The sequence below is a fragment of the Cataglyphis hispanica genome, chromosome 1 (assembly GCF_021464435.1).
Source record: "Cataglyphis hispanica isolate Lineage 1 chromosome 1, ULB_Chis1_1.0, whole genome shotgun sequence".
Lineage (NCBI taxonomy): Eukaryota > Metazoa > Arthropoda > Insecta > Hymenoptera > Formicidae > Cataglyphis > Cataglyphis hispanica.
Genome location: NC_065954.1, coordinates 1,764,484 through 2,052,841, shown reverse-complemented (window position 1 = coordinate 2,052,841; position 288,358 = coordinate 1,764,484). Strand labels below are relative to the sequence as shown.

General features: G+C 37.1%; 2 protein-coding genes across 6 annotated transcripts in view; one reads left to right on the top strand and one right to left on the bottom strand.

Annotated features, from left to right (window-relative positions):
• LOC126854035 (insulin-like growth factor-binding protein complex acid labile subunit) overlaps positions 1-44,477 on the bottom strand; it is a 189,208-nt gene extending 144,731 nt beyond the window's left edge. Inside the window, exon 1 of the mRNA XM_050600787.1 lies at positions 43,676-44,477. Within this exon, the coding sequence (XP_050456744.1) occupies positions 43,676-43,777 (102 nt within the window). The 5' untranslated portion in view covers positions 43,778-44,477. The remainder of the gene's footprint in view (positions 1-43,675) is intronic.
• A 14,999-nt stretch (positions 44,478-59,476) lies between these two features.
• On the top strand, positions 59,477-269,738 carry LOC126854677 (neuronal acetylcholine receptor subunit alpha-7-like). Of its 5 annotated transcripts, XM_050605413.1 has the most exons (15): positions 59,477-60,466; positions 62,711-63,257; positions 119,165-119,304; positions 125,689-125,733; positions 150,515-150,624; positions 165,417-165,597; positions 182,906-182,981; positions 186,178-186,372; positions 197,584-197,670; positions 214,527-214,613; positions 254,661-254,770; positions 256,469-256,683; positions 257,726-257,926; positions 258,395-258,548; positions 259,715-269,738. In XM_050605413.1, the coding sequence occupies exons 2-14, from the start codon at positions 63,155-63,157 to the stop codon at positions 258,477-258,479; spliced, it is 1,635 nt and encodes a 544-aa protein (XP_050461370.1). In that variant the 5' UTR covers positions 59,477-60,466; positions 62,711-63,154; the 3' UTR covers positions 258,480-258,548; positions 259,715-269,738. The 5 variants fall into 5 exon arrangements, with proteins under 5 accessions (XP_050461370.1, XP_050458851.1, XP_050458006.1 ...); XM_050602894.1 differs by lacking the exon at positions 197,584-197,670; XM_050602049.1 differs by lacking the exon at positions 214,527-214,613.
• Positions 269,739-288,358: the final 18,620 nt, after the last annotated feature.

Here is a 288,358-nt window from a genome sequence, read left to right as displayed (position 1 = left end):
CCTTTAAAAGCCGGAGCGAAGGAGACGCGTAATCGCATCAAATTTATCGCGCGCAGCGTGTTACTTGATAAAAAAAAAAAAAGAAAAAAAAACCCACCTCGAGCCAGACATATTAAAAGCGTAAGCCGTCGTCTCGCCCGACACTGGAGAGAATTCGTTCCACTCCCAATCTCCCTTCCCTCATCGCCGAACCTCTAATTAATCGATAAGATCTTAGAAAATCGCGGGAGTCTTTTACGCGACTGTGGAGAAAAAGGGTTGTCGCGATAACGATAACAGCAGCGACAGTTACCGCATGCGCGCGCGTTGATGCGCGGCGCAACAATCCTCGCCGGTACCTGACCAGACCAACAATTCTACCCTTTCCCTCTCCTCTCTTGCTTCCTCTTGTCCCCGTCTCCCTCCCCGACTCGTCGGAGAGGAGAGATCGTAATTAGGTAGCTGTCGGTTCCCGAGAGATGGGAAGACGTCGGCGTTGTACTAAACTTGAGGAGACACCGCACGAGGGAATCCTCCTCTATCGCCGCTCTCGCGCTGCTCCAATTAGTCGATAAGATCTTTCACCCAAGACCGGGCCGAACCTTCGACGATGGCGTCGGGCACGTCGCCCCAGATGAAAGCCGGGGCTTTCCCGCCAAGCGACGAGGAGTGGCTACGTTTCGTGTACAGTTCGTGTTGCTTCGAATAAATGGGGAATGACATTCGGATAGGTTACGGGATTTTCTATGGGGAAAAGTTACACAGGATTATTCGAGGCAATAAACTTATTACCGAATGTAAGGGAAGGAAAATGTATAGATATGAAATTTTGAACGAAGAATGTAATAGTAGTATCATATCATGATATATTAATAAAAGTATAAAAAGAAAATTTTTTTGTTCTCTAATATATGTAAATAAAAAAAAAAAAAAATTATTTCGAAAAACGGAAATACATATCTAACACACACACACACACACAACACGTACCTGTAATTCAAGGAGAGATATGCTAAGACTAAAGCGATATAATGGATTTAATACTTCGAAACTAGAACAAACGATATCATTTTGTGGCAGAGGGACCAACCAATGCGATTCTGCGGCTTTGGGATAATAGGACCAACTCTGTGGCTTTGAGGTAGAGAGACCAATTCGGCGGTTTCCAGGCGGAAGGACGATTTTCTTTCCTCCGCGTCTCGAATGGCATTATGGCCGTTCTAGTTCCAAGATATTGATGGATATATGATTTTTAAGAGTAAGGTTTAATATATTTCACATGAATGCTGTACGATAAATTTGTCGGATGTGCTTTGAAAAACTTTTGAAAAGTGCCTGAAGTTTCCGGAAGTTCGCCATCAGACGGCGAATATGAAATATTACTCTAACGCCATTGGTGGAAAATTTTGAAGAATCATCGTGCCGGCATATGGCTGCATCATGCACCGGCCTTGCAGCCGGCCTTGCTTAAAGTAGCCGGTGCATAATGCGTTTTGAATTACGCGTAACACACGTTGTGCATGTTCGGTTCGATCGCAAGCAAAATAAAAAAAGAGAAAGAGAGAACAAAAAAATCGATAACGATCGAGTGTCTCTCTTCCACATCTGTCATAACGATTATGATGCGTAATCGAATGCGTTGCGCGTGTTCACACAAGGGAGCACCAGCTGTTACAATGACGTCCGCGCGTGGCACAGCTGTGGCTGAGAATCCGCGACACAATCGATCCTTGGCGCGATACCTATCGACGCTTCGGGAGCGTTAAACGGAATTATGCATTAACGCTGCCACACACACGATACGTTTTTGCACGAAACATGCTATCGTGATTACGAAAGCGGGTCGCGGCATCTAATTTGTATTCCAAGTCTTAGATTCGCCGTTAGAACAATCTATATTTTAAAAACATGAAGTGATGTTTCCATCAAATAACAAACCATCAAAAATTATTCAATATAAATAACGTTGTAAAATCAAAATTTGTATATTTCTTTTATACATGTATTGTGTATTTTATACACATGTACCAGTTCGTTTTTATCATAATTCTCGATAATATTTATTTTAGTATATACTTACATTTATTTAGAAATATTTTATATCTTCTTAAATTCAAGATTTTATATAGTAATTTTCTCTCGTCTAATTATATAATAGTTGGAAAATTAATTTAAATTTTAATACGAGATTAAGTTGTCTAATCTAATTTTACACACATAATACAAATGTAAATCAATTATAATTTAGTATACCATAGTTGTGTATACTATAACTTTTTCTATACGATTTTTCCAAAAGCAAGTTATAAACTTTATAAATTGACACCGCGGCAAGATATGATCCCACAGGTGGAACTGTATAAAGTCACTCGATAGGATCTTTCACGCGAGAGACGCGCCCCTTAATTTTTGACGAGACGAACCAAGTGGCTCGTGCGCGAGTAAATCGCTGGTCGTCGAAATAGCGACGACCCTTCGCGACAGCTGGTGAAAGTGTCGGAAGACAGACACGGTCGCAGCGTCTCTGGTCTCTCGTGACGATCGACCCTCGCGCCCTTTCACGGCCACTCAAAGGACAGTAAACGAGACGGCGGCGCGTTATTGCCGGCATGTACGGTGTTGGACAAGCACCGTCTACATCGCACTATACAAAATGATCCAATCATCGCCGTTGGCGAAACAGGGATCCCGGTTCGAGGGATGAGGGAGTAACGCTGATAAGGATTCTCCTTACCTGGGAACGATGTAGGATGGAGGAGGAAAAGGAAGGTAGTAGAAAGGGAGACGCAGGGAAATGCGTATCTCGGCGCCATATTACCATAAATTAAGATACACGCGCCAAATTTTACTCCTTCAATTGTCCGGTTAATGCCAATTGGTATTAATTAAATGTTTATGTTCTTTCGAAATTATAATAGACAATTATGTACGATTTCCCATAATATTTGCGATCTCAATTTTCAGTGACCAAGAATCAATTTTTCCCCGGCGGTTTTTAAGATAAATCACCGTTTATTGTGTGTGTCATGTATTTTTAAAATATTAAACGCGCTCAGTTTAAAGTTTAAATGATGAAGAATTAAAGTATTTGGACAATTTTAAAATGTAATATGGTCATGTATAAGCGTTTCTATATTCTTTGCATAGTTTTTTCTATGTATTATAAACGCGCGAGAATGTGGAACGAACGTTTCGTGATACAAAACAAACACGCAATCCTGTGTTCAATAAATTTGAACATTCCCTCCAAACCAAAACGCGCTGTTATAGCGGAAAGAAAGTTTCCGATGGATTTATGGGTTGTTTCCTCGCTGCACGAATACAGCGAGAAATGCTCGAGATACGCGAAACTCGGACAAATTAATGAGATTATTAGCGCGGCCAAATCTTCGCCGCGAAAGCGCGCCCGAGTATAAGAGGAGGCCGCGCGCGTTTAGTATTCATTAGATGATTAGACCGTCATAAATTCTCTACAATAGGATTAGCGATATTCTCGCCATTTGAAACGTTTATATCTGCGGAACGAGCGCAGCCAGCAAAGTGCAGCAAGAGATCCTGGACCCTTAAAACACCTCGGACGAGGTCACGGCAAGAGATCCTCTCGCGAAAATATCGCACTGGTCTGGCAATATCGGGAAAGATATATCGTCCTAAACGAGCTTTCAAAGTTTCATCGGCCTTAATACGCGCCTGTACGCGCCTGTACGCGCGTTCGCATTAATAGCGCGTTATGTCTTAAGCGATACGTGCTGGCGGAAACGCGAGCTCGTTAATGCTTCATAAAATGAATTTTTAAATACAACTGCCGGGAATTCATTGAATCAGCATTCACATGTTAGCTATTATGGTGAAATACGAGTACCACAAAGCGAATCAAATGTAACAATTAATTCTTGTGCGACGTCCGAGCAGCAAGCAAAATCGCACACGCGTTTTTATTATTCGTGCAATGACATTAGATGAAAGATGCATTATTCGTCACGCCTAAAATTTGGCGCAAGGTGAGGAAGAACAGGAAAGCATCAAGAATGACATAAAAAGAAAGCGATATAAAAAATCAATGACGTAATCGCGCGCGAGAATGAAGGCGCTTCGCGGACATAAAATAAATTGAGTGAATTCGAACTTTTCGATAAAAGATATCTCAAGATATGCATTCTACGATAATTTTTATTAACCAAACAAGACTTACTTTAATATATCTTTTTTAATAAAATCAAATACTAATTATATTGAAGATATAAAAAATTATAAATTTATAAGCATTAAAAAACTTTCGATATTAAAAATTGTAAATTTACCTAAGTTATAGATCAATATTGTGATAATTAATAGAATAAAAAATAAAATAAATTGAAGATTTTGCAGGAAAAGCTAAAGTTCAAAAGATTTATTTGTAAGTTTTACTCGATCTCGAAATTTTTCGCAATCACGTCCCGAAGAGTTAATCGAATCGTCCAGCTTTATAGCTCGTGCATGTACGATTCGCTTTGAAGCGGCCGCCGCGTCGCCTAAAAGCGTGAAAGCTCATTACGCGTAAAATCAATTCGGCTCGTGCCCCTATAGAAGACGAGAAGCAATCCCACTCTATACCTCTTCTCTCCCTTTTCCCTTCTTCCTTTCTCGCTGCCAACTGGAGGAGGCATATTAGCATCGCTTGCGAGAATTCGCATGCGGCTGGTTCTGTTTATTGTCGAGGAAAGAAGTTTAGCTCGGAGATTCAAAAGAAGACAGGCGAAGAGAAACCAGAGAAGGGTGACGGCAGCGACAGAGAGGTAAAAAGAACGCACATAGACAAGAAGTGGAGAAACAAGAACAAGAAGGAGGAGGAAAAGACGACAGCAGAGAGAGAAGTGAAAATTATTCTCAGGGAATTTCACTTGAGCACCCGCCGCGGCATCAAGTCGAGGGGAGTGAGAGGCTGAGGAAAGCGGTCCAGTCTTTCCTTTCCCTCCTCCGCTCGCGCTCTCTCTCGCTTGCTTACGCGTCTGCTTCTCTTTTTGTTTTCACGCTAGCAGCGTCCCGAGAGGGATGCGTTAAAGCCCGGCTGTAATCCGGGCGATGCAATCAAGTAGATGAGACGGGACTGCAACCTCTCCTTCTCCCGTCGCTTTCCCTCGTCCTCCTTCATCTTTCCTCCTCTCGTTCCTAGGCAGATATCGCACCGTCCTTGTCTCTTCTAAGCGCAGCCTCACATAGGAGTACAGCGCTCCTACACGCGTGTTCTCTCTCGGTCAATCTCGGGTAACACCCCTTCCGCGTTTCTCTCACTGCGTTCCCCTCCTCCCACCCCCCCTCTCCCTTTCCCCTCAACCTCACTGCTACGCGAGATTCCCTCCGTTGCTTCTGTACCACACCGCCATTTGCCACCCTGAAGCAGCCACGGTAACGAAGCTTAAGCCACCCCAACAAATCATTCGTTTTACTCCGCAGTCGAGGCATTAATACATGCCAGGGCGCCCCTATACTATTATACAATAGCGATATCGCCATGCCTTCTTCTTCTCTCTCTCTCTCTCTCTCTCTCTCTCTCTCTCTCTCTCTCTCTCTCTCTCTCTCTCTCTCTTTTCTAAGTGCATGCCAAATTCGATGAAAGAAGTTGTGAAATGAAACACAAGAAAACATCTTCTTCAAGGATATTTCCCGACTTGCTGCGGCACAAGAATAACAAATTTTAGATTCTATTTCAAATTAGGCTTTGTATCTCTCTTTCTCTTTTCTACAAAATATATCGCACAGAAGAAAATATTTTCCATACACTTGAAAGAATTTTTGCAGAGATGGTAAAAAATATTTTCGTTATTCTACATATCTTTTTTTATATAAATTTATGTTATGTATTGTTATTGTCACACATATATATTTTATATATGTGTGACAGAAACAATAAATTGTGTGCTATTGTATTTCATTGATTTTTAAAAGTCGCAAAATATAAAATTAAATAAAATTTTTATAATTCTCTTATTATGAAAAGAAAGAGAGAGAGAGAGAGAGAGAGAGAGAGAGAGAGGAAAAATGAAAGAAAAAAAATTATTTCTATTTTCGGATTTTTGTTCGCAAGTCAAATAAGAATTGAATAAAAAGAAAAACAATTTCTTCTTTCATAAAAGCCTGTTCGAGAACGACACCTTCGATTAGAAGCCCCGTGTCGCAGCAGCAACAGCAGCAGCAGCAGTAGCAGCATGTCGCCTTAAGTGATGTTTCACTCACGTGGTTTTTACACGACAGGCCGTCGCCTTCGCTTATGTAACGAACAGGGTTGCGCGTACGAGGGAGTATCTGGGTCGTCGAACGAATTACACGGGCAAGCGGCGCCCGTCATTACAGAAATCCAATAAAGTGTAACACCGTTCGTTTTTCGACGCTTCACCGCGCTCCGTTTGTGTAAGTGTGTGTGTGGGTGTGTGTTGGCATGTACGTGTGTACAGCTGTCGCGATTAACCGGTCAAATAAACGGCGACAATGGCGACCGATTCGTAGCGTCTCCCTCCCCGGGATGCTCGTCAGCGCGGTGAACGAGCCGCGTCGAAATCGCGCGAACAACCGGAAAGCGAGCGGAAAGTAAAAGGTAACGCGCGAGATGATGACTCGGCAAAATGATTTTGTCGACTGCGATCGACACAAATCGCGGTCAACTGCGGTTTACGAAATCGGGCCAACGCGAACTATGCCGCAAATAATTATCGGCCGGGGGGTGAGGCCGCGTTTAATCGTCCGTACGACTGCGTATTAATAATGGAGGGACAACGGTTTACGTAAAGCGCCTACGTATATACATATTAACACGCACACGCGTACGCAAAGGCGGGAGCGCCGACTGCAGTTTGCGCGCAGCGCGCACGGATGCATATTTTTCTCGCAACGGTCCGATCGATAAACTCTGCAATTTTACGAGCGCCACTCGATCTGACATCGTGCTTCTCGATAGTCTGATGCGCCGTGTGATATACGTTCGAGCATCGCAAACATATAAAAAAAAGAGAGAGAGAAGAGAAAAGAAAGAATACGTCCTCCGGAAAATGCACCCATCGTTTTATCGCGACTGATATTATGTTGCAGGCGTTATACTGACTCTTTCATTGTTCCTTGAGCACTCGAATGGCACAGTAGAATTGTATATTAGGGGATTAATATAAACGCGATTGATGGAGAAAAGTCTGCCTTGAAAAAAGATCCCGTTGATTGATCGCAGTCTTATCTCAAAACGTTTTCATTCAAAATGAAGCGGATCAAACTCGCGTCTAATGTAATGAGCAAAAGCATCAGATAAAATACGAGATTGCTATTTGTGTGTGTGTGTGTGTGTGCGCGCTTTACTTTGATTTTCTTATTAAATTAATTTAAAGTTTAAATACTGATAGCACAAAGTACAACATGTATTTGTTTACTTTAAAGTTTCAGATAATTTTGTATAAATGTTTTGCAATATATCAAACATTCTGTGTGAAAAACTTATCACAAAATCGTGCGTCAATTTTATTCAATAATTAAAATAAAAAAAATTAATCCTATTGATTTGGTTCGTAGAATCATTAATATCTCATATTATTCATCCGGGACTAAAATCATCGCATTAAGCACAATGTGCATATTAACGCGAACGATCGATGGACATAGAACCAAATGGCGTCGGGCGCATATCACCACGGGAGGAAATTCCCGTCAGAGATCCCCCGAGTTACATAGTGACTTCTTCCTCGGGGTGGCAAATAAAACATTCCAAAATTCGTGGCGGACACGCGCGCGTTTCTGAAACAAAAGCCACGGGACGGGCGTATCTGTCGCGTTTCCGGAAACAAAAGATCTAGGCGCGAATAGCTAGAGCGATGTCGTATAGAAACGTAGTGTAACGTGTATAAAGTGTGGAAATGCGAGTAAACGCGACAGCGGGATTTCGTTGCTGAGCAGTCGAGTGCGTTCATTTAATAAGTAGTCTGTATATATGAAACTCCCTCCCCTCATCCTTTTTTATTCTCTCTCTCTCTCTCTCCTGCGATTTCTCCCATTTTCTCTCGGTAAATGCAGTTTTACGCGTTAATACGAAACAGAGGACGACGGAATTGCGTCGTGCGCCGGAATGCGAAAGCCGGACGTAATCGGCTTATACACCATAGTACCATGGGACGAGGGCTCGATATCAGAATCCGCACAGACACGGATCCGCCCTTTTTACATTTCTCTCTCTCTCTCTCTCTCTCTCTCTCTCTCCTGTTCACTTCTCTCTTTCCGGTGCCCTCTCGCCCGTTTGCAAATGCTGTAAAGCGCGAATCTGACCCAAATGCTGGAAAATCTGCGTTTCCATCTTTCCCCCTTTCTAGCCCCCTTGCTCTCCTCCTTAACGCCCGATTCCCTGATTATGCTCGTTTTTCTTCCCTTGAGCGACTCTCTTTCTCAAGCAAAATTCTAAGGATAGGATTAGCCTTCCCCAGGATCGACCAGAGGGGAAATAGAAGTTACGTTCCGCTTCGTCGTCCTGCGCGATGTACGCGAGATTTATCCGGTAATTCGCTTCTTACCGCGTCTCGCCAACCACGTAATCGTCGTTAGCAAAGCACTTTTGCCAAATTTAGCAACAGGTAGTGTCTTATTGATGAGTTAATTACTAACCTAAATTTAATAGAAATAAATGGTACAGCAATATATTTCCGTGCGCAATTCGTGAATGATACTGTATTTCGCTTCTTATATATATAAAAAAAAACATCGTCTCTATGAAAATAATATTTATATAATTTTATAACTTAAAGATGGAAAAATAAATGTCTCCAACATCCAACTGAAGAGCAGAAAAGGAAAATACTTTTCACTATAAAAAAAAAAAAAATTAATTTAAAATTAAAGAAAAAAAAATTAATTTTTAAAAATTTATAAAAATCAACTCTTCTTCAAATATATCTATTTTTTTTATCTTTCTCTAAACAACATAAATATTTTATTTCATAGAAATATCACGACACGCTCGAATTAATTCCATCTAGATGAGATTTTTTTGAAAATTTTTCCAGAGTCTATAGTATTTTTTTTATTTTTATTAAATGTGTCAAATGTTTTTTTGCATCCTGTATCTTGTATTAAGAAAAAAAGAACTTGTCCCGCGAAATGATGTACATATATACGTGTGTTGGTGGCACGCGTGCCTGGGTTAATATCCGAAAAACCGATTTCCTCGTAATCCGCCGCTTTTCCCCGCGCAAACCCCTTAATTTTCGTTTCACTCCCTATCCCTCTCTCTCTCTCTCTCTCTTTCTCTTTAGCACGGACTTTCTATTCATCGTCCATTTAGAGTGCCCTCATCTTCGTTCTTCCCGCCTTCGGTCTCGCCCCCTAAAACACTAGCGATAGCAACAGAGCGGCGTCCCATCTCCAGCTTTACAGCTACCAGTGGGCTTTATGTTTTTTTCTCTCTCTTTTTTTCCCGAACCGGTATATTCACCGCTGCTCGTTTAATGCAAGCCCCACCGTGTGGGGCTATATAATACCCGAGGTATTTCCCCCTGCAGTGGCTCTCTTCTCTCTCTCTCCAATCTTTTCTATACTTAATCTCTTAGTCGGTACAACACCAGGAGTTAGAGCTGCACATTAAATTTTAAGGACTTTTCAAACGGCGCCTAGATGAATTCATACACGAACCTTTGCGTAGAAAACGTGCGTGAATTCATAGGAAGGAGGGAGACGAGAGAGGGAGGGGAGGGGGAAGAAGAAGGATCTATGGATCTCTCGACTGCGTCCCTAGCGGCGCAAAGAGGCCCCCCGACAGGAAATGCACTGAGTGCTTTCGCTTTATATTCGCTCTCAGAGAGACGTGAGCGCGCACGATCCTTTTTGCTTTTATCCCCGACGACGGTCGTTGTCGTCGTCGTCGGCAGTTACTAGCCGGCCGAAAGCTATCGGCGCCGTGCGACGCGACGTAACGTAGTTCCAAAGAAGTATTAGGTTAGCGACGACTTCGGCACGCTCGAGTGCCGCGCAAATGGATCGGCGGTTTTACAAATTCGCCGTTATTTACACGATTCGTGTTCTCACGACGGCCGGGCGCCTTCGAGGGCACATATGTGCTCTCCACGTGTGTGTACGCACGATTGACAAATATAGCTGCGTTAAACTCCCGCGTATCGAAATATGAGAATTTCTCTGCGTGCCGTTTGGCCAATGTAAACAAATCGTTCTCGTGCGAAATATGAGCGACTACTATGAAAACAATACACGTATCATCTATAAGATTTATACATATGTATGTTCAAGAACTATTTTTTTTTTTTTTATTTGTCGTGTAGTATAGTTTAAACTGTTATATTAATGTGATTTTGTATAGTCTTTATGTGCAATCTTATTTCTGCTCTTCGGAGAATCTCCGCATAATAATACCGTTATTCTGTTGTCATTCTAATTGCGAACTACATTTGACATTTCTTAATGATCGTCGGTATTCACAGTGATGTGGAAAATTTTATTTACATAATGATTGACAATTATGTTTCTGGAGTTCTCTTGTAAAGAGAGCGCTCGAGCGATTTAAATAATTACTACCGACTTATTCCCTGTACCTAAAAGAAAAATGTCGTTTAATTAAGAGAAATTAATTTTGTCTGCTTTATTTCACGGAGAAAGGCGCGATGTTTCTCCATCACAGACTAGACGACTATATAATTGGAAGAAAGCGCATCGTTACGAACTCGTAATGACTCTGGATGCCCACGGGACTACGAGCGACGAAATTGAGCCCGACCTCAGTATAATTAACAGCCTGTGAGCTCATCTTCACGTCGTCGTTGCGTTGCCGGAATTTTCTCTCCTATATAGAAACTCACAAAAAAATCTCGAGCATCTGCCTATTTTCGAGCGTCCCGGCGACGCTTTTAACCGATGCTCGTAAGAGCGCGGCGGCGGAAAGCGCGTAAAGAGCTTCCGTTTTATCTCGAGCCTCGAACGGAGCCCTCGGCAGGATGATCCCACTTATTTCATCCGGAAACTGCGCGACATTATCCAGCGAAGACGTACGACATGGAGAATCGTAACGAGCGGAGAAACTCGGCTCGAAGCTGGTTAACTTTTTTGCCACACGGCCGTGAATTTTCGTTCGCTCGAGAATGATTATTGCCCGCTTTATAGCCTTCTTGCGGTGAAAGCTTCGTGGGGGATCTACGCGATCTTCGTCGCACACACACACACGTGTACGCGAGCACGCATCTTACATACACGCACGCACACGTACATGTATACATGTCATGGGTACATTTCCCACAGGCGCTCTAGTCTACGTGAATTGCATTAGGAATTCAGAATATCCGGCCAACTTCCTACACACTGATCACTCGAGAATTTCAGCAAAGCGCACGTCGATTCGGAGGAGCTTACACCATAAATTTCGTTGTACGTGGTGTAACGCCCATCTCGTGGAAGCGCCCCGCGTCGAATTTGTGATGCACCAAACGAACGCGTTGCTTTCCTTCAATGTTGCGACTCTGTGCTCTACCGATTCACGCGTTTTCCGTGTTTTCCTAGACTATTCTGACGAGAGTACTCAGGCAGTTTCAATAGAGGCCATATTGAAGTACAGTAATTTTCTAATCGTGGATAAAATAATGCGGCCGCACATACTCTAAATAATATCGTTTATATTCGATTGCGTAGCTACAAGTTGACCACTCGAATAAGCTACTTATATCTCTCTCTCTTTGCCAGAGTATATTTATTTAACGTCATCCGTATATTATTTCATAATTATGATCCTTTTAAAAATCGTAACGATGATTTTTCTACGTTTAAATATTGGTAAATAAATAAATATATAATTTCATATTTTATATGAACCTATAACATTAATTATATAAATATGTCTCGGATAAGATATACTTAGAGACTTTATATCCGTTTACATGTACAGTATTTCAACTCGGACGATATTTCAACCGACTAAAACCATCATCACAGCTTCTAAGGGAAGATAACGAGCTTCGCGAAAGGTGTTACACAGCTCGATGTAATTCGAACCAGTATATGATACCAAAGTGGCTAAGATTACTGCGCCCGAAGCTAAGCCTCGGCACTGGTTTTTCACTTCTAAGAATAGGCTCTACAATCCGATATCGAAATTATCTCACAAGATTTATGTGTCAACAATGTGTGTAGACGAATAAAATAAAATAATAAAATGCCAATATATTCGCAACAATTTCGCTTAAAAAAATGATGCAGAATTTCTTGTTATATATTTATATAAAAGCAAGTTTTCTAGAAAAAATATATCCCAAGAAATTTTCTTTTAATTATTAATAGTTTGCAAAAAAATCTTATACATTAGACTAGAAATATTATTAATCAATCAAATTATTCTCCTCGTCAGTAAAAAAAAAAAAAATTTCACAATTTTTTAATACTACCTAATTAGAAACACAAGAGATATTAGATACAGATACTCTTTAGAAAAAGTATCAATATGTTCAATATTAAAACTTTTAGAATAAACAAAATTCTCAAAAATCATCCAGCATTTTATCTCGATAGTCGATGTATGCATTCGCTTGTAAATATTTTATTTCAATCAAAGTTTTTTATTTTTAAATAATAGAACTTTTGATAGAACTCATGTCAAAACTATAAAAATCTGTGAAAATCTAACGAAAAATAATAAAAAGAATCTCGCAAAACAAAATGAAACAATGCGTAAACTTGACATAAATTTGTCCAGAAATATTTTCTTTTGTTCAAAGAACTTTGAATTTGTTTAAACTATATAAAACTCTTAAAAATAAAACCAGAACTTTTAACAGCTTTTACACACATACACTTGTCTCGTTTCATCGTACTTATATCAATCAAAATCATGTTTCGAGTCACCTTGTCAGTCACGTTATCAGTCAACTAATTGACAAAAAAATTGTCGCGATCGCAGATGGCCTTAAATTGGCCACTGTATAATTCTCTAAAATTTCTTCCGGCATTAGCAGGATTATGGATGGCGGTGCGCGATGCGGTTAAAAGTATGGGGTAGGGGTAAGAGTACGGGGATGGCGGGGCTTTTAGAGCGACGGCGGTGGACTATGCGGACTCATCCCGTGATAACGTAGCGTGGTTGAATGCAGGCCGCTTTATCGAACGTAGCGCACGACGCGAGTTAAAGGCCCCCGTACGCGCGAGCCCATGGAAAATTCTCATTTGAATTGCAGAACCTGACGAGGCGACTGCGGCCGACTGATTGATTCGTCAAAGCAGTCACGCCGGCAAAGCAGATGCGGACGAGAAGAGCGAGAAGCTTTTTTTTCCCGTTAATCCTCGTACGCCGCTCCGCCATTGTCGCGAGACAAGGAGAAGCAATTACAAAAACGTCTCACGCTGTGACGACCAGATATTGACAAAGAGTCATAAAGAGACGATGGCGTGGTTGTTTCACGTTGCATGCGCTTAAAGTGCACTTCGACGTACCTGCTGTCTTATCCCGGGGCTTGATTGATATCCGACTCTACAGCTTATGCGTTAAGAGTATCTCACTATTAATATCTGTATAAGATATAACAATATACTTATTATATATTATATTATATACATACGCGCGCGTTATTAAAAAGCTTGCCTGCAGAAATTGTATCTGTGAAAAGTATGCGAAAAGTTTCGCTATCGGCAGTTAATCTGCAGAATGAAAAATTTTCGGATGAGCACGCGGGAAGAGCCTATAACCTTCGACAGTCGAGAGACAGGTTTTTACGACATTAGAAAGTGAGATCGACTGGCAAATCTTTTCCGTCGTCATTCGCTTTTAATGAAAACGATCCAATCGTATCCCGGGCGCGCTTTGTCTGCCGTATCTGTAATTACGCTGTGGAATCGCGATCAAAGCCGCCTCGATATTGATGTAATTGACTTTCCAAGTTGAAACGCTTTCGAGCGATTAAAATCGCCGCGTAATGGTACGCCACGTTGCGTTAACACCGCGATGCGGCGATTACATTGTTAACAGCATTAAAACGTACTCAAACATCATCCGCGCTCAACGCACCTATTCGCATCAAACGTTCACATATCGCACTTGCAAACCGCGAGACTGAAATCTATCCGATTATTCCGCGCGCCGCACAGCTGTTGTGAAATCGGTAAAAGAAGCTCGTAATTACGTGTCGCGCTAAAAGAACTTCTGCTTAGAGTTCTCTCTTTCGTCGACACTGCAAACGTGTTTAAAAAAAAAAAAATCTCTTTTGCACACAGCAAAGTTTGTAAAACAAAAACTAATTCGTTTTATAAAAGCAGGGGAGTGCCATTATAAAAAAAAAATTACAATAGAAATTTCACAAAGCACCGCGTTTTATAACTTGAAATTTATCGCGTATCTTCGGAAATTGTGGAGTTATATCGTAACATATTTTAATCTCGAAAATTGTTCACTTGTTCGCACGATCGTAAAGACGTTAATCTCAACGATGGAATTTCATGAATTCCACGTAAAATTTCGACATTGCGTCACGCAACGAATATCATATTCGTAATAACTTTAGTAACAGCCAAAAGTCACAGGATAAACACGCATTAAACGTGTCGCTGTGAAATATACGTTGTCGCAGTTTCCAACCGTTAGCAGCGTAGCTTGGAGAGGTGTGCTACGTCATTTAACGTAGGGAGAAGGTGTTAAACGCGTGAAATAGCTGACTCTCTAGCTTATAACATCTAGACGGCGAGGTTACTGTTCGCGCTCGACGATTACGTTGAAAGTCTTAGTATCAGAAATTTCCGCGCAATTTAACGAAAATACCTGTTAACGCTCTTTACGGTAGCTCGTTTCATATCTCTCGAAACTGTCGGACACCGACGCGTGCCAGTGTAAGCGAGAAACATATTAATTTTTCTTTTTTTTTTATTAAAACGAATCTTTATGTAAGCAAAGACTCTTGTTATTGCTCTTAGTGATCTGTATCTAAAAAAGTTGGAGTTAATTACCGGAATTAATCGACGCATCGATCAATGATGGGGGATTTTCAGCGAGAGGATTTTTCTGATACTGTAATTTATATGAAAACACGCCTCGGGAAAAATAATCTCATCGTCCATTTTTCGAATAATATCGAATCGAATGAAAGACGTCGCGATGTATCACCGGAAGTGATCAAACGCGGCGCGTTCCGGCTGCCTCATAACGGGCCCTCTCTCCCGTCGGGCACTTTGGAAATCCCGGCGTTCCATTTAATCCTTTGAGATCGTATATCCCGATGTGAAGAAACAGTTACCCCCTGATGCATTACTTTCCAATGGCTGGCGGAAAAGAGGGACGGGATTGCGCGAGGGGTACAGACGTCAGCCGGCAATAACTCCGGTAAACGGCGGCACATTGAAAGGGCCAAAGAGTCATTACCAGAAAAGTCCACGGTGCGCCATGCTGGTCATAGAGAGAAAGTCGAAAGAGCGAAGCGTACAGGATGTTTCAAACTCATTTTGTGTCTTATTCTATCGACTAAGACAGAAAAATGGCAATTTTTTTCAATCCAGTGGCATTTATATCTATCGAGAAATGTTACGTGTTGAGAAAACGAGAATCCTATAATAATAAAACGCGGATTTTCATCAATATTCGGCAATATTCAACACTAAAAAATAATTTTCAATTTGAATTATCTGTGTAATTGCCATAAGATCTTCAATAACGTCAGATCGATTTAAGGTCCATCATAAAGAGAATCCATTATAATATTTCTACTATTTGGCATCTGGATAGTTTTGAGACACCCTATACGTCAGACGGCCGCGCTGGTTCGGCTTAATATTTGCGCCTCGTTTTTCTTCGTCAGCGCACTGGCAAAGGCGGTGGCGCGCGGCCGACATGAGCGTCGGCACGCGTAATTTACGGCGCGAGTTTTCAAAGTCTTTACAGGCGCAACGCGCTCCGTTTAATTACTCCTAGGCGAAGGCCCGGCTCACTCTCGATCTCTCGACATAGTTTCAGGCGGAGACTGGCCGGCAGAATGAGAGAGACGGAGTAATAATAAAGCACGGAGAATAGGGGGAAGAAGGGGGATCCCTTCCGCCGCGCGATCCGCGAATCCCTCTATTGTCCATAAGTATGCGCGAATTTCGCCGCCTTGTTTGCCGAAGCCCGTCCCCGCATGATTTGCGAAAACTGCGGATATTACGGAAACAGAGAAGCAGCCGCCGCGTCGTTGCACGAAAAGCGGAAAATCGGCTGTTATTAAATTATGCGCATGGCCCGCGGATTTACAAAAGGCGTCGGCCGTAATAATGCGCGGTTTCGAAAATTCGAAATCTCCATTTTATAGAACGGGCGCGAGCGCGAATTTATGAGACGCGTGCAGAGCGACGAGAGAGATCTTGTTAAATCTGTAGAGAGAGAGAGAGAGAGAGAGAGAGGATCGCGCGAGACATCACGTATGATGAATTGTTGGAGCGATAAACAGTAAACATAATCCCGGCGTATATACGAGAATTTTTACATCCATACCCTGTGTACAAGATAAAAGTATTACTTGTTTTCGCTTTAAATTCAAGTCATGATTTTTTATTCCCATGTGACCAACGGGATGATCCGACGATTAAAGTTTATAAATATTATTTCGCGAACGCAATTTTGTTAAAATATTTTCGACGATTTTATACATTTTCGTGGCTTTATTTTCAAAAAAATGAAATACGCACATGTATTTAAATTTAAATAAAAATTCTCTTTTATCTTTTTATTCAAACTCAATTCTCATTATTTAATTTATTGCCTCAACAAATATTCGCGCCTTAAATACAACGGATATGATACAGAAAGAGACGCGCGCTATAGATAAGCCGATAGTCTTCTAAAAAAAAAAAACGTCTTTTTATTCATCCATGACATTTGGCACGCACATCTCATGAAAAATGTAGAAAGGGCATTCATGGAATCCGTAGCGGTGTAATGGGTGTAAATTTCGTGCGAAATGTGGCTGGGTTAGATCGGGCGAATCCTTTAGTGCGTTCGACATCGCTCGTTAGAGAACTCCAGCGATACAAAAGGCGCGAAAATGCATTTCGCCGAGATCTGCAACAAGCGCGACCGAATAACGAAAGCGACGAGATATATTCTTTCTCCCGCCCCACCCGCAGCATTGCATCGGTTTATCCTCAAAGCATTCAGCCTTAATTGATCACTTCGCGAAACCGCGATACACGTTGCGTCTATCTTCGAGATTTCGCAGAAGTAATATTACAGTTCGTTAATGACGCGTGCACGCATCGCTCATGCGTTTCCTGCGGCTCGATTATTATTTGCGATTTAGTTATAGCACGTTCACCGAAAGCGAACAAGGATAGAATTGAATAGAATAGAATTATGCGTACTACATTTAACATATATACGATTATAATTAAGCCTCAGATTAAAATTCTAAATTTCATTAAAATTCTATATATAATTATACGCTCCAATATTAGAATCATTATTCTCTCAATTTATTGCCTAGCATGTTTAAATAAAAAGAAAAGATATAGAATTCTTTTTTTTTTTTCGATATCACGCATATCAAATTATATGTTGTAAAACCAAGATACGAGCAAGCTACTCGTAATAAGCATCGTGCTTGCTCGTGAGACGTATCTGCATGTAAATTATTATTTAAGAAAGTAAAGAAAGACAGGAAAGATAGAGAAAGAGAAAGAGAGTAGCTACCGCGCGGATCTTGTGCGGTGAGATTACCCGGCGAGGAGCGACAAGAAAATTAATACTCCCGCGCGCAAAAGCGAACGAGGGCCATTAAAAAGGTAGTGGTTGCTGGCAGCGGAGGAGAGAAGAGCAGAAAATGCGAAAGAGCTAGAGGGGAAGAGTGAGAGATGTGGAGGCGCCGGTAACGACGTCTCGTCAAAAGAGTCGTCGCGTTCGCTCGTACTAATATTACCCGCGCGCACATGTATTATGTATACTGCGAGGAGGAGTACAATGACGGCGGCGATGTCGGTGCCGCGGGCTGTTTCGATTCGGCCATTTTTTCCCACCTGTCCCGTCACCCTTTTCCACTCTCGCGTTTCGTTCTCTTTTTTCTCTTTCTCCCCCTTTTTCCCCCTTTTTTTTTTTATTCATCCCGTCCGGCGGAATGCGTTAGCATACTGACGAGAAAATCCGCGACTACGACTACGACGACGACGACGTTGTGTACGCGAAAGCAACGTAACGAATACGGCGTACAATCCCCCGGGCGAGGATAATGACGTTAGGAAAAGTACACCACTCGCGTCCGTGTATAGAACTGAGCGCGATTCGAAGCCGCCCGAGTATGCGCACACATACGGGCGATGCATGTTTGCACGCGGATAGTTGGGAATCTGCATCTCGACTGTAAATACGACTCGCATCGCGCGGCTTTCGACCGCCGCCGCCGCCATCACCATCCACCCTCCATCCCTTTCGGCAGGGTTAGATTAGGGTACCGCCACACTCGCTTCGGGATACGCGCAAACACGCTCCGGCTTTGAGGCACTTCGGCTTGACTTTTGACCGGAACAGCGACAATTACCCCGAATGTCGGATCGAAGATAACGTTTTAGCCGCGCGTTAGTTAACATTTGCCCGACCCGCGACCATTGCGAGATTAATTAGCTTTCCGAAATGGTCGTGCGTTTCACCACACATCGGTTACCCTGGGCTTTCTGCGGTCCGTATTCGTATAGAGAATTCGAAAAAGGGATCCTTTAAAAGGAACATCGTATGTTTATTATTTGTATATCCCGTAATTCTTTTTCTAATAATAAATTTAATAATATCAATTTATAATAATTATTAATAAGCTATAGTAAAAATGAGTATGAATGTTAAAACATTGGAATATACATATATGTGTCTCAAAGTTTACTTTACACTCATACAGATGTAATGTAATACGCACATCGGAAAATAAAGCAAATCAAATGTAAGGTAAATGTAAAGTAAACGAGTCCCTGAATGCATTTCAAAATTAAGTACTAACAACTTGACGTCGCAGCAACAATATCCGTTTACTTATCTCTTTCATCGACCATGCCGATGTAGCGGGCGTAATCGTACCTGTGGCGGCGATTTCGAATCATAACTCGAACTAACGAAGTGAAAAGTCGGAGAGGGAGAGCCCGACAACCGGCACGCAAACCGATGTAACGAATGCACAAACAGGCGCGAGCAAATAACCGCGGTCGTAACGAAGTTGGAAAAAAATACACGCCGGAAGCTGGCTTCCAACGCGATTAGACTTCGAGTGTGTTCATCGGTGTGTAGACAGAGCGACTCTGTTGAGCCACTTTGCCGCGAGATAAAAAGCCTCGGAAACACTATGGGGCGCGATAATTTTCTTCTTCCGTTCTTTGTGCGAAATTGATAAAAGTCGCTCGATATATCCATTCTGCCAATAATAAATCTAACCGTAAAAAAAAAGAGTTAAAGACTTATTTTCCAAATATTTTATTCCCCAAATGTATATAAACACAATGTCATAGTTTTATGTAATAAATATATATATATTTTTTTATGCATATTCTTTTGTGTCTAAAGTTAAATATTTGTTCCAAAAAATATTTTTTTCTTTAATTAGCATCTTGTTACCCGAGAGGATTTAAAAGATGATATTTTCCATCGCATCCTTTACTTGCATAATGTTTGTAAATCTTTTTCAAAGAAATAAGAGAAAAGAAAATACAAAAATTCCATTTCCAATATCGATGATTATTGTGAGATCATAAAATGGAAGAAGCAACGGACATCTGGCTCAAATATACAACTTCTATATATAAATAATACTTCACGACTTTTATTATCTCGAAAAAAAAAAAAAAACGCTTTCCTAATAACTCGACTCGAATCACGAAGGAAAAGGCGACCCATATAAGGAATTCTAAAATCGAAGTAACCGCTATTTTAACCGCAGATTATTTAACTCAATTTAATAGTCAATTTGTTCTTAATTAATAGGTCAAAGTACTAATAGAATTTATGAGTACTATTAGTTATAAAAAAATTGAAATGTTTTTCAAGTACTAAACTTTTATATAATTCAATGAAATAACAAAAAAACTCATCGTTGATTGAAATTCAAATGGAGTTTATCTCGTAAAAATTTTCATTTATATTATCGGTTAAAATATTTAATTGAATATGAAAAAGCTGCTAAAAGTGCTTTCCTTAAATTATCCTTTGCTTGCAGAAAAAAATCGCCACATATGTAATTTAAATTCATTAATAAGTGTTATTAAGATTAGGATTACGTATACGCCGTACATATACGGAGGAAAAATGCATGTTTGCACGTGGGTATCTGCATCTCGACTGTAAATATAGAAAACTCGACGTTTCGCCGTACACGGTTCACCCTCTTCGAAGGCTTTTTGCCGCGACTTTCTCACAAGGGGACACGTATTGCTCAGCAAGTGTTTACCTTCGCTGCGCGTATCAATAATACAGCGTATTTTCATCCGTATCCGAACGACTTTACGGGCTGCGCCGTATCGCGTCTGACAACGGCTTAACTTAATCCCGTCGTCGACGACGACACCCATGTCGACACGCGCGCACAGATGCCACGCCAATGCGATTTAAACGCATTAATATTTGCTCCATAGGATCACATCGTTATCCATCGAACTTGGCCGCTCTTATGCTTCGATATTCACATACGCGTTATATAATGCGTGATATGTCGTCGTAAAAATAATTTCAAAGATATTTATATTTTACTGGTCATTTATCAATTCTTATTAAATTGTAGAATTAGAAAAATATTATTAAAAAGTTATGTCAATCAATATAAATAAGAAATTAAAGATATATCAATCGATATAAATAAGAAATATTAAAAAATAGAATAAAAAATCTGTAGTTAGTGTAATACAAAGTGATAAATATTCATATTCATATACAATATACAAAGTATAAAGCTTAAAAAAAAAAAAATCTATTTATTTTCTTACTTGGTGCACATTAACTTAAGATTGCATGTCGCGCGATATTGTGCAATAATTTATATCGATGAAAGGGCAATACATGCAGCGCGTGCCGCATAATGTACGAACACAAAGTTACATGGAGAGATACATAAATGCGCGCGGACGCCTCGAAATCACGATTAGCGATCGCACATATAGTACTAAAGATAGCGTTGCATAACGCGCATAATCGTATTGCATACATAGCAATTTAACCCTTAGGCGCGCGCGATGTCGACACGACGCGCAAATTTAGCCGCTCGCCGGAGTGCAATTGAAAGTCGACTGAATCAAACCCCGTGTATCCATGGAATAATACTTCATTATTATTCGTACACGATCGTCGTATTGATCTCTACATATTGATTCTCCATTGAGAAGATCAATCGATGCTTTCGATGCAGCGTTGCGACGTGAAAAAAATGGCAATGAATGTGTTCGAGTATTCTTCAAACAAATTGAATTGTGCTATAATTCAATGATTGGATTATTTTAGAAATACAATTTCAACAATAATTTCTCGTGCATTATACAGGAAACTTTTCTGTTTTTAATAAAATGGTTATCTTGCAATTACATTGACTAAAACAGAAATGCAATATTAGATGATTAAAATAATTAATGTTTTTATATATATCATTAAAATGATCTAGTTTTGTTAATTTATTTATCATCAATATTAACATCCCTGCGTCAATCAGTGTAATTGTAAGAGACAGCCAGAGATATATTTAAATATTTTTTTAATTTTATTGAGCTCAGTGTCGCACAGATTGACAAAGTCGATAGAAAAAATCAATAGAGGAAAAGATATAAATAAATAAATCTCCGACACGTGATAAATATATTTGTTTCAGCCAAGCGTGGAACTTATATTGCCTATCGGCAGTCAATTTCATAGTTTATAAGAATATTTAATTTTTATTCTATTTAAATATAAACTGTTTTCATTAATTTATTCGTACAAAATTATCTCGCTAAGATAAGTTCTTTCGGCAAAGCTTTATTCAACAGCAAGCACATCCCAATTCAAAGTAATGAATATACAAACGAATGCGAAAGGCCATCCATACGTGTGTTCGAACATAAAGCTGATGGCAAACCCGCGGTCTCACACAATTCTGAGAGGAGTCGTACCGACGTGTGCATAAAGACGATGCATATAATGCCGGCGTCTGCCGACTGCAAATACTGTAGCAAAGCGAGCGAAATAAATGCGTGTGTGTTTGCCCAGGAAGCGACGAGCTCGTGAGAGACTGCGGCTTTGATCTTTTCAATATCAGATTTCGGGCCACTGAGTATCAATATGACTTGCGATGGTGAAACCCATGTTCGCTCATATCGATTTAACGTGCATATAAAGCGGTTTGATATTAGATTTTCAATAGAGACAATCAAGATTTATAAAATAGATAATAAAATCTAACTTTTCATTCACTTTTAGAATAAATTTAGAATATTTGATTTTTTTTTTCGAAAGACGCGAAAACTACGAGAAAAGAATAACAAATATTGACAAATATTCGCCAACGACAACGCTGTTTTGCGCGTCACTGTGACATTGTGCTGCAGAGCGTTAAGAGACACCGATTGTCAAACTCGACGCCATGACTGCGTCACTATGTATGCCACTCGCGCTTAATAAACATAATAGCAACATAGTGTACGAGGAGATAGAACGCAATATTGGAAAGTACATCGATAATGAGTGGGATGCATAATCGATAGCCAGTAGTGCGTCGTCGATGCGCTCTCAACAAGGGATAATGACTTTATGAAAGGCGTACCACCGACAATGACCGAGCTTCCGATACTATTCGAGGACAAGTACGTGGTGGCGTATGCGGCGCGCGGCGGTCTGTTGGGATGCACATTATGCACAAATCCGTAAACACGCCGGACAAACCCGATATTGTGTGTGTGTGCCGCGGACGGTTTTCGTCTCTTGTCTCGTAAAATCCCTCGTCGCGCGCTGCCATCACGAGAGCATCGTTTCGGAATAATAGAACGTTCGCCACGAAGCTCGTTAATAAGAGGAGCGAGAGATAATGGCGTGTCCTCAAATCGAACAATCCGCTAGGGACTTCGCGGACCTTTGATCGGTCCAGCGTTTGATGGAACTCTGCACGCATTTAGCTAGTCATTGATTGCGCGTAAACTTCCCAGCGATCTTATCGAAATGAGAATCAGTTTATTCTAATTAACGTTAATTCAAGTGTCTTGCCCGATATTAAAAAAAAATACATGTATATATTTCTAGTTTGATGCTTTCATTTAATTATAAGATATATAATAATTAAAAGATAGCCTAATAATTTATAGAAAAATATTTGTCGTCTACGGTATATATTTCAAATTTATTTCTTTCGGAAATAATTGCACTTTAATACAGGCTTCTCTATGGGCTACGAAAAAAATAAGTTAATTACAATAGTCATTGACACACGTATAACCGTTAAACCGTTTGTGTATGCATACAGTTTACACATTAAAATAATTAGGGTTTAGCTTTCAATATACAATTTAACATAACTCGCTTTGTGGTTTTTGACGTTTCTCTGAGTATAATAGAATTAACAGAAGTACTGCCCGAAGGCTGACCTGTTTGGTTTGAACTACGTATTTGGATGCCCGTATTTGTGCGTTGTGTAAATGCGAAACTCGACAGAATCGTGATCTAGTAAAGAGGCAACCACATCTGTTTCCAGGCCTGATGAAAATTTGAAACTTTGCATCTGGGATTCCCGAGAAAATGTATAAATGTTACGAAGCCAGATTCAACCGCTAATAAATTAGGAATGAAACCATATAGGTAGATCTATTTCTATGTTTCTCAATAAAACATCGTTGCCGCCGTAACAAAAGTGCCATTTAAACTGCATGCTGTCAGAAGTTTTGATGCGCATTCGAATGGGTAAATATATATTGACAAATGAATTAAATATCTCCAAACCATTGCACTCTCGTGTATCAATAACAATACGATTTTTTTGCAACAATGCCCTATCAGATGAGAACGAACCATCCCGCCTATCGAAACTATCCTTTTCGAGGAAACGAAACGAAAGATTTTACGCGTAACACGAATGTTACACCAGATCTTTCAAAGTCCCAATGCCTCTTCTCCAATTCTAGAAAAATTGGTTCGCGAAAACTATTCCACCGCCTCTTGTTTGCATTGCCGTGCGCAACTTCGTGCAACTTTCAAAATTAGATTATGCCTTAGTCAGCACTCCAAGATACTCTGAAATTTTACGCGGTTGAATGAAACCAGTTCAACTGCGATTCTGTGAAAAAAATCGATTCGCTTCAACCAAACAATCTTCTACTTTTAACTATTTCTCTAATATCACATCTCGCCGAAAATGTGATTACGTTACGATATGAATAACGAAGAAAAAAAAGTTGACAAATGATTGCACGGAAATACGATCTCTACGAGAAAATATTCAGCAAAAAATGCCTCTAAAAATAGTCCCGAAATTTTTCCAGAAAAATCCGAAGAATGAAATCAAATTCCTCTTTATCCGCGAGATAATGCCAACCCTTCACATGCGGGGTGCAGTTTCCGGCGCAGTAAGACATACATCGCGAACAATCCGAGTTCTCGGAAAGTCGCAAACGGCACAGCGTACGGTGCGACAAACTTTCGGAATATAAAATAAATGCACGGTACAACGTCGTAAGACTGAATTGGCGCGCAATTGAAAGGGTACTCGGAAAAATGTTGCAAACGCTAAATTTTTTATGACATGTTAGTGAAGAACATGACTAGGATATTTCAAAAATTTAATTAAATTAAAATACACGTATATAAACAAAAATGAATTACTTTCATACTACAAAGGTAAAATAAAAGAATGTCAAATAAATAAATAAATAAAAAATAAATGAGAAAAAGAAAGAGAAATATATTAACAAATATAAAAATATTATATATTAAAATGTATGGTGCACATAAAAAAATAGTTATACATATATCATGTTGTTTCTTTATTAGAGTATAATATTTGATTAACTTTGCACTTGCAACAATTTGTCCACACAATCAAATCCACCGGAATAGATTCATAATAACTACAAAAAAGCTCTAATTTTAATATATAATTTAATTTTTTTATATAGCACGCCCAGAAAGAAAATATATTTTAACTGAAAAAGATTTCTTTGAATCCCTCTCAGTTTTTCTTCTTTGACATTTCGTACGCATACTATACAAAGATGCATTCGCAAATCCGGGTACATACGATTCGTAGCTATCTCGGACTTTTCGTAAATTCAATCTTCATTCGGCGACTTGTAAACGGAAATGTAACAAGTAAAGGAAATGTAAATCTCGCGTTGAAAAGACACATCATGACAAATAAACAAGTTCAAGTTCCCTTCCTCTCTCTTCCCATCACGCTAACTTACCTCCGTGCCTCTCTTCCCTTTTAGTTTTCCGCACCAACGCAGTGTTAGTTACAGTTAGTCTCGTCGCGATGGCATAGCGCGATACAGCGCGATAAAAACGCAATCGTGAAAATTCAGAGAAACATCCGGCAGGGGAGTAGTCAAGGTAACGGTGCTTTATTCCGTGCTACAAGCAAATTACCGGCGCAAAGTGGAAGGGGGAGAGGAGGAGAGCACTCGGGGGAAGGTTAAATAGAAACGCGCGGTAAAGAAAAAAGCAACTAGCGCAAAAAGCGTGTTTCGAAGGAAGATAGGTAAACGCGAACGCGCGCGTTCTGCATCATCTCCCTCTCCATCCTCCTCCGCCTCCCCCTTCGGGGGCTGCCGCGCGTCATCACGGTACACCGCGTGCATGCATCGCACACGCCTCTACGTTTGTCGACAATACCGCCGCGAATGTTGTTAATTGCAGCGAGCTGGCAGAGCAAGCTTTCCCACACACGCCCTCGTCACGGCCAGGAAAGTTTGTCGACGCTGCAGTTTAGCGAGCGTTTTTTGCGGCAGACGGAACAAGCGGGATGTTTCAATACGTATTTTGTGTATCCCGACGCGCGGATACGTGCTTTTTTTTCGTTCAGCCTTAAAACAGAGAGACGCAGCAGATATAACGTGATGTATCCGTAATTTTTTTCCCCGAAATTGCCATGCGCTGTAAGATTGCAGGAATGGGAATGACACTTAACAGGAAACAAAAAAAAAAAGCACTCGATACTACATATGTACTTATTTCACGAAGAAAATAATTAAGAAAAATAAAAATTTTGTAGGGGTTGGAGATAAAATCTGCGAATTATTATTTTCTTAGGCATTATATGCTCCTAATTTGATGTGACGAGTTCTCTCTTTTTCTTTCTCATAAGCAAAAAGAAAAATTGTCAAAGAAAAATATAATTTAATTGTCCACACATACGGTTCATGCAAACAGAAGTTCGTGCCAGTATGCAGCGGAAAGATAAGTGCGCGATTCGTTAAAGAGCCTCGTTTGGTATTCTGACTGAGAAGAATAGCAACCGTGATGAATGTCAATGTTTCAATGTCCGTATACCCGCAAGCCGCTCCTGTTATAATATTTCGGCGCTTTTACGTAGAATTTATGAAAATACGAGAGCTTGCCTACACAAAGACTCGTTAAAGCTTTAATATTAAAATCGTCTTCTAAATCGCGCGACTCGAAAACTTGCTAGCTGGGTGAAAAATTTCGGTCGAGACGAGCACGCGAATGTGCAGAGCGCGTCTTCACGCGAGAAACCGCTAATATCGTTAATGACGCGCTTAAACACGCCGTTTTTCCAGAGGATCTTTTTACGGCTCGGCCGTAATCTGCCGCTTATTCTTGCAAATCCGGACCCGGGAATGTTCATCAAGCTGGCGATCCCGCTTGGTGAGATTGGGGAAGAGAGGGCAACGAGTGCATTATGACCGGTCGATTACATTCGTGCGCGCGAGGCGTTTTTCTCTCAGCGTGCACTTTTTCCGCACGAAATATACAAGGTGCTTAGCTAATCCTTAAAAAGTGTCTTCTTTAAAAACTTTACGCGACAATCTTTTCAAGCGGAAACTTTATCAAGTTTTTTCCACAGTTTTGTACTTTGAACGAGTAAAGAATTCTAATGCACTTCAAATTAAAATCTTAGCAAACTTAATTAAGATGTAAAAAAATTTATCTCTTTTTTTCGTGAGATTAAATTCGTCAAAATAATTTTCAATGTGAAATAATATCACATCATCTTACTCCGATTTAAATTTTTCGCAAACGTAAAATCGACTTGGAATTGATCAAAGCATATGTTTTTTAATACAAAACTTATGGTGTAACCTCGGACGGTTTTTACATTTTATCATTCCACATTTTTTCCATTAAAAAGCAGTCAAGACGCGGAGAATTATTTTGTGCCAGAACAAAATTGTGGGAATGCAACGGAAAAAGACGAAAGCAGAAAAAAAGTTTATATCGTCTATTCATCTAATTTTAGCGTACCGCGGTTGTTAACTGGCAATATAAACAAGCGCAAACTTTTCGGCGCTTGTCACAGCGTCCTTTGATAACGTCATAATTAATGTCATCGTCGCGGATGGTGGGATTGTCAGAAGTTTCGGCGCGTTTCACTTCAACAGTCGCGGGCGTTGTTTGAAAGTAGATTAATGATCAAATATTATGATGCGGTTACTAGAAAATTAGATTATAATCACTAATAGCTATAGTTTATACTAGTTTATAATAAAACATTTTCATTGGATATGCGTAAGAATTATGTTTCTTACAATTACCTTATAAAATGAAATTTGAGAATAAATTATTTCCAACATAGTTATTATACATGCTATAAAACTTTTTTAAGCGTATAGCCTTGCATAAAAAAGATTTTTAAAATTTAATCATTAGGATATATATTTTATATACAAACACAAATTTCTCTTCTTTGAAATTAAGAATTTAATATATCCACGATATCAATATAGATATACTACAAATTTTACGTCGTAACATCTGTTTACGATTGGCATTACGCTGACAAGACCGCGTCTGAAAGGGCCGCAAGACCCTTTATTTGCCTGAATAGAAAAGAGGCTACATCATCATTCGGACCTCGTAAAAAGTTAACGTCGCGCTCGCAAAACATTGTAAAACGCAAGTTACCTGGTGGTTTCGCTCGTCGTCGCTTTATACTTCTCGTGGTTCTTATCAAAGGATGGATAAGCGATGCTCGCGACAGTAGTTTATCTCGCATTAGTAGTCAAGTAGAAACGCGGACGGAAAGAAAAAACGCGGGAAAGAAAGACGGTAGAGGGTAGCTTTCTAGAGCGAAGCCAGGAGAGAGAGTCTCACTTTCTCGGCCGGTTGCACAACAAACGCCGACCGTCGATGAACCGGCGCGTCGTTAATTGCTGTCGCAAACTTTTCGATGCGCAGCAACACCGGTGTGCTGAAAGCGACTTTCGTCATCGTGAAACTTAACGGTCATAATTAATGTCGCCTTTCCGCGACTGCGGAAGGAAACGCGGGGCCGGGAGCAGAAACGAGATGCGACGAGAGGCGAGGGTTGCGCCGCACAAGTTTCAATACACAAGTTGCGGAGAGGACGATCCCCGGGCACGACGCGAGAATGTCGCAGATATAAACCTCGAGAAACAAGAAGTTTCCTCGCGGAGGCGCGAGGGCATACGTAAATGGGAAACAATGCGGAGTCGGGTATTTACTTCTGCTCGCGGACCGCTCGCTAACAATGCTCGCCAACCTCTTTCTCGCGCTTCCTTTTTGCCACTGAAAATGAAATATAGGATGGTCGCGCGCGGTCGCGTCCATTCTCTCTTTCTCTCTCTCGAAAACTTGACGCTGCTTTTCGTGAACTTTCAAGGCAGCTTGCTCTAATTTTGCTCAAGATTTTTAACGTATAATGACGCGTTTCTATTGTTGGCTAAAGCTAATCTTGCGGTAGTGCATGTGATATTAGATTTATACAATATTTTAGATATAAAATATTTTTAAGAGTTTCTATAATAATATTAAAAAAAAAAAATCTGGCAATTTTTTTATAATAATTTTTATGCAGACGAAAAGATCACTGTAACTAAAATTCAGCATTCATCTATGAGAAAGTGGGTGGCCGTTACAAGTTTGCATGAACTAATCTCGTAATATTTAATAATGAAATAGCTGTGCAAGAGTCGGCCGAATCCCTCAATAAATAGCAAACTCATATTTTTTTAAATGCTATATTTCCTATATTCCTTTCATTTCAGAATCGGCCATGTCGGACTCCGCTTTTCATTAAATTTAATTGATTTTTTTTATCTCTGAAAGTTTTCATCCTACAATTGCATATCAAAGTATTAATTGCCTGTAATTACACAAAACAAATGAATAAACTCATTATTATACATTTCAATACGTTCTACAAAAATTAAAGCGGTCGCTTATTAACGATATCAAAGAATATCCGATAATCCCGCTTAATCGCGTCGAAAGTTTTAATGAATTAAATAATGATTTATATCGCTTGTGTGCGCAATTAGCTGGCAGCGGTGTCGCATCACGAGCGGCATTCAACCGACTTTAATAGACATGTGGGAACTCGGCGCGAATAAAGTCAACGAACGAGTAATTTCCGGGCGCGGCGCGCTGATATCAGCTGAAAAGCTGCATTTCTGTATTATGCTGGGAATTGAACGGAGCTATCGTCGTAACAATCGGCATCAATCACGGACATAAAGTGGATTATATCGACGCGGCTTATCCGCTCGGTGTAAAATATTATCAGACTTGATCTGTCTACCGGCCTTTGCATACGGGGAATATCGAATCGTTGCGCATTTGCAATGTAAAATGCGCAACAGAGCGTCGTCACGTAATACACGAAGCGACACGTATTCATCGGTACGTAACACGCCACGTTAAATTATACGACGACGACGACGACGACGACGACGACGACGACGACGACGATGGCAACGGCAACGACGAAAATGAGAATCAGGAAGACGAGAACAAACTAAGACGATGAATGAATGGAATTTACGAGGGGAAAAAGCGGTTTAATTGTCGGCAAGATACGGCGCCTTGTTAAGAGTAATGTCACTAATATTTTCTTCCGCGCGGAGCAAAGGATGAAGTCGTTACGTTGGAACAGAGCCAGGCTCTAATTCGCACCACCTCGCGTAGGAAGGACTCCGCGACAGCTCGGATAACTTGAAGCTGAACACATCGTCGTAGAAAACGAGAAGGTATACGCGATCTTCGCGTCTGCACGAGAACACGCGGGAAATATTGGTCGACGCTGAGATGACATTTCCGTAAACGCTGGTCCGGATCATCGATCTAGAGCTCCCTATCGAGCTCTAATTTAACTTCTCCCGAGCAGAAAAAAAGATAGAGAGAGAGAGAGAGACAGAGGTTTTCATTCGTGCGCATTATTCTTTAACGCAAAGCCACTGAGGCTATTTTCTGAATACATTGCAAGCGGCTTTCGCTGCGAAACGTCATTGGTCACCGCGGATACATACCGATGAATCGCATCCTCGCGTGTTAAATCAGAGTTTATATCTTACCGCAGACGGCGGATTAACCGCGCGACGATATATGCATTCTCCATAGCATCACTCGAAAGAGAAAACTTTTAATTAAATAAGCTCGACGCTGCAAAGCATTTCGTCCGATTCCGAACCATCCGGTCCGTTTGATCCACGACCGCGAACGTTAAGATTATATACGGGGGGAAGGAAGGGAGGAAAGGAGGAGGGAAAAGGGGGTAAAAGGGTCGTGTTCAAATAAAATTACTTCGGACTCGAAATTTTCCTAGAAATTGGAAACGTACGACTAGCCTTGGCTAGTGGCGGCTCGCGGCCGTTAACCGAGAGCTTTCGAAAGTTTTAACTAAATTCAACTCTGGCGCGCGAGGAAAGTAAAAAGTTCTGCGAAAGTATTCGCGCATCTCGAGTAATCTGCGCGAGAGCATTAAAGTGTACGAATATACACGCCTCTGAAAGGAGATAGTCATATTATTCAATCTCGTAATCGCGCGCTGATTCAGTAGCGGAACAATCGGCATCATCAGAAAATGGATAATTTCGATATAATTAGATGTCAAAATAATTCGTCGAATAAATTTCAAAATCACTGCAAGAGATCCATTGTGCGCCATATATGTCACAAAATACATATTCTCTAAGATTTTATCGATTTTTGCACACGTTTAAAATAAATCGTTCCATTGCACGAAATTTTGCTAGTCAAAATTAAATTTTCATAAATTATAAATGCCTGAGAGATGAAAATAAAGTTATTATTCAATTAATTTCAATTTCTAACATAGAAAAGCATAAACTAAAATTTAATTAAAATATAATGTCAAAAATTCCATCTTTTTGGAAAGAATGGTGTTCCATTAAATTTCTGACTAGAAAATTATCTCTGAATACGTTCACAAAGTTTAATGCAAACGTCAGAGAATAATCTGCGTGTAATGTATAATAAGAGTGCCGTACGATATGCATGACGCGTATACGTTGATATCTTATCATGAAATGGACTATCCACACACCACAAAGAACATTTAAATCCACTATATTACAAAAGAATATCACAAAAACATCCAAATTTACATAGCCATGATGATAATGTAATTGTGATAATAAATCCGTGCCGTCCAATAATGAATGAAGTGATCGATTTTATTATTTAACTACAATATATGCAATATTTGTTTTATAATTTCATAAACACGAAAATATCGAGATATATTCGTATATAAATGCTGATATACCACATTTCTAAAAGTGATAATATCTCTTTCATAACGGAATATTATATTATATTCAAATATATCTTAAAAATTATGAGTTCTTATCAAAGCGCACAAATTATATTACGTGAAAAATTAAATTTATAAATAATAGAATGGCAATATATGAAAAAGCAAACATTTATAAAATGCTGAAAATTAATTTCGAACATTTTCACCATCGATAAAACACGCAGAAAAGGAATGCGTAAGAATAAGTTATATCTTTCGTAATTAGAAAAATAATCTAATAATAAATAATAATAATTTTTGAAACATTGCCAAAATCTATTTTGTATGACATCATTGAATAAAAATATAAAAAATTATTGACGTATAATTATTGAATGATTAAATAAAATAATAGAATATATAAAAACATGTATGCAGTCATTTAAAAATACTATTTTCCATGGTAAAAATAAAATAAAAAAATTCTTATGCTTTATATATAATTAAAAGAATTTTATAAAAATAAAATGTGTTGTGCTGCGCTTGAAATTTACAAAGCAATACGATTTAGGTATTGAAGAATTTGAATTTAAATGCCGCGAAAGTTAAGCTTGCATGAAATGATTTTTCACAATCGCGTTTTACAAGTCACACGATATAAAAAAAAAAGAAACATCACGGACTGCCGCGAGAAAAGCTACGAGCAACATGCAGTAAGCGAACGCGAATGGAAAAAGATCTTTCGAGAGGCGAGAGCGGGGTGCGTGCGTTCCCGGGGGAATCGTGCCAAAATTGTTAACGGCCAAGGGACAGCCGTGTTATAGGTGGCATGTGCTCGCAATCGGTCGTCCGGCAGGCGAGAGAGTGAGAGAGAGGTGGAGACAGGTGGTTGGCGGCTCTGAGATACCGGTCGCGGAACTGAGGCCGCTTTATTGAACTCGCACCCGATAGATACGCCATCCAGTCGAGGCATGTGCGAATCTATTGGGAATAGGCGTGCCAAATGTATATATCGAGAGACAATTCCGTTCTTATCATCATGATGCTAAAAGTCTTCTTTACTAGATTAATGAGAAACTTTTACAAATACTTGTCGGACAAAAAGAAAAGATAATAGGCAAAAGTTTCTCTCTCCAGAAAAAGCCAGAAAAAAATCGACAATATTTTTTATGCAATGATAGAAACTATAATTATTGATATTTTTTTTTTAAATTTTAATTATCCGTATTTTCAAAACATTGATATCGCCACAAGATATTACGCGATATATCAATCTACAAATCTTTCGTCTCTCCTCGCCATTCTAGTCTTTTATTGTATGTACTAACGAATAAGGAACGGGGATACAGAGAGTCTCGCCCTTTCAAGATTTTTGTGGTCGTGCGCGTTTTACGCGGAAGAAAAAGAATCGAGCGGAAAACGAAACGAACGACGGAATAATAACACTGCGGGACATCTGCGGTCGGGCGGAGATTGAAATACGAGATGAGGGCTTTCGTCGTCGCGCACAAAGCGCGGCACGTCGTGATACACGCGGCGACGTCGACGACTAGACACCCGATAGATCCGTTCGCACGGCTAAACAAACATCTTTTCGAAGGCGGCGCACGAGAGTCTGATACTATAAGGTGTATAAAGTAGTGTATCGTAGAGTGTGTAAGCCGATCGATGTTTTTTTTCTTTCGGACGAAGTAATATTTCGCGCCAGCGAGGTACACTTCGGCGAGCGTATTTCATGCTCGTACGTTCCGAATTATTTATAGTATCGATAATATCGCGAGATAGATTTTAGATCTTACTCGCGTATGACTCGCGCTTTCCTCTTTTCTCTGTTACTCACGATCGCGGCACGCGAGATAATAGAAATCTTCCTACATAGTAAATTCTTATACATAACAGACTTATTGGCAGCAATACTAACAGCCGTGAAATCAGATCTAAATACTTTATATAGTCACGGAAAAGGATATCAATCTAGCAGACAATATTATGGCAAAGAGAATTAATATATATATCAATTATTTAACGTAAAAAATATTTCGCGTAGGAAAAAAAAATATCAGAAAAAAGCCAAGCAATCTTAAAAAGATTAATTCGATGTCAGTTATATTGCATTTGGTGCGCCAACTGTTGATATAACGAATATTTTGCTTGAGAGGAAAAAATTCTAATTACAGATAAAACAACAAACTAACTTTTTTACCACCAAGAGACGCTCGTGCCGTATATTAATGTATATGCTAATGTAATGAAAAGTTAATTGGAATCACGTAGTCATTAATTAAATATCGATTAGCGGCGTTAACGAAACGCGCATCTTTATTAACCGTTAAAAACGCCGTCACTCGCGAGCGCACTATCTTCAGCAGACAGACGCGACTCCTCGCGACGCGAGTAAGCAGAAAAATTCAGCAGTAGCCGGGAGATCACTCGGAGATTTCAGACGCGCTTTTTATTTCTCTTCACGGCTTTCCACGGGAGCCTTTGCTTGTTCGCGCGTACGCGGCCGTTCTCTAAAAGGTCAAAGGGGCCACGTCCTCATCTTGAAAACATTAATGAGCTGCCTGCGATGACGACGTACGGACACGCTGTACACCCTACGATGCATACATCTTTCTCAAAAAGGCGCGGCACAGAGACGAAGCAGACGAGAAACGTACACAGCTGTACAGGAAGTTAAGTATAGAAATATCTTCGAATTTGTTACGAGCTTTTCAGTATGAAATTAAGAAAAAGGTTCACGTATGAAACAAAAATCAGTCATCTCATTACAAAGTTAAACGTAATCAATTTGTCTCAAAATTTTTTAAGCAAAATTCAAAACAAGAGATAATAAACGTGTCTGTAAAAAGTAGATTGCAGAATTTTGAGATATAATATCGAGAAAATCATTATTGTATCACTTGTGTAAATTTGAGTGATCAAACACTTAATTTCTATTGAGAAATAATATGACAAGCGTCTTCTATTTTTTTTTTCTGCATCATCAACAATGAAATTATCAAAAATATCAGCGATATTTCTCCGTCCACCCAATAGACGAAGGGATACACGTCGTGCGACATGTGTTGCACGTACGCGGACTAGCAGAGTCTATCGACTATCGCGCAATTTAACCCGCTTCGAAAGTTCCGGCCGATTCGTTGGAAAGCTGTCGGTGGCACGCGAGCGAGCGCGCGGAATTCCCCCGTCGGGAGAAACTCGTTTATCAAAATACAGTTTATCCGAGATTACAATGATCCGGCGCGAGCGCGCACCGCCGTTGCACACCGGATAGGGATTATTTAGAAGAGCCATAAATACACCCGTGTTTAAACCGTCCGACGAAGGGTGGTGTGCGGCGTAAACGGAAAAATGCTCGTTAGGAGATTTCCGCGCGAGCGGAATCTCTTGTGAAACGATCGAAGAAACCGAGAAACTTTGGTAAGGCGGAAGAGATATTTTTTCAACGAATATCTCTCTCTCGTTAACAATCCGAACACGAAGCTCCATCCAGTATCCATTTTTGTTCGGTGAATAACGTGGAAGAGTGGAAGTTAAACATTGAGATTGAAAGAAATTGACTATTATCGTCTTGATTCCGTATCGCATAGCTAAAACATTTCACAAATAGAAAAATCGTGTGTGTCGTGAAGAAAAGTGTATTGATTTTTAACATTCAATCTTTCTCCAATTTTCCTTAACAAATCAATGGATTTTAAGAGTTAAAAATCCTGTCAAACGATTTTTATGAAAAATGACTTAATAACAATAAATGCAAATAAGTAAAAGTGACTTAATAGCAATAAATGCTAATATCTATGGAAAAAATTTTCATTTAAAAAAATTCAACGTTATAGTAATCGCATATGACTACTATTCCTGTCCAATTGGAATTTTGCGTATTATTGACATATCGAATAATTTCACAACATATATCACATCATATATGATTTGAATGTAGAATATATTTAGCAGAGTACGTTTCGAAATATGTTCATAACCGATATCTCGCGCAATTTTGACGTTTTACAGTTTCTCTGCAGCGCAATTACGCAGGGATCGCATTATAACGGCATATGCGGTACATTATCGATTACCGATGCGTTAATAAATAAATGATTTGCCAATTGGGAAATTCGCACGAGTGATCGGCGACAAAATCGTACTAAATCGGCCAAGCGCGATTGGCAGAGCAGACCGATAAAGGGAAAAAGGAGAGGATGAAGAGAGTTCCTTTACCGTGGAATTGTTCTAGATTTATGAGCTCCAGGAGTTCAGCCATTCAAATTTTTCAACCACTCCTTCTTGCCTCAACCGCGAGCTCTCAGCTCGACGAAGCGCAGAAGGAAACCGATATAGAAATGGAGGGAAATAACTTTTCGTGCAGCGGCAATGGTAGTGCATGGAGAGGATATTGATGAACTCTAATAACGTCAATATAAAAATTTGTAATGCTTTGCTCGATTCGATCGTTAGCGTAAAAAATTGACTCGCTGTCACTCGTAGATTGTTAACGAATGTATATCATTCATATATCTGAGGCAAACGTTCAGTTTATATCGTACGTTACAGATGCTAGATAGAATTTTGAATCCATTTTTTGGGGCTAAATTTAATGCGGAACAATTATCGATTGCGATTTTGCAATGATTTATGCATATACATATAATCTAATGCAAAATTAAATATGTCAAAACAATTTTCACTTCAATTTAAGATTCAAGATTCATCGACGAATGTATCTTTGATAACAGTTTCTACAGAGGATATATTATCTACAACAAAATATCGGATTGCCAATTCTTATTAACTTTGTAATCACGCTATGGCGGTATATATAAGAAACGCGCGAAATAAAACTGTCATTAAAAGTTGCCTTGCCGGACGAAACTTATAATGCCGCGATAAAATATACTTTTGCTAGGAACTTCACCAATACGTCCGTAACATGTAATTCTAACGGTACCGGAGAAAAAAAAAAAGGTTCATGAATAAAAGATACACGTTGACATAGTCTATGCTTTTCCAAGAGCGCCTCTCGAGAAGCATCTCGTCGCGCGATTGCGCGAAGTTCGGTTCTCCGACAAAGATTTTCTCATTTTACTTCTGGTTCCATTAAAAAGAATTTTCAAACAATGTAAAACAAAAAGAAACGGAATAATCTAAAATAGCTGTTAAAATTATTTCCAAGAAATAAGATAACAATAATTTCACGTACGCAATATACATATAACAATATACTAAATCTTTCTATTTTACGTTTATTAAAAGCGAATATAAATACAAATCTTAATATTCAAACTTTAATATTGAAATATGACTAATTCTTAGTCGATGATAACATTCGTATCATATGATTGAAAAAAAGCTGTAAATAAACAAACTTTTTAATCAGAATTTCAATCAAATTCATTACTGCTTTTCGGTTTCTTACACTTCGTATACTAATAAGTGATTCTCACAGCTGCTATCTTATGTATATCTGATCGTGTAAGACACTTAATTGCTCAGTGAGGTTTATAGAAATCTGATCTTAAGATCTTCAATAGACACACACACACACACACTCTCTTCCTCCCTATCTCTTACAGCTTAGCATAGAACGGTAATAAAAGCTTTCTCTTTCCTCGTATCTCGTTGACGGGGGACCACCTTCGTGATATCGCTCTCTTCGCAAAGCTCGAATTACAAAGCCGAAAGAATTACTTTCTCGAAGGCTACGTAGTAAATATATACATATACGTTGACTTAATCTCAGTGATTGCGCTTCCTGGAAATCAGAGCTGCGAGCACAGCACCGTGCTCTCGAATTCACATGCGCTCTTGACATTTCCGTCAAGATCTATATACACGCGTGTTACACACTACGCTACCGCGATACACACGTATCGTGCTTGTGTATTGCGAACGCGTACCGATCTGTATCGTGTATCGGGTGGAGTCGTTCGCTCTCTGCTCCACGATAATAATTACTGTACCGGTTCGGTTGCATTGAGACATGCTCGGTTCATGCTTGAGCTCGGCGCAGCATGCATCGAAGAGGCAGATGAAACGAGCGGGGCACAAAAAGCGAGAGAAAGAGAGAGGGAGAGAGAGAGAGAGAGAGAGAAAGCTATAAGGCAGAATCGTGAGATAGACAGAGAGAAAGAAAAGGAGAATGAAGGAAAGCAGTAGTACCGGTCCAGCATGTCTTTGCCGAGTACTTCGAGAGGCACGTAGGTAGATAGATAGATAGGTACGACGCTATCTTATTCCATGCTGATACTAATGCCATCAGATATCAAGAATATCCTTGGCTCGGTATTTTTCACTCATGGCATTTTCCGTCTGCCACACAGATGCCCGACGGAGAACTTTGGATTTTCTTCGACGAAAAATCTCGAAATTAATCGCGCGTCGGTCTCTTTGTGGAAAAGTCTCAATCGCTCTTGCTCCGAATAGTCTCGCTTCAATAAAAGGACCGAACAATCATTTGATAGAAATCAACCAATCAAAGGATTATCGTGCTCTCTATATAAAATCGATCATTTTTAACCTCGACATATATATTAAATTCAAAAGTTCTGCAAAGTTGAGTGAAATATCGCTCTTTAGTAATGTCATGTAAAGAAAATTTTAGCATTTCTCGTTTCTGTCGTTTTTTAAAATATGTATTGTATATGTAATTTTCTTTATTCGGTATTTTAATTTTTTCATGTAAGAAACACAGTCGTGTCAAACGATCGTCAAAACTGGAAAAACACTTGGGACATCGTATAAAGTATATTCAACTCTGCTGTTCTTCAATTTCGAACGTCTTTTATGTCGGAAAATACCAGCTGACGCGGTTTAACGTGGCTTAGAAATGCAGGAATACGACAGCATATATACTCGGAGGATATATTAGGATCGTCAAAGCTTTTATTTCAGCTACGTGGCGGATCTTGCCGGGATGAAAACACCACGTGTCGGGTGAAATATCGAACCTTTTACGTATGAGGGTTTAAGAGCGACATATGCGCGGGGTGCATAAGCGTCCCCTCGCCGTCGTCATCGCGGGACGCCATTGGATACATTAATGCATATAATAGCCCGCTATTTTGTCCCGCACATAGGAACTCAATTCAGGTGTAATTTTCCATCCCGCGAGGTACCGGCCCTTCCCCGCTACTTTGCCTCGCGTTAATTAAATTATCGTGACGCGCCCGTGCACAAAGGCAAAAGAAATTAGTTCCAATTTGAGCTAATTCACGATTAAGTCTTGGAGCGTCTAGTCGAAGCGCGCGCGGATAAAGAAAAATCTTCGGGCCTAATAAGCTTTGGCTCTTGGCCCCTTATCTCGGAACGTTAAAGTTATACTCGAACGAGAATACGATATCCCCTGCGGCGTTATCTTGCGACCGGGATTTATATACACGTAGAGACATCGACGCACCCGCGTTTATCGTAACCGAGTTAACGTAACTCAAACTGCCATCTACTTGTGCCGAAGAAACGGCAATAGCGTCGCGGCGATATCCAATCTCTAATTCACATCTGACGGCTACGGGATTTACGCTCGCGTATTTCCAGACATTTCGTACGCGCTCGAGACATTTGAACCGAATTTTCCGAATCTCGTTAGATTAGATAGCTAGATTTTATATTCCGAGACACACAATGTTCATGCATATAAAAAAAAAAACCGAAATTAAAAAAGTAATAAATCCGAGTATGAAAAGCATATCAAAATTTTATACAAGGAAACCAGAGAGAGTCGATTGAATTTATTAAATTATTAGCCGATGACGTACAAATTCTTGTTTTTTCAACCAAACTGCAAGGACATTCCGTTTCTATGAGAAGATAATGATTAATAGTTTTTATCGATCGGATTTTTAACAACATTGGGATTCACAGCTACAAGAGAATTCTCTCGAGAATCGATGATATGTTAATGAGACGATAAATATTTATACCGTACGAAGGCCAGTCTGCGATTGTTACGGGATTAGGAGTGTCATCTATATTAATAGTTAAGAGTTGCGGAATTCGGAAACTCGTGGAACAGACGGCTACTTCACGCTCGGGCGAATTTTTGATAATCGTAGAAACGAATGGTGAGCTCTCTCTTTCTCTCTCTTTCTCAGCGAGAAACTCTGCCGGCATCTTAAACGTACCGCTTCCACAAGCCGCGCAATAAACTTTGAAAACGCGCGCCGCTACACAATAATTATAACGCGCAGCTAAGAAACAAGCTCGCGGAAATTAGAAGGGAAATGGATCGTGATAATTTGAAAATGCAGTCGTAAGCCTTGGAACTTCGGGCACTCGCGATATTATTACACACTTTGCGCGATACTATGCAATCTCGGAAATTGTTACGAGCTTTTTTAAAGTCACGAGCCTTCTGTTAATTCGAAAAATTAATACGGGAAACGCGAGCGTAGCGAGAATACCATAACGAGTATATTTATCGAGGCACTTTGTTCTCTCCCAAGTCCGCGGTGTTTATTTCATAATTATAACATTAAATAATATAACAAACTCATTCGTGAGCCATGTCATACGATATTCGTGTTTCTCTAGTATCATAAACTTAAAATACAATCGTTTATATATTTATAGATTTACACGTGCTTCTATAAAAAAAACAAATTAAACGAGAATAAAAAATTGCATTTATTTATTATAATGTTTGACGCACAATTTTTAGTTCGAAATAAAAATTGTACGATATGGACATACAATTGTAAAAATCTAGTGTGACTTGCGCGCGCACATTTCTTTTTTGACAAACGTGACGTGTAAAAGCAAGTTTTTTCCACTCATCATCGTGATGGGGCTATGGAAAATCTAAACGTACGCGAAAAACCGTGTTTACAGGCGGCGTTTATCATTTTCCGTCGCTTCTTCTCTTCCTCGTTCGTCAGACGCGCTTCATTCTCCGTTAGATGTGCGACACGGACGCCTTTGACGTAGCGACGAACAGTCTGCGTTTAAGCCGCTTTAATCTTTCGCCGACGTACGTGATTCGACGCTGCCGCCGCAGCAGCCTCATCGCCGTCGAGTGTAATAATCTAAACGCGCTATACCTTCACATTTCGATTTGTGGAACTTTCACGGGTCAGCACGCTCTGCAGTCTCGAAAATATACCTGCTGAGCGTCAAAGGGTGAGGAAGAAAGAAAATCATTTATTATATGATCTCGGAAACCATGTCTCTCTTCTAATGCTCAGTTTCTCCAACAAATAACTTACCAGTGGATGTCTATAAAATTTTCTTTTGTGCGAGATTGTATTGATTCAATGAGAAAGATGAGTGAGAACACTTATATTGTTGGTGAAAAGAACTAAACACGTGCCCGCAAAATGCAATAAAAAATGACGAATGTAAACTCGTAACGTAACATGATGTAGAAAATTATTGGAAATAAATATGATACACGAGAAAATAAAAACTCCGTAGATATAAAAGTGTTAACAATCAACAATAATAATTAATATATAAAAATATTATTACTCGAAAACATATATCACTGAAAAAAAATGAAATTAATGAGAAACTAGTTATATAATGAGTTATTGTAGCTTTTAAATTGAGATGAAGCTTTTAAAGAGGGAGAGAAAAAAATTCGATACAGAAAAGCAGGCGAGCGAAATCGAGAGGAAACTGAGAAAGATAGAAAAGGAGCAACAATCTACAATAGCTGTTCTCCCTCTCGTCCTTCTTCGTATCCCTGCCATCGTTCTTTTTCTTTGACTTTGCTCGTGATACCATTTCCAAGCTTGCAGCAGGCTATATAGCAAATGGGGCGGAGTGAAAGAGAGACAGGCGGACAGAGAGAAAGGACAGCTATACAGGGAATAGCGTTTATTATTAGGTTGCAGGATTCACAGAGAGAGGATCCTGCGAGCACGATGTATACGAGACAGTGACGCGATTGATCGAATAAACGGAATGCGCGATGCTCTCGATGCGTTAATCCCAGAACCGGTATTTCGAAAAGGAGAAGAAAATACGATGCGTCGTCAGCACTCGCGGCAATGTATGCGCGCATCATGTGATACGCATTAGATTGCAAACGTCTAGATGCGAAGCATGCATCGAGAGAGGATCGCGAAGATTAGAATGTTCCACGGTAATCGAGAGTATTATGCATCGGAATATGATAGGAGACATGACGCAAAAAAAAAAAATATATATATAACAGGAAAAGAGAGAGAGAGAGAAAGAGGGGCGAGAAAAAAGAGCCTAGTTTACGATACCAAAGTAGCGCGTTGCACGCTTTCAGGGCGCAACTCGTTAATGCATTTTATGTCACACATTATCAATTAATTTCGTTACTAACTCGCCTTCTTGATAGCTCAGGCTTAATTACGTAAAGCAGTATTAACAGCGGCGAGCCAAGTGTTGTGCCCGACCTTGCCTGTCGTGAATTTTATATCAGGCATTAACGCGATCGTCTCTCTTTATCTTCTTTTTTTTCTTTATTCATCGTCTAATCTTCGCCGCGGCTTTTTCACGCCTCGCCGTTCAAAGTCTGACAGTGTAAATGCGCGTAGTTTTGAAACTTCTCGGGACTAACTTCGGGACTTTCGTATTCGCATTAACGGTATGCGGATGCGAATGCAGGCAAGTTTGTATGCGTGTGCCTGCGTCGGTATGTATTATTGCTAGTTACATGATGTAGTTGCTACAATCTCATAACTTTGGCCATGAAACTTCAAATAGAAATTAAACATGAGAATGCTAATGATACATTAGAGCAAAACGTTCCTGTTAACATCGGTGCATGGACACTCTCCTCTTTACCAGTTTTATATGAAATCTCTAGATTTTTGATGTAGAGTAAAATCTGATTTATATATATATATATATATATATATATATATATATATATATATAATTAATGATTTTTACATAACTACCGAATAATTTTATACGCAATTATTAAAATATAATTGTGATTGTAAATGTAACAATAACAAGAAAATGCTACAATCCAAAATTTTATATTTGACAAAACCTTAAAGTATTAAACTTCCCGATAATGATAATTAATCCCGCTTATTTATTACCGACTTCATTCTACTCGATCAGACTCTTCGCCGATTGCGTTATTTATGATAGACTCTTAAGCCGATTACTGAGATGCAGTCATCTCATCGCAAGAAACTCTTACAGTCTCGTATTCATAAAGTACCACTTATCTTTGAAATATAATTATTACAATGATCGTCATCAAATTTCATGCGTCATTCACATAACAATGCTTCAGTGTGACAAGAATATTGATCTTAATGTGTAAACAGATTTTGAATCATAGAATAAATAAAATATTCATCATTCGTATAAAAAACTGTATAAATAAGAACAAAAAATTGAAAAATGATCAATCTTTATATAATTTTCCGAATAATCAACAATATTGTATTTGTTAACGATTTTCATTTCGTTATTCATGAAAAATGATTAAATCACCTGAAGTGTTAAATTGAAATCAGATAAAACGTCATATAGAAAAAAAAAATTTCCTATTTGGAAAATATTTCAAATGTGATAATTTGCGATAATATTTCATCGCGATAATCACTATTAGCTGCTCATATTTGTTTACAGAAAACAGCATTACATTTCTGCACGATCAACAAAATTCGAATCTCCAATGAATTAACGGAGCACCGTATAAGTAATAAATCCACTGTGTATCATCATTATTATTATTATCGTGGTTGCTATTGCTTTTTACTGAATTCGCTCCAAATCGCTCTAACAAATCAACGAATCGTTCAAAATAGGGAAATTATAAGTATGTTATTTTATCAAACAAGAGTTTCTCCTAACATAAAATCAAATATCACGAAGAAAGGGAATAATCGCGTAAAATATCATTTTCTCTCTATTGACTTTGTTCTCTATTGATTCTAGAATGAATAGAAACGGGACAACCATGTTAACGAGATTTTCGCGTAAAGAGTCGGGTTACAATGTAAACATTTACGCGGAATCAAGCGAGGCAGCTGAGATGCAAAAAAAAAAAAACGCTCGCGGCGAACAAAAGAGTCTGACCTTCGAATTCTTTAGGCGCGACACAAACTATCTCGACGTATAAAGAAATCACGGTAAGATTATACTTTACGATAATTTATAAAAAAACTTACCCCAATGGGCATGCTGACGATTGTCGACGTCCCGATGTCATCTCCGGCGATATCCTCCTGACCGAGCTCACTAACTAGACGAAGCCCGTGCACATCATCCATGATTCCTTGGCTGGAGCGTTTACGACGAACGGTAGAAACAACTTATTCGTCACACTTTCCGTGCCGACTACGGGGCGGTACGCGCACACACGGGAGCGGGCGAGATAAGAGAGAGAGAGAGAGATAGATAGAGAAGAGGACAGAGAGAGACAGAGAGAGGAGTTCGCGGGCGGAGGATGTGAACGGCGACGACGACGACGACGACGACGACGGCAGCAGCGTGATGGAGTAGTAAAGGCGGTTGCACCGGGTACCTCGACGATCATCGCGTCATGTCTCCGAGTGCGTAGCGGCCGGCCGCGGCCGCAGACGACGATCCCGAAGCTGCATTCCCCGCTTTAAGATCGCTCTTGGCTGCTTCCTCTTCGTCCAAACTCGCCCGGCGAGTTCGCCTCCTCCTCATGTGTCGCGCGCGCCCGTCCGTTTCGAGTTCGCGCGCCGCGATTTCACACGCCGTCTCTTCCCCCCGCGGCGAAACTTTCGGCGGCGTCACTGTTTATTATCTCTCTATTCTCGCTCACTGTCCAGACATTTTTCGCACACACGGCTCTCGCGACGAGATTCGCACTGCTTGATATATACACACGACACGAAGAAGGCGCGTCTATCTCTCACAGTGACACGATGAGCTGCTGAGAGCAAACTGTGGTCCACTGCACGAACTCGGGAGCACGGACGACACAACACGATGGCGCCACGGCAGAAGTACGACTGACAGCGCCGCCGTCTCACCGCCGATGGCGCCGCGCGGTACTACGCCACACCGAGAAGAGAGGGAGAGAGGGAGAGAGAGAGAGAGAGAGAGAAATAGAGAGGGAGAAATAGAGAGGGAGACGGAGAGAGAGAGAGAGAGAGAGAGAGAGAAAACGAGCGATGCGTATGTGGATAGCGTCGCGATATATATACATATATAAGAAGGCGTCGAATACGAGCACGCGTATACCGTGTGCCTCACGCGAATAGGCGGTGTCGCGATCCCAGGGCCGCACTTTCTAGGATGAAACACAAAACACACGGTAACTCGTCGTGTGCGTGGCGAGCTAACGATAAGTCATACGCAGTCCAAGAACAAGAGACGCTTGATTTTTATACTCTCAATCTTCTCTCGCGAGGTAACGCGATCGTGTTACTTTCGCCCGATTCGCGAGTTTGATAACAAACAGACATATCATATATCACGAAAGAACAATGCGATAAAGTGTAGATTGCGACGATTCGGAACGTACACTCCCGAATTTTACGCACTTCGCCCGTATCACTAACGGTTGTCGAACGGCTTTGATCATCGGATGGACGATCCCGAGATACGTAATTGAACAGAGTTGGCCGCCAGTTTTTCAATACTACGCGAGCAAAGCGTACACGAATACGCATCGCACGTAGATTAACTCTTTGCGACAGTAATAAAATCTTTTTAACTCGCGAGCGGCGGACGCGAGTTAAACGCGCGTTATACGTCCGCCATGACACTGTCGTGCATTTTAGGCGCGGTTCTGCAACTAACTTTAAAACGAACTCGTTTCAACTATATTCACACCATTGATTCATATTAGTCAAACGACAAGCTAAACTAAAGAACGTATCAATTATATAATGCATGATTTTAGAATCTTTTATAAATTTAAACATAATCAATCTTATATATATTATATACAATATCAACGTGAATCGATTTTTGAAAGATTGCGATTTGTCAAAATACATAGGACACTCAACGTCTCGCGACGTTTCGTGAGACGTGTCACGTTCGGAGTCAAAGCGATTTCGTTCCGCACTTTTCGCGGTACTCTTCGTGTGCGCGGGCGAGAAAAAAGGGAGAAAGTGGATGGGGCTGGGAGAGGAAGGGAGAGTCACATGCGTTAATAATCGAGCAAACTAACGTGAGCGCGAATATCGCGAGTGCCGAATGAAGTATCGCGTACTAATCAACGCTAGTGTGATTAATACCACGTACAGTATTCGCGTCAAAACTTCCACCTAAATGATCGCCGCCATTATTTTCACGTACGAAGTGCGTCGCGTGCGTAATCGGACATCGGACGAGAATGATTGAATGGTACTGTCGGCCGACGACGATGAGGGCCCGTAACGTGTCAATTAAGGCACGCGCGTTCGTGACCGTTCGTTTACGTTACTCGACTCGAGATAGATACATACAAATACACGATCGTTAGACAATTGACCGGCGTATCGCAACGTAAACATTCCGATCCTCGCGTATCACGCGCCATGTAAATAAACAACGGAAGACTTTTTTTGCTCGTTTATGTGCGAGTTACTCCGTAAAAACGGCGCGCGATAAATTCGCACGTTACGACAATTCGCGAAAGAACTGCTTCAAATAAATATCGTGTGTCGCGAGAGTGAGACAAACGAGGGATGCTGCTGAAGGATCGAGCATTGAAAGGAGCTTCCGGTTGTTTGCGGTTTTCGGCTTCTCGACAATGCTGCATATTGTGGATTTCCGGTTTCATGTACAGCGGAGGAGAAAACGGTGAGTGTCAAATATTAATATTTTCAAGTTTTTTGCAAATACAACGCTGCAGAGAGAGTATATATATATTTTATTTTTTGTTAAAATAAAAATTATGATATAACATGCAGTCAATGCAATTAAAGGAAAATAATAATTTATACAAAAGATATTAATATTTAATTATTACAAGTAAATTGCATTAATTATTGGACTATCTCTTTTATTACAATAATTGTACATGTAATTATAAAATATTATTTTCATAGAGTCTTCAGTGTAGATATTTTATTATTCACTTGTGCGATAAATTATGTTCAATTATATAACAAATACATACTTTTTATAAATCGTGTTACATAATTTTTATAAATCAGTTTCTTTTATTTAATACGCGCATTTTTATTTTTGCACATTATATTCGAATAATAATATATCGTTCTGACTTCAAGAAGGTAAGCGTAAATTATAAAGACAATTAGCCATTGGGAAGAGAACGTTTTGAAAACAAAGAAGCAAGTGCAATAATCAATTGTGATGATGAATGAGACCAACGAAAGTTCTCTTCGCACCATTTCCTGTATTGTCTCACATCTCTCTCGAGCAGTGATTAATTGTACAACTTAATAATTATATTCCAACGGACACGATAAAAGCGAGTTTTGCTATCGTCCCGGTTTAATGAACGATTCTCAATTATCCAGTAAATGATATGAAACATTAGATTGAAGTGCTATCATATTTTTTTCATGTTTAATATCATATTTGATAAATTTACATGAAAGTAATATTTATGCAAGCACATTATCCTATCATTTATCCCAAACAAAATTTATTTTTTTGCAAAATATGATTAATAAGAATATAATAATTTATAAAAATACTTGTTTTTATAAAATCGTGATAATAAAATATTATTTTTTTATTACCTCTCTCATTAATGATAGCAAAAATAATTTTTTAAATAATATATAAATACATATAATTTAAAATTGATTAACTAGAGAAAATTTTGTGAAAAAAATATTTCTAAATATTTATTAAAAAATTACAATCATGATTTTTATTATAAAAATGTTAGGCCATTTACCAACCATATAATAGAGGAAAAAAAGCATTTTTTTCGAGGATTACTTTGACAAGGTACGTAAATTACAAAATAAGTAAATTTCAATACGCAATATCAACATGCAAATTTGTAAAATGTGCTATATCCGTTCTCGTTCCCTCCGATTTAAGGGGTTAAATACGATTGCCCGTGTAATCCCTTCATTGGGATTCATCGTTTTTGCCTCGACAGTTGCGAGCGCGTGCGCGTTTATTACACACATAATTTCGTCGGGGTCACGTCGCGTCGGGGTAAGAAAGGGCAGATGTATCCTCGGGCGAATGCGGCCCTGCGGGGTGTAATTGCCGCCACCCTCCAGGTTTCATGTCGCAGGGCCGACGCAACCATAATTCGTCGTCGATCGCGACGATTGCGGCGACTGATTGCGAACGCGATTTAACCGAGGACGGACGGGATGGCCGTATGTCTGTCTCTGAAACATACCTCGCGCTCGTATAAACCGAGTGTTAAATTGCGCGCTTTAAAACGATTTACGTTCTTTTTTACGCATACGGGATTTACGCGCGCGCTGACCGATTTCCGAGTGACATCCTCGTTACGATTACGCGCGCATTCTTGCACGTAATTCAATAATTTCTTTGGCAATTTTGTACCAAAATTTTAAAAATTAAGTTGGTATATTTTTCTTTTATAATGTGTTTTGAAATAGACTTTATTAATATGAAATTAGTACACACCATAAATTAAATATGTATATTGATACAAAGACGATACAAATTTTATAAAAATTATATAAAAAATGCGATGCAATATTGCTTGTGACTGTTTTATAGTCAGAAAAAAAATTTTCTCAGATAAAATTCATTCTCGAGATCTTAAATAACATACGTGTTAAATATTTTTTCGAGATTTTATTTCATGCTATAACACACAGTAAAAGACCTTTTATATAATTCAGGAACTCGAATCTCGTAACCGTGAATATATGAAATAAAATTTTGAAATAAGATTTATCACATTACAACACCCGACACAACGACGGCCCTGTATTTTGCGGCAGGCATCATCTGTCCTTTTTCCGCGGTATTACGCGAGTAACGTGTACACGATGCACAGATGCTAATTGATAGTAATGCGCGATAATCTCAAACAATTACCGAACTAGAGCCGTGTGGTTGTGTGTGCGTTTCACGTCCTCCCTCCCTTCTCTTCTACCGCCAGCATCACCGCCACCATCACAACCTCCGTTACTATTACCACCACCATTCGTAACGCAAATACAACCAGCACGCGCGATACCCGTTCCATTTTTCATTAAAATTCAGAGAAACTTCCGAGGTTGTTGCCAGCATGCGAGTTTCGAAACTACCGCGCCCTTTGTCCCGCGAACTTGGCGAAATCATTTACATTAAGTACTCACTGCCGGGATAAGGCATGCATTCGTAGTTATTACCTAACTGTATACAATCTTGCCTCGCCTCGTACGAAAACGGGCGCGAAACAACGTGGCAAAGCTCATCGTTTACTCTATGCGCGTCTTTGCAATTGAGGAATTGCGTGCAAGCTAAAACGCCATATTTTTATTCTCTTGCTTCACATCAATCGTATATAGTGGCAGACATTCTCTCTTTAATTTATTTAACAGTGCCGTACGCCAAGCTTAAACCTGAATGACACAATGTTATACTGCTTCACTGAATCTCCCACGTCGACAAAGACAGGGATTGTTACCTGATTTATGTATTTTCTTTGTGTTCGAAAAATCTCTTAATTACAAATTGCGTAAGCACCGTTAAGCTTTGTATAAAGTAAACGAGCGTGACAAAAGAGAGATCGTCGAGACGATTTATATCGTCACGGTCGAGACAATTAGTCGCAAAGTCGAGAAGAAAAGTATATTTATTTTTGTGGAAACGCATGCTTGTCCGCAATACATATCGTCTTCGCTCCCCATGCTCTCGACGCTTCTTCCTGGCCTCCATATGATTCTTTTTCATGCCTTCGAAGGACGAGAGTGAAATTGTAACACCGGCAGTGATGGCGTGGAATCCCATCGACTGCCAAGCCCAAATTCGAGATTCCGAACGGTGCACTCGCGATTTCTCACCCGCTCCGTTAACTACGGAGTTTTCAATAGCGGTGTGCACTCTTCGAATTCTCGCAATGTCAACAAAGTTTGGCGATCGAAAGTTTTCAAAGTCTCTGGCCTGACGTTGGACATTTTCCAACTTTTCAAAAGAGTTACCGAAATTTTCGATGCTATCGGAACGATAAAATCAAAAGACTATTCCGGGCGATCTCGCATTTCTTTGGCGCTGTCAACATGCCTCGCTCGATTTTCGAAATTGCCTAAATATTCTCGAATTCGCGAGTTTATAAAATTGGTGCGCGCGATGCAACATTGCTCGTTGATAGATCATGATCACTCGGTACCCATCCCCGTCTCATTCCCATCGCTATCTCGACGCGCTCTCCGTTCTCGAGAGGATATCCGAAGCCACCCTGCCGAGTTCTCCGGCATACACCCGCTACCCACTTTCCGCCATCCGAGGACGGCCAGGGTTGCCTGGCTAAGTCGCCAAAAGCTTGCCCTCCCGGTGGAATTCAACCGCCGTCATGCCTGAGACCAGGCGGGCGTATTGCGTGGCGTCCCTCGGCGTTGCCGATGCACTTCCATCCGCCGGGATCGTGCTTCGTAAAATTGGATTTGCGCATGGCATGTAGACGATTTGTCATACCGGCTGGTTACATTCTTGCAAAGACTCCACCGACGCTCGTAATATCTCGCTCGATGAACTCTCGCGTGACGATATTTCGCGGCACTCGCATCGACAAGCGATCTCGTAATTGTGATTGATCGCTGACGCATCGCCGTGCATATAAAATCGTAAAACGACATCTAGTTTGAATCGATAGCTCATTAAACTAGACGCGGTTGTATTTCCCGTCCGTACCTGTCGCGCATCAGATACGTTCGCGAATTTAATACCATTGCGAGTCGCGTTTTATCGTGAAAATTAAATATAAATAAATAACTGTGAGTAAATTGCGATTCGCGAGGTCGTTTATAACATTTGATTTTTCTCTACTTTTCTTGCTTTTAATTAAATTTCTTTTAACCCAGATCCAGGATTTTAATTAAAATTTTCTGCCGATTCTTAGTTTTTCCGTCGCATATTTTCTAGTCTCGAATTTCACCCTGCTATTCGTTATTTATTGTGACTTGCAGCAGGCGAGACGACGATGTCCAATCGATTCTCCATCACCGAAATAGCGTGCGTGTATACAGCACGCATGTATCACGGTAAATCCGCATAAAACTATATACTCCTGTTAGAAATATGATGACACCTTATAAATATTATAAACAAACGTGTATATCGGATACATTGGATATTCGGTAACAAGCGCATATATGTAGGTAATCGGTAAACACAACGATGCTCGTTGTTGAAAAAATTGAAATAATGTTTCATTATCACATAAAAACATCGCAATATCAATAGCTTTTTTGAATTATCACTGATGAACAATTATGTCTGTGAGATGTGTGAGATGTTATTAAATTTAATACTCTTCCATAAATTCAGTTTATGCGATCCTCGTATACTTGTCAGAATTAAAACGCGAATCGCGCTATCGCGTCATTGATCGATAGATTTGCAGCGTCCATCGCATCCGTACACCGCGGGTACGGATTACAAATCGTTTGTTCGGGCATGATTTATGAACAACATCGCACAACCGCCGATTACAATGGAAATTCTCTTCGAAATTGGCCGGACGAAAAAAAATCATTGTTCGCCGCGCAGATCTCACAAAAAGCGCCTTAATCAGAGCAACCGTGAGCTTTTTCTTTCTTTCTTTTTTTTTTGATCCGTCTAGCAATCTCTCTTCGAGGCGATGACGGATAAATTTTCCGGTGTATTAGTAGAGAGAAAAGAAGAAGCAATCGCGTCATTTTCAACGGTGAGTAGCGAGTACGGTTTCCAGTCAATTTCATAATAGCATCCTCCGACAATAAGTAGCGTAGATAACGGTGCCTTATCTACGGGTTCCTTTTGGATCGAAATGTGTTTGTCGGAATGAGATAGAAAGTATCGTATACACGCACACATAACGAACGGAGAACTTCGGATACAGAGCAAAGTTTTTGCGATATCCGCGTGAACTGTATCAGATTTCGTATAGTTAGGCGAGAGGCAGCTAGCTTCTCATCCGCTCTTCCGCAGTTCAATCCTCCGCTTTTAAAGCCCGCTTATACTTTGTACTTAGTTTTCGTGTGGCGAGAGAGAGAGAGAGAGAGAGAGAGAGAGAGAGAGAGAGAGAGGGGAGGAAGAGAGAGCTAGGGGGATTGGAAAACGAAACTTACCTGACGGATACGAGTCGTTGGGTACGATATGGAATCCGAGGTCGCACCTCGGTCGACGGCGCTGATGGACAAATCGTCTCGCGGAGAGAAATTGAATGTCGAACTAGTTTCCAACCACTTCCGGAAACGAATAGTTCCGTCGGAACAGCTTTCGATAAATTTTCGTCGCGCACGCGCGCGCCAGCGGGACATTTTTTCATTCGCCGTACAAATGTGCCGTCATGCGTCTCATTTCTTATTTATGCGTTCCAGCAAATCGGTCGTAAAAGTTCCTCGAAGGCTAGAGATGAAATTCTCAACATATGAGTTAGGGTACTCTTGTTTGTTTTCGGGATACTTGTCCGTAATTAACTCTAGAACGTTAACGAGAAAGGGAGAATTTACTATCGAGTAGCCCCAATGCAGGCGGATATTATTCTGTTTATATATTTGGTATATTCTTTATAACTACTGTCAAAGGGAGAGACGTAATAATCATTACTAAATACAAAAATTTATTTTCCATTTTTTAGAAATTGCTCAAATTTTTTTGTTTATGCAATTTTGAATCATATAGTAAAAACATGTTAATTTGCGGAAATTAGATAAAAATTAAAATATATCTTTATTAACATCGTACAATTAAAAATTACGAGATTATCGAGATAAATTAGTTTATCTTTAATCATATAATTTATCATAAATAATGACTAGTTTGTTTAGAGATATATGCTATTTTCTAAAACTTTAAAGAAGCCGTAATAATTCACGTTTTATGACGCATAAAAGAAATTGCCATTTTATGAGATAAACATATCGCCATATTATATGATTTTTATCGAATATAAATTTTCTGAATATGACGTCATATTCAAAAAAGGAAAATTTCATAATCAATTATATATACAATATGTACAATGTGTGCGTATATTATAATTTTTTTTTTTTTTAATAAATACTTTTCGATTAACGACAAAATTCTTAGAACTAGCTACTAAACAACGCGCTCGACTAACAAGAGAGATTTGCCCGATTTTTTTTGCCTGAACCAGGATCTCATTTATTAGCCCTACATCACACAGAACGCTTGCTTCCAATTCGATGATCAAAAGAACTCGGCAACTTCTATTTTCGTAGAAATTAATAATTTCCCGGAACATTTAACTTGACTTGATATTACTTTTATTCTTTGCCCATTCTCGGGAAGAAAAGGACGAGAACGCCCTACAATAAGAACGATACGGTAATTTCATCGGAGGCTAATCCGGTTGGCTAATCCGCCGATCCGATATATCCATCTTGATATTACATCTCGCATCATCATAAAACAAGGAACAAATTTGAACGTGTGTCCAAACTCCCCTCTCTTGAAATTCACATACGAGAGATTAATTAATTTTGGTAGTACATGTTCTTATTATATAACCACAGCTATTGCGACCGACATGGCCGCAATTTGGCATACCATTACAAGTCATGCGAGATATTCCCATTACTTTGTTTGCCGTGGCATCTTCCCCTTTTACGTATGCCACCGTGAAACAATCGTATTCCCCCTACGGCCATAACCGGTCCGTGTGCCGCGTTACGGAGTACGTCTTCTATTTCCGCATCGAGTTTTGGAGGGTTTGTCCTCCCAGGAGGAATGTTCCTCCTAATTTATGAAACGCGGCGGACGTTACGGCGTTTAGTGAGGCACCTTCGAAGTAGCTACGAACCTGCACGAGTTGGCACGTGAAGCGGAAACTTTGCAGGTAACCGTAGGTACTCTTGGGTTACTAGCAGGCGGATTTTCTCTCGCGGCGTCATTAGTATTCTGGAATATACAGACGCGGCGAGAGACAAAGAAAGATGGAAGGAACACGGATGGAGAAAAGCGACAGGCAGAGGAGAGGCGAAAGACAGAGAGAGAGAAAGAGAGAGAGAGAGATTCTCTCTCCCAAATGAGTACCTCACGCACAGAGACACGTTTCTCTACTCATTTTACTTAGCGTAGCGTTGCTATACACCAGACTTTTTTTTACACCGAGCTCTCCTTCGTATCTTCTCTCTTTCTCTCCCTCGTGCCTCTTCATAACTCATACTGCGGGGAAAAAGAAAAGCGAAACTACCTTAACGAATGCTTTTCTTCGTCACTTGTCATCAGACTCACAGATGGCTCATAGCGAGATGCAGTTCACCCTCGGCAGTCTTGTAATCAGCGAGATTAACGAGGCATTTACGTTAGTTTGGATGCATTCGGCGCATTTTAATTAGAGATTCCGTGCGTATGCTCCGATTGAAGAACGTGGATATAGTCATTAAACAGCTTAATATTATAATTATAATTATAATTATAATTATAATTATATGGTAGGAATAAATATGTGTATATATGTATATATATATATATATATATATATATATATATGTATAATGTATATATATGTATATATATATGTGTATATATATTCAATGTATATATATATATATATATACATATATATATATATATATATTCAATATATATATATATATATATATATATATATATATATATATATATTCAATATATATATTCAACGCAATAATCGCTGATCGATGCGTACGATACATTTTCAATTCTATTTGACTAAATTAATATACATGTTTTGAAAATATCACCTGATACGGAACTTAAAATAAGGCTGAATTGACAAGAGCTAATTATTGGATATAAATCTTCTCGGTAAAATTAGCCGTTATTGAAATTCCATCTTTCGCGTGACAAAAATCTCCGGCAATCAATAAAAACACCTATCGTGATTTCCACCGACACAATGTATAATTTTGCAGAGAGCTGGACGTATGCATGGTACTCTGTCCTAAGAAACTTTATCGTTGTGACACGCGACAACTGAAAGGAGTTAGTAAGACGAGAATAAATGCGGTTAACGCCATTCCTCGTACACTTTTGCACCGTTCGTAAAAGTCTTTGATGTGCAAAGTTAATAGTATTCCGTTTCTGTCAATCAAATCAAAGTTAGCTACGCTTCGTGAGGTATCCGCGAAATAATTTATCACTTTGTAAGTAAAGAATCAGCTGATTGTGACATTGATTAACTCGAAAAAATAACCCACTTTAACTTTGACGACTAATACTGCAACATTGCATTAGATTTATTTAAATCATTTATCTTTTTCTTTCTCACTCTTTCAACATAAGCAATTCTGTGTTCTCTTTCTTTTTTATAAGAAAAGTTTTTTATAAGTTTTGATAAGAAAATTTGTAACAAAAAGGCAAATGCAAAAACACACGAAGATATAACATTATGTCGCAAATTTTCATGATTTGAGTTTTACATAAATAGATAACAAAAACTTTATTACTCGGTTGATTATATAGAAACACTTTACTTTAACAGAAATATCAATTGAAGTTTACTTATCAAGAAGTGGAATTTTCAAAAATTGGAAAAGTATTGATAAACGGTTAACTTTCTTGATATTTTCGCTAAAAAAATATAGACTAAAATTAAATAATTTATCTCTTAAAATATTTTTGTTTGAGTTGCAAAATATTATTTGATAGACAAAACTGAAATACATTTAAAACATTATTTTAAATAAGTTGTTTTTTAACTCTCTCTTTGTTATAACATAAACTCAATATTTGAAAGTTTTATTCTTATCATAACAGACAGCAGATCGTACGCAGACTCGCGTCCGGGCTGGATAGGTGAAGGCGTTAACATTTCCGTTTCATTCGAAGCACAACGTCGAAAACACATATTTGCACAGATCGCGCACATTCCGTCCCGGATACGTCAATTGCGCAAAAGTTTCGAGTGATCTGTTCGCGAACCGAGTGACCTAAATAGACGTTTCCAGCATCGAATGTTTGACCCGAAAGTTCGGGGAGAGAGAGAGAATCCCGGGTCGATCGCACGCGGTTTTGCTTCACCCCCTCGAGCACACATGAGAGAACTTTGTCCATTCCCCCTTTCTCCCCTCTTCCTCTTCTTCTCTACTCTATTTAACCGAGCGTTCCGCATCGGATTCGTCACACGTCGTAAATAAAAGTCCACGGGCGATAGCAAGCGAGCAAGCGATACGTCAGAGGGGTACTACCGTGACACCTGGTGCCTCGTGCAATCGGCATTAAAGTGCAATGAAATTGAAAAGAGCGCAGAAAAGTCAAACCATTCCTGGACGATGTAAGAGCGATCCAAAAGAGCGAAAACTCGGCGGTACACAATAGCGTTCCGGCTCGTCGAGGAGCCTCGTCGCTCTTCGAGGCGCCACAATAGTCCACAAGGGATAGCCCGAGGGGAACGCTGATTTCTCCACAATTTCTGTTATTTTGGGCGAGTGTACGACCAGCAGGCTGAATCTCAAAGAGAGACGGCCGGCTGTGAGGAATGGACCAGTGGAGAGTGGGATGGATCGGATCGTGTGGTGAGAGACGCGCCTGCGAGGCGTGAGTTTGGGTTCCATCTCAGGGTTGCCAGGTGCAACTGTTCCCTTCCTACTTGTATACCTGCGTCCTACAAAACATCGCTCATTTCTCCGGTATACCGGTCCGTCCATCCGTCTCAGCTTATAGCCTTGACCATTCCGAGAGCCGCAAGGAACTCACTTGCTGGTTGTCGCGCGATAATCGCCGAGACGAATGAATAGATTCGTATACGTGCTTTCACTGGTTTTGAATGAATACTTTCGCCAGTTCTATAATAAAGGTCAACATTTTTTTATCATTAATATTTATAAGAATTTTCGCCACTATTCAATCCGCCGTTGCGATAAGTTCACTTCTGGTTCTCGGAGAATGGAGAGGATAAGAATTGCAGGTACGCTTAAAGCGCGCAAAAATTTGCATTTCAATGATTTTTTCTCTCGCACCGATTAATCTCAGTCAGTACGCGCGAATTTATGAACGCATTGTTTCCTTGGGAGCGAAGTGGCGAATCTCAGTCTTGACCATCTCGAAACGACGTGGACAAGATGACGATATATTACCTCATCCGGCGTCTTGCCGTAATTAGCATACTGAGTAGGTAGGTAATTGTATTCGATGTTGCTCTAAATGGTACGGGAACAAACCCGATACCTGACACGGTCTAGAAACATAGTTTTGATTAGTGATTACGCTGCCCTGGCAAGGGCTTCCCGCTTTTGTGAAATTTAATGTAGCGTATGGCAAATTGCCTTTCCTCCCTCTCTCTTTCTCTCTTCTCTCTCTCCGTAAACTTTGGGTAGCTGTGTGCTTTGTGTCAGCCGAATTATCTTAGAATAGGGGAGCGAGCGTCTTTGTAATGGCTTCTAAGGAAGTTATAACAATGAGTAAACGACCTCGTATATATAAAGGAAAATGCTGAATCCTTGAATCTGCTCGGTACTCGCACGTGGTCTTTGTTGTGTATGGACACTTATAACGATAATATTCTACTAAGTACATTATACTATGTATATCACAGTTTGTACAGAATATTTCAAGCAACTTTACGCGATGTATGAGAAATGATAAAGGGGAAAAACAATAAATAATAATAAATTATTTAATTATTACCTTTATTAATTGTTCAATTATAATTACTGTTCAGGAAAATGCCATATCTACTGATTAGAATATTTATGTACTTGTCTAAGGTTATTATTTATGTGGCTGATTACACATAATTAATTGCAGTTTCATTGTGTATAATGAGAACTTTAATCAGTGTTATTAGATATAGTTATGCAAATGTTAATTATCAACATAATTCATCCAAACCACGCTATTATTGCATAAAATCAATGAATAACTTTGATGAATAAATAAAGTTTATTGATTATAGTTTGGGTATTACAATTATCACAGAGTTATTTCACTCGAATTAAATTGACTTTCAAGTATTGTGAATTAAAAAAGTAAAAAAATATATGGATATATAATATATATATATATTCTTACATTATAAAAATACTGGGATTCAAATATTATGCAAATAAAAGAGAGAGATACGAAAGAAATATATTTTACTTATAATTATACGTAATTTTTTTTTTCGAGTTTTATCATATACGCGAAATATCTTTTGTGACAAAACATACAAGGAATCTATTTTCTCGACTAGAATATGCTTTTCAAAGGTAGGTAATTGTAAGAATTTGGCGAGTAACAGCATACGGTGATGAATGCAAAAGCCGATACAGCGTTATCGACTCGGATTTGCTACATTTTCATGGCATGGTGATGCAGTTTGAACGATTCTGAAGGGAGATTACCAGCGATAGCATCAGAAAAGTTGCATTTAGAAAATAAGAAGATAAATTTGTTTATTTCTTATTCAACGATTTCTATCAAATAATATACAGAATATTTTTGAAAAAAAGCTTTTGAAAAATTTGGCATTTTTTCTATCTTTCTTTTTCTGTTTCTATGGAATTATGATCTCTGACTGATTTAAGCGCCTCGTATGATTTTCCTGTAATCTTCTCAACAAACAGCTGCTGGTAAAAAGATTTTGCCTATGTATATATTCTCAATTTATTAAACATAATTCTGTATATTTCTATATATATATATATATATATATATATATATATATATATATATATATATATATATATATATTCTATATACATTCTATATATTGATACACATAATATTATAAATAAGAGTAATTAAAAATATAGAGCAGCATATCATGCCAATTATTTTCGAAAAATATCACATTTTTTATCCAATTTTTAAAAACATACGTATTCATTTACACTGCATTAATGTATCTATTATTTTACATTGCTGTATTAAATTTCATTTTTCTTGATCAGTATTTTAAAATAATCGTCTACGAAAAATACAATTATTATCATTAAATATTTTCTTAGATTTAAAAAGCAAAAACGGTATCAAATAACTGTCACTTGCGATCTATTTTTTTAATAATAATCTGTTGTAACTTTACATTTGCGATTCTTTTTATTCGAGAAAGACGTGTGTTCATCTTGTAAAAATTTTGATCGATATATGATAACTATGCATGTAACATTTTGATCATCGAGCAATCTCGTTTTAAACATGCATTTTCCCAGCAAACTTTGTAAATGACTCATCCGTCAACCCCAATATCTATTCGTGCTCTACTTATTCCCCGTGTCATGTTGATACCCTTTGGTACACCGAAACTATGCCGTCCCTGGGATCTCGATCGCCGAGGCTAATCCCCCTTGGCGGACTTGGACCATGCTCCAGCATCGTACGCGACGGTCGCGATGGAATCAACGCACACCCTTGTGCGCGCGCGCGCTTACCCTTGAGAGAGAAGGTGAGAATAAGAGGGAGAAAGAGAGAATAAAAAGAAGAGAGAGAGAGAGGGAAGCAGAGTGAGCTCGCGATACGCGGCAACGGCCGTGAGCCACGGGGTTTCGCAAGGGGATGGTTGGAGATGAGAGAGATGAAACATACGGCGCGCGACGGTTATAGAAGAGAGAGAGGCAGGGTAGGTTCTCCGGTACAAGGTGGTGGGCACAATATTGATCTGTGGGGTGGGCTTCGTGGATGCTGTCCTCCGGCTCTCTCTTCTGCCCCCGGGCTGCCTATCTCACCCGCCTTCTCGCATCCCCTCGAGCCCCGCGATGTCACCCCCCTCGCGCCATCGCACCCCCGAGTCTACACCCCCGGTGCTCGCGATGTAGTGGGGGTCACGCTAGTTGCGTGCTGGTCCAGTCCGCAGCTTCCAACGAAACCGTGGTGGGAACGGGAGGCGGCCACGGGAGGTAGGGATAGCGGGGGAGGGTGGCTGCTCCGGTGAGGGAGGTGGCGGAGGAGGATTATGCCCCATCTCGTGGGGAACGCTCCTCGCGCTTATATCGCGGCCGTAGCTGCGAGTCGCGAGAGCTCGACCGGTAGCTCGTACACGACCCCGACCGCTTCCTTTTTCAGGGGTTTCGGTTTCCGGTTCGGGCACCCGTTCGCAGGGACAAGAGGCGGTTCTCTCCATCTCCGCGTGTCCAATCCCCCTCTCTCTCTCTCTCTCTCTCTCTCTCTCTCTCTGTCTGTTTCTCTTTCTTTCTCTCTTTATCACCCCTTATCTTTTGCCACCTCTTTCTCTCCATTCCTATTTCTCTGATCTTCCTCGTTTTCCTCTTGCCAGCCCTTGTCTCAGTCTAGCGCGAGTTGCCACGTTCGGGCGGACTTCGCGGCGTACATCCTGTGCGTGCGGCCTGTACGGAAAGCTACGCGTCTCTACACGTCATCTTCGTTATCGTGTTCGTCGCCACAATCGTTTTGATCGTCGTTCGGATTATTGCGCTCGTGTCGAAGCCGATGCGCGCGATGCGAGATAGGACCGTTCATACAAGAGGAATGACTTCGCCAAAAGACGAAAATAATTACGGATAAACGAAGCGGCACAAGAAGGACGCGAGGACGGAGACGAATGGGATTGTGCAGAGAAAGAAGAGATAGCTCCAATAGGATAGAAAGGACGACGATGATGAACGCAGATACACGAGAATGCACATTCGTGCGAACGCGTGATTCCTGTTGAGAAGAGAAGAAAACAAGTGCGACGAGAGGGTGCGAAAAGAGAGCAGTTAACGGAAGAAGAAGAAGAAGAGAAAAGAACGCGCGACAGCGGTGAATTCGTTGCCTACGTGGAACGGGCTGCTGGCAGAGGGAGCAGCCACGCTCCGCAAAGTTGCCTAGATACCGGGCAACACCGTGTTGCGCTCCGGTGAAGTAGGAGGCAGCGAAGGAGGCGGAGGTGGCGGTGCTGCTCCGCGGGAGGATGGAACGCGCGGTGTACTGTAGTGAGACGAGGAAGACGATCACCGGCCAGGCCGCGAACGCAGGTCCGTGGTGCTGCCAAGAGTCACGATAGCACACCCGCACCCCTCTCGAACTCACGAGAGTCAAAGAAAGAGAGTACACGTAGGTCGAAAATCGCGGCAGCGTGCTCGCGGTTCGTCAAGCCAATCAAGCGAAAGGTATCGCGGCGTCGTTTGCGGTGCTACAGTTGAAAGCGTCGTTCTTCCGTCGAACGTTCGCCGACATTGCCGGGTGCGACGAATAGTTGTTACCCTCACACAATCATCTCACAAGCATCCGGAGTATCGCGACATTATTCGCGGATATGGACTCTTTTTCCGCGAATTTTGGTATCGGGAGAAATCTTTTTTTACGGATTCGCGCGCGTGAGTATATCGCGCGTGCCTCTATATGCTGTTTCGCTCTCGCGGCCGGAAATTCCAATCGAATCGTCGAGGTGGGTGTGAGCGAGTAATAAAGTGAGCCCCGGTGCCGGTCGAGAACGGGGTGAGTACTCGTAACGATGGACGCCGCCGCGTGGGGGAGAGCAGGAGGATTTGGTGTAGCGAGGGCGCGTAGTCGCCACGGACACCTGTAAACGGCACGAGCCCTCAGTTTTCCTTCCAGCCGAGATCTTTTTCGAGATGATAGCATGCCCACCCTAATGCACGCCAAAAGGCAAGCCTGTGACGTACGCGTAATTGACAAACGATACCGCGTGAAAAAATACCGGATATAGTCATAGGTATGTTCGTATCGACTATGTCGCAGCGTCAAAACTCCGCATACGCATTTCTAGTGAGATTAAAACTCGCGCCATTGTTGCTTCTTCGTGGCGTGCGAGACAATGGAAAAAATTGCTACCTATGTCGATATAGGCAGAAACCGCGGTAATGGCGTGCCATTTAATGCATACTCCTCCGTGAATCCGATAAATAGGTCATCGTAATGCTGGACTCGTGATCAATGGCTGGTTGGTTGGTTGGAAAGGGTTGCAGCTAATTAAATCGCATATTTTTCTTACAAAGTACGGAACATTTCTATTTGATATAATTCGGTGCACGTGAAGATAAATGTGCGATAACAAAAGCACATTCTCGTGTATTGTATTTTCAAAAATTACAAGACAGCGATAAAATTATTAATTTTTACTTTTTTCTAATTATTTCCTTTTCTGCTTCAAGACGAATATTTTATTACTATCTATCTAATAGGATTTGATAATATATCTGATACTTTCTGTTATATAAAATTTCATATTATATAAGAATAATTTTACAAATTCTCTTTAAAATCAATATGTACGATATTAAATATAATTATGCTCTTCTCAATTTTCTCGTGTAATAATATTAATTATTGCAACCTATTTCGAATTTAATTTGCAGAGATCGATTTATGAGTCTGCATATATGCGACTTTTTCAATTATATTAATAATTCATTCGGTCTCACCAGGAGGATGGAAAATTTATGATAACGGGGCTTGGCGAAACCGATCGTGCTCATTGTCAGTCGTGGCACATTTTTCCAAAGATAATACAAAAAAATCTTTTCTTGCTGATAGAGAAATAATAAATCAAGCCCTCCCAGCTTGCAAATCGTCCAAATCGTGGATGCTCGCGTAACGACTGTAATTGTTATGTACAAAAATATCGCGATAAATGACAGTATTATTGAAATGAGTGTCTTACATTACTATTTTGTGGAGAATAATCTCTGCGTAAATTTGTGTAATACAGATTTTGTGCACAATTTTTAATTTGAATTTATAGTTTAAAAATGGTGTGAAAGTTATTTTATTGAAATTTTGATATAGAAATTTATTATGATTAATCAAAAATCTCAGATTTCTCTTAAATAATTATAACAAGATTTCAGAATTTTTTGACAAAATAATACACCTTAAAATATTATTGTATCTTCAATTATTTCATATAAAGTTCCAGTGGTAATGTAAATTTCAGGAATGATATTTTAGATATAGATGTATATATACAGAAAAGTTCTATTGCAACGAAGAAAGCCGCGAATCTTTAGCTTGAAATAAAGTAAATAAATCTTAAAAATTATGCACAATTTTATAGATAAAAGGGATGAAAGCAATCTCGTCGAATTTACACGTGATAATGCGAACGCATGCCGCGAAACGACGCCGCGCGCGATAGAAAACAAGGGCGCGAAGAAATTATTTACATACACATTTATATATATGTAGCCACACACACACACACACACACGCGCGCGCGCGCGCGCACATATACATACTTGCGAAATCATTATTTTCAGGATTTCTCGCGAGAATGCTCGAAACGCTGAGGAGCATCTTCGCGCGAACGTAGCGCGTTTTCTCTACGAACGATAAAACGCCGCCACCTATCAACGACCGAGACCTCGCGAATACGCACAACTGAAGAAGCGCGGAAGAACGCTTGGTTATGACGGCCAAGTCGGGAGGTGCGTTAGCGAGGGCATCGAGTATCGATTAGCAGATGATTCGCGCGGAATTGAACTCGACTCGCGAGATCTGCACGATGATGATAATCAGTGACGCAGCGGACGACAAAGCGCTCTCGGGCGATATCAGAGCGTAGTGGCCGCTGCATGTAGAAGTGAACACGCAAAATTGTGCAGTGCATTACGGTGTCACGACGGGGCACGTCGGGACCGGGTGAAAGAACATCGGCGAGTCGGTGTCGAGCCTCGACTTTGGGCCTGCAAAATTCATCTGCCATGGCGCACCAGACAAGAGATCTACCGCAGTTGCGAATAAAGTTTTATAATACGGTCGCTGCCGGTCTCCAAATAGTCCTCTTGCTCACCGTCCTACCTCAAGGTAAGTTTGCCGGGACACGAATTTCCGATATTTTACGGTGACATTGTGTTTACGCGACATTACTCGTTATGATTTTCTTTATTGCACGCCGTCCTTTCAAGAATAAAAAGGCACAAATAATATTTCTGCAAACGATATTTTTTCTATTAGGATACTAGGACGAATAAAACTTCTAATAATTCGAATTATATACAAAAGACGTTCCACACATCTGTCAGCTAATAAATATATTATATTAAATAATATGGTTCAACTTACTCACTTATAAATACTGCAATATTAAATATTATAGCCATATGATATTAAATATAATAGCGCTCGATGTACCTGTAAAACATTTGATCATTAATGCACTCAAATAGGATTACTTTAATAATGATTTGCTCTAAAATTTGATGTAATCTTGTACTTAATTTTGACTTGTTAAATTCAATTTGATTAATATAACAATGATTATGTTTTTTGGTAAAAAAATTGAGGCTATAGCTTAATTAGGAAATATGTTTTAGTTTTGGATGCTTTTATTATCTATACATATACATATATATTTGTATAATTCCATAATTAATTAACTTAATTCATAAGAATAGAAAGAAAATAATTGTCGTAATTATAGTTAAAATTTTTATATATTAGTAATATGTACATTGTGTGAAATAAAAATGAATATATACTATATGATATATTCTCATCTATTAATATTCAAGGATTAAAAGTCGATTTTTGCATATCGCGACTTTTATTCAGCCGTGTCATTTCGTCGGGCTATTCTCTTATTCTCTCTGTCCTCTCTGATATAGAAATTCCGAAAATAACTTTAGACGAATACATAATTTAATGAATGCTCCCACGACTATATTCCAACATCGTCTTTGCTACAGACATTTCTAAACGATCAGCACGTTAAATGCGGTAGGAAATCATCAATAGCGTTCACATTGATAAAATTAATCGCGTGTTGAATATAATAACTGTAAAAAATTACTTTTGAGATAATAGCAACAGTGAACCTGCTGTCATATACTAACCTAGATATGTAGCTCGTAACAATTACGTTCCATATTTGTTATACCTGCGCGTTTATGTATATATGGAAGATATGGGCTCACCTTTATATAATTTACGCGTGACTGATTACGTTCAAAGTGCCACCGCGTATGCGTATAATAAATCGGTTCGTCAATCATAATTACGGGCGACGCGTTCGGCAACAGTGCAACGTATAATAGAATCACCACAACTGCGGTATACTGGATGCGACCTGCCATCACGATGCATCGGCACTCGACCGCGACAAAACTGCATTTTGTTCAGTCAACGAAGTTTTGCAGCCATGCGCGGTACGACTCGTTCGGAATTAAATCGCACGATTTGAGGAACTGCCTCGGAAAAACATCGACGTGTGTGTCGCGGACAGCGAAGTTTCGACATGGCCGATGTTGGCTTCCCCTCAGACTCTACGACACGTTAATCTCCGCGGTAACGGATTTAGACTATTGGGAATTGAACTTGTCGCGTGTTTCGAGAAAGTTGACGAGATTTTTTTGTCGTGCTATAAAACTCTAGCTAAAATTGTGAAGTAAAAATCAAATAATTTGGCAAAAGAGGAATTCAGTATCTTTCTCTCTAATTAACTCCAGATTTGAACATTTTTTGAAAGTGCTCTTCTTATAGTTTTGAAAAATTTATATATGCACTCAAATTATTTTTTATGATAGTCAAAGGAAAAGGAAAACGAAAAAAGTGGTATATATGTAGATATATATTTCAAGAAGCAATATATTTTTTAACATTAGAAATTTTTAACATTGGAATTTTTTTTCTGACTCCAATCCGTGATCAACGTACACCTGAAATGAGCACAGAGTTAGAAGATTAAACGTGATTTTACTTGGATGGGAAAATATGCAGAGTTATAAGTCAACAGAAATACCAAAGTTCCGCGATAAACATTTTAGCGCGAAATATCATGCGACGATTGAACTTGTGTGATCGTTCAACAGCAACAGTAAAGTTAAACCGTTGGATTTAAACTTGAAATTTATTGGTTCGTTGAGACGGAGTCGGAACATTAATAACCCTTTGCCATCATCGCTCATGTGTTAAAGGTCGTCCGGCAAAGCGATAAAATCTTTCCGGTATAGACGATCTGAAGCATTAAGCGCTTCGACAAATTTTTACGGGAGATATGTGTACATCTTCTCGATCATTATTCTCTGGCAATATATTTTACGTATAAAATATTTTATCACCGAGTAACGCTATCAATTGGACGTCATAACTTCCTTGCATCCACATCAAGTGAAAATAGAACTATGATACTATCGTAATGTAACTAATTCGTAATTCTACATCTTGCCTACTTTTATCAGCGATCCTCATTTTTATCAAATAATCAGAAAATTTTTTCCGCATTATTTTTTCATTATCAGTTTATTGCGATCTGTATTGATCGGTGATTGCTTCACTCACCCTGGTTACGTTATGTCAGTCGTAAATCAATCAGAGTGCGGTAAGTGGAGAACGATGGGCCTTTCCTTTCCTTTTCCACTCTCCGTTATATGTCCCGATATAATTTCGATCGAGAATCTATTAGCTTCAGCTTGATGCTGATGTAAAATTCATCGTCGTGGTTTTGGTAGCCGTTGAATCCGGTCCGCGGCCGGCGACGTATCTATTTTCGACGGTGTAGCTCGCACATTTCTTCGTGATTTCTCCGAGATTACACGGCCCGCGGTAATAAGTCATTCGATTTATCGCCGGTCTCGCGTAAGATATCTTCTCGGAGGGGTTAGATTTCAGAGAAGGCTTTTGGATTTTCTCCTCACCATCCCTTTTACCGATCGCCGACCGATCGTGAGTTATTTTCGGACGAACGGGAAAAAGCCTCCCCTGCGAAACTGCCCCAGGCACTGCGTATTTTTCTACGTTACGCTTTATGGTGGCCGATGGCTGTTTCTCAATTACTAGAGCTCTCCGAGAATTCTGCCAAAAGAGATTGCTCTTCAAAACGCACCATGTTCTGTTTTAACGAGCAATGCATCATTTATACGATTTCTTTTCCGCTCTTTAATATTTTAAACAATTAACCTTTTAACAAAACTTTTTAAACGCGAGGATGTCGAATCTTTGAATAAATAAACAGAGTTAATTACTGCTTTGTGATTTATAGATTTTTAATTTGGAATTTTTATATCGCATAACATGATTATTGATTTGTATCACACATTTGAACTTTTTTATGATTGAAAAATATATTATTTTATCATACTGCATTGAATACACGGTGATTTTATTCCACGCATATCTGGCTTGAAGATTAATAAAGCATTAAAATCACTTATGTTTGATCGATACTAAAGTCAATTTGAATATCGATTGTCAATGAAGCATTTGTCAATGAAATGACGCACATGAATTGTTCAAATGCGAATTGTCACTAGATATTAATACTAAAAATATAGTAAAATATAGATATTTTCATGATTACGATAATATAATGTAGATTGTTGAGATAAATGAGAAAAAAACTATAATCGATTAATTTATCAAGTTTCTAAATCTAAACAAATATTTAAATATAGAACAAAATATTTTCCTAGTCAATATTATATTTATCAAATTCTATGTCACGGTTTTCCTCATTACTGTAACAATACCCATCTGTGAAATATTTTTGACAAATCCTTGTTCATTCGAATGGTATTGTGCGCAAACAATAATCCTGGATAACACAATTTTTTATCTCCGTTAAATCGCTACGACTTGTCAAACTCGATCGGTCGTCATTCAGTAAAATCACAATTTTTTTATTCGGCCCATAATGAGGTTTAATTAACGTCGTACGCTTTTAACAATACATTTGCAGGATTTATATAATTATTCTTTGCGACCATTGGGAATAGACAGTATATCTACTCTAGTGAAATATTTTCCCGGGAACAGTTAATACATCATTGTTGATGAAATAGCTTTGAATTTTCCGCGTTCACAAAATATTCTCTAGCTTCGCGTAATCGGTTTCAAAGTTTCGACGAAGTAATCTGCGATCGATGCCCCAGAAAGCATCGCGGACGGAAAAACGTCGAAGAGAGGGCAGAAGTCAGTCTTTGTTAAAATTTCAGAATGTTTCGCCGGGGATTACGCTTGCAACGTGTTCGTTTAACGCGCGTTTCGGCTCGGCGTTTTACTGTCACCGGTTGAGCACCACGGCTGTCGGATATCGAGATTTTTACATTGCGCGTATTGCGCCGCAACGGAGCGGAGACGCCGCCTATAACGTTGATATCGATTCTCGAACTTGCAACCGCGCCATTTCTCCTACGAGCATGCACAAGTATTAATTGAAGGAAACATTTTCGCTGTGAGATTTGCCTTCTGTTTAGAATTTATATTCTTTGGATCTATTCGAAATTGTACGCTCTTTATACGTACACGAGCGAAATGAAGCATGGCGGTGACACAGGGCTATTGAAATTACATTACAGATAACAAAACTGCATTGATTCCACACCAAAATTTAATTTTGTCCCCGAGGTTTCGCGTATATCGCAATATTAGCCTATCTGATAATTACAATCCGACTATTGTGTTTTATCATGGTCGAAATTCGGAGCGTGACAAGATGCGCACGTTTTTTGCTGTGTAATTATTAGTGCCCTCATTATGGGCCGAATAAAAAAATTGTGATTTTACTGAATGACGACCGATCGAGTTTGACAAGTCGTAGCGATTTAACACGGAGATAAAAAATCGTGTTATCCAGGATTATTGTTTGCGCACAATACCATTCGAATGAACAAGGATTTGTCAAAAATATTTCACAGATGGGTACTGTTACTGTAATGGAGAAAACCGTGACATAGAATTATTGATAAAATCAGATATTTTTTGTTTTCAATTTTATTTAATGCAAAAATAATCATTAATCTAATACATCGTTCACAAGAGCTTATAAAATTTTTGTAAACTATGCAAAAATGTAAATAAATAAATATTATAGTATGCGCTAATCTATTTTGTATTTTTTTATATACGTATGTTATAACGTTTTATTTCTGAAAAATTGATAATATATGGAACTATCTAAATATTTTATCTCTTTATTTTTTTGTTTTTTTTTCAGAGACAATACTTTATCTAGCATAACTCGTTAAGCATTTCACAATTTAGATAATGTTAGTAGGAATGATTTTCTATTACTAACTGGTCTTTTAATACAGAAAATCAATTTAGGTCATGTAGCTATAAAGACTCGCATGATGACCACAATATTTGAACCTATACTTGTTCGTTTATACAGTGCACTAGCGTGTGCATATATATAATACATTAGTATAGATTGGTTAATGTTTGTGCGTGTACGTTTTGATAAAAGCCGTCGGTGGATTAATAATTCGATGTCCGTTTGGCCCTCATAGCTAAAATATCAGCCAAGGCTATATTATTAATATTAATAATACCATATTAATACCATATGCGAGAGATTAATATTAATTTTAACTTTTTAATTTATATCCATATTTTTTCTATATTGGGATATTAAAAAAAAATCTTTTTTGACATAAATTATATAAATTATTATATAATATAACTGTACATATATAAATATGTAAAATTTTATGCAAATTCTCTTAGACTACAATTTTACATAATAAATTATACGCTTATTTTTTAAAAAGATACGCTTGAAAATTATAGAGATCAGTAAATTCTATTATTCTCGTAAGACAGCTGATTACCGAAGCTCGCAAAATCCAACGACGGCTTCCTCGAGAGATATCATCATATTGTAGCGCCAATTCGTTAGGAATTAACTTTGCGCGGGCGATACATTATCTGGAAAGTGCACGTAAATTTGCTCGTCAAAAGTTGCGACTATGATCCCGAGGGTAAGAGACTGGCGGTCGCCGGACGAATCCCCGAAATGATTTATAATCCGTCATAAAAGCAGAAACTCCCGGGAGACGCGGTTAGAGCCGCAGCATCTTCATCATTTCGGTCGGGTGGTGACGGTGCGGAGGGACACGGCTCGGATTTTCGGGACTTTGGACTACACAAACCCGTACAAGACCACGATCCCGTGCACCGATCCGTTTTATTTAAATCACGGCTATCCATAACGTCGAAATTCACTTCGGTCCGTTTAATGGTGATTTATGCTCGGCCCGTGTGGCCGGCCCACTTTTCGCAATTTAGCCTGGTATCGCGCCAGGGTTTGTCTGTCGGGATAATCGAGTGTGCCACCTCTATGTACTATGCCGTCTCGTATACGAGTCTCAAGTGATGTCGAATAATAAAAAAAATTATAAGACGTGTTTTTCTCTCTCTCTCTCTCTCTCAGAAAATACGCATAATTAATTAAAACAAATAATCGCGTGCGTGATTTCGCGCATTGTATTGGCAGATACTTGGTATGACGAGGATATTTATAATGGCGACAAAATACATATTTACGGTCTTGTGAAAAGTTTTCGAGCGATGGTTTGATGTCATAAGTGGAGTACGAAAGCAAAGATTGTATCTTCTCCGTTAAGAGCGGGATATGCGGGCACCGGCAAAGCGCCCCTGAAACTTTTTGGCGAAGCTCTTTTTCTATTTTTGCTCGAGCGATTCGGTTTACCGTATTTACCGAGAACTAAGCGCACGAGATAAGTATACGTCGCGACCAGCGAAGATGAAAAAGTCTCCGCACGTCAAAATATGGTCGCCAGAATAAATATACGAGCGGCTAGAGCAGAAATAGCGCGAGATCGACGTCCAACTTCCGCACACGTCGACGTGAAAGTTAAAGTTTATTCGCGACATTGCGAGAGTTATTCGAAACGATAAAGATGAAAAGCACGTTCTTCCTTATGAGAGGAATTCTCTGACGCAGGCATTAAATTTCAAGGACGACCCCATGCCCGATGCGAAAGCGTTCAGACGTGCAAAAATCTGAATATTCTATGACCCAGATAAATTTGACTTTTCAAGCCGCGATGCCGCCCCACACGCTGTGGCGATGAATGAAACATTTCGTCGACATAAGTGGATTCCGCGAGATGGTATTAGAATTTGAATTTCTCAACAGTGTGTGTGTTTGCGTGTGTTCTAGGAGGCTCGATAGGCCAAGCGTCAATCTTCAAAAGATGTAAATTCTTACAGCGCGCACGGTTTTTGATATGCGGATTTTTCCCGCGAGGAATGCAAATATTTTGTGGAATGGATTATCTCAGAGATCGTTGACTGGGATCTCGAAAATTGAAAACGTTAGTCGTTCTTCTTAGTGAATATGAGAATTGTATGGCGCAGAATGATTGGACTTGAGACTTTTCATATGCATATGTTCATTTTATGCAATTCGGAATTCTCTATTATTGTTTCTCTTTAATTTCCTTCATCACGAGAAAACGTTTGTTACCGCCTATAAACGCCAATTTGCCAGAATTGCAGAAACTATTTGTACTTAATCTCCATTTATCGCTTCAAACGAGCTTTCTGAGCATGACAGGTTGTAGAAATCAGTAATCTCGCTTGTATATCGAAAACAATCCCATCCTTGGGTCCTTGGATGTCCTGCAACTAAATTGTTGCTTTGAAGTCTCGATACAGCGAACCGCGCTATCAGTCACTTGCGTTTCCATTAAACTGCATGCAGCCGAACGTATCTACATTTCGAGCTTTGGGCTGCGAATGATCAAAGTGGCGTAATCAATCTCATGTAAATGCGAAAGTGATTGAAGCCAAGACGCTAGTGATGCAGATAATATATAATACATATATATATATATATATATATATATATGAGCATAGCTGCAGACATGAGTTTCTTGTAGAGGTCGATGTGATACGAACGTAAAGCCCGGATCTCATGCTTGGTCACACGATACATCACGATCGATACATCATAATCGCTCACAGCTGTAGGTACACCTGCCGCGTTGAATTTCCATCTATCTCTATGTTCTCTCCTTCCTCTCCCCTTCTTTTTCTTTCTTATTTCCTTTAAACTGAACATAAGTTAAAGAATGCATATGAACAGAGTATTATACGGCGATCAGTTTTTTAATAACTTTTTAAATCCAGCAAAGCTACATATTATAATATTGCATTTTTTATTAGGAATAGAAATCATAAGAAGCTAAGAATATTTTCAAATATTTTCATAAATTTTGTTACTGATGAGTTATTGTTTTCATCAATTTTTTATTAATCGTGGGTTTTACAAGGTTTTACTAGAAATATATTTTACATTTTTATTCTCCGATACAATATGTTTTAATCAGATTTCAACACTCTTTTTATTAAATATTTATACAATTTTGTATAAATTACAACAACTTGAATCATGGCCCTTTATGAGTTTTCGCAATTATGTAATTATTCTAATTTACTCTTCCGTTATATTTTATTGTCCTTTCCGTTATATCTTAATTAACGATTTCTGGTTTTACGTTACAGTGTTTTGTGCGTCTCTGACCTTGCAAGAATATCCCCTGAGTATTTCATAAATCTTCCACTTTTCCCTCATTCCGACGCGAGTTTATGCAAAATTTAAGAAAAGCAAGCAGGGAGGCAGATCTCGCGAGATCGAAGTCGACAGGGGCCGAGAGAAATCCCTTTTATAATTAGGCCCACGGGCGACGCGTTGCTCCACTAATTACCTGTCCAACAATCTCCGACAAATGAATAAGTGGCTCTTATCTCAAGACTAGTCGCTCTCCTTGTCACAAAGCATATTTAGTTACAAACAACCACCCCCTAACGCATCTCGTCACTTTTTAGTTTAACTGACGTATCTGTGAAGTAATAATCTATATAACACTTTTGTTTATTCTATACGCGCAATATATGCACTGAATCTAATACAATCACATAGGATAAGTTTTTCAGAAATAAATACCTGTGCGGGAAAGAGGCTTTATGTTTTTTCTTAAAGTGCGTTAATTCGCACCGATTATTATAGAAACTATAACAATAGATATTAATAATTTTTTTGCAAAAATTTTAATTATAATTTCTGTGATTATCCTAGCATCTTCATCCAATTTTGTTTTTAGTACTAAAGTACGACTAAAATATTTGATCCATTAAATAATTTGTTCGAAGATATAAAGTTTATAATATTACCGCGTCTATTTAGTTATTAATTATTAATTGACCGATTAAATGAGAAAGATCCCGAGTACATTTCCAAAGCTCTTGGCCCCCAAATTTCTCTAATGCAGACCCAGTGCGGCAGAAACGAGATTGTTTGCGCGCAACTGTGTACGCAGTTGAGAACGAAAATTTCCCATAACCTGATTTCTGAATGCAGTCTCGTGTAAATGACTAGCTAGCAGCCTTTGACTCGTCTACCTGTTCTTGTTATTGCTGCGTGATCTCTGTCGCTACGTGAATAATTAAGCGATCAAAGTTATCGCCGGGCGACCCCGTTTTCCTGGGACTTGCTTTGAACAATCTTTTCGCGCACGAATTCTTAAGTGTTTCTTGCTTTTGCAAGCTACCTCACAAGTGAAATATTAATATCTCTGGAAGTTTTATACAAGCAAACTTTTAGAAATAAATAAGGAGGCGAATGCAGATTATAGAGTGTAGATCATACTTGACGTAAATTATTTTTCTTTATATGTTTGTTTCAGTGTATGTATGTATGTATATATATATAGAGTATTCTATCAAAAGAGTGGCCATCCCCTTTTACCTTTAAAGAGATAGACCATTACAAATATATGATATATTAAATTAAATGGTTCAAACTGAACTATAAAAGCTATTTGTCTTAACAAACGCACAAGTATGCATAATATTTTTATAACAATGAATATTTTGAAACAAATACAATGATGTATGATTAAATGTAAATATTTTACAAGGTTTAGTTTAAAATATCGCGGCTCGAGATCATTTGATTTTATGATCACATGATATACATCAATCTCTAACGTACGAGTCAGAAGTTGGCCATATTGCAAGCTCAAAAATAGATATTGTCCGCTAGATATTTTAAGTCGATAAAATCTGTATAATTTATAAAATATTTACATTAAATCATTTGATGTATTTGTTTCAAACAGCGTTACAATTTTTACTATGTCGAAATATCTACATTGTTATAAAAAAACTATATCTCTCTATTCGTTAACGCAAATAACTTTTGTAAGTAAATTACTCTATGCTCATAATAAAGTTCAATTTGAATCATTTAATTTGATATATATTTGTTATGGTCTATCTCTTTTAATTTAAAAGATAAAAGAAGGTAGCTACTTTCCGTGGAACACTTTTATATATATATATATATTTATTTATTTATTTATTTATTTATTTATTTGTTTATAGTCATTGTTACACGTAGCATATAGTATAGAATAATACAAACCAACCTCGAAGCCGGCAAACCAACAAGTAGTTATGATCTCCATCTTTTTGCGAATGCGAGACAAGGTCGTTATACTAATTCGCTACGATCCTCGGCATTAGACATTGTTTAAGACGCATCGTTAATATAATTTGTTTCAAAAAAATATATTGCATAGTTTTGCCGTATAGTAGCAACTTTTAACAAAGATTTAAACTAGAATAATTAAATAATTAACATTGTTGCGCTAGAGTTAGCGGGTAACAATTACATATAAAATTTCAGATTTATTTCCTTTTTGAACATAATTATGTCGCCTGAGATTTTATATATTTAAATCATGTGTGTAATGCGTGCGTGTATATAAAATATATAAATATAATTTTTTTCTTTTTTTTTTGTAAAAGACTTGCCAGAAAAGGCCAGCAGTACAAGACATAAGAGACAGCCATATGTATCGCCAGATACGATCTCTTGTACAGCTTGAGATAGATCCTAGCGCATGTAAGGTAAATTGCCTCCTTCCTGTTCGGAGTATTACGGATAAAGCAACAGCTGTCGTGATACCACCGAAGTTGCCTGGCTTTCTTCATGAGTTTGCAATCGGGTATCCGAAAAATAAAGGCTAATATGGTACAGATATGATACAGGAGAGAGGATAATATAGGATAGCTTATGAAGATGTCGGATATATAGCTGGGATTATGCGATGGTTTCTAGTCGAGCTATCGTTGTAACATGCAGGAAAGAGAAGCATTATGCGATGGGAAAGCGTTGTAGTGAATAGATCGAAGAAGATGTCATTTTTGACTTTACTGCAAATTGTTTACGGTCTATTCCATGCTCGCGATTTATTTCACGACAATTTAACTTAATTGTTATAGATCAACAGAAAAAAAATATAAAATACTAAACTAAAAGATATAAAGATATCTCTGCTTCCGTTTATAAAATAAAAGAGAATGTATAAACTGAAGTAAAATTCTTAATAATGCTCATTGCTTTACTCTTTCTTGTTGTGAAATTAAAAAGCAAATAATATTATATTTTATAAAAATCTTTATAAAATCTCGAGTGCCTCAGATAATATTGCCACTGCGTTAATAAAACTCAGTCTAGAATAGGAAAGTTGATAAAAATATTTTATATATACACTATATATATATATATATATATATATATATATATATATATATATATATATACACATTTATTGCAAATGCTTTTATTTGCGTTATCTATGAATTTTAATAGCCCTTCTATTTATCTCACTTGCACGTTTTGATAAATTTAATTAAGTAATTTAATAGAATCTTTAAATTATAAATAAAACTAAAGCAAATCTTTTTCTTCTTTCTATTCGCATTTTTCTTGTTGCGTAATCACTCTACTATTATATCTATCAAATTTTTTTCTACATCTTAAAAAAAGAAGTATATATTTAGACAGAGTTTATTTGAACAATTTTATTACTATAGATCCATTGTTGAATGGTTCACAAATATGCGATTAATATTGTACATTTCGATCTTGAGAGCAAACACGGTTATTATATATGCGTAACGCAGCAATCAATGCGCTAATTAAATATTCGACGTAATACCGCGTAATTAATGCAGCGATAATAATGAATGAATTTCAAGACACCCATTGTAGTTATCTCGTTACCATCGAATTCACATCTTCGAGTAATTCGAGGATCGAATTTATCCATTGTTAGTTTCTGTTAGTTGGACAACGTTGTCGAAGGCGACAAGACGTTGAAATCGATATACGAGCACATTGAAAACCGTCGGTAAAGTGTTTATCTGGGAACCGTAAGCCCTTGTGATTCGAGGAACGAAGGCTGCCTCGATATCTGCGGCCTCTTAAGCGTCGATGTGCATATACCGGTTGACCCAATAAGGAGAGAGACATCCATTCCCAGTGCCCATAGCGTTCTATCTAGCTACGTCTTCTCTAGTTGTCAATGGAGAACGTGCTGAAGAGAATTATATAGATAGATCGAATCTTGGAAGAGGTCTCGAAACGTTCAAGAAAATATTCAAAAGCCTGTTTGACTAAACTTCTATTGAATGACGAAATTATTTTAAGGTATTAATTATTTGTCACCGAAATATTTTTCCATGCAAGATATGCATTATCTCTCGTTATTAATCTGGCTGATCAAATCGAATTAGCATGCGCAAAATGACAACATGATCTCTTGCAATTTGAAAAAATATTTCATATATATTGCATACAAAATCGTCAATGTGTTCATTAATGATTTTATGAATTAAATATTAAATAGAACGATTTTTCTGCTTTATGTTTTCACACATTTGCTTCGCTCTATGCATACCAATTTTGTAAAATTGCAAAAACGTAAAATAGTAAAATTGTTCTACTTAATATTTCATTATCGAAATCACACTGCACGCAATAACAATTTCGCAATTATCGTCAAACATTTCTCATTGAGATAGTGACTCCTATTGCCGGTTTGTAATGTCGGCCGTAAAGTCGCTCAAAGTACCGATCCACTCACGCTAACGAAACAGAAACAACGTTTCCCGGGTAGCCGGGAGGCATTACGAGCGTATGCATCGGCGATTACCACCGCACGGAGAGGGTGAATCGCAGCAGCAGCAGCGGCGACACCGCCGGTGATGAACTCGTGCAAGGATGGTGGGTGAAGCGGAGGAAGGGGAAAGAGAAGAGGATAGGATGCTGGTGTGCGTTGGACGACAGAATATAGAGCAGTGTGTCAGAACGACAACCTTCAGAACGAGAGAACGAAACAGAAAGAGAGAGAGCCGCCGCTACCTCCAGGACCGCTTGGCCCTCCACACTTTCCGTTCCCTTTCACAAAGCGTCGAGACCATCCCTTCGACGACAAGGACAACGATGGACGTACTATTCGACGACGATCCTGCGCCCTTCTGCTCCGCGCCTCTTGCACCACTCTCTCACTCCGCTCGGTCCCTTCCCGTTACCTACCAACCTACCTACCAAGCTACCTATCTACCTACCTACCTACCCTACTCTACCCGCCTATCAATCTCTCATCCTACCTCACGCCGTACAATCTACAACCTACACCACTAGACGCAGCCCTTTCTAATGGTGTACTTTCTCGCTTCATCCTCTTGCTTCTCTTACTCTTTTCATTTCTCTTTTCTCATCTCTTACCCTCCGACTTGACAGCCTCTTTCTTGCCTCTTCTCTTTTCCACCATATGTCTTTTTCTTTCTTTCTTTTTTTCTCTCACCCTTTCTCGCTTCATGGCACGTTTTCTCACCGGCCGTCCATCCTCTCACCCTTGTAGCTTCATCGACATTATCTCGTCTCTCTCATATCTTTACACTGTCGTTCTCTTCTGGCTCGCCATCGTCTAACTCGCGCATTGATTTTACCCTACCCACTGCCTATATCCTAAGTCCTCTCTTAGAGTAGGTAAACACTCGGCATAGTCGGGTGGCGCGCATTTTGCACTTTGCTCGAACGAACGCCACCCATTAACCGACCTCTGCCTTACTCCTGGATACTGCTGACAATTTAACGACTACCTGTCATGGATTTCTTATAGAACAGAGTTTTTAACTTGCTATCAATTTTTGGTTAAAATATAGATGGTTGTTTTTTTTTAATTTAGAAAAAATTTAGCACAAATATTAAAGATTGATCTTCCTGTTTTCTTATAAAATCAATATTACATTTATTCATGAAAATGCAATTATATTTGCAAAAATATAATTATATTTAAACATTCAGAAAATTTTGAAATATATAATTACTTTAAACAATTGTTAAAATTCAATACATAATTTTATGAATGATTATACATATTCTTCATTTTTATTCATGTATATTTTCCGTAGGTATTGTTATACGTTACCTCTTATTCGTTATTTTTTTAATTAGAATTATTATATAAAAAGGGAAAAATAGCATTTGCATTTGCTTATATGTGCACATACATAAACGCAAAAGATCCATTAAATTAAAATTTTTCTATAAAAATTCATTATATTTGGGAGTAGTCGGCAAACTGAAATATAGAGGTTAATGCATTATAGTGACATGTTGCATCTTATTAATTATCTGTCCGTTAAAACGGTACAATTAGATCTCTTGCTATTCAAATGAGACTTTTCGAATTACACCATATGCGACCAAAAAGCGACGCTGATGGAAACAGAATTTTGTATAAGCTCATCTCGCGCGTGCGATTGAGAGAATTAATTTCCATGACAAATTACTAAGGCGTGCAGTGATTGGCAGTGGAGTTTAATTGGCGGCCATTTTCAGTTTTAAATGAGAAAATCTAGTTTGGCAGTTCCTTTAATTTTGCCAGTTGCATATATCTTCGTTAAAATGGTGCAATTAAGTATGTAGCGCTTTTTTCTGTTTTAGTATAATTATAATCATAATTACCGTGCTATTTAAGCACGAGAGAATATAAGCGTTCATAAGACTTTATCTTTTCAAAAGAAACCGATTAAAGATTTCATGTGAAATATTACTAGTATTTCTTAAGTAACGAATTATTCGCGCTTTGTGAAAATACTTTATGACACACACCGTTAATAACACTTTTATCAAGATTCTTATCTTATTCATTAATGCTTTAGTATATATGCTTGGTGATTCTTTACGAGTGCAAAAATGAAAAAATATACTGCGAGATATTAAGCGAGTTATCATAATGCATAATATTCAGTGTAATAAGCAAAGTCTTTTAGACTTAGATACTTTAAAAGATATATCTTGACGATGCTTTCAATCTTTATATTGCGTACATCAAAAATGCAACGAGATAAAATAGACATAATAGGCTAAGAGGATAAATGAGTGTATATGCAATTTTTTTTAGAAAAGAGAGGATGTTAAGAGGCTATTCGTTTTATTTAATTCTAATTTTAAGCATGTTTTTGCAAAATTTGCAAAGTTTATTCGCATCATTTAAATAACGAGCGCGTTAACTGAATATTCACTGAATATCTCACAAAGCAGCATCAATCGGTCGAATTAAAATCTAATCGAGAACAATCCTGCCGGCACATAAAGCTATGTGCCCCGTGCACGGAGCGCGCAATAGCATGTTTGCGGAAAAAGTTCATTAAGATACACGATCGACAGATCTTTCGTGGAGCGATAAATGAACAGAAAGCGTTTTCTGGAATGATGCCCAAATTTACGTAAACAACCCATTGAATTTTCGTCTTTTTATGGATAAAAATGAGACCAACATTATCGTCCGTTTTTCACAAGTTGACATATATCTTTGAGTGCATATGCATACACAAACATATATATATATATATATATATATATATATATATATATATATACACATGTATGTATGTATATATGTATATATGTATATAGCCAAGCTATGTTTTCGTCGCAAATTCTCGTGCGTGTTCTCTTATTCAGCGAACAAACACGGATCAAAAGTCCATAAAATCCGATTTCAGTAGTCCGTGGACGCCAATGCATTTCCGTCGGGACGCGCATCGGTAAATGGGTTTTTCTGCTGGAACATCCGAGCGCTGAGGAAGGAATAAATGACGCTTAAACCGACACTAGCATGCAACCACATGCATTCGAAGAGGGGAATGAGGAGGAGGGAGAAGGACAGAGCAGTTAAAAAATGCGAATTTTTTTGCGAAAAAGCTCGAAAAGCAGTAGCGTCGTTTTCCATGTTGCTTACAGCCACGCGTGCCGTTTGCATAATATATTTCGCTGCGCATGCTGCGCTTCGCATATTTCCCTCTCTATACGTCTCACCGATTAATGATCGCTCTGTTATTTTTCCAAGTCAAATCGATTGAATGATTATTTATGAAGTTTCACGCGCGATTGTCATCATCAGTGCCGTTATAATATATCATAAATTTATTTGCGCTATTATTCACTCTATCGATAATATTCTCACGCAAGCGATAATAATCATTAACTATATCACCGGTAAAATTATTGATCGCGTTACCATCTTCTATTTTTTTTTTTCAAGCTGTGAAATATTTCAGAGATATATCGGAGAGATATATGTGTGAAATTCTACCTTATTCGTATTCGTCTCTAATTTTCCAGTGTACCGAATTTGTGGCATCTATTTCACGCCGGCAGATCTGTTACGTGTTCTTGTCGGCGGATAGTAAAGTACGTTGACAACGATGCGCGAAATGCGCGCGGAGGAGAGATGCGATACATAAAAAAATATTTCGTCGGCGGTGGTTGGTTGACGGGAAAGCAATCGGGGGCAATTTCGTTCCGGCTGAAACTGCAGCTGCTTCGTATATATCTCCCCTCGCGCGCGCGCGCGCGCACCCCATCCAAAGAAAACGCCGCCCCCGTCTCCGGAGGGTAATTGCTATCCCTACAGACGGCGAGTCTTGTTGCGTAATTACACGGCGTTTAATCTCTCCGCCTTTTTTTCCCCTCGTTATCGATATCGTCTTGCACTGCGCCATGGCGGCGCATCCGCGCGTGAGTAATTTTCCGGCTGTAATTTTAGCGACTGGAAACTGGAACAACGGAAGAAAGAAATTCGGTTCTCACATTGAATGTAGTCGATCCTTTTTTTATGATTAAAGAAGATATTACATCGAAAGACAGGATTACTTCAACGTTGCGCGAACTTTTGAGAACATTGCGAAGCTTTTACAATTCCGGAAATTCTTTGCGCTCTTTTCGTACTTTTATCCTTCCTTCCATCCTTCCGTTCTCCCCCGAGCGCGATAATTTTTCCGACATCGGAGATGCATCGCGCGAGTTTTCTTGCGATCTCATTCGGCAGCGGCAGCTCATTTCCCTGCTCCGTTCGCAAAAGTCCACTCCCGGAAAATATTACACGACGATGCCAGTGTATGCTTCTGTTATTTTAATGTGTACGCATACCGGTGTACGGAAATCTTTATGTTTCCCGAAAAATAATATTTGCACACAGATTTGCGCGACATGTTTCTGTGGGCTTATAAAATTGAATTTAATTCGAAAGTTTCGCGATGATTGTCAACAAATAAGATTATGAAAATTATCTTTTTAAATATATTAAATATATATGTAATATAATATATTTATGCATACATATATACATATATATGAAAATATATATATATACATGTATGTATACATTTTTTTCTCGGAAAGAGTTGCCCTTATCGATTTTTTCTCTCTCTCTCTCTTCTTCTCTCTCCCTTCCTCGGTTAGTAAAAGGAGCTTGGAAGGGAGGAAAATGGTCGATGGTGTTACGAAAGGAATCTGTATTGAGAGAGTGTCATCCGGGAGTACAGCCCACGAGAAAAGTTTGTTACGGTTCTCCTATGAGTCATAAGAATCCCACACGGTAGAAAAGCTCCCTTTGAAAACTCGCTATTTCCTGAGGCGATGCTTTAAAGCGCGCAAGTCTCATGACATGTAATGGCACGAGATATAGAAACGTTGTAATGAATATCATAAGACGTCTATATAAGTTGTACCCTTTTTAAATTCTTTTTTTCGTTTTATTCAAGACATACAGAAATATTCAATATAATATTAGCTCTGGAATGTACTTTGTAGCCAATTATCTAGATTTCACAAAATGTAACTCTTTGGCCATTATAAATGGTTATTTTTAATCTTAAATAACGAGAAAATATATTAAAAATGTCTAAAAATTAGAAATATTAAAGAATTTTGTAGATACACACACACACACACACACACACACATACAATTAAAAAACGTTATTAAAAATAAATATCATAATACAATTTCATAAACTTTTATGTATAAATGTCTTGAAAGATAATAAATGCTTTTATTTCCTCTTTGATTCACAATTTCAAAATTGCTGTATACGGATTTCGACATATGGTTTTTTTTTATTAGCTTTTAATACTTGAACTATTATTATTTAAAGCTAAATACTAAATAACTATATCAACTACAACAATCAACAACTATTTTTTTAACACACATTCTTGTTTCACATTATAATTATATTTTACGATTTGATAAAAAATTATTTTAATGATATCAAACCGGAGATTTAAAATGCAATTTTTTATTTTACACATTATGATGAAATTTATATTAAATGAATTAAAATTGCTACGATCGCCGTGATTCTCGAGTTAATTTCTAAACAATAAATTTCTACAACATGTGCATATAATATCATTAACTCTATAGTGAACACACTATAGTATGTACATGTATATGCAAACAAAGTTTTAGTGGTTGACGAATGCCAATAACTTCGCGGCATGTATGCGACGGGAGTAGATGAAGACTATAAAGTCGCGGAATGTGTAGACAGGGTTGAAGAAAGTCGCGAGAGAAAAGAGCGGATACTCTATCAGATGGAGGTAGGAAAAAGATTCTCCGGATCATTTACGCCCCCCTTGTGGTAAGATTACAGGGAAAATATGCCCGGATCGGATACTGGCGTAACCTATCTATCCTGCGAGGCGAACAATATCGTGCATCCGCGTTACACGTGACGAGCCTGCCTGCACTTTTCATCCCGGTACGTGCATGGAATGGTGCTTGAAGAATAGTTGTTTTTGAACAATATCGCGCATGGTACACAATAAACAAATAAAATTAAATAATATCAATAGCGGTATATAACATTGTAAAAAAAAAATTAATAAAAACATTTTTATATTGCTTGTATGCGCATATTTGATGGATGTCAAAATATTATTTACAGTAGACTTAATCTCATGCAATGATAAAATGATGATTGAATAAATATGAAAGACGTATTAATTAACAGCATGCGATATTAGATATAATATATCGAGAAAAATATTAATGTACATGACTGAGAAGTTTCCCCCAGATGGAGTCTAATAAGGTTTCATGAACGCTTGTTCGCCTTATGTAATTTTGATGAATGTGGACTTTTAAAGTCCGTGCCTTATTAACGTCGATCGAAACTTTCCTCTTACGTTGAGTAAAGGAATACTTGACAAGGTGCCTCTAAGTAAATATTTTCCTTCGGTGAGCTAGATCCGGTGACCAAGCTCACGTAACTAATTACGCTAGCGGCAGCCAGTTTCTCCTTTTAATTTCAATGACACATAATGTATGTTCGTGATCAGTTCGGACGATAATATTTGATGATGTTTGAGCCGAGAAAGAATAAATTGAATCACTCACTCAAATGACAAGTTTTTTTTCGATCGAATTCGGACGGTTAAGAAATTAAAACGTCATTCAGACAATAGTTTCTCAATTTCACCTATCGTTCGCAAGTTGGCTTTGTCAGCGCGAAAATTATTTGAATGTCGGATTGCGAGACAAAATAATTGCTCTGTCAATCAAGCAAAATCATGACTGCGTGGCAAAGATCAATCCGTGCGAAAATACACATCAAACTTTTATCGATTATAATCGAGCTTGCCCTATACCAAGTATCGCGTTGATAAATAATCCGCGCACCGCATCGCTGAAAATAATGCAACGATATACGCCCATTCATTAATCGCCCTTCGCTCGTTTTCGACGGTTATCTGGGCGCGATATCTTTTCTAATGGATGATTAAAACGTGCGATAATTAATTTGCCTATAATCCAACATAATTCGCGTGCATTTTCTCTACGCTTGAGATAATAATAATCGACTAATGGATCGCCCTTTCCTATAAAGGCGTGAAATTTATTTGGATAAATGATTTATGTTGTTCCTCGCGCCTGAGACTGCCTGATCACGTTAGGAAAGTGACGCAGCATGACACTAATGTCATCACTAATTTTCGTAGTGTCCAATCATTTCTCTGCGCCGCTCCCACTTTCTCGGCAAGATACACAAGATAACATCGTTACCTTCCTCTGACATTGAGGGTGGCGGTAAAGCTCGAAAGATCAAACTGCCGGAAGATCAAATTTCGCGGAATGCGCTTTACAAGGGTTCCACGATGACAAGCTGGCCGTCAACTGTGATACGGTGATATGAATTTTCGTCTTTCTATGAGGCGTTGCGTCCCTCGCAGTTACCATGACAACGACCACCGTCAAGGGCGAGACGAGGGCCTAAGGTTTTCCTCCCCAATCGTATTCAGCGGCCTACTTGAGAATATTTTCCACTAAAATAAGTAGAACACTTTGTTCATCTTTCGCAAAGTCGCTTTTGCAAATACGTTCGACGAGAGAAATAGCATTTCGCTCGTCAGCGACGAGATCTAGAATCGCGCTGCAACAGCGAGGAAATAATCGAATCAGAGAACGATGTAGTTTGATTTTCTATTTTCTTAGGCAAGAGAAAAATCTATGCGCATCGATATAGCGTCTACGCACACATAATTTTTTATCAATTCAAAATGCTTATATAAAATTGTGATTTTATCTGCAATCTCTTTCTAAATTCTATTTTTGGAAAAATGACAAGGAATTATTAAATAAAAATCAATATTAATTGATATTGAAAAAACTTTTTTTTTTCGCATGTCGAAATAGAATGGCGATATGCAACGTTCAATTGATACTCTTTCTTTAATATTATTCATATTATTTTAAATTCTGCAATAATATACTAACAATGAGATATGAACTACGTTGTTTGTATCATCTAATCGACAACAATTTTATTCGCGCCATGTTTGACATCTTATCTGCAATTTTCGTTACTAATTAGGTCATCGTTTAGAATAGTTGCACGATTTCCTGAGATTATCGGATAAAATCGACGCGATCTGATTTTAGTAGGAGCGTTAAAGCGCCTTCGTCTTTAGTGCTTCAACGGACTGGATGAGGTCGAACCGACGGTAAGATCGAACGAACAAGAGTATAGCTAAATGAGTTCGAGTGTGTACATGACAGAGAGAATAATGCGCGAGAGAACGAACGAGACGGAGCGAAAATCTAGGCGAAGGGAAAAAGGAGCACGATGAAAATGGCTCTGGCTCAGTTGTTGCGAGATCAAGAGGGATGTTGCAGGTTGGCAGGTTTTTCATCTGTCCGATTTCTCTCCCTTCTTTTTCTCTTTCTCCCTCAGTATCATATTCCTTGCCTCTAAACGATCTCTTTCTTTCTAGACTTTGGTGCTTTTCTTAACTGGTCACACTTTATCTTTTTCTTTTTACCTTTCTCCCTACCTTCATGTACCGATTTCAACGGAGAAGTTGTAGAGAAGTGAAAGCACGCAGAGAACGGTAGAGAAGAAGAGGGAGAGAAAGGAGGAGAGGAAGAGAGACAGAAGGGCGATTTTCGGGGGTGCCTGTTGCTATGGCGACTATCCGGGACTAAACGCTGGGCGATAGGGGTACACCCGGCCATGATTCGCGATGCCGTTATACAGAACATATGTACAGAACGTGTATTTGGAAAATCAAATTCGACCATCTTGTATACCAGGAAGAGTCTTGCGACTCTCTCCTCTCCTCTCTGCGTCGTCCACTCATGGATATACTTGTCAGAATTATCCATCTCGTTCGTGGTTAAAGATGAGATGACATTCATGATATTCGTTGTAAATTTAAATGTATGGTGAACAAGATCCTTCTAATACTTTGCTGTATTTAGATGTAGAAAATACCAAAACGAATTTTGATGTAAATTATCTTTGTGATTACTAAAGAAAGCTATCGTTTTATTTCTATAATTAAAAACTTTTCATAATTTAAAAACTTTCTCCACAATTGTTTATACATTTGATAATAATATTCAAGATATATTTGAGATAATTTAATGAAAGAATATATACAATGCAGTATTAAATTTTTCAAAGTTTATAATAATTTTTTGTATATATTAATTGATAAATAGCTTTAAAATTATAAATTAAAATATTACAAAAAATAAATATGTCTTAAATTAAATTTTATTAATATGCCAAATTTCCGTGTATTTATAAGTCTATTTAAAGTATCGATTTCAGTTTCACATTATAATAAAAATAATTTTTAATTCTTTGTAATGATATTTCGTATATATATATATATATATATATATATATATATATATATATATATATATATATATATGAATGGCCGACTGCTGTCTGCGACAACATATAAAATCCTCTTGGTTTAAGCGATTACCTGTATTATATTTCTCCGCGACATCGAATTCGCATGTCGCTCGCTGGCTTGTTCGCATATAGCCTTGTATTCTCGCCGGAATTATGGCTCGTATCCAAGTGCCACCCCCAAGTGTACCCGTTGGTCGGCGTTAGTATCAGTGGTGACACTTGTGGCGTGCATTTAATCCACTAAAGATCATTGTATAAAAGTTGTATTGGCCAAGAGATGTAAATAGCGATTTTTTTTTAAGCGTTGTTTTAATAAAGATAATTGAATTGGCTAAATAAGTAACCCAGTATACTTGAATGATATTCAAAGATAGCGATCAATTTACATTAATGAAGTGGATAGAGTGCCTTTATCGATGCTATTGAAAGCATGAAGTATTTTTTGAATTTATTTTTTAAAGGAATATCGATTATAGATAATAAAAAAAAAAATAATCAAAAGTGAGGATTGCTGAATAGCAGATATATTTACAAAGTGAAATTTGTAAATATATTTTATGCAAAACGCGTATTCTTGTGTCAGTTTATCATATTATTGCAAAATACATAATATATTCTGAATAAGGATATAGTATTTCAACGGAAATTTTTATTTTATGCGTGAGCAAAAATTGAGCCACTGAACCAGGTCGTTATTGATAGATAAATGCAGCATCTTGAATTTTTGACATTTGGAAACCGATGCTAATCGAAAGCAGGACTAGAATCCAAAATGAGAATGCGGCGAGTGCGACCGAGAATATGCCTCACACGTGCGACCTGCTTGTAAATGCAAAGTTCACAAGGGAGGATGTGGATATTGAACACGTGACATGTCCGATATAAAATATTTTGCTCTATAAAAGATTTTTGATTCGCAAGGACGCGAGAGTAAGTTTTAAATGCGAAAATGCATGGCTGTATCTCGTGCGTAAGACTGCTAAGCATTATCTTTTCTCGAATTAATCCTCCGTATAAATCGCCATTCTTGAGATGAGAGAATTGTTATCAATACGAAATTTTTTATTTAGCCTTCTTATTTATTTTTCTGAATTAAAAAAATTAAACTTATTCTAAAGAAAAAGAAGATGAAGCGCATAGTTATATCTCTATTCAATATTTAACTTCAATATTTAATTTATTTTTAAGTTTCTTATTTCGATTAATTATTATAGACATTTCATAATTTTCATGTTGCAAAATTCTGAGTGAATATTGAATAATTTTTGTTTTACTACGATTATTCTATCTTATTTTTCAAGACACTCCGCGTTTTTATACGTAATAAAAAAAAGAAACATTTTATGTAATTAATATATTATTTTATATCTTGCGAAATACATATTTTTTTATCTCAAATTTTACTTGTACTGCTAATCTTTTTGCTAAGAATCGCTCTTTCTGCTAGCTGTAGCTTCCGCTTTATGTAGATCTGCTATCAATAACGTATTTGAAATTCATAAATATTCAATGTGCGTCTACATTCGACATGGAATGATCTATCGAAACGTCGATATTGGGTCACAAGCACTGTGCACTGTGAAATCCGGTGCAAACCTGATTGGTCTTCAACGATCCTTACTTTTGGATTGACACTTGTATCGAGTGTCAATAAGTCTGAAAGAAATTTTATAAATTGTTTTGGAGTTGACATGTACTTATAACGCGTTATTTCTTTGTCTATAGTAAATTTAATAATTAAATGATTATAGATATTTGTAATACAGCACGCGATTATGAATATAAATATCTTTAACTTTGAAATTTAGACACGTATATCAAAAATTCTTAAAAAAAGTAGACAAATACTAGGCATATATTTTTAAACAAACTTATCCGATCCCTTTGTGCATAGTCTTCGACCGTAGAGCTCAATCTCGCATCATCTTCGAAGAAGACTATTGTCTTGTCGACAGGTAGACTATTCGCGCGTATCAGTCTATCCTAATTTCCCCCGAGTTTCCGCGAGTAATTAAGCCTCCGGCTGGGCGCCGCCCCGTCGAGCGCTGATAATCAAAACCATCAAATGGGTCGATGTTATTCTCTCGGATTAAAGTTTAGCGATGTCAACCGTTAATTACGTTAAGCATCAGCTTTTGTTCTGTTGTAGCGGTTCGCGTGTGCGTGCGTTCGTTTTCGATTTGCGGTGTGCGCCGATGAAACAATAAAAGCCGCGATACGCCGTGCTTCCCTAACTCGTGTACAAGAGAGGTCAAGGGATGCCATGTATTGTTTATGGCTCGTTGTTAACGCATTGAATCCCCGCTGCGTCCCCGACTTCTTGCATATTTTATGAAGCGTCGCGTTCCCCTAACGACACGTGCTAACGAGATGCTAATAAAATATTAATCGCCCACTCGGTGCCTCGTTTATGGAACGGCGCTCTGATCGATTGGCGTGGTCTTATGGGGAGAGAGAATATCGATATGTAGATGACGTATCGCGGATGTGACTCGAGCATTTGCTATTATATTGCATAGCCACATTATTTTCATTGGATCTGCGTATCTCCCGGCAAATAGTCCGCGAAATATAAACCGCGAATAAATGATACATAATTAAAAATGAACTTCAAGACTCGTGGTCCTCTTATATTTTTATGTAATTATTTTTACTGGCTGGATGGCTGCGAAGGTTGCGTCAAGAATAGGGGATCCTGTAGCCTCGCTCGAAAATCGATAATTGTTAATGCGCGCAGGTGTTTACTCGAATGACGTTAGTCCAATACTTTAATTATAATCAACGGACGCCTCAGAGTTTTAAATAATGTGAATTTAATGTAATACATGATTCTACTTGTTCAGTCTCATTTATATATATTTAACAGGTTACAAAGTAGAAAATGCAAAAAGATCAAATTTTTAATACGATCTTTTTCAATGAAATTTGAAACTAATAAAATTTAATCTGTTCTTTCTGATAATTATAATTATTAATTTCTGAAAAAAAGCGTAAATGAGAGAAACACACGTGCGAGAATGCTAAGCAAAAAATATTTATATAATAAATAAGTACTTACGTAACAATAATATTAATTATTTCAGTCGTATTTGCTAATAAAAAAAAAAATCTTTGCTATACTGAATTTACAAAAATTTTAGGGTTTATCACATTCTTGTTACATCCGTCTATGCGTTACGAGAAGCATACATCTCGATACTGCGTTTTCCATAAATTTCTCGACACACGTAGAAATTGTAGTGTCATTGCGGTGATATATTTCACAATACAAAATGAAATGGTAAACCGATTAATTGCAGGGCACCCAAACCTGACTTATGAAAGTCGCATATCTTACCATGCATGGCCTTTATTGGCACCAGCTATTTGCAATTTAAACCTCGCACGGGTGATCATCCCTTTGAACTTTCTCCTTGACAAGGGTTGCAATATTTCGCATTCTACTAAAGTTGGGATTATTTTAGAATTGTCGAATATGTAGTTGATATTAAAGCGATTTTAATAGAAAATCCTCGTGCGCGCGCACTGTACAAACAAGATGAAAAAAATGTGCTAACCTTTCATATCTATATATTGCCATCTCGTGGAAAGATTGCCTTGAGTTACACCTACGCATTCTGCCCATTGAAATACACTTGAAATACATATGAAAATAGTTTTCGAATATTTTTGAAAAGGTTGGTTTATAGCGGTGGCATTCGCGTTGTTTGCACAGTTTAATATTTTTGCAAAGTCATCACAGTTGGCTAAATGTTATTTTGAAAAAGAATTGTATGATATTCAATATAAAAATATAATATGATAAAAATATTTATAAAAATATCATGCACATACATGTAATAATATTAAAACACACTCATATATATATATAATGAGCAATAAGTTTTATTAGATTTTATTGAGTAATTTATTTTTAATGTATATTAACACGAAATATTACGATTATCTTACGCGGTTTATTATTTAATAATGATCCTTGTATTAATAAAGAATACATGCATTCACCTTATTAAATAAACATAAGTGAAACTAATATAGAGAATATTTTTATCATATTATATTTTTCCTAATGTATCACCATTGTTAACAACAATTTGCCCAGCAAGTAATTTTGTGGAAAGTTGAGAATAAAAATGTCCTAACGCCATATTATATGACATAAACATATTGAATAAAGGAAATTTACTTTATCAAGCTACGTTTTTTTGCATGTTACTTACCATAAGTTCAGAAAAATCTCTTTCTGTCAAATTTTGCTTATTTGAATTATTCCTATTCAAAATTTTGCATGATTTCTCTCGATACGCCTTACATATTAATTGATCACTTCTTATATAATACTCTAATTTTTTCACTTTATATTTATTTTTACTTGTTATTTGTCTCTCGTTTGAAAATAATCGGTAATGCAATACACGAAACACTTAAGTGATAAGTTATATTCGTTGGTTCATTGCTTCAGAATGAATATTGAAATTCCGGAAATATATTTATGTATCGATATGCGCCGCGGCATTCATTGAGAACTCTATCGTAAAATCGAGTCCTCATCTTTACGGCATGAAACAAACAAGTAAGCTTGTCGCACGTCCCTATACCGTTTCCTGTAATTCGATTTACAATTTTACCTCGTGTGCATTAGGGTGAGTACACATCCTTCTAGAACACGAGATTGCCGTGGCATGAAACTCATCTATTCAACTCGCATTTCGCCAAGCATCTCGAAAAGCGACCAGCCCTTGAAGGACCCTCGACACATTTCCAACGAAAGTTCGTCGATTTCGCGTTCCGGCGGTCGAAGAAGTAGTACGTATCTCTTCAATTTATTCCGGAGCAACTGGTTTTTGTTCTAAGTGAATTCCATTTGTCCCGAGGAATGGTCCAAGGGCGAATCGATATAGGCGATATCGATAGGTCCATGGCTGCTGTACATATTGATTATTCTCGAGACCTATTCACGAGCTTTTACATGTCATTCCGGCTTTTAAGCTCCATTCGTCATGCGCATTTGTTTCTGTATTAGACGCGCATTATATAATATTTATACATATATAGATGGAGAATAATTAGAAAACTCATTTATCGAATTCTTTGTTATTACAAGAGTAATTCAGTCCTGTTAGAAAAATGATTACACACCTTAAATTTTAATTTATGTTTGTTTGAATGCAGTCCTTCTATTTAATGTTTAGTTAGCGTACCCTCCGATAATTTAGATTAATAAATCCGGAGCTAGTGTGGACAGCATCCGGAAACATGTGGAACTGGTAAATGGATTTGTGAGAGTTTATCGGATCAATGTTAACCTTCGGACCGAGGGTGTATCCTTACATCTCCCTATCGCAAGGACGATGTTGCAGCTTCAATCATCATCTCCATTATCTCGAAACGAGATCCACGATTTGCCCGCACCATCCGCTTCTCAATCACTCGTAATCTTTGCACATGTCAAACCTCTTATTAGATTTGACACATACAATTGTATCAATAATTTGTCACATTTGTCGTTTATATTATCAGGATTTACTTTGATCGGGTTTCTAACAAAACTATTTATATAAATAATTTGCAAAAAAAAAAAAATTGCGAGTGCTTTGAAAGCGAACAACGTAGCTGATAAATCTATAATTATAAAGCATTTATTTTTTAGATATATATAATATATTAATTCTAATGCAATGCTTTGGTGTATTAATGATATGTAATGATATTAATCATTCTCTAATCTCTACATCATTTATTTTACTATGGATTACATATTCTGATTCATCAAGATTATAGTATTAAATATACACTTTATGGCATGAAGTAACAAACATAATTAATTTTTGTCTTATTATTTTAGGTGATTTTGAACATTTTATACAATTCTAACAACTGTCATAAACATTTATACATATTAATCTATAATTCTTATATTTCTATCCAACAAGAAGATGCAGTTTTTATATTGTAATATTATTGAGGAAACTATAATGTTGATGTAACATTGAATTATATAAAATGCTAATTTGACGTATATTGTGGAGTGTGTAGTCAATCTCGCGATGCGTTCTAAACGGCGGTGACAATCAATTCAATCGAATCCATCAAACAATTTGATAATATCGATACATTTTGTGGTGATGCGTTGCTTCCGCTGTCATTTTTTTCGGTTTCATGTCGATGCTACCACAAAAAGTTCCATGTTACTGGATTTTTTCATCCTGCTTTCTCTTTAAACGGGCATTTAAACCTTTGATCGTTTATGTGATGTACATAGCTACTCTGACAAAATGCAAACATCTCTCGTGTCTGTTTTAAAAAAAAATCTATCTGGTCAATAAAAGTTATCAAGCATTGATCGTAGAATTTAACGATCAAGACGAAAATTAAAAACAATGTGTGCAGATAATATATATACATGAAAGATTCTCGTATGAAAATATATAAAAATAAATACAATATTTTACATAAAATTAGTGTCTGTTCATAAGTATATCGCGTTTTCTCTACTTCTAAGAAAAAGTCCGTAAATGCAAATTTCTTTCTAGTATGGAAAGTGCCATTTTTTTTATACTCCTAGCAATTAGTAAATGAGAATGGCTAAAAGTGCATCGTTGCTTACATAACGATAGCGAATAGTCTTTCTTTGGCTTGATGTTTCTCTAGTAATGTAACACGAGTGTAAAACTCGTTCTGGGTCATTTAGCTATGAAACTTTGTGCTTCCTCTAAATTAATAACGATCTCTAATGATGCGTGAAATTCAGTATAGCACCTGCACGATAATGCTTACTGGCTCGAAGAACCGGACTAACTTTTAATTGTGTTCATTCGTTACTATTCGTCGCATTATTTTAGTCATTGCACGTTTTCTTGAATTTCGCATAAATTTAATGCCGCGCTTTTTACGACAAACGTAATAATTTCACAAATCTGTCATCGACTGTTACAACATTAGCCATTTCTGTACTTTGTGATCAAAAGTCTTACTTCCTCCCATTGTGGCTTAGGCGTAATAACGAGGAAGGTCAGATCTCCTAGATTCGCTTCTCTTGCACAGTCAGGCGACAAAGGTAAAGCAAACAATATTGTCTAAGTTGTAGTCACGCGTATTGTATACGAGACTGAGAATAATAAGCGGATATAAGTTTGCAAGCAACGGTACAAAGCGATACCGTACCCTCTGTCTGCAATATCAGCCCAGGGTATAACAAAAGCGTGGGAAAAGCTGTAATATATAACAGATAGAGGGTAATACGGTAAACAATTTCCATCGATAAGACAACACGATTTCATCTTTCCATCTCGAGGGAATCAATGTACATTTTTAACCGCAAAATTGCCGATATCAAAAATCTAATAATAGTCCGGTAATTCGTACAATAGTTTCCCTGAGATATATTTCTTAATAGGATATTTAAAAACTATATATAAATGCATGAATGTGTGTGTGTGTGTGTGTTGCCGAAACGTATACATACATATACTTTCTTTAAGCGGATGAATAATTGTGAAGAAACAATTATTTTGTTGAGTTATTAAGTTTTTTCTTTTTTTTAACAACTAATTGCTCACAAATACTAAATCCTACGAACAATGCAGATTACGATCAAGTTACAGTTTAGGATTCTATATTCTGTAGTTGCACAGTGCAATATGCACCCGCAGACTCGACGCGGCAAATATGAGTTTCCTGGATGCAAGCTGCAAGTGGTTCCATATTCTCTGTTATGTAATATTAGATGAGAGTAACAGAAGTAATAAAAGTTACCGCTCATAGCAATACATGTACGAATTACATAGAATGTGTGGATGTGTAATCGGGTCAAAAATGAAGTTTTTAAATTACTTAATGAATTATTACTTATTTAACATTTCAAGTTTTCAGTATTTCTATTGCAGATAAGTATAATGTCAAATCTAGTATTTTCCACAAAGGGGAAACACGTTTTATTAAACTACTTTAGACGTTTATTTAATGCATAAAAGAGTATATATATATTAATGTTATGTTTCTCTCTTCTCTTATGTAACTTTTATTACTCAAATATATATCGTAATTGGATTATAAAAAAAAGGAATATGAATATAATATTTATTATAACTCGCGTATAATATCGCATAATATCGTTTGCGCAAATTTGCAGCAAGTCGTAGCCGTGGAAACCTTGTTTACTTCAACCTAGTTTCTCTTGAAGCAAATACATCAGTTATTACAAGCGGATCTCATACTTGCTTACTTAATACCAGTCGAAAATAAGACACGGCGAGAGTTTTTCGATCTATTTGTGGTGTAAAAACAATTTTAGAAGATATTCAGATAAAACTGTATTTTCTTTTTTAACGCGACACGGATTTATTCGTTAGATTTTTTTGAAATAACTAACGCGGGACAATTGCGACATTGCGCGAAATTGCATCTCGAAGAAAAACTAGTTATTCGTGGCAAACATGTTTGCTGTTTAAATTCAGCTTGCCCTCGGGACAAGCGCGGAGGGAGTATGCCGGTTTGCATTTTTCCCGTGTAATGTTGTGGCAGATAAAAGAAGCGACGCCACGCCGACGCGCGCGTGCCTAACAAAACTAGCGGCGTAAAGCAATGCTAATTAAGTCCTTAGTATGATAGAAGCGCTGATAATCTTTCGCTCGCGAGTGATTTAATCTTCACGATTCATAGAGTTTATGTAAGGTGCGATATCTCTTTTTTCTTCTCTCTGTCTACCGTTTTATCTCTTTTTCGAGATTTTGTCCCTCTCTCTCTCTCTCTCTCTCTATTTCTCTTTTTATTATTTATTATTTATCGAATAACAATTATAAAAATGTATCAAAATAGCGTTAGTAATGTTTAAATTTATTTTGAGTTATTTAGACACAACTAACTATATAACTTATATAGTTATATTACCTATAATATTAAATATATCTATAATATTAAATTTTAACTATATAATAAATATAGTATTCCGCCTTCTGTAATATATCGGGTTAGGATAAGAAAATAGTCAATATATACAGTATCGAGTTTACGCTTCGGTCCATGATATGTAAGTACAAAGGGGAAGAAGGAGTCCGCGAGACGTTCGGGCATTCAATCCACTGCAACATCACTGGCAGAGAGACATTTGTGCACCTGTATATATACACATGCCACACGAGCCTTTAAACGGGGACAATCGCAGCTGAAATGCAAATAACGTCAACTTGCGGGAGTTATTTGGAGAGGAAAGCGCGGGGACAAGAGAAAGGTTTCTATCGATCAAAATCCTTACCGAATGTATTCGGTAAGGATTTCATCGATTCGACGATGACGTACCTCCAATGACAAAGCTTGGACCTCGGTCAATAGAAATGTTGACATCGCATTGCGCAAATTGAACGTGATTCTGGTGAATTTCGAGTTCACAAATAAGGAAATTGATTCGTGTATATATGGATACGTGAGGTATACGATACGTGGGGTATATAATATGTGGGTTACATGATACGCGAGGTAAAATTAGCTATATTTGACTCATTATTCGCGAGCGAAGCTCTAAATAAAGAGACATTTGCATTAAATATACACCAGCATAATATTCCTAAGAGAACATGAAATGTTTCTCAAAGAACGATATGTAAATATAATTTCGAAGTAAAATTTCTACGTTTTTTCATGCATCATCCTCTTTTAAAAAAATCATAAAAAATGTTTTCAAGAATTACTTTTTTTTTTTCTTAGCTACTTCAAGTATAACACCATTATAATGTATAGTTATGTAGATCGGCAAACTTGGGAACACGCCTGTTTCTTTCTAATAGAATGCACTTAAACTTTGCACCGCTCATCGAGCTGATCTCGTAAAATTCCAACTGCACTGGCGGTGCTTGTATTACTTTTGCTAGATATGCATCGCAAAGATAAACGGAGCGAAAGCGCAGAAAGAAAGACTGAAAGACGCAACGAATCGTGATTTGCGTCGCAAGGAATTTTCAAGCAGCTTGTCACTAGAACACGATATGCGTTTCACATCGTGGTTTTTTGTTATATGTATATGCACAAATGAAGACCGTTATAGTCAATCAATGTTCGTTGTATGCGGAATATATGAAAGCGAGATGAAAACTATGATGTATGACATATCGATAAATAAATTTTAAAATCCATATGAATCCTTCATAAAGTTATACAATATCACTAACATATATTAGCGCTTATTTCCTTTAAAGAAATCTCGAAGATTTTTCTGAAGATTCTTTAACCAAGAATTATTCGATAAAAATGTAAAGAATATTCAAAATATTCGGCTCCGTTCTAGCATGTATGGAGAAGAGTTGTATAATGAAACAAGACTATACAAATATAAAATTTCCCGGCCTTATATATATATATATATATACGTAATAAAAACCACTGAGTCGAGTGCTCGCAAATCGAGACGGAAGGAAAGAGAGTTCTCAGTTCTATCTAACGGGGTTCTTCAATCTAGCCGAGCGTTCGTGCGATTTCACGGGGAATGACATAGAAATCCTTCCTTCGTTTCCTTCCGTGAAACGTGTACTTTAAAGCTTTTCTCTTAACGAGATTTCGATTCCCGTCAATCTTCTCTAACTTTGCAGTAGAGATGGGAATGTTTCGTGGTGATTGACTCTCTGTAAGAAGGCTCTAGTCAACTCCGCAGTTGTCACAATTTATATGTATGACCTTATTGATAAGCATAGTGGCGTAGTTATTATATAAGAGAGTTGTAATTTTTAAAACAAAATTTTTTTTTATATTTTGTGAATTTTTTTTTATAATGTCATTTATATTGTCTAAATGTTAAAAAGAAAGAGGAAAGCAATTAGAATTTTTATAGAAAAATTTATTTGTATATTTTTTCGCCTTGCAATACGAATTCTTTATGAATAGTAAAAGTGATTTTTAAGTGAATGAAGAATAAAATTAAGAATAAATTTAAGAATAAAATTATAGGAACATATAGCGAAACTTGCAAAACAAAATTTAATTTGAAAGTAGTCAAAGAATTTTAGTGCAAATTTTACATATTGCATAATTGTTCAATAAACAAAATGTTCAATCAATTCTCGACAATAAATATTATTGAAAGCATATTTATTGTATTAAACGTGAACAATTCTACATGAAGTTCTTAAAATCTAATTTACATCGCTCATACATTTTTCGTTAAAGTCAATTTTAAATTTAAAGCATTGTAGTTGCATCGTCATTTTAAATACTCCGGGGAAACGATTCTTTGAGGTCACTAAAGAATCCTTTAATTCTCGTTATGACTATTACATCCATTTGGCAATTGTCCGATACTATTAAATGATCTTTTATTATTGCTGAATCTCTTATTCGTTTAGTCGTAAAGCCAGAATGGTGCAAAATAGGTCAGGACTAAAAAGTATCACAGAATGAAGAAGTATCAATTCATCTCTATACATTTTGACTTTGCAACATTTTAAATTCGGAAACCTTTGATATTTATATCTTGACTCATTTTCTTCTATTTCTTCTTCTGATGTTATAAATATCAACGACGATTTAGCCGTCGCTTATATTTGTGTTTTTGACATACCACCGTAATATCGCGAAATATATCACGATAATACCAGATGTGAGCACAGCTCTGGAAAAAGAAGAGAGCAAAAAAATTTTCTTAATCCCCATTACTTTATTAAATATAAATCCTAATAGATAAGCCGCATAAAATTATGGCATCTGTTTTTTTATTTATTTTTTTTTTATTTTCCAGTTGCCTTGTATGGAGGTATCAGAATGAATTTAAAAAAATACATCAATTTTGGTTGAACTTATTTATGAATAATAATACGCTATCAATCTTTGTATAAAAAAGACTATACAATATAATTGAAAAAATTTGCAGATGTTTTAATTAAATCTCAAGTTTTTATGCGGAGAATTTTTGAATTGTTTTCAGAATTTTGAATTTTAATTTTAATAACAAGCTTAGATCACGTTTTCTTAAGAACAATCTTTGCAGATTAATAGAAAATATGCATGTCGATCATTTATTCGGTCACAATGAACTGCACTATAAGGGATTCGGGTGCAAACGGACCGATAGGAATTGAATACACGAGGGAGACTAAATGTATTTATCGATACTTTTTCCAAGCAACTTATTCGTCAATTCGATGCTGCGATAGTGCGATAGATAATCGATTCTGCGACTCGATGAGTTTCGCCATTTTTACGATTCATCATACATGTCGTTTAAAATGATAAACGATACCGCCCGCATTTTTCTTGAAAATCAGAGAAGATCTTTATTCTATTCTTTGCACCTGTTACTTTCTGTTTTCATTATGTTTCTTTTCATTTCGTCATGATTTTATTTCGATGTCATTCTCTATGTATTTGCTGCAGTATACAGACGAGTAAGAAGTTAAAATCTTGGATATTATATGAAATATACTTGCCTTCCTCAAGATAAACTACGCAAATTTTACATCTTTTAATAAAGTCGTAGGATTTATTTTGACAATTATTATCTTGCTATTCTGGAGAGAGATATACCGGCGCATTTGAATGGACGGTATCATCTTGACCTAATTTCCGGTTTTCAGGAATGCGTATTATTTCGTAATAAATATGGATGGTTTCGCGAAATATATATACTACCGCGAAAGGGCACAGACTATTTCCGGATTCAACGTGAAAAATGTCTCTTTGGCGGGGGGAAAGCGCTGCATCCGGTATATCTATACGGCCATACCGATTCACCTATTATTCGTGGGATTTGACGTACGCGTAACGACGTGCGAGCGTATGTGCACGAGCAAATCGTCGCTAGCAATGTGCGTTGACGCGAACACAGATATCCGGGATCAACGGTGAAATATCGCGCGGAAATTTGATCCTCGATAAACTCTCGATATTTTTTATACTACGCTGTCTCAAGGCTTAAAGAGACCGAGAGAGATAAAGAGAGAAAATAGATCGGTGAAAAAAATCACATTGTTAAATGACCGCTTGTTGCTTAAATAACTAATATAGGATACTTTTACAACGAGGAAAAAAACATTCTCGTCGAAGTGGTGTTTGCGCGAAAGAAATTAATTAAACTTTCCCTTATTTGGAGAAAGTCAAAGGCAACAAATGAAGTCAATCGAAAGTTAGGTCGCACGTTTCACGTTTTAAGTCCTACAGAACAGCGCAAGTCGCACATCCTGTTTAACCTCCCGCTCGAGATTCCCTGTGTGCTCAAGACCAGGCAGTGTATTCTATGCAACAGTAATCTAATGGCAGTAGCGACCCTACCAGAATCAACAGCGCACAAAGCGGTACGGATATTGTAATATTTATTTGTTGTCGGGGAGTTTGATAATATAACGAATGCATCGTTATGCGCAAAATGTTCCTAAATAAATATATACCAAGTACAAAATACTCGCGACATTACAACTATCGGGCAATTCGCTCCTATCAACGTATGTAAGAAAAATATCAATAACTGTGAGAAATTAAACAGTTACAAAATTACGTATATTGAAAATTGTATATATTATATTAAATATGGTGAGACAACACAGTCTTCTCTCTCTCTCGGGCAGTTTTAATTCGACTTTGTCTTTTTTTAATCAAAAATTTGATATAAAACTTAATCTCTTTTATCAGATATTTATTGCTAAAAATAAAATATTCGATGAACACACACACACACATATTTTCAAATGCAATTCTTGTTAAAAATGAAATTGACTTTAGATAAGATTTATAGTCATGGAAAGAACATTCGCTAGTTTTTTAGAATATTCTATCTGCGCTCGTTTGACACAGAAAGTAGAAACATGTATGGATTACCGATCACATGTCGCTCAGACACTTCTATTCCCCAAGAGACCGAAGTAGTTTCCATTTTAGATTAGCGCAAGCTCTGTGACGTTCCAATATTCGGATATTTCGGCTCGAATCGCGCGAGTCGAGCGTAATTTGTCTCCTCGTGCTCGTTAGTCATAGCCGTGCATATCGCGACGCGCTCCCTGCATCGTGGAAGCGAACAAAGAAGAAATGTAGGTCATTTGTAAAACCGTCGATATCCGATATCACTTCTTTTTGCCGGTCGAAAAAAGAAATGACTTATTTCCTATGTATGATTTTATTTACTCAATGTTGCCTGCGTCTCCGTTGCCGCGCGCTATTCGGCGTGGTTATTTACAATCGGCAGACGTGTGTATCGAATTTCAGAATCAATATCTGACAAGTGTATACGACAGGTTTCTACATTACAAGGTTACATATATGTGGAAACGACCGTACTAATACGCTAGTATTGTTTAATCAGACAAGCATGCTTGTCATGACATTTAAAGGGAACAAACATTTCTGCTCGAGGATTAGATCTGTCATTCCATAAGTAATAGAACATAATATATAGTATATATAATTACAGTGTTAAAAATGTGCAGCAATTATTTATATCCAATTTAAATCTTCTGTTAGATCGGATATAATCTTATAGGATTTAATAGACTAATTAATTAACAATTTAGCGCTCTTCGAATCTCTAAACTCAAAAACTCTGGCCTTTAAGGGAATGTATTGCACACGCGCCATTGTATATAGGTATCCGTAGACAGCGCTCTGCGATTGACCCGAATGCCTGAAGCGGTATTTGATTGAACTGAATAATGTAGGACGAAGGGCATTGATTCGTCTCCAGATAGCAGCCGGGTCTCGGTATTCCGCGCACCGGCGTCACATTCGAACCCCACGTTGCGGGTTTCCCTTGGAATCGCGCATCGTACGTTGCGACCATCGGACGAGCGAAACTTCATTCGCGTATTACGCTATAGCGAATCGAGCGTGAACGGAGTCATCTGCGCTAGAACGTACAACGTGATATAATTAGCGGCAACGCAGTGGCGCGCGATGTTGAGCGCGGACAAATTATTTCCATAAGGCTTAATTACTCGCTGCGAACTCGCTGCAAGGGAGAATTCCGGGAGTAGCGCGCATACCTTACGCAAAATGCACGCTCGAGTGATATTCTTCGACCTGGAATTAACGCGTCGCTCCACATCCGCTTTTTCCCTCGCTCCAATGGAAACCTCTACCGCTCTCAACCTACACGCTTCATCCATTTGTTTTCAGTTTCAGTTTCAGTATCCCGCACGTACGGATTTCTCCGACCTCGTTCGGAGCGCACAAGGGGCGCACTCAACATGTCCTCCATCAATGTCTTCAAATCAGTGTAGTCTTTTACCCTTTTATGAATGTATCTCTTTATTGCTGCTAGTAACAGCTAGTAACATTCTCAGATATTTAATGTTCATTCACAATGGATCATTCCGACTTGTATCCGCATATACGAAGTCTGAAAATACAGATCTTGCGTCGCGGAATTTTGTATCGCGTCGAGATGCACGCGCTTAAATTATACCTAGTTTTCCAGGCACGTACTGCCATTTGTCGTTTAAAAAACTTAACGCACGAGACGGTGCTCGTCTGTACCGGCACGGCCCGATATCGTAAAACGTAATATTTGTTCTATCTCTATTCGAGCGCGTATAAGCTTGATATCTGCAGCGACGCGGGCTTCGACAATTATCGACCAGCCTATCAAAAATGGTTTTTTTAAAGACCACGCCTCAGTGAGATTACTTAAAATTCCCGTTAATCCTGTTGTTTCTGTCGGGGCCCGCTCGCTGCTTTAAGTGGATTTCGATGCGGGATTACGCGGCACAACATTTTATCGACGCCATCGTAAAGCGATTCCGGCCGCTAGGATGTGATTTCTTTGAAAATCATTTCCCGTCGCAGTTGAATTCCAAGTCTAGATGAATCGGCGTTTTCATTATGCAAATGGAAATCATCTCCTTCTACTGCGAGTGTATGGTTTGAACGGGTCATCGGCGAGAAGTAAAACAGGGAGCGCGTTTTGCGTCTAATAGAATCATTTAATATACTTTGGAAAAAAGGGAGAATGACAATTATTTTTAAATACTGTTATCTTTATGCAGCTTTTAATTTTACATATATGTGTAGATAACATTAATGAAGATATAAGTGCATTCTCCAACATTAATTATTATTATACAAGATCTGTAGAATTAAGGAAAATTTCTTTTTAAAGAATATAATTATTTTGATTAAACAATTATATTTGATTTTTCTTCACCTCTTACTTAATATTCGTCTCGATAATTATTATAAATTTTTATAAATCTCGATATATTATAAGTCTCGATCACACACACACACACACACACATTTTTTCATATATCTAGCATACATTATGAGACTTAGGACATTATCGTAATACTTGGATCCATTGCGAATTTCGAAGTAAATGCGAAATATATTTGGGTTAATGGCAAAACTCATCACGCGAGTACAAATTTAGACTCCTAACTATGTCATGAAAGTTGGTCTTCAAACTGAATCCATCTATGCGCGGATATATGCGAATGCAGATATTCTACGTCTTGATCGCTCTCGAATTCGCTGCGAAATAATGAGTTAATATATTCCATTTAATTACATATTCAGTTCCACAATGCACAAGTTTAAGAGCAAAATGCTCTATAAGAAGTGAATAATAATTAAAATTGATTTCAGAATAAGCGTAACATACTCTAAATTGCAGAGATAAGGAATTATGAATAAGAATACTATTCACATTAAATTCATCTCATCTCATATTCTGGTCGTAGGCGCCTAGAGTGAATTTGGAAGAACATTCACACTGTGCGCTGAATTGTAATTAACGTGAGATCGCTCGCTTGATATGTAACGCACGCATGCAGGATCAATCCGGGATTGATAGCGTTTGGCGGATATTAGATTTTTTTCAACGTCGGTACATTTAAAAGATATTCAGGTTAATGGCAGATTCGCGGTGATGTATTACGCGCGCAGGTAGAAATCACCCTGTGATTCGTACCCTCGCGCGAGTGCTCTGCATGCAAACGTGCCCCGGCCGCTAGCTTTCCGAAAACCACTCGCCCCCCGGTAATGGCCGAATTAATATCCCACCGCATGGTTATGAAACCGCACAACTGGAAATCTGATATAACTCACTTCTACCCGAGTTATTTTCTTCCGGCTAACTTTTCCGAGTACCATCGCTACGTGCCCCTCGAAACTAGTGATCCTTCGTTAGTACCACCGCGACGCAAAATTTCACTTGAACCTCCAAAGTCGATAATCTACGGAAAATGAGGAAAAAATCTAACGATGAAAGAGCTTTTCCGTACGGAAAAAAGAAATTAATTTTTAATCACGCATGATGCTTTTTCGCTTAACAAAAATAATTTCTGATCAAAATTAAGATTGTCAGATATATTTAAGATAAATTATACTGTCCTTATTTATCCGATCGTACATATTATTACGGTTTGTATTTGTAAATAATAAAATACGTTGAACTGTAGATAAAATTAATTTGCGAGACTGCGCGATGCGACACGTGAAGGACGAATTGTTAATCGCCACATACAAGCCTTTTGACTGAAGCGAAGAGCCGAAACTTGGAGAACGTTTGACGCAGACTAGTGAAATTTGCGGGATATATGCTAGAGCTCATCTGCAAACTTCGCGAACCAATTGGTCACGAGCGAATAAATTGTCGCGCCGTTTGCACTTCTGCGCGATTTTGCTTCGAATGCAAACTTCTCCGCTTGTCTGTTCGAAGACCCGACGATTCCAGGGAAAACGTTCGGCACTCATAATCCTATTCGCAATTGATTAGATGTCAAATAACTTTTCCACGCTCTCGGTCAATTGCAACATCGATCATCGAAATCCATTTAGAAAAAAAATTGCGTGGTTTTTTAAAAACGTTATTTATGTAATAAAAAATTTGATCGTAACTTTTTTCAATTTTTCTGTTATATTTTTATTAAACATTGTTTTTGCTAAAGATTGCATTCTACAAAAGAGCTTTTTACAATTTGATCGTAGAACGTTGTTTGTTCGAAGGTCGCTGACGTGTTAAGAATAGGATTGTTATTCTCTCTATTTACATGTCCCGAATTCAGCAATGTCTCTGGTAAAAGTCAGAAAGAATTTCCGAAAGACGAGAACTATTCCGATTTGGCTTCTTTGGTAAAAAAATATAAAATGAGATATATGTTTTTTACAATCTCATTACATTGCAAATTGGAAAATAAGAAATGGAAATCGTTCGAGTGGCAAAGTTCTGATAAACCAATCAATGACTCGCGGAATATCTTGCGGAAACAAAACATACACATACGCGCGCACACGCACACACACATATATATATATAAACACGCTGTTATCGGTTAGTAACATTACTGATGTTTCTGGCTATGCAGGACGCCAGAAAGGTATCTCGGCTCGGTGAGTAGATTTACGGAACACGCGTCCAACGCCGAAATGTCGCGTTGCCGCGGTGAACGCAATTTACGGGCAACGTGCCAGCACGTGAGGACCATAAACCCTTGTATACCGATATGACGTGATGGCTGCGGGCCACCCGGCTCCATTTCCACGCGCCGGATATCAATTCAACCATTATCGCTCGTTTGATTCCCGAAGGAGCACGTCTGCTGGTGAATACTCACGTGCCACGTAATCGCGAGCCCCGCACCTTGCATAACGATTTCGTCGCGTACTGCATAATACAACCAACGATTTATTTTGCAATTTGGTTCAATTTTCTATACATTCAATAACCTGCTAATAATCAATGATGAATTGAGAAGTATGAAATGATGGAATGATTAAAGAAGTTAAATACTTGAGATACTTGCTCAAAGTAGGATTTAAAAAATTATAAATAAAATCTAATGTATCATCCATCTTTGAATCTATTCGGTAAGTAAATTAATAAATGTCTAAAAAAATGCGAGAATTTACGTGTTTGCAAAAATTTGCGTTTTGCGAACAAATTTTTAAATGGGTGAATTTTGGCAAGTAATTTGATTTTATATAAAAAATGACCGCAAGTCTCAGAAAGTGCCACGAATGATTGCGATCTTATTGAATAAGGGAGAAGACGCGCGCGCGCGCGCACACACACACACACACACACACACAGACAGAGTTCGCCTCACCCTTGCAGTTTTAAAACAAGGCGTCCGTCGCGCGCACCGGGCAAAAAATAATTTCCTCCACAAAGATTCCCGCAAGGACGGAGATCCAATAAAAAAAGGCTGCAGAAGAATGCCTCGTACCGTGTGAGCCTTTATTCTCACCACACTGCAGGTAATAACTCGTCGCAGAAACTTCCCTCTCGTCGTGAAAACATTATCCGTATACTCGATGCCCACGGTCGTTCTATTTATAAACATTGCCTTTTCTGCTTCTCGACTGATGTCTTTCCACCGTCCCGCCGTATCTCACTAATGGCTTATTTCTTATGTGAGAGGAGAAACAGCCTTAAACGGAAGAGTAGCGCAGCTACTAAAGAGAATTATCGTGTTTTCTTTTGCGCAAAGTGAATGCCGACCGACTCAAGGAAGGACAAAACATTTCCTTAAGTACATCTGTAACGAAATCATAACGTAAAGTTCTCTCGTTTAATAAATCTACAATCATTCAAAATATATGATAGTCATTTTTTATATAATGCTTGCCCGACTTGCTTCTCATCTCGTGCATCTAATATGTAACTCTTAATTTTTTGTGTAGGTAACTATATATTTTATTTATTATAATTGAGCCACATATATATTAAATTAATTAATTAATATATGTTCTATATATACATTATGCTAACAAGATTTCTGCTTAATTGAAATTCTTGTGTAATGAATTCACGTAACAAATCGCTAATTCCTTATGTTATTCTATCATAGCGGTTAAAACCTTTTGTTAATTTTACTAGACCTTCTCATTAGTTTCCAGAACACAAATATATACATATACTTTCTAAAAACATATGCTTAGTTACTTATAAATTATAATAATTTTCAAGTAAAACGCGCACGGATATGAGCGATTAAATCCGGAAATTAGCCAATAAAAATTTTCAGGCAACAATTCAATAAACTTCCTTTGAATTCTTATTCATGAGTTCTTTCTCGTAATCGCATATATAAATGCTAATAAAAAAGTTAAAAATCATTGAAATACGTATAATTGAAAAGTTTGCACAAAAGATGTGTAAAAAATCTGAAATGTTCTAATTGTAGGTATTTATTTTTCACTTATTGCCTCTCACAACTTTATTCGCTACAATTCACATTTTTACATTATGCTTTTATACATGTCGCAGATTCTTTATAAATTCAGCTTTTTTATGAAAAGCCTAAACTTTTTATAGAAAGCCGCGCGGGTCTATAAAAATTCGATACTTTATAAAGCAGCTGAATATCTTCTCGTAAAAAAATAGATATTACAAAGAGCTTGCAACGCCCACATACATATATACATGTTTTTCTTTTGATGTTTTTTTTTGTAACGCAACATTGCATGTTTTTAATTAGGTTTTACATTAGATCCAATTATATTGTGTATTATGCCCATTTTAATGTAAATTCGGCAATTACGTGTGTTCTCGCACTCCGACGGATCTCTCGAACTGCCCTTTACTCCCTTTACGGGGAAAGGAATGAAGAGCTTTTCGCGCTCTTGTTAGCGATAATGCGAGAACAGGGGAATGGGCGGACTGGAGAGAAGTCGTCATGCTCGCTCGCTCGCCACTTGTTTCGTAAGTTTATTAACGTACGACCGACTAATTAACTCCCGACGGTGCATTTACGGCGCGGCGCCGACTTTCGCTAACTGCAAGACACACGGAAATAGAAAAAGAAAGCGAACGCGCGTGCGCGCGGAGAACACGAAAGCTCAACGATGTCGGCTGAAATACCATCGAAAATCTGACAATGTGAGCTAGCTCGTGTTTGTACGAGGTCAACGGGAAAATTCGGCGCAGCCCGCGTTAATGAAATTCCAGAAACTGCCGGCACGGCATCGCTCTCGCGAAGTTCTTTCATTAGAGACATTCGACGGGTTCCAAAAGTGGAATAGTAATAAGGAGAGGAATCGTAATATGCAAATATATAGTCCGCGTGGGCTCAGAAATATAAATATGCGCACACATGTACATACATAAATATATATATATTTTTTTTCTTTTTTTTTATCACATACTAAGGGTAGATTGTACGGTTAATAAAATTTTTCAAAATAAAATTCATTAGCTCGAATAATTATGCGATGATGATGCGGATATACAAATTTGTTTCATTTGAATTCGAAACGCGTCGCAAAAAAAAACAAAAAAAAAAAAAAAACTAGGACATGTAATTTAACAATAGCTTTATTTCACTGGATTAATTCGACGAACAATTGTATGTATAAATAATTTTGCGGAGCTGATATAAAAGCGTGCTATGTTTGTTTAACGATTTTATTAATAAAACATAACTCGCAAGAACTGCAACTAAATTGTCCTTCGACCCAATTGTCTGGATGAGCCTATGAAATTTTGAGCGCACTTACTCGCGTACCCCGGCCTTGTCTTTCCTCCTCTCTTTGCCCCTTGGCTTTTCACTGCGTCTCTTTTCTGGGATGACCCTTTATTTGCATCGAAGCTAATTAAGGCCTACGAGCCCTAGGCGGGACTGAGCTCGTGTCGCTGCGCTTTTAAGCATGTGGCAAAGGGAGCTAAATTGAGAGACGGCGCCGTCACCATTTACAGAACGCATCACTGACGCATCGGTCGATACGCGTTATTCCGTTTCAAAATATAATACGCACGCAATTTTGCACGCTCAGTTGACAGCTCGGCGAAAAAGGGGAGCCGAAAATTAAAAATAATCATACGTTATGCCTATAAGCGAATTGTTGGAACCTGTACAACTTTACAATAACATACCGTTCACCTTCCGTTCTCTGTTTTATCAGTGTAATATTAAAATTTATTTTAAGATTGCTTTTTTCTTTTTTTTTTTTTTTTTAAGTAATCACTCAAAATATGAGACGTGTGATTGATCTTGTGATTCGTTTTTTCGTCACTTGTCATTTGTCAATGAAATCTCGTATTGGAAGGATTGCTGAAAAAAATTCAGAGCGCTGTTTCGAAGGGATCGACGTTGACACGGATGAACAGAATAATTATAACATGTGCTCGCGTGCACTTTCCGCATGAGAATAACCGCATAGCTGATTCCTGACATCGCGCACTTTGTCCAAGTTTGTGGTGTTATTTTACTTTAGTTTCTGTGCATTTACAGTTCAGTGCGCGCCGCGACGACAATTCGCTCCGCTGGCTTCCTCGCGTTGCTTTATAAAGCGGATATAATATTAAAAATATCACAGAGCGGAAAATCCGCGAAGTGCTTTTTACGCTCGCTAAAACAAAATAGTTGAACAAAGACTATCTTAGAACGGGAAGATATTTTGTTATGTTTTCGGTGATGCATCTGGGGCAAATGTAACTCTTTTCCCCAAACTTTCATATTAACTTTTATATGGATATATCTAATTATATCTTTGCAAATTAGGACCATTAAAATAATTATATTTTTAATTAATATTAGTTATATATTGGAAATTTCTATAGTTGGAAAATATTGACTTTAAAAAATATAAAAAAAAACTTTCTATTATAAAATCACATCTTACAGAAAGAGAAAGAGATGCTTACTATGCAAAATGTTTCAGAATCTTGAAAACTTAGTTTTAACAAATTTTTTTTTATTTTAAAATTAATTTAGTTTAGATCTAAAAGTTGATTCCAAATTTATTGAAAAACTTTATTTAAAAATTAAGTAAACTTTAGTGTATGTGCACTAAATATAATCATGTTATGTAAAGAAAAATTGTTGAATAAGAATGCTATCGAATAATAAGAGAAAAGCATTGAAAAATAAAAAAGCGTTCTTGAAATGCTAGAACGGAGCTCTGTTCTAGCGATCCCGGTGTGGATACGTATTCCGGGGCTACATTTGATTATCCGAAAGAACAATCGGCGGTGTGGTTTTCATCGTTCCCTCTCGTTTTCTGCTCTTCCCTCAGGAGCCCTGCCACGACGCGGAAAGGTTTCTCCTGACGGGAAAATCTAATTTAAGTTCTTCGTGCATAGATTTGCGCCACTTTCGATTTTGCATCCGGCGGAAAACTCGAACAATAGGCATCGACGGTCTATTCAGGTAGTAATGAATTCCAAATACATATACATTTTCCAACTTGTGCACGGCATACGCGAGCTTGTTATTGTTTGAAATTTAAATTTTTCAAATACGCTTCATATCATACTACATTTTTATCGCAACGATTTATTATTACAATTTTTCAAAAATTTTCTTTCGAAAGATAATTAGATTTCATTGCTTACGATAATCTGTATTTGATACCAGCGTAAAAATAATTCGATAAAAATGTATAATAACATTATGTATATATTTTTATATTAACTTTGCGTTATGCTCTAGATAACTGCATTAGGGGCGATACTCTCGGGCACCAAATCCTATGGGAATTCGCATAAACTATGGAAGGCTCGTATCCGCGTGAAATGGAGCACCGGTGTCGCGCCTCTGTTGGCCGAAAGCCAATTAAGGCTTTTGATTAGACCGTAATCGAAACTTGAACTTGGGCTTCCGTGCGACCTTCCGGCAGTACAGTTTCTCCTCCGTTACAGTCCGCACAACTATCGCGTACGGCCACCATGTATGTTATGTATATCGTATGTGTATATAGCGTCAGTAAGCACGCAACCGAGAACCGAGGCGGAAACGCCAGTCGCGGTCACGTTACTTTCCGCAAATTCGCAGGCGTTTAAGTTTGCCTCGTTACATTCGCTGCATTCGCTGCAATATTTGCGCGAAACTCTGTCCGCGCGCGGTTATTTGCATTCTCGTGCATTAAGATTTTTGTATATTCGAAACTAACTCTTGAACTATAACCCCTCGATCTCGAGAGCATTATCGAAGAGAAAGAGAGAGAAAGAGAGAGAGAGAGAGAGAGAGAGAGAGAGCTCAGTTTAAAAATGCATGAACCTTTACAATCGTTTACTTATCGGATTGAGATTCGATGTATGAAAGGATGGTTGATAATTCTAAAATACGCAACAGGGCGTTTTTATTTTCCAGAGATATAAATTTTTGAACTTTTTCAATATTTATATGAAAATTTAATTTCATAGAAAAGAGAGAGAGAGAGAGAGAAAGAGAGAAAACACGTTCTTTATTAAATTTTAAAACTACTCGATTTGATGAGTAATATGGCATTCAGCATGACTTATATGCGTAGATATCTATGACTAATCATTAAAACTTGTACATCTTTGTATTCTTTGCATTATTATATTTATACATGTCGCTTATTATTGATAATGTATAGGATTCTCGATACAATATAATGAGAATGTGTATATGATATAGGTAAATATACATATATATGTGAGAATTGTATGAAATAGAGGATAATCCAATTGAAATACCTTAGTATTTCAATTGATTATTGATTTATACTATATGCTATTCCACAAAGCAGGGGATCAATCGATTCTATCCTAGAATGCGCATAATTCTGAGAAATGGTACAAAATTCTGAGTAATATCGAAAATTAATTGCGCGACGATCTATTAAGAGCGAGATTTTATGGGGGAACGCAAGGAGATCAGGCGAATTGATAAAAACGCATATTCCTATCACTACTGGTACTTGGTGAGGTGAAATCGTCGACTAAGAACTTCTTTAAATTTATTATTCGGCGGGATCAGTATGGAAGGAAGCGAGGATCGATAGAATACTTTGGTTGCGGTGCGCGATGTGATCAAAGTTACCTGGTAGTCGCCGTAAACCCTTTCCGGGTCAATGAAGCTTCAAACTTTTTTACCAGATAAGTGCTGCATCGCCTTTCAACATGCTCCACGAAGGGGTCGCGATCTTTTACGTGAATTAAGTACACTTCGTTGTAGAGAAGTAAATATGTCAAAAGAATATTCGCGCACATGTACTTGCTTGTTATTATCCGATAAAGCATGATATATAACATAAGGATGTAATATATATATATATATATATATATATATATATATATATATATATATATATAATTTATTTCGCATTAATTTATTTCACGAAAAACTCTACAAAATATAAATATTGTTTTTAAAAATTGGATTATAGCTTTGTCCATGTAACGCATGGTCACCTCTCATCTGTCTTTCTCTCTCATGTGAGATATAAATTTAGTCTTACCATATTACGTCACACAAATTAATGGTTTTCGATATCAGTGTTATATATATCGATAAAAGTAACTAACAGAAAATGATATATAAAATTAGAATAACCTTACAATATCTCAAAAAAAAAAAGAAAATATTAATTAAATGTATAATTTTATAAAAGTGCGGAAAATTATTGCAAGTCTATTGATCTTCTTTTAAATGAAATTGCGAGTTGTACGGATGAATAGTTTTGTGTTCAACTGGAACGCATTATTACATTTTCAAGCCAAACGTCGGAAACGGCAACACCACTCGTGTTACAATCCACCGGCGCTGTCGCTATCGAGCGCAGCAACTTGAGTCAAGCAGCTGGCAGGGATCAAGCGTCCCTCTCGCAATCCCCCAACCCCCATCAGAAATGCGGCGCGTTGGTCCGCGAGAGGTCTTTTCTCAAGACGAAAGCAACGTCGTCGACGCTGCGCGACGAGGTATCCTGTTTACAGCGTGATCAAAGTTACGTCGTAGGCGGTGTATATATTCTTCGTGGATCAATGGAGCTTCGAGAGAGCCTCGGCACGCCTTCGCTCCTTCGGCATCCTCCCTGCCGTCCCGCCGAGTCCTCTGTTGCTCTCCTCTCGCTTCTGCTTAACACATATACACATGTACACATGTATATATACAGAGCGGATCACACACGTGCGATCCAGAGCTTCGGTCCAGAGCTTCTCTCCGCCAAGCTTTTCTCGCGGCAACGCATTAACGCACACTCACGTTTGTAGCTGATGCGATTCGATAATGATGTAAATTTTGTTCACTCCGCGGCGATAATGACCTGTCCTACGCAAATGATTGTAATGCCCATTACATATTGAAAAATAAGACAAAAGAAAAGTACGGAACAAAATTTATGTATATATTTAAAAATAGAGCCAATTATATCAGTGCATTTCAGCAAGTCTTGTTCTTCTATTTTTTATCGTCTATTATATTGTATATCTAATATATTTGTATGTGTCTTTTCTGCGATTATATACCATACTCGGATAATTTTAAATATTGAAACAAACGTTTGATTATTTTTCACGAATTTTGCTGCAAAATTTAATTTAAGATTTAAAGCGCGAGATGTCATTTTGATATTTCTCAAAAATCCCGACAGTTTTTTTTTATGTATCTTATTTTCTTTTTTTTTTTTCTTTTCTCTCACACGAAACCGACTCTGGGACAATACGTTGCGTGATAATAATTTTTGAACGCTCCCCGTGAGCGTTTTGACCGGTGGAAAAAAGCCGCCAGCAGGACGTCGATCACGTACACTGACTGATAGACTTGGCTGACTTTCCGGAAAATTTATCGCACAAGCAAAGGAAGCGATAGCAGGACTGCGGAAGTCTCGGCAGAGACAGTTTTATGGCGGTAGTGTGGCGTGGGCTAGTTTAGACTTCTTCCGAGTGTAACGACGGAAATGAAAAATGCCGTTGAGCAACAGCACTGCTTTAACTTTGCCATTACGTTACGAGATGAATGCACTCGAAGGGAATAAAGGTCCTCGGTCGAACGAGAATATTATTCCTCGTGATTTCGCCTTTTGTACGTATTTTTCTTAAAGAATGTCATGGTATTTACCGAATGACGCTTATTTATTATTAGGACGTTTATTTATTCTCTCTCTATCTTTCCTCTTTTACAAAAAGGCGTAATCAAGGAAGGCTAAATAAATGATCTTGGAGCGAGAAAGAGTCTCATATAAGTATGTATATTTTTGAAATATTTTTATGGGATTTCTAAACGCATTTTGTTAGGATGTTTCAATTTTTTGCACTTGCAAATTAATTCATATGACGCGTTTTTTAAAATATATCTTTTAATTGTAATTTTTCACACTAAAAAAATATGTATCGCGATACGATATCGTGAAACTTATATTGTTAACTACAATCATTACGTTACATTTACCGTAGCATCTCGCATTAATATCGTTAATCGTGCGATGCAATGTAGGTGCTCGCAGGTAGATGATAGTGCACGTGCACGACAGCCTTGCCGAGCCGAGAGTCATCACGCGAGAGAATGCAACTGCATGCTATACGCGAGCAAGTGCACATTCCGCGAGCATGTCACGGTATGTGCCACGACGCCAGATGGACACAGTAATATTTGTCTTTATGAAAACTGTCGCGTGTATCGTGTACACGTCGATCTGCCTTATGGCAACGATAAAAAGTATATTCGCAATCGTAATGCGATTGCGTAATAAAAACTGCTTATTTGTGTGTACATCGCAAGAAAATTCTGACATTTTCGAAATCTAGACAATCTTATTTTTTCTAATTTTCTTAATAATTTTCTTAATAATAGATTCAATACACAAATGCAGTTAATGCAATTTGTTTTAACTTTATTCCAAATACAAAATAAATCTTTTAAATAAACCGTGATTTTCAGATTAATAGACATTAAATTCACTTTTTGAAACATTAATAAATTCTAATAATTTGTTGAATAATTTCTGTAAAATTCCCGAAATGTAAAAAAAATATATAGATATATAAAATAATAATATATATTTTACACATAAATTCTAGAGTAATTCTCTACAGTAATTACACTTATGTGTTTTGAATCCCCTTTGCATATATCGATGCATACAATAAACTGCTGCCAATACGAAAATCTTTATGAGATCTGAATTATCCCATTTAGTATGAGGGACGTGTATCGAAAAGCTCGAGATTGCGAGAGCTAATCGAACTGTCGACCACGCGTGACCCATAGTTCTAGTGGTGTGTTTCCACGACTAGGTATACATTACTATATGCATAAGGGATTGGAGTGTGTGTGTGTGTGTGTGTGTGTGTGTGTGCAATGATACCCACGCGTGAATACTTGGGTGGGCGAATTTACGCGGGTATTCAAGAGGGCTGCCATTCATAGCGCGGATTCTGCCGGTGCTTGGAAGACTTAAACGGACGATGAGGATGACGTCGGGGCTGTAAAAACCGTCCCTGACGGCGCGTGCGCGCGTTCTATAAAAGTAATCCTATTTATCCGGTATATAAGTTTATTGAAAGTTCTTCCCTTCGAGATTGAGCAGGAAAATGAGTAAAAGATTATAAAGAGTCTCAACGATAATGACAACGATAACGTGAGAGATAATGATAATGTAATTACAAATTTCTGGAATATACCGATTTTTCACGAGAATATATTTATTCAAAAACATTTCTCAAAAATATTAAGTATTCTCGTGTATGGATATTTATTTTAAATACTTGCACAAATAATTTGTATAAGTTATACAAACTCGACTGATCAAATCAAAAAGAGATGCTCGATTAAATAATTAACATAAAGAAAAAACTTCATCATATTTATATTAATTTTATTAAATGTTACAATTTTATGTTTTTAGTTATCTTTTTTCTCACGATTGTTTTTTAAATAATAACATTTGCCTTTTCTGTGTTAGATATTGTGTAGTAGTCGTTCATTCTTTATTGCAATCGGTATTTTTATATTGTCGCATGTCGTCAGCAGTGACGTGGGAAGGAAAATATCGCACACATGTCGATATACATGCGTAGATAGGCATATGATCAGTTCTTATAAAGAATATCGTCTTAAAGCGATACTCTGTATAAAATTTTCTTAACGGCAGATGTTGAAGCGATGAAAAGAATCTGATTATCCAATTGATATCGACGCGTATTTTGACAGAATGGCCATTATGCTATAGTCCGTACAAGCTATATTTTAATTATATATATATATATATATATATATATATATATATTTAATATATATTTAGGCCACACTTCCTTTTCTATTAAATTCTTGTTTCGACTTTTACCGCAACTCGGTCTCATTAATCTAAATTTACGTAGGCGGTCAAATAAAACCACCTTTCTCTGTAAATCTTTTATGAGGTTCCATTAAAAGGTCCATTCTCGGCCTGTAATGGCATCTTCCGTTGTGACGAAAAGCCGTGTACTTGCCATATTTGATGAAATTTTTCATTTCCCGCGCGTTTTGATGAAATATAAAAAACTAATTTCGCTCATAAAGAAAGTTTCCAAGAAGTTTTCAACGGCAATTATATATGTATGTTCGCATAATTTCTTTAATAACTGATTATCGTTGCCTACATATATTCGGGCATCCCGTTTTCTTTTATAACAACTTAAACTGTCAAACTTCAGATAGTTCCTTGTTGAACTCGACATCTACGATAGTACTTCTTAATAGTTAAGTCAACAATAGCGACAAACTTTCTTACAAACTAGCTTTGTTTTCTCTCCTTCTTTTTTCCTTTTTTCTTTCTTTTCTCTCTCTCTTTTTTTTTGCATTTCATCTCTGAGAAACATGTACCAATTGTAAAACAATTGAAATTTTATTTTGCGCTTTTGTCAAACTTTCTTGTCCTCCTTTTTTATTTGTGTTATTTAATCTTGTTTACGTATTACATAATCTCTCGCATGGATTGCTGATTCGGAGATTCTAATTTAGACCAGAATATAACTACATATAAATTAGTTTCTCCATATTTGCTAGAAAAAAGGAGATAGAGATAAATCTGTTATAATTTACGCGAGAGAAACTCGAAAATATTACGCATCAATTACTTTATGATATATATAATTTGCAACATCTCCTCATTATTTCGATTTGCTAGTTTTCGGAAATTAAGTTACGGCACATACATCGAGATTGATTCTATTCTGTTCATTCGCAAAGCATTTTTTCTGGTTAATGTTAATTTTCAGGAATTTATTATCAGGTATGAAAGATAATCTTGCTTATATGATTCGTACTTCGTACTCTTCGTATACTGTTCTTAACACATTCCTCACCGTTACAACAATTTGACGGCTGTAGCACAATTTAATTCGAGCGATAAAACAGTTTAACAGTCCACCGAATGAACTATCGTAAGCTATAACGGAAGTTTATCGGGAGTAACGCGAAAATACGTGAGAAAGTTGTGAAACTATCATTTGAAACGTGAGATTCATGCTCATTACATGCTTTCGTGAGATATATGCGCGCGAATTAAATTATAAGCAAATGGCAGATCTTATGCGGGTGTATGTAAGATAGAAGAAGATAAAAGAAGAATAAAGTGCTGTATGAATTTGCGAGATATAAGCAAAAGATATAACAGCAAAAATGAGCAATAGCAGGTATAACATTTTAACAATCACTTTTTATTACCCATATAATAACTGATAAGGTTTTTTACCGAGCATGCTAGAACGAATAAAAAAGAATCGCTATATATTATTTGTTCAATTTCGTCAGATTAATAATTCTTTAGCACAATTTTCGAATTAATTAAATTGTTCGCCGTGAAATATAGCTCTCGTGTTAAATCACACAGAGACATTTCGATTATTTATTTTTTATCCATATTAGACTAAATACATGTGTGTAACGCAGTAGTTACAAGACGGTTCTAGCTTCTTCATCCTTGAAAAACCCATTAATACAAGTTGCGGTGTGAGAATTGCGTCGCACGTGCCCCGCTTTTCCCTAAGTTTCACTCCGGTTTTATGTATGCCTCATTAATTACTGCCATCGTCTTCCAGCACTCGGCTAAATGGCCGCTGCACGATTCGACGGAGTCACTTATTGCTGCTACGCTCCGCCGTCGCTCATTCAAGAAGTTCAAGTCTCGAACCGTATTATTTCCGTGCGAGGGATCGCTAAAAGGGATTCACGCTTATCCGTCCTTTGGCGATGCTATCGATTTTTTCAATTCATTAATATCCCTGAGCGCGCGACGGCGCTGCCTTTCGAAGCGAAAATTGGCCGATAACGCATTGCCGAGTATTTTATCATTATTTTACGCGATGGTATTTTGCAATCACAAATTTGCGCCCGTTACTGTCAAAGTGGCTAATTAAACGGGGTTTTGATTTATTTTTCTGTTCTCCTAGTGGGCTTCCGATAAATCGTTTATCAGACGTACCATTGGCGAATGCGACGGTAGATTACTTTTTAAGTCGCATAATTAATTGCAGTCCTAATAATTTGGTTTGTTTACACGGTGCATGTTGTAGTCAAACGTGTGTGCGTCATGCATCCTACGTTGCGAAATTTGTGATTAATCAACGCCCGCGCGATATGTCCGCAGTGTATAAACTAGAAATGTCGCATTGATATGGGTGATATACATTTGACTAATCTGATATCATTAATTTCATTTTTGTTATCCGGCAATACTTTGTGTATATGACGCCCGCTTGAAAATTATTAACTCGTAGGTGTAAAAGTAGACGTAAATAATTACACAGTGACCACACAGTTGCTATCATACAATATTTTAATCAATTAGGGACTTAAATTTCTATGTTAAAGTATATACGATTTTTCTGATTTGTAATAAAATTTGAAACTTTTTTCATGTTTCTTTTAATTCTTATTCATTTTAGAGAAAAATGAGATAGAAAAATTGTTTTATTTCAAATATACAATCGTTAAATGCCCAACGATAATTTGATCGATAGAAAAATACATTATGCATGTCATAAAACTTGAACTCGACGTATATATCACATTAATATTATTTGGATGCATAATATTATCTTGTCAGCTTAAACGATGTGGAGTTTCAGACAAATCGAATACGTGATTATCGGTCAGAATTCGCAACATGATTGATACCGCGAAGCGATGAATTTTGCAAGGAAATTTCGACCCTTATACCTCGGTACCATTCGAACATGGAATATTAATGTCGCCGTGGCGAGAAGACGAAGAGGGAATCGGGATGATCGGGCGAAATGTTCGGGCAGGGGCGAAAGACCGGCGTGTGTCCCGCGCGACGGTAGATATTTCACGGCTTACACTGTGTATTTGTCGCGACTCCACGATACCTCGTCTTGTTCTCAATGGGCGCACGTGCGCCGAATTCGGCCGACGGCCATTATTCTCCCTATGCGGACACAATCCTGTTGCATTTCGTATTCGGCACCATCGGCGACGACGCACATCGTCCCGAAATCCAAACTTGATCCCGCAGCAACACGTGCTGGAATACAATTTGGAATTTGGCCTGAGTCCGGGTAGAGAATGCACTCTCACGCCGGGATTTGTCGAAGGATTAAAGTAGTTTACTCGGTTGTCGTTCAGCCGCGATAGATCGGAACTGAAGTGGACCAAGTGCGTCTCCGGCTTCCGAGTCCGTATATACTGAACTCTCCACCGACGTTTACGCAAGTTGTGAGCTCGCGAACTTCATAATCGCCAGAATGCATTAATCTGCCCGCCCGGTGCATTAGGGTTACTAATAAATAATCGATTGCAAACGGTTAGAGAATATAATTTTGCAAGATAATTGTGAACGAAAAAAATTAAATTAAAGGTAAATATTCTGAATATTTTTTCTTGTCAAATAAAGGATATTATCTGAATGTACGTAAAATGGAAATATTTCCTTTTTGTATATTTCTCTTATACATATATACATATATATATATATATATATATTTCTATTTTGTATATTGTTATATTTTATATCTTGACGTGAAACACAGTCGAAGTATTTTTATTCAAAATAAAGCACACATCCATATTCGACAATTTAAACATCTTCTTTATTTGTTTACATATTCACACAGCGTATCGGCAAAAAGTAAACACGCACAGATATATAGAGTTTCAAAATATTAATACAGGAATCAGTCGTGTCGGTGAATGTGCGAAGACAAGATCATAAGTATATTACTACGCGTTTCGATAAAAGACGGAATGAGAGATTAGATCTTAAAGCAATATAGGTGTGTGGAATATTGTATCTTTATATATGCTCGTTATTTATCTCGTGTTATTTATCTCGTGTTTATGCCGCGCAATATTTGATAACAGCTTATATTTCATATTCCATATATAATTATATGCATGTATAATAATGTAACGTATTATACAATACGTCACATGAATAATTATGTATGTTTGGCGAGTATTATTATTTGGCGTATATCTAACATATCTATTGACGAGACAATGTATGGAATTTTTTTTTTGTGGCGAAATATCACAAATGTAATTTGATGTAAATTGATGTAAGTTGGGGGAGAGGAGAATTGATTAATTATAATAGTATTATGAAATATGTATGTCGCAATATACCGATCATTGTAATGAATTAATTTTTATCCGATTTATGAACATCTATATTTAAACGAACGAGAAAAGTGCACATAAAGTTTCTATCAAGAGTCTCATGAATAATTACTTTTTGACGCAAACTGTCGACTACTTGAGAACGAACACAAAGAGGAAAAAAATGTTTCGGGCATTGTTTGTCCTGTCTGTTGTATCAGAAATAATTAAATCGCCTCCTGTTATGTTTTTTTTTTTTTTCCCTCGAGAAAGAAAAACCTGTTGTCGACGCGCAGCGAGAATCTTTCCCCTCGTATTTCTTCGTAAATACGCTTTGACAAGGGTCGCTATTATTTGTAGCTCACACCCTCCGGAATAACGCAGAGAGCTCTGACTGACATTCGATTTTTCTCATTCTTTGTCGCAGAGAGCCTTTGCGGGCGCCACGAGAAACGCTTATTGAATCACTTGCTGGCAAATTACAACACCTTGGAGCGGCCAGTCGCGAATGAGAGCGAACCGCTGGAAGTGAAGTTTGGCATCACTCTGCAGCAAATCATCGACGTGGTGAGTTATTGAATCTTCTTTTACGTTGCATATTTTAAATTCGTTATACCTTATGCGCATCACAAAAAAAACATATATTTATTTATAATATAATAATAAATTTATGATAGCAATATAGTTTAATAATTTTATTAGAATAATAGGAATGTAGAAATAATATAACTAGATATCATTGATATATAAAAAGACAATTTTTTACATATTATACTCACATAAATGAGCACAGTTTATTCTTTTAGCATCTTGAATATGAAATGATTATAGTGAGAACATAAAGATAATAAATAATTACATGCACAACAGCGGGTTAGCAACCACTAACAAAGTCGATTATCTGAAGCATAGTTAAGATTAGCACGATTGCGGATACGTTTCAAATCTTGAAGGTGAATATTCGTTATAAGATGGCTGTTCTGTAGCGTTTGCGTGAAGCCGCGAGATAAGAAGCGCCAAGATTAGCCGCACAAGTTTTTGCACATCAAAGTATCGGGCTTATCTAAATGAGTACGCGGTTAACAGGGGACGAATGAGGCAAGATTGCATTATGTTCTCCATCTTCGCTCCCGCTTACCGCGACTATTTACTTCCACCGTCATTATGTACAGCCGTACTCTGTATATACGCAATACATAGCGCAGACATTAAAACGGTACCGAAGGAAAAATGTAAAAACGCATTCGTAGTAAAAGGCGCTTGCGAAACAAAAAGAATCCAACATGGAACGTCGTTAATTTTAAATTTAAGAAAATTCTTGGTCCGCAAGATGTTTCGAGAAAAAGTCCACACTACATTTTCCCGCGAATTATATTTCAAATTCCAAAAAAGGAAACAAAATCGTGTGCAGGCCAATCTGTCTTGAGAAATAAAAATTATTATGCAGACGAATTTATTGTGACGAAAAATGAATTACAATTTAATTCTTGACCTCGAGGCTTCGTGAGAAACGCGAATATCACTTTTTCGCAGGAAAAATAGAATAATATTTTTTGTGCCGAATGTCATTAAATTCTCTCTTTGCAGCTTTTTGTTTTTTATTAATAATTGTATATAAATTAATTTTTTGATATTGTTAATACTTTTTGTAATAAATTTCTAATGTATACATATTATAGCGAGGTAATTTATGTGAAATTGTAGGCACATTGAATAATTTCTAGTTAAAAAATCAGTGATAGTATTCTAGTCATGAGCGTTATCGTGACCTGTATAAAATTCCAATTTATCAATATTTGATGGACGTAACAAATGAACGACATTCAAGCGTTTGCGTTAAAGATTTATGACACGAAAGCTTTTCCATCCCCCTATCACAATTATAAATTGGCTGAAAGAGGTACAGGTATCGAGGTACTCGTAATCCACTTCGATCTTGTCAGTTTGGAGAAGGGGATAGAAATAATATCTAATCCCATAAGGATTAAAGAAATCTATCAGATCTATTTCTTGTCAAAACATTCCTATGATCGGCGTTGACTGCCGAGAGAAAATATCTGCCATATCGAGCTTCCCTCTTTCGCTATAAACTTCTGATGTTTTACTCACAACGCCAAGATTGTAAGATTTTATTTCGCGGATTCCTTAAATGTCTGCGCACTTAAAGTTTATTCAGATATTTCGCTTACTTTTCGGGATTCCCTCCGGCTACAATATAATAAATCTAACTTTGGTACACACAACTTGATTGCAGAAAGTACATGTTGTCTCTATATTAGCAACTCCGCGCTGACTTTCTTTTCATTTACTCGCAAAGAATGTGATTATCTAGATAATACAATAGTTTATCTGTTTTTATTCATTCTTATGTATTGTTTTCCTATTGTTATAACTGTCATTATTATACGTTATAGTTTTCCTTTTAAAGTTCATATAATCTGATATACATTTTCAGCGTGTGTGTGTATGTGTGTATGTGTGTGTGTGTATGTATGGGTGTGTGAATACGGATGTGTGTAAAAACAAAAGGCTGCTATATGTTGTGGACGTTAAGAGCGCGGATGTTTCCGAGACAGGCTCTCTTTCTCTCTTTCTGGCAAAACATATTCCATTACATCTCCACTCTTGCCACCCTTGTATCCGCGTCGTCGTTTCGCTAAGTCGCATAGCTCAAACTGACTCAGGTTTTTGCCGTTGCCCTTTTCAAAGTATTGTTGTTTCTGGAAACGACGGGCATCTCTTTCTTATTCGGCGTAAGTTGTTTTACAAAAAACTCGGCAACCTCTTAATGAATTAATTCATAAATCTCGTACACACACAATACCGAAATATTCATTGAGCCTTAAATTTCTTTTGATGTTGAATAAGATCCTTAAACTATTTTTCCTCTGTATAGTTGACACGATATACATTATTTTGATATTTTGCTATCAGGATCATTATCGTAAATGTTTTTAATAGGTGAATAATAATATTCTTTTAAATTCAAATTGTTTAATTACAGTTCTTGATTTTAATATAAAAAAAAATTGCATAATATCATCAAAGTTTTTTTTAATATTACTATTATATTGCAGATTAGTTAAACTAGGTAAATCGAATGCAAACAGATTAAAGCACGACGTTTAAAAACTGTATAAAGATAAGAGAAACTTTTTAATATCCAAACAAATCGTGGTTGTATTTTATAACATTATTTTTCAAATAATTTTTTATAAGAAACACTTAGTTTGTACATAAGATAGCACGAATGTAAGACCTTTTAGTAAATTGTATTCAAAATTGTATTAATATTTAATTTAATTAGTGTAATAACATGATAAGTAAAAAGAAATACAATATAGCGGACAGTCTGTCTCTCTTAATTTTCATTTAAAACTAATTTCAATATAGTTTAATCCCATTTCAGAGATTTACAAGCGACGCTCTATATTGATTTCATAAATACGAGAGTAGCAGCCGAAAAAAGTTTTTTGTTGATACATTTAACTTAAAATCTAAACTTTTATTTAATCTCGGAATTAAGAGTCTTCGTAAAAGCGAAGTTCCTTTAATCGGTGACGAAATAAAAAGGTGAAAAAGTTCATAATAGCAGAAACTCGATTCCGATGTTAGCGTGGAACATGAAATAAAGTCAACAAAACTTTTGACATTCTGTAATAAACTGAAACTAATCACATTTTTATGTAATCGAAAAGTCACGCAAAACAGCATTGAATTTTGACGTGAGGAGTATTGAATTTTCGAAATTGTGTCTCACATGTAAAAAAACATGAATTTTCTCCACATACGTGATTTTAATACTTTCTACATTATATGTCATACATCTCTCGCGCGATTTTTATTTCTTCGATAAAGCAGTGGAAGATAATATTGAAAGCAACGCGATCCACGCCCTCTTTCTCCTTATTTTCATTTCCAAGTTTTTTAGCGCGCTATAAACTTTTTACATTTTACGGTCGCAAATATTTGGCCGTTCAGTCGCGGCTTTTTCTCTTTTACTTTCCATGGTCGACGAAACGTCGACTCGCGCTACTGTCTACCTCACCGCTGCTAGTATCGAATAAGACATCCATATCTTACAAAAGAAAACATTTTCATTGTTTTCTTGCTTATAATGTCGAGAGATATGACATATTATTTTTCAAAAAAATACGTAAATTATATGCTTTGCGAGTGAAAATAACGAAGAAGGGAATAAAATTATATTCTAAACTTTTAATTATTTTAAATATTATTTTTATACTTTCTTTTTTTTTTAAGAAACACGGAAAAATTATAAAAATTGCGAGCATTATATTGTAGCAAAAACGGATGATATCAGCGATGAAGCACGAGGTTTTGTTCGTGTACTGCACATATGCAACTTGTGCATCACGCGGCCGATATACGCGTCGTGAACTTTTTACGTTGCGACACGTTGCATCGATTAATCATAGCGTATATTGCAGAAACTCTTGTTTCGAAACGGCCGTGCCCTTTCACTTGACGAATGTTTATGCACTTTGTCAGCGTCTGATGACGTTAATTATCTTGATTAATTGCCCGTCCTTAATGAAGACTTCTCAGTTCTCTGTAATAAGTGCAACGATACGCGGATATTCATATGATTCAAACAGCTTTCCTCGTAGATTCGATCCGAAATGTGAAATCCATAGAAATTCAATCTGATACATTTCATTCATCACGGAACGAAAGAAATGCAGTATTCATTGTTATCGCCATTGTCGGCTACGAAATGAAACCTTTGCCTTTCATCGATCGGAAATCGCGTATTTTATGTATCTCCGCAAAGTCCGTCGAATAATGTCGACGTCATGGGGAATCCGTATGCCAATTTCGCGTCATTTCAGACAGGAAAGCGAACCGTGAAATTTGCACTTTTTTATTCATCCAGGGTTTCGCATTGAGCCGAGCTCAGCATGTCTGATCGATTGTTATATTTCGTCGACAGAGTGCGTAACACAAAATATATTACACATTCAATTTAATATAATATCATCACACTATCATCACTATCTATTTAATTAATAGAAGCAAAAAAGAGAGAATTTGCAGGAATTTCAGAAAAAATATTTTAGATTGAGAAAAAATTGAAAATCTCGTATTCCTCTTTTAAAAGTAAAAAAAAAATTAATACTTGTTCATTTATTAGAGCATCTAAGAAAAATTCATAATAATTTTGTAACATCAGCTGTGATATCTCATGATTCTTGATGCAATAAAAATTAATTCGTAGCATCACTCGTAATTTTGTTCGCTTTTACTCAGGCTGACACTGTCCGAGAGTGATGAGCGCAGAGAGTGATTGCACTATACACTGTAAGTTTTTAGTCTTTGTCGCAAGGTGCAATTACGTTGCGCCAATGAGTCAGCCATGACAAAACGCATCCGTGTGACCCATACATAAAGAGCCGACGTAGCGGAAGCGGAAGTGCGCTGAGAGAAGATGTGAGAGAAATGCGTGGGATGTGCACAACCGGTGCACAACCTTTGTCACGCAAAAACCTTCACCATTAGATTTTAAAAAGAGATTTCAGTGGTAAAAATATTAATGGGATTATTTTCCGTTAATTTTATTGAAATTTTGTTAAGTAGTCGCATTCCATTTCTTCGATATTACATTTTTCCGAGTACATATTATTAAGTCAACATTATTTTTATTTGCTTACTCTTTTTTTTTTTTATCTTTTTGGAAATTATCCGCCAATTTATTTTCGTTTTACTGCGTGGAGTGCGTCCATCGAGTAACAAATTCAATTAATAAGACTGTCTGTGGGATTTATCTCGGTAACAATACAAAGAAAATACGTTCGTTTTTATAAATCACTTTGAAGCTCTCGATAACACTGCATGAAAGAGGACGATTCTTTTCGGTCGACTCGGTCGAAGCCATATTTTCAGCCGGCAATTTGCGGTTATTGGTTATCTCTTTGACGGGTGTTCTTACGATTGAACTATCCGCTTTTCTTATCTTTGCTTTCATCTTTGTCATGATTCTTCAGATTTTTTTTATTAATATCGCGAATGCAAATTTTGTACGCATATGCAATCACCGATCAAGCAAAAAACGGTTAATAACTTTCTCGCGATATAAAGAAATCTTCTAACGTTCAATAATCGAGATGACACAAATCTGATTTTAAATTTAATTCTTTCTTTTTTAATAATTGATAATTGTTAAAATTTGATTGCGTTATTTTTAGTTATGTTAGATATTTACATTATACGTATAATAATCGTTTTTATTTTATTCTATTCTAAAATTCTGCGTTGCATAAACGCAGTCATTATGGATATCGCGCGATTGAACTTTTTTAAAATATTTTAAAATCTTGTACGGAATGGCACAATGCGTTATCGAGTACACTGGTGAAGTTAATCGCACTTTCAACTCATTCTATGAATAAATATTTGCTGCATGCGTATGCTGTTGACTCGCATCGAGCGGAACGTAGAGTGAGTTTATGCGTCAACGCTGAATGAAATATGTGCAGCTGTGCTTTCAAATGCATATATCAAATAGCATTATTTCCAAACAAATGGCTTGTATTAGAAAATGATAAAATTCCGTGAATAAATGAAGAATTTAAGAAATGTGATAAAAAGGTATAATTTATAGATAAATATCAATTTTAAGTGAAATTGGTAATGTTATACATATAGTGATATGTTTTTCGTTAACAAAAGTTACCAATTAAATCTAAAGTTTGATATAAATAATGCTAATTTAAAGCAATGTAATTATGCATTTTTCATTATTCTTATTGCTACAACTAAAATAAAAGAGACTGAATTTTTAATACCATACGAAGCAATGAAATATTCTGATATATTTAGCAATTATGTAATGTATTTCTTATAATAATATACATATTATATATATTACAACATGTATCGTAATTTTTATCATATTTGTACGAAATAATAATACTATTTTGTTCTTTGCAGGATGAAAAGAACCAAATACTTACTACCAACGCGTGGTTGAAATTGGTGAGTAAAATAAAATCTTTTTATCTTCTTCTTCTTCTTCTTCTTCTCTCTCTCTCTCTCTCTCTCTCTCTCTCTCTCTCTTTATAATCACTTTATTCTAGTCGACTCTTATAAGAAGAAATGTTTTAATATTCTATAATAGGGAAACTTTAATGTTACAAAAATATGCGAAAAAGAGTTTTACATTTTATAAAATTCTAAGGTTTCAAAATTTTTTATAAATTAATAATTATTAGAATTAAAGAAAAAATCAAATTATTATCAAAGAGAGAGAGAGAGAGAGAGAGAGAGAGAGAGAGAGAAAGAATTTATAGAGAAATTTTAATTATTTATATAAAACGCGAAATTACTCTTGTGTAATTTTAATTGAGAATTCTTATTAAGATTCTCATTACTTTTAAACAAAATTTTACATAATCCCCAGAAAAAACATGCAATAATGAATGACATTCATTATTAAGATCTCTATACATTATCGATAGCTATAGATTTTGTATCGTTGTGTATGCATCTTGAAAAAACATGCGATATTTAGAGTCTTCAATATTTATCAGTATCAGTAATCAGTATAGAATAGCGCCTTTTTACAATGTGTACGTGCTTCTACTTTTATTTATATATATATATATATATATATATATATATATATATATATATATATATAATGTTTATTAAAAAAAAAAAATAAATACTTATAAGAAATAAAGTTAATTTTTACAGATAAAAATTCTAAAGATTTTAATGATATATTTTCTTAATTTTAAATAAACACTAATATATGTGTGGAAAACGGTACATATAGTTATGCGCATATTATAGATTCCTCTATTTAGTTTCATAGCCATAGTGCGTTGGAGTAAACGACACGTTCAAAATGCGTTTGCGGTAATTCTCTCGGCGAAATAGCCAGTTAACAGAAAATCAATAACTGTACCGGTTACTTTTCCATCGCCTGCGGTCTTTCCATTTACGAGGATGCGTTGTAATATCGCTGATAAAAAATACATCTGCCGTCGTGTGGCGCGACATGATGAAGCGAAAGGAGAATTAGAGGAAAAAAGAGAACGAAAATTCGGGCGGATATATGTGGTTACGGTCAATAATTACATTTCAAATGTGCAATTTGCTGGAATATGAAAAATTAGGAGAAAACTTTTTGTTTTTCCAATTTTCATAAAAACTTTCCAGAGACCTCGCGAATTAAATTAAGCAATTCCACTATGTATTCGTGTAAAATGTTTTATTTTGTGCCGTTTGTATCAATTGTGACGTGAGCCAAATTTTGAAAATATTTTAATAATAAATTCTTTAATATTGCAAATTTCTCAGCAGTTTTAATTCTGAAATATTAATATTAAACGAAAAATTAAGGAGAGAGGGTACATTAATATAATTTTATTTATAATATAAATAACAAAAAAATGTGCACATATAAAAAGTACATTGTAATAGTTAATTTAATTTTTGTTTATAATAAATATAACACTAATACACGCAAATGAAAAATATCTTTATTAATGTTATAGGATGAAATTCACAAAAGTTGAAAATTTGACTTACGTCACTTTTTTTTACAAACTACTATTTATTTACGACAGATCTATTTACGGATTCTCTCGCTATATTACCGATCGTATCGCATGGGTGAGCAATCAGTAGATCAGAAGCAAGAGCTATTGGAAATGCGGCGGCTGCTATTGTCATTTCGTCTCACTGTGCATCGATTGCATCGTAAACGAACATCCGCGCCCCAACCGTTTCTTCTCTTCAACCTTCCTAAGAATATGCTCCGTGTTTCCCTCGGGTGCAAAAAAAAAGATAAAAGCATTGCACGGGAGTAAGAACGTGAGAATAGGAGACGGATGAAGAGAAGAGACTGTAAGTAGGTAGGATACGATAGAGGTGAGTTCGAAAAAAATCGAGAAAGCAGAACGATGCAGTTGGAACTCGCGATCTCCTTTTGTCACTATCTTCCCTTCTCCTATCCTCGCCCCCTCTTATTCATCGTTTTTTTTTTCTTTCTCATTTTTCTCCGCAACGAAAAAATGTTGGAAAAATTGGAAAAAATGTTGAATGCTCCTCTTTATCTTGACACCATCAACCGGGATAAGAGAAAAAAATAATATAGTATATCATCATTTAAAGTTTTTTGAAAATTTTAATGAATTCATCCTGAATATAAAATATACATAATAGCTTTTTAACTATCGTGTCGTTTTCTATCGGAGCGTTTGTTTGTGCTGATACATCAAGGCCTGCGAGTAACTTATCTCTTACGCGGTTAACGTACGGTGATTAATTATTTACTCTGTTTACCTTCAATGTTTGCGCGGTTGCGAGATAATCCGGCTGGACTTTTTCATCGCGAGCTTTTCACAAGTTCGTTCATGGTTCCTGAAAAAAAGGTCGGTACACATTCTGTCCGTAATTAATTTGGGATTTCATCCGGAAAGCGCAATGTCTCGTCGTCGCTGTAATTCTTATCTCGTTTATATATGAAGCAATATCGATCTTCTGAGTTTATAGCCACTTTATTGTCTTGAAGGAATCGATGTTTAATCGGTAAAGAGAAACCTCTCTCTTTCGTCTCTTACTTCCATGACGAATCTTTCATCTTTCTTCCACTACCTTTTCCTTTCTCCTTCTTTTATTCGTATACTTCGATTGTACCTTTTTTACTACGTTGTCCTTTTCGTTCGAATCGTTGTACCGTTCCAATAAAAAGTCACGGACAGCTGTAGAATCTTCTTAATAATATCGAGCAAAAGAAATGAAGGAGCCCGTAAAGAACCCTTCGTTGTTAATTCATTAGCGTGAAACTCTTGTATTGAATCCCGATTCTTTTAATTTAGAAGTACGTAGATATATCTTTAGATACGAAATAAATCATCGAGAGATATTAATTCTAGTCAGAATCTTAATCATCTTTGAATGCGGCCATACATGAGATATTTATTGTTTAGTAGAAAATAGTATGATATTCCAAATGATATTATTGGTGAAGCTTAAAATAAAATATTATCAATCTCGTCTCGTCAGTTAAAATAGAGCCATTATTTACCGCATAAACTATCTTTAAGATACAAAAATTTAACAAAAATTTCAAAATTTGTTGAGCTAAATAGAATTTTAAAATAGTGAAGACGATTCCATATTTATTATGACGACATATTTTATGTATTGAATGATTATATAGTCATTTGTAATTATTCTGATAATGATTATGAATAAGCATCTCTTATATTTAGAAAAATGAGTAAAATATAAGCGCATTTACTATAATTTTCAAACCGTGCAACTACACATTCACAATTTCGTAAAGAAACATAATGTTATAAAGTAGGACTCTTATAAAATTTATTATTTATCGGACCAACTCTTTCAGTTCGTTGAATATTTCATTGATAGATAGCCGATACGCAGCTGCGGTTTCCAGGATAGGTTAATAATATAATGCACTTTACTCGTGCGAATTCATATCAGAACACTATGTGGATCGTGGTAATATTAATCGACGCTCCAAGTCCACGTGACGAGCGAACTTGTCGACCATGATAGAGAAGATATCTTTTAACATAATGTTCGCTTTAAATAAGATTCTTATATCGGTTTATTAATTTAACCATCTATTAATTTAATTCCGGATTTCATTAGCAAGTCATTTAATATTTTATTTCAAGAGTTATTCGTCGAGAATTAATTTTATCTCAAAATATAATGCTTATATTATTATACAACTATATATTATTTCCAGAAATAATGTTATTTTTTTTTTCTATAAAATTTTTGAACAAGTTAAAGTTGTTTATTTAACAAAATTTTATTATTGACACATATCTATTTCACAATTTGTTATTCTAACATTAAATTACATGTCTTTATAAATAAATCTGCTTAAAATTAACTAGAAATAAATTTCATGTCGCTTATTTGTTTTTATCAATAATGTAAAGGGTTCATGAATTATTTCGATATATTGTTTAGTACATACATGCAGTTATGAAAAATGACAAGTGATAATAATTGCACGTGTGCAATCCTCGATTCGCCGGGAACGAGATCAGCAACGATATCAGTCGCTTTTGCGCGCGAACATACAGAGTTGACGAAGCGAACAGGAGAGGAAGGGAAGGAGGAGCAGCCACGTAACATCATCACATACGAACACGTCGCTCGTGTGTTGGCATGATGTACCAACGCTAAAATATACGGAGTCGAGAACGTTGTCGCGACATTCACGTTTCAACGCGAGGAGAAACGTCATCGTTACATCGTACCTCTCGTTGCGCTCGCATTTTAGATCAACCGTTTCGCTGCGAGCGACTAGAAACAGTTAATTCCGTCTCCTTGTAGCAGAGGAAGAGCGGGGAATCAATTTTCGTTATCACTATCAATAATCATTTTATATGCTGATGTATTAATAATACGAATAATAATTTATATCGATTACAGTGCGATGACAGAGTTACGGCAAGTCTCGATAATAACGGGCAAGGATAAGAGAAAATATATTTTGATGAAATAGATATTCTCTCTTTAATCGTAGCTCATATGTTCTCTCGATCGTTTAAATTCATTCAAAATGCGTTGCTCCTATCATACGTCTCTCTATCGTGATCTCGTAGTTGACCGATTCGAGTCCATTCCGAGATCCAATTTCGAAGTCGGTAAATCAACTGTCAGTAGGTCGGCATCAAAGTTTATCTTGATAAATGCCCTCGCGGAAACGACTCTGTCAGTGAAAAAAGGGAGAAAGAGAGAGAGAGAGAGAGAGAGAATCCTGAAAGTGACCCTCTCGGGAGAACCACGCGATAATTATCTTCTTTTCTATTCTGCTCTTTCAATCGTACCGCCCCATACCGCGGAAACATCCGACATTTTTCTTCCCGCGTTTATTCGATATTCAGCGTCGGGACTTAGCAATTTCGGTTCACTGCGCCCCTTGTTGCGCGCCCACACTTCACGTCAGATTGCGTAGGAGATATGCGAGGAACATTCTCGAAAAAGAAAGCAATCGGGTCCGCGATTTGTGCTTTTGAGTCTTCATACATATCTTATAAGATAAAAAAAGAAAAATGGATAAATGATACGGGATAATATTCTCTTCGTGCTGAAGGTGTTCGGCTTCTATCGTCGCGAGAGAATGTAAAGAAAGCAGAGGAAAATTAATGGAATATCCGGAAAGTATTAACGCACGGCGTAGTAATTTTAGCTTTTTAATCTTGGAATAGAGACGCGACGTCGATCTCGTTATATGCCGATTCTCCGAGCGAAAGACGTGAAAAAGCTTGGTAAAAGTCCCGGATCCATTTATCATGGAAAATCAGACTACGTCTTGACGTTCCTCTACAGCTTGACAGATATATATATATATATATTTTTTGTACATATACTGCGGGATGAAAGCCACAATAAGAGAGACGATTCTTTAAGCACGATAAAAGAGGGAAAGATTTACCGCTATGTTTTATAACTTCTTAATATAGTCGGCCTTTGTCTTGATAAATCTATCTCGATTTACAAGTCATAAAGGAGATTTGCAGTGGACCGATCAAACACGGATTTAAAAAAAATGGCGTTAAAGCGCAGCAAATGAAATTAAAATAAGAATCATACCGATAAATCCTACAAAGTCATTCTTTGCAAATGTAAATATCAAACAATTTGAAATCTAGTAATGTATGCGCATCGCTCTCTTTTAAACTCTTTTTGAATGAATTTAATTATCTCTCTTTCGTCAATGTTATTACTTTAAAAAGGACATTTAAATATTAAATAGCTACTATCATTAAGAAACTGAATAATTATTAGCTTGAATAATTATGCTCAAATTGGTCAAAAAATCAGTGAATGAAAGATTGCTTGAGAAAGATTCAAATAGAAAATCCAGAACCCATCATATGGGCAGATACGATATTCATTTACGCAACGCATATTTGCGGGAATAGATATTGTCGTTATATAGTCACACATTCAAACACTCGTCGCCTATTGTGATGAAATAATTTGCGCGCGTTTAATGATTTTCGCCGTATTTGGATCGCCGAGTGTCACGGCGATGATACATTAATCCCTCTAACGATATCTTTGGCCAATTTCCACCTAACCGGCAATAAATTTTAATGTCATGTTAACGGCGTCGTCCTGTTGCCGCATTATCAAGTAAGTGCCTGCCGTGGGTGTGGCGAAATTGCACTGTTATGGTTTACCATTAAGCTCGCGTCGCCTACGCAATGTTACGCGTAATCGCAAATAATTAATCTCACCGTTACAGACGATAGGTCAGTATTTTATCTAGCATTTGCTCGCCTCGATATTTTTTTTTCCATTAAACTTGCAATCTGATAAAAAACGTGTATGTACGAGTTTTCTCTCTTGTCAATTGCAGCGTTTCTCTCAGTAAAATTTGTCAGAAATTAATCTGACACTGTGAGATAACATACAGATGTAGAATTTCTTCTTGTTTTTTTCTTTCGGCTAGAGTTTATATTAATATATTAATATAGAAAATATATTAATACATTAATATAGAAATCGTATGTGTAAACAGAGTCATTTTATTCAGTTTTTATAATATATGTAATTACTTGATGTAAAAAAGTTAGCTGCGAAACCAGTAACGATAAAATCTTTTCAGTATCCTTTCGACTTTAATTCGCTAGAAGAAGAAAAAAAGAGAAAAATTGTTTTATTCACTTTTTCTACCGATAAAACGTACCGCGAGAAAACTGTTAAGTCATAACTGTGCGTCAATTTATACCCTCACGGAACACTCGCGAAGTTTCTCACGTCCTCGGCGACGCAACGAAGTGTCGTTACGTGATGGCGACTCGCCAAAATAAAAGCGTCGCGATATCAAACGTTTTTACGACGCGCTCTCGCTTTTATAAGTATACACCCACGCCCGACGGTTTCATTTTCTCGTCGAAATACCGCATCGCGTGAAATATGAATGATTGTTGATCCATCTGACTCTAAAACATCAAAGTCTCATACGTGATGCCCTTTTGATCAAAATTTTACAGTTTGTATAATTCAGTCGAATAAAAGAGTTTCAAATTACTTGTATGAAATAATTCAAAAGGTCTTCGTTTCCACCCTCATATTTCGCGGTGATGTGATATATCGCAGCATCAAATATGCGAGTCCGGAATAGAACTCGAAATCAGATGCGAGATAGGTAACATGACCTGGATAAGTACTTGAATTTATTTTCAAAATTATGCGGCGAGAAAAGCTGCGTCGTGAACGATAGATTGGTCACGATTGTATTGCCGGCTGAAACGCAGCAACAGGTTTTAACAGAAATTCTTATTCTCATGGTTGTCGTAAATTTCCGCTCCCGACACCGTACAATTACAATGTTTCGTCTATGCTATATCAATTGTATCCGATTGCCTCGCCTCGGGGCGATATTCGACAGGGATCGAAACACGGGACGAGTCTTTCTTCGACGAGTAAACTCATTCCGTAAACGATTAGGTCGGAAGTTGGTTTGATGGACTTTTGATTGGCTGGCACTCCGTAAATTCCGGCGGGCCCGGCAATTAACGGAGGAAAGTCGAGAAAGATTAAACGACATCGTAATCTTTGTTAAGGCAGGTCGAGTTTCATTCCTGGGACGTGCTCGTACATTCCGAGACAACAGAGTAATCTTCTGTTTGAGCAGCGCGCGCGACGATGGAAAACAGTGATAAGGCTTTCTCAATTAGTTGTAGTATTTTCAACTTAAATATATATATGTAATGAAAGGTTATCCACATACGTACACATAACACATAAGTACCTACAGATATCCCGCGATAATTACATTTCGCCATAAAAAAGAGGAAAAAAAAATAAGAAAAGAGGAAAGAGAAATATATAAGAAGAATAAAAAAATTGAAAAAAAAAGAGGAATATTAAGAAAAAAACGGTGAAATTGAGAAAATTTTAGCTATTCGCAATAATACATGAAATACAGCAGATTGGAAAACACACTCGATGTACACAAGGAAATATAAAATCCGGGAACGTTCATACATATTCATACATAGCAAGTAGAGCTATATACAAATTCAACAGATATGCAAATCTGTTACTTCGAAAACATGGGAGTTTAAGTAACATAGCGAATATTTATCAGTTTACTCCAGTTTCCTGAGACTTTCGCTAGACCAGTTTTCTTAATTTGGACGGTAAGCAGGAAAAAAATTCACTCGCGATGTATTTTCATTTAGAATTTCTCCTCATTGTCCGCAATGCGTTTTCGACGTGGTTTCTCGCGCCATTTTTCTCCACAGCCGATAATTGTTTTTGAAAATTTTATTCCCTTTACGTTCGACTTATAACACATAATTCTCCTTATACCCTTACATCTCATTGCACAAGAAAGCGTAATTAAGCATGATTGTTTATAAAGTGTGGCATGTTTTTGAAAAACATTTAATTAACGAAATATAAAAATCGCGTTTTCTTTCTCTCCCTCTCTCTCTCTCTCTCTCTCTCTCTCTCTCTCTCTCTCTCTCACTCCCTCATCCATCGGACAGCGTCTGTTTTTCCAATGTAAAAATGACACATGCGCTGGCAAGTTTTTTACATTGGAACAAATATTTGCATGCTTCCTAGATTTATCATGGCGCGGTCGAAAGTTTTTATATCACGATATACGTACTACGATCAGCGTGATGCGTTCAACTGGAGATGTAACATTGTGTGCGGCGCGCATGCAACAACAAGCAGGTCATATAGTAGAAAGGGTGCGTTTTATATTCCCCGGGGATATATGAATAATAAAATATTTGCGAATGAGCAAACTGAAAATTTTTAGGGCGTTTCCGTCGCTACGGCGACGCGCCATATGCGAATGAACAGCATGATGAACAGTTAAGCTGTTTGCCAAATGTTTCCCGTAAAATTTAACGAGAACTATTTGTGAAATAAATAAACGACTATAATAAGCGAACATATCGAATAATCGCGATAGAGCACGCGATTGTCAATAAAATCGTTCTTTTTTTTTTAGCAACTGATGTTATTTCTCGGTTGATCAGTGTTTTGATGAAAGCAATTCCAAACGCAAAGGATTATATCACTACGTCAGTCATTTATTTTCATCTACCACAGAGATATTTGTGTAAAACATCATCGAGCACTCGATGAAGAATTAAATAATAATGATAATAATTTAATGAAGTAAGAATAATCTGCAAAATATCTACAAAATTATTGCTGCGAGATTTGATCTCGCGTTAAACTGGACGCTACACTAAATTTTGCGTACTGATATTAGAAAGAACCATGTATATATTAGCCAAGACAAGCCCGATAAAGAGCGAAAAGCCGATTGGCGAGAACATGTTTATGTCGGCACAAGCCTATTTATCCGAGTATCGGTTAACGATCGACGACGTTGTTCAGCATCCCCGGAGGACACCGATAATACACGGCCGAGCAGGAAGGACGCGTTTATCACTCGCTTAGTAAGAGATAACTCCGTTTGATTCTTTGTAACATCCGCTAACGTCAGTGAATTACGTTTATAGCTCGGCAAAGACACATTAAACGTGCATCTTCGAAGAAGATAGGCCATGTGTCTATGCGTCTCACATGGTATAATCTCACACATTTTTCGTAGTTGATTATAAGAAGCGTTCCTCTGATCAATTTAACATAAATCTTTGCGCAAGAAAAAACTAATTATGTTTTTCAACATTCAATTTTAACGAGATGAAGATATATTTGACAAAATATATGTAAGATATATCTAAACAATCTCTTTCTCTTCCTTTTCTCTCTCTCTCTCTCTCTCTCTCTCTCTCTCTCTCTCTCTCTCTGCCCCCCTTCTCTCTCTCTCTCTCTCTTTTAATAATCTACGCAATTTTGTCTGAATTATATAAAAATATATTTTTAATACATTCTATCACGTAATATTTTTAAAAATTATTTAATTACTATCATAAATCTCAAATATATCTCTATACTTGCAAATTATAACTAAAATTAATGCTTCAACTTTTTGTCAAATTTAATACATTTACATTTGATACATCTACTTTTTTATTTGACAGCATGCAACTTGAGATGTAGCATTGTATTTCCACTGATACGAATTCAAAGTCATTAATCGGTGATTGGATAAATAGTCGGTCATGAATATTCCCTTAAGAAAGGGGGAGGGGGGAGGGGAGAAAAGGGGATTTAACCTATTTTTTTTTTTGTAGAAGCTACAATAAATGATCCCGATGTACACGTGGGATTTCAAAGGACTAACGCGATAGGCTGATTTATGTGTTTCTAAACAATGTCCCGGAGGGTTCGACGAGAATTTCGACGGAAACGAAAACGTATGGCAATTCCGGTTAATCGAATCTATTGCCTGATATCGACTGCACGATTGGCGTCCGCCGCTGAAAAAAAAAATTGAGCGTTTAATCTCGTACTATTATATATGTTACGTATATCCTACATAAAAGCCATCACATGCAACAATAGCTTTTCATTTCGTTCATGCAATCTTATACATTCGAAAACAGTGCGAGGAATCGAGAAGCAGTAAAAAAACTTACGGCGTTATATTTCCCGATAAAATGTCTTTTCAACCACTTTATTATTTTTTTTTTTTTTTCAAACTGCTTCACGTTACTACAATTGAAAATATCGATATAGAGAAATGTAACAAAGCCATTCATTACAACGTGATATACCGTAATATGATAGACTCGCGCGTATTTCTGCAAAAGCAATTTTAATTTGCGAAACACACATAAACGTCATTCATCGCGATGAAATGCGAACTTAAGCTTGAGAATATTCAATGATGATGGTTTCGTCGGACGAAAAATGTTCCACGTAATCGCACTCTTGTTGCCGAGAAAATGCAATGTATGTATACGCACAATATTGTGGATGCTCGAAGCGACGTTTATTCGGGATCGCGTTCTTCCTATCTGTCTAATCTCTGCAAAGTGCATTCGCTTACTCGCATTAATTCTGCAACGCTCGACTTGACTCTATCAAGCCCAGCATCGAACGCCCTCGGCCGATCCTTGGAAACGTATACCTCGACATTTATACATGTAGAAACATATACACGTGCATCATCCATCATAATCTTCCCTTCGTCCACCCTTAGTCGGCATTAGCATAGATTCACCTGTGAGACATGATGCGTAGAGAATGATAGACGCCACTTGATCTCCCTAATTCGCGTTAATATCGAGGCATGAAAGATGGAAATTTGATGCTGATTATAGATTATTGATATCATTAGATATAAGTAAAATATACGATTATATTGATAATGAGATACATGATTGATTCATTGATTTTCCATTAAAATTCAATAGATATTTAAATCTTTCATGTGTAATTATGAGAAATTTGGAATAAAGTGATAGACGACGAGTTATTATACATTCTATGATGCAAATGCGCAATTTTGATGTGCATATACATAACGCGCGTGATTTTTTTAGAAATGCATTTTTGCCCCCTTTAAAGTAAGACGATTTGCTGAAAGCGTAAAGCTGTGCTGAGATAAGACGCTTAGAAACGGCCAACTGTGAGGTTAATGGAGACTTTTGCTGATAGGATATACTTGTGAGAATATTTTTCAGCTCTTTTCTTTGCTTTCGACATTAAACATCGCCCGAGGAAACATTATGTGATATGTTTTGCATTTATCATGCGTGCGTTCGGATCAAACAGCGCCAACATAAAAACATTGGATATATATATAGATGACTTTATACAGAATGTCTTACATCAATTATATGCTTCTTCTTCTAATTGCAAATTTTTTATCATATATTTTTTTCTTTTTGCGAAAATATTTTTAATATTTCTTTTTGTATCATGAATGATAGAAAACAAAAAGATTTTTATAAGCTAATTGTAAGTTGCGGTGCTTTTAGCTAACAAAATTAATGAGTTAGATAATATATCCTGTCTCTCAAGTGAATTTAAATAAATTTTATTTAAAAAAAAATTTTTAATTTTATGGCTTTAGAATATGAAGTAGCGATCATTGTAAACTAAGAAAAGATAGAGAAGAAAATACTTTATTAAAAATGTGTTGAGATAAAATCAATCCATAAAGTTGGTCATCAAATTAAAAGTTAAAAGAAAATGCGTATCAGCCTAAGATATTCTGCAGATATTATACGACTATGTAGCATCGAGTTTCGCAAAACTATCAGATACGAACTCGATGTAGACGTCTCTTGTATAATCTACGACAGAGAGACTTTTATCATCTTTATTTCTATGCGAGAAACTTTCGTCGTGTTCGCCTCGCGAATAATTCTGTCATTTTTCCACGTGGATAAATCTCATTTTATGATTGTCGCTATAGATTATCAGAGAGCGACATATATACTTCGACGATAGTGTGTGTCTCTTCTCTCGACAGAAGAAGATTCGAGATATCTCTAAAATTGTAACATTTTACTCCGAATTTGCCAACTTTGTCAGATAGATGCTTTCACGACTTGGCGATTTAACGCGACGGTATTAATTGAGAGCGAAAGGAGCGATTAAAATCAGACGAGTATTTTCTCGCTGCTATGAACAATCTCGCCGCCAATAATCTTTTAATGTAAAGAATTTTTAGTTTTACATATAAAGGCCTTCCAATATTTTACATTTTTTTAATGTTAATTTAAATTTAAATTAAAATTTGCACAATTGCATTTGAAGTCGCATAAAAGTATGGAAATAATGTTTCTTATGCTAGATTCAAATATAGACTTATTTGATTATATTTATATATAATTATTCATGTCTATATTTGTGTATATCCGTAAAAATTATTTATATTTACAACATTTATTAATTACGCATATATATTTTCCGTTTTGTGTGTATATAATTAAATTTTATTTTAAAATATACAACTCTACGTGAAATTTACTGCGATGAAATATGGCATTTCCAGGGAAACAGCTTTTGTGATCCATTTCATCGCGAAAGGTTAAAAGCAGCCGCATGTCATGTAAAAAATTGGAGCGCGTCACGTCTCGCACGCATGACTGCATTTATATGCAAGCGGTATGTTTGTCCTACGAACTGAAAGTTATTATCCATACTTTTGCGAACGTGACGGCACATCGTAAAAGAAACAGATCGCGAAAGGGTGATACAATTTATAAGAAAAACCGAAAACGGACATCCGGAAAATAAAAATAGTACGCGTAACAATGACATTTTTTTAACAAAGAACCTCGGGCCCGCTCGTGTAAAAATTCGGGAGCAGAGTTTGACAAGCGGAAGGGAACGCCGAGTTTGTGTCCGATGTTTCCAAGAAGTTCGACACGAAGCTGCCATGTACAGAGAACTCTCCTCCGTATCTCTCCAGACATGCCGCGCCGGTGGAAGCCCCACTTGCAGATTAGTGCCTCGTACATAAACGTGCTCTACGTATTATATTTCCCGAAAGTTTCTCCGCACTTAGCGATGGCTTCCCGAGATTGTAGTTGCACTTTGATGCATCCGTTAAAGCACGCGCGCGCAATTGCATCCCCCATGAAATCAAGAATACGATACAGGTTTGCAATTTCCGACCGTGTCATTTACTTTTATGACTCGTATTTATGTTCTCTTTTTGAATACCACCGATACGAGTCGCAGTTTAAACATTTGCACGCTACTTATTATAATTGTTTACGAGATAAATATATACAGCTTTGCGATCCTAGTTAAAAATTATATATTTGCGTTTCTAAATATAAATTAAAAATCACAAAATCATGTCAATGCCGAGCGAGATGATTATTAAAAGACAAATTCTGATAATTTTTTCCAGAAAGAACTTGTAATGCTCAATCAATTTTTTAAATTGTTCCTAAACTATTCGATTTGTTCGTAGAGAATGAATTGTCTGCAGGAGACAACTGCACTGCTCTGAATTTAATTAATTCGTCAATTAAATTCTGGCGGAAGCATCGTCACTACATGTCTTACTGTTGACGTAACGAAATAATGAGAAAATGTGGATGCAGCTACGAAAGTTTCTGCGTTTGCTCTCGGAGCAAAGCTCTAATTGATTATCGTAGATATTCTTAATTTTTAAAGATCTTATTTGTATTCATTTCTATCAATACATTACCATTTTCACTTTACGGCAGCTTGAAACATCACTCTGGGATGCCGATTAAATGATCGCGAATTCACATGACACACAGCTGGTCAAAATTAAACCGTTCGCTCTCCGAGATGCGATTTACGGTAGAATTAATTATTCGTACTGAATAAACGTACGGTGTCGTGAACGCCCCAAGACACGCGCTAATTAAGTAAAAATATTTGCGTAGCGAATAGCGCCGTCGCACTACCTCGAGCGTGGTTCAAATGCAACGGTAATCTTGATCAACCGGCTGGCTACGATGTATAACTCTATTGAGTCTATTGAATGTATTGCTCTATACGGCGAAAGTATTGCGCGCGAAACTTGTTCGGGAGACTTCAACTTAAAATCGCCAATTACCATGCGCCATTTTCATGCACGGAAATCCTTCGTTAGACGAGAGTTTGGGTCGCTCGAGAAAAGCTCGAATGCAAACTTTCTCCAATCCTTCCTCCTTTCTCTCTCTCTCTCTCTCTCTCTCTCCTCTTCTTACTCATTCGTCCTTTGTCAGTGCATTCGCAATTTCATCGGTATGCAAATAAGCAGCCGTATCGTTCGCAATAAACAATTGCGATATCACCGCCCGCCCGCTTGCAAGTTATTTAATATTATATTAGGAGAATTGGCTTTTCTCTCTCTCTCTCTCTCTCTCTCTCTCGCGACATGTTTCGATTGGCACGTGCACTGCATTTCACGCGAGCTCATTTTGTTTCTCCACTATCCATCATAATTGAATGAAGTTGAATATTTTCTCTGATTTTATTTGCTTGCTGAAGCGATAGTGGATAATTGCAAATGTTTCCAGTGTATCGATCAATGTCGCGGAGTATGAAAATTTGTACGTTCAAAGAATTTTAATTTACATCAATCGCGTATAATATTAATATGCGAGACGTACAATATTAAAACAACATTCACCTATATGTCGAGACATCGCGACATCTTAATATTTCATATCAGAGATCTCTCTTATTTCGATCTTAGATGTGAGATGGTCGCTCTCCATCATTTCTGATATCTCGCATCCAAAATTTCGTAGAAACGCCCTGCAGCTGTCCGGCACAGCATGCTGGATGTCTCGCAGATCCTGTTAACGTTTCGCAAGCAATTATCCTTAATTGCCGTGCGCATCCAAAATTTTGTTGAACTGGCACGGTGCTTTCCCGTACTACCCTGCAGGACCACTCAACCGGCAACGTCACAATTTCAGCAGTAATTCTCCCTAATTTGCGCTTACATCCAAAGTTCTGGTAAAGGATGCGCAAGCTCTCTTACCATAATTGCGACATTATTTTGGTTCGTTAGCGCGATAAATTAATGTATTTCATATATATGTATATCACCAGGTATTTTAATTAAAAATTTTTCTACGCACATCCATTCAATTTCATTCATAGTCGGAAGCAAAATTTTACGCTTCACGTGAAGCGAATTCGAACAATTGTGGCTAGAAAATTGTGGCGGTCCACGCCTCTCGGAACATTAGCTATTCTGTTATCCTTCAATTACAGTACATTTGAGTCACTGACCAGAAGCACCTCTCAAATTTGCACTGGATAATATACTCGGGGCGTGATAATTTGTAGAATCACACGGAATATAATGCCGTTAATAATTCATTCACGTTAATGCGCATTAGGCGCTAAAAGCACTCGAATAATTGGAAACTATCTTCATACATTAAACTTTGTATGATATTTTGCCGAGATTGCGTTTTCGATTTAAATAAAATATTAATTCAAGAATACAAAATTTTTTGTAACACACGCATATTATAAAGAGTAAAATTAAAAAAAAAATATATATATATATATAACTAAAAGCAGGCAGATTATTAGGAAAATAAATATTTTATTCATAATTATGTAGCCTTACAATTATTTGTAGCTCGTTTGTAGATTCGTATTCAAATTTTTGCAAGTAAAATGTTTCCTCCACTTTATCCTTGGCTGAAATGATGGGAGAAGATACAAAGGGGAACAGGCGCTAATAAGATCCTATCCACAATTTATCGTACACATGTGTGTTCACTGTATATATGCGCTGCAACCACAGTTAGTTATCATTAAGAGGATTTATGGTGTGAACGTCTGCTCGATGAACTAGGGGACGCCTGATAGTGAATTCTAAGGAAAATATGAATATTTTCTTAGAATCGTAGGATGTAGACTTTAGTTTTTTAGCAGTGTTACATACGTGTGAGAAAATCGTGCTGTAAATCGTCTCGCGCAAATCGAAATTTCCAATTATAGAAATATGAAATGGAAAGCGGTATAATTATTATTTTCAGCTGCGAACTATAATGTAATGCGATATCAAAACGAATACATTACGCAAATATCAGGTTACGCCGACCAATGGCGTGGCAGAATCACGTTGCATTACATATTTCGAATTGTCTGCTAATGCTGATTAATGACAAGCTTTATAAGGATTATAATTCCACAATATCGGTAAATGAATCGATAATTGTAAGCGAGAGATTAAATTTTGTTTTGTGCAACGTATAATCACAACTATTTTATTGCGCACAATGTCTATACGATCTTGATTTAGTTTTGCAATTTTATTCGGACCGCGGGATAAACAAAACATAACTTTCTGTCGTGTTTCGTATTATTAATCTGCACTGGGTGAAGATTAGATCGCGGAGTCTGATTAACGAGTGAATATCGATACGTGGTAATGTTCATCGGACTTACGAAGCGGGAATTAGCCTTTAGCTAATAACGTCGCGGCAAGTTTGGGATGGTAAGCTTGATTAATAATTGCGGGCGTTTGCTTGTGCACAGCCGTGGGCTGTATAAATTTCGTGCGCGACATATGCAAAAGTAGTACGATATACGATATACGGACAATCTTTTATGAAATTTAATTTCATTCTACTTCGTGCTCGGCGTACACGATCAAATCTCGTTGCAACGAATAGGGTTGCGCGACTCGAAGCGGTCTTGACGGCGGTTCCATCATCTTATCTCACGCGTTTATCAACGAAAAATTTCTCTCGCTGTCTCGAAATTCAAAAAAGCTTCAATCTCATCTCTCGTTAAGAATCTCAGCCCGTAAATTATTGCTCGTAAATTCTGAACAAAAGTAAAGAAGCACACTCACGTAAAAAAGAATAAGAGACAAGACATACCGGGATACCGACGCTTATACGGAAGGGAGACCAGCAAGATCTTTCTCGAGCGTACATTTCCTGCCCGGTGTATGAAATAGACGTTGGACGTGTACATTTGTACGCTTATATCCGGCTACTGCAATTCCTAGCTGATATGCGGACATAAAGCGAGGTCGGGATTTGAAAGTACAACTTATGTGTCTTTCCCGCGTTCCTTGTTTCCACCGAGAAACGAATAACGCATAACAATGCATGCAAGATGAAAAAAGTCTCCCGAGAATGAAAACGGTCACGATCGAGATGGAAGGACAAAGTGTAGAAAATTCAAATCTTGTGCGTGTATCGGGAATGATTTGAATTTGCCAAATTCGAGCACGCACGATCCTTTGATGCTCGTAGAGTACGGAGTGCACATTTGCTTAATCTGCGACCGTAAACAAACAAACGCGTTCCGTCAATCGGGCAACAAATTGTCAAGCGTGTCAACATGACTAATTGCAAGCAGCATACTAATTATTTGTCCGTTCATTTCTAAGCGCGCGCCATTGTGGCGGCTCGTCCCAGGGAAAATCCACCAACAATGATACCTCTAAATAATATTTCGTTAAATATTAATTGACGCCTATAAACCTATTAAAGCCTATAAACAAAGTCGCGTGCGTTGGCGCGCGATTATCTACCTGTAGAATGTCGCCGTTACGCGTATATTCCCTCACCTATTCCCCGACGTATTTCCCGAAAATTAAATTAATCGTCGCATGTCGCGGGTCTCACATATGTAGACACGTACGTGCGCACGCATTCGTGCATCCGACGACTCGGTCTCGTTAAAATCAGGCTTGGTGGAAACCAGGTGTGCTTGAACAATGTCCGTTGCGCTTAACGAGATTTGCGGCTTATACTTAAAGCTTATACTTTGAAAAGCATTACTCCTCATCCGAAAACTCACCGTGTAAGGTGTAAGCCAACTGTATTTTCGGTATTCAATTACTCGCAGTTCTCTCGCAGGGCTAATGGCATAAGGTGGCTTGAAGGTTTCGCAAACAAGTGCTCGGAGCATGTAAAATTGTAAGAGAAATAATTCACGAGAATAAAATACGAAGAATGGCTGATATTTTTCTTACTGCTTTTTCTAAAATCCATGTCAACTATTCACCATGATGTTATTCTACTAAAATGGATCACTAAAATTTCCTGAAACTGTTGTACATTTTTAACTCGTCGTATTTTAAATTAATAGATTAGATAAATAAATGAAGGGTTTGTTTTCTCTCTCTCTCTCTCTCTCTCTCTCTCTCTCTCTCTCTCTCTCTCTCTTGGAAAAAAACAATTTACCAGAAATAAAGTCGCGTACACTTGTTATTCCCAGCGTGTAGAACGCCGAATCTTTTTCCCGTTGAAAAATACGGGTGGTTATGTAAAATATGAGGGTTATATACCTATATGTATAAAATATAAATCCTCTACGGAAGATCATAGTGTTACCGCACGAGTTACCATACATTTCGCGAAATTAACAATTTAGACTAGTATATATACGATCTCGAGTGTCGTCGTAACCTATCTAAAGTCAACCTATGCAAGTTAACTAGGCAATCTCCTTCGCCGCATAATCCAATAACTCTAATTAACCTAACCAGATCAATAATTTCTCCTGTGCTATTCCTCGCTACGTGGTGATATAACTAACTGGTGAAATTTCTAGCCGTATAATGTGCCTTGATTATCCGACAAAAACGAACGCTGATAACTTTATGATTACGATGAGGTTTCTTGCAATGTCAAAATATAAAACACATGTGTTCAAAGTTAGGAAGAACATTCGATATGTGACAAGTATTTATCTGACAGTCAAATTTTCATAATTTTTTAACCATCTTTTTTTGCTGATAAAATTCTTTAATTTCGCAATATTATTTTTCCTTGAATATTATTTTTTAATTTTTTTTAGACGTTTATCATTTTACATCGCGCTCTGTGAACGATGTCATATTTCATCTCCGTGCAACTATATCGTATTCATCATAACATAAATCTATATGTGACACTCCGAAACAGATGGAAATCATTTTTATTCTACATCTAACGTATCACTAGAAACTTCAAAAAATGGTTGAAAAATATAATAAATAAAATAGCGTATACAATGTATATATATATTACGTAAAGTGAATCAGTAAGGATTCAATTTAATAAGACTCGATATCGTAATTAAATAGGCAAATATTTACAGAGTAAATGAAGCGGATTAATAAGTGCGACATATCTGGAGAAAATAAGATTAGAAAAGCGTATGTTGAAATAACAGAATAATGGATAAATATACATTATATGAAAGGGGGAAAATGTCGCTCGCGCAAAACCGTCAATTACGTCATTGCTAATTCACTCTGCAAAGAGTGGGGGGCGCAGTTAAGCGCAAGGGCGCTCTTATGAAACGACTCGCTGTAATTAATTGGCGTAATTTGATCGGGCGATTGTACGAATCACGGCATCAAACTTGGAATATATACGTTCGTGACCACCGTAATTTAGTATCTCGACTCGCGGACGAATCCAATCCACGGAATCGCTGCTCTGGTCAGCGCGGTGTCACGAGGAGCGTGCGGGAGTCTGGGTGAGGACTGCGGTTTCGGAAGATCGTCGTATATAGCGGCCCCCGACCTTAACCCGAAGCACGCGTTGCATTAATGCGCGCGCGGGGGGGCGGCAGAATGCATACGCCTACCCATTGTGGCCATCCGAAGATTGATAGCACGTATGCATAGTTAGCCGCACATACTATTCTGGCCCCACGAGGGAAGAACGCGTCCGTAAATTATGGTTTCTTAACGTGCTGCTTAATGATTTTAGCACGATATAGCGAATATCATGCTTAGTTTCTTCTTTTAACGGCGAAATAGAATAAGGCAGTTTTTTTCGTTCCGTTTAAATATAAAATTTCTTTTGTCATTGATTCTGCATTTATAATTTATAATTTATTACGAGATAAAGAAGAATCGCGTGCACACATAGATTGACTTTCGTTTCATGTCAATACATCTTTGTGCGAAAGCATGTGAACCACATACCATTTGTTTATTATGACAATACTTGTGTATTATACATATAACAGAAAAATATAAGAAATTGTTTCAGTGTAACATCGTTGCCGCTCAATAAATAGCTAAAAGTTTGATTCCATAAAAGTTTCCCTTGTAAGAGAAAAATATACTGGCTTTCTAAAAGTTTGCTCTTTGCTAGAAAAATCTGTCAACAGGCCGGTACGTATTTCAATCACCGCTAAGCTTATACAAAGTTTTTAACAAAATTATCTCTCTTCTGTTATCATCATTTTATTTTTCATATTTATTTTATATAAATATTAGTTTACATCTTTGAACGATTCAATATTTTATCTAAAGTTTACTCATGTAGTACGCAAAAAGAACTTTTTATTTCTCGATATTGGATCCTAATTCGCTCGCGTTGTTATTATGGATTCTAATTTATAATTATACGGTATAAAAATGTCTTATTCGTCGCATCGTAGCCGATACGAATCCCATATCGGCATTTATTACGTTGAGATATTTACTTAATCCAAACTTTAATAGCAGTTTACTTTCGATAAGGTTCCAAAGTTTTGTCATGGAAAAGTAGCTTACAGCATTATCGTATTTTTCTTTTTAATCGTCAGAGTTTTGGGCGTTCCCCCGCGAATCATTTCACTGGCATTTCAGGCTTCGTTGAGACAAGAAATATAGACTTGCTTGCTGAGAAAAGCAAAAATTATCTAATTAATCAAACTATATTTCTCTCTTCTTATACTTGATTCTTTATTTGCGTGCAAAAAAAAAATACTTAAAAAATTTATTCATATTTTTAGACATATAACTTTTCCGGATACACATAACTTATACAATTTTTATTAACAACCTATGTTAGTAACACAATCGTGGCCAATGACCCCATTTTTTTTCTTCTGCATCGCTCTCATCGGTCACTTTGACGTGGAAAGGGTTCGCTTATAGCATTAAGGTAGTAGCTTAACGCCCCGGATGACGGAAAACGCGAGAGTTATGGCTCGTTAAGTATTACGATACACGGTATATAAGGAGTACAAGAACGCGAAGTTAAGTAATAACGTACCAAGTATTCGTTGTAAAACTAGCTTCGTGAAACAATGCGACGCGCATTTTTCCTCTAGAGATTTTCCGACCAACTTGGAAACTATGTTACCACGTCCTACATAATGCTATTACGGCAAGAGTTTGTGTCTTAGCATGATATTAAATAAGTAAATGTAAGTAAATTGAGTGGAGTCGCTATAACGTTTAGAGAATCAACATAGTGCCCGTATGTTAAAAAAAAAAAGAGATATTTGAAATTAATTCACTGTAAGTTAATATCGTTCCAAAGTTGACATTTACATCGCAAAATTAATTACAAAAAGTAAATTACATTTTGATTGATCATACAATAATATTATTCCTTATTATTAATAATTATATAGTATTAATAGCGATAAATATTAACCATTCCATAGACGTGATAGACGTGTGTACTTAGAATTAATTTTTTACATGTCTCTGTATCAAGTACATTTCATACTTAATTTGCAATTTTATTTTTTATATGATCGTCGTAATATCAAAAGTATGATTTTTATTTTATAAATTCAAGAGAAATATATTTTTTCCTTCAGTATATTTTATCATTAAATTTATTAAATTATGATTCTACGTCGGGATATACGATTCTTTTACGTATTAGTTTACGTAATCTTATGAAATAATCTTTTGAGAGGATTTAAGAATACAAAGAATCTTTCTCTGTCTCTCTTTATTTCTCATTTTTTGCTCGCTCAGATATTTATTGATTCGATAATATTAGGTACGTTTTTTTATTCTTTTATTATTAAAAATGATTGTTCTGTTTGACAGTAACAGTATAGATTTCTTTATAAATGTCGAAATATTGAATAAAATATTTTTTACTTTATCTTACAATATTTTTTTTAAGACTATAAACAATAAAATATGTGGCCCGAAAACTCGCGGTACGCGAATAACTTTTTCAGAAAGTTACGACACGGGGAGACAGAAATCAGCGGACATTTTCGACGATATTGGCGTAATTCAACGCGACGAGTATAATAAAATAGACGGTCGTTCAACGCGAGATGAAATTTTATTTTTCGGGAAATGTCGTCGTTCTTTTCGTTGAGTGTAGCCTTCATTACGTCGCGCTTCCGTGAGTTGTGAGATACACGCCGTAAAAAAAAGAAAAACGACGGCTATCGCGGGTGAAACGGAACTCTCGAAAATCTCGGCGCACCGGCGAGAAGAAGGGGAATGAGACGTTGTCGTGCCCGGCGAGAGTCGACGGATACTTTCATCGCACCGGGCGCGCTGAATTTCTCGTTTGTGCAATTCAGCCGCGTAATCTAATGAGCAAACGCCGCGGACTTGCTGCGCGCGCGCAGTACCGGAAATTGAAGTATACATTATAAAACGTGCTGCCGCGGTGGCTTCCTATTCGAAAAACCAGGTCGCGCATGCCGCGCGCGGCCTTATCCCCGCGAATTCGCGAACTTCGCACCCGAGCGTAAGTTGAAGTTTTCTGATTCGCGATCGGCTGTTCCATCTCGCCTGCCGCAGAGCGATGAATATTTAGCGACAGGTACGTGACTCTGTTGAAAATATCCAAGCGGGACTGAAGGGTCGAAGATTTTCGAAGAAGAAGTCCCGTACCCCCCCCCCGCCCTCCTTTCTCGTGCAAACGTGACTCGCACGCTATGTCGGTAGAATATGATTTATCGAGTTTGCGAGATATTTCCAGATATATCTCTCTGCGTTTTGACCGTACAATACATTTCTCCGATAATAATTTTTCGCATAAATCGCGCGCTTTGCAATAACGGCGTTGGATTAAAAACGCTCACAGTTATATCGTGTGACGCGCAAGATATAAATGAAATATAGAATTGTATTCTCGCATACGAGCAGCGATAATTTTAATTTTAATTTACTCGGCTCTCTGTATAATACGTTCGAATAGAGTACAGTAATATTAGCATTGTTATTTTCGTCCGCTTATCATTTCGCTGTATGCGCGATTTACACACCTTATTTACGTGAGCACACAACTTTATCTTTGCAATTACAACTCTCGCAAGATTCATGTCAATTATCAATTATCGTAGTTGTAAAATCTTCGAAAGACACTTAATCGTCGAAGTTAAACATGATTTTTCATTTCTCTATTGCTTGCTGCCGAGATGATAACATTGTCGTCACACACACACACACACACACACACACACACACACACACACACACACACACACACACACACACACACACACACACACACACACACACGAGACAGTTAGAAGTATTCCGTTTATTTATTCCAACTAATGCAATGATAAAGTTCGACTTCCCTTGACCGTTCCGGAATTTCGCTCTCTTTCACTCAACTTATATGAGTTAGTCAAACACTTTGTCGGCGTGTAGAATTATGCGGATAATTAATCTTTCATATAGCAAGGATTAATTAACTCGTGCAAATTTATCCGCGGCTAAAGGAAGGTTTCGGAAATCCTTCGACTCGTATTACCGTGGATATCTGAGAATGTACGATATGTAATTTGGAATTACGTAATAATGTTGCGGCTTGGAAATCTGTCGAAATTTTGTACAACATATACATTAAATACAGAAACAAATCATAAAAAATTTTAATGTAGATGATAATATATTTTGTATAAAAAGCAATCAAAAATAACATATAACAAAAAATAACACATACGCCTATTTAATTTATCGGATATTGCACATTACATTGATTAAATTAAACAAGTTTTTGACCGCAGAGAGAATGGCCTCTTGCATCACATTATATAAAATTTTATCACAAATTATTTTTATTCGCTATATAAGATGTGGTTTTACTATTTATGTGCGCGCTGTAGTTCGAACGCGGCGATAATATAAACGTCAAAGCGAACGTTAAGCACGCGCATATATCGATTTTATAATTATATTACTTGAACAGAGGAACGAAAATTGAAAATTACGCGAGCATTTATTTTGCATAATGGGCATTGGTCGGAGGAACGCTCATCGCATTTATTAAATGAGGAAATTGTACTTATAATTAAATCTGAATTAATAGTGCCTGAGATTAGCCTCAGATTTTTATATTATTTTACGTATTATTATTAAGTTTTATATTTCTTGTTAGATATCTATATAAATACTTATGTGTATAAAACATATATAAATACGTATGTATATAAAACGATCATTAACGAACGATGATCATCTATTTTTACAGGCGCGCTATAATAGTTTGTTTTCAAAACTTTGATCTCATAATTAGAACAATGATCTTTTTAGTACGAATATTAAATTTTTACTAAAATTTTTAGATGGATCGTTTTGCCAGAAATCTTATTCTCATAAAGCTGTAAAAAAATATTCAACTTCTGAAATATGACGTTTTATCTAAAGTAGATTCAAAATATTAATTTCAATTTTTCTAATTTTTTTATTTTTACGTGTGCGCAGGAGTGGACAGACTACAATCTTCAGTGGAACGAGACCGAGTACGGCGGAGTGAAAGATCTTCGAATTACGCCAAACAAGCTTTGGAAACCGGATATCCTCATGTACAACAGGTAATCTGGCCTCGTTACAACTGCATAGCGATTCTCATTTTGTATTGACAAGTCAGTAGTCTCGACTAATAATATTTGTTAGGAGTATTTCAGTTTTGCGCGCGCGAGAGGAGAGGCGTCAGTCTCGTAATAGAATTTTTAATTAACGCGGTCGGATAAAAGGACGCGTTTGTAATCATCGTGTTAATAAAGTATCCCTAATAAAAAGACGTCCGTAAAATACGCGCGTAAAATGATCTTCCAAGGTGACGTGTTGAAATTCCGTTGCTTAAAATAATTCAGTGCAATTATACGACTTCGACTTGCGTGAAGATTTAAATTCGATAAATTTAGAATAATTTTTAATTGATAATAATAATTAAAAAGTCTAAAGCTTTTCGCGTCAAATTTCCGAAAATATGATGATAATCGAAACTATTAAGATGCAAATGAAAATATTCGAGGAAATCGCGTTATGTCGGAATTCTCACTCGTTGACGCAATAATCCGTCATGATTTATTACAACTACAATTGCCATGCGTCGAAATGAAGATAGGTCACGGGACCTCCGGTATCTCGATCGCGATTCCAGGCTGTCAATATTTCAAGCGTGACTGTTTACTATTTTCGCGGAAACGTCGGAATGCTCTACATCCGTGTAAACAAATTTACATACATCGACTTGTAAATAGCGTAAAGTCGCGAAAACGCGATCGAGAAACGTGATCGTAAAGAAAAAACAAAAAACGTGCAGCTTTATTGTCGTAAAAATAGAAAACGCGCGAATTATTTGTGCCCCGAACGCGCATCATCGCGTTAAGTTCTTCTGCCACTTAACGACTACTACTTATTCGAAGGCACAACCCCCGCCTCCTGTGAGAGAAAAAGAAAGAGAATTAAGATTTTTAAGAATGTTTTTTTCAGAAAAGCTGCGACGGCTAAGAAATAGCGCCACTGCAGCAAAAGTTTTTTCATTAACTTTAAGTTCGCTCCCTCCGGAGAGAGAGACTCCGTTCGGAGCGTAAATTATTTTCGATGTACACCTCGTACTCTTCTCACGTGCCGTTACGGTATTACGAATGTAGTATAAAAAAAAAAAAAGAAAAGAAAAGAATCGAAGGGTACGTAACTTTTATTCTAGTGTTGCTTCGCATCTCTTATTTAAAAGTATTATATATATTATATATACATATATATATTTTTTTTTATTGAAATCCCTAAAGTGCATGCGTTTACTTGAATATCCTAGTAAGAGCCGAGTATATATTATATATTTATATACTTATACTCTATGTATATCTTTACATTTTTCATTTGTAAATATTGTATCCACGTAATTATTGATCCCGATCGTAGAAATCTCTCTTATCAGATCGGATCGGCTCGTTTCTCGCTTTCGTATCGACTACGCACTCGGCGTATTATGATATGCGTCGTCTGGCGAATGACGAGGCACGAAATCGTGAAGCGGGTCGACCCGAATTCTTTCGAACGCAATTATTATTACGCAGATTTTAATTAAAAAGGCTAGAGTAACGATTGCATAAGTGCCGATCATTTTCATTTTTCGAAAAACTCTGAAGTTGGCCACGTCGTGGAGAGCAGAAAAAAAAATACGTTCTTAAACAATCGCGATTTTACTTGAAAACCACGCGATTTGAAAAAAACAGAATCGGCAAAAATTGAATCATTTCTTTTTTTTTCCTTTTTCGAAATGATCGACGCCGTGGCCGGCTCGCATTCTCAGCCATTCTCTCTATCATAGCCTCTAGAATAATTAGTCTTAGATATTTATAGGCTGCAGAGCTACATATAAAACAATCGTTGGGTCGCCATACGTGAGTGCGTTTACGCAATTCACGTTCGGTGATCCACAAAATGAATACGCCCGCCGCTCGCTGTCAGCCGATTCGCGCGAGAATGAAATAAATCGCGTGATCGAATTGCTTCATCGTATCCGTTTTCGTTCCCCGCAACGCGATCGATGCATAAGTCATATGTTTCCTGATCGCTTGACGCAGAGCGGTCAGACGGAACGGAATGCGATCTATTGCGAACAGTAGAGAGGAGTTTTTAAAATTGACGAAAAACATGTGTTATCGAATTTTTCATCTTTTTTATCCTTAACGCGTTCGTACAGCACATATATAATCAGGAATTGAATATTGAGTAAATAATTCTTTCGGGATTAAAAATAAAATATATGAATAAGCTCCGACAGTTTAATTATAAAAGCGATGAATGAAATAATAACATTTTGATTTGGAAATTGAGAACAGAAGATTCTCCCTCTTTCGTAGAGATTCCAATTATTTTCGATCGCTTCATGGATTATTCGTCCGCTCCGGGCGTAAATTAGATAATCGTCAGCAACTGTCGGCGAACGATCGAGCTGGATGACAATTAAATGTGATTAGGATTATGATCCATTTTCGAAATTAAATTTTGAGACAGCCAGAAATTTTGACACAGCTCGTAGCAAAACATTTTTCTACATGCACAATTTTAGATTAGAATTGTGTAATCAGGAATTATGTTTGATCTGGTGTATAATAATTTCTTTTCATCTGTACATTATAATAATTAAATATGGAGGTTGAATATGTTTATGATATAATATTTTAGAAATTGTCAAAATCGTTCCCAAATAGGAGTTGAAAAATGGAAGGTATTTAATGACAGAATGACTTCTTTGAAAACATTCAAATAGACAATAAAATTGCATCGCAAATTAAATAAATAAATGAATAATAGTAAAGAGAGAGAGTATAAAGCTATTGTAGAATTGTATATAAATAATTTTAACGCATTCCCAGCAGTGTCAGCGTACTACTAAACTTCCATAAAAAATAAAAACAATTATAACGATTCGAATACAAAATTCAATTACGTTTCAATTTGTTTTAATTAAAAGACTAATTTGTAGCAATGAAATTAAATACAGTCAAGCGATCTATTTAGTCTTGAGGAAATGGAGAGTAAAGTAAAGTGTGCCGTGGGGATACGGTAGAGAGAAAAAGAGAAAAATAATATATGGACCAAAAGTGGGTCAAGGGGGTGGAGGGAAAGTGAAAGACAGTGAGTAGAAAAGAAAGAAGTGGTCAGCCGGACATACCGAATCCACCTCCGACCGTAACTAACAACTGGCCAAGTTGTTAGCCAGACCGGGGCAGCGACGAGAGAGATTTCTCTCGCCGGCGCGTTGGTAAAGTGTGCGGGATCGCTTCAATTAATTAAAGTCTCGTCTCGGTGAAACTTTGCCTTTGTGGGTATCGTGGAAGCGTACAATGACTACTCAGGACTACTGGGCTAGCTAACGGACGACTTTCGTGACTGAGCAAAACGGACGGAATTAATATTTGAAAAATAAAAAAAACTTTCTTTTTGGGAACGATTTAAACGTATCTTGAATACGAAAGTCGATGAAACAGTTTGGACTTTGAATTTCTGATGCGCGGCGGCTTTTAGATGGTCAGAAGCGTAAGTGGTGGCTCGTTAATGAGAAGTGACACTAGAAATCGATGGGAATATTGATGACTCGACGAGTCAAACTTGAATCTCCATGGGTCCCTCCAGCGATCATTTTCAGTTTGCTGCTCGTCCTGCCACGAGTACCAACAGCAATTCGTAATGGTTCGCTTATTGTTTCGACGGTTCGCCATAACGCGATTTGTATATCCCAATGCGGTCGAATTTATTCGCAATTATGCGTATCACGTTTTGCTAACGAGTTATTTTCGCGAGGATGTATTTTAGTATGCGCTGTGAAATCTCTTTGGAATATAAAGACAGCGCACTCTCAAAACAGTACATAATATCGCAATAGAATATATACATTTTTAAATAAGAATTTTTAATCGATTCACACAGATTGATAACAAGAGAGAAGATAATATAATCTGCATTTTTGAATAATATTAGATAATATTTAGTTGTGCGACGTATCTTTAAAATTTTGTTATCTATTCTCTGCCGCGCATAGAATAACTGAACATGCAAAATGTCCACGCGGGATTTTCCCCATGATAGGCCGCAAATATTTTCCCAACCTCGAAGCGCCCAAGACACATAAATCCTCGTCCGAAATTACACCGTCGATTTTCCGATAAATATGTCGTGGACCGCTAAATCATTTAACTTATGTGCTCCCATTATCGACCGGAAAAATTTATAGGAACATCGGCGGAGGAACGGCTTATCGAGGCAGCTGCGCGAGATCTACCTGACGTCTCGTATGGTCCCGATAGCCGCCCCCCATATTCCGAAAACAATCCCTACCGCCAAATTGTCAACGAAACACCGGACCGATGATTTACTGCCGTGAAACGACTTTATGTCAAACTCGCGCTTGCTATCGCGTTTATCGAGTCGAAACTACCATTGCATTATCTATTATTGAGCAAAAATAACATTTCGATCCCAATATATTTAATTCTTATCTAATCAATTTAGTTTCTAAACAGACATTTTTTTCTATGAAAATTTCCTAAGTCATCTGAAAATATTGCTTAAATATGCTTGTTTTTATATAATTGAATATTATATAGAATCTTATAGAAAAAAAATTATTTATTTCACAGAATAATTTTACTTTAAATTTTATCAACTATGTAGTAGATTTTTCACGTTGTCCGTATACGAGTCAATATTACTTTTACCTTCCATGCTTTCAAAGTCTTAATATTTTACCCTCGCTATTCTATCGAGATAGAAGACGACGATTTTTCTCCAGCGCGACTATGAACAGGGAGTAAATGATCTCATAGCGATGCATCGCACGCGCATTTGTATAAAGGACGAATCTCATGGGCATCAGAATTTTGAAGACGTCGGTGCCAATGCTGTTAGAAAAGTTGAAGTGTAAATAAGATAACGACACGGAGGGTCGAGCGTTTGTGCGAAATGTAGTTTCATTTTGCAACGGGCTCGGGGGAACGGTTACGCGCCGATTTTTCCAAAGGGAAAAGGCGCGCTTTCTTCGCAAAACCGTAAAGCGAATCTCGAGTATCCCGCCAGAAGATACTTTTGGGCATTACAGTCGAATTTAAGTCGTCGTTAACCCGCGGGGTTAAGAGAGTCTCGGTACTGGCGTGCGCGCGCTCGTAAAATTCGTTGAACACCTTCCCGGCCGCCTCGTAACTACATGTTCACCTCGCAACCGAGCAGCACATCAACGAGCTACTACTGAAAAGTATATGAAGCAATCCGCGGTAACGCTTCACTCGTAGCCGAAACCTTTTATATATCTCCTTGGGGAATTGAAATAATCCTATACGCTTTGTACCGTCATAACATATACAAGTTTCGATTTAAAAAAAATAAAAATTTATTTTTTATTTCTTATTTTCATTTTTATTTTTTCTTTTATAGAAAATATTTATTCTTTATTATATTATATACAAGCGTGAGGATTATTATGCCTTTATTCGAATTCCATTAACATTAAACATAGAGTACGCTTTTAAGAAAGTCTGCGCGATGTCAAGATTGTTAATACGATACGTGATTCAAGATTGTGATGCATTTGACAGGTGTTGTCAGAAAAATCTCAAAATTCTCCTGATATATTTTAAAATTTTTACGAGGTTGTGGAATAAGGAAATCTAAAGAACACTGATATATCCGATCGCATTACCCCATATTTCGATATGAATTTGATAATGGGATAGGAGGACATGAGGGCAAGTCACTATGTGGCTGTCTATTCCGCTGTCGGCGAAGCCACATATGCGAATATTATACGGGCCACAGCGTGAACCGCCGGAGAATTCGATCGAACCGGCAAAATATATTCTCGAAATCTACTTGATCCATCTACAGATAATCCATTCGCACACCGGACACTCTCTCCCCGTTTATATAAATGTATATAGATTTATAACAATTCCCTGCGCGTTTCATCGAAACGAGGACACGCTCGATCTGGCGGCGATTTTGATCGAGAGAGAAAGAGGGATACTATTCTAATCTACATACTTGATCCGGTTATTTAATCGAATCACGCGCTCTCGAACGAATGCGGTCGAATTCTATCGGCCGCCATCCTGGGAATACCAGGGTACATAGAACACGGTCTGTGTCCGTCGGTTCGGTACTATTTCCCCGATCTACATACAAATATACGCTCTCGTAATCATTATTTACTCACGTCGGATTGAGAATGTGATTTTCGTCTGTCGAATTGATTGCGCCGAAAAACGTATCTCCCACTTTTATGTGTCTTTATTTCCCTCTTTCTCTCTCTTTTCTTAATCCAAAACCGATGCCGGAAACTGAAAGCACGCTGTTCTAATGCAAAGAATAATCAACGAATAACAACGAATACACCAGATCAAACACGAGAAATGCTTTCGCGATATTAGGAAGAAAGAAAAAGGGGTCAAATATAAATTTTGAAAACAAATATTCTACTAGGAAGAATACTTGTGATAATATTGACGAAATTTGAGGCGATGTCATGTAAATTGAATTTATTCTGCATAGCAGGCTCTCATTGTACAGTTATTCAATCTCTAGAAGTATACATTGGTCCGTTATTGTGCAAATTAAATGCCAAACAGAAATGAACTGAATTCTCACATTTTTACAACACGAATTTCTGCGATCATATTACAGTAGTTTTCGCAACGGTCGCATTCCATGCCGATCTGATTCGATCGGCGTTTCTCCCTTTGACATAACAGCTGAGTGAACCGGCGTTAATGTCAATGAAAGTTGCCGGAATTTTATAAAGCTCGCGAGCTTTTTGGAATTTCTCTCCAACGCGTCCGAGAGCGAATACGACGGTCAGTGAGCGGCGGTTGTAATTATATGAATAATTAATTGAAACGCGACGTCAGGCCACCCCGTTACTGCGGGCCACCGCATGACCGGGCTCGGTACCTGCTCGCTTCTATTCGCGCACATGGCCGCAGTCTTCGATTATTAACCAGGAACCCGTATCTTGAAAGATAAGAACCCGGGTCACGAATCGGATGAGGAAATTTTTCTTACATCGCCGTTTCGATTATAGCCCGCGTTTTTCTTTCTACGAGTATATTGTAGCTTCAGGTCCGCCAAAAGTATCGCCCGCAAGCTGTTTACGAGGAAATATCTCGCTTCCCTCTTCGCGGAGACAGTCGGAGAAATCGAAAGCATTAATCTAAAGCTTTGAACATCGCGTGAACATTGAGCGCGCAAATGACGACATACTTGACAAAGTATCTCTGTCAACTACTGAATACATGCCATAAGATCGGTATATCTTCACGAGAGGACTTTCTTTGACGGGCGTGTCAGCTAAAATTATCGCAACAGCTTCGCTCTGTAAACATATAAATCTGTCTGAAATAACAGCTCGAAAATCGAAAATTAGTATCATTTGCAATATTCACGGCCGACGGTGGTTTATCGCGAGCCATCCATTCGCGCAAACGAGAGTTAGGGCGACATCGCGCGTCGTTTCCCGGTGATTTGGCGCCGTTAACTTTCCGACAGTTCGCTCTCTCTCTCTCTCTCTCTCTCTCTCTCTCTCTCGACATTTATGACATACGGAGTTTCAGAGCATCTCGTTACGTCGGCACTATTTGTTTAAGGGAGCGCGATGAGCGAATGGACGATTCGCATGCACAAAGTTCTCCAAAATTCCCTTCTATGCTGGAAATAATCTGAGTCAATTTGGTTAAATTGCAGCCAATTTTTCTCTAAATTTGTTTAGATCATTTCTAGTTTTAATATCCGCGATATTAAACTAGAATTTTAGTAGAGTTGAATTCGAAATTGAAATTTAACTGAAACAAATTGAAAGATTGGATTTTGTTCTCTCATCAATCCCGTCCATAAATCAAAAACTATTGCTATGTTTTTATTAAAGAAAAATCCATTTTAAGCTAAACTCATCCTGCTGGCATAAGCATCTCTCGCGCATGCATCTGTTGGTTGACACGCCCGTGTATAGTCGAAAGCGAAAACAAGCAATTGAAGATTGTAATCATCGATTGATACTAGATTGAAAATCGTGAAACATCAGGATACGACTTTTTTATTCGGATACGTGCTATTTTATTCGCCGATATACGTGACTCGGGACTCGTAAGACAAATTTATCATGGCAAAAAAAACGGAAGGGAGCGGGTTTCGTGGCAAGGTCGGTGAAACCTCAACCGTTCTGAATTTTAAAAGGAAAAACGAAAGAAACGCTAGACTACCGATAAAAAAAAAAACGGGTAAACTTGTTTGCGAAAATAAGAAGGAATAACGTGAATTGAATCCTCGTCGAGAATTAGATGACAACGACGACGACGACGACGACCGAGAAGACGATTAAATCGATCAGTCGACGCGTAAACCATGAAAACGACGCGAGGAGATGTCGACCGATCAATTTCGGGCCTCGAGGGCGCAACCCGTATTCCACGTTTGACATTTCAATCTCCATGCGACGAAAGTGCTTGGGCGGATACGCGGCTCGTTAGTCATTGCATGTGTCGGTTTATGATAACGATTTAACGAGATTAAACGGGCATCACTTTACGATCGAGACGGGGCTATCGCTGTTTCTTGATTGCGCTTGGTGCCTCCAATAATCTGATTTTTCACTCTTTTTTTTTTTTGTTGAGTTTTCTTACTGGCACGCAAATACGTTTCCTCGCACGAGGAAACTCGCACAGAGTATAACAGATTCTATCACGCAGACACTCTAACGTGCACCTAGTGATATGCGTATACATATACTCTACTGTAGCTGGAGATAATTTACAGGTGGATCACTAGGAAATGCTGTGTCGTGCTGAGGAATTGATTACGCATCTCGCTCGTCCGTCTTTCTAGTCAATCTGATACGGAAGAAACTCTAAACTTGTTGCATTCGTAACTTTGTAGTTGGAATGACAATTTTCTTCTCTCTAAAAATAGTGTCCTTACAAAAATACTGTGTATATGTGTCCGCTTCTTACAAAAATATCATACTCACAATATTCTACAAGAATAAATAGTGCTCCTTCAAAAAAAAAAAAAGAAAAATAAAAGAAAAAAGAAATAGTAAAACAAGATAGCTCGGTTGAATCATGGATTTACGGGAAGTTAAAGAATCGCGCGAGAACATCGAAAAGTATCTTAATTGTCGCCTACAAAATTCTGCATTTAAAGAATACGAGATTTCCAGATTATCGTATCGATGAAGCGCGAGTACCGGCGTTGGAATAATCTTTGATATCGTGTGCTGCTTCAAATCTGTGATTTCCTTTTCCTGCAAGCCTGACATTTATGCGTTATGCGTTGAAGTTTTAATCGAAAATTGCGAATTCGCTAGGCGCGAAAACGTCGACGCGACACCCTAGAACGACGTCCATGTTCCATTCGCGACGCAAATGATCGACGTTTCGAAATTTCGCAACGCGTGCGCACAGTGTTACATGTCGTAACTAGTGTTACATATATCGGGGCACGTCATTGCGGCCATCGTCAGCGAACGACGAGACTTCTCCCGTCTCATCGATTTATAATATTTTTATATTCTTGCTGACCCGATCGCGTAATATTTTCACCTTTACGCGGTATTTACGCGGCGTACGCATCAGCGGGCTATGCGACGATATACTCACGATCGTAGACGCATCGAAACCTATAATTAACGTTGCGCAATTTTCTTTTTTCTGTCTTTTTTTTTAGAAAAAGCCTAAGGAAAAGAAATATATTTGAATAAAAGGCATTAATCTTTATCTATCTACGCGAATCATGAAATCTGTTGTTTGAAATTTATTTCTTAGAATATTCATCCCCTTATGCAACTAAAAAAATTTTACTTTTGCAACTTTGTAATATTTTATATATACGTAAAATATTTATAAAGTAAATTCTGTTAATAAAAATTCTGTTATTTTATTGAATTATATACAAAAATTTTTAGAATCCAATATAGATTCAGCTGAGATGATCGGGATGACAATCGGAATAGATAAAGAATTAATCTGCAACAAAATTGTTTATGTGTATATATATTTTATTATACATATTATATTTTATTATTTATTTCCTTCTGTACGATATTTAAACTATGTAATCTTGCTTTCGCTATTTCATCTAGGAACGATTTTAGGAATATGCAAATTTAACACGTCACTGTGCACCCCGATACCGTTTTTGATGTTTTTAAAAACGAAAGCCACTACAAACAATTTAGAATTTATTCATCGATTTTAGAGCGCATCTCACAAGATGATTAAGATAATCAATACTATATGCCGAAATAGCTCTCGCGCGAAAAGTTTTTGATCCTCCCACTTTTTTTCGACGACGTGACGAATCTCGTTAGCCGTGGATTAGCGCGCATGTTAAATCGGCTTTAAGTATTATCTCTACTAGATATCGTTTAAAAGATACAGTGCATATAATGGAGAGAGGACGAGATAGTCGTTACTCGCGGAACAAAAGCAGGCTAGCCGCCTACCGTCTGGAGTGCGCGACTTACTTGTTGCTCACGTCGGGAAGCGCGCTCCTCTCATGAATATCGCGATCTACGAGGGCGATGTATAGCGAGAGAAATGCAACGCGCGAACTCATGGACGAGGGGAGAGAAACGAGACAAAACACACAGGGGCGAGGCCTGTTCGCCCCGGGTCAGCGATCCTCGGCGAACAGAATTTATCCGAAAACTCGACAATAGGCATCGCAGTGGGATCCGCCTTTGTTCGACGCGGAACAATCGACGAAAACGCCCCTCAGAATTCGTGAACGCGACGGCGCGTGGACTTTGATGTACGTCCCGGTATAACAGGAGACTGGAGCTCTCGCAAAGCGAGAGAGCCCGAGCTCGATAAACATTGTCCTTTAATCTTATTTGATTATGTGCTTCATCGTAGAGATCCACACGACCGAATATCCTGCTGTTTCAAATTACTATTTTATTTACTTTCGTCTTAATTATCGCGTTAGACACTTACAAATGATGACGTAATCATTTCAATCGTTAACGTATACAATGCTAATACATCGTGTCGGTATGTAATTTTATATATTATATCATATATATAGCGTGTTTTCCTCCCTCACAAAAAAATTATCTTTTTATTTATAAAGTTGTAATGAAATTGAAGATGATGTTTCTTTATTTTTTTATTTGAGACTTTGTGAAGCGCCAATCTTTATCACAAACTCAAGTTATTAACATAAGATATTTTAATAATTAATTTTTAATTCTTTTATATTTGCTTTTCCTGATAACTTTTCAATCGATTTGTAAATTTGTAAATCATTTATCAATTGAATGATTCCTTTCATAAAGACTGCAGTTTCAATAAAATCCGATCTTGTATATGTACATTACAAGGTGTTCAGAAAGTAAAATTAAATTTTTCTTAAGATAAAGTTCAGTTAATGCTTCAAAAAATAAGATTTATTATTATTTGCTTTTTCTCAAATTTTAATATATCAAAACTATAAATTTACATTCTTATTAAGAACATATTTTTTTCTTATTTGTCCTCTAATATTTGCGCTTGAAACAATCTTCGACTGTACCTGGATATCTTGCGCAGTTCGCTTGTATTGTTAGTTTAAAAGCTCAATTCACACACGGACATTCTTTCCATTTGAGGCGTTCAAGATCGAATTTTTCAAACAAACATTCGCCGTTTGCCATTCAACAGAGGTGCTTGCTTAGTCGGAGTCGGATAAAGTGTATATAAATCCCCTTACGCCCGTGCGACTAAAACACCGACCCTGAGTTTTGTTTCTCTCCCTCGTGCGGTTCTCCTCTTCTTTTTCTCTTGGATTTTTGGACGACGCTAAGCTAGAGATAAATTGTGGAAAAATAAATTGTGTGCAACGCATCCTGATTATCATGCACCCACTGCAATTATCGTTGGTCGAATGAAATCCAGCATCATCTTGCGTAAATTACACCGAAATTAAAATCGTTTAAAATCTCGATATTCTTTTTTTCATTCGCGAATCTGCTTGCTTTCCTGAATGAAAAACTTTAGATTATACATGTGCGTAAGTTCGAGTATCAATTAATTCGCGATTATCTCTAATATAATATTATTACGTACAAGCTTGCGATATGGAATGGTATCTTCAAAATTCGTATTAAATATTTTTCCGCCCTGTTTCACAATTTTGTTGCCGGCAACATGTGCCAACAATGCCAAAATGATTTCGTGTAACGACAGTTTCCGGGGCGCGCATAAATTTCTGACATTCTTAACTGCCCTATGAGTCCATCCTGGCTTAGCGTCGAGCAATCGTTAGGCATTCAGATACTTTGTTTCTGTTCGAGCGGAATTTTCCGGCCGCTGTAGTGATAGGATTGAAAGATATTAACGAAAACTTGGAAGTTGGCGGGAAAGTTTATAATGACGCGGTATCGAGTGCAATGCAGTGTCAAGCTAAATTGTAACTTTCATTACATGGGATTACGTTAAGTTACATCAAAAGTGTCGAGCAACTTTCTTGATACAATGTATTACTTGTCAGCGGATAAAGTGGAAGCGAGAGATGACATATATTACTTGCCGTACTTCATTAAATTGCTATTTGCAAAATAGCGCACGTGCCTCGCTCATCGGCAAAAGTTTACGGGAATAAATAAAGATAATGTTTTTATTTTTATTATCAAAGAAAATTATAAAATTGCGCCGCGTTGACAATTTGATTTAAGCGTTATCGTAATTTCGCCAGTTCCCAATCTCGCGACAATCCGTCGATCGAATAGCGACATTAATCTATGTATAGATGCATGGTAATACGTGCCTTGGGATCGTTAATTAACCCCTTACGATCTGGTCATTAAATTCCATGCATCGTTATCGCGAAGTCTCGCCGCGATAATATAATATAACGTTGAGATCCACATGTGCGGTTTCTCACGATTTCATGTTATAAATTGTAGCTGGCAGCGCGATATTTTCTCGTTCCGTAGCTAATTAACACAATTTCCCACAATAACGAAACATCGGCATAACGGCCTCAAAACGCACATTATATGCCTGAACATATCGCATACATTTCCTCACACGCGGCCAGAAACAAATGACAGCGGCAACGGATAACGAAGTTATCCATAAAAGAGGAAAACACACGATCAACAAAATCCAATGCCTGGTACTCCGCCAACATAGTTTCGTTTCGTCGAGATTAATTAATCGGACATACTTTTTGGGGTGAAGCCCCGTTTCTCGTTAGTCTTCATTAGCCACACAACAACGACGACAATGCCGCTATCCTCCCGACGAAATAACCGAAATAAGCGCGCATTAACGGGATCGTCCGACCGATTCTTTTCCGACGGATTTACAGAGATCGGTTTTACAGAGGCTATTTTTTCTCCGGCGTCCCGTTTCCTCGCACGCGAATTCGACGATTAAACGGACGCGCGTTAATCGACGTTGAAAGAGAAACGTCGCTCGCTCTCGGGTGATCGCGATCTAGGCCAAACGACAGAACACACGAAAGCGACGAAACCGCATTTGATATCTCGTTCGCGAAACGAACGAACGAGCGTGGCAAGATCATGTACGACAGGAGACATATGGTATGACGATTAATATTGACAAACGCCGTGCTGAAAATTCAATTCTTCGCACGAATTAATTAACTCCATTTTCGCCGAGACCTCGGCAAAGCGTCCCATTTTTCCTCTCCGTCATCCCCCACCTAGCGTTATCCTCTCCGCGTTCTCCGCTTCGCGATAACGTGCAAAAGTAGCGAGAAGCACGAGAGCCTTAATGATATGGCGGTATCGATTTTCGATTGGCGAGAGAGAACGACATCCTCAAAACCTTCGACAATGACGTCGATGCCACCATCCATTGACTCTCTCGTCAACAACGTTCTCTGTAACGAGAACATTAATATCGATGCCATCTACACTTGATTTTCGCGAGCATATTTGTAATATTAATTTCATCGGGTTGTCTTGTACATCTAATATTCGTTGATTGTTCAGTTTGTGTGACAGTAAGAGAGAATAAAAGACATTTCTTTTTACTAGCACGTTTCATGGAAAAATAGGATTTTCGTTCTCGCAATCTCGCGATAGATATTTCTCTTACTGTCGTGTGGCGTTTGAAAACTTATAATAAGCTGCTTTGATAGATAAATGTGTCATTAAAATTCGCGCGTAAATTTCCGAATACATCTGCCTTTATCCTGTAACGCCGTTTAAGTGGTCGCTTGAAATTATTCTTGAGGGATTAACAGGAGAGGGTGTAGTTGGGGCAATGCTCGCGGTACCCTTCCTCTACCCTCTTTACCTTTTTCGTTCTTCATCGTTCCCCCCCTTTCTCCAATTCCGGATCGTGCTTAAAGGGATTCTCGTAAAAGCGGTCCTAAGCGATTTGCATTTTCATGAATAACATTCGTGAGTATCCCGCTTTATCACCCTCCTTCACCTTCGTGATTCTCGTTTTATTGCTCGAAAGTTGCCGAACATTATGATTTTGATAAATGGTGGACACCGCACCAAGCTAAAGTGCATCAAAAAATATAACAAAAACTCGCTGCGTAAAATGAAACGATCGATGATCCGAGTCGAATTTTTTTTCGCGAAAAAACGTTTTCCTCCCACGGATATAGCGCGCAAGTAAATGTAATTAGAATGGAGAACTCTTCCCCTATACCTCAAGTATCCCATCCGTCTCCTCGACATAAACACGACATTCGCGTTCTTCGCCTCTCAATATCCTTCGTGCGAGGTCTTGCCGGCGGCATTTAACAAGAACCGACGACGCCCCGTTCCGTCACGCGATGATTAAAGAGGCGCGCGATTAAACCGGCCGCGAAACGCTCGACGACTGACGAGGGTAATTAATGGAGGTATGATATGAAACGTTAGTGCGGATGAGGGTTTCGACGGGACGTTCCAAACAAACGTGGTGGTCACGCATAACGGCAGTTGCCTGTACGTCCCTCCGGGCATCTTCAAGAGCACATGCAAGATAGACATCACTTGGTTCCCCTTTGACGACCAACACTGTGACATGAAGTTCGGATCCTGGACCTACGACGGCAACCAGGTACACTACTATCTCCACTTACACACCGACACACTCTCAATACACACCGAGAGCACCAAGATTATATTATCGATCCCTTCAATTCTTCCGAATGAGCTATACGCGCTTTTTACTCGAGTGAACCGGAAGCGGAGGGTAAAAGAGGGCTAGGGACCGCGAAATCTGGTTGTACCAAATGCGACCGATATGGTTACCAAGCGATACGACAAAAGGGAAGATCGCAGTTTCGCATGATTTCCGATGAAAAATTTGTCGCAGATATTTGATGAATAATGACGCTAATATGAGAGATAAAAATCTACAAAAATTCTCGGCTATTTATTCTCCAAAAATCCGGCTCGGATTTTCCGAATAGCAACAATTTGTACGAATCAATTTGTGTTTGATGTCACTTTATTAAAACTGAAAACATTGATCATTTTTATACTTATGACAATTGTTAAATAGTGCAAATTCCATCTAAACATCCAAGAAAAAATAGCGCATAAATAAATTTATTACAATTTACTATTTCTTCTTCAAGAATATTAAATTCATACTCGCTGTTCTAATTAAAGTTTGCATTAATTTTTATATTCTAAAATTAATAAATAATTATAAAAAGCATTATTAATTTGTCGCAGCGATAAAAACGAGTTTCAATTGCGGCTCACGTTGCTTAATTATCGTGCAATTACCAATTACCGAGGCGCGTCTCTTTCTCGCTTAACGAGTTTGCGAATTTTCAGCAGAGAAACTTGCCGAATATATTATCTCTGCGCCTCGTCGTCCCTCGGCAAGCGAGCGGGGGATCGCGAATCTTATGGCGCTTTATCGGTATCGCAAATGGAGCAAACCACTTTCGGTGTCCGTTCGCCATCAGGACCCTCGCTACCATAAGAGACTCGACCCGCCTCTCACTTCTCCTTTCCTATCCTCTGATCTCAAATTGAGACCAGATAAACCTCATCCCGCGCCCGTGACGGGCACACCACGCGGCTTCTTCTGTCCGACACAAGACTCACAAGTGCAACACACAATAGCGATGCTCCATAGATAGCCGTTCACGCTTCGTAGCTTCAGCTCGGATCTATATACATAACATAGGCATATATACATATATATATATATATATATATATATATATATATATATATGATATATAGCATTACATGTTACACCACGTTACGACACATGTATCACACGCACCGACGTATGTGTGAGCTAGATCCGTGACAAGAAAAAAAATGAAGTAAGATAGGAAAATGTATCAGGGATATTCCAGCACTCCGGAAAAGAACACGAGCGTAATTTCGACAATATCTTTAGATTTTGCCTTATTCGCATTAAAATTTTTGAAATACTTTATAAAGCGAATATTCCCGCAATAGTCGAGACAGGAAAAATGAGAGATAGGAAATCGCTTTGCGAGCGATCGATTTTGCCGATTTCTCTGTTTCGCTCGCATCGATTTCCGACAACGGAGATTAATTTTAAACTTTTTTTTTTTTACGGCGCGAATTAACTCGAGAACTTGTGCATTAATTATTTCGTAAACTCCGTAAACACAATATCCCGGGAGTCGATTAGCACGCGGAAATAATGCGTACGCCTCGAATCATTGGATTCGATGTCGCCCTGTTCAATTATTTGCGAAATTGCGGGTAACTTGAGGTGATCGTCATTAATGGAGCGATCTCGACGCAGTATTACCGTAACGCTATTTCCTTGCGCCGAACCGATGGTGATTGTTACTATAATGTCAAAAAGATTACCTCGTAGTTACTTTGTCACAAGTTTCTCGACAATCCAAACCTCGCAAACTTATTATTCTCACTGTGAGTAAATTCAAAATTTTCTAGAAGAATAATATAAAATTAAAGCACCGATTTATGTATTAATAAATCGTATTTTAATAAAAAGACGCAAGGATACTCGTTTTAATCCTGTAGTTAAAAAATTAATTCATCTTGTATTTTTCGTCATTGAATTTTTAAGAAACAAATTTACTTTTAGATATTTATTTTATAACGCAGAGCCAGGGCTAAAATTTTGTCAAACTAATTTCAGTCGATTATATCTGAATTGCGGATAACCCATGGCGGTCACCGTTAATGGAACGATCTCGATACTCTCGTAGATTGTGTCGTGGATATTTCAACGTGCGTTATCAAGGATAATTACATTCGCAGCCCTAAATAAATTGCCGTTGTCTTCCCTCCAAAGTGTGCAATTTATGATACTTTTCTAGTCGAGATATTTTTGCGTTACACGCTAATTATTTTTAATTGTCCTTTTTATAACATTCTCCGCATAATAACCGCGACATTTGCATTTGGATGTTTTCACTCTGAAGAAAATTACGCCTCAGCAAGAAGAGAGAATTCATCATTGCCTCTTTGTCATAACTTAATCTCACGTAAGTTTCTCTATTAATTGTCAAATTATCAATCATCAAAGTTTTATACAATTTTGACATTAATTCTCCAAAATCCTCGTTTAATTCCACGGCTGCATCAAGTTTCCTAATGTCTCGTTAATTTCAAATTTGAGAAGCTGGCAGTTCGCCAAAGATGAGGATGATTCAAAGTTTCAGAGATTTGTACAAACAAACATAATTTTTGTATGTTAAACTATTAAATTTATTATTGTTGTTAAATGCCGATAAAGTTTGACAGAATGTTACTTGATTTTGGTACAAATGTCATCGTAAATCCATGAAACCGTCTCCCACGATTTTACGTCTCTTATAGTTATGCGAGTGATAAATTTTGTCGTCGACACAGCAACTATTCCCCGTCGACGCAATATATAGAAACCGAGATGTGCATGTTTGTGTATATATACGCCAGATATTAAGGCGTATATGCGAGGCATCGCATCTAACTCACGACGTCGAGTTTGTCAAGCTCGTTCCCACGGCGCGCAGTTTGCAGGCCGCATATAAACGCTAAATGTTAAACTCATTTTACTTACGACCCGGTTTCGACACTTCGCCACGTCCCTGACAGTTTCCAGCCCTTTGAGACTCTCGCGCAAAGAACTAGTCACTATCAAGCGCGAAGCTTGTCAGTTTGTGTCCTGTCATTCGAAGTCATTCCCTGATGCACGGAATTAACGAGAATGAGCATCGATATAATTCGGTATTTTATTGTGCAATTTTGATTTGAAGAAAGTGTTTGTTAATTTGTTTATAATATATTGAATATCGAGATCTCTATTTTCTCGAATAATCTCTATTTTTATAGAAAAGAATTTTACCTAATAGCTGTTTCAATAATAATGTATAAAATCAAATCATTTTTATTTAGAAATTGTTTTATACTTTCCGGAAACATTAATTCAAACGTGACATATGATGATTGACAACATTTTTATTTTGATATCTGTTTGACGACACAAAAATGAGAAAATTACATGCACACACACATACACACACATTAATGGTAATATTCTTTCATAAGAAGATACTGCCTTAGCATGAAAAATTTTATATCCCGCGACATGTGAAGACCACATTTTTATACACGCGCAAATTTAATATAGACCATCCGACGTCTTTATTGCGATGTTTTTTACGATGCTGAGCGAGGAGGGACCGAACTTTATGATAACAATTTATCGCGACTCGTGCGCGAACTGATATCGCTGAGCCATAAAGCAAACTAAAAATGACAAATCATGATTTTCCGTTTGTTGCTGATGTATTGCGAAACGCTATGTCGAATCGTAAAGCTCAATGAATATTCGTTAACGGTCGTATGACGCACTTATCGCGGCGATAGAATGAGAACGACAAGTGTCGGATACAAAATTTCACAAACGTTTCGCCGCGGAAATCTATTAGCGCAATTATTACCGCCGTTATCGTTCGAAAAAGATTTCGTTTTTCATCGCTAAGGATATTAAAACTAAATCAATCATAACAGTCTATCATACATACGTATAAACATACATTTATTCATTTATTTGAAAACTGTTTTATTTGTATTACCAAATATAAATACATCCTTGCAAAATATAAATTCTAAATTATTCGAAATCAATCAAAATTCCCTATTTTACCATTTTACGTTTGCATGTTACATTTGTCTCGATTCGTCGACATTATTGACTTTGACGATATTAAAATTATTAAGTGCATACTTTATCGTACGCTTTGATGATAAATAAGGTACACGCTTAAGCATTCTCATAAATTGCGCGTCAAACTATTTCCTCTCTCCTCACTGTCGATAAATTTATAAACACTCTGTCATTCTTCTTTGTCCTCGTCGCTTTAAAACGCAGCTAACGATAAGAGTCGATAAGACTAAAAAACTTGCTTTTCAGGCCGGACTACCTCTCTCGCGCAATAAATAATCCTTGTACTTCCGCAACGCGGTCTTATCGATTTCCACTTTGAAAGGATTCTGTCATTATTTGTCTTAGCGCATATACGGAGTTCCTCATCCGTCATTTCGTGCATCGTCTCATCCGTCTGTCTTAATTACACGAGAATGAAAAATTTATTAATATTTCAAATATTTCAGAGCATTGTATATTTTTCAGATACTCATAATGAATAGCTTTTCTTTGAAAGTGAATAAAATATTGCGTCGCGAGCTATTTTAGCGATTAATAACAAGCTTTTGATTTGTCAATCGCATGATTTTTGCACGAGTTTCTTTCATAATAAATATCTTAGGCACGTAGAGATTTTAATCGCTGACTTTTATCTATAACATTTTCTGCGGCTTTCTTAATACGCGATCGAATTTAACACGATTTGCACAGTCAGAGTAATGAATATATCATTTCTCCGATAAATTTCGCGTTTAAATAATAAATAATCCATCCATTTTCATGTAGCGTAGCTCTCTTCTTCTCTAGCATCGCGTCGCGTCAGCTCGCGTATAATAAACGATCGCGGATTCGGTTCGTCGAACTTCGTCGTCGACCATAAGGCAAGCTCGATAATAATGGAATCTTAATGAGGGATCAATGTCTCTCGAATTAAACCGGTTGAGCGGGAGTATTATTAGCGATTCTCATAAAACGTTCACAGGAACGATTTTCCGACCGACAGTGGCCTTTAATAACGAGGACGTCGTCGTTCACGCGCAGATACCCAGTCACCAGAATCGATCCTTTGACTAAAATATTATTATACATTCTTTAAATCCTTAAAACTATTTCGGACAAAGACGTAATTTCCGGGAAACAATTCCGCCACTTTTTACATCCAAAGCTTTTTATCCACCATTAAAATCACTCACAGACGAAGCTCTGGCAGGGGCTTTTTTTTAAATTACATTCGCGATTAAGTTCAGTCCGTTCTCTCACGCTCATTTTACCTTCACAGCGGCTCTACTATGCTTCGTAATAGTATTGCCGTGATTATCCTACTTACACTCACGCACACACCGTGTATCGTTTATTTATTTCGATGTGTTATTTAAGTGAATCAGATTTAGATATCATCCTATCTCGACGCAGCGATAAAAACTATTCAATTAGACTCGCAAAAATGAATCAAATATAAACGAGCAAGTCGCGTTGTCAAAAAAAAAATTTGTTGCTTTGATAAACAAATTTATTTATTTAATTCGTACTAAAATGCAGTTAATGGAGGAAGTTAACTTTGGGTCACGGTGATGTTAACGTTTTACGAGGCAGTCATAAACGTTTACTATTTCCGGAAATTCGTGCGCGAACATTTTATTCGGAATAATAAAATTTTGATTTTTCGCGTCATGTGCGTCTGTATTTTGCAAATAGGTCGTGCGGTGTTAATTCCGATTCTTCAGCGATGCCCTAATTTGATCTATTTTCTTTTGAACAATTTATTCTAATTACCCGCTGAATTAAGTTAAGCGGGTTCTCTTCGGAGTGCTGGAATGATTTGTTAATGAATGCAATGGAAACAATTGAGATTCGTAACCACGTCACGAGCGCAATCTGAGCACACGAATTGGCTATAGCTATGTTGGATCTTATATATAATGGTGTCGGCATATATAACCTTCCTACGTAGAGGAGGGCGCTATGATGTGCTGATGTCGCTTGCCGGTGTTACTTTGCTTTCACGGGCTTTTTCTTCGAGTATCGAGTGAGAGCTTTTTCGCAATATATACATATATATATATATATATATATATATATACATATATATATATATATACATATATCTCTATATATACTATGATGAGTGCGGAAATAAAAAGGGAAGAAAACGGAGAAAAAAAAAAAAGAAAAACGAGTGGAAATGGCAACGTGGGTGATTTCCGGGATTCTATGCCTATACACAGATTATTCCCCGCGTCTTTGCCGCGTCAGAAAAAAAAAAGTACTGTAGAGAAGGAAGTGTAGGATGAAATCGCGCGAATATACACAACCGACGCAAACTATACTTACACATGCCTCACACACATACACATAGACCAGTCAAAGCAGGGACCACGTGATTATGTCTGAGCTGGAAATTACGATTTTGCATGGAGCACATGTCCACGTCGCTCTACTATCGACTCCGCACCGATTATCCTTCTCACCGATCCCTGTCCTCTCGACGAAGAGTCGTCCTTCATCCAAGCTCTTTCTGAATCCTTCTCGATTTCCTCTGCGCGTCCACGATCTCTCTATTCCTTCTTTCTTTTAATTCCCATGACGATTACAATCGCGTGCTTGTATACATACGCTTTATATCTATTCAATCTTTCTCTATCTTTCTATTTCCAACTTTTTTATCGCTTCGACGATCTCTCGTGCATGCAACGGCGATCTTTGCTGCGCATGATGTGCATAATTTATCACGACGATAATTCGTAGCTAGAGGAAGGTGAGCCTATTGTGCACTTCGCGTTACGTATTTCGCCGTTTCAGGATTAGTTCGATTCGAAGCCGGATAGTTTTCAAGTAGTTTGTTAACGAGAGTTATTGAGGAATGTTGCGCGTATATATCGAGATATAATAGAGTACTCTTTCGAGCGTTTAATCTAGATTTTTCAAGCGTTTAAATGTTAAAGGAGAATTTATGTAGCATTTGCAACATGTATTTACGTATATCGAGATATCAATTAAAATTTTTACATGTTGATTTTTCACGTAGAAAAGTATCGCTTCTTATATCTCTTTTACTGCGAGAATAAATTAATGTCTGATCATATATTGACTTGTATCACTAACTCGGCAGAATGCAATATCAATCAATCAAATTGTCAATCCAGTTGAATATCCAGTTGAATATAATCAGTCTGCCATCTCCGACAAATATCTGGACGAAAGCGTTTTTCTATGTTCTAAAAATTCTAAAAGTTCTAAAAAGTAATTAATTCAACGCTCGATCAATAATTAGTGAATTTTTACGTCGAAAAAGTGCAAGTACGCGTATTAAATCGCTTGAACTGTAACTCTTTTGATTCCAAGAAAATTACGTTAATTACCCAGCGATAACTATTTCAAAGTCTACACAGTCCCGATCAAAGAGTTGATCGATAAAACGATCGCATGAAAAGAGGAAAAATTTTAACGCCACTTTTATTCGTCAATCAACGGCAAATTATAAACTGTTCGCGCGTATAATCCGCAACTACGCACCACTTTATGTAATCGCGTCAGCAAGAGCAACAACAACAACAACAACAGCAGCAGCAGCCGAGAGGATCACTTTCCTCTCAAGTCGATTTATCCGAGGCGAGAGAGAAAGAAACGCGTCTCGCTCGCGTTCATTCAGCGGAATAACCGACGACGACGCTCCCGTTCCATGCAATTTTCCGGTCGCTTCGTCATCGCTGACGCTTCCGGCCATTTCGTTTATGAACAATTTGCGAGAACTCCTCCCGGATCCTCCTCTCCGCCTCTCTATCTCTATCTCTGTCTCTGCGATCCGACTCCTCCTAAGTCTCACGAACATTCTTTTAACTCACATCTTTCCCGAGTAGTTCCTCCTCGGTGATCCGCCGACGTAAACACGTCTCGGTTGCCGCCTCAGGATCAAGTCATTTGTAATCTGTCGTTCCACCAACGAGACTGAGTTTCCTACCTTCCGTGGAGTCGATAGCTGAGTGATGTCTCCGTGCCAACGACAGGCGAATCCCCATTCTTGAGATTCTCCGTACTGGTCACGCGCGCTTCGATCCACGAGAGTTAATTCTCGATCGATCCTCGTGCCAATTATTCGCAAGCACTTCGATTTCCTTAATCGACAATTCACTGTAACATTACGAGAACTTTCGGACACGAAGCATTCGGCTTAATCGTAGCAGAGTGCCGTGCAATACAGTCACTATTATGCATGGTATCGAATTTCTACTCGAACTTTGCATAATAAGTATTACCAGCATTTTATCGACAAAATTTTAGCCAAAGAAATATTTTAAATTATTTTTATTAATTCATTTCATGCAGCTGTTCCAAAATTATCGATCAAAACTGTAATGGCAGGTTCTTTAACAAATTATTATCACAAATATAATTTACAAAGTCGCAAGATATTGAATCCTTGATAGACAAACCATAAATTCCAATAACAGTATGACAGATAAAATTAATATTAAATCATTGTTGCACATTAATCGCAAATTATTAACTGTAAATCGAGGTTACTCTTAGTTTGCGAAGAACAGATGGGTCTTCTATAATATGAACCGTTGACTGTACAGATCAAGATATGTCGCGTACACGTGATCACACACGAACGTGTCGATATGCACGTAGAAAGATATGAGAGAGCCGAGCAAAGAGTCGCGAGATTAATTAAATATCAAATCAAAGTTAACACCTGCGAACAACGACCGAACTTTAACTATTCAATAAATCATCGACAGAGATTACAATCTGCTGGTAATACTTCCCATGGTCTCTCGCATCCTTAATATTAAAAACCGCAAGTCTGGCTAAAGTGTCGATTTAATAACGAATCTCCGGCGAAAGAAGATTGATTATTAACACGCGAGCAAAGTACCGAGTTTTATCGACAATCTCGCAAAAATGACGCACGACAAAAATCTAATCTAAAAGTTTTGCCATCGAGAGTCATTACCTCACGTCTTCGCGCACATTTCACTTTGGTCGGTCTCGCGACATCGGCGATATGTATTATAACGGAACGGTCGTCAGATTAGAAGACAGGTCAATGACCTTCGTTCAGGTCACGGATCGAATCGATTAATCGACGATTTAGAGACGAAGAAATGCGACAGAACGGAGAATCCAAAGAATGAGTACTCGCTGAGCAAAGCTTAGGCTAAGTTCGCGTTCGCTTCGCGCACATCAGTACGATCTCAAAAGATTAGAAGAAACTTGTCGTTATCGTTATCTTGATGCTCCGAGACGATCCTTCAAAAGTATCGATCTTCTCGGAACAACTTATTTAACAACTTATTTATTCGAATGAATGTTTCCTCGACTGATGGTGCTTCGAAAAGTCATGCAAGTGGAAATAGCAAGCAGCAACATAAAGATAGATAACGCTAATCTGTTATGTCAATATCCATATAATTTATTGCATGGAGCATACTAATTGCGTGCTAATTACGGCCGCCATGTATGAACTGATGCGGAAGAGAGCTCCAAACTGAATGCACAAATATATACAGCCTCATATCATTTTCGCAATATGCATCTCGAAAAGGCGATAGTATAGTTGCCGCAATAATTTCACATTAATTCGAATCCCGCGCAAATAATGTGATTGATGTACATTTGTTAATAATATAAGATCGATAAATTAAACTCACACGCAAATCGATCGTACACACGATCGATTTGCGTATCCCATACTACGTCTGAAAGCGGGGAGCGAATATAATTAAAGCCGTAATTTTCATCGGATTTCGATTTCACGAAGAGAAATGGGAGGGAGATGACATTACATTCGATTACTGAAGCTCGGTTTTATGCACGACTCGAAAATTACAGACTCGCGCGTGTCTAATCTTCGTACTAAGCGTATAATACGTCACTAAATATTCGCGCGTTATGCTGATCGGCGGCTTGTGGTTTGCGCTATGTAGAGCGGGTACACCGCACGACGGTTTCTTGTTGCCAAGCGACACAAGACGCATCTCATGCCGTGATATTCGCGAATGATAAACTGCGAACAACCTTGCAGATTTTTATTCGCCACGCCCTTCCCCTATTCCACATGCGTTCTACATGAAATACGAATACGTGAAACAGACGATTCTTTTGTGCGGTACGATTTAGTCGCTCGTTGTCATTCTAGGTCGTTCTCGAAAATTCAAAGAAAATTTCGGGCGCAAACTTATTTGAAAAATAAGATGAGGAAAAGGAAGGAATGCAAATACGCACAACTGTACTCGGAGATATTCATCGTATTGGGAAAAACGAACGCAAAATTTTACTCAAAATGAAAGGCACCTAGTATTTTCATCTCTATACGTCGCAGAGAAATTATTCTTATTTACATACTTCTTACTTCAATGAAAATTGCGGAAGTTTGCCGTACAAAGTATTTCTGCTTGACGATCACCTTCGCGTTTGCATATAATTAATTGGATGTACACGCGTAAACAAAAACATCGATATAAAACACTCGACAAATCAAGTGACGGAGCGAGAACGGAAAAACCCAAAACGCCAACCCAAAACAAGATTAAAAATTCTATTCGTTTGACACGACGAGTGCTATTTTTTAAATTCCTAATCGAGTCGCGACGCGTAGTTTTGGAGGAGGGAGAGGAGAGGTTTGGCAATGATAAAAAAAAAAAAATTGTTCCTATCACGGCGAGGCTAGATGTCGGGAAATAAACGAGGTGCTTGATACCTGCCTTTCACCTGTTGCACATGTGTGTTCCTGCCACTCCACGGTATGCAACGACGCGTCGAGACACTTCTGTCTGAAGCACAGCTACTCGATATCTCCTTCGCCTCCTCGCGCGTTTCGTCGCGATTCCTCCGCGCGTCGTCCCTCTTTCAGTCTCGTCGCGTATCCTTACAGCCGCCGATCCGTCAGTATCACATCCTCGAGAGCGACCTGCCCTCGATTTGCTCTCTAGCGAAATTCTCTACCCAATCGGAATTTATTCCTCGTCGAGGCAAGACGAACGGCTGCCTATCGGCTTGTCCGACTGCAGCGAAATACGTTTCTCGATCGCCTCCGGATTGAAACCCCGGGATTAGTAAATCAACGAGGGATACGAGCCGCGGACATTTATTTTGAGCAGCTGGTATTGATCGGCGCTGCGGACAGTTTCGATTTGTCTGCCTATCGTTGACAGAGAGTGACATCGGAGATCGATTGTACACACGTATTTTGAACCTCACATGAGGCAGATTCATTTTTATTGTACGACGTATAATACAGTATATCGAATCAATATCAATCGTATTTTTTAGATACTTGTACATAATAAAATAGATAAGATAATTAAATTTCTTCAAACCTTTCTTTCAGATATTTCAACATAAAATAGCGACGTTAACATAAAGCAAATTTTATCATAAATCAAATATTTTAGTAAAATAAAAATCTTTTAATCACTTTTAAGCACTTATATTATATATAATCAAGCTTGTGATAAAATTGCAAAATTGCAAAATTACCCTTTTACGCAAACTTCCACTTGCAAGGATAATAAAAGCTCTGCAGTATCCACAACGACAACGATAACGACATAATCTCGTAAAATTGATAGTCACTTGCTCAAATGGCAAGCTTTAAAAGAACGATTATTCGCAACTATGTAAGCGCGAAGCGGACGTATTTGTTCGGATGCGCTCTTACTTGCGTGCCCCTCGGCGCACTAGATCACGAATTACAGATTGTGCCGTAATTAAATTTGATACACAAAACGTGCGGTGCGTGCGAGCTAGGGCACTCATGTAAGACCACGTGCCGAAACGAGAGAAAAAAAAAAAGAAAAGAGAGAAAAAGATGTACCGACCTCTCTCGATAAATACATTAAGCTGTGTCCTTCTTGTTATTAACCCTTAAGTGTTACTCGACGAGAAGTTGGACATCCTATTACTCGAGGAAATCGCCCGCACGCGGCTCGTTCGCGCTATCTCGGTTCGAAGCGTCGACGTGTCTCGTCTTTAACGGTCGATTACAATCGTGAAATCGCAAAATTCGCGCAATCGTTGCTTGTAAATCGATCGCAGAACCCGATTGCGAGACGCGCCCTCGTGATCGGCGTGTTAAGGGTCGTATAAGGGCCGAGACAACAAGACGCGCCAAAGGCGGGCGACTTCTTCCCCTCCACATTTTGCGTGTCGGACGAGAATCGTAGATCGTAAAGAATCGTAAACTTTTCCTCAAACCCCATCGTCCATAAAAATACATTGCAACCGTCGAGCGGTGCCATTTACCGCCGCCTTTCTTTTCGCGGTGCAGCGTGCGGCGACAGCGGTGGAAACTCCTCTCTTTACCTTACTTTTTTCACTCGACTTTTTTTTTTTTATTTTTTTTTTCTGTCAACTAAACGTACCATGTGTTGTAACTCTATAACGCGTTCGCCGTTTATTTTATGCAGACAAAATATTTCATCAGAATATCATCTCGCATTTCAAAAGTTCAAAATAATGCGAAAAGTAATTAATTTATTATCATATTTTAGCAGTTGCGTATCGATCACGCGCTATACGCGAGGAATTAATGAGCAGCCATATATTCGCTCTGGCCTTACCTCGTGCGATATCACGCAGCAACGACATACCCGTTTGATTTTGTGTGTGGTAAGCACACAAAGCGCATACGCACGTGCGAGCGCGCGGAATACGATATCGCGAATTTGGTATTTACGAGCGGAACGATCGGTTGAGATTTGGTGATCAATACCGAACTCGTTTACGCGTTCTCGCGCGAGTTCACTTCGTAGTCTCTCGTGAATTCGAAATGCTGGAAAACATTCCGCAAGTTTCGCTCGTTAAATCGCGGCCTCATCGAGAAATCGAATCAGCCGGAACAATTGGATCGTGATGCGACAAAAAAAAATTTTTTATCGCAAAAAAAAAAATTATTATTATTTTTATTATTATTTATATATTATTATTATTATTTATAAATTAAAAGATAATTTATCTCTTTTTCACAGACGTCTACATTGTATCTAGATTGCTAACAACGATCTGACAAGTGAAGCCAGGACAGCCATTGGGTAGAATATAACCAGGCTGTCAATCGATATTTATTTTTGAAGCTATAATATTTAATATAATATTTAATATAATATTTAAAATAACTTTTATATTAAATATATACAAAATTTATATATATATATATAAGTCTATGCTCTTTTCTTATCGATTACAACGTTAAAGTTTGTTAATTTTCGTATTTCGGAATTTAAAAAAAATCTCTGCTCCTAAAATTCGAGGGTACGACAATTCTTTTGAGTCTCTAATGAATTTGAAAGAGATCGCGTTCGTAGAGCTCGCGTTAGAGGCGGCCGAATGGAGGAATCAATTAACATACGGTCAATTAAACGATTTGCGCGCGATTCAATCAAGCCGCACATGACGAGAAATCCTCGACTACGCAGCGCGGTGGCGTGAGAGTACGAGCCATGCGCGTTTTCGCGCATCGCACACACACACATATATATATATATATATATATATATATTCCGTCGACGGGATTTACGAGTTTCGCTCGCCACCGTGGCTCGACATAGATAGGATAGGTGCTGTGAAATTGCGTGGGCTCGTTTTCGAATCCCGTTTACGCACCGCTACATCGCCGTCCCCGTCGCTGCATCGCGCCCCGTCGAAATGCAGAATCCGAGCGCATTTTCACCAATTGCTCCGCCGCATATAAACGTTGCCTCTCCCCCACAGACCTCTCCCCCCGACCCCCGCCCAACTCATATATCGACTGCTCTCCTCCTCCCCCTCTCCCCCATGACATAAATTGTATGTCTATATATACGTGTATATAGAGATTTGTGCCAACCAAAGACTGTGTCGTCTATATGTCGTACACACCCGAACTTTGTTCAATCCATTTCGCCCTTCGTGTCACTCAACGAATCAACATCAACCGTATTGATTGATCTATCTGTACAGCGTGTGTGTCGCATGTTAAGTGTCTGTATATATATATATATATATATATATATATATATATATATATATATATATGTAACAGAAATATTAATGGCCGTTCCGTGTTGTGTGCGCGGCATAGCTGCATGCCTTCCTGAAGCCATGCTGTAGATGATGTCCGCCGTTGACACGTAAATACCTACCTCCTCCGTCCTCCTTCCTGTCACGTGTCTGTGTACGTGTTGACGCGAGGATGCAAACCGATAAACCGGGATTGAGTACCGGGATAATTTCAGCAAGTTCAAACTTCGGCGTTATATGTATACGGAGATGATTCTCATGTCTGTTTGGCGCAAGATGCGTTTCTCATACCTAAAGAGAGACTCATCGAGAATCAAACTTGCCGAAGTTGTAGTTAGCAATCTCAATCTCTGATTACAAAGGGAATACATGCGTTTGTGTATATCTGTGTAGAAATGTACGTGTAGACACATCTTGATGTGCATTATTGTCGTCAATAAGGAAAGCATGATCAACTTTTTTGTTCGCGATTAAAGTCGATATTCAAACAGTCCTCCCACTATCGTGAAATATAAGTGCAACCGTGCTTCGAACCGTGACGTTCCTTCCTCTGCATCAAGTCCATCAATGCGATGTATTCTGTCGTGTGGAAAATTTCTCCAAGTCATGTTTCCAAAAAAGCGCGCAAATAATTTTTATCCGATAAAAATGCTCCGCGAATTAATTATGGAAATACGCGAACATTCGGAAAGGTGAAAATTAAAGATGATCTCTCAGATAGAGATTGACTGATGTGATCGATAAAAATCTTTGAAGATGAAGAGTTTATTTAATTATCGTTTATTTGGCAATCGAATAGCACTAGATGACGTCAAATTGCATTATTTTTAATTGATTACGATATTGTTTTCATGCGTGCACTAATCCGTTTGTCGCACGAATTGGAATTGATCTAGTTTCCGGCGAGTTCATATTTCGGTATTACAGCTATGTACGAAGATAATCTCTACGTTTATTCAAAATCGATGGAAACGGGTAAACGGCATGGGGATACACATTCATTCGTAGCGTGGAATTGATCTCATCAAAATTATTATTGATTTTAATTTCCTATTTACAGGTAAAATCTGTGCGGTCGACAGCGGAAAAATGGCTCGTTTTTTAATCGTCAGGGAGACCGTAATTATTCGACGCTCGATTGCGAATATACGAGAAGCTTATCTTGCAGAAACGCTCCTCCAGTATCATCGTCTTGATTAAACGCGCCGGATAAGAGACGTTATATATGAAGATTGAATTTAATTAGTTAAGGAATTGCACAGCCGTGCGCATAACAGCAAATGCATTTGCATCTTGAGACATCTATTCCCGATGCATCGCGCTGGCACGATAAACTACGTGTAGCCATTCCGTGAATAAAGGCCAAAATATACGCGTCGTGATGAATTATGAGGGGCTAGCTTTACGAGTCTCGTGTAATACGTCCGTAATTTTCGCTGCGAGTTTCACGATACATAACACCTGCTACGTTGTCGGAATTATTGTGGAAGGCGATCGTGAAAGCAGGATCAACAAGGAGAGAATAGGAAAAAAAGAGAGCGATGATGAGAAGATAAAGTGAACGAGTCGATTTGATTGGCCGAATATGGGTGAAGATGCAGGATACGGCAATTTTCTTGAAAACGAGAAAATAAACGCGACATAACCGGGGTCTCTTTTCTAAATTATGATTGCTATGTCGAGAGTCCCCTTTCAATTTTCTCGGTACGAGCGCGACGCGAGATTTTCACATATATTTGGAGAAAAAAAAGCAACTTTCTTCTCATCAGTTTCTTCTTCTCAAAAGATATACGAAGTACATCGAGGACTAAACTGAATTTTTATCAAACTCGTTTTACTCTAATATGCTCGGGAATATTGGAAAGTAACATCTTTACGAATAATATCTTCTTTCCCCACTCCAAGGAATAATACTTTTCAGTAGGATAAGAGATTTTATATAAAAAAGCATTTGCAAGAGATTTTTATATACGCGAGAATATTTAATAACATCGCAAAAATATATATGTTTAAAAAATTATATAAAACATTATTTGTTATTCTAAGCGATTTATAATTAATATCGATCTTTTATGTCAATAATATGTTTTTGTAAAATTATTGAATATTGAATAATTCAAGAAAAATAATGTTGCGTGTCAAAGAAAGCTTTTTCGGAGCCTTGAGTGGTCCATAGCAACCAGCCGAATCTCTCGTATATCCTATTTGGCTTTTGATCAAAGAGCAACAGATATCTGACGAGCGATACGGGACTTGAGAGAAACTAGAAAATTTTATACCATGTCGTCACTTTATTTCCCGTTCTTCAATCCTCCGTGTAGATGGGATCAGAGATGAAAGTAACAGGAATTCTTCCTTCCCTGTCCAAGATTTCTTTCAATTACTTTAATATGATTACAACGCGATATATCCATAGAGAAGTAGCAGGCCGTGAAATCCTTTCGTAGATTCTTATTACTTTTAAATTGAGATATCTGAAGCCAATCGAGCGCAAAATCTACGAGAAACGAGGTATCCTTAAGCTAATATTAGATTTTATCGTCATATGGAAAGATTATACGGATGGAAATGGATGCTATTGATTTTAGCCTTCGCGCGATGCCCCTAGGCTAATATTTCACTTATCGTCCACTTTAAACTCGTCAGATGGAGAACTTGCCAGATTCCCGAAGAAATTTCACAACTCTTCAGAAATTCCTTATCGTGAAATATTGATCCAAGGCTTTTTGTGGGGGCCAAAGTCGATCCATCTACTTTTATACCCTCTCCGCGGGTGATACACAAATATACCTATTCGTCTTATCGGCACGCGTGATACGATTCAAAGTTTCGCACGGGGAGGGAAAAATTTCATGGCTATAGAATTTTGCATGTATTCGTGACGTCAAGTTGCGAACACTTCATCATGGGTAAGGACTTGTTGACCGCGCGGAAAGCAATTTTCAGCAGCGACGTTAAAGAGCCAGTTTTCCGCCTGTCGGCCGCACAAATGCGTTTCTCCAAGCGCGTTATAAATACGTCGCACCACGTACAAGGCGAGGAAAGAAACCACCGTCCGTCTCTTCTTCGGTCGAATGGATTGCACGTCTTATCACGTAACGCCGGATTGCGAATGCACCTTCTCGTAGATATACGTACAATGTAGACGTAGACGCGAGCGGAATTTCTAGCTGCATGTGGCACGTTCGGCTTCGACTTACCTAACGGAATGCCCCCATCGTGTAGATACGTGCCCGTCTTAATCAAACTTTGACCTTGGTAGCTCGATCTGGTACTCAACTCAGAGGAGGGTGGTGACTTATCCGATTTCATCATGAACGGGGAATGGTACCTCATCGGTGAGTTTCACAGAGTCTCAAGTTTATGACTTGTCAAGCCAATCAGAATCTGTATTGGCTCGTGTGTGACTGTATATGTGCGTGTGTGTGTGAGCGCGTGGATGAATGTGTCTTCAGATTATAGAGATAAGTAGAATCTCGAATCGACTCGATACGCGTTGATGAATACTAATTCGATAGTAGAACGCTCACAATCACACAAGTAAGATTGAGAAAAGTCTGCGAAAATATCTACATGTGTGTGGATGAATGTGAATTTTTGTCGGACTATCATCGACTTTCGCTCAATATTTAATCGTTTGACGTATTAGTGATATATATAAAATGTCACTGTGACACATTCGAGTATGACATCTTGTCTCTCGCCAACAGCCGCTTGATTGAAGCGGATCAGATTTTTAAAGCAACATTTCGCCGTCCTGCTTCGATGAAAATGACGATTGAGGCATTTATTTCGGAAAAACAGATGATTAATAGATCCGAAGAAGAGAAGAAGAAAATCAGTGCCCGTTTTAATTTGGATTCTCTCTTGCGCGTCGAGACTTAATCCTCTCTCTCATTCTCGGCATGTATGCATAGTGGTAATGCGCCTACGTTAATCCATCGCAATTTGCGAATCTATTTGTACAGCTTGTACGTTATAGAAGCACAGAATGGGAACAGAAGGACGAATAAAATGCAATATATCGCAAAGCTATTATAGAATTTAACGATTCTATTTTCTACAGGCGTAGTAATTACGCGGCTTTATTTTTTAATAGCAAGATATAATTTTTTCTCCGCTTTTCATTTTTAGTATACACAATCATATGACTTAATTATATACGTTCATAAGATCGAATAAGATCGAAATTACTTCATGAAGCGAACTATTATTCGCAATGAACGAAAAGTTTCTTATTCCCTCAGGTTTGCAACTTGAAGCATTGACGTGATACCGGGATATGAATATACAATCCGAGTTACAATCTGTTTCTTTATGCAATTAGTATATTACATAATTCACGAATGTAACTGTATTTACATATTTCAAGTATATTGCATCTATCAACTCCTTCGTTACTTATCAAAATTGAATAATTTTGTTTCTTATTCTAAACTCTTAAATATTTATACAAAAATATTTTAACTTATTTTGTATTATTTCTTTGTTCCTCTTTGTCCGGAAAATCATAGTTTTCGTAAAATTTACGAACGAAAGAGTGTGTCGCGAGAGAAAATCTGTCACCCTAATTCGTTCCGGCTTCTCGGTTAGATCCTGAAACGCAAATTTCGCCGGTGATACGAAACAGCGTCATTGATGTGTGAAGGAATGCTGATGGAAGTCGTTAAGAAACCGCAACCCCGACATTTCGCCGATGCTATTCGCAGATGCCGCATCCCGGAGCTTTTCGTTTCGCGTGAAATCGCGATCGATATCGGTACGGTCGAATAGAAACCGAAAGATTTTATGGGTCCTCCGTGTCTCTTGCTATGCCGCAACCGGTATGACTTTATGACGTCGCCTCCTCGCGGTGGCAATGTGACGCTCTTTCGCCGTGCTTCTCTTTTCCTCTTCTTCTCGCGTCTCCCTTATTGGTATTCTTTTACGACTACATTCCTCGAGCTATCAAAAAGTACTATTCCCGCGGTTCTCTCGAAGAAAGTGTCACCGTGTCAACGAATCAAAGTTGCAACGGGGATGAAATTTGCGATAGTCTCGATCTAGCGCTTTGCGAAAAATTCTGAAAATACATGTATATCCGTGGAAAAAATTCCTGGCAAGAAAAAAGCGCATTCTTTCGAAACAATACATTTCAAGAGAGACAGGTAAAAATCTTGTGTAAAAATGTAAGAGAAGCACAATATCGTGCCGCATAAAATGAAAGAGCTTGCGTTCACATGTACGCGTCGTATATATATATATATATATATATATATATATATATATATATATATATATACTTTCGTTTCAATAAAATTCATTGGACATCGAGCGGCTTTTTCAATGTGAAGCAAAGGTGGAATTGAAAAGATTTAGTAGTGAAACTGATCGATATCAAGCTGCGACTGTTTTAAGAGAATGGCAGAGACAAAATATATTCGATTGTGATACCAAGAAATAAAATACAAAAACGCCAGCTCGGTGCCTTCGATCTATTGCGACCGACAATACGACACACTCGATGTTCCCGAATGTAATGGTGAACATATATGTATGTCGACGTATCGATTCAGCGAGTGCAACTTAAAGTGTCGCCTCTAAGTGTCGCTGTATTATCCGAGACACGTTAATTATCCGGAGCCGGATGCGTCGAGCATCACGTCAAAATACAAAGAAAAAGCGTGCTGAAAATGGAGCCAGCAACAAGTGATTGTCTGATATCGCGACGATTCGAGATCGATTCGAGAGTCCGTCCGATCGGAAGCTATATCGCGAAATCCTCCGTCCTCAAAAGTATCGAACGGTCGTTTTTCGCCAAGTCGCTTCTCACCATTCTCTGGCGACGAGAATGCGCCAGCAGGTGCGTCGTATTTAAAGACCACGAAGAGGACAAGTTCTGTTTTTATCGTGAGGCGTATATATATATGTCGTCACCGTTCGTTCGCCAGCAACTTAACTTGTCGCAAAAACAGAATCGCAGGGAACATTTCGCAAGTCAGTGAGATCTTTTTTGTACATAAATCTTGTGCCGTAATCTTAAGATTAAGATATTTAGAAATGAGATCGCGCAAAACAAGAATCGCGGTAAAATCGGCGCGGATCTTTCACGACTCGATGGCATCTATGCGTCCACGTAGCTTGAAACGATAAAACAGACGGAGATATGATAAATAAGCCACATACATTATATGTTGGGGTTTTAGTTCCCTTAGGACACAGTACGTAGCAAAAAGAGTAGAGAGGACAAAGGACGATAATAATAAAAACATAGTCAGCGGTAAATAGAGATACTGACAGAGATAGGTAGATAGGCAGGCGCTTTATTATGTTCTCCGGTGGGAACACACATTGTCTCAGCAAGAGCAGTAGGGTCGAAATATATAGCGAGTAGCGACGAGAAAAAAGTGAGAGTAAGGAAACAAAATTATCCGTAATGAAGTACGCAATCGATGCGATTATCCGGGTCGCGTAAAATCGATCGATATCATTTCTTCTTTTTTTCGGACAGACAGACATGTTGGCGTGTATATCAGTTGTGGCACTTTTTTCCAGGTATGCCGGGGAAGAAGAACACGATAATGTATCAGTGTTGTCCGGAACCGTACGTCGACATCACGTTCACGATACAGATACGCAGGAGGACCCTCTACTACTTTTTCAATCTGATCGTGCCCTGCGTGCTGATATCGAGTATGGCCCTACTGGGCTTCACCCTGCCGCCCGATTCCGGCGAGAAGCTCACCCTAGGTAACGTAACTCGTAGCATGCCTGCCTGCACACCAGCCAGACACACCTCCTCCTTTCTTTCGATTGGTTCGTTTGGGATTGTTACTGTTTTACACGATATGTAATATATACGCGATAGAGTCAATTTTTAGAATAGAAAGTTTTACAGGTGCATAGAGTTTTAAGACACGCGTGATGAATTCTCTAACTTGTCAGAGCGCTAATTCTCCTTTCTTTTTGCAACGTCGAAGAGCGAATCCTTTTTTCTTTTTTTCAACGAACAGATTTTTTTCTCGTATCACGATTGTCGAAGAACTTGAAGTTATAGTTCGCACACACTAAGAATCTTAGAGTCTTTTTTTTTTTGTTACACAGATCCGTTATAAATTTTTACCTATAGAAATTTTTCTAGCTTTTCTAATTTCCAAGCTACTCCTTCAATTAGTGAATGACATTTTATTAGTGAATGATAGGATTAATGAGTTAACGTAAGATGGTATACCATGATATACGTTTGCTGTATATATTACATATCTAATACACGCGTGTTACGTCTTTATACCTTTCTGTGAATACTTTCCGTTCATACTTTATACTCTCGGCGCCACTGCTGACTGTCCTACGTTTGTTTCGTTTTGACGACGGAAGGAAGTAGTCAAGATCGACTCTACATCGATCACAGACGACCATACGACCTCGCGCAACGTTCTCGTCGGGCGACTCTCATGTAACGGCGATTTATACAGCGAGACTCCATTTCTTTTTCCTCTCACGGACCATACGCACACTTTTCCGGCTGTTAAATCGTTCGGAACGGGCTCTCGAAGTCTCGAAAGCTCTCGATCCCGGATATTTATCACAGACAACGTGCATTTTCACTCGCGCCGTATCGGATTAAACGAACATATTTTCACAATTACTTAATCATCAATAAAAATTTTTATCGTCACGTTATTGCTGCTGTGAGATAGGAGTATATTATTCTTCGCATAACTTTTCTGCATTAATCTCGATTTTTCTTTCAACAATTTATCGTAGAATCTATCATTATATTTTGATAAATATAGGTGCTCTTCTGGTACTCTCTTTGTTTGATCATCTAAATACGGGAGATCCATAAATCTCGTCATGGATAAAAAACAATTGTGCGAAATTCCTCCTTGTACCTATTTCTCACATTTATGTAAACAACGTCGCTGTACTAACTACGTGTCGATACTTTCGGTGTATGTGCGTTTCTTGCGCATCAGACGCCTAGTTCGGTCGCCACGTAATCTCGTAAAATCGCAATATCTGTGGCCGCCTTCGAGGTCTCGCGGCTTTATGCATCCACGTTTACATTTACGAAGGGTCGTTCGAGGAAGAGTGCCGCGTGATTTGAATTTTGGATACGTCGGGCAAACCGGTACATCGCGTTAACTTGTAAGGACGAGCTGCATGTTACATAGTACGCCATGGATCTCGACATGTAAACGCCGCTGGGCGATGCATATTTCAGAGGCTCGACGGAATAAGCCTCTCTCGAACGGCTCCTTTGGTCCTGCAGCAACGGTGGGCTACGTGAAATATTACGTACGCGCTTTTCCCAGCTTCTCCATGAGCACTCAAATTGATCGATGGTATCGTAATTTTGGCGCATCCGCGAACATTCTCCATTTTAATGAAACGTCCACGTTAACGAAAGTGTTATAAATCTGACGCGAGTCATTAAGCCTGATGGATGGAGGGAGTCATAATTCGAAATGGTCCGTCAATCGGGAAATGGTCAACCGATAACACCGAGGCTCTCAATTATTCAGGGTTAGCACTCGAATAATCAGCAGCAATTGCATCTCTATCGCTGGCTCACTTACGATAAGCGACGAATGAACTGCATAAAATGACACCTGCGCATTCCGTTGAATATTCATAGCGCACCGACAGATCCAATCTTCAGCTCTCGATAGTGCAGTACATCGGGTAAAAGAGAGCCATCATCTCCCCTCGAAGTTTTTGACGTTTCGAAAATAATGGGATTTCTCCCTGTGGGGTGCTTTGCGCGACTTTTGTAAGGTCGCGCGGAAGTGGCGAGTGATCGATATAACCATCAACCTATCGAGGATCTAAACAGTCTTCCACAATTATTTCGATCGATTCTATTAATTCTTTTGCATCTCGTAATCTTCTGGCAGCAGTCGTTTGTTTCTCTCGTCTCGTGCGACTTTGCCTTTTTTAATATGTCAGGTACGAACCATATAATTCTTGGAACAATCAACGGGCTTGATAAAAACGCACGGAACATCAAAGTAGGATATTAGAGAATCGTTTCGCCAATATATATCAACTTCGATTGCGAGAAAATTCGTTTTACGACGTATACCTATACTAACTCTCGGCACGTGATCGTACTCGCCACCCAAATCGTCAATTCTCGATACGTTCCCGATACTTCCTCACGTATTGCTAAGATTGCTTTCTTCCCTCCGTTATTTTTCACACGGGATTAGTCGGAAGTGCATCACTGTAAATTATAACGGATTCATTGCGAAATTCGCGCCGAGATCCTCGGCCATTTTCCCATCTGTCATATTTAAGAGGAGTTTCGAAAGCTGTAGCAATTACCGGGCAATATCTCTGTGCAGGGATATCATATATTTCCATTAACTTTTCCTTAAAAAAACCTTACAAACCATCTAAAATTCCTCAAAAATGTTTTGCACAAGATATATAAATCCAATATCATATAAACATAATATTAATTCCTTGCACTTAATTTTCGATTTAACTTTTTAGTCAAATATAGCATACTGTCACATAAATAAACATATATATTTTTCTTTATATACATATATAAATTTTTTCTACATTTTATTTGACGTCAAAGAATATTGCAATTGATACTCTCATTTTGGCAGGTCATCTGACATAATGTAGGTGGTTTGAGACTTTCTTGTTCGTTGCACGCGAGAATTGAATTTTCCTGTGGTGCTTCGGGAAAACGACAACCCAGAATCGATGTTGACACCGATTCGATGTTGTCGTCCTCATGTCCGAGACTGCTCTCGTCGAACGTTATGGCGTTATGATGTTAGAGACAAACCGGACATCGCGCACTCTTTACGTCGCGCATTATTTTCGGTAGCTCGTAAAATCGTGAAAATATTTTCTCTCCATACTCTCTCACTGTAGCCGTCGCCGATCGGAGATCGAAATGCCGAATCAATGTTATTTCATAAATAAATATAGATAGATCGAGATTTTATCGAGACACTGTTACGTTCGACTTTATTGTGACGTCAATGAATTTCGATTAAATTACGCCGTAAATTAAATTATGAAGTATGAAGAAATTTGCAACTTTTGAGCCTTCCTCTGAGATGTTCGCTCGAGATACGGATTATAGAATGTTACAGACACATTAACTTTAATTAATTCTTTGACTAACTTACAATAGATTTTCCTTTAACTAAAATATTGGAGCATTAATATTATCTGAGTTGCAAGCAAATGAAACTAGAGTACTTTCAGTAGTAATAAGAATTTTCTGGGTACGATTAAATAAAATCTTATCGTTTAATTAAATTTTTGAATAGAGAATTATTCTTGCAGGATTTTAATATGCGGTTTAATCATAAAAAGAAAGTTCTGCATTATTAAAGCAGCTTTCATTAAAATTAGATTTCTAGAACAACATTTGTGTGTACTTGAATAACCATGTTCAATATTTTGCATGCATATGCGAAAATTCAAAATTTCTCGGATAAATAAGAAAAGTGATCCTGACCGAAGGAGCAGGACGCGTGCTTCGTAAAAATAAAAATATGCTCACACGAATAAATGCTCGTTGCATGTTTTCATACATCTCGTCACAAATTTATAGATATATGAAACGGTAGACAAATTAAAATTTGAAATTTACATTTATGTATCCACAAGATAAACCTCTATTTTCGGTATTCACTGCTCATCTTTCTCGAAAGCGCGTCTTCTTCTTTTTTCTACATTCAAATTTCTATTCGCGAATTTTAGCCCCTTCGACGTTCTGTTCTCGACATCTCTTGATTTAATCATGCTAAATAAACGCGAGTACTCAGCGGATTTTCGATGCGTGCAATTCGTGCTTCACATTGTCAACCACGGCACAAGTTGCAGTAAAGTCTGGTATTGCAACACGGTTATATGCAAAGTATCTCATTATCACGTGTCATACTTCATGGACTAGTTCCCGGATATTACAATAATGAAATACGTTTATGTCCCCATGCACATGCATTGTGCGAGCATTACTTAGTTTTTAATAACGCTAAGAATTAATAATATCCGCTATCTCTTTTTCTAATTTTAATAAATAAAACCAATTTATTTGCAAAAACTCCAACATGAGCCAAGCATAAACTTTACTTATATAATTAAACACTATTGCGCAGAGAGAAACCAACTATATCATTTATCAAGTTGAAATTAAACTTCAGAATTTTACGAGCACTCGTTGCGTTGTAATCGTAAAAATTGAACGAGCTAAAAATTACACGTCGTTCTACACTGGTTAAAGCCCCGCTTTTTCGTGGTTAATAATAGCCCGTAAAGTTTCACCGAATGAAAGCAAGGGAAAAATTCTGACCTCGTAAACACTGATGACTCTATCTAGGCACAATTTGATAGCACTTGCCGTCTTATTAAGAATTCTAGCGACGTGCTATCGCGCTTTTTCGTAAACTTCCCCTTCGTTGCGCTGCGGATGAGGAATCGTGAGCGAGAAAGAAATAAGGGATAATTTTCACGCAATCGCTATCGTTATCCATTGAAATACAATCACGTGCGCGACGCAATTTCCGACGGCAATGTGTGATTAGGATAAATGAATAAATTCGTTGACCATCAATCGACATTTTCAACTTTTGATACACGCTCCTGTCGCGGCAACGCCAATTTTGATGTTTTAGAAAAGTATCTTATGAGCGTAAACTTTTTGCACGATATGAGAGCTGAATATCATTTTAAGTAAACTTTTATTTAATTGCATTTGTAACTTTTTAAAAAAAATTATGCCCGATTATCTGTTTGATAAATCGACAAAGAGATAGCGAATTTAAATTCAACAAAACTTCAATTGCTATCTGTAGAAAATCGTGCATTTTTAATCATACGGAAAATACAAGGTGAAAATTGGTTTCGTGAAAAATTGGGATCATATCTCAGCGAGTGAGTTTTCCAAGTGCTTATTCACCAACTTTTTCCATGAACTGTTCTCCTAGAAATTTCTTAGGCACATTTCTTCATTTTGTACTCCCGAACCACACAAGAAACGTATACATATTTTCTCAAACTTTCCGCGAGATTTGAGATGTTCTACGGTGCTTAACATCCCAAGAGGATAATTCGTACGAAAGATGTGTCGCGAGAGTCGTTAGATGCAAACGAGTAAGCATTTTGAAAATTATCATAATTACCATTGCCTTTTGTCGCGCGACGCGATAATATCATATGTAAAAGTGCTAATATATTAAACGATTTAATTTTAATTTTATGAAAGTAATTTATCTTTTGCACTTGGAGATGTTGCAAGGAAAAATCAATATTTCAATCATTCCTTTAATACATTTTTAATATTATCCGCGATGCAATATAAATAACCTCGTTTCAATCTTAGCGGTATTTTTCGCGAAATTTATTCAAACATAATACACACTTTAACATCTGAAAGTTCACGTAACAAGATAGATATCATTATATCATTCTAAAGAAACTGATTAAGCGTTTATATATCTGTGACCCAGTTACATTTTTACTTGGAAAATCTGTGGCGAAAATTTCGGCCACATCTGTCAAGCGTCACTTTATGAAACTGATGAAGTAAATTCTGATATCATAAGGATTTATGACGAGAGAGATCGGGAGAGCGGGGGGCTGCAATCTACTGACGGATTCTGCGACAGAATAGCCGGAACTCTCTTCCGGTATCTTTTCGTTTCACTCTCTTCATTTCCTCACCTCTGTCCCATTGTTTCTGCCTTGTCTGCGAATTTCCTTTTGTCCTCGATGAGTCTTTCGCCATTGTTGTTCTGCAACGTTCGTTTCCTTTGACGTTGAGTTCAGCGCGCTGTGTAAACCCGAGAAAGATATCGCGCTGCTACTTAAGACGCAAGAACCTCGTTCTTTTCTTACTGAAAGCGATCTTGCAGTTCGGTAAAACGGATGGGAAGGCGAAATGAAGTTTCGGGATTGTTTTCTTGGCTACGGAGAAAAATATTATCACGGACCATTTCGTTCTTATCATTCTGTCTATTGTTCCCGCCCTCACTATTCTAACATAATGAAATTTTTGTCAACTTATGTACATGTATTTTAACAATATTTTAAATTAGTTTTTAAAATATCGCATATACATTATAAGATTTTCTGCAAAGCATACTTTTTTCGAATAACTTTTTCTTATAACATACGCTAATCATGTACACATAACTTTTTCCCCCACACGATATTTAACACAATTATGGCAAAGGAAAAGAATCTTCACCCGTACAGATTCGATTTATCAAAAAGTTTCACTCCTCATTGCCCCGTACCATATTTTCCTTCTTCTGGACATCTATCTCCTCCGCGTCGTAATTAATCATTGCTGAAGTCCAGGATATCTCTCGTGGAACCGCGCCCGTTTTAGCGTCCGACAAAACTTTCCTTCGCAAAGATATCACACGAGGATTAGGGACTTCGGAACTTTTGCGTCACATTTATCTCGGGAACGTCGATACACCTTGGAATCATTAAGAATTTCCGAGCGCCGATAATAATTTCTCGCACACACTTTCGCAGCTTTCTCCACTCGTATAAGAGATTAAATAACTGTCTAAAAATATTTTTGCAAACATATTTGGGATATAATTTGAAATTTAATAATTTATATAATAATACGTATTACTATTAAAAGGTTTGTATTTTTAATTTAGAAGGGCTTTAATTTTCCAAAGCGAGCTGTCAATTAGAAACGTGAAGAGCGTCGTTGTAGATAGCATTATACGACAGCGTCCATGCGCGCTCTAAAATCCGCGCTTTCCCGACAATATTGCGCCAAACTACTCTTGATTATGCTTAAAAATGCACGCGAACAAAATTTACATAACATCACGCCGCTGTAAATTTTGAGGAGAGCACACAACCGCTTGCGAATTTCATTAATAGGACAGACGCGTGCGTTGCGCGTACCCCATGTAAGGTTGTGTTTGTTTAAACATTATAATGACAAAGAGCACGGCGTCTACGCAGCCGCTTCGCCTCGTGTCCTCTTGTCAATCAACGTGACAATCTTTCATAAATGTAAGAGTATAATAAAATCAAAAGAAAGATAAAATTATAAATTAAAAATTATGAAAAAAATTATAAATTTTTAAAGTTCTGAATTCCCTAAAACAGCAATGCGAAATGTTGTGATTGCTTATAGATAGTTGGATTAATTGTGTAAAATAGCGTAATAAACTAATAATTTATAATAGATATAAATATACTGCCACACGAAAACTTGTAAGCAATCCATAAAGTGAAACAGTATTTTTACTAACCGTAAAATCGAATGGAAAGAATGCCGAAGAGATATCTGTCATCCTTTCCCTTAAGGCCACACTCTACTTGAGAACAGGTGTTTGCTTCGTGCATCGTTTTGCGCGGGATAAAATTCCATTAGGTTGCATCGGTTACACGAATTCCATGACAGTAACGCGATTATGGCACACAAGAGATACGTTTCGGATGAAAAAAAAAAGAAAGAACGAACAAAATTGTGTATAATGAATAGTTTTTTTTTTCAATCTTGCGTCCCTTGCAACTTGGCGTGATTTAAAGACGCAGTGCGACGATAGTCTGGTCTTATTGTTTTGGCACGAAATGTTTCAATAACGAATCTTCACAAAAGAATATCCATCCGATAATTAAAAAACAAATGTTATTTTGAAAATTCAATAGATAAATATTTGAGAAGTACGTAAATAATGAGTAATTAACGAATGTTTAATTAAATGTCACAATCATATTTCTTTCGAAAAATGTAGGTTGACCTTTCCTCGGCTTTTCTCGTATTTATACGCAAAAGGCAATGAGACACGCTGAATATAACGGAGACTACGACAATAAAAAATTATCGCACAGTGCCAGCTACAAAGTGCTCGAGTCTACTTATTTAAGTCTTGTCAAAAATTTATCATTGTTTTTCTTACTCGAAATATCGACTAGGAGGATCTTGGCGCACTGCCTTGTTTTCCTTGCGTCTACACGGATGGACATTTGTAACCAAACATTATACACACACTATTTGACAAAAATATATGATGGTCGTGATTCACTCTAGTTGATTTAGTAAGGATTTCTTTGGCACATAGAAGAAATAAAAGTGCGTTATCCAGCAGAGTTGAGAAGAATTTTTTTTCCTGTAGTAATAAATATATAAAATAAGATTCGCTACTCTCTCTTGTTTTTAATAACAAAAAGCTTCAAAAATCAAATGCTATCAATCGAAAAAAACTATTGTATAAATATACAATAAAATAAATTAGAATTATTCAACACCTTTTATGAGAAATTATATCGTGATTGGCATAAAAAAAATTGTAAAAATTGTAAAGATGCAGCAATAATTTATTTAAAAATAAATTTTCTTTACTTAAACTTTAATAAATCATAATCTTTCACTTTTCATTATTATTATCTCTATATTTTTTGAATAATAATCTCTTATACGTTATGAAAAAGTACGATATTAGATTGAAAGCATCTCGTGCGGTCAGCATTTGTCGTGCAAGTCTCGGGCATAATCTTGAAAAAATATCGATTGCACGCACCTTGGCATTCCAGCAAGTGCTTGGGTCTAATAGCAAGGAATTAATTGGTTACCCTCCCTCAAGTTCCACACCTTCCCCCGCTGACCGACAATCCCCGGTGATATTGGTGGTTTACCACCCGCCACGAATGCACCTTGTCGCGGTTTGCGTTCGTCGATCTCCCAGGGTTACGACGTTCCCATTCGATTCATGTAAAATCTTATTTAAATTCTTAAACGAATTAAAGCGCGAAAAACTGTAAAGAAAAAGTCAATCTTACGTGTTATTAACATCATCAACGTATTATTCCTCGATTTCGAGAAACGGTGATGTAATAAATATATTATAATTCTTTTATAATTAAATACATTTTGAAAAATATCGCATATTCTTTCCACTATGGATCCGGAGAATCAATGTATTATTTTTCTACAAATCAAATGAAATCCGCGTGCGTGAGGACAAGCGCAATTAATTTTGACATAAATTATTACTTGGCAATTCCTCGAGACTCAGGTGTTTATACGCATTTCTCATTAATTAACTTTGTCGATTTATGTAGTTATTATAACGCAGTTATTTATGACGAGATTGCTTTGTTCCCGAAGCACCAGCGGACGCTGTTTCATACGTTCTGGTCCACGAGCGATTTAATGACGACGACAATTCATCGACTAATACTGAATCCACTGCGCTCTACAGAGTTTCAAGTTACTTAACTACGAATACATGCATTAAAAGCTTAATGACTCATTGTCAAATCCCTTCGCGCTTTTGAAAGTCATCATAATGCTCTAAATTTAACAGGTTAATTCACGGTGTTACGGTTTGTTGCTTTCGTCCATGAAAAATTAAAATTTTGCTCTACTAATTATTATGAAAACAAATGGAAATAATGCATAATGATTTATGTAAATGTAAAACGGATAAATTATCTTTCATTATCCTGTAACAATAAAATAATGAAAAATTTTACATAATAATTAATACATAATTAGTATATACAGAGGAATGTCATTTTCAAAGACTCATAGCTCTAAACCTCTCTTCATTAATAAAAACTTTTATCAAAGATCATAAGGCATAATTATATATTCACACGCTTTCCATTAATTTTAAGGTATTTATTATGTATCTCATTTTCAAACTAATTATTAAAAAATTGTATGAATGAAAGTGCAAAATCCAAACATTGCATTTGCATTTCTACCCTTATACTATTTCCTGCACAGAGTAATAGCTTCAGAATTAGTATTCATTTATGACACTTGGTTCTTAATCAAATTCGTCAGCTTCCAACAAATTTATATGACAATTTATAACTTGCACACTCCAATCGCTTGCGGTCAAACCGTCCATCCGTTTCATTCGGCGAGAATTGTCAATCGTTCGCAAAAGTTTCTGATTCTAGAGAGGAGCAGTAAGATAATCAAATTTCGCCGGTCACTTTGAAGGCTGTTACGCAGTAATGGAGTTGCCGGCGACTTAGGGAGGTTCGTCTCACCTAATGTTGCGGCTCCTCAGCAACATAGCGTACCCACGCGCAGCGTTACGTGTTTCCAACTTTGCCGGCTATCCTTGCAAATCCAAGCGCGAGGGTGAATAGAAACTACATGGGCAAGATTCGGCAGTCGATTATTCGCGGTCGTCCGCTCTTAATCATGAGAGTTTAATCATCGTAGATATACGACTTCTCGAACGTTTCCGCGCAATCGCATAGATTTTATCAGATTATTCCTGGCGTCTTCTCTCATCATCATTAATCTCAAGTTGCAGTAAGCGAATTCATAAATCATTCTATGCTACTGCGGCAAATTACCTTCATTTTTCTCTCATTATATTGTGTGCGAATCTTTCAGCTCTTAAGAGTTTAGAAAGACACAAGGTACATTTTATATATGTATACATATATATATATATATATATATATATATATATATATATATATATAAAACTAGAAAGTATAAAATCGGAATTCTAATTGTCAGAAAAATTTGTAGACGAAAAGATTATGCATTACAGTAGAAGAGTCGTAAGGATATTATTAATTCTAGAAATTTCTCTCTCGAATTATTCAAATTATGTATTTCTTCACGGTTGAAAAGATGCAATTTCACAAAATCGGTTTATAGATCGCGTCCAAGTTAATCCTGTAAATCGACGCTATCAATCGGCAAATCGTAATTACGATAATTTGAGTCAGAATGTACTACAAACTCAGGAAATTTCCGGTAAGGAAAACTCAGATGTTCGAACGATCTTCGAATGCGATTTGCGTTGATCTGTGTTATTCGGAAAAGTCGAAAACACTCGTGCGATTTTAATCCCGATCTCTCTTAGTCTTTGAGAGGAAAGTTGTAAGCTTAATCTAGGTGCGCGAGATAGACGTTAAACCGGCGCGTTGCAACGCAGTTTAACGATATTTGATTTTTTTGGACCTGTTCAGGAGTGACCATTCTGCTGTCGCTGACAGTTTTCCTGAACCTCGTGGCAGAAAGCATGCCGACGACTTCGGACGCTGTCCCTTTAATAGGTACCTATGATTGTCAAACAACGGTAACTCGCATCTAGCACACAAACATGTTTTTACAATGTCTGTACATACATTCATATATGTGTATATATCCGTGAAGAACGGGGTGCGCCACGATCATCTGACACGATAGCGGTAATTACTTAGCATTACGCGTATTGATGATGCACATCACGCAACGTTGATAATTATTACAGTAATATCAAATGAAACGAGAAAAAAAAATATACAGACTATTAAATTAACTTTTCTATCTAAATTACGCTATCAAGATGGTATTTAATTCGAGAATTATTATATATAATTTCAAAGTAGGATTATGCAAATTCCGAAACTTTAATTAATACTGATAAGATAAAGATGATGCAACGGCGCGCCTCATAAACGTACCTTCGCCTGTCTTTTGCGCAATTCCTAGAAAACCTACGACGAAGTAACCAGACCAGTAAAGGTGGAAAATCGAAGACGACGGATTACGAAGGTAGTCTAGGATGACAAGTGAATCGGTGCTATCGTTCGGATAATGAGCGTTCGAAAGCGAATTCGTGAATCAAGCACGCCGAAAAGGGCAACTCAATCGCTTCTCGAAAGGGCTGGCGTGTTCGGGCGACCTAGCGCTCAAAAGATTTGCCCCAGCTCGAATTAGAAACGGGATGGAGGAATAAGGAGGTCACCGCGCAAGAATCAGGATTATACGTTTCCCGAGAGTCGATAATTCCCTATTTTCTCTTCTCCTGGGACTTATTATCCAGTATTCTATTGTATCCTTAATTTCCTCTCGAACCAGAGTTATGAATAATTTCGCAAAAAATTGTACATTATCTGCGCGAAGATAGTTTCTTAAAAACGGCTGAAAAAAATTGCAATCATTAATTCGCCCACTTTTTCCACGAAATTATTTGTCTAGCAAAAAGTTATTAAAATTTCGCCACGAGTCACAATCTTGCTTTATTTCCGATGCGACGGGATGGTTGTTCCTGGGGGGAGGAGGAAGAGAGGGGATATCAGACGAAGGAAACGGCAATTCCTGTCATGGCAATTCCATGGAATATATGTCGCGTTTGTGTGGAACGTCCCGAGAATGTCGCGAAGGATCGCGCGGATCAACGTTAAGAGCTTTCAGATCCCACCACTGGTTTATCGCATTTTAACGGTACAGACTTGCCTTCTCTCGCCGGGAAAAGAATATCGCCGAAAATTGATCTCCGTCCAGATTCCTCGCGCGTTAAAGTCGTCAAATTGAATTCCTCGCTTATATTGCTGCATTCAACTTTGAATAAAAAGAAAACAATATCTTTTGTCTAGAGAGATCCGGAATAACGAGAAAAGGTGATTGCATCTTATTTTGCCCTTAAAATCTTCCTTGCTATTTCTCTCGCAGAATAAGAAAACGAAAGTACATCTTCGACGAGCAAAACACACATTAGAAACGTTGCAATTGCCATTTTAAATGGATCATTCAATTTAAAAAGAATTTAGTAGAAAGAGAGAGAAAACACTCTTTGTATCGTGAACGTTTTTCTTCATGAAATATTTTTAAAAACATAAGCAGATCGCATTCGCATCACGATATTTAAATTGTCGCAATTAGTTCTAAGCGGATTGTTCGGTAACGTCGTAAAATTCAAGCAACATCCGACGCGAATATATTTTATGGAAAATGCTGACGAGCTCGCTCAATTCAATCACATTCGTAAATATATAGCCAGTTTCCGCTCATTCGCGAAAGACGGCTCACATTCCTAGACAGGTTTTCCTCGGCATTCTTTTATGTATAATTTTCTTTTTATACTTGTGTGCATCGATGGTAATCCTTATGTCAAGATAGCAAGTAGTAAAGATGTGAATGTCGGAAATGAAATTTGACGGACTAGCTAAACTATGTATACTCCGTCGCGATGTCGGCGATGAGATGATAAAATAGATTACATTTGCGAGCGTGAAAACGCTATAGTGCATGATCGTTAAAATTAATCTCTACTGTTATGACCGAAACTAAAGAGAATTTTAGAGCTCAAGCCAGCAGCAACTCTCGTCGATGCCGTACATTTACATAAAACGCTTGATTGCCTGGGAAACGCTCACATCTTTGGTTCTTGCCGAATTAGTTGGTTTAGTTTCTGCGACGTGTCCCGAATGTGTCTTATTTCTTCGAATATCCATATACGACGAATTTGTTTTTCCATTTCTTTTTTACGACATCCTAAGCTTTGAGATTTCCCTCGTAGAGCCTCATATATATTGTTGCATTATGTTTTCCATATAAATGTCCTGCACACATATATCTACCTATATGAGTCTGTTTAGTATTCTCTCCTCGATAAACAGCGTGTTAACCGCTTATAAAATCGTCGAACAATCGATGTAATTGTCGTGTTATATTTTTTTACCTTTAATAAAAGACCCATTGTGATGTAAAAAAACTTGATATATAGTAATCAGTTATAGTAATCATGTAAATTAGAAGCAAAAATTTATAGTTTAATTTTTGCGAGTTTGGAAATCAAAAAAGTTTTTTTTTAACATCTACATAAACCTCGCGAGAAAGCAATCGATGAAAACGTATAATCCTGATGATCGTCCGGCGTAAGGATAATCAATTGTTGCCTCGTTTAAAAAAGGGATTGCAAAAATGAGAATCAACTCAGATACGAACGAATAGAAGCCAATGAAATCACGTTGGATTAATACCTTTAAGGATTCGTTACCATCGAATGCAAGCGGTGGATAGTATTTCGATGCGAAAAGTGCACTTTTCATATTCAACGCATAGGTTGAATTAAAGCACTTTCGCATTTTAATCACGTTACTACACATGGCGTCCTAGATTACCGCAAACAAGTGAGATTCGGAAGAGGCGCGAGTTGAAATCAACCATCAAGATAACTTCATTGCACAATTCGTGATTTGCCATTTTTGAAATGTTTTTTTACTTAAGGATCACTTAAAAACGAGTTACAAAGACAATATATCTCTATCTGTTATAATTCTATTAACTTTTTAATATCTCGACTAATTAACTTGATTTAATTCTGGTTATAACGAGAACTTTCCACCTCTTTTTACATCATCGTTCAAACTATAGTAAGAAAAAAAATTTGATTAAGCGCACTTTGGTCTAATTAGAGTTGGCGCAGCAAGCTACGTATAATAAACGTTATTCCACGCGACGACGCGCGACGCGCAGGGGAAAAAAAAAAAAAAACCATCGATTTCCAGAAGCTGGTTCCTTCTGTTGTTCAATGAAAGGAAGAAGAAGAGGGGGAAAAAAAGAATATCCTCACGCACATACACACGGTGAGGAATGTTCCTATACTACTTTCTCTCCCCTGGGAAAGAAAGTTTAATTAAAGTCCATGGCTAGGATAAATGCGTCGTGCGGTGCATCTTAAAACAAACCCCCATGAGAGCGGCGCTGAACGCAAATTCCTTTTTAGGCTCTATTTCGTATCCACGAAGTGCCCTTTCTCGTCCTTTTGCAGGGCCATTTCCCTGCTGTTTCAACCCCTTCAACGTTCAACAGTATCACAAAAAATTACATTGAGTAGCTAATAATTTGTTTCGTCCATAAAGCAACAGAGAAAGAGAGAGTGAGAGAAAGAAAGAAAAGGATAGAACTAGGATCATCGAAATCCAGAAATTTTTTTCTGGGCATCTCTTAATTAGCTAGGTCTAGTAGCGCGAAGTAATTAGCTTCTAATGAACAGTTCAGTGGATGTTTTGATTTCACGTAGCTGATTCTTTCGTTTTGATAAGCGATATATTTAGAAGAATTTCTAATAAAAAAAAAAATATATATATATATATATATATATATATATATATATATATATATATATATATAGTTGACATATTAATTGTTACATATTGTGATTCTCGATTTTATTAATTGTAAGCGAGGATAGTGGAAGTTTATATATTTAAGAAACATAGAGATGTTTCTTGTTTTTCATTTAATAGCCTGATAATTCTTTTGCAATCTTGCGCGCGTAAGAAGCCTAATTTTAGTGAGCGCTTTAACAAAGTGGCAACATGTCTTGACGATCCGTCTATTAAAAAAATTCTGCATCGTCATCACGATCATTGAAATCTACCGATTAATCGTTCCTTCCCGTCGTGCTTCACGAGAATAGAAGCTTACTTCCTGCCTTTCACGTACAGGAAGGAAAGTTACTTCCGTGAATCGCGACCGGAGATGGTTAAATGAAATCGCTAATTTAGCACGAAACAGTACACTTGGCAGCACGAGCTGCTAATTACACGCTTGCTCGCATAAAGTCGTCTCTGATAGCTACTCAATGAATTATGCAATTAATATAATTCGACAAAGGTGCTGGATTGTTAAGTCAGTTAATATTAGTAATTTTGACTTTCCATCTTTCGTCGATTAAATATTTTTCATCATCGGGAGAACAATGCTAAAATCTAAAATTTCGAACATGTGTTTTGCTACACAATTAAAGCGCTTAGAGTTTCCAATTGAAAAAATATGTGATGCGTGAACAAGTTTTGGGTCCTTTTCCGCGAATAAAAATCATGGAGAAAAAGATGTCGCAGTTGAAGAGTATTTAATTAAACCTAAAAGTTTTTATATTATTTTCCATTTATAGCACATTTCACTTTTACGATATTTTTTTTAATATTTTTAAATTCTGCTTAATCTTAAGCGCCATGAGTTTTATTCGCGTGACATATTTATCATTTGATGAGTCGTAGATTTTTTTCGTCCTGAAATATCCTTTGTAACGGAGAATTCTCTCCAGGCGGAGATAAATCAAGGCAATGTCTCGGAACAGTTTCAATCGTTTTTCATCGACTGAATGATCTCGTCATTTGAATCGTCTGTTCGCGCCATTGAGAGAGGCATTCTGTAACTGCTCCGAAATTGACAGCTGAATAATTTCGTGGCTTTCTCTCTCTCTCTCTCTCTCTCTCTCTCTCTCTTTATGACATTTTCTCGCGCGATTATTGCTCAATGTCCGCGAAATATGACGTCCAGTCCGAGCGATGCCTTCTCGTTTTTGGGGAATTTTTCGACAGAAACGTGCTAATTCGCAAACGCGCTCTCATTCGCGCCGATAAAGTGCAGTGTCGACTGAAACGACGAAAATTCGTGACGTATATCTGTAATAAATCGAAAGATAGTCAATAAATGCTTGTTGCAAGCTGATTTGCTCTCGCAAATCGAGATGGAGCGCAACAGACTAACTTCTCGAACTCGAGGCAAAACAAAACATTTTTAATAAATGCGATACCGCTTATTCGAGAATTTCTGATTATCGGAAACGTATCGTATAACTCGCAAATTTGTCGAATAAATGCGGCCTCTAATATCGATCAGCGAACGTCGATTGCTGTGAATATGATCGCAGAAACGCGGTTCGCAAATTTCATTTAAACGCTCTAAAGCCGATGGAATTGCGAAATCCTGCGTCGCGAATAAGCCGCGGAGCAATTTTTCAACCCGGTGACAATCCGAGAAATTGCACAATGTTTACACAAGTGGCGTCAAAATTATCGCTTTGACAATTTTTCAAACAATTTTTACAGAGAATGAAAATTTTTTTTTTGCCTTTTAACATAAAGAAGATGAAATCTTTCGTTGATGTTAATCAAAGATATTTCTGCAAGGAAATAATTACACGGTAAATTTTCAGATTTTAAATGGGCTTTTAATTACTCGATTTACTTTGCTTTATTTATAGCTGCGTATTTAATTGTTATACAAACGTGCGACTAAATCATCGGCCATGTTTCCATTGTTATATCGCAAAACCATGCGTTGAATATAAGACTCAAACGTACGTCTTAAAATAGATTTCGTCAATTAATTTCGATCATAATTTAGCTGTCTCATTTATTTTCAAATGAATAAAGTGAGGAGCTGTTCTCTTGAAGCTTCTCTTAAAATCTCAGTCTATCATTATTTCACGTTGAATTTAACTGCGAGCTACGCTTGACAGAATAACTCTAAGGAAATTTAATAAATCGTCCTTATAACGTTGACGAAATCGGCCCGGCAGCTTCAGTTTTGTCCGTTTCGCTCGGGGCGGTGCGCAGCTCCGGCTTAAATCGGCGGAATAATCCGTAACGGTGACAAGAAAATAACGCGAGACGAAAAGCCGATAGGCGCGGCCGACGAACCGGATCCGCTTTGTGCTAACGTGCCACCTCGGAGCGTCGCGCCGTCGTTCATCGCCGCGCGCTATGCAAATTTATGCAAGAGCGCATAGGCTATCGCATGGAATAGTCGACGAGGAAGAGCAGGCCCGTCAGCCACGTCGAAGGCGATTGTGCGCGAGCAGCTACTGCATCACTAATACGCGCGGCTGTATTATTAGGTATACCTTCCGATATACCGATATCGCGCCTGTCGCGTGAACCATAAGTTACGTCTAGCTAAGAACCGAGTTTTATAAAGACCATCGGAATTTTCCATCGCTCACCAAATCGCTCAACGTGAGGTCGCGTTGTTTTTATTTAATCCAATCGGAAAGAATCTTTGGAAAGCATATGTGACGGCCATGGAATTTGTCGCGAAAGAATCGCGCATTCAATGTCCTTTTGTTCATCGCGATGAATATATTATATATAATGTCTCAGAACTCTCGAATTGATTTCTTTATGTTCATTATTAAAATCTAGAAAAGATCTGTAATTCCAAATTCGTCGTGAAATTTGTCTAGTTAAGGTTAAAGTTTGAAACGGTGGATTAAAGTCTGCAAGAATGCACTTAAGTAAAGTAGTCGAGACAAAGTTTAAGACATTCTATAAAATTCTATAAAATTCCCTGACTTATACTTCTATTATTTTCAATCCATTAGGAGATGTATTTTTTATTAATAACTCTGTTTTTTTATTAAAATGTGTCACGGTCGGTTGATATCGCGTTGCACGCGATATGCACGAACTTCCGCAGCAACATGGCAAATTATCAGCCTTCATTCTAGATTACGAAGTTCTCGCCGCTGGGACTTTTTTGAATAAAACTACACGACTGGCTTTCGGGAATAAGTTATATATATTTTACCGCGCGTTCAAATATGAAACGTTTAATTAAAACTTTATGGCATCCGCGCGTATAACGATTGCACACTACGATGTATCGATATTCCGCGCCATTAATTGTCCATTTAGCGGCTGTTGGGAAAAGTTCCTAATTAGGATATTATCGTCGAGCATTTTAATGCGAGGCGGGAAACTTTGGTCGTCGTCGCAGCGCGCCGATTTACTATTCATACCTTCCTTGACCAACGTTATCCGTATTGCGAATCATTTTCAGCGTTTCATTTACTAGGCACGATTCAAAAGAGAGCACGCAGCGAATGATGCAAATTTCAATTTCCATCGCGGATCTGGGACCAACGATATTGAATCTCGAGATTCGACGCAATATAGCGGAAACGGATCATATCAAAAGTTTTGAAAAATCGGATCACTATATATAATATATGTATACATATATGTGTAAGCATATATGTGTACGTCGATCGATGCGAGCAATAGGCAATCGAGAAATTTGGAATAAAATATTTTTGGCAAATCATTGGGTGCGGGCAGTTACGATGAATATTTCTTAATAGACTCATTGCTTATTGATAGATAATGATTGTGTAGCAAAACCTATACAAAGATTTAATAATTACAAGGACGAAAACAGCTATTGTCGATTTATTCTGTACAATTTATTCTGTATTTTTGTAAATATTATATAACAAAAACTTGATAACGTAATTTTTTCTAAAACTTTATTAAAAACTGAAATCATTTTTCACATATATTTATATTTTTGTGTCACACTAAGTTTGATCGACGTAGATGGAAAGTCAATTTATTATTTATTCATTGACAGATCCCAACGTGTATTTTTTCAATAATTAATTAATGTAAAAGATAAGTAGTACATGTTCTATTTTATTAAAACGCTAACAATTCTTTGAGTGCTCGTTAAACTTTATTAATGGATATTGGTTATTGAACAATGCAAAAATGAACTGCTATCAATGCGTATTCTTATTCTGAAAGAGCACGTCTTACGCTGGTCAGAGAACATTATCTGTCAGTGCATTATATTAAGTGAGGCTCTCGACTAATATAAATTCAAAAGCGATCGTAAAGCGATATTCTCAACGCAAATCCCTTGGCAGATCTATTGAAAATATTAGCAGAAATTTCATTGTCACAGCTGAACATAGTGCAATGATGCGATGGTAAATTCAATCGTGAATCCAATAAAACCGGGAATCAAATAAAATCCGTGAAAATTTTTTAACTCTTCGACATCCAAACAGCATTCCATTTTGTGCCCGACATGATTTAGCTTTCATGTATTAAATTACGTTCTGTAGTAAATAAAACAATCCGAATGTAAAGACAGTATCTTTTTTTTTTAAATGTGTCGAAATGCTTTTAAATTCGAAAATATTACTAGTTACGAGAGTATCAAATATTATATATAAAATGGAAAAATTACAAATTCTTCGTTTGATTCTTCAAGGCTTAGATTGAATAGTCAGTAAAAATCTATCGTTATGACAGATAAATCTCTTGATTCGTTATTCGTTTTCAAATTAGCTTCATTTAGTTAGTTCTTTCTTCATGAATCGCGTGTCTTCGCATTCCGATATTCCGAAATATATATATATATATATATACTCGAGATGAAATAGAAACTTGTCCTCTGCCAGTGAAGTTATCAAGAACGTAGAATATAATCGATTCCCTCAAGCGCCTGTACGAATATACTAGATAAACGTGGTAAATCGCGCACAAGCAGATAGAATTCCACTCTTCGTTCGACTCACTCGTGGTTTGCCAGACGACGTTTCCGCCGTCGGCGGGATCGACTTCGCAGATATGCGCGTTCATCCCTGCACGATTAAATTAATGCCAAGCCAGAGGATAGAGGAGAATATCTTGACACGTGGCGCAAGATAGGAGAGCGACAATCACACGGGAGTCTCAGATTAGTAGGTATTACGTGACAGTTGGTCTTATTGATGAAAATTTGGGTTTGCGAGTTTCAGTTCTAGGATCATCCCCCGAATCTGCTGCAATTTGCCTCGTCTTGCAATTTAGAGATAGGATCGTATGCTCGCTCGTTCTCGTCTCATCTCGGGTGATTCGGGGCGGCTCGGTTAATTGTCAGCCTGCAATCCGGTCTGCGGTCAGACTCGAAGCGTTTTCGTAGGCGTTAGTGGCCGCATGGTTACTGACGGCGGCTGCTTGCCAACCGCATCGTGCGATGACGGCACGTACGTGTAATACTCACGTGCGATGAGTTTGTTTGTCGACGGCACGTCGGATTGATCGATCGATTGATCGCGTGCAACGTATTTAATCTGTTGTCGTTTTTCAAGACTTTTTCACGACGAGGCTCAACGCGCTTCTTCGAAAGTATTTATCCCTCGCATCAGCAATTTCTTTAAGAAGCGAGGTGTCCCCGGTAAGTATCGTAATCCAGCTTCGCGGAATCTCCTTGTCACATGTCGAAAGCGACGGCAAAGAAGGTCGTTCGATCATTCGCCGTTTGATCGACGAGCTGAGAGAGACGAGAAATGAGAAATGATCTTGAGGAACATTCGATGTGGCTCGTCGGAAATTGAGACATTAGTCGCATAATCGCGACTTGATGAAAAGCTTTGATTAGTCGCTTGATTGATCAACGATTGATTATGCATATCTATGTGATTGAAGAGAGATATTCTAATATTTTTTTTATTTTTATCCACTCTGAATACGATTTCGCATGTCCCGAAATAAGGATATCACAAGATCCATTTCTTCTACATATACATGTGGTTTCAATTTTTCCTATACATGTTCCAATAAGAATTATCGCATCATCCATTTGACGTCCTTTAATCTTTATCGACCCTAACACGAATTATGTCTTACTCGTCGCGTTACGCGCAAGAAATACGAAAAATAGAGACTCGAGAAAGAGAGAAAGCCGCTTCACTATGCGCGGCACGCGTCTTTTTTTCCTCTTCACATCTCGAAATTAACGACTTTTCACTTGACTCGAGTGAGTGTGTTTCAATTCGCCAAGATGAGAGACCCGAGATACGAGGCCACTCACATCTACGGGCGACTACAGAGCTTGTGGGGCCTTACATGAACACCACGTGTATATAATCAAGTCTTCTCCCAAACCCTTGATTTCTTTCCTTGACATTCCAGCCTGGAAGCGTAAGGTAAGTCCGCTCGATCCAAGAAGATCCTCGGTCGCGCGCGGGGAAGAGAAATCAATTCTCCCCGGCCGATTTCGAGCCGTCGATGATCGTGACGCGTAAAAGTGTCCGTTTGAAATCGGGCGTGCGTGAGAGCGAGTCGGAAGGATCAAAAAAGAGGCACGGTGTTACGGTGTTATCGTGTTAAGAAGAGAAATATGAGCCAATTCGGGAGAAACGCCTGCATTTCTCTAATTTTTATTTTAAAAATTCTCACGAAAATTTAGAAAATTTAGAAAAGAAAATTAAAAAATTAGAAAAATTTTACAAATTTAGAAAAGATGAATATCTCTTTGATACTGCGATCGTATCATTATATGTACATTTGCAATTCCGCAATTTTTCGCAACGTAAAAAAATTAACTTATCTATATAAATTAAAAACAAAAAAACAGAGAGAGAGAGAGAGAGAGAGAAAGGGAGAGAAGGGAAATTCCTTCTTAATTAAAAAAATAAATTTATAAAAACTTGTTATGTAAAAACATCATTATATCAAAAGATTGACTCAAATTGCATTTTGCATTGATGGTAATGAAGGAGATCTAATTTGCCAATGTCCATTGGACGTATCCGTGACATCTTAGATTGCCAAATAGGCTAATGACACAACAATGGACAATCATTGTATGCATCCTGAATGATTACAGGAGTTATTGATGTGACAATCAATATGTACCTATCTATGGTCAATGAGTGCGTGTCCATGGTTGAAAATGGACGAACAGTGACGTCTCCATAGAAACATATCGGCCCAAGCTAATTAAATGCAAATAGGATCCTCGTCGGAAGGATCAGCTTTCAATCGATGTCCCGTGTTTACAGGGAGCATCCCAAATTATCTGCATTGCGCTGACTTAACTAAAGGCGTAGCTGAAACAAAACTTTACTGCATAGAAAAGCTCTCTCCCCCTCTCTCTCTCTCTCTTTAACGACATGCTTTAAAGTTTAGAACTCAAATCCATTAGTTATCGTACATGATTAGAAAATGTCAAGACAAGAGAAAATTATTTTCAGAAACTAATTTATTAATGGAATAAACATAATTAACGTCAGTAAGCTTAATTAACATAATTATATTGTGGATTGGATCGTTCGTTTTGATTGTTTCAAAGCATGAAGAATTTTGAATCTTTGAAGAAAAAGAGATGAATATGATATCTTTCATTCGGCCTGTCGACAGATTATAATTCGGTAAGCCGGTTACTTCCTTAGAATAATTCCGGATTACTTTCCGCGGTCTTTCTTGGAATGCCACGTGCCGTCGCGACATCCTAATTGAATTAATAAAAGTCTCAGGGATCACGCGATCGTCGGCGATTGTATGACCGGGATCGGCAAGATCTCTGCTCGGTTTCCGACTCACACGGTTTCGGCACACGGTCACGGATTACCGTTTTTCATCGCGCTGCACTTCGGTATCCTTCTCGTTCGCCATTATTGAATAATACAATCCTTCGTTTTAACGGGAGCGTTAAACCTGACATGCGATTCTGCGCCATCGAACGATCGCTCCTAATTGGCGGCGGCTGTTTCATTAATCGAATCGGAATAGTCTTGTAGTTTAATCATTTACGAGCGTCATTTTCAACCGGAATGGCTGGAAACCGATTAGTAGAGGAGGTACGCGATTTTGCATCATCTCGCAGAGAAGCGGTGTATAATGTGCCCACGTTAATGCACTTGATTAAAGCAGCAATCGATATCGATAAGTTGATTTAACGTTGCTCGATAGATTTCCGGGTGAGCGTGGAAAATTTAATACAAAATCACCAGAATTCTCGAGAATATATGTGTTTTATTTTTATGTTGCTTCGTGAACAAGAATTTTTATATTTTTCTAGACAAATTTTATATATGACGTAGACATTTAATAACTATTGAAAAAAATTAATTCACTCACAAATTATACCTCTCTCTCTCTCTCTCTCTCTCTCTCTCTCTCTCTCTCTCTCTCTCTTTTCTCTGTGACATATCACCAATATTTTATCCAAAATTACTTCTGCATTGGACATTGCAGGAAAAGAAAGACGATTTCTGATTGAAAAGAAAAAAAGAGTATTGAAGTGAATCTCTTTTGCCTTGAAAAAGAAGTCCGATGAGAATAGGATGTCTGGTGACTAGTTTAACGGATTTATCGCTACCGATTTCGATCGGGATTGGAATCGGACAGTAACATGGTGTTTCCGCATAGAAAGGAAATAACATCGTTCCTATATCGATTCGACAATTATCATGCACGAGATATGCATCGCAGTGTATGATTTTTAAGCGCGCACGCGCATACACTCGTTATTCCGTTTCGTCGATAATCGCATTTCTATTCTAATTATTGTAAAATGACGTTAAATAGATTCGCGCGCGAAACCGGTAGACACTCAATAGACTATAACACTCATAAATTTCTAATTGCCTTAATTATGACCACAGTTGCCGGTGCACAAACGAGTTAATCGGTCGATTAATATCAATAATACTTGTATTTGCATATTTCTGTCGCCCACATATAGCGCGTTTAATCAAATTTCGCGATATTCTTCCTATCAAATTTAAAACTCGAGATTCTCTATTACTAATTTTATTAATTTATTAACTACATCGATTACTGGATAAAAGAATCAAACCATGGAATGAAACTCGCTTTGCAATTCGATTTAAAATCAATCCGCATATTTGCATTTTTCGTGATATCTTTAAAGCAAAAAAATTGTTAATAAAATTGAAAGTATAATGAAAAAGATAAAGAATTCTCTGTTTTCATTATTTTTATTATCAGTAATTTAATATGATAAAATTATTTACTTTATGAGACAAATACATACAGCTTCTATATAGTCGTTAAAACTTTAACGATTAGCAGCTCATTTAAATTTAAAATTTTTGAAGAAATATTTGTTTTACTTTGAGGAGTTATTCAAAAATCGATAGACATTACTTCCAAAAATAATCCGCACGTGTTACCAGGCATTCTGAGCCTCGGACGAGAGAATTTTTTTTCACATCGCAATATACGGTTCGCAGCTTTTCCATTTTACCTCTTCCTTCTTCCACCTCTTTCTCTCTCTCTTTTTTCGAGGGAAAACTTTGGCAGAACTTGGGTGATAACCGTCATCTCGAATCCTCTCTGCTTTTGCCGTATCGAGTCACTCATATTCCAAGAGAGCCAAAAGAAAATCGGGCACCGACAAAATTTCACGCCAGTCACTTTATTCCTTCTTCACCCTTTTTTCAATTTCTAGCCTCGTTCTCTCTTGACGTCAAAGTTTTGTCGAGGTATTATCTCGCTTATAAATTAAATTCATAATTCGTCGAATTATAATAACGCCGTTTTGTCCGGCAACATCGAATAACGTTATAACGAAAAGTTTTGTGACGGTTGAGACAAAGAAAAGAGGTTCGAATAACGTCGATCTTATTAGAATTAAGAGAGAGAGAGAGAGAGAGGGAGAACAAATATACAGGGAGGGGTGAGAGGGAGGGGGAGGAGGAGAGAGAAAAACCGTACAAAATTTATTCCTCTTTCCAAGAGTGCGGCAAGGCGACGAAGATGGAAGAAGCAGCGAACCGACGTTTCACGTTTTTCTTTCGCCTCCCTTGCCCTTTTCATTTTCCTACGACACTCGAGTTTCGCACGGTCTGAGAGAAATTGCCTCTCAAAGTAAATTCACGATGCTTCGACTTATAATAATTTCACGCCGACGTCGGAATATAATCGCCGCACGATTCTTTTTTCCGCGGCGCAAACTTTTCTTAACGAAACACGAAAAAATTAATGATGTGATATCGTAAAGAAAAGAAGAAAGTATGGAGCTCGATATCACCTGCTGCGATATATTAACTATAATCGTCCAACTTTTGAAAGAAAAGAATATAAATGTTATCCGAAATTTCAGAGTTTTAATTAACTTTTCGCAATAAATTCAATTCCTCAAGATTGCACCATTTTGTGACGGAGATTTTTTTCGAAGATTTATTTCTTCGACGGCAATTTTGTTTCAAAACGACTTTTAAATCCTCCAACATGATATAAATTTCACCCATAGTCATATAAAAAAAAAAATGTTACTATGAAAAAAAAAAAGAAAAACAAAAAGATAAGCGATATATTTTAATGAAATATGTATGACTGCAAAAACGATTGTACAGAGAATACGATAAACTCTCAAACGAATAAGTACGCGAATAGTTTCTACATCAATAGAAGCGCAATTGTCATTTGAGATATGTGTACAATGTTCTCAGCTATGAAAAAGATTGCGCAAAAACGTAACGTAAAAAATATCTCTCTTTCATTTTTACACGCGCGTACTCTGTAACGCACCTCTGGCATGTATGTGTTAGACTTTAATAAGAATGGATTCCAATTCACTGTCTTAGAAGAAACTTTGTTCCCTATCATCGCGTAATACTATCGTATTTCTCCGCGTTCTTTTTTATTGAACATTAATATTAATGAATAATTTACCCATTTTTCCAAATGGCTTATGCGTTTTATGTAAGCGTACTTTTTTTATTTTTTCAGTTATTATACGAATTTATCTCTGTCGCTTTGTGATCTGAAATTCAACTCTCACACACTGATTTTACACTATGATTTCAGATTTCTAGTTAACATACATATTATATTACTACAACTCATCTTATATATTATATTTTGCTTTTAATTATAAATTTTTATATAAAATAAACGGGCAAAGATGAATTAAATCAAACACATATAAAAATTGTCCATGCTTTGATCTTAGAATAATTTTTCAGAATATTATTGAATAATATTTCTATAATATCAAAGTTTTCAAAGATAAGCACTCACATACGAAACATAACACATAATACAAAATTGAATGAATATATCGCGTCAAAAACAAATTCTATTATTAACTCTATAGAACCCTCATTTATCACTACGTCTTTAAAAATTTTTCTCTTTTTCATTTTGTTTTTTTTTCTCTCGATATTTTTTTAAGTTTTACAATCCTTTGTAGAGCAAAATCGAACTTTGTGACAAAAGAATTAAAATAAGTCGCAAACCGCCGAGTACTTCCGAGCGCTTGCAAGCGGATCTCACACTTGCATTTCATAATTGTGTGGCACAGTCAATTGCCACTCAAAGAGCTAATCGTCGCGTCGCAACTCATTCAAAGCGGACACTACATCGTGGCGATGCGGGGTTCATGGAACCTATGCATCCTCGCACAATGGCGAACAATTTTCCGAGGAGCGAACATTCTCCGGCTTGATGTCAATGGTAAAACCGTCCGAGGCACGCGAATCGGTGGATATAAACGCGTCGTAGTTCGCTAAATCGAAATTCCATCCTCCCACAGGGTCATACCCGTGCGGATCTGGAAGCGGAAGTGTCCACCGTTCCAGCCTCCCGACTTTGTCGATAAATAAAAATTGGTTGAACGCAATCATTCTCGTCCCGCGATTCATTCGTGTAACTCGTGCAATTTTGCCGTACCATCGAATCTAACTGAAAAAAAGATACAATTTTTACTGCCCTTTTGTGAAAACGAGGTTACAGCAAGACATTAAATGGTAAAAAATAAATTCTGTTACCGAGGCACCCACTCTTTTATTTTTTAATGAAAAAGAAAATAAAAAAAAAAAACAAATTCTCTAAAACTTTAAATAAAAGTTGGCTAGAGATGATATTCCATTATCAATGGAAACTGAACCGATTAACGATGCCATTGTGCGATCTTATGCAAACTCATGCTATTCTCAATAATAATTCATTTTATTACATTTTTTGTTTGCGGATTTTAGTTCCGTATGTCATCTATATAATTGCGCTCTATCGCTGATATTATTATAATAGACCATAAAATTCATTCTTTTTATCTAATTAGTCTGTAAAACTAAACATAATTTAGAAAGTTACACATAAAGTTACTTGACTTCAAATGGCACCGCAAATTCCCGAGTTGGCTCAGAAACAACTAATTTAAAGCATTTAAGCGTCAATCTCATTACAATTTGTTCATAAATATGCATATGCGAATTTGCATACATGTTTGTAAATACACACCGTGAACCGTTTATCTTTAACGAGATATCTATCATTTTTAGCCGCTCTCGATTCCGATATCTGGACATCGAGGTCGAGCAGAGCAAAGCAGAACGAATTTTGGGCGGAGCTGAACCCTTCGGGATAGAGCGGTCGGTTCGCGTTTCGAGATTATCGAGGAAACATCGTCGATAAAACGGCAAGGAGGTACTGCTCCCGCGAGATTTCCATCGACAATTCCATGGAGACGAGTTGCGAAACTTTACCCCGGCTTACAATCGACTGCTACATATCGAAAATATCCTCTTTCCTTCCCCCTCCCTCCCTCATCCCTCCTGTCCCTCGTTTCCATTCGCATTCGAATCGCATGGAGATAAATTCTCGTTCTCATTGATGAAAACTGTTGACTCGACGTGGTTCAGCTCCGCTCGATTTCTCTTCGTCGACGATCGACAGGCAGAAAGGACGAGCGAGCGGCTGTCGATCGACGATCGCGTCTTCCTCGAGTAAGGAGGAGGTGGAGGAGGAGGTGGAGGAGGAGGTGTTCGTCGACACCGCTCGCGAACGGACGCGACGAACGAGAACGGATCATTGAGCACAGGTGGCTGTTTCAGGAGTGACCATCTTGCTATCGCTGACGGTGTTCCTGAACCTCGTCGCCGAGACCCTGCCCCAGGTCTCCGACGCAATACCCTTGTTAGGTACAACTGAGTTTTTACACAGAGCGAATGTCTAAGATTACACCGATTGTCGTACTGTCGATTCGCTGCAGCGCCCACAATTGATTGACAGATGGTCTGAGAATGATTTTAGCGAATAGAAATCATGAAAGTTTGATTAGATCCTCGGCAAGGTTTTGTATATTAATAAATTAAAGAAGCGAGTGTTTCTTTCCTATGTTTTTCTCACGAGAGATTTCCATTTATTTAAAATTGAATCACAATGATTGACGAATAAATAGAATACTTTTTGGGTCATCAATTGCTTTTTTTCAATTTTTCAAAGCATTCAAAGCACAAAACAATGAAGTATTTCTTTTCTTTCGATGAATCTTGTTTCATCAAAAATCATGAAAAAAAGGAATACTTTATTAAAAATTATGTTTTGTATGCATTAAAAATTTAAGAAAGCAAATCCCTCTTGAAACAAATATTGTCATGTATATTATTTTATTCTATTCAATAAATTTATTTCGTTAAACGTTAGAACATAATTCTAGTTGAAAAACAATTCTAAATCATTTTTTATTTTCTTGATATGATGAGTAATCGAAAACTTTTGGCTAACAGAAAAATATACGCATTACTTATAATATTAAGAGAAGCACTTTAATCCTTCCCGAAGATCTTGTATAATGGAAGCACAAGCGAAAGAAATGTGGCGCTCTGCAGCTGAAACGAAGGCGCTTTCCCGTATGGAAGAGAATTGAAAATCATAGAATATTCGAGGAACGTTGGAAGAGGAGACTCGTTGTTCCATGTCGCTTTATCCGATAAAGTTATTTTATCGAAAAGCAGTATCGCAGTAAACAAACATTCGCCGCGCAGTCATTTCTTTCTTAAATCGCGATAGGAGGGAAAGGCGATAGAAGGAAGTAGAGAAACCTAGCGTGCCTCTAAAAAAACTGGATAGTTCTTAAGAAACTATAGCAGGTCCATATCGTATCAGTAGATATATAAAGTCTAATTGTAGTTTCGAAGCGCCGTAATCGAGATATGTAATCCCGTGAAACGTCGACGTTTCATTTTCATCGCACAAGAACTTGGAAATGATTATCGAGATTTGAAGTTGTTTGGAAAAAAGTAACTACATTCAATGTCCAGATATTTATTTCGACAGATTTCGTAATTAATATAATTTTCCTATATTCTGAAATTAATTTTTTTTTTTTTTTTTTTTTCATTTTCTACATAACTTCTGTATATATTTTTACACACACATAAATTTCTTTTGTGTTGTATCTAATCATGCACACGTACAAAAAGTTAAAATATATCAGCAAAGGAGATGTTGTGCAAATATGTCAAATCAATCCAGAGATACATCTTCTATCCAATGGCAATCGCCATTTCAGGCATAGCTTTTCGCGAGCTATAAAAATTCTATGAGATTCTCAGAAGAGTGCTGTCGTAACGGCAAACACAAAGTTGTCGATTTACAAAGTTTGCGAGAGATAAAAGCAATGTCGAGGGCCGCCAAAGAGACGCCTTCAGAAGTGAAGGAATAGACAAGGAGCATAGGAAAAGAATCTCGAGTACGTCCGTAGTTGTTATTGCCAAAAATGAAAGTCGATTCGACGTGAGGGAAGAAGATGATGAAAATGGAGTTATTGCCTTCTTGATATCGCCCCCAAGATATTCCCGCGCTAACTTCGATCGGCTTTAATCGAATAAGTTTGCATCAAAGCGATTGAGAAACATCGACGTTGCATTCAGCACATTTTATCCAGCAACACCGGCATTTTGTTTTTGTATATCGGAAGTTTTTAATATACACCCTTTTTTTTTGAACGAAATAACTTCATAAAATACACTATCATACAAGAAATGCTTTGTGTCGCTTTTAATTTGTTCATTATTATTTCCCCCGTTTCATAAATATCTCTGTCGTAAATGACATAAAAATTTCAAAAACGTTTTCAAATTATTTATGATATTTTCGAATGTTATCACATTTATCATCTGTTTTGCCTTTTTTAATGTGTAATATAATTCTAAATTTATAAATATTATTTGTGTAATTTTTTACGCGATGCGGAGCACATAGAATATCACGTTCAAATCACGGAAAGCTTATTTGAGAGTAGTATGTCATTGCGAGAGCCGATTGCAGTTGTCAATTTGTAGTTTCTCTCATCGCGGTTCATTCTCTTTTTTCGGTACTTTTTGCGTGCACCATTTATTTTACAGAGAATGACATCTCAACAGTTTTATCAAGCCGCGTTGATCGAACTAAATTAAAATGCGTCAATCGCCCTTTATTATTACGGATCCGTTATCAACGTTGCGAGTTTTTAATCGGCAGTTTTTCTCTCTCTCGCGCGCATCAATACGAAAGTTATCGAAAGAACATTTCGGAATATGTCGCGTTCTTCGACAACGCTGTCATCCGTGAAAGAGAAAACACATCGATGTCCGCCAGACTTGCCAAATTAATTAATAGCAAGTTAAAGAGAAAAGTTGCGACGTTCTTTCGTGATTTCTGAGAAATCAATGGTTATCCGGAACAGGAGGAAAACAGCTGCTGAGAATTAATATCTGTTTATCGTTCTATGAGAAAAATGACGCGCTCGCAAGGACTGGCGTCTATCGGTTTCTGTCATGCACTTTTGCATTCGCGTCATGTCAAATTCATCGCAAACCGAAATATTCGATGCGCCTTCGTAAAGTATTTGAGACTGCCTTGTTCGAAACATTCATCAAAGTATGTTATTTTTGTACATATATAAATTTTATGCAATTCATCTGTCTTAAGAAATATATTCGAAGCATCAATTTAGTGTGGCAACTAGATAACGAAAACATTTCTTCTTTTCATCTCCAAATATTAAATTATTATTTTATTTTAATATAATTTTCATAAAATAAGATAACATCAAAATATTTATTAAAACAAATCAATAAAAAATTGATCAAAGAATCCATATAGTTTTTATGATCATCTCCAAATATTAAATTATTATTTTATTTTAATATAATTTTCATAAAATAAGATAACATCAAAATATTTATTAAAACAAATCAATAAAAAATTGATCAAAGAATCCATATAGTTTTTATGATGCTTGCATCTGTTCCTTTTTTTTTTTCCTTCATTATTCTACATTTTTTTGCGAATGCATTTCGAACGCTCGCGTGTATCATACAAAATTCGCATATACAAAATTCATATTCCACGAGAGACATCTTTTTCGCAAAAGTTTAGATATTCCCTCTGCCATTATACAGTAAAGAGCACTCTTTAGTGAGGAGAGTACTTCGCGAAGTAGTGCGCGCTCGCAAAGCGCCTACTAATTAACAATGTTCGATGCAAAGCAAGGTCGAAACGGTATACGGTACATTATCGTTTTGCCATGCATGGTCACTCGATTACCGTACTTATCTCGAGGACCACGTCGTAAAGCGACGTGATCAAACGCATGGTTGATTCACATGGAAATGGAAGACCCACCTCGACGTCGATGATAGGAATTAGATGCGGGTGGAATGCAAACAGTAAAAAGAAAAAAACTATCATTGATCCTTGGCCCAAATATTTCTCTATTCGAGATGCCTCCGTGTTTGTGCACACATTTTATCCTCGCATATTTACTAACGTTTATTTTACGATTTATCTAGCGCAGCCATATATTCCCCAAAATATACATGGATAGACAAATCGAGGCAATTTTTTTATATCAGTAATCGAGTTGCAGTACAATTTCGCGTTTAACGAATAATAAAAAATAAAGATGCAAACACAATAATATCTATATCATAATGATAAACTGTAAAAAATAACAAATCTTACATATCCATACTCAATTACGGCGTTTCATAAATTTTATGACTTCTTTGCAAAATTGTCTTTCATCCATAAATGAATTCATCGCGCACAAAGTTCAATCAACACGCGTGACATTAACAATCTATTTCCGCTTAGCGATAGCAGCGCAAAAATTTCGCCTTTTATGAATTAAATTATGCGTCCTTTATACGCAACAATGCGAAATTATCTTCCCTTTGTCCCTCAAAGAGAAAAGACTAAGGGGAAGAAAATTAAAGTAAGAAGCTTCGCAATACATACGCCAGCGTATGTTCACTTTGCTTCTCCGCTCTCGCGGAGAAAGACGCATTCATATTTTCTCATTTTCCCATCCACCAACGTGCGCACGCTGACATCGCTCGACGCCCGTTTTACTATGTCTAATCTAGCAAGATGAACCGCGTAGCTTACCGGAAGCGTCGCGTCTTTCCCATGCTTCCGCCACGACAATCTCTCATGTCGTCAGCGCGCGCGGCACTATCTCGTGTATCTCCATTTATAAACGCTCACCATGGAGTTTTCATCATCCCATTCCATCATTTTCGCAGTCACTTACTCTCTACCATCGCAAACATAATTCTCGATTATTAGTATCAGCTGCGAGGTCATCTAACACGCGCTATCGAAAACTGAAATTTTTTTTCTTCCAACGCAACGTTGCATTTAACGAAATACCTTTGTGTGATTTAATTAGAGACTTAACAGTGCAAAAGAAGAATATGGGATTTAATAAAATGTGATTATAAAAGCTAAAGTTTTTTTTTTCAATGCTATGTATATGCAAAGATACAGATAAAGAATATATTTAATATATATATCATGTTTATTTTTTAATGAGTTTCGTTATTAGCTACATAGAAATAAATGTCATGAAAGCGAATAGTAAGAACAAACGAGTTTCCTCTTCCATCATGTAACGACGAGCAACTCTTGCGCGATGCAAATTATACGTATACGTCGATACGTTGCAACGTGAGATTCGCCTCGGGGGATTAGCACGTTGTAGCAACAGGACGCGGGAGTTCGTGAAATCGCCACGTGAACGAAATGAACGACTTTGCATTCAAAGTCCGAGCAAAACTCGGCGAAAATATATACGGAATGCGGGAAACTTGCGCGAACGAGATGGCACGAATGAGAATGACTGAATGTGCGAGTGCGTAAAACAATGCATAGCTTTATTTCTTTACTTCGCTTCGAGTTTTCCGAGCGGAAAAACGCGCATCCGCATCTCCTCCGCAACGGGGATATAACTTTGATATTCGCAATTTTCTGTCTCATCGAATGTTTCGAGACGACTCCATCTTTGTGCTGGAAAGTTTCAAACGTGTTAAATATCAGAGAGATAATTCCTTGCGACATTAATTAAATACGTATCCGTATTTGATTCTTTAATTATATATTTATTTTATATTTTATAAAACATTAAAAAAAAAATTCTCATATAATTGTTTCATATTATTTATTATATTTGATTAAATATGAAGGAGTGTAATATAATGGTAGAAGCATTTAGATTTATTTTGATATGACTTTGAATCGACAAATGAAAATAGGATTTGGAAATATACACACAAAAGCGACTATAAATTAAATCAGATTAAAACTTTTAATAATCAGTCTGATAAACAATTTAATTTGATTTAGTAATTTTAGAATTAAAAAATGAATCGAATGGAAGATGAAGATAAAAACTTGTAGCTCAAAGGAAGTGTTCAATTGAGAATAAGGTAACTATATTTCCTAGTGATGAAGAAAGTTACTACAGCCATGCGAAGTAGAAATGAATCAATAAATAAACGTTCAATATAAAATCTAATTCATCCTCCACTTTCATATATATCTTGTTATACGATATATAGATAAATAAAAAATTTAATATTTTTAGTGATCTCTACTCCAGATAGATCGAAATAATTTTTCGATCACAATATCTAGCCATATAGATGACGCAGCATTTACTGTAAAATTTATTAAATAAAACCGACTCAAAATTGATAAAAATAAATTAACGAACAAATTTTCAATTAAATAAAATTTATCTTTTCAATTTCATTTATCTACTTTTATTACAGATAGATTTATTATCTTAAACAATTTATTTTAAATTTAAATGTAAAAAAATTAATATTCTAAACATTTTTTAATATGTCTGTTAATTGTAATCAGAATTACTAAAAGAAAAAAAAAAAAACTTGATATTGAACACGTTCAAAACTCTCTGGCTTCTTTGGCCTGGTTTTTTCGCTTCTTCACAAATGAAATCGACGATAATGCAACCGGAAAATCGCGTGTTACGTTTCGCCTTCTCTTTCTCGAAACGCAGAAACAAGGCGCGATCTGTTTTCCTCGGAGTACGCTCGACCTGTTTCGCGATTATCCTTGACGCCCGCGAGCGATTGCTTGATCGACAAACGACAACGTTCCCCGTAGTTTCCAATTTCCGAAATATTTTAATATCAGTGAATGAACTGAGATAATAGCGCGGCATCGATATTATTTCATATAATATTATAGAAAGATCGCATTTCTGATTAAAAGTTCTCAATATTTTAAGTTACAATTTTTACATGAGAATTGATATTTACTTACATATTTTCCTGACATCTCCAATTACAAAAATTCCAATTTAAATATGTAACATAATTAAATGCTAATTTATTGTTAATTTGATCCTGAATTTATTGCCCCTACTTAGCAATAAATTTATTAATAAAGGTGCTGAAAGAGAGAGACAGAGAGAGAGGAGAAAGGAGACCCTTATATATTAGTTATCCTCGAAAAATATTCAATAGCGAATAGTAAAAAATAAAAATATCAAAATAAATTGCTGATTAATTGTTTAAAGATATTGCAGATGCATTTTAATGATTTATGTTTCGCTATAAATATTTTTCGGAAATCGAAATGCATAATGTTAAGTCTGCACTTTTATTTTTAATATAAATTTCTTGCTAATTAATAGAAATTATAAATTCAAAATTAGGGCAGTAAATTAACGTTTAATTTTGCAGTCAAACATGCGAATTGGAGCAATAATTTAACACTTAATTTTGCCATCAAATATGTGAATCTGATTTCTCAGGTGGTGAGAGTGCCACAGGAAATTAACGAAAGTGATTTATTTGCCACTCGTTGCATCGATTGATCGTGTAAGCTTTTGTCATTTGAAAAAGAAAACGATTACTGCGAAAAATACATACACGGAAAGAGGGGGAGGGGGAGGGAGGGGGAGATAGAAGCTATTTTAAGTAGAATTTTCACAAAGTGGAACACTTTAGATAGCTCTGTAAATATAGTGATAGAAAATTATTGAAAGACAGCAAATTTATCTGGTATACGAGATAATTTTTCTTTATCGCTTGCCGGAAATTATAAATGCAAGCAATGTTTGCGTATAGATGGGCGTGCCGCTATACTTTTCCGCGATACGGCGCATCAATCTTTACGAGGTGCACGCAACCGGGTCACCCCAGTTTCAATAACGTCTCGATAGCGCGACTGCCTCCTTGTCTGGTTTCTATTCCCGTGAGGCGCGTCTCGTATGTCTCCCCGAGCGAGCCAAATAATTCATCTTACGTGCAATTGATTTTCCAATAAACCACCGACGACACGACACGAACATGTGCGCATTCGACGATATATACGAACAGTCGCGAGCCATAAAGAGACAAATGTAGAATATCTAAGAACGTCTCTTGTCTCGCGTGGGCAATGCACCCATTACACCTTCGTTCACGTCCAGGTATACGTCGAATGTATATAGAATGCTCCAAAAATATTCATCTTTCTATTATACTTGAGCATCATATAATTATTTCGTAAACTATTATATTGTGCACATGATATATTATAATATATAAAAAATTCAGATTACGCAATAATATAAAAAAAAAGTTTTTTATGATGTAAAATGTAAATGATATTAACACAATGTATATGTTAATGCACGCGTTAAAATGATACATCTACTTTAAAAAAAAAAAAAAGATATTTATATCTCAAGTTCTATTAAAACATTTCGTTTACTTTTCTCGCTATTTCTTAAAATTTCTCTCGCAATCCTATCTTGGCGTTATTTGTAGATAAGATGAAGGACAAATATTTATCTGGTTTAGATGCATTGCCGATTAGCAAATATCCACTATTCTCAAAGTTCTCGTTACGTTCGCAATCACGTCGCGAAATTAAATCCCGCCTGAGATAGAGCCGCTTTGAGCTTTACGAAGCATCCCGTCCGCCTGGGGGGCACTTACGGAGCGCTCTGTATACTTTCGCGTACGGATGTGGGATATCTTTACACCGGGCTCGCCGTGCCATAACTAGCACAGCAGTTTTCACGGTGCATTACTCTCGGCGGTATGTATTACACCGCGAAATAAAATTCGCCAATTACCCTCGTCCTGTTTGCGACACGCCAGCGATAATGGCACGTTTAAATAAGGGAGTTTTATATTAAATTGTTGAAACAACGTTACGCGCCAGCTACGAGCGTTTGCAAGCGCGAACACGAGCATTTTCCGACCTCGATGAAAAGGCTAATCGCGATTTGCATAAAAGCTTTAGCTATGGCACTGCGAGCGAAGACGCCGGCCGTGGAAGAAGCAAAGGGGAGAAATACGGAAACGCATATCCGAGACGGCACAGGGAAACACGAACCTCGTCGACAATTTCCGCGATCCTCGTGTAAGCGATACGCGCACTTACGTTCGCTCATCACATGCAAACGGGTTTCGACGTCGGTTGTGAAGTCAAGCACGCCTCTTTTCGCTGCTTGATTTTTTTTACATAACGCAGTCTAGGATGAAACGCGATATCGAGATATAAGAGAAATTTATTTCCTATTCGTTATAGTAAAAAATATCATTTTACGGTGTCCTTTTAGGCATACATATCGAGATAAATTGTCACAGATGTATATCAGATTGATATGATAGATCCCCATAAATCGATAATAATATTCCTTGCATTTATTCATCTTTCATCGAAATATATTTTCAACAGAAGTATACCAGAGAGATATCTGCTCTTTCAATAACGGTCAAATAACTGAACGTAAAACATTAATAACATGAAAATTTGTTACTGCGCTTTAAAGCCAAATTTTTTCATCTATTTCGATTGTTACAATTAGATTTCTAAGAAAAAATCGTTTGTGCTTTCTTTGCTAATAAATTCCGGTTATACTCTTGTCTAGAAAAAGAAGAAATTTTCAACTATTTTACATTTGGTACTCGGAAAAATGAAAAGGAACAGTCGTTGCAACTGACGCGAGAATTTCTTTTAACAGATTGGTATATTAGTAAGCGTGTCTTGAAAAACTCGCGCAGCAAATAAGAATTTTATTAAATGTCTTTAAAAGCAACATTCACGCTTAATTATACATATAAGATTCACATAAGCATGAAGAGAATTATATTTTTTGACGATCAACTGAAATAATGACAATAGCAAGCAAAATATCAGTTAAATGTTATTAAATGAGAACTTAATATACGCTTTGTTTTTCCTCTCACTTTTTACTCTCGCCTCATAAACAAAGGATTGGCGCAAAAAATATGCGAGCGCGATAATGAAAATTCTAAGCTTATTTGATCTGCTTACAGCATGACAAACAGGTCGATTGTATTTCGAATCTTGTTGAGATATTAATTCACCGTCACAATTCGCAGATACTAATAATGAACGCGGAACTAATAATAACGAAGAACAAAGACAAAGCCAGGCCATTAACCTTGACGAACGACATTTGTTTGCTCTACCGTCTTTGGTTTCTTTTCCTACGTTTCCACGGCTGCTGCTTCGCATATTATTGTATTTTTCGATATACCTTCGAATTTTGCGTGCATATATATATATATATATATATATATACATTTTCATATTATATATATTATATATTTCTCTCTATACATAGTCTTATATAGTCACATACGTTATTTACTCCTTCGTTCTTTTTCCCTTTTCGCTTCATACCTATATATTAAGACATGTTAAGCAGCACAACAGCCGATAACAGTGATATGATACACATACACACACGCACGCATCAGACTCATTGACAAATTAAATATCATAATTGATCGATTGATCCCCCCCCCCAAAAAAAAAAAGGCAGGAAGATATTCGCGGGTTATTAGAACCAACAGTCTCGTCAGAATTTTGATTGCAAAAATGATCAAGTATTCCGTCGACTTTTTCGCTTAAGGAATGATCAGATTGCGCTAGCAGAAAAATATCTTTGCACCGTGCGATATACAAGACAATTCTTTGTTTAAAAATATTGCATAAAATTTTTGCTTTACATGTTTGAAAGATTATCTATACGTAAAGCATCTTCTAGTTGTGATCGCGAAATCTTTTTTTGCAGCGGTGCAAAGTTGCAAGCTCTAGTCGCTACGACCTAATCTCATATTGTTAATGTTTGACGACACGGAGACGGATCGGGTGGATTTAAAATTTTTGCATCAGTGAAAAGACGCGAAACACGTTGTTTCACGCGGTCGATTCTTGCGCGCGCTCCTCTGCGAGAACTTCAGCTGTAATGCGTCATTGTCGTGTAACGAGGCGCACTCCTCGAAACGCAACGGGTTGTACATCACTGCCTCGGTAACATCGAGTTAAAAAGCATCCTCATTATTTGCCGTGAACAATGGCGGCCCGTATAAATGGCGGATGCACGATGACGCGATGGTTCCCGGCGATCCAGTGACGAGTGACATTTTTTAGTTGCCGGCATCCAGAAAGACAATTGGCTCGTCTATCCGCCTGGCGAGTCGGTATAACGATGCTCCAAATCGAAAATGAATTTTTTGCAAGTATGTGCATCCTATTTATTTTTCCTCGAGATGTCTCGCGGGAGAAAATTACATCAAATGTTTAATCTAAATTTTTTTTTTTTTACGTATTTCAATATCGAATTAATAAATAATAGTGCGAAAATATTTCACATTTGAGAATCCATTATATGAAAGCTGTGTCTCATTATATGAGAGAGAAAGTTGTAAATCATTATCAGCAATGAAATATCAACTGCTAAACCCTGTCAGTATTTTCTTTCTTTTTTAACAGAAATGCGTGAATTTTGCATCGATTGTGCATTGCGTATCTCCATGCTTGCGAAATATATTTAAGATCCCAAAATTCTGCTATGATATGGATAATTTAATACTTTTCAAAGAGAACTCTTGTGTATGTCTTTTACGCGAACGGCTTATTTTCATTTACCCTATTGTACGGTCACTCTCTGTTCTCGCCCTTGTATTGCTATTATCAATTAACGTTACTACCACCTGTCATGCCACGAAGTTCATATCTCACGATGCGCATTTCCGTTGCAATTAATTATCTCGAATGCGGGCTGAATATCACGGGCAGAGTACGAAGGTTCTCACGCTTCTCCTTTGACTCTCTCGTAATTTTTTGCGGAGCTGCTTTCGTTGTTTTGGTAGTTGCGACATGAAAGCTCTCCCCCTTGTAGCTAAAAAATGTCACATACCCTGTATGCCTCGATAGTATATCTCGCTATTTTCCTCTCTTTTCCACGGTAGTTAGCACAACATACGTAATAGTCGAAGGTTTCCCGGAAAAACCTTGCAAGCGGAACTTCAACGCGACGTTCCGATGAAGAAACGTTGCTACGGATTAAGACCAATGACATTATTAAGCACTTTTTATGCAAAAAGAAAAATAATAATCGCAATAAGTGACAAAGAAAAAAGTTGTCTTAAAAAACAATGCATTTCGTTCAATTATAATTAGTGTCAAGTGAAATGACTAGCAGCGTTTTTTCATTAGAGTATTTCAAGTGACATATATATATATATATTGTAGCTCGTTTTATGGCGACGAGCTCTTCAATTTAAGAGGAGACGACGACGACGACACTCCTCGAAGACTTCGAAATGCAATCGCGCGACGAATCGATCACGGATTGATTTCGTCGCCTCGAATCACTACACGACAGCAAGATATCTTCCCCGCGAGAGAATCTAAAATCCAACCGCAATATACCGCGATCTCTGCACGTGGCGGTCGGCGGGACGTTAACGAACCGTGCCGATTAACCGGAAGCTCGCATCCCTTCCCGTGCATGCGATTAAAGCTGAACGATGCGAATCGCCGGTGTAACAATGGCTATTCGTTGCGCGAGGGCAAGTGCAGACGCGCAAATGTAATTTCCTCGAACCAGAATTCCTGACATTTCGTCGGTTTAAATTCATCGTCGTTTATTTTATGCACTTCCGTCGCGCGATCCTCTCGAAACGAGAAACTCCGGTGTTGACGAGATGCGCGACGTTGACAGATTATAGTAATATATAATAATAGTCAGTCGTATCGTATATTTCAGGCACGCTGCGAATACCACAAAGTTATTATTCACATTAGGATACACATTTTAGTTTTTTTCATATTTCTGTCGGTATTGTGTATCCTAAATCGAATCAATATATTATCGTTGAAAAGTATTGAATTGATGATCTCAAGTGCAGTGTTTCAAATCAATGAAATCTCTTAGAGAATCAATTAATGACTCTTTCACAATGAATAATATTTTTAGAATATATCTTATATTATATTATTATATATGAAATATATTTTATCTAATCAGCATAAAAGATATAAAAAAATAGATATCTATACGTCAAGTATCTAGAAGATTTTCTAAAAGATATATTTGAATATTCGTTAATATATATGAAATGTTTGAATACCCAAAAAATATTTAAAGTGATTTTCTACATATGTATGCAAATTTGAGCAGATTACTCCACAAATCTCGGATTTTTCCACGTAATAAAAAAACTTTTTTGCATTCTTTTCTTAAGCTACACAAAGAACTACCTCGGAATTACATTGTAAACAAATTCTTCGTTAAACACACGCGCAACATTTCGAATAAGAGATCGCGCAATAGTAGTTATATAGGTCTTTTTACCGCCGTGTATATGGCATAATTGAAATACAACTGAATTCTCTTTGACTCGACGATCTCGTGCGCGAGACACACGTACGCTTTTCTCGTTAATCTACGGACTTAGCATCACGAATAACTAGGATCACGGTCGGCTGCGAAATAACTAGAAACCTATTCAATTACTCGAAAAATGCCATGCACGTTACCGGAAATAAAAGGGGAGATGCATCGCGGAAACAAAGTAATTTTTTTTTTTTATTACGCAGGATATGCAATTAAAAATAACGATTCTTGCCGATCCAGCCACATGTGGTCTTTTATAACTCTATGAGTTCTGTGTGTAAATCACAGATGAAAGAGATCACGCAGTGCCATTAATTTCTTAAGGGAAGAGAACGAATTTTGATTTGAGGTAAGTACTATCATCGTCAGCTCAGCTTGCAATTACGTCGTCGGCAAGACGGTTATTTTACTGCGCATTCTCAGTTGTAAAAGTTTACAACTTTACAAAGTTTACAAGCACGCTGAGAAAATGCAGGAAAATGTAAAAGACAATAGAGAAATGCCGTGAATTTTTCCGATCGTTGCGTTTTAACGATGGAGAAAAACGGAGGAGAAGAATTATTTGAATTTTTCACAACTGCAGTATGGTGCAAAAAAAATTAGAGTGAAGATATATTTTTACCGAGCAACTTTTGTCATATTTTTCTCTCTCTCTCTTGTGTATTCTCTTGCATTTTTCTCTATCATGCATACAGTATGATGTACTGATCACTATAAACAATGTATCGTACAATAGACGTCAAGGACGCATTACATCGCCGAAGAATCGCCTCGTATTTAAGCTCGAGAATTCGCGCAATTTTACGTTCCGCGAGAATCGAAGAGAGAAAATGTCGTAAAAGGCAGGAGGAGATTGAGAGGAATTAAACATCGTCTTCTCTCCGAAAGAGAGGGGGAGGGGGAGGGAGGGAGAGAGAGAGAGAGAGAGAGAGAGAGAGAGAGAGAGAGAGAGAGAGAGAGACACCCGACACTTTTAGAACAGCCAAATAGGATAATCTCGTGATTCTAAAAGAGATTGAACTTGACGGGACACTTTGTCGCACTTGCCCCCATTTGCCGTGGCCTACGATAATCGCGATAAAGACGAGCCGTTGTTCTAGTTGGATCGGCGGCGTCGCCGTCAACTTGAATTTCCGACGAGCACAGGCGATGTGAATCGACAAAAGCGCAACTTTCCGAACGATTCGATTTCCGTTTCGTCAAATATCCAGGAATACGAGCGGCGCTCTCGGTGCCTATTGCGATGACGCGAAATAAATTCGTAAACGATCTCCTCGCGACCGACACGTACAGAGATAGATACAAAATACAAAATACACAAGCGTTAAGACAAATACGCACAAATATTTCGCACACATCTCACGTACAGATACAGTACGCGCGTACGCGCAACACAAACAAATGCATTCATATCCCACGTTCAAATCCTCTCTCATTCGCTTCCTCATTTCTCTTTAACGTATCGTGATGACAATTCGCGATCTACTCTCTCACTTGCATGAGTCGATATTAATGAAACACACTCGGTATCGTGTGTGTGTTGTCTTATTTTTTCATTTTTTTTTTTTTGTCATTTTATTTTACTACTTGCTGTCATACCATCACCGTACACTGGAAAACGTTTGTATTTCTTGCGATGGAGTACCGATGCAATCTTGACTCTTGACCAATTTATTTGTCTGGCGAGCTTCTCTTCTTTTTTATCGTTTCTTTGTTTTTCGTCACCGTTTGCTGCTGCATAATTATCAGAGAATCGATTTACATTTCTGTCTATATCTATCTATGTCTTATTCTCTTTCTCTCAATCTCTGAGTTTATCTCTCTCTCTCTCTCTCTCTCTCTCTCTCTCTCTCTCTCTCTCTCTTCTATCTCTCACTTCTTTTACTCTGTCTCTTTCTGTCCTGATCTCTTCATTTCCACCTTGCAAGCTGCTGGTTCGTTGGGTTTTCTAAAAGTGCCTGTATACTCGGACATTGCCTGTAACACACTATATGCTTTCCACATATCTACGTTAAGTATACACGTGTAATGTCTGTTGGTTGGTGTTGATATGTTTCGTACGAGCGGTATATATATATATTATATATAAATATATATACATATATATATATATATTATATATCTATATATTATATATAGTAAAGTTGTTTGATAACAATTAATATAGTCTTGTGTGCACGGATTACGGATGCGATATCACTGAGAAACGTTGCTGCGCGCGATGCGTTTCGCGTACGAGAACCATGCGTGCCGTCTCACTCACGCGTTATATGCGTTTCCGATCGCCACGATACAAATCTTGTTGAGCTTCGAACGGTAGAAGAATGCAAGGCGGTGCACGACGGCGCCGGCATTGCATCGCTAATTTTCATTCGTTTCCCCTCAGAGAGATTTCTTTTTAAAAATATTCTTCAGAGCTCGCATTCTCTACTCTCATTTCAAAAATGACCCCGCAAGAATATAACGAACATCGCGTTGCATTTGTGCTTTCATGTGACTTGTGATAAACAAAGGCCTTTTTTTCTAAAAGCCACTCGCGTCGCACGCGTCAGGCAGAAATTTATTCTACAGAAACGAGAGACATCTCGATTCTTTTCCTTCATCATTATATATGAAAAAAATAAATCGTCGAGAACGGATTGAAGATAAAATATTTCCTTTATTTATTAATCGCGTAATCTCGCTCGCCTAAGAAGAATGCGACTTTGATTGAATCGGGCAGAGGAGCAAAAGCAAAAAGGCGAAACTTTGTTCGCATTATCGTTTTATCAGTGCCGAGATGTTTGAGAGCGCGAGGAACTGTCATTCAAGCTTTCACGAAGTTATTTTCGCGAAAGTTTACAACGAAATCGCGATGATAATTGCGACAGCCAAGCGTGCATAATTATACATATTAATTCACGCTTTATAGACCGTATTTGCTTTCGCTCCCCTGCCAGCCGGCGACGATGTTTAGCGCAATATAACCCGTCGACATTATCCCAGGTAAATGGAATCGGCTTGAGCTTCGGTCCCAACTTCTAATCCATTTTTTCCTCATCACTTGTCCCTTCCGCTTCATCTCTTTCTCTTTCTATTTTCCGTTGAATTCTCTCTCTAGCTTTGCGATCCCATCACTAATCCCTCTGTTTTCTAACTTTTTCTTCTCGCTCTACCTTCATTCTGTCCTTTTCCTCCCGTCTTTTACTTTCCTTCCTTTTTCCGTTTGGCCTTTGGTTTCGAATCAACGCGTTTGCATGATAACAATTTAACGGAACAAGAGGTAAGATTCAGATCGTGCGAGGCGAGATATCGCAATCGTTGACATTTTCGTTCGTAATTAATCTATTAACTCTTATTTATTTGCACTGTAGGCCTTTTGTGGATCCATATTCTTCAAATAAATATCTTCCAAAAATCATCGATATCTAAAATAATCATCGTGTATTTATCATATATGATTAATAACGTCGGAAGTTGATAAGATTCGTTAAATATTACATAATTGATAACACGTCCGCGCTTGCGAGCATCTCGTTATTAGAATAGTTTTTTTATGAAGAGCGAGCGAGCGCAGTAATTTACTGCTGAGGCGATCGTATTAAAATATTCATCGAGGATATACCTCGTCCTTGGCGAGAGAAAGACGACCACACCCTTGCTAAAACCGCGTGGATCTCGTGTCCTCTCGTATTATAAGGGCGCAAAGGGCGCGCGGTTCCCAGAGGACGTTTTCACGAAAATTCGCTCGGCAAAGGATAAAGGACGGCGCGAAATTGAGAGTGAATTAGGCGACGAGGTTCCGGCAGGACTATCGTAGAAAGGCGTTATCGTTACAAGCCGGGGAAATCTCGTTTAGATCGGACGGAAGAAATAATCCCGGTGAGATTAAAGGGCTGGGACTCGATTTCGAAGCAGAAAAAGAAAAGAGAATAATAGTTTATTTGTCTATTGCAGGAGCAATTCTTAAATTCATCATTCGATGTTTAACGAAACTGTGTAACGTAATAAAAGTTATAAGAAAAAAATTATAAAAGAATTAATAATAATAATAATAATAATAATAATGTGAATAAAATAAAAAATATATCATGTTATAAGAATGTTAAGTATTCGTAATAAAAATAGTGTATTTATCGTTGACAGGGTGATGTATAAAATTGGATTTCTAAAAACAAAACTGAACGACACAATCGGATAGATTCCTTCTTAAACAAGATCGTGACGCGGTCTCTCTGCTCGCAGATTTATGTCCATGATAATTTCGTCACGAAGTCGACGCACGTACGGATCCAATCTTGGTGCCAGCGTCCTATCATACGCTTCCACGCAACTTTGAAGTTCACGCGAATTTCCCGATTCGCGTGAAATGCGACGATGAATCGGCGCGGTACGGCGCGTGGGTGGAGAACGGTTGATTGTGAATTTTTAATTCAACAGACAAGGACATAAGATATTTCTCTAAAATTTCTACATTCGCAAGATATCCTCAAATTCTCATAAGATGAATAAAAGCCGATTTGAGTGAGGAAAAATTAGAATCGATTCGCGAAATGAATTCTTTGAACGGAAATCGATCGCGAATTGTCAAACGAAATGATTTCGTCTACTCAAGCATCAGCACGGCTTTTCTCATCGGTTTTATTGGAAATATAATAGTAGCAAGTAGAGTCCTTTTTTTCGTGTCCGATAATCGGATACATGTTGCGATTCTACTCGATTGGCTTTCGAAATCCACGCCGATTTATCAGTCATCTCGACTGGATCATATGCGATCTTTTCGATCCTGGGAATATAAGCCTTCATGAAATTCAATCCAACTAGAATTAAACAAGCGACTATGCCAATATGCTCCCGATGATCCTTTCCTCTTTTCAGAAGAAAATCGATGATCCAGATGAAAAATTGAGACAAAAAGTTTGAGAACGAGAATTGTTTTGTCGCCAAATGTAATTTATCTGGATTTTTATCGCGCTGACGACGTGCACGCGTGCACTAGGAGATTTATTTCTTGCTGGTGATTCAACTTGATAGCAATTAATGGTATCGGGTCGCAGCAAATTCGATTCGTAAGAATAATTCGTTTCCGTTTCGAGAATTTATTTATCCAGCATAGAGAGAATTATTTATTTATACGCGAAACATGAATATAAACGACGAGTTTGTTCTGCTTCACATAAATATTTTGTTGAAGGATTAATATTTTCCAACCGCGTACATACACATACACACACACACACACACACACGCACACTGCGATCATTTCCATATGAAGATTAAAGTGTGATCTGTTATAAACGTCAGAATTTATATTCGCTCCGGCGTCGGGTTAGCTGGAAAAACAGCAGCATCAATTTACGAAAAACCGCCGAATTTTCCGCGGAAATCATCAAGGTTGTTCATCTTCTCTCACCGCGATCTTTATCTCTTCGTAGACGATTCTGCGAAAGCCACCCACATATTCTGCCGGCTTTCTCGTGAAGCGCCGGTTTGACGGCGCCGAGGAAATTCGCGCCACTTCTCCAAAGTTCGTCCATAAAATCGGGCGCGACGAAAAGAGGGAGAGAAGAGGAAAAAAAAAAAACGAAACTACGAGGAAAAGCTTGCACCGCGGCCGATGGTAATGGTCGCAGTTGCAGTCGCAAGTTTCGCAAAAACGATCAATTGAACTCTTCTTTGCGGAATCTCCCACGCTTTCCTCCACTTTTCTCCGTTCCGGTATCTTCTCTCGCAGAAAAAAAGTTCTCCTTTCTTTTTCGACGAAACGATTTTCGGAAATGGTAAAAGAGAAATACGATCGATCCAGTTGAACGCACGTATGCACGTCGTCTCGAGCCGATATGCAGGATACGAAACCAGACGGGTGTGTGTGTGTATGATGTTGCAGGTGTGACCATCCTGTTGTCACAGACGGTGTTTTCCCTGCTGGTGGCCCACGTGTTGACGCGAACCTCCGAGGCGGTGCCACTTATAGGTACCGATCCACCTACCTACCTACCTACCCCGATGAGGCTAAACTCGATGCTATGGGGAGTTTTCTTTTTCTGAACATGTCAACGAATTGACAGCAACGAATGTTTCTTATCTCGTTTCTGCATAAAATCTTTTCGCGAAACTTTATCATATTTCATATACTTATCTTTCACAAAGATATCAAAATCGGTAAATGATCTTTTTAATTGCATTTATTATATTCATTAAAAGTTTTCTATATTGTAATCCGAGTTGAAATACTTCAATTTTTATCATCGGCGGAAATTAAGAGATAACATTAAATTAATTAAATTAATATACATGTATATTATTATATACATGTAATTTCCGTTTCAACAGGATGGCAATCGATATTTCATCTAACTTTGTTAATTAAGTTTTTCGCGAAGCAAAAAAAAAAAAGGCTCTATGTCTATCGAGAAAACGAAAAAGGCTCAGCTTTGCAGCGATTTTTATTTTAACTCGCTACGCTCTTTGCGCGTAAAAATATCAGCGATTATATAATTTAGACATTTACGATTCAGACGTCAAGACCAAACAAAGTCTCTCTGCCGTGTTTACGAGCGCGCGTCTGTTTAGTGTCTAGCGCGCTCTACTCAGCACCCGGACGAGCGCGTAGTATGCAACACATTCCACTCACAAACGACGACGACGACGTGCAAGATTTTAAAGAGCCGTAAACTACACTTGTGGAAGACCCGACTGTATAAGAATATGAAACAAAAAAGGTACCACGCGATCGTGGCCAAGCCTCGAGCGATAAATTTGAAATGGAAAACTCCCCACACGCCGCATCCTCTCTCATTTGTGGCAGGGTCGCCTAGAGATTCTTTCCTTCATCTCTCCTATCGCGCTTATGCCGTAGAAATGTCCATGTCGACTATCGATGTCGAAGCGAAAAAATAATTTATATAAAAAGTTATTTTTATATCTCGTGCGATTGGACGAACAACTCAAATCTATGATAATTAAATCTTATTATTCACGAATGTGTTATTAATGCCTGCATTGTTCTCAACAAGCATAATGATAAATCGAAAATATTAGATATTAATGAAATATCTTTATTGTAATAATAATGATGATTTCGTATTCAGCTGATAATTATTATAAATTGTAATCAGCAATTAGCGTTAATATCGTTTAATATTTAACGCGCTTCTGCTAAAAATATTTGAATTGTGATTAAATGTGTTATCGCGCGTTTTTCCCTTAAAAATACATTTTATACTAAACAATAATGTATTTTATATTTCATGCACGCGCGAGAAGCGCATTTTATGCATGTAAATGCAATCTGGGAAAATTATTGGATATCACATACCTTCCATTGTTACGCATTGATTATAATAAAAGATTATCATGATATGTTTGATGAGAACTGAAAGCAAATATTATATGCAATTTATACATGATAATGAAGCTTGTGATACGACACTTCTCGATCGTGACCTAGGGATGCATAGGAGATGCTAGTTAAACGGCGCGGCGTCAATGCGTGAATGTACGTGAGTGTACTTGAGTGCAAGACGCGAATGGAAATTGTTACAGGCAATGTCTGCTGAACAATGTAATCACTGCTTAACACGTCTTTCATGCGAGTGCAACGTTTGCATGTGATGCCGTCGGATAAGGCAAGCGCGGTAAGATAACCGCATCGCGCGATCTTTGCAATTTTCTTCAAACACTTTGTTCGTAAATTCAACGATCCAGAACTTATCTAAATTAAATTTCTTCGCGCTGCAATTGACGTAATCTTTCCCCCAAGTTGCATTCTTGAAATTATAAGTATAAATGATGAAAAATAGTTTCTCTGATAAATTCGAATCGATTCTCGTTTCGTTTTGTATCTTACCATTTCCATTATTGTTTGTACACCCTAGTTATTGAAGCATCGACATCGTTCATCGATACAATCCCACAACACGATACATAACAATATTTTTAAGTTTTTTTTTTTAAACAAACTTCAAGTTTCAATGTTATTTATTCGGCTAAACTCTCTTCAGCCATAAAGCAATAAAATAATGGTTCTTTTAATCGCGTAGAATGTCTCTTCTAGATACAACTTTATACTAGGTGTTTTGTTAAAAATTAAATCGTTAATACGAGTTTTTTTAATAATTTAAAACAATTACAGTAAAGCGCGCGATCGACATTACCCTTTCCACTGGCCAAAAGCGACGATTTCCACGTACGACCTAAGGATCACGTACCGTTTACCGAGATATCGGATAGAAGCTGAGGGAATATGTGCGACGATCAAGAAACCTGATAATTACGCTCAGTAATGGGAGAAACAATTACGGGAGAAGGATTAAACTGCTTTAAGTGCGACTTTATTTCGCAATCAGGGCGTTTCGTATAGATACAAACTTAGATCGCGCTATAAAAAAAACGGAAACAGCATTAACAAAAGTAACATTGGTTCAAAATATTACTTTGATATAACATTATTTCTATTATCTTGCCATCTTTATTGACTGTAACTCTACATGTTTTATGTTAACAATTATTAAATATTTACTCTCATCATAAAAAAGTTTTTTTAACTAATTTTGAGAAAATATTTTTCTATATATACATAAAAGCATATACGTATCTGTAATAATAATAATTAAAATTTCTATAATAAGAAAAAGAATTCTTTGCACAATTCTTCAATCTAATTAAACCTAGAAAATAGAGTTTGTTCAGATTTCATATTTCAATTAGCTAAATTTTCTTTAAAATCTTTGCGGAAACGTCACGCTAACGCCTCTTTACACGATAAAACGTATATTTTGCAATGACACATTATCGAGTGCACAGTCTGCTATGACGCTACTACGTCATGAATCTTTACGGGCGTAGAAATCAAATCTTTCCGATAAGAAGCTCGGTATAATTGGTATAATTGCCTCGCGCGGCGCGCGGAAAACAAATAGAGAGAGAGAGAGAGAGTATGGCCTATGTATTGGATGCTGAATTACATATTCCCGAGCGTTAAAACTTTACTGGGTCATAATCCAGCAGGTGGTGAATTACGATGTTATAAGTATATAACTCGTAAACCTCCCTCCCGTAATACCGACGCGACTTCGCGCCGCCATATCGAGCGCCTATTATCGCGCTTATATCAGTCCAGATCTTCGCGCCCGCGATTTCGCGAGCCCAGTTCGCGTTCCTTTGAGCGCCGCATATTTTCCAGCAAAGTTAACTGGCTCATGAATGAAAAACAAGGCTGGCCGGCCAATCTCGCGCAGTTAACTTCGAAGGCGTGCTCTCCAAAGTATAATCAGCTCTAACTTGCGCCGTTGCCAAACGAATTCTATCCGACGCGTCGTGTTTCCTTGAAAAGAATTCTACTCTCTCGCTCGTGAAACTTACATTATCAAACAGTGAAATATCGTCGTATTTTCGCCGATAGGGAATACACTTGCCAATCGGAAATCGTGGAAAAGAGCTTCGTAACAAAGCTGATTTTTAAAAATACTTCTGATTATTTTTATTGGAAGAAAAATATAAAGTAGAGGAAAAGAGGAGCAATCAATAGTGTAGCAAAATATTTTATTCTTGCTTCTCGTATATCTGTAAAAGTGAAACTTCTCCTCGTGTTAAAAAAAATCCGTCAAAAATGACTGGCATTTTCTTTCGCGTGGAATCTCTTCATTTCTAAGGATACTTATATCGAATGCATACCGCACAGAAACGGGCGGAGCAGCCACGTGGAAATTTAAAGGCTCATGTAAATTCAAAGACACGAGCGAGCATAAGCCGCCTTCGGCCGACATGCGCGCGTGAAAAAATTTCCTCCCGACGTGAATTTCGCTCGACGCGTTTCATCTTTGACCTACTCTCCCGTTTGAAATATGTATTGCTACACAATCGGCTAATTTACAGATATTTCGCAATCGTATCTATCCCGCGAACGTGTATTAAATTTTCGACGCAATTCCGCAAAAAAAAAATATATATGATGTTTAATTTAATCGTATTGAGAGCGCAGAATATAGATGATCATTTCATTATCGGCTCGTTGCGAAATATTCGTATTTCTGTCGCATTGTCGAAATCCAATTTCGCAAAAACAGGCACATTTGTCGACAACACATACGAACAATAATGTGGAGTGTGAATTTATCATGTATAGGAAAACGAGATGTACATACATATGTGTTAATTGTAATTTAATGAACTTTTATGTTTTTAAATCTGTCGAATCATTTATACAATATTAAATCTTATTTTCCAATCAGAAAAACAATTTTTATTCAGTTATACTTTTTATGTTTAATCATTCTGTCTTTTTTCAATAATAACGAGATATCTAAAAGCTTCTGAACTGTATATATAATGTTCTAAATTTCTTTTATATATAACATGTATAACATATAAATGTTTCTTAAATATATAAAACTTGTTTTAAAGTTTCTAAAGGAAAATTCGCTCGAGTTAAAATAAATAGTCAAATTTTGTTACTTAATTATGTCTCAGTTAGCTCAGTTGCTGCAAAAAGAATTTTATTTTCAATTATTAATAAATAATTATTTACCCATCTGAATTAGAGAAAGATGCGCAAAAAGATTAAGAGATTTCTCTATTGAGAGACTTCTTTGTTACGGGATGTATAAATGTTGCATATTAATATATCAATTGCCTTCATAATTCATAATTCATAATTTAATCATGAGCGATTCGAGAGGGGGAGAGAAAATATTATTTACTCAGATAAAAAATATGTATATACATATAAGTCACGTGAATCCTCGAGTGAATCGGATTAACAAGTGACAGATTGGATTTCGAGCAATGCGTCCCGAAAGCTCCCATCGTATTTATTCTTTTTTTATTCACAACGATAACAATAGTGATGATGACGAATACACGTAGAATATAACTTTGTTGCAACTATTGGTTGATTGAGTGATATCTAATATTCAATGATGCAATATAATTTAATATCGTCATTTAATAACGTCAATCATTGATACAACGCTAAAGTAAAATAATTAAATCTACAATTCGTGTGCGATATTACAATTATTATCCCGTTAAATATCACTTTTGCGGCGGGTGTTTGTTGCAGTTATCCAGGACGTACGGTCTGATTCACGGCGCATCATTTGAAATTAATTAACGAACTTATCACGGACTATCTCGCGATTATTTATACAGTCTTGAAAGAACGTGATATATTCGGCCATCGCGTTGCGAATTTTCAGCCTCGATCTAATTTCTGCGCTGATTTTGACGAACGATACATGACAAAATTATATCATCCAGAAGATTTGCACATTGCGTTGGCGTGCACAACAACATTGCGGATATAAATTGTATTTATAATACCATGATATCATTTTGAAATTGCAATCAAAAGCTTTACATTTAAAACGTGATTTTTAAATTTGGTTATTAGATAAATAAGTTATATAATAATCTTGGGCTTAGTATTATTTTATTGTCGCGTTTAAGAAACTTTTATAACTACTTTACACATTACATAATATTTACATTTTTTACATAATATAAATAAGTAATATTCTCGTTGGAATAATGTTAGCAAAAATAATTCTCATCTGTCATGTAATTTTTTTTATATTTTACTGCGAAATCTGCATTTTTTCGACACTTATATTCTTTTTCAAATTTTAAATTGATGCGCCTAGTTTACTCAAACGCAATTATTGTGTACGCTAATGGTATCTGGTAATTTCCACGACGATAATGACTACAGCAAAGCCAACTAATCGGAATATATACATATACGTGAACTTGCGGGATTGAATGCAAATAGAATGATTGATATACACCACCAAGCATTACGGCGACATAAATTCGCGTCTATAATTCAGCAAATGTAACGAGGATATAATTGCATATCACATATTTTGTTATTATGTGTTATATTCACCGTTAACTGTCAGAAGAAATTATTAATCAATAGACCCAGAGCGATTGCTCGCTCAAATTAATGTTTTTGCTTCTTGGACATACAGAACGTTTCGACACGATTTACAGAATTGCAAAAACATTGGTTGAACCGCACAACGATACAAAAAGCTGGGAAGGCTATCCTACTAACAGTTGTCCAACGGGAAAACCATAAATTTTGGTCAATGGAAAGAGCGGTACTTGGCTCGATCGCAACGCTTTTCTTATTCCCTTTTTCCAGCGTGCTTTCCACATTGTAGAGAGTTTGCCACAAATAACCGTGGTAAATCGTAGAGACAAAAGTTTCAAGATACGAAAGTGTAAATGTAAGTGGTATAAGAACAACGATGAAACCTCAATTGCGAATGCGGTGTTAATGAATCGGCGACTCGAAATAGCAAACACAGCCAAATACATAATACACATATATAATATACAATTACACAACTCGTTTTGCGACACATGACTTTTGTGGTGAATAAATCGTACGACAGACAATTAAACTGCGATACGTCATTCCTAATTACGGTCGCGAGATACAATGGATGCGTATATGTGTGCGTTAAACATTTTACGTGTTTCGCGTTGCCGTCGTCGTTTATTCATCGTATTTGTACGAAACTTAACATACGATATGAACTCGTTCGATCGCACTTGTTGTTAACAAATTATTATCGAAGGAAAGGAATCTAGGCCTCCGCGAAAGGAAGATCGCTCTTTTAAATATATTCATATCCCACATGATTGAACGATAAATATGGCCGTATCATTTCGAATTTTATCGTTTAATATGAGGATCGTATACCAGGATTATATCCTGGCTGGAAATCAGGCGCGTTCATATATATAACAATAAAATGTGGGAGATGAATACGGATTTAAGACTGTCTGGCTCGACATAGCGCATTCTACTGAAACTGTGAATGTTTGTAAAAAGCGATTACCGTAACATTTCGTAATATCGCAAGAATCATATTCTTGTACGCATTGCGCGTTTCTCAATGCACGTTAATCGCTAATTTCGCGCATTTTGCGATACGTGTCAAGATAAATTACCTCGAAATTTACTCGCTAACGCACGCATAACGCCCGTTACAAGCGATGCGCCGCGATGTTTGACAGAGATCGATAAAGTTCTCCGGGCTTCTCCCTTTCGAAATAACGATAATTTCCTGTCACGTGAATTATGTGCTGCATGAAATGCGAATTGTGCGACGCCGCAGTGCGTACAGACTTGTTCGGATAGAGACATACGTAGAAATGACATGCACGCAAACCAACAATGATCATTATAATAATTAATCTATATCAAAAGCTCGCTCACATCTGACAATAGAAACGACGGCATCAATTTGCTAACTGAATATTAATATAACATCTGATTCCAAGTTTATCTCTCTCTCTCTCTCTCTCTATTAATATAAAATGCTATAAATAATCTTACTCTGAAATTTATTTCTTTATGTCATATTTTTTCAAGATCATTTCTTCCAACTAAAAAAAAAATAAATAAATAAAAAACGGTAATAATTATAAATCTTTCTTTCTGTCAGCTTTTATGCCGCTACAAAAAAAAAAAATAGCAATGTCACATTTTCCTGATTGTATTGTGAGATCGATTCAGCTACTTGACGTCTCGTCGCCTTCTCGCGATTATCACGCGACAAGGCGACAGGATTCATCTGCGCATAACACATTCGTTTACACGTGTGCGAGCTTTTGGTTGGCGTGCGTGTGTCGTTCGCTCTAAAGCGCAATCCGAGATGTGCGTTTCAATGGAACGGCGCGTACTTTCCCATTCAGCAGGCAACGCTTTGTCGCTCCGCCAATTCCCTGTGAGCGATGCGCACGCTTCTTCGCGCGCGCAGAGATCCCTTAAACCTGTCGTCCTTTGAGAAATCGCGTGCACATTGACGACGGATAAATGATAAGACGAGCTGTTGAATTAAACGAGCTCACTTAGATATTACACCGAAGGTACAAATTGAGGTACAAATAATTCAACAAGTGTTTGTCATGTTTTTTTTTTTTAGATTTCAATTTCATATCTTTGCGAGATTGGCATGTGAATGCAACGTAATAATATACGATAGTTAACTGCCCCATCGTTGATATACACGCTCATTGAATCGCTGCGTTGAAATTTTGTTTTCGACAAGCGTGAGATCGTTTGTATTTCTCGCGGTTCGTGATTTATCGCACATCGGGGGCGAGAGGTCGTCAATGTTCACGCGATTTAAAACGCTTTGCTTCGCGCGATAGCTCACTTCCATTGGCCCCATGACCCGCCATCGGCGAACATGAGGAGGAAGCTTTCGCGTGGCGTGTGTGAATGTGTGTGACGACTATGTATGCTATCACGCTCGATCTCAATCTGCAAACTCTCTCTTACACAGAGTCTCTGATCTTCCGACCGGGGCAGGTGCTAGCGCAGTTTAGTAATATTGCATTGGTAGTGATTAAAGTACGTATTTCACATGAAAATGTAAACTGCACCGAAGGCTCTGAATCAAGGAAATGATCTCTTACTTTCCAGCACCTTTCTCTTTCCGTCTTTTCATCTTTTTCAGTTCTCTCCACCTATCTCTGTCTTTCCTTCCTCTCTCTCTCTCTCTCTCTCTCTCTCTCTCTCTGTTATTTCTTTCTTTCTCCATCGCTCTCCTCTATTTTTCTCTTTCCCACTCTTGAGTGGTATTCTGTTTTTATCTCGGAGATAAGCCGATCGTTGCAGCGAGTGAGAGGAAAACAATCTCAGAGTCGAAACAGATTAAATGCTCGTAAACGCGCTTTGAACAAATTAGAACGTTGCACGTTGGAACGCGATACAAATGGAGGATCTGTTCTTAGATCGTGGATAAAATATATATATATATATATATATATATATATATATATATATATATATATATCAGAAGATAGTTTCGTCGAGGTAAAAAAAAAAAAGAGTTGTTCGCGCTAAACGTCAGTCCTGATGCGATAATGCCACTCAAGGGTCAAAAATTCTCTTTTCCCGCCTCAAACGTCATCACCACCACATTTCTCTTCCCATTTCTGTAGGCTGCCTCCTGTCGCTCTGCAGTCGCGAAACTTCAACTTGCGTAGCCGTACAATAAGTTAAAGTGTATTAAAAGTCACTCTCTGAGCTGTACTAGTTATTTATAACTGCCACGCCACTCATCGCCATTGTGTCGCAATCATCCCCGCAATTCTAACTTCGCAACTCTCCTCGCGATCTCGTGTCGTTCACCTCCCGTGGATTTCTACTCTCTGCTGTCGATCTGTTAGCTCTTTGGAACGCGATAGGCGCAGCTCGACGTATCGTAGAACGATTATCAGCGTTTACTCCTCTTACGCTATGTCGGATTTGGTCGAATAATTTTATCTATGATCGATGATCTGACGCATCGACGATCGATCGATAGAATCGTGACTTTGATCAATCTCGATGCAGAACTGAGTCTCGTTCTTTTTATACTCCCTTCGTCTTACACTTCATTCTATCTCTTTCCCTTTGTCTTTCTGGGTTTTTTTTTTTTTGATACGCGTTCAAGCAACCGACTCTCGGGCGATTGATGCAGTACGTAGTATATTACGTGCATGGCGCACATTGATTGATTCTGCTGCTGGTAACAGAGTGAATCTCACATATGAAGCATATTGACAGTAGACGATATATGGAAAATGCATCGCTCTTTTCCCCCCTACAACATTTTTCTCCTCTTCTTCTTCTTCTTCTTCTACTACTTCTTCCTCCTGTATCTCACCTCTTATCGCTAGTTTTGCTCACCGCTTCTGAAGTGGCACTGCTCGACTATGCAGATGTAGTTATAATTATTACTATACAGATTGCTCTGAGGGTTGGGGTATGAAGTTCAAGAGCGAGTATTTCTTCATCATATCGAACGACGCTTGTTAAAATCAATATTTTAAGCGCGCTGCAGCATACATTAAAATCTAGTTTGAATAATAATATAATGTGCAACATGTAAGTTTAATTTGGGGATTATAGAATTTCACATACACATACACACATCAGCATTGAGATACATGGATATAATTGCGCATTTTCATACAAAATATTCATCGTCAACAATACGAAATTAGCGTAATTATTTTGGATATTATTAAAATTACGTTATGCACAGGTATTGTGGGAGTATTTATTTTAAATATAACCGCAACTCTATCATGTTTCATTAATGTTATACGTGATAATAGGGATCATTGAATGCCGCAAGTTTTTAAATAACCAAATTTCATATTATACAAGAGCGCATCTGAAATGTTCGATCCTCCGATTTCGATGAAGATCCGCTCGATGACGATCGATTAATTTAACCAATCCATTTAAATCGTACGGATGCCACAATCGAGGTAATCTTAACATTTTAATGATCCGAACAAGGATATCGTAAAAGCAATAAATTTTCGATAACAGGATGATACATATTTGATTTCATATCGAGAATCGGAATTGGAGGATGTACGGGAAAGCGAATGATAAAATTATTGGAAATAAGAATATCGCCAAAGAGAGAAAATAATATTAATATAGAAGAGGAAATCTTCTCGATGAAGCAAAACAAACTTTGGCGGAAGACTTTGAGAGAAATAATAAATCAACGTGCGTGCGCGAAAATATTTCCATCGCGAACGGAGAGCTTCATATTTTCGGAACGATAGGAACTGAAATCTATTATTCACGCGGCGCATGAGAAATATTCGTCACTAACCCGCGAATTAAAAGAATTAGAAAAACGATATACACTCGAGACACTTGTGTTCGCGAATTATTCCACGTGATTGATTTCGCGTTTTAAATCATTATTAAATTAGCGCCTTGAAAATTAACGCAAACCATGGATGCGCGCATTATTTTGCATCGGCGATAATGATTTTGACTCCACGTAATCGTATTACAAAATTCACGAAAATTCACGCGGCTCGCAAAATCTCCGCAATAAGCCGCGAGAGAACGACGTGCGATGATTATAAGTTTAGAAGATAATAGTAATACAGACACATGGAATGTGTACAACATATGTTACAACACGATGAAATAATGCAGAATGTACGGCAGCGAGCGACAGATGCTGAGAGAAAGAAATAGAATACACATACACACAAGCATGCATTATGTATGCATGTATGTAAAGGAAGAAATACGAAACTGATTGCGCGCAGAAGAGTAGCCTATTTCGAGGAGAGGAAGTAACAAATGTCAAACTCTATATTTCACTGCACTGCGATCTATACCGTTGCCATATATTTCTAGAAAGAGCAAAGCTGTTGAATCTATGACAAAACAGTATTTTACCAATCGTATCTACATCCCACATGATTTCGACCGATGGATATCAAATAAAACTGAAACTATTTTCAAATGTCATCCGCGGGTAACAATTGAGACCGCAATTATCTATTACAATGCCTCAACGAAATCATCGCTCATCTAGATTTTAACATTAGGAATTAGAATCAGTAATCAAAAGATTTAGTGGAATAGAAAAATCCATCACGATTATACTACATAAATTTTCAAAAAAATCTAATTTCGTTAAAATATAATTTATTCCACGTACAAAAGCTTAGAATTTATTCTGTCATTTCGTCATTAAAAAGATAAAACTACAAACAATTGTAAATATATATCAACAAACTGATGATCTTCCATGATGCTTAATTTGTGTAAAAAATGAAGATTGATTATCGCTATGGAATAAGATTCAATTGAGCAGCTTCACAATCATACGGAATAAAAACATGGTATATACGCATACTAATTTAAAATAACATACAACAAATTATATTTCTCCATAATTCATGCCCGTCGTTGGGAAGCGCATTTAATGGTGATTCATTTTACAATTAAACGCAGTTAAGTTTAACTTAGCGAGTCATTAAGCTCTCGCGTAGCTCTTTCTCCGACGATATATCATTTATGCCGCTGATAAGCGTGCAGCGGAGCGTAATTTGGGTGACGTTGTTCGAAAATGTATTAACGCTCACTGGAAATTTCTATCTTCTCGTATTTTCTCCTTCTCTACATCTCATTATTAACAGACAACTTTAACATATATATATATATATATATATATATATATATATATATATATATATATATATATAAAGTTCATTATTTGAAAGTCCACTTCTAATATTAGCCACATATACACGGACTATAAATTTATAATTAAAATCAAACAACATTTTACATTATAAATATTAAATGTAAATGTTATTTTCCTTGTGTAAATTAAAATTAGCCACAGTCCATTTTCATTTATTTGTATAGCATTAGACTCAGACTGTCCCCAATTGACGATCTCGATTACATATTTTCTATATTAGCAACGTATTCGAGGAGAAAAAAGCATTTAAGCAACTGACAACGAATATTTTATTATACATTTGCGAACGACAAAGCGCGAAATACTAATAAAAAGTATAGTGACTAGTAAATAAATTTCGTAGAAGAAATTAACTCGCTTTAATGTCATATAAAAAAATGTGAGAGAAAAAATGCGCTTGAAGTGATTTATAATTTGGAGTTTCCAAAGGAATTTCGCCCAACCACCATGAAGATTCAGGCAGAGAGCGTATAATAAACCGCGTTCACATTACAACGAGGATGCTGCTTCCGGCGCGTTGAGTCGCAAAAAGAGAGCGCGCATTTAAGAGAGCGATCCACGTGCGGAGCAGTACATAAACGACTGCCAAACTGCTGACAATAATTCCTGTTGGAACATACGCTCCTCACGGGGAACATGTAAGTGCTCGAAAATCCTTTCGTGATTCGATAAACGTGCGCCGGATGCAACGAATAAAATTCTGAAACATCGTACTAACGTATGAACCAGTGACGCGCCAGCGATGCGACAAAATTTACATTTTCCTTTTTCTCACATATGTACAACAGTCTAGTATAAAGGAGTCGATGCCGCTGATTCTTTGTTACCAAAAAAAAAAAAAAATATATAAATTTGAGAAAAATATGCTATATGACTCTCCACGAATTATCTTTATCAACGAAATCACTTATACTTGTCTTTTAAGACAGCCCGCTTTTTCAAGCGTGATACTTGGAGACATCGGTATAAATATAAAATTCATCATTTTTAATTTAAATATCATTACGCATTCTTTCCACGTTTTTCATTCTTCTTGAAAATATTTAAGAAATATAATCCACTCTCTCATATAATTATTTTTTAACTGTTTAATACATACATGCAAAATAGCATCAGCTGTACATTGTCCTTTTCGGAACGCTGCCCGTAAATACTGAATTACTTGGCTTAAATAATATACGACAAGAATTACTATAGTAAGGAGTAGTAGCATCGCAGACGGAAAGCGCAATGGAGTAACAATGGTGCGGAAACTCGTATAGCGCTCAGCGTGATTTATTTATTTACACCTGCGCACGCGTAGACGTCGACCACGTACGCCCACAAATGCGGAAACTACCGACAGGTAGACGATACTGATAAAAATCGTAAGAGAATTCACGTGTGACTTATTTAGATGTCTCTGTATGGGTGTATATATATGTTGCTATAACACTTTGCCCACGCGAATGAAACGAAATGAGGCTACGTTATGGTTGCCGGTTACGATAGTCGCCGTGTGAAGCAGAGATTCTCAACGTTTTGTAAAAACGAAGAACCTGTAACATATTTAACTACGATCCGATTACTGACAAAACGGATAATAATTCACTCGTTTGAATTAATTGTCAACTTGAAGAGAACACGAGATTGTGTTTGAAATTAATTATCAACAGATACGTTTAATCTTTTTAAGCATTATTTCCTCGGCTTAATTACTTTCTTTTATAATATAAGATATTTGTTTGTGACAAATTTGTAATAATTATATTAAATTATTTAAAATAAAAGCAATTGTTTATAAATAATATTATTCATGCAAGTATTAAGAAAGAGCAAAAGAATTACACTAATCACAGTTTATCATTCAGAAATGGGCGTATTTCTTTCGGCTAGTCAAAGATTTCGAGCAGGTGGACGGTCTGAGAGCCATTCGACCGTGCCATGCGGGTTTCTACGATTCCTTCTTCTCGATTGCTACTTCTTTCTTCCTACTTTCTTTTTCCGCATTCTCGTAGCCGGCTACGGAGCGATTCGCTGCAGTCTCCAAGTATCATGCAACTTTGACGAACGCCGTACTCGAAGAACGTTCGCTACTTTATTTCCCGTCGTTGCTGCAATAAGTTCTCTTTTTCCCTTTCTCATCATAGCGTATTTTCCCTCCCTTTCTCTTTCTCTGCTTCCTCTCGCAGAATAAAATTGCAATCGTTTTCACAAAGATCGAATGATGCAAGTCGCCCTTTCTCTCTCTCTCTCTCATTGCGAGAATTATTTTAAGAAAAGAATAAAGTTTTCGCAAGCTTACGATGCTCGAATCGAGAGCGAAAACTTACGAGAAAGTCAGGATCGAAAGCAATATTGTGGCAAAAGTTCTAAGACGGAATGGCGAGAGAGCAATCTATGTAATAGTTCTCTTTCGACACATTTCGCCGTGCACTTTTCAGACCTCTCTCTCCACGAACTTCCCATTCGCCAACAAGTTTACACTTTAAATTAAAAAGTATAACATAAAATATAAAACATAAATAAATACAATTAAATAAACAATATGATCCGATGACGAATATATGAAGACCAAAGTACGAAATACGAGGCTATAAATAGCGCAATCGAGAAACAACATTTCAGAATATATTGCCCGCGGAAATGCCGGACAGAGAGTCCACCAGTAACTGCACCAGACTTTGAAGACGTAAAAGGTGTTCGCGCACGACTAAATCGTAAACGCACGTAATCAAGGCACGAGCGCAAAATGTTTTACGGGGCGATACCCCGTAAAACGAAGGAAACTAGGACGCACGACAAGCAAAAGATAGAAAGAAAAAGAAAGCTAGGATGAGAAGCGACATTTATGAAAAGTAAAAAAAAAAGAAAAAGTGAAAAAGCAAGGATTTTCCATCCAAAAAGCGAACGTGCGCGCATGATCGCTCGAAGTAATTGGAAAGAATAGAAGACAAGTAAAAAAGTATTATGACAATGAGAGATCTCTTCAACTACAATCGTGTACTTCCCTTCGTTTCAAAGAACGCGAACAAGCATCTCGCCGATGTGAAAATAGGAAAGAGCACTACGTGACGTCGCAAACAAGAATCGAGCAAATAACGAGGCAAAGTATAAAACGAAGGTAAGGGGAAAATAATGGAAAAGCAGGAGCGTCGCGTCCCCACGATGAGATTGGTGATCAGAAAACGAGCAAATGGCAATCGGCAATGTAATGAGAATAATCGTTCCCTGGGACCATCAAAGAGAACATTGTAAGAGTATATTAAAATTTGCAGCCGAGTGTCACCTGCAGGGATGAAGTCCTTTCATGGCTCTCTCTCTCTCTCTCTCTCTCTCTCTCGCTGTAAACTGCATTACGCTAGAACGATGTAAAAACACCGTCGTAAAAACGGGATAAAATCCATCCTCAAGATCGAGCAATCGAGAGATAATGCAGATGCAAAATCAATCGAATGCTGTTGGGCTGATATAAAAATGGAGGCAATTATGAGCTGCAAAACGACATCGTAGAGCAACGAAACAATTAACAGAATGAAACTGTCGTAAAAGTAATCAAAATATTACTGGGCAAGAAAACATAACGATACCATCGACGATAATTCTCGGCAATATTTCTCTTCGAAAACGTACGACTTTTAATAACGTACAAATCATTTAAACGTTTATTCAAGTGCTCAAAGTAATGTCAACGGAATATTCGTTCTATTTCTGTGGCAAGATGTAGCAGTTATTGAAGTAAAAAGAATAAAATGTGCATGTACCTTTTTCTTTTGATTTCAATAACTGCTGCATCTTGCCAGAAAAATAGAACAAATATTTCGTGACATGTATAGAATTATTGAATAAGAAGATTAATTAGAAATGATTGGTTAAAAATGACGTAATATGTTGCAAGTTTATGACTTCCACTTAATTGTATTTGGAGCAAAAGAAAAAGAAGCACCTCTCTTCCTATGATATCAAAATTGTGAAGCATTATTATTGCATTAAATGTCTAGCAAGAAAGATAAACTTTGCAAACGCTTGCGCAAAAGCCAAAAGGGAAGTAAAATGCGCGAGGAAGTGCGCTTTCGTAGTATCAATAAAATCAGTTATTCGTTCTTAAATAACTAAGGACTAGTGTTCACGACTCCGCAAGTAGTACATAAAAATGCAGGAATTGAGTAGTAAACCTGAATGCGCGCGCACAAAACGGAAACGCAAAGCGTATAAAAAAGCTGCGAGAGAGGCAATTCAACTGACAAGAAAAATATATATAGGGGGAGAGAGAGAGAGAGAGAGAGAAAGAAAGAGAAAGAGAGAAAGAGAAAGAGAGCTATTACGTGACTACGTAACGAACGAGCCACTTCGTCAACGAGTCGTTCGAAGTAATCAAGGAATAGAAAAGGTAAACGAGCACCTTCAAGGAAAGGAAATGCGCTCGGGGAACGAATCGGAATTCGTGGCATCAAAAGAAGAAGAAAAAAGAAAGCATCGACAACTTGTAATTCGTTCGCTCGACTGCGTTTAGAGTATCCATGTTTAATAGCTGTTATTCTATGAAAATGCGAACGCGAAAATTGTATTATAAACAGTGTGTCGGACAATATCAATGATGGATCGCTTCACGCAGGTGTAACGTTAAACGGGATGATAATTCGTTTTTCAATGAATCAATTCTTGTTATAATATATCTGGCATTCTTATTATTTATTTATTGTAATAAATAATAAAATATTAATATATCACTCTCTTCTATTAATTTATTATTCTCTCTGTTGTGCATATATTGTATGTGTTGAATATATTAAATGAAGATTTAATTTTTTTAACTCAAAACATGATTTTATAAAGACGTTGCAATTTGGAGGAGTTAAAGCCGGATTAGCGAATTTAAAAAGATATTTAAAAAGATTTGTTAAAAAACCCTCCAACTCTCTTATTATCAAATCTCTGCACTTTTTACAAAACAGTATTACGATAGCTCTTTAGAAATACTTTACCAATGATAATATGAATAGCATCACAGTTACGTGAGTAGCATTGAAACGACGACGCAGCAGCATTCATAGAAATTAACTTCAAAGCCATAAAAAATGAGAAAAAGATTTGAATTGCCGCTCTCTTGAGTTTCTTTAATAGGAAAGTTATTCCACTTGTAACTCTTGGCGCCTCATAATTATGAACCGAGTGAATTAAAGACCGTGTCACGCACAGGAAAGAAGCAGATCGATGATAAAAGAAATGATACATCTTTAAAATATTCTGTTCCACGTGCTTGTTTTAATTCTTTGAATAATATTTTATAATTGTACGATAAATTTCACGTGAAAAAACTACTTATCACAAAAATGAACTATTTATGATAAACGCAAAAAAGTGATATATGAATATTAATGCCAGATATTCTTTAGAATGTCTTTATAATATATTATAATTATAATTATATATAAACGCGATTTTTTAATTCACATCAAACACACACGCCCGGTTATTGTTTTTTTGAATTATATTTCGCGTAACAGCGAAACATTGACGTTCATTACAATGATTTATAAATTCTGCATTAACCATCACATTAACTAGGTCGGCGTTGCAGCGCATGTAATAACTAATTAATTCGATAGAATAATTTAAATAATAACCTATCTGTCAGTTGGAAATTCGACGTCGTCAGCTATTTCATCGGTCATAATTAAATTAGAACATACGATGGTGATCAAATCATGAAGCATGCAAAGTCGAATTATTTTGTAAAGATTTTTGAAGCTTGTCATGAATCGAATGAATTACGAATAAAATGTTTTTCCCGTTTCGCATTGTACATAATTTTTGCTTGCTGCCTCGACGGACATTCGCCTACGTGCGTATAAAATAAATATTTAAAATAAATATCCCTATAATCGCGAGAAAAAAATTTTATGTACGCACGTAACGGTTGTTTCACCAAAATAAAATTTTCCAGCCGTGCTGCGTTAAAATGATAGCCACAGCGTCGCGTTTAATTTGAAAAAATACACTGCTTAATTTAATATTTGTAAAAAACAAATTAGTCAAAATGTGAAGTTTTTTTCTGAACAAAATATGTATAAGTAATCATCAATTCTCCCGATTTTCACATCAAATTCAACGTAATAATTAATAAAATAAATGACAAGATGTAAAACAGGAAGCATCCCAACGTAAAAAAATATTACAATATTTTCGCGATCAATATATATTTTCTATTTCCTATAAAAAATTTGTTTGAAATTTTGACTCAAGATGTGTGAATCATTTTAAAGAAATTTTTAGGAAAACAAAAGTTAGTTGACGTGCAGAAAAATACAGGATTTAGCAAATTTTTATATTAAATTCTAGTGAATAATGAAATTTTTGTAAAAAATAATGAAATTTTTTTGTAATTTTTGCTTTGATGATTTATTATGGCTTTGGTGAAATTTAATCAAGGTGACATATACATCTAGATAAAATATTACTAATTAATATTTTTGCTCAAAATTATAATTTTTTTTTCTGCATTTTGTATCGCCATTTCTTATATCAATAATGAAGCGATTTTGCGCCACAATATATAGTCGATGTGAATTTCCTGTGAAAAATCGATGGATGAATTAAATAACTCAAAACGACAAAAATATATGCAACTACTACGTAATAGCAGGCGAGTCTTAAAGATTCATTAATAAGAGAAGATAACCGCTTTATACAAAGTGATTAATCATAGTCTGAGGCGCTCGTGCCGAGCTTTATGGAACCGTTAAACACAGCCGGCGAGATAACACGAGAAGGCGCGACTCTTTTAGTATTTTATTCACCAACACTTGAAGCTCTCCCGTTCTTTTTTCTTTTTTTTTTTTTCATTTTCGCACGCGCTTCATCCGATTATTCGCGGTCCCTTATTTTAAAGCAGCATTTCGGATGCGCTCGTCCGATTATGGCGATCCAATAATTCAGGGGAATGGATCCGTAATTGGAGTTACGAGCAAACCTTCGCAATTGTAGGAAGGAGAATAAATATTCAACTGCGTCCGAGCGGAACGAGGTAAATGAAAATGTATCGCTCGAAAATCTTTAATTTGCGAAAAACATTTCGCATCCACGTGATATAATGTTACTCCGTTTCATAAAAGGGGATCTGGTTATTTCCTGGTAAAAAGATAACTCGCGGCAAAAGTATTTCACAGCGTGGCGCCGGAATATTTCACGTTATTAAAAAAACTTTATGATAGAGTTGATCTTAAACATGCATTGACAGGACTGATTATTTTAATTACATTTTTTTAATACTCAGATCATGGGAGAGAGAAGATATCTTATATCAGTGGTAACTGATAATATAAGAATAATACGAAAATAAAAAGATATATGAATATACATAATTAATTAATACACAACCGATATATAATACCATTTACGATCGAAGTGAGCTTCGATTACATTAGTTCCCCGAAACTCCGAGTTAATTAATCGCTAAACAGGAGTTTCGGCATATAATCGCGAACGCGTAAGATAATCGCGCCGATAATAAAAGTCGAGAGATGAACATCCCAATCTTATCGTAGTCTTAATCGCAGCTTAAACGTTCTCACGATATGCATCCCTGTGTATTCTTATTCTTAAATATTGTTAAATGTGTGTCGATGATTCAAGATGTAGGAAACAGAAAGTAGGTTACGGAAAACATTTGTATGAATATATTCTATGGGAATGCATTTTTGATAGCTGCATGATAGCGTAAGCGTTTTCTCTCCGTCGCTATTTCTCTACGCAACATAATCATCTCGCCTCTTTCTTTTCGTACACGTCTACACGCACTTTGCGCACAAGTACACTCTACTTTCAACTTTTTTTCTTATTTGCGCTTATCTAACATCGGATATTTGATGTAAGTTACCTTATATTATTTTAGCAAAGTGAGAGAAGCTGACTTTAGCATAATTGCGATCAATGAATAGAATTGTTCATATCTCCCGTTATTGTTAAAATTCTGAAAATGTTAGTATTGAAATAAAATTAGATAAATAAAGCATTTGCTTAAATATGTATAAAAAAGATATCTAAGGAACGTTTTCAAACATTGAAACGTTTTTCAGATATTCTTTCGCAACATCCTTTAGACGTTTGACATTATTACCCGCTTAAATGTAACACAGAAATGTGAAAAACGCATAAGGGATATCTGGAAAACATTCTCTAGATGTCTTAGATCGTGCCTTTTAGACAGTTTTGTTGCTGATGTAGTGTACGTTATATAAATGGATGTGTGTGTGTGTGTGTGTGTGTGTGCGTGCGTGTGTATATATACATACACATGTGTATATACATGCTTTCTCACGTACGTGTGCTTTTCCCTTTAGCTCTGTTATTTTTTTCTCGAATATTATTGCCGAGTAATAATAATTCTCTTATTTTGCTCGTCTATTATTTCTTTCTCAACATTCGCCTCTAGTGTGAGCCGCGAGAGTCGATTCCGTGACCAATCCATTCGGATGCCACCGAATCGCCGTGTGTTGTGACTGCGAATGTATGCTTTGTGGAGTGTGTGCCTTCACTCGCGCGGGGAGGTTCGAATTTTCGCCGCACACATCAGGAGAATGCATCTATTCAAATATGAATCCGCGTATTTTATTTATTATATTATATTATATTCGCTAAAATGGAGGAATCAATGGAGATTTCTTAGACGGGTAAAAGAGGGAAAGGGATTTAATGCACAAGCTACATCGTGGATTCAAGGCTGCATAAACAGCGAAATACATCAAGTTGATCTCGAGCAGTTCTGAAAGCGCAGTATGCATGATAAATATAACATCAGAGCGAAAACTCGTGAAAATTGTATTTAAAAAATGAATCACTCTCTCTCTCTCTTCCTCTCTTTCTCTTGGAGAGAGTCGTCATTTTTTTACATCAAAGGCTCGCTCTTGAAACATTTAGAGTACACAATATTCTCCAAATATTCGTATGTGTTTGAACCTCTCCGCGCGCACTCGGAAACGCGCGAGCAGTTATATTAGCGAATGAAAGATTATTAAAACATGTCTGTTGAGCAAAGAGAAAAAAAAAAGAGATGGAAGAGGTATAAGAAGCTTCGCGTAAGCGGAGACGATTACGCTGTGAGCCGAGCTAAAAGAGAATCCGAGAGAATAATCTTTCATTTTCGACGAGAGAGCGGGCTAACAGCGTCGATCCACACCATTTCCGTGACTAATCGCTTTCTTTTTGTATTCTTTCTTCGGGGGATTTTCGGGAATACCTCGATTCAGGATCATACTTCAATTGCATCATGTTCATGGTGGCGAGCAGCGTCGTGTTGACTGTTCTGGTGCTCAACTATCATCACAGATCGCCCGATAGATACGTGATGCCAAATTGGGTAAGTGATGTATATACATATAATTAAATATAATTATAATATATAATTTTAAAGAGAATTAGCTTCTTCCTCCCTCCTCCATTTAATTAATAATGAATAACAAATATCTCTCTCAAATAATATAAATGCATCGTGCGTTAATAATGACACAATATTGAAATAAATAACAACAATTTGTCATTAAAATAATTTTGAGTACAAATGACTTTAACTTAATTAATTAATTAATTAACATTGATAATGTTAATTAATGTAATTATTATAATTATATAAATTATTTATATCTTTGGTTGTAATTTGCGTACGCGTTTTAAACGCATACGAGTTGTCTGTCCATTGAAACCTTCATCTCTGGCGCGATCTTTGTAGAATGGATTACATATGAATTCGCGAGAAAATTAATTAAACATACAGCGATGGATATTTTCAACTTGCTCGGACAACACGGTTTTTGGCCGACCGTGTAATAAAATATTTTAGTCAAAGAAAGATTAATCATTTCAGATAAGTAGAAATAAGCTGCTTAACTAAACGGATTAGCCGGGATTTGCTCTCGTCATTGTTGTACTCGCGTTATATCGAAATCATCACAAATTTAATTGCTTTCCATTATACTCGATAATTGAATAAGCAATAATTTTGAAATCGTATAATCATAATCTGTAATAATAATAATAAAATGTGATCATAAATATATTAGATTTCCAGATTAGAAAGAGGATGGGGGATATTATTTTTAATTAAATATATTTCAGATAATTGTAAACAAATAACACAAAATTATAATTTAATCGCATTATTAAAGGAGATATATAAATCAAAAACAATTAATTTATATAAATTCGAAATAATATAAAATTTCATAATTGTACGTAAAGAATATCTCAAGTATATTGTATAATGGTTAGTAATATATTTTGCACAGTAAGTTTCGCGTTGGCCATTACATTTATTAAAAACAATGCTTTACGTCTTAAAAGTTCAATGCCTTCGAAATATTAATATTCACTCTCGGCTCATCCGTCGGTTAATGTAAGTTTCGTCAACACATCATAGAAATGTATTCTTAATTCAAACAGCTTTTGTTTATAAAACATTCGTAGTATGTATATGTACATTTATATAATATGCCAGCATAAAATGCACTGCATCGAATTTTTAATCCGATGAATAATTCTCTGACTAAAAAAGAGATACACGACTGTTTATCGAATTCAGATATAAAAAGACAAAAATCGGAATTATATATATTTTGATTAATATTTAATAGATTTATCTTCTTCTTAAATTCTTTTTCAAACATTATTCTTGAAAAACTCAGAATATGCAAAATATATTACATGTAACTATGAAAATAGCCGCTTTGTTACGATAAAAAAATCTTATACGAAAATAACATATTCATGGGCAGCTCGTGATTTAAAAACTCCATTTGTTTCAACAATTTTCTGTAGTTATTCTTTAAATTAAAACAATGCTTCTTGTACAATATCCTTAAATAGCATTGTAAATCCCGATAATGTTAAACTTCAAATATACGGCAGTTAAAACTTCTATTTCAGATTTCTAAATAATTTTACGTTCTCTCGTTGTAAAATTCAAAAAGAAAAAAAAAAAAAAATGCGATGTAAATTTCCTAGACGAGCGATAAAGTTAGAAAATTTTACAGAGATAATCATTTTCGATGTTTATGCGCAGGTGAAAATACTGTTTCTGCAATGGCTGCCGTGTGTGTTGCGCATGAGTCGGCCGGGCAAGAAGATCACGAAGAAGACCATTCTCATGAGTAATCGAATGAAGGAACTGGAGCTGCAGGAGAGGAGTAGTAAGAGTTTACTGGCGAACGTTTTAGACATCGACGATGATTTTCGCCATGGAAACAGTGCCGCTAATCCTGCCTCGGGCTATATAAGGTACTACTTAAGTTCGCCGTTGGCGAAAATCCTACGATGCGAAACGGGCTTAACATTTATTTTCTCGGCCAGTCGCACTTTTGTTCACTAACAAGAACGGATTTTTTTTTTTTTTTCCTTCGCTCGAATGACAGACGAATGTTATTTGTAGGGAATAACGAAAAATCGCGTTTTAATCTTGCTGTGAAAAGAGCACCGGGGAAAACAAAAGCCGACACAAGCGCATATATAATAATCCATTGTGAGCCATCGAATGAGCGGCAACGAACGCATCGAAAGCGGATGGGATGCGTGTTTCCGAATAAATGCACCTTGTTGTACGTAATTCAACTCGCGTGTTCGCCTGCGCACGACGTTATTTCACACTTCTGACGGGTAAAAGGTCGATTACGGGAACGGTGCATGTTCGTGTTTGCTCTATAATAACTGCGAACGCGGAGATCCGTTCGTACGAAATCTGTCGACTATCGTTTAAAACAGCCGCAACAGTTATACCACCCGAATCGAATATCGAGATTTCAACCCTCGATAAACGCCGACTCGATCCATTTCCACGGGATTTCTTCGCCATTTTTTCCCCCGTCCCGATTTTCACGAATCGTTAACAAAATATTCTGTCCTAACATTTTTTGCTCGATCCCTCGATAACCGCTTCTGGTTTGCCGGATAATTTTCGTCCAACAATCTGCGTATTCTCCCCTGTCTCTTCTACTCTCCTCTCTATCACGTCGCTATGAAAACTCGACAATAAAAATGTCTATGATATGTTACTCTTATTCAAATTCCATCGCTTGATAAGTTCATAATTTAATTTAATTTTATATATATATATATATATATATATATATATATATATATATTGAAGTAAATTATTTCAATAATTTATAAACAATCATTATTATTATATATATCTATAATATTCTAAAGAATGGCATCTTCTCAAATTCTTCGATAATCCGTGCGAAATTTCTATCGACGCTTTACCTTGAGAGGTATTGTGAGAGACACCTTTGAGAGTAATAATTTACACGATCTTTTACAGTAGGTCGGCGTACGGCACACCGCTGTCGGCTAGACCGGCGACAGTCGAGGAGACTTCGGCATCGTTGCCTCTGAGCGGCATGCAGAGGGAACTTCATACAATTCTCAAGGAATTGCAGTTCATCACGAGTCGCATGAAAAAGGCGGACGAGGACGACGAGGTCATTAGCGACTGGAAGTTCGCCGCCATGGTGGTCGACAGGTTGGGATGCTTTTAAATCTTTCATGTGGTTTCAGTCATGCACTCGCGAAAAATCACAGACAAAGGAGATAGCTTTTACAGCGAGTCTCGAAATTCAGATCCTCGTTTTTTCGCACAAACGAAAAACACATCCGTCATTTATGCGCCGACCCATTAACTTAACTTTAGGAGAATCCATTATGTAAATGTTTGAAACTTACTTGGTAATTATATCAACTATTCTTCAGAATTCCTTTATTCAACAATTTCGCAATCGTATAAAACTCATTTACTAAATAATGTCAATTTTTTTCGTGAATTTTGATTATCTCGCGATAGATTCTACATACACATCTGTTATCTGCAATTTAAATTTCTTTCTAAGCAAAATAATTTTTTGTTCTTATTATTTATCTAATAATAAGTTATTCCGCTAAAACAATCGACCTGCAAGACTAATATAAAAATTTTTTCCCCTGTGAAATCAAGGCTCTGTCTGTTCATCTTCACGTTATTCACGGTTTTGGCTACGGTGGTGATACTGTGTCGTGCGCCACACATAATCGTCCAGTAATAGACTGCCCCGGTCGAACCGAAAAAAATATGCACAAAAAATGCCAGGGATAGCACCTCCTAGAATTTGGTAAGGATATAAATTATTTTTTTTTTTTATTAATAAAAAATTTTTATTAAACCTTCTCTCTTTATCTAATATGTTATATATTACATTGATTGCAAAAAATTTTCTAATTGTTTGTATTTTTCATTTCGTATTTTTTTTTCACAATTTATATTTCACATATATATCATAAAAAAGGAAATTAAAAAACTGTCCGAAAAACCCAATATTATTTTTGCTGAAAATATACCGTCTATCGATTTGTCGAAACTCGTGAATTCACTTAATAACGTACGCTCAGTACATTCCTCCTATGTACAAGATCAAAATCAGTATGTGAATTCGCACCGTACGGATCGTATAGTTCGAAATCATTATGTGCGAATGACACGGACCAGATAACTGTAATGCAGTTAATAATGCGTGGAAATGTTAACATGCGCCATGTAACAAGTTTGGCTCGTTGGCCGCTGCACGCGTTGAAAATTTTCAATCGCGCCAACGCCAATGTCTCTATTTCGCTATTTCATCGTGCTAATTACCGTTCGGTGCCTCCAGAATGCAGTCCGGAGCGCAATTATTTATGCATTAATTCGAATATACGACCATTCGATTACGTAATTTCAAATACTCGCTGCTACTTTATCATTGACTTTGAATGGTACCGATAGTTCGAGACTAGCGTGTGTAATTAATAAAGAAGATTTATTATTTGCTCATAATCTATAAATTAAACTATAAATTAATAGTATTTTAATATTCATGAAATAACAACCTGTATATAGAGCATACGATGTTTTAATTACGTAATTATCGAGAAAACTAAAATGTTAATTCACTTCGACTTGTATCCTTTATATCAATATTCCTGGAAAAAATTAAATTTTTGTTTATTAATCCAGAAAATTTCTGTTCCAATTTTTATCTCTATTGCTTTCTTTAATCTTCTCGAATTTAATTACACGATTTTCAATCAAAGATTACAAAGTTATCGGAATATATTAGCAAGATGGAAATTCACATTTCGAGCTTTAGAACCGCTGAAACTAAAAGCAAAGGATTTAAGAAAAAAATAAACACTGTCATAATTAGAAAAAGTAATCGACACCCACACACATAAATCCTCCATCCTAAAATCAATAATCATACATCTCGCGTTATATTTGCGCCTTCTAATCTCTCTTTCGTAGGGACGACATCCGATTCGAGGAGGTGGCTACGGAGCGCGTCGAAGTGACGAGAAAGCGCGGAAAAAGAGGGACGGTCTCGTTAGCCCCTTTCGCGCCCTTTCTGCGCGACTCACCCCTTACGGGAACAAGAGAATGTTCTCTCGTTCTCGGATTCCTCACGCTGGAATACGCCGCCGGGTTGTGCGCCCGGTTTTTTCGCGCGACGTGCTTTCACTTAGGCGAGTAAATAGGCAAGCAAGAGTGAGACCACCAACGACGTTCACGAGAAAAGCCACGGGGTGGATGGACATGCGGCAGCGGTAGCGGTGGCGGACGCCTCGTTTTTCGAATGGAAAAAACATGCTTGGCAAGAAAAAAGAGAGATGCTTCCGGATTCGAGAAGAGAGAAAACGAACAAGGAAGGGAAGGAACAAGGACCCGATCGCCGATGTCACGCTTCGTTGCGGCTGCGTTCTTTCGTTTAAGTGACTTAATAATTAACCAGTTCTACAGTGCGAAACCGATAGGTAATCGACGCGCGACGCGAGCTGGACGAAGATTTAGAGGCTGCCTCTAAATCGTTAAGAGGAAGGTAGGTGCAGACGAGAGAGAGAGAGAGGACGCGCTGCCGAGTTAAGTCTAAATGCGTATCGCGGGCTCTTATCGATCGCGACCTCGTTCGACGATCGCCGTGACCTTGTTTCGGCGATCGGGATCGATCTCGAATTCGACGAGCAATGCGATTTCGCAATGAGATAACGCGATAAGTGGACGCGCGACGAGAGTCGACACATGGCATCACGAGAGAAGGAGATCGCGCAGTCCTCGGAAGAGCGTTGTTGCGGCCTTTCGATAATAGTAACAATAACGATATATAAAATATTTCTTATAATAATGAAAATAATAATTAACGATATAATTAACTGTTAGTCGCTTTGCGCGCGAGCGCGCTCGCACGCACGCGCGTTACGACTGAGTCGTAATTAATTACCGCCGCGATCTGTTGAGGGTCTCTCGTGGGGAGCCGAGACGGACTTCAAAATAACTGCCAAATATAAAAAAAAAAAAACTCGTGTCAGGGGTGTTCAACCTTCTCTCAAACGGTGGGAAAGTAAAGTGCGGCCTGGACGATCGGCAGGGTGAACGCGCGCGGCGCCGTGACCAATGACGCGAGAGCCGACACAAAGGTGATCGTTTGTTTCGCGTTCGACGAGGATCCTATATTTTCCCTCTGTACAAACCGCGCTGCTCATAGCAAACGCGGTTCAGCCACTGTGCGTTTCTCCACAGGCGGTCCCCACAAGGCGCAAAGTCTAATAAACTTGCGCCATCACCGATCGCACGATCGACCCTCTACGTTCGATATATTTTTCCACGTTCTCCCGTTACAAAGCCCTCCTGTTACCTACTCGAAAAGCGTAAGCGATTCCTCCGCATTTCCGCAAAACCCACCGGATATTGTCACACCGCGTGTATTATTACGGTGCGTATGTGTATGCGTGTGTACGTGTGTGTTTGTGCATTTATGTATGTATGTGTGTGTGTGTGACTCTGATGTGTCTCCGGATGTGTGGACGTATGCGTCGGACACGCGAGAAATATACAAGCGCACAAGAGAGCGGTCGACGCGTCGCTTATTTAGCCGATCGGCGAGAGAGGATCGATTGATCGATCGGCCGCTCATTCGTCCGAGGATCGTACAAGCCGCATGAGCCGCGTTAATGCGCAGCGTAACTTACGAACGACCACGGAGGCGAACGCGTCGAGGGCGAACGAACCGCGCGTAAAAAAATAAAAAAAGAAAAAAGAAAACTGCCAAGTTGGACCACCCCTGCTTTCCGTACAGAGTCACGCGCGTACCCTCGAGTCCTTGAGGACCTCGGTGAATCCGTCGTGGATCGTGATCGAGAGCTGCGAGAGCGATCGACGTATTCGCGATGCCGTGCCTACCGCGATGATGATTTATATCTCGGTGGATCGCACAGTTTCTTTGCTCGACTTCGCGCTGTCGAATCCTTCAACGACTGTAATTTGAAATGACCAGTCCTACAATATATCACGCTTTCTGAACATTTATTACCTACCTCGCGCTATTTTTCGAAATGAATCTTGTATAATTTATCAATATAAAAGTAAAGTCATAGATAATCATTTGATAAGTTAATAAAATTCTGCACATTCTGTTGGATAATACATATAATTCTTTTGCTATCTAAAAAAAGAATTTTTTCATAAAATGTTATTCTGTTATTCAAGCATAAAACAAAGTTTACATTTAGACGCTGTTTGGACTTTTCAAGAAAAGTGTGTTCTTTAAAAATAAAAAAAAAGAAATAATGAATTCGTTGTCGATTACAATGCCCGATGTTTGCAACGATACGGTCCGTAATCATTGGCACGGACGGTATGAAAGAAAACTTGTGACCCCGAGCTAATTAAACGATTAATTCTTGAGGATGAGAGGGATGTCGGGAGCTTTCCTCGGAGCCCTCATTAACGTAATCAACAACGTAAATTCGTCGTCGTCGATACTTTTACTTTTATACTGCGGCTAATTACGAACCGAATCGCGGATCCATTCTTGTTATCGTGTGTTGCGTGGATTATACGGATCAGTACTATTTATACGAAAAAGTTTTATTATCGTTATCGTCGTTGATTTTTCGTTTTATTTTATCCCCATTATACACGAGCATTTTTCGTACGGATTGATCGCGATATTATTCAAAATTTTTAATTGCATTCGCGTTTTATCAGAGATTGTTTTGCACGCGTTTTAATAAATTAATGATATTAATCTCGGAAGAAAATGCCGCGCGATAGATCAAACAAATAAATATTACAAGATTTAAACGACCTTATGATTGATCGGATAATTGAATTAATATTTATAAAATTTATTGAATAATTAATATTTATTCAGAAAGATCTCATAATATGTTTAATTGAGAAACGAAATTTTCCCTCTAACTTTAATATCATATTTCGTAATGGATAATAGCAGCATTATAATTAAACTTTTTTCATCCAATTTATTTCGTTTGCTTCAATAACGTATAAGACTAATTCTACCTCGACAAGCATATATAAAAGTTTTCGTAATTAATAAGATAATTTCAATTACATATGATGTCAAATTACAGTCGCCAAAGGTTTTAACGTTATCAAGCATCCTCGTTTCCGGACCGCTCTCCCTGCCTCATTTGCAACGAAGCTGTACGGAATGACAGAGTGATATAATCGTTCAAATGACGTGAAGAAAGATATAACGATGAATAAAGTTAAAGTGTTCCGACTAACAATACTCAGATAGATATGTACATAAGTGAAGAATCATTTAGGTGGGACTTAAGTACACATCTGCAGCAATCCAGTTGGTACATGAGCGAACAATGTTGGCTAAACACACACGCGTACACATCTACATCTATACACGAATGCACATCCACGGCGAACTGTTGAAAAGTATACGACAGTATATATTTATCTACATCTCGATAAACTCTCTCTGTCCTTCTCTTTCTTTTTTTTTTTTTCGAAACGAGCTGGATCATCGACGATAGTCGATCGCGTGCCGATCGAGATCACTCCAAGATTTCACGGACGATCTTAAATCGCGCAGCGAGGGCGATCCACCGGTAGAATCGGCGAGAACAGAACGGAGCGTAACAAATCAAATCAAAGCGGAAATCATTGCAAGTTCGTTTCTCGTGAACGGTTTCAGTGATCATTGATCATTGCCGACAATCATATCGTGCGACGTAGATTTGCCGTGTTCGCGAAGCGCGTGTAGACGAAGGAATTGTGATACAATGTGAAATCCTCGGAACGCACGCGAGAGAACAGTACAAGATGCGCGACACACAGAAACAATTTTCAAGCACAACGAATCGCGAATAGAATTTGCGAGCACGCGAGGGAAATGATTAAAGGGCTGTTTATGTTGCGCAATTTCTTGATGCAATGTCGCTAAAAATATTGTTGACGTACAAACTATTGCGTATACAGCTTTCTGTAAGAATGATTATATGATAGATCAATGATCGGCTTGAAGTGCGATTTCATTCTCGTCAACTACTTAAAATATATGCAATTAAAGATAATGCAGAAACAACTTAAGCTCGAAAATTACAAGAAAGATAACATTTGTAATAATTTGAGTTTCATTCCTAATCATTGAATCGTAATCAATTAATTGAATCAATTAATTCGTAATCAGTGATTCAATAAATAATTAATTTATTCACTCGACTTGATATTCGTTTGAACGAGCTTTGCTAAATCGAGCGTTAGTTTCGTTCTCTTTCAAGCAGTTTCTTTCTCAGATATTCTGCAGATTTTTCTGTACTTTACCAATTTAATATAACGAGACGTCGTTAAAAAAAATCCGCGATGTAAACAGTCCTTGCACAATCATTGCAACGATCAATAATGTACGGAAGTCACTGATAATTTCAAGGCGACGCGGTCGATCGACGGTAGATTCACCCAGAGTATCCTCCGAGATCTAGCGTAATTTTCTAATTCATCTCGCGCTAATCGATAAGTATACAAGTATAACGGCGACGGCCATAGTTGACGACGTATTTGCGGATGAAAGACATTAAAAAAAAAAAAATCCGAGGACGCGTCGCGCGCGTGTATGCAGATTGGAGATGAATTTCGGGACAATCTGCGATCTCGAATGACACATCTCGCGAGAAAGGACGCTAACAGGACGATAACAGGTGGTAACTTGGGGAAGAAGGATACACATGTGTGTTACAGATCCGTATCGCAAGCACGCGAGCATTTTAACATTAAAAATCGGTTGTTCGATCTCCATGTCACATTGATTTTGTTGAACGTGTGATTCTTGTATTAGGCAAGTAAAACTCGCGGGATCGGACGAACGCTAACTAAAGTGCGAGGCAAATGTACGAGCCGTATCCTCTCACGTAGGCGTATAGGTACATGTATATCTTCGATAGCCGCCTGATCGGAAATTTTTTTATATATACGATACGAGGGCAGAAAGGCGGTGAGAGAGTAGTGCATTGTTAATTTCAACAAAAAAAAACGCTCAGCAAAACGAATCTAGCAGCGTAGAGAAAAATTTTACATGGTATTTGTATGTTTAAGAAACTAAATCGCGTTACACACGGAGGACCACTCTGTGATCGAACCGCCGTAAGTAATTAACGAGAGCATTGAAGAAAAGCGCGCAAGAGAAAAAGTACGAGGAAAAAAAAAAATTGAAAACAAAGAAATGAGTCCGTGTAATATTAAGCGAATTAAACTCTAGAGGCTCGACGATGTACGGTAAATGATTTGATTAGTGTGAAGTCATGTGGTTATTATTACTATTGTTTACGCCGAAGGAAACGACGATCATCGTTAGTGCTATTATCACACACACACACACACACATACACGTATAAACACACACATACACACACGTCGCGAAAACTATTAATATTAATATGATTACCATTACTATTTATCACTATTACTAGCGCTACCAAATATTATTATTATGATTATCATTACTACTATTATTATTATTACTAATTAACTCGTTACTAACTATACTATTACTATTATCGCTAGAAACTACATTTACTATTACCTACCTACCGCTGCTCTACTGTCGTTACTATTTATTGTGTGCTAACTTCTTTAAATCTCGCCATCGGGCGTGGTGCGCACGAGATTATAGCGAGAGATCGCGCACGATTTTAGCCGATAAGCACGATTTGCGTTTTTAATATTAAAATGTGGTGTTTTTTAATATATGCGCGGGGTAAATAGACAGACAGAGCTCAAGCGATATCATGACATATCCCGAAATCGTTGGTTGAGTTTAAGGATTATGACGAATTGTCACGATAACCCACATGTACTGAGAACAGAAAATCTTTAACTTGACTAAAAGCGTTTGGTCGGTCATCACTTCTTTAATTGAAATATTATATGATTCAAATGCTTAAATATTTCAACTAAAGAAATGATGATCAGCTAAACGCGTTTAGTCAAGATAATGAGCTTTTTTTCTCAATATGCCACGCGAACATTGCGTTATGCGAACATGCGATGGGAAACAATTCTTTTTTATCGGCCTTTCGATCGGAAGTAAACGAATAGAATTTTGGTAAAGTCGTTGCTATTGCATCCTTAATCTCAACAACAATCGCGTATAGCGCTACGCGTACAAACTCGGTTACTCGATGTTGCGTAATACTTTGAAACTCGTTGACGCAAATTAGGCCGACTTGGAAGAGACACGGGATTATTTTCGCGCGCAAATTTTCTTTATCCTTTCGCGATTCGTTTGGAAAACCTTTCTACATTTGCACACGTTTAATCCTTTCAGTCTCGATTAAAGAAAAATATGTGAAAAATATATGAAGAGAGATATCATAAGAGTATTCGAAGATCATCCATTAAATAGATCCAGTTAAGAGATTATTATAAAGTAGAAGCTTATACATACAGAGATGACTTTCATTTGAAAAATATGAAAAATTAAGTAAAGTAGATTAAAAAAAAAAGTTAATCAATTTGTTTGCCAAAACCGTGAACGCATTTTATGTTTTTATTTTTTAGCACACATTTTTTTTTTTTTTTTTATTGAAACAGATGTTCTCTTCGATATTATATTATTTTCAAATATTCAATTTTAACTGGGACTGAAATAGTTGAGCGCTGCATCGATTTTTTCCACGCGCGCGGTTCTCTTTCCGATAGAACGGCTAGATTTCTCGATTATCTTCGCCGCGATTAAGGATATAGAGACGACAAAAAGATAAATTTACACACGAGGTAAATGTACGCATCTTTATTGGTACGAAGCTCGTTTCGTAAGCGCGCGGGCAGGCGCATTGAAACATGAAAATTGTGTAAATAACTTCTGTGATAAGAATCGATTATATTAATAATTGCCGAATGCGAAACCCCTTGAGACGAGGACGACGGCGGAAGCAGCGACGCGAGCCCAAGCCATCAATGACGAAATCGCTTCGCCGATACCGACACGAAACCGACGCGAAGAAAAATAATTTAGAAAATATCAAACATTTTTATACATATACATATACGCTGCTTAAAGGCATGTTTCCCCGTTACATGCATGCAATAAATAAAACTTTTATAAACGGAGGATACGCACTTGCACATTTCACGTCTATTTTACGTTAAACTGTTTCTCTCTGCTCAAAAAGATAATCAAACTGCATTTATTTAGATAAAATAGGATATTAATAAAAAATAATACACTTTGATACGATTTTGAGAACAATGTGCTTGGATATGTATAAAATACCTATTCCCGACAAAACTACATTTAGGGTTTGGACCATGAGAACGTAAATAAGTAGCAAGCAATAGATTAGCGTGATAGATGATCAACTTGAATATCAGAATAATATACGGACCGGATAATTGGCCTTTCACGATCGAGGTAATCCAATTATTCCATAAGTAATCCAGTAATTTTCTAAATTACTCGAATCAGTTCCCACAATCTATCCTGTGGCAAATTAACCGCTCAGGTGAGATTGGTTTCGGATTTTCTTGTTTTCGCAAAAAAGAATCATTGGCATTTTTACAGATATCTTTCGTAATCGTTCTTTTATTCTTATTCATTTCGCGTATTGCAAGCAAACAGCAGCATTGATATTCGATAAAAGATCGACCGCGTGATATATTATTGGTTTCGTGTTGCACGGTGAAATTTAACGTGTCTTCATTTGTAGCTAATTGAGGCCAATTAGTAGCAACTCACGAACGTCTCCCTCTCCCCTTACCTTGACGAACGAAGATAAGCCGGAAATGACGGGGCTTAGTCTGGAAATTGCCCATCGACGTCTAAAATTCGGCCGCATTAGAACCTGACGCCGAAGACGGAGCGGTGACGCGCGTGCTTGAAATACGATCGCCCAGATTGTGAGGAATAAAAAAAAAAAAAAGAGTCAAACTAGTGGAATGTCCCGCGATTTTCCGCGGCGAACAGCGATCGACGTGGCCGGCCCCTTAATAGCAGCACGCTCGCTAATTACAAGCGAGACGTCACGTGCCCGTGCAATCTGTTTTTACTTTTTTATATAATATGACACGCGCTTCGTCGCGACGAGAACGACGAGGCGCCACAGTTTTGAGAATAGGGTACGTCCGATCGGTCGCAAATATCGATAATGAGAGATCTAGATGACATGAGAAGATGACATTAAAGGAAAAAAGAAGGGCCTGGGTCTCGCGACGTTACTTTCGACGCGTAAGTCGACGCGGAGCGGTTGCGAAGAACCCTCATTACGCACTTGAGCGATTTCGTTTCGAGTCAGAGGTGGTGCATTATTATTGATAACATGTAAAGCCATGCGTCTTGTGTCCGTGTACACATATGCGCATATACTTTGAACATACGAATATAAATATATACATACATACATACATATATATATATATATATATATATATATATATATATATATATATATGAATATAGGCGTATACATAGATAATGCATTATACATACATATATATATTATACATATTATATATACATATATATATATACGTGTATATATATATATATATATATATATATAACTTATGTATACATATACGAATATATATATATATATATATATATATATATATATATATATATAGAGCGAAAAAACAATATTGTAACATACAAACACGGGAGAATCTGCTACAGGTGAAAAAAATACTATATAAATTGACATTGAACGTTAAACTAATGAATAATGCGAACTGTTAATAAATTGTAATATTAACTAATTCATTAATGAACTAAATACAAAGGAATTGAACTAGGTTACACGGACAACTGGTAGTCTGTCCCCAAAACATTCGTCTCTGTTCCTACTTTCTGCGAACATGAACTCGCGCGTTGCTTTCAATATGCATGTATAGTTTCGCGATCGCCACCGAGAAGCGTCTAATTGAATTCTTTTATTTTTATCGAATAGTATATATATGCGTAATAATCTTTAATCATTTGTCACGAATAAATCAAGAGCCGCTGGCCGCGAGACATATCCTCGCGACCCTCTCATTTATATAATAATTATACTCGCATGTACATAGGACACCATTGTATACACACGCGTGCCAATAGTGATTTATAAACGCAATACGAAACCCGGCGTGCGAATCAAAAGAAAAAAAAGTACGTAACGGTGTAAAGTAACGGTGAGACTGGCTAACGAGAATGCCATGATTGTCGTCGTTCCTTTCCCGAATTCTACACAGATTCTCAAATAAAAAGATACGGCTTGACCTCACGCACCGGCTACTCGTATTTTATTCCTCAGGAATAAAAGCCGAGGGTGATCCCTCCTTCCCTTCCCCAAGATCCGCGCCTCCCCCCCCCCCCCGTTCGCTTTCGCTCTAACGTAAAAAAAAAGGACGCGATGAGAGAAGAAAAAAAAATGAAAAAAGACCAAAGCGGAGCGTTTTCAGATCGACGCGAGTTGAAACGCGATAAAGTGGCACACGCAAAAAGCGTGACCAATCGCCATCAACCATGTGTCAATATCGGCGTTATGAGAAAACACGCGCACGCACACATTGCCACGGATTGACCGTCGACGGATCGATCCGCCAGCCGTTTTACACGAGATAAATACGTAATGTTACGCCATTGTGTAAGTGACGTGCGCGAGACGAGGTATCATATAAGTAAATTAATAATAATAATCGATATGTGAAGAGGAGACAAGCCAGCCGCGTGCGGTATGCTCAAAATGTAGAATAAAGATTACGACACTGTAAAATGCGTTTAAGGAAATCCTTATGTATAGATAACACGTTAATACAGAGTGTGTAAATGCGACTGTCGTGATGAAACCTGGACGGGGCTGTTGAAACTTGTAGGATTAAGCGAGAGAGGATGCGAGAATTCGACAGTGTTTGCAGTAACGCGTCGCTATTTATAGCGTGAAAGAACAATGCGAATGCGAATGCAAAATTCTACATGAATAATCTTGCGTTCCTAACAATGAGAATATTGTCAGATGAATAAATGATGGATTGACGCTAATTGATTTTAATTTCTATATCACAGTATCGAATACGAGTCAACATAGAAATTTAAACCGAATAAAAGGGATATAGCTATTATTTGTTCTATAAAGACAGTGGCCTTTATTTTATTCCTTTATTCCGCGCATTGAATTATATTACTTGTGAATACATTAAACATTTTAAACTTCTCACGTATCATATTTAAAGATTCAGAATTAAATCTGCAGATATATAAATTTTCTAATAAAAATAAAAGAAATGAGAAGAGAAAGAATAAAAATGTAACGTATTGAGCAAGAAGATGCAACCTAAGAATTTTTTCCAACGCTTATATATCGAGAAAAAGAGTTTAAATGTATCATTAGTAATTAAATAATAATATTTAAACAAAGACTCGATTTGCCAAACGTCTCGTGTATCATTTTATTTAATTATTTAATTATTATCTTTATTAAAAGTTAGAAACATACGTATATCCCCTTCGTTTTTAAGTCGATATAAGATGTGATAAGTTTCGACAGTTTTGTACAAGCAAGATGGAAATAAATGTCACGCAATCTTTGTCTTCTACATAAATCCATTTTTCTTATTCCTCTCAATTCTCTATTTCTTGTAATATTGGAATAAAAGAGAATTAAGCAGAAATTTATGGACAATTTACTTGTATAACTATTCCTATCCTATAAATTAAAAACAATCAAAGTGGTAAAATTGAAAAATATTGATTGTGTGACAAATATAATAATTCTATATCATTAATTCTATAATAATTCTATATCATTCTCTTTTCTCTCTTTCTCTAATTGATTTTTACAAAAGTAATAATTATAAATTCATTGTATTTTGTACGACTGCTTTCATTATAATCTTTTGCCTTATTTCCATTTCATTGAGAATGATAATGGTTTAAATTTATACGTATATTATATACGTATATTTCTATTATATATTTTAATCTATAATATATAAAATATATTCATTTATTAAAATTTGCAATTTATTTCTTATCTTATCTAGATTAAAATAGCAGAGACCTCTCTCAGTAAAATACTGAATCTCCTTGAAATATAATTCTGCCTTCGTGGAAAATAAACATAATCAATAAATCTTTCAGATAATATATTTTATTATTGACTTTAGCTATATATTTCAAGATTTTGTTTATCACCTAATATGAACATTTATATGAGTTATAGTTAAAGCTGCATTTTACACGCGAAAATCAACAATTTTGTGTCTCTCTCATTTATAAGAAATATTCAGCAATGCCAAAATAAAAAAAAAAAAGGGAAATTTTGCCGAAATCTATAAATCTTAATAACGCAATTATTAAATAAAGTAATTTTACTGTCATTGCTGAGAAAGAATTTTAAGATGAAAGCATCTCTTAAAGAAACATTTATCTGTGAACACATTATGTGTGATAATATACATATATCATTATACAATAAGAAACATTAGTTCCTTCTCTTTCCGTCGGATGACAGCAATGATAGCTCCCAATACTCGTGAAAACACATTTACAAAGTGTATTCAGTTACCATCCGATTCAGATCAACGTGCTTCGTGTATTCGCACATAGATATCAATCATATCTATTTTCTTGATAAGTCTATTTTTTTTTATGCTTTTGAATACCTACAGCAATTAAATTTTTTTGTTTATTTAATTTTTTAATTTTCAGATCCTTTAACATGCTTAAAATGACGCTATATAATTGTCTAATATTTTTTATGAAAATAACAAACAATTACTAGAGACTAGAAAATTTAGATGCATGACATAAACTATACTTTCTAGATTTCTCTACATATATATATATATATATATATATATATAGTATATATATTTATATATACAGGGTGTCCGGCGTCAATCGCATCACCCGTCGTGTGCAGGTAGAGCAGGCAAAACTGAGAAGAAAAGTCCTGTACCATTTTTTTCGATAACGCTTAATAAAAGAGTTATTATTGAGTGAAGTCTGGCAATTCAGCGCCGATCTTTATCTGGACGCACGTCAATGAGCCGCGCGCCTGGCATGTGTGCGTGAGCGCTCAGCTGTTTACGTCTCATTGACGTGTGTCTGGCTAAAGATCGGCGATGATTGGCCAGACTTTACTCAATAATAACTCTCTTATTAAGCGTTGTAAAAAAAATGGTACAGGACTTTTCTCCTCAGTTTTATCTGCTTTATCTGCATACGACAGGTGATGCTGGACACCCTGTATATTATATATATATATATATATATATATATATATATATATATATATATATACTTTCACTTTAAAAAAAAAATATATATATATATATATACGTTGTTATATGATATTTTATATAACAAAGTGTAAATTTATTTAGTGTAGCGAATTACGTTTATTCCAATAATAATAAAAATAAATATATTTAACTTTGCCTATTTCCATTTTACTATTTCAATTTTGAATACAAAACGACATATCTCAACTAGTCAGTGTAAAGGTGGGTGTTGTAGAATTAACATGAAACACTAAGCCCCTATCAGCTTAAGTAAAAGCGCGATACTTATGTTAAGATAACTCGGGTTTATCTTTTGAACGAACATTTTAAGTCTCGCAGCATAAATTGTGACATGCATTAATGAATCACTTAAAAAAATAGCGTTTACTTCTCTCTACTTTTCCTCGAATATGTTCTCTTAAAGTACTCTTTGCGCCATTCTCGCAAAGCCCAAAGGGAACTCCAAGTTATGATCGAGAGGAAAAAAACAGGGTCGGATAAAGGTTGAAATTTTCAACTCGAATTGATTTCCGGATAAAATATTCCGCCCCACTTTTATTCCTCCATGTAATTTCTTTTATATATCTCGGTAAATAAAGAATATAAGAAAAAATTTCTCCTCATATGATAGCAGAGGAATGTTACAAAATATGCAACCGATAAGAATCGCGAATTACACAAATATTGTTTTAAGTGTTAATATTAATGAAAATGTTTAAAAAAAAAAAACATGCGCATTTTATACGATATAAATTTAATATATCCCTTTATGTAAAAATGAGCAGTTAAAAAGCTGCATTATATTATTATAATAAGATTCCAGAAATAGACTCGGATGCGCAAAACTTTCCATTTCTTTCGTACGGTATTGCCGCATGATAGAACATGAAGGCTAAATCTACCAAACACAACAATAAGAAAACATTTTCGGATCACGTCAATGCTGCAAAACTGTTACCGCGCCAGCACTCGATCGAAAATAAAAGGAAATATCGCCGTGATCCTTTTTCCAGATAACCGAGATAAACGAGTTTGTGGAGAACCAATTGGTTTAAGCAGCAAAACGCGTGGTCGAGTTTTCATTTATCGCTCCTGGGGGGTCTTGTTTCATAAAGAACTAATAATATTATGCGACAACGAGGGAATATATTAATTCTTGAGTGTAATATAATATATTTATATTTTTCATTTGTATGTATATATATATATACATATATAATATGATGTGATGTATATAAGCATTTCTCTTGAGTATAAAATAAATATATATTAAGATTTTTCTTTCTATTAATTTTCTCAATATGTTAAAATAATTTTATTCCTCTCATCATGTCTTCTTTTTTCTCTATCATAGCGATAATGTGATATATAATTTTATTTTAGTAATATAAAAGCGCTCAAAAGTATATTTAAGGAGAAGAATCCAAGTTTCTTTTAATCTTTGATCATTTATTTGGATGGACGGCAATTTGGTTATCATCTTGCGTGACAAGGCGAGTACTCCCACGATCGCAAATGCGCGAATCCGCCGTTACACGTGTAATCCCAAAAATAGTCATCCTCGATCGTCACCTACCAGCCATTCTGCACGATCTACTTAAAGATAGCGTATACTATTGATCACCGCAATTTTATTGTGTATCGGGTATTGAATCAGCGGTGATAAAAAGAATTTTTTGCATCGAAAGATAATGTTTTAAATGCATAAAAATAAATCATATTTACATATATTAGTGTATCAATATGCAAGTATTATTATTATTAATATATAGATAGAATTTTATATTAAATATAATATACATAAAATATTAACATTAATCTTAAAATATTGAAATTCCTCCTTAGGATTTAAAATATACATGCAGACTTTTTCAAATAAGTTTAATTAAGACGATCGGCATGCAAAAGTGCAGAATATCGATTGCATTACGTAACGGCTATTGAGACAAGAATAATCATACGCAACTGCAATTAATGCCGAGTAAGATATATCGATACGGACACGTGGGCCTGATGCGTATTGACAGAAAATGAAAATCGTGGGAGGAGAGTATTCGCCACCAGCACAGTAGTCGACTGCCGTTTTGGATCAGCCGCGCTATCAGTTTGATGGACGCAATCAATATCTCACGTTTTCCCCGATATCATTCCTTTATCTTCGCGCGTCTGTCATTTGTTTTACATCTTCGTCATTTCCCAGACACTTGCGTTCACGTTACATTTGATCAAACAATATCATTTCCTATAAATATTTTAGAAAAAGTTTTATCGATATTATCAATCAAAGACAAGCGTCGAAAAGGATATTCAAATCTTATATATAGAGATAGAAAAAGAGAGAAAGAGGTACTTTCCTTGGTCAAAATTATGTACGCGGGAAATTTTGGAATATGCCAAATGGAATACATATACGTTCCTTCTATCTCAGAATATATTCTTCGCAAAGTGCTGTTAAATGATGAATCGTGGAACAAATACAAAAGCGCGATGCAATTAATTAAAGCCGAGATAGAGCAAATCCCATCAACGTATCTGCAATTAATTCAGAAAATTCAGTGGGAATTTTAAACGCTCGCATCTGAATTATTAAATCCTTAATCGAAATCCGGCTTTGAGCGCGTGTTAAATAAAACCAAGTAAGTAGGCGTGGGAGTAAGGTCTTTTTTTCAGAAAAGTTCTATGCGCTCACTATATCCTCAGCATTATTCTTATTCTTTAGTAATTATTATTCATGATGTACTCAAATGCCGATGCAATGACAAAGCGATAAAGAACATTTCAACAAGAATGCTACAAAAGAAAGAATGCTAAAAAAAGATAATTAAATCATCATTTTTAAAAAAATTACATATTGTTCGCACTAGATATGTATGTAGATATAGCTGAAAATATTGAAGCAGTTATTTTTTAAGAAAAAAGCAATACTTAACTTTTCAGCCATAGAAAAATAATATAAATCTTTTATTTGATATATTTTTAATATAAAGAAAATGTAATAATATAAAACATAATATAATAATAAATTTTAAAAGTTTTTTTCTATTTTTTAATATTTTATATATAACATACATATATTTATTCATATAAATTTATAATGTATAAATATTATCCACGATTTGAAAACAAATTGGGAAAGTTTTCTGAGTGTGTATCAAATTCTCATCCGTATATGTTGAAAGTCAAATTTGACAACTAATTAAAATTAAATATTGAAGTAATTAACTAATTTTAACTAATTTTAATTTATTAAAATTCGTCGTGTGTAGGTTTTGTTAAAGTGTAAATTTTATCAGAAGGTTATTAAATAAACAATTAGATATAGATTTTACAGATTTGTAACAGGAATGAACAATAAAAGGCATTTCTTTATAATTAATCCCAGAACACGCATTCATTCGCCTTTTTTATCATCCCTTGTACTCTTCTCTCGCTCAGCCCTCAAATGTCTCCCTAGCTCCCTTTCTCGTGCTCCCTTCCTTTCTATCTTTCTCTCTTCTTCTCATGCTCACCAACTGCCATTGAAAGCCCTGCTGCACATTATGTCTAAACGCTAGCGAATAAAAGCTCGAAGCCAACGAAGTGAGTATACGCTTCGTCACTTCTAATTTTAGCACAAAGGGTGCGGCACGCGCATGTATAGGTGTAAATCCATCGTATTAGTACACATATATACATGGAAACATAACATGTACATCAGTAGATGCGTCAGTGTGTGTTCATAGAGGACGTCGAAGGGTAGGATATCTACCTATGGATTTCCAGTACGCCGCGATGGCGCGCTCGCCGTGTTGGGGTGATTTTTATAGAATTTATCCTTTGACTTTGCGCCCCTCCCAAGTCGCCGCGGCGAGTTCGATTGAAATGCTATTTCCACCTCGCAGCATGTGAGGAGGCGTGATTTCGTTGCAAAGAAAAATCTCGTCGAAAATTGGAAAATATCGGGAAATACGTTTTGACAAACAAATGACAAGGTGCTGGAAATTTCTGAAGAGAAACGAGCACCTTTGAAGCATCGCGAAATTGAGTCGATAAATCTTTCAGAGATCCTGCGAAGCAAAATAAAGTTATCTCGTTGCGATCTTGATGATATATATCTTTTTCGATCTGGAATTAGATCAAAATGCTGTTTCCATCTCAATGCAGATCGATATCGTGAAAATGCGATTTCGTTGCGAAGAGAAACTTCGTCAAATATTCGAAAATATTGGCAATGCATCGGCGGAAAGATAGGATTTAAAAAGGTAATAAAAATGGAAAACTAAAAAATTTGAACGATTTGTCGCTCAAAAATATTTTGGAGAGAAAATAGGAATATCTTATCATAATTTCATCATAATCTTATCGTAAAGAAAAATTTTATCATAATTTTGGACAAATAAATTCCTCGATTTTCGATATAATTTCTATCAATGTAGATACTAATTTCCATCTCTATAATAAAGAGGCGAATTTTCTTTGGCAAAAACAATCATATCAAAAATTCAAAAAACAATTAAAATTAAATGTGCAATTATAAGCCAATGAGTTATCTTCATAATTAAATTTTCAGAACAAAAAAGACTATTCAAAAAAAACTATTCGCGAATCTTACGCGATATCGATTTTCTTGAGCGTAATGGAGTTGGCCGAGTCACTTAGAAGCACCTAGAAGTTCACATGATATATACATATAGTATATAGTAATCGCGTATAGGTACAAGCGCCATTAACTAAATGAAAGTGTCGCACAATATGTTCTTAGAATCTCGCCTGGGCTTTCTAGTCTTTTGAATGAATATCATCAAATGCAAAAATTAATAGATTGGCAATTATTTTTTGCAAATAAAAGAAATATGCTTAAATATACTTAAATATGCTAAAACTTAATTTTACACCAAGAAAAGAAAAAAAAATTAAATAGTAGTCGCGGCAATTCTTCATAAAAGACAACTTAAAAACTTCTATAAGATATAGAAAGCAACAGCTGCGCTTTTTCCAAAATTTTTGCCGTATAGAAAATGTAATAAAATTAATTAGATTAATAGCAAACTTTAATAGCAATATTTAAGCCGCAAAAGTAAATTTTATTTTCCGCTTATTTTACAAAACGTTGAACATAATAATAATAAAAAACAAATACTAGCAATGGACTCTTTTAACGTATAAAGATCAAATATTGCAAGTATTTATATTGTACAAATGAATCAATAAATGTGTTCATTATAATGATATGTGACAATCAAGCCCGCGTAATAATACGAATAACACGCGCCGCTGAAATATGCAAATTTCTAATTACGAGTTTTCGCGGTTTTACATTTCCGGCAGATAACAAGTTTATAAATTCTCACGCCAGTTTTTCTGATTCGAACGAATGTTTTTAATCGATATTCCTGTTTGTACGATAAGAATAATTGCAGCCACAACGACAAAGACCGGTTTGTCAAACAAAAATTTACATTTCATGTAAATCGAAATTCGTTTTTAGCATATCCAAATGTTCACAATCGTTTTAGCAGTTATCGTACGACTGAAAAAGAACATTACGCGACAGTTTTTCCACCGGGAATACGAGAGAATGGAAGACAATGGCGCTTACGGTCCTAACTTCGTATCTCTTGGTAATTCTCCCTGATAACACTTTTTTCTATGCGACATTTTTCTTCTTCTTTTTATTGCTGAATGATCTTTCAAATTTATGATCCCTGAGATCATTTTACGCGAATAAGACAAATTATTATTCCGCAAGAAATTAATTTCAAGTACCTTCCAAGATATTACATTACATTTGATAGCTCATGCTCGCATGCTTGCGCTTATCTGCAAATTTTTTGATCATTTTGGATTTTTTCTTAACAGAAATATAGAGTTACTGATAATTTTTTATTTTTAAAAATCTATGAGAAATCTTTTTTTATTTATGTTCCCTCTTTTTCAATTTTATTCTTTAAATAATAAATAAAGTTTTAAAAAATGAGATTTATTTAAAAAATTCTTCAAAACAAAATATCGAGGAGCTTTATGAAAACATATACATCATAAGCAAGTTTTTATTAGAGAATATATATTCAACTCTAAACCTGATAAAGGATCCTGCGGTAAATCTCCAACATCCCACATGTATATTTCCATAGACGGTTTTAAAAAATAAATACGTTAGAAAAATGTCAGAAAGAAAGATATAATAAATTGATAATTTTCTATGATTTTTAAGTTTTTTGCATAAAAGAAAAAAGCTAAATCCGTGTATGTACATATCGTATTTCTGTTTCGATCATGTCGCTGATCTCTTTAGAGACTCAAGGATGCAAGTGTCATGTAAATGCATCACGTGACATTTGCAATGTGGAACATATGGCGAGAAAAGGGGATACTCTAAAGGTAAATATAATTTTACGTGAGTAATCTGAACTTACAACGAGTTTACATAACTTAGCCTTTGAAATGTCATGTAGAACCCTACTATTTCTCATTTCGTTTTTCGAACGGAAAGATTCTTGGAAAGATTTTTATAAATGTCATCCTAAATATCAGAAAGGAATCCATTTTTCATATGACTGAATCACTTTATTACAATATATTTTAATGTCATAGTATTACTGCAAGAAATATTTACAATATTATGTATAATAGTTTTGTTAGTCTTTTTCACAGAAATAGGATAATTACAAAAAGCATTTAAATTAAAAGAACCAGAGAGAGAACTATTTTACATATTGTAAACTTACATATCTCTTTAAACAAATGATGATATCCCTTTAATAGAAGAAAAAGCATGTTACAAAATGCGAAAAGAATATTTCCCAAGAATATTTCCCATATTTTCTATTCTAAACAAATTGTGTAACAATGTTAGATCTGTATGATATTAAAATATTAAAACGATGAAAATAATTGAAATTCGTTCAAAATATCTCCAAAGCCATGCAACTCACGAAATGCATTTTATCACATCTTTGAGATGACAAAGAACAAACAGTTAAATAGCTTAGAAAAGAATTTCAAAATAAAACCATGCGAATATCCGGAAAAAATCGGACAAGTTGCAACGGATGTATATCCGGACTGACACGAGCACATCGAATCCGCGAATGTACTGACATATACGAAACCATGTAGCGATAGTATTCTTGACGAGGATGCACTCACGTACGAATACATTGTTTGGTAAATCCGATCCATCGAGCCGAGAATTCCTGCGGATTGTGATTGTCGAAATGTCTAGTATATAAACTACACTTTCACGCTTTCCGAATGACAATCACATGATCACAATTGGCTCTAGCTTTTCGATCTAGCTCTCAACCTTCTGCTTGATAAACTCGGCTACTCGAACAACAAATGTGATGCAATTTTTCTAACTTTTATTAGATCCATATTTCCTTTTTCCCTTATGATAATAGTAATATAGATATAAATGTTAATGTCAAATGTCAGCGATTTTCCAAATGAATATCGCTCTGAGTGACCTAACTAAAAAACATAATTCAAATGAAAAAGATTTATCATAAAGAATAAAATAGTTTTTATTAGTTTTTTATAACATATTTTTAAATGTCAAATAAATTATTGTGATTATTAATATGATTTTCATTCTAATCTAAATCTGCTTTTACACGATATATAATTAAATGTTTCAACGCAACACCGTAACGATAATTTTATTATAGAACTCTATAATTTCTGTATGTGGTATTAATACTGCGCGTGCGTTTCAAAATAATGAGATATCATTAATAATACTATCAATTATATATAGTCGAGTTTCCTATTAATATAGGAAAATTATTCTATTCCGTGAATTGATGAATCATTCTGCAAATATCGCATACGCAATTGATAATTTCATATTGAAGTGAAATCGATTTTTTCCATAAATTGTTTTTAATTATCTCATTATTAATAATAATAAAGATCATTTCAAAGTATAGATGATATGTATATACGATGATGATGTTTAGATATTTGTTCGTGAATTCGATAATTGCTTAATGCACAATTTCGCGATATCGCATGTCATTGACGTCTTTGACATTTGACATTTTAAACATTTTTGTTTAAACACAAAAACATTTAAAATTCCAAATGCGAAATTATTAAAAGAAAATAAACGTAGAATTATACAATAACGAAAAATGAAATAAAGAAATACATATATATTTTTGCAAACATAGCAAAAAGTCAGATATCTTTTAATATTATCTCTTTTTTAATATAACGAGAAAAATAGATTGTTCATAATTTTAAAAAATGATATTGATAATAATATGTCGATATCGAAACTATAAGCAAAAAGAAAAAAGAGAGAGAGAGATCCGATCATCGTAAACACACAAGTATTTCTCATAAACACTTCATAAACACTTTTAAACTTTTCTTGAACTTATTTAATATTTGATGTACTGGTAATAATCTTTATTAAATACTTTATTAAATAATTTACAAGCACAAAAAAAATTCTGTCCTAAAAATTGTATTCAATTTTTATTCAATTAACAATATTCAGACGTTTGATAAAATTAAAAAATTCATGAATAAATACATATATACTAACTCTCTTCTTCCCTCTTGATTCCATCCCTTGCACAGTGACAGAGGATCAGAGGGAGATTTTAACGGTATTGATTTCCCAAGCCCGGGACCTCGCACCATCTGCAACTCAAACTCAAGCTCCGCTCGTCCGAGACACCCTTACGTGCCCGAGGCACCACGTGTAAAGTCGCGTTACAAAGTGTCCCCGATTAACGTTTATAAGTGAAGCACACTAGAAAGATTTACACGAGAAGCGCACTAAGCCGTGCCTACATTCCCGCGCGACGTTCCGTAGCATGTCGGTTTAGAAAAAAAAAAAAAAAACGGTCGCTTCTCAACGTCATCGAGTATGAAACAAAAAAAAAATATCATCACGAGGAAGGCTTTTAAACGATGGTGTGATCTGGAAATAATGATACAGTAGTTCTATCGATAAAGTTGTAAGAGCTACATATACACGCACGACATAATGTAAAGATAATTAAAACGCATATTGATTATTAAAATAAAAAATTTACACATAATGTTAGATTTTCATATATATTGCAACCTTATAAAATCTATGAAATATTCTGCTAAAATAGAGTGTCGAATAATAAACAACTGACGTATATAGTGCAAGGAAAATCGCATATTTTTACTATGTCATTAAAAAAAATAAATAGATGATATACATTTTACTCTCTTTAAAATAGATTTCAAATAAATCTTATTAAAAGTATTATTTAAAGCTCAATAATATTAGATATTTGATTTTTCATGAAAGTAATGTACGAAAGCTGTTGATAGCCAATTCCAAAGTTGTCAATAATTGTCAACAAATATGCAGTCGTATTACTTCTGGCATCTTGTTTGCGTATAGCAAACATTTAAAAAGATAAAAAGCGCGTAGAAAATTATTTTTACGCACACATTACAGTACGCTGACGCGACATTTTTTTTATCTCCACACCTTCGACTATGTAGCCCTTCGATGGCGCATAAATAATGGGAGCAACGCAAGCGTTAAGAAAAATCGTTGAGCCAGGAATAAAAATAGCCGTGGTTAAAAATAAATTCTTATAATACAACAAGCTTTTCTCTCGGTCTCTCTTTGCTTTTACTTGATTCCGCAATAAAATTATATTTTGATGTTTATTGATTTTTTCCGCGACGCAACGTGCGAAAGTTCGGCGCGTGTACGACATGGATCGAGGGTGTCCTTCCAAAGCGGAGACTATAATAGAACAGGACCGTTAGTCGCGTTATATAAGCCGCGCAAATACAATGAGCTGCACATGCCACGTGAATAAATCGCGAATAAGAGCCGGACTTTGTACGAGCGAAGGAGAGCGAAGTCGCGAACGCAAACGTCTCGCGTGGCGTCTCGACTTCCACAGAGGTTGACCTATCTCAGAAAAGTATCTTTTCTATCCTTTTGCACTTTTATTTCCGTACGTAATCGATAATCGTTCGATCGGGTCGGCGGTACATTTCCGAGACGCGGTTTCGCAAACCGAGAAAGAGAGAGAGAGAGAGAGGGAGAAATGCCGATATGCGGCTGAAGAGAGTGCAGGTAGTAGGTCCTCACCTAGGATCACGGACGTTGCTTATAAATAATCGATTTATTTATCACGCTCGATGAAGGCGCGCAATTACGATCGCGTGCGCCGCGATGGTATCGATCTTATTGACTCGTTGCTCGATCGAGGACGAAACATGGAATGGGATCGCAAGAAGGTTTTTTGGTTCTATCGGTTATTTATAGAGAAAAGCAGAGATACATATAGTCAACAAGACATGCGGTGACTGCTTCTCTTCTGTAAAAGGTCGACACCGATAAAGCGCAAAAAACAAGCTGTGCTCGTGCATTTTTTACACAACGCATATATAAATCTCGTGTTAAAATTTTAACATACTGACCAGAATAACGAGACATTTTTATTTTAAACGATAACGTGGGATCGCGCAATGTAGGTAATTTCATTAATCTTTTACATGGATGTTTTATAATCAATCAGAAAGAGAGAGAGAGAGAGAGAGAGAGAGAGAGAGAGAGAGAATGTACATATGTATATTCAATCAATGTTTTTCGTACGAGTTAAAAATAAATTTGTAAATTTGTAAATTTTTTTTAATGCCTAAGTTATAATATAATTTGACAGTGATTAATAATTATAGCAAACATCATATCTAAAAGTCATGCAATATTCTAGAAAAAGAAAAGAAAAAACATAGATATCTGAAGAAGGTCCACTATAAGGAAACAATAGGTAACATATAAGAATATAGAAAGAATTTTTTAATATAAATACTCTTGTAAAATCGAGTAAGAAATTAAAGTCTAATAGAAGTTAATGCAAGATGGAATTAATACAAGGTCAAGGACGCGTTTGAAGTTGAATGACCGATGTCACTATGAGAAAACGAGACACCTTATTGCATACACACACGCATATATATATATATATATATATATATATATATATATATATATACACACATTATCATCATTAAATTCGAGAGGCCCGTTTCACTGACCGTGACGGTAAGGTTCGATCGTTACGAGACAACGGAAGACGCGGCGGCGATATCTGTTGTATGCCAATTAAACAGAGACCAATGCCAAGAATGCGCGGCGCACGTAACATTACGTGACGGCGTCCCATAAGGTTCGCACGCGCCGCTTTAAGGGCTGAATAAAATTACGAGCGATCGTGGCTCGTGTTGGAGTTCACTGGTGGCGAGTAACACGCGCGAACAGATGGAAAGAGTGAATGGGGCCTCCGTGTATATCGCGAAACGGTGCCTCGGGAACGAGGACAAGAAATTAAGAGGGAGAAGGGACCTGAATTATAACGAGAATGAGATTACAGGTCATGGTTTGTACGTCTTCTTTCGTCTCGTCGATTCTATATACGTTGCACTTCACGCTCACGCGGATACAAGCGGATCGGCGCGATCAAGGATGAGGCATCTCGTGCACGCACGCATGCATAGCGCGAGAGTAACCTGAGCGAAACACATAGAAGAAGAAGAAGAATAAAAATACAAGAGGAGAAAGACGGACCGAACAATCCGGCCGGGCAGTCTACGTGATTCCGCCGGTTCTTCGCTGACTGCTTCCACTCGCTCGCTGCTGCGCTTACGTCCGACTACGTTCGCTTTTATCGTGAAAAGTAGAAACGGAATTATACTCCATGTGACAGTCTGAGGATATATAGCTGTTAGAAACAAGAATCTCAGCATTGATCGCGGATTGAACTTTGAAAGGCATCTCACTCATCGCAACGGCAATATTAATAATTAATCGATTCGAAGAAAAATAAAGATTTTTATTTTTAATAAGTGTCATAAAATATTTACAGAAGATAATTATTAATTTACTGTCATAATTATTTTATCCGGTTTAAAATAAATTTCAATTGTGCATTTCTTTTTCAAATATTTCTTGCCAATAGTATCAACTAAGTATATATAATTCCTCAAATTATTTTTCAATTATATATGCCATTTTATTCCGTAAAATAGAGCGATCATGATAAAAGAGAAATGATTTTTCGTCACAAAAACCTTGAGTAGAAAAATTTCCTTCGAGAGGTGATTTTAGTTTAGATAAATTTCATTTGACAGATGTTCACTTAAAATCTGCGTCTGTATATCCGTTGATTAATATGACAGTTGACCTTGCAAATCTCTTCTAAGATCTCTTTAAATTTAGAGATGAAACGAGAGAATGCGAAACGAATATAAATCACGCCGTAAAACGGCGGAGGTAATTTCGTGAACCTTTTAGAGGCTTCGAGTGTATCTAGATTCATTGGGGTGGATGAGGGTAAGAAAAGACAAATTAGGTCGCTACGTACTTTGCTCCCGCACGCCTCGGCACAATTATACAAAAGTTTTTCACGTTTCAACATCTTGCCAATGCTATTATATCAATTTATATGGCAACCATAAAGATAATAATGTTATGTACGATAATGTATGTACAAATTACACTCTTAAATAAAAAAAAAAAATGTCCTCTTAAAAAAAGTTTTATCCTTAAAAAGAATTATTATTTATTTATATGTAAATTAAAATTATTATAGTATGTATGTTATTAATACTGCTATATAGATATTTTAATAAGCAATAAAGTATAATTTTAAGCCAAGCTTTTTTTTCTGGTTGAACGGAGTTGTTCTTTATAGGACACAAGACGCAACAGCGCGTACGTTATGGGGAATATCACGGCACGTTACACATGACAAACACACGCGCTAAACGAATGATAGCGACTGTTAGAAAAATGTCGCCGTATACATCCTCATATACATTGTCATATACATTCGCTCATGGTCCACCGGACATTTGCAGCTAGTGGAGATATCCGGTGATGTCCTTGGCCCGATAAACGGAAGCTCATTTATCCGGACAACCACGAGTCCATTCTTGGGACGGACTAATGAACGAAGACACGCAATCACTCTCGGTTATGGTGGATTATGACAACAATCTGCTCCCGAGTTTTTTCCCGATCCGCGGATGAATTATTGTGGTCACGTTACACGACGCTTCCTCAGCCATATCGAAAGATATAGATGACCGTAAATGGAACCTTTTGGTAATTATCGACTCACGGTTCATCGCGCGTTTTACAAAACAAATCCCATCTAATCAGAAGCAATATGATATAAAACGTCATTAAGTGCCATACTATTAAATATGTCAAAGGATCCGTATAATTAATAATTAAATGTAATTAGATACATATCTACTTTTATTACATCGAGATAAATATATAGTCTAATGTAAGCTTCATTTTAAATATATCGATTATGTTCGTAATGCGATAAAAATTTCGCGGAGATAAATTATCGCGATGAGAACGCGCTGAATAAATAGATACGAGACCGATATAAACAGAGGGGAAAAAAAGCGAGAAAAAAGAAGGAAGGTAATGAATAAACGAAAGAAGGGCATATAAGAGGGCAACGACGTGGAAAAATGGAAAGCTTGTGCCATTTCATTCCCGCAACGCCAACAACAGCGGCGAGAACAGCAAGTACTATGTTGGAAGCTGAACCGTTGGCGGTTCTTGCACACAATAACAACACGTTTGCTGCATCTCCCAAGAAACAAAAGAGACGGGCTAGATTGTTAAACGATAACGTGTCATAATGTAAGCCCTCTTTTGCAGCGCTCACATTCATAAGAGTGTCCGGACATTTAATTAGCGCATTCATTGTACTGTAAGTAGATACAGACAGTGTTGATTTCAAGTGAATAAGTACACATGAGTAAGTGCAAAACAGGGTTCAAATATTTTTAATAAATTGTATAAAACATTATATGTAAAAAAAAATAAAATGTATATATATATATATAAATTAATATATACAGTATTTCTTTCTTTTTTTACGTGAGAATTTAAAACATTTTTGTAAATAAAGATAAAGTATGAATTTTCGTTGCCACATCTTTACGGCAATATAAAAAATGCGTAAAATATATATATATATATGGTAAGGATTTGAATCTGTTTCTGAAAAATATTTGTGAATTTTACGAGAGAAGAAGAATGAAAATTTTGATAGAATTTTGATTCCTCCAGGGCAGCGTAGGAACGCTGCTAAAATCAACCTTAACTTTCTGCACAAATTTTTGTGTCAAAAGTTTCTCAATTCTTCCTTCGAGAGCCAAAGTATCTAGGTATCCCAAAATATATGTCACAAATCTTGAATTTATTCGGTTTCAAAGTTTAGTAAATTCAGATCGCGTGAAAAAGCAAAAAACTATCTGTTCTTTCTAAACTCGTGCTCGTTTTATGCTCCATATAATTTTACGCCGAAGTGCGCTCTAGCTTGAACTATCTATTCACCTCAAAGGCGAGCACAATGCAAGGTGTCTTCGAGAGAGTATCTGGTGTAATATAAAAAAATTGCACGATGTAGAGAGGATGAAAAAAAAAAAAGAAAAACTAGCTCAAGTTACAATATCGAACCAGTCGACGTTAAAAAAAAAAAAAGATTAACAAAGAAAACTCGATACCAGGATTCTACGGACTAGATTTGTATGAGTAAATCATCACGAGGTAATTCGCATAAGCTAAAATCATCTATCCAAAGTATCCATCATGATTACATATGCGAGATTGTTCGCGGACGGAAGAGGAAACTCCTTTAAAGCCGCGGTATACACCTATTTGATATTTCGAATAAGATAATGCGCGCGATGGCTCGCTCATACCCGGATGTAGATAACGCGTCGAATTTTGATACTATCACGATGCGGTAAGTTTAAAAGTAATTCAGCGGCGGCGCATCCGGTCTCATATATGTATTGAAGAGAATTTATCTAATGTTATTAAAATTATATCACTGAAGCGCACGCTTATCGGTTACATCATTTCAGTACACTTGACACATAAACCATTTCATTAACATAAGTATAATCTAAACTGTGTCACAATTATGCTTTTTATTTATATTAATCAGCTATTTTTAACGTTAGTTCTCTATGTAATGCGGAGTTAAGTAATGAGGAAAAATAGTAGCATAAATTAAAATTTTTAACAAATTACAAAGTTTTATTTCAAAAAAAGATATCCCTGTAACGGATATTGTTACGTATAATTATTTGTCAAGCAAAATGTAAAATAAAACTCAAGCTGAGATAATTTTATAAGAATTATGTAAAGTAATTATTAAGAACGAGATATGATTTTGATGATGAGATAAACAAAGGGCAAAAGATAGCTACCGAGCGATGAGAGAAAATGAAGCAAAGTGGCTCGCGGGTAATAATGAGGCACAAACATTAAGCGCAAGAATGCGTCCGGCATCGCCAAAGGCTCCCTCTTAGCACACTTAATAAATACGTTTATCGCTTCAGTGGCTATCGTCCATCGGCTGAGTGGATTCAATGACGTCACTAGCGTTCCTCTAACGTCATGTCACGATAAAACAAAACCGCCGTAGAACTGCGGCGAAGATATTGACCAGCATCCACATGCAGCCGCGGCTCACTCTTCCGTATTTCATTCCGACAATGTATTCCCGGTATCACCTGTGCGCCTCCGCTCGGATGGGAAGCCTTACATCTCAAACAAAAATGCTCGACTACAAAATGCGACGTAGCACAGTCTTAGGTCAGTCGAGCGATACGTTATCAATATCCGAGAACGCTGCGTTAAATTTATACGCGAACAACGTGTATTATCGCGATGTAAAAACGATTTACCGCTTGTTTTCTGACGTTTTATGTATATTAATTAATTAACATGCATTCGTTTAAAATAAAATTAGAATCAATGAGAGATAAGATAGATAAAGATAAGAAATAAAATATCATTAGGTAATTAATACATATCGATAGCAATTTTCTGTGATTTATATACTTCGCACATGATTTTCGATCACATAAAGTGCAATTCTGCGAAATTCTACGACGGAATAACGCGCATAGTTCGATCGCTTCTACAAGACGATCATGGCATTAGATTTCCACAATATACATTCTCATGATTATCTATCGAACAATGCGCGCTTCCGCATTGTTCGAGGTCGCCACGCGGAAAATGTACTTCGCCGAATCTCGATGCTACAAATAATATCGCCGCGCGTATTGCAGAAAAGCAGAATACATATTAATTGCTCGCAATCGATCGCGTAAATCACGGTAATCTATTACGCGAGCAAAGATAATCGATCACATTTGCGGAATCGGTCTCGAGGACAGAAGAGCCTGCGAGGCAGAACAGTCTGGGGATTGAATTCTCTTTTTGTCGATTTGCAATTCGCCGATTCATGGCATTATCTGTTCATCTTCTGGGCCTATTGTTGACCTGATATACCTAACCGAGCACGCCGGTTAAGTGACCTACATACGCGCGAGCACCGT

What these genes read in the sequence shown, in the direction of transcription:
- LOC126854677 (XM_050605413.1), top strand. Translation starts at nt 63,155, where the DNA reads ATGGCGCACCAGACAAGAGATCTACCGCAGTTGCGAATAAAGTTTTAT. An exon ending in TGCAGCAAATCATCGACGTG is followed by an intron (nt 119,305 to 125,688) that starts GTGAGTTATTGA and finishes TGTTCTTTGCAG; the next exon opens with GATGAAAAGAACCAAATACT. An exon ending in CGACGCAATACCCTTGTTAG is followed by an intron (nt 214,614 to 254,660) that starts GTACAACTGAGT and finishes ACCTCGATTCAG; the next exon opens with GATCATACTTCAATTGCATC.